Source organism: Equus przewalskii, chromosome 14 (genome assembly GCF_037783145.1).
Source record: "Equus przewalskii isolate Varuska chromosome 14, EquPr2, whole genome shotgun sequence".
Lineage (NCBI taxonomy): Eukaryota > Metazoa > Chordata > Mammalia > Perissodactyla > Equidae > Equus > Equus przewalskii.
The window spans coordinates 77,099,921-77,388,278 of NC_091844.1; the positions used below are offsets into that span (position 1 = coordinate 77,099,921).

Here is a 288,358-nt window from a genome sequence, read left to right on the forward strand (position 1 = left end):
AGACCTGCAATTTTCTGATTTTGTCTCTCCATTTATCTCCTTGCTTAAAATTTTGTAAACCTTTGCCCTTTTGTTTCAGTATGAGGGCTTCCTTCAACATTTCTCGTAAGGGTGGCTTAGTGGTGATGAATTCCCTCATCTTTTGTTTATCTGAGAAAGCTTTTATTTCTTCATTGTATCTGAAGGATAGTTTCACTACATAGAATATTCTTTGCTGAAATTTTTTGTCTTTCAGTATTCTGAATATATCATTCCATTCTCTCCTATCCTGTAAGATTTCTGCCAAGAAATCTGCAGAAAGCCTGATAGGCATTCCTTTGTAGATTATTTTCTTCTGCCTTGCTGCACTTAATACTTTTTCTTGTCATTGAATTTTCCCAGTTTCACTATAATATGCCTTGGAGAAGGTCTTTTTGCATTGATGTAATTAGGAGTTCTACTGGCTTCATGTATTTGTAAGTCCTGTTTCTTCCCTGGGCTTGGGAAGTTTTCTCAGCTAGTATGTCTTTGAAGAAACTCTCTGCTCCTTTCTTCCTCTCTTCTCCCTCTGGAATACCTATAATCTTTATGTTGCTTTTCCTAATTGAGCTGGATATTTCTTGAATAATTCCTTCATTTTTTAAAAATCTTTGTTCTCTTTCCTCCTCCACCTGCAGCATTTCTGTATTTTTATCCTCTAAATCACTAATTCTTTCCTCTATAACATCAGCTCTATTTTTTAAGGATTTTAGACTATTTTTTACCTTATTAATTATGGTTTTCATATCCAGAATTGCGGTTTCTTTTTTTTATAGTTTCAATCTCTTTGATGAAGTATTCCTTCTCAGTAATTTTATTCCTGAGCTCATTAAACTGTTTTTCTGAGTTTTCTTGTAACTGATAGAGCTTCTTTATGACAACTATTTTGAATTCTCTGTCATTTAGATTGTAAATTTCTATGATTCAGTGTTGGTTTCTGGAGACTCATCATTCCCCTTCTGCTCTGAAGTATTACTGTAGTTTTTCATGGTTTTGGTGAACTAATTCTTTCCTGGTGCATTTGTGGTAGTATCAGGCCACAGACTGCACCTGCTACTAGTAGTGGGAAGCAGCAGCTGTGTCTCTGACCCCACCTCGTCTGCTGGAAGTTATGTGGTTTGGTGGGTGCTCGTGCACACTGAAATATTGTTCGTTTGTGTGCTGGGCTACCACTGCCTCCACTTACAGTTATGGAAACCCCTGTGCTTGGCTGGCAGGGCTTCTGCACAGAGTCTGAGCTGGGGCCACTCATTAGGGCTTTGGCAGCATGGTGGGCACTCCTGCAGACCAGAATAGCATTCACATGCACCTCCTCTTACAGTTGCACCAGGGCCCATCCCTACTGGCAGAGCCACTGCAGCATGGTGTTCACTCCTTAGGCCGGGATAGCATTTCTGCCTTCTCTTAGAGTAGCACCAGCTGCTGTTTGAGGACCCACAACCTAACCACTGTTCCTGAAGGGAGGGGTAAGGGAGTGTTTACCTGTCTCTACTGCTTCCTGTGGATCCAATCCACCCACTTTCAGATGTATAGCTGTGTGGGTCTCTCAAGAGTCCTCTTGTACTATGTGGATATTATCCATTGGTCAATGAATGTCCATTCAGTTGTAATTCAGAGGGGGAGAGACAAAAGGAATAGCTTACTGTGCCATGTTGCTGACACCACTCCATCTGTATGTTTTTATTTGTAACATAAACTCATGCAATCTTAAAACTAGAGTAATCTTTAGGAGCTTCTAGTTTGGCCCCATTTTGTAGGTAGGGACATTGGAGCCCAGAGAAAGGAAACATGTTTTGACCAGGTTAGGCCATTAGCAAGTCATCATGGCAGAGTCGGAATTGCAATGTTGCTTCTACAAGTTCCCACATATTTGTCATGTGAATAAAATGTCTGAAAATGATACTGTGATGCCTACACCTCTACAAGTAGTTCCATGACAAGAGTTTCACATCCTATTACATACATTCATGTTTTATGCCTTATTCAAATACATATTAGCAGTCTCTCTCTCTTCTTTCCTTGAAATACGTATTCACTAAAAGCACCATTCTATTTATGTGAGCTGTTTACATCACTTGTCTCCCTTTAGCTTATGGAGATTCATTATCTCTTTCACTTCCTCATACAAGCTGCTTAATCAGTTGTTTTTCTCTGAGCTCAGCAGGTCCTTCACAGTTGCTCAGCAATCTTTCTCTTTTCACTGTCGAGAAATTTTCTTTCTTCCTCAAGGTCCCTCCACAATTCCTTTCTCAGTGGTTACAAACAAATCTCTTTCTTTAGTAAAAAAACTGAAACCTTTAAGGGATAAATTCCATTCACTTCCCTCATACATTAAGGATTAAGCACATCTTCAATTCTCTCTTGACTCAAAATAACCTGAGTGTTTCTTTTCCAAGGCTAAAATGTACCACTGTGGTCTCTTCCCCATGTACTCCTACATAGTCCTTGGTTGTGATGCATTGATAAGCCCCTTTCTAATATCTTTATCCTCTCTCTGTCAGTGGTTCCTATGTCTACATATAAAAATGGCTAAGACTTCCCCATTCTATGAAAACTTGCCTTCAGTTTTTCCTTTAGTTGTACTGTTAAACTGACATTCTTTCTCCATTTATACATCTTTTCTTACTGCTCTTATTTATCTCCTTTGCATTCATTTCTTAAATAGTTCTGCTTGGTGTTTGCTGTATCTAATTTGCCCAATCTTCTTTTAAATATTTCCAGGAATTTTCGGATTGCGGAATCTAGCAGCCTCTTCTTGTTATATTTCCTTCTTAAACTCTCTGAAGCTTTCAAAATTTTTGACCACCCCTTCCCTCCAATAGCTTAGCAATGCCATCCTCCCTGACCTTTCCTGGTAGTCTAATCATACCTTCCAAGTCTGTTTAACTAGCGCTCTGGTTTCTACTTATTGATTAAATTTAGGCATTCCCCAAAGTGACAATCTTGGCCTTATTCTCTTCTCCACATGAGTCAGATTAGTGTAAAGGTTAAGAGTGGGTTTAGAAGTAGACTATGCTGGTCATTTATAAAGCAGTGTGTCCTTTAGTAGTTACTTAACCTCTCTATGACTTAGCTTCCATTATCCATAAAATGAGGTGAAAAATAATTGCTCATATTTATTGAATACTTACCATGTGCAAGGAACTATTATAAAAACTTTGTATGCATTAAATCACTTCTCATCACAGCTATAGGGATTATTGTCTCCATTTTACTGGTAAGAACACTGAGACATTGAGAGGTTAAATAATTTGTCCCAAATGACACAAATAGTAAACAGCTGAGCCAAGATTTAAATATAAGTAGTTCTGTTCCAGATGTTAATCACTAAATTATTCTGCCACTCAATAGTGATATTCTTTACTCATGGGATTCATATGCATTTAAATGAAATAATGTATGTAAAACTTTTAGTATAGTTACTGGCATAAATTAAATGCCTAGTTCATGTTAACTTTTACTATTGCTCTTATTGATAATAATTTATCCTCTGGGGAGGGGTCATAACAAGGGGTTATCTGCTCTTCTGCAGTTGAACACTAAAAAATATATTTCTGACCCATATTTGTCTCCTGAGATACCTAACTGTATGTCTTTATCCATTTGCAAGCCATGGCTCTAAAATCAACATGTATAGAAGTGAACAGGTCCCATTACTTATCTTCTCTTCAACCTATGATCTTTATGTCAGTGAATCATATCATTATCTTTCTAGGCCCTTGAAGTTAAATCTTGGAGTCATCATTGTATGTCCACATTGCACCTCATTGTCTACATTCGGTTCCTGCTTCCTGTAACTTGGAAATATTTTCTGAATTTTCTCATTTTCTGCTATTATTGGTTTCTCTAATTTATGAGTTCTTCACATCTTAGCTAAATTATTACCATATCTTCCTAAAGTATCCTTGACTTTCTAATGTATCTTAGACTCAACAACTAGAGTTATCTTTCCAAATCTTTCAGTAGGAAACATATTTTTAAAATTGCAGAACTCTTTATTCAAACCATACCCTAAGTGGAAGCCTAATATGAAATGAGGTAAAAAGCAGAGCTACTCAAATTGAATTGGGATATGGAATTTGGAAGTAAGGACTTCCTTATTTTTTTCTGTCCTTGTCTTCTCTGAATTGGCTCCTGAGTGGTTTTTGCATAACCTACAGGGAGTGGTTTGAAAATTTTGTTTTAAAACAGGCTTAATCATAATGTTTCTTTGCATAAATCCTTTGCTAATATGGCAGTCAAGATCCTTCACAGTTTTGCCCAAACTATATTTTTAGTCTCATCCGCTGTGAATTGTACCTCATAGCTACATTTGCTATTCAACATTCTTTGATCATCTCATTCACCTTCACATCTTCATTCCTTTGCTTATTGGTTTGGACTTCCTGAAATTCTCTCTTCATTCTCTGATTCATTGAGTCTGATTCATTCTTAAAGACTTGGATTAAATGTCATCTCCTTTATATAACCTTCTGGAATATCCCAGTCAAAATGTAACTCTCTCTTTTGCACTCCATAGATTTTGGGTTTGACTTTATTAAAGATTGAATCACTATCTTATTTTATTAGAGTTACTTGCATGTGTGTATATATATATATATATATATATATATATATATTCTCCTCCTCATCAATATACTCTGAGCTCCTGTGGTTCAGGGAGTGTGTCTTTTTTATTGTTGTACCCTCAATGCCTACCTAACATCCAAGGGCTTGGGCTGAAGTTGTTTACTGAATTAAAATAAGTTGACCCACTTTCCATAAGCATTTGGGCTTTTAGGGATAGATATTGCTCTCCCTTTCCTTGCCTTTTTGACTTTTTTATGTCTGGAACCTGACAGCTCTTGCTTCAAATTCCTCATTATCAAGTATTACTGGTGGTGTTCCTATTCTGATATTCTGATACATGATCACTTCCTATTTAAACAGTTTATATGATCGTTATGCTATTTCCTCTTTTATTCATCCATCCATCCCATGCTCCCACCATTCTTCCATCTTCAGTTTACTAATTCTTAGAAGACCTATGCCATCTATTTTCTTTAAGTAGTCTTGCCTGACCACACAGAGGGATCCATCCTTTCTGCACATACTTATAGCTCCACAGTCTCTGCCTTATCTTTTAAATCCACTTATAAAGACTTGTGTTTTTTTAAGTCACATATATTTGCAGTATTTCCCCCAAATAGAATCTAAGTTTGTCTAGAATGAAGACCATAAATTTGTACTCTCTTTTGCATCTCTCCTAGAACTTGTGACCTTCCTTTCATATTTCATATCCCTTTCCTCAAATGAGGTCCTATCATGGTAATGAGCTTATAATTACAGTCAGTGAATCTCCAACCCCACATGACTTCCTGCTATTAAAAATAGTTTTTCTCGGGGCTGGCCCAGTGGCCGAGTGGTTAAGTTCGCGCGCTCCGCCGCAGGCGGCCCGGTGTTTCGTCGGTTCGAATCCTGGGCGCGGATATGGCGCTGCTCGTCAGACCACGCTGAGGCAGCGTCCCACATGCCACAACTAGAGGAACCCACAACGAAGAATACACAACTATGTACTGGGGGGCTTTGGGGAGAAAAAGGAAAAAAAAATAAAATCTTTAAAAAAAAATAGTTTTTCTCTCCATTGACAAGAGTTTTATTAAAGATCAACAAATTCTTAACTACCATCCCCCCTGCACCTCACCCCCCTCCATTTCATGTTCTATATCAAAGGATTCTGGTGTGTCTGTTTATGGGAGAGTTCCAAATAAAAAATTCAGCACCATCACAAGAGGACAGCTCAAAGCAGCGTTCTGAAGATGCTCTCTAACTGCAGGTACTGTGTTGTAGGCTTCTCTAAAGAACTTGTTTGAAACTCTCAAATGTTACCTTAGACGAGTATTCCCAAATTACATGTCATAGAAATTATGATAAAAGGTTTTCACAGTCAACTACATTTTGAAAGCACTATCTTAAAGAAAGATAAAAATATTACTTTATTGTAGTACATCTTAGAGTCAACATTATGCTAATACACATGAATATACCAATGGGGGTAACTATGCAACATTTTCTAAACTTATTTTACCATCAGAAGCTATTTTTCAGAACGTATCTCATGGACTGGAGTTGAGAAAAATGGTCTTTGGGAAACATTGTATCAATAATTCAATCCTGTATCACACTGCAGATATTAAAAGCTGGATGAGTTCTCATTTTTTTGTGTGTGTGGATGAAGGTATGGAGGTCCAGAGAGAATATAGATCACTTTCTAACGATCACATGGCTAGCTAGCAGCATAACTGTCATTAGAACACCCACTTTATTCTGCTGCTCACATCAGTATACCTTATATCCCTCAATACCTCCCTTCTTCCTGATCCTATATCCAGTTTTTCTGCTTCCCTGAGGCAGACTTAGTCATGAAGTTTTCTCTTTTTTCATGGTAAACTCATGTTAAATTCTTATAGTTCTCTTGCTTGGAACTTATAGATTACTTCTCCTTGACAACAGTTTCTAATACATCAAAATATTCTCCTTTCCATACTGCAAAAATATACCTGTACAAATCAAGTTCCTGGAATAGTACAATTCCCTGAGGCAAACTAAACCTTAGCAATAACCCTAAGTTATATATTTTTTTACAGAATTATTATTTTATATCTATTGGTTAACTATTGGCTTTGGGAAAATTTTCATAAAACAGAAGAATTTACGTTATTTTCCTAAGATTTAACAAAGACTCACAGAACTTAGATTAATAATTATACTCTACAATAAAGTTAATATATACACATTAGCTTTTACTGTGTTTTTGCTATCAATTCAAAGAATTCAGATCTTTTATTTAAACCATATTTAAGGCCCTTTTCAGTGATAAATGTCCTGCTCCTTTCTATCAAGCCCCCTTCCCCCACCAACACACATACACACACTTTCCCCAAGGAGGGAAGTAAAGTTAATTTGATTTGGAATATCCTTATCTACATTGGAGGGTATTTTTAAACAGCTGTCAGAGTAGTTTCATTGGGAAGGCAATGTGGATGTTAGATTCCCCTATAATTCTTGACATTTTTGAATTCCATATGCCCAGGTGCATTGGATAAATGGGTTTTCAGTATCCATGAAATAAACCTATGGAATAGGCTCTCTAATTTGAGGAAGAGGTCCAATATTTTCCATCTTCTCTGATTGTGACTAGTGCATGAGTCATATCATGCTCTCTCCCATGAGGACACCCAATTTGGCCTCAGGTCTCAGTTGTGTGCTTTGAAGCTCTATAATAGAGCAGTCATTGAAATCCACTAATAATAGTGATAGTTGATCTCTATTTTATTCCTGGTGCCCTTCCATGCTGATTAGATGATAGAGGTTCAGAGGATAAATAATTGCCACCTGGACAACCAATGCATTGTGTACATAGACAGTTCAAGATCTGAGTGAATTCAGGGAGGGAATTGATTGATGCAAGTTTTTGGAGGCTTGAAACTTGTCTATTTTGGGGATTTTCCTTAAGAAAAAAATACGAAATGAGATACAAAAGTAATATTAATTTAGAATGAAAAATGTAAATTACAACACATGAAAATTTTTACAAGTTGGAACTATCAAAGTTTTTATTAATTAACTGCCTTTGTTACCTCTATAATACGTTTTCCTATCTTTATTTGGCTCAGTACTGTTTAACTTTCTTTTCCTATGATTTTATTTTATAATATTATCTATAGAGAATAGAATAGTTATTCAGTTTTTTTCCTACTATAACTAATTAAATTTTTAAAATTATTGATCAATAATAGTTTCAGTAATAGTACCTAAATTTGGGAGATTGTTGTCAAATTTAGGAAGACGTCTATCATGTGTCTTTCATGTATAAGTTATAGAATTTGGAAAAAAATTTTGTAGGCTAGCCTTCAGCTCTGTACATTTCAAACTTTGTCTCTCTTCCATTACCTACTTAATTCTAGTACCAGGAGCTATGGGACATGCTCCTGTCAGCATACAGCCTTTGCTCTATACCTTTCTGTCAAGACATAGGGTCAGCTGGCATAGGTGGTGATAGTGGTATCCTTGGAAGGCATTCCTATACAGAATGGCCATCAGTTACTTATCTATACATGGAAGTGATTGTGAACCACATCAATACTTTTCTTTAAAATCAAACTGAACATATCCCAAATTCAACTTCCCTTAACTAGATACCAAAAATTCCTGTAAGTACTCCGTACATGACAGGAGGGAAAGTGTGACAGAGATAAAGTAAAGAGGAAAGTCAATGATCTTAACTGTGTGCTGCTAAAACACATTTATTCTGCAAATTTTATAAAATCACATAACTGATTGAATGCATTGTTTGCCCTTTCCAGAGCCTTGAAGGGGCCTGTGCAAGTGAGAGCCCTGGAAGATTAAACTTCATGGTAAATCTGCTTTTGAGTAGAAAGTCTTATCATTGCAGAAACCCAAAATCTTTGAGGACATTGTAACTTGAGGAATGAGTCCGGTTTCTAACTGAAGAAGAGCTATGTATTTATTTTTAAATCAGAAATGCTCTCTAATGATCTCCTACTGTAGAAAGAAAATTTGAGATGGGAATTCTTTCCTGAAGCTTTAAGTGCTTAGAATAACAACAATCACTGTTTTTTGACTATTTATGTGTGCCAGCACTTACCATATGTGATTTCTAATCTTACAAAAACGCTATAAAACCAAGAGAGCAAAAATTTACAGCAATTGGCCTCCCAGTTGTCATCTTTGCTCTCTAAAGACTCCCATTAGAAAGAAAAGATTCATGGAATAAGGCTCATGCATTTACACAGACTTGCTTCATTTGAATTTCAAAGGTAAGTTGAGTTCTGAAAGCTAGATAGATAAGTCAATTTCTAGAGATTAAACAGTGATTCAGAATACAGCAAGCTCTCAGATGTGTTAACCTTTAACAGGAATAGAGTTGATATGCAGTTCTGTTTTTCTTTGGGGGTAAGCCAGATACAAGCTGTGATGGACTTGTTGTTTGTGATTAATATTGCATATGTTTGTGCTTTTCTGCATCTTTGCAGAAATGTGTAAGTACAATCAAACCCTCCCATGAGCTTAACTGCCAACCTCTGTCTCTAAAAGAACAGCCTTCTTCCAGTGTTTCAGAGTATAGCTTCACCTGATGTGGAAGCCTCCTTAATGCCTTCACTTCATTTCCAATTTGAAGCCTGTTGAAGTAACGTTTCTACTCTTTTATGTCTAAATAAAATGTGTACTTCAAGTGTACAAACTATCTTCTGATTAGCTTAATGACCTTGTTCATCACACAAAAGAATTATAGGATGAGAAAACTAACATCTGCTTCACTAATCGTCAGATAAGTGAAAGTATACTGATATCTCAGTTTTTCACTCAGGGCTTTCAGACATAGATAATTCCATGAAAATTTTTAAATGAGCAGAAACTAACACCTTGAAGAAGCAAGACTTTTTATGTTTAAGTAGTTTTGATGAGAAATTTTGTAGTCGTTATACATTAACTTAACAAACCATAAACTTGGAACCTTAATAGTTTCCTTGACTAGAGGGATCATTATAGATATTAGTTATTATACTTTCTTCTTACATGTGAGCACTCTGGTAGATAGATATGCTTTTATTGGAGGGAACAGAGGACTACTGAGGTGATTACTAGATTCCTGCACTTTTCTGGTTATTTTTCTCTTCTCAGCTAATATTTCTTCTTGTGTGGCTCCCCCAAAGACTATTGAAAACTGTGTTTGTTAAATGAGGAAACTTGATGTCATATGAAGCGTTTACCTTATTTGGTTTTTGCTCTGAATATGGTGTCACTATTCCACAAAGTCAAGGATATGGACTTTGTCATAGTTTGCCCCCATGCTGAGGAGCCCTTTGCAGATCTGTGGCCATGTTCTGGGTAATTAAGATTGCCAGCCATTGGAGGCATTAGCGGGTAGTGCTTGAGGAACGCTAGAACTATCTGTTTGAATGAGAAATGGTCCCTGCAGCCCCCTAAGATTCTTGTTCTTTCATGTCTGTATTTTCCACATAACCTTCCTTCTGCTTGGAATCCTCTTGATCTTCAAATATATTGGAGCCAAGCCTATACATCCATTAGGACTAAATTTCAATGTCACCCTTCTATGTAGCCTCATGACACTGCCCTCTCCTCCCAGGATGGTTTCTCTTATAGTATAAACCTGTCTATTTTAAAACTTACTATAATGTGTACCTTTTTTTTTTTTTACTGAAGAGTGAGATCTTTGAGAGCAAAAAGCATAGTTTATTCATTTTTGCATCTTTACCTGTTGGCTTAATGCCTGTCACTTACAGGCCCTCAATTTATATCCGTTAAATGAACTTTCATTCGTTCATTTATTCATGCAACAAATATGACTTAAGGAATGCTATTGGAAGCAAATAAACTACATTGGCAGGTCCCTCAAACATTTAGACTATCAGGTTTAGGGTCTATTATTGCTCACTAGGCAAGCTGAGATCTGCTTTAATCATGGGTCTCCTTTGGCTGCTTACCTTAAAAGCTACTTCACACCCACACAGCTGCCTGTGTCCGTGGTAACTGAAACGTGTAAATACAGGTTCTTAAACATAATCTTTCTAGAAAGTGAAAGTCTTTATTAAAACTGTAGTTTACATGTGTATCCTTCCTAGACTGGTATTATCACAGGCCCTCATGAGTGACTATTTCAACCAGGCAGTGGGGACTTCATATAACATTGTGTCTTCCCTTAAAGCGTCAGTTTCCCCTTAGAGCATAGTGAACTGTTGGTAGATCTAGTGTGGTGTGGTCACAGGATCATATCAATTCCTAAAAGGGCTGCCTACAATGAAGGTGTATCTTATAGCCTTTCATATGTGTGTCAGGTGGCATTACGATCTCCATACCCCAGCTTAACAGAGGTAGCAACTCCATCTGTGCTTTCTGTCGATGCGTGGAGGCAGGGGCAGCATTGTGAGTCCTATGTGAAGGAATTCTGTGTGGGAATGGCTTCTGTGTAGGGCTGCAGAAACAAGAGTTGGGAAGTACCACCTGAGATGAAAAAGCAGTGAATGGACACAAGTTAGGAAATTTTGTTAGAGACTCAGGGCTATGATGTTGGGCAGGTAAATTTAACCCGCCTTCAACGAGAGGATCTCCTTTTAGATGGGAACCAGGAACCATAGAGAATTGTATATATTCTGAAATAGTTATTACATCCGCATCATAGTTAATATGTAAACATATTTTTCTCCAGAGAGCTTGGTGTAAAATCCTTACAATGTGAAGAGGATGTAGTCCAATGAGGTTCCCCTCATTAGGGTATGGTGAAGAAGTGGTGAGCTGAAGAGAATGGGCATAGCTTCAGCCTTTCAAGAGGAGAGTAAGCCAGCCTGAGTGGGTGGTTGCAGCTTTAAAGATGTAGTTTGCTGAGTCCATAAGGCCTTAAAACTTTAATGTTTGTATCATGGGAAGAAGCCCATGGGTCAAAGACAGGAGTGAGGGTGGACAGGGAGGCCAGGGGGGGCCTATAAAACTGAGAACAATAACACAGTGTCCATGTACCAACTGGGAGAAAATTACTTCAATATTTTGATAACTGGTCAGCTTAGCAGTGCATATTGACCATCAACCTGTGTGGTTTGCCAGGGCAGCCTTAGCAAGATAGCACAGCTAGATGGCTTAGAAAAACAGGAATTTATCATCTCACAGTTCTAGAGGTCAGAATTTCAAAATTAAGATGTTGGCAGGGCATATTCCCTCTGACACACTAGGACAAGATCTGTTCCAGGCCTCTCTCCTAGCTTCCGGTAGTTCCTTGGCTTGTGGCAGCATAACTCCAGTCTTTTGGTGTTCTCCTTGTGTGCATGTGTGTCTCTTCACATGGCATTTTTAAAAATAAGGATACTAGTCATACTGGTTTAGGGGTCCGCCTTGCTCCAGCATGAGTTCATCTTAACTTATCTAATTACATCTGCAACAACCCTATTTCAGAATAAGTTCACATTCTGAAGTCCTGGGGGTTAGAACTTCAACATATGAACTTTGAGGGGACACAATTCAGCTCTAGGTATGAACTTTCTTAAACATATTTCCTGGTGTACATGTTCAATAATTTCTCTACAGTAGATAGCTGAGCATGAATAGCTGGGTCAGTCATGAAGAATATAAAAAGAACATGAGAGTTGGTGTGAAGTCCAGATGCAGTGATGAGATCAAACTGGCAAGAGGTCTATGTGTTCACTTCCTGATGCCAAGTAGCTGCTCTGTAAGTGGGTGTTGGAGCAATGCCTCGTCTTTACTGAAGAAATCCGCTGGACAAAAGGGTGAGAAGCCCACATCTTAAGAGGAATTCCATAAATGTGTTGAAGGCTGGATAACTTACAAGGTAACATTTGATAATTGATCATTCAGCAACAAGTGGTTGTGTCCTCAGCAGGAGTCTGCTGAGGGTGCTTCTGCTTAAGAAAACAGAGCCAAGGAACATGTGCTGTAGCTTTGTGCTTCTCCTTCCCTTTTTACCCTCCTACTTCTAATGGTTTTCTTGATATCTTTCTATTCTTAGGTATCCTCCATTATCTCAATGGATTTCAGAAAATTATTTAAAGAAAATGAAAAAGGCACTTATTTTTAAGGGCAAGACAAAAAAGAACAAATGCTTGCTTCCCTAGGCCATCCTTGCATCATCCCTTAAAAGTAGATAATTTTTACAAACAAGAAAATTAAAGCTCATAGAGATCAGATAATTTTCCCCAATGCAAACAGTAAGTAACTGAGGAGATTTCAGTTGTGGTGTTTTCCACCACAAACCTTAACAATTACACCATATTGACCCTTTGAAATGTTTGTGTTCTGCAGGTTGGTTGTTAAGTGGAAAGTAGTAGTTTCATGATTAGTACAAGCCATGCCAAGCTATCATAGGAAGGAAATATACCAAAGAGAATCAAGACTGAATTGAGGACCTTCTGTATAATGGGTGCTTTTCATCTATAATTGCTTTGGGTGCTCCTAGAAATCCTGTTCTTTGATATTGTTAATCCAATATTAATGAGGAAATTAAAATTTAGACGGATACAATTAGTTGCTTAATATCATGTTACAAAGTGGTAGAGAAATGGCTTGAACCACAACCCTTTCATGCGATGTCCCATGTTCATCTCAATGTTCCATTTTCCTGTTTATAAATTATTAGAACATAAACTTAATGAAACTAGGATCACTTATTATTTTTATATTCTGCATAGAATGAATGTGAAATAAAAATCTGTTGCAAGGTTGGATGAAAACAGTTTACCTATTTTGTTATCAGAGCAGTTTAAGATCACAATGGAGGATTTCAGGATTCCAGAAGACAACATCTTAGCTGTGGTTTGCAGTTTATTGTAACATTAAATTTACACTACCCATAATCAATTGTGGATCCTATTTCAGAAAAAATCCCCAGCTCTCCAAAGTCAGATCTTTTGATTTCAAGGGGAAAAGCATATTATAGCAATTTTCCATGTCTCATCATTGAGGTATGCCTCATCACAGTGTAGACATGAGGGACCACAGAGTACAAGTAGAAGAGAGTGAGTCTGGGGAAATTTGAACCACTGTTGTCTTAACCTGAGGAGTAAGTGAATTCTGTTCTGTGTGAATTTTATATTTTATAAGCTCTGCTCTCTCTCATGTAAGAACTTTACTATAACTTAATATAGGAACTTTACCATGACAAACCTACAGATTTTAACTCCTTTTTATTTACTATACCCCAGCTTAATTTAGCTTTACTCAATGTCTTCTTCAGAAAGAAAGACTGGCCTCTGGTTGGGGTAGGTGAAAGGAAGGAAGATTCTTAGGGGTTTAAAGATTGTGCCTTTATTTCTAACTTTTGGTAAACTGATAGCTCAGGTACCTACTTTTTGCTTTTAATGATTATTTTTACCCTAAATTCTATTTTAAATAGGCAATCTATACAACACAAGAGTATCCAGTGAAAAGTAAGCCTCTCTATGATTCATTTTGCTCAGACATCCAGTCCCTTTCACCACAGAAAACTTATTACTAGTTTTTGGTAACCAGTTACCAGAGACACTCTGTAGAGGATAAGGAAAGCTTTTATGAATGTCTTCACAGGGTTAAGTCCTAAAGATTGAGCAGGTACATTCAAACAAGAGAGGGGGTGGCATTCCAGGCAAGAAATAACATATGCAAAACATTAAAGTATGAAATAATATAGTTATTCAGTAGCATATCTAATGCTTCAATATCCCTTCCCCTGGGCACATTCTTTCCCATTCTCTCTCTTACAGTAGTTTTACCTGTTCTTGAACTTCATATAAATGGAATTGTTCAAAATGTACTCTTTTTTTCATCACTTGTTTCACTCAACATTTTGTCTGTGAGATTTCTTTATGTTGTCAAGTAGAAGTAGTTCATTTATTTCAATGTTATATAATATTCCAGTGTATGAATGTACCACAATGTATTCACCCATTTTCTTAGTATTGGACATTTTTCTTCTGTTTTCATCATGTTGCCTTACATTAATGGCTCCACATTTGTTTCTTTGACAGATGTTACATAATTCCTGAGAGCCCACTTCTTGCCAGAAGTGAAAAGATATGGGTTTGATACTGGGAAACTGGGAGGCAATGGCCCAATTTCTTTGCTCATTCCTTTGGCCTTGATGACTGTGATAGCATGGATGTTGAGGTTTAAGCTCATGTTCATACTGTTAGTGCCTACCCATTAATATCTCCAATAACCAAATAATTTTATGTAGACAATAACCAAGTAATCTTAGTGTCTTTAAAAATTTTACTCCAGTGATTCAGGAAGCTTATACTTCCACAAAATTTGTGGATAAAAGGCCATCTTTTACATGATTCTGCATAAATCTTAAGAGCAGTGGTATCACATAGAACCCCAGCACTTGTACCCATCTTCTTTCTTGGAAATAATTTCTTAAAGTCTATGTGGACTATATAGCTATTGGGAGCTACATCTCTTCTGTCTCAGTGAAGGCCTTGACTGGAGATCAAGAATTGTTACACAAGATCAATGTCCACATTACTCTCCTGCATCTAGACTTGCAACTTCTACCAAATACTTTCTACAAAGTGCTTGCGCTGAAAATTGCTGAGGGAAAATGTGGCTATAGTTTCAGGTTGGGTCTTGTAGCTTAGACCTTCCGAGGGTGGTGACAGAGGCAGCCATCCCAGAGCATGTGAATGAGAAAGATGAGCCTGAAGAGACTTCCGCTCAAAGCATTTCCTGAGTTGTCTCCTTTTGGCAAACCCCAGCAGCCTCTTTAGCAGACCCATCTATTCTCTGAAATGCTTTTCACTCCCCTGGGAAAATCAGATTCTCTCCCCACTTTCTATAGCGACAGATGCATGAATAAAAGCAAGATCAGCTAGCTTTCCACTTGATAAAATATCTGAAGACACAAACACCAAGGAGTTTATGCAAATGAAAAAACAAAAATATTGAAGTACAAAGTGAGCTTATGCGTTACAAGAACTCAAAAGATCATCTAGATGGTTCAAGGATAGATCACTGAATTTAAATTGGGTATCCATAGAATTCAATTAAATCCAAAGAATATTGATTCAGTGTCTAGTCCCACTGGGACACATTAGCAGGGAGATGGGGTGTGGCAGACAGAGCAGAATGACAGGTGAATGAGACAAGAACCTTGCCTTCAGGAAACTCTCAGCCTAGGGTCCAGAGGATGGAGGAGAGATAAGAAAGATGACTACAATAAAGTGTGGGAGTAGAAAACCATCATGATGTGGTACCCGGTGCTGGAATCAGACTGCCTGAGTTTGAAGCCTGGCTTCATCACTTAGAACTGAGTGACCTTGGGCAAAGTGTGTCTTGAAGCCTCAGTCTCATCATCTGTAAACCTGGGTTTCATGACACTATCTACCTCACAATGTTACTTTGAAAATTAAATCTAACAACCTGTCTACAGCACTTAGTCAAGCACTGCCTACACAGTGCTCAATAGATGGTAGCTATGAAATGTCAGGAGGGGAGGCACAAAGACAGTAGGAAAGGTTGTACACCATTGAAGAGTTTAGAAAAGATGTAAAGGAATAAGTAGCATTTGGAAAGGAGGGGCAGTCTATCAACTGATGGAAACTGGGGAGAGGTGCAGCGTTTAACATATGTTTGTAGTAGTTGCCTATTGGGCTATATAGTCTCTGAAGTAAGCATCCATGCCTGTCACATTTGTTAACGTGTCCCCAGTTCCCACACCAGAAAGTGACTCATTTGAATGAAAGAATGAGTGAATTTGTGAGTGGGTGAATAAAAGGGGCATCATAAGCTGGGAAGGCAAAAGCTGTGCTGGGGGTAAAGTGTATAGGCCATTCCATTGGTGAATCTCTTGCAGGTGAGGCTGGAACGTCAGGTTGGAGCCAGATTGTGCAGGGCTTTGAGTTCAAGGCAGAATCACATCTGTGGGCAGTAAAATTATTGTGCTTGTATTTCTTTTCCTTTCAATTTTGAAGGAAATAAAAAAGACAAGCTGTACTGCAGAGTCAGCTGAAATGTTCTGATCTCATCTTCCTTTTTCCTGCCATCAGTTATGCGCAAATTCGACATCCTTTTTTGCCTATAAATTGCTTAATTTAAGTTTGTGCAGCAAAGGATACCAGTGGCTTTTGAATCTGCTGTTGGAGCTAACAATGAGGCTGATAGATTCTGGGAGGATTATTTTCTAGAGCAGGAAAAATCTGCAGCAATCAAACCTGAAATAGTTCTTAGATTAAAATATTGCACGGCTTCACTGGTCCAGGTACTCAGATGTCAGGATTATTTAGAAGCCCTGGTTCTCTCTATTCAAACACCTCATGAGCTTCTTGTGAGTTAGGTCAGTCCAAGGAAATATGATGGTCATTTCCCAGTCTTTGTTTTGTAAGCCTTCAACTTTCCACATTAATTTAAGGCTTTTACAAGCATCTTCCAAACTTGACATCTCATTTAGTTCTCAGAACAACTTTGTTCAGTGGGTTTTATCATCATGACAGAGGAGGATCTGGAGCTCACTCATGTCATCCGACCCCTTAGTCCTAGGCTGTGGCTCCTCAACCACATGGCCCCTTGGAGCGCCAGTGTTTCCTTCTGAACTCTCCAGAATTCTTCCTGCAGTTACTGCTTGTGTGTGCAACACTTCATTGTCAAGCCACAAAATGGTTTCCTGCTTTTATGGCTCCTCCTTGATGGATGCTTTATGTGGCCATTTTCACGTTGATTTCTTTCTTTCTTTTTTTTTTTTGTTGAGGAAGATTAGCCCTGAGCCAACAACTACCACCAATCCTCCTCTTTTTGCTGAGGAAGACTGGCCCTGAGCTAACATCCGTGCCCATCTTCCTCTGCTTTATATGTGGGATGCCTGCCACAGCGTGGCTTGACACGCAGTTGCATAGATCTGCACCTGGGATCCGACCCGGCTAACCCCAGGCCACCAAAGCAGAACCTACAAACTTAACTGCTGTGCCACTGAGCTGGCCCTTATGTTGATTTCTTTTTATTTTAAAATCCAGTTATCATTCTTTATCTCAGCCAGGAAAACCAATGAGACAAAATAATTTAGTAATTAATTTGGTTCTCTTTTAGAAGGCCTCTTGATCTGTTAATAATGACTGTTCCATTCAAAGCTTATGAGTAAGATTCTATTGCAGACATCAAAAGACATTTACCTAGATTTTTATGTGGAAGGATTAGGAGAAGAAGGTAGATGCACGCTTGATACTCCATTAACAAGTGTTTTTCTACTTAAAGCTGAAAGAGGGTCAGTGTGGTACAGTAGAAAGTACATGGGCTCAAGAGTAGCACATACCTGGGGGAACTGATTCAAGCTATCAAAACTTGATCTTGGCCTTGAGCTCGCATGCTGAGCTCAGTTTCCTCATTTGTAAAAAGGGTTAAGTTAACAGTTATATGCTATTCACTCATTTCAATCACAGGCAATATGCAAGTTGCCAGTAATAGAGCCGTGGATAAAAATAAAATGGATATGATTGTTATCCTAACGAACTTTCAGTCTAGTGAGGAAGACATATATTGTATAGATAATTCTGCAATCATATAATTAAAATTGTGATAAGAGCTACTGAGGAGTAATACAAGATGCTTTGGGAGGGTTTTAGCACAGTTTGGGTGATCAAGAAGCCCTAAAATTGAGACAAAAAGGATGAATAAGATGAGTTGCCTTATAAGATTATTGTGAAGGTTATAGATTATGCTTATTGAAGTGCTTAGAACAGTGTCTGTGGCATAATAATCATCAATAATAATAATGAGAACATTAATATTGGACTAGGTGTCTACTCACTACAGATTTTTTTGTGTGTGTGAGAGGAAGATAAGCCCTGAGCTAACATCTGTTGCCAATCTTCCTCTTTTTGCTGGAGGAAGATTGTCCTTGAGATAACATCTATGCCAATCTTCCTCTATTTTTTGTTTGTAGGATGCTGCCACAGCATGGCTTGATGAGCGGTATGTAGGTCTGCACCTGGGATCCGAACTGGCAAACCCCTGGCTATTGAAGTGAAGCACGTGAACTTACCCACTATGCAATCAGGCTGGCCCCCCACTTCAGATATTTTGAGATGCTCCAAGGAGGGCTTCTCTGCTCTCCTTCTTTTTCCCAGCCCTGATCCCTTTTATAGGATACAAAGCTCTGTTTCCAGGATTCAATGACAACTCATCAGAGATTCATTCTGAGTTATTCTGTCATGCTGTGTTGTTAGTAACTAATGTACAATCAGTTCTGAGAGTTACTCATAGGAATGAGTTATTCCAACCCATCCTAAGTTCCATATAATTGGTATAATATCCCAGCCTGAGAGCAGTTTTTATTAAAGGGGAGGAAACATAAGAGTGATCTCTGAAAACAAAAGTGGGTCCACGTAGTATGGGTGTGTTAGGGGAGAGAATGTCAAATAGAGGCCGAGAGCTCTTACACTGAAGTTAACAGAAAGAGGTTGAGATGTTTGAAAACATGCAGGCTTTCTGAGGAATGCTATCCAGGAAATCTGTAGGATGTCTGTTTTCTACTGGCAAAAGTGTTCTCTTCCACAGTCACAATCCATAAAATCTTTTAATTAGTTATAATAATGTCAGTGGTCCCTCATGTTTCCTGGGGGTTTCTGACTGACAATGTTCTTCCACAGCCATGATCTCCTTTGATTGTCTCCCCAGGCCTGCAGCTAGCTGTATGGTGACTGTGCCAGTAGGACAAGATTCTTTCTGTACCGCTGGGGCCTTCTAAAAACTGAAGCAAAACTATACCCACCTTTCCATTTTCCATCTATCTGGACTTTTCTGGGCACCTGTTAATTCCTGGTCCTGAGTTTGAAGCTGTGAATAAAGAACAACTCAAGAATAATTTCTACCCTCAAGGAGTTAAAAATATAATGTTTTGATGAAGCAAAGTAGAAGGAGCTCTAAGAGCACAGACGAAGGAATGGTTAACTTTGCCTAGGTGTGTGAGGAAGGGCTTCACATAGAGAGGCATATCTGAATAAGCCATGAAACTGTTACCGAAACCAAAGTGGGTTCCCTCCTGGCAAGTTCAATCAGACTCTCCACCAGCAGTGGCTGTCTCACAAAGTAAAGTATACTTGCAGGAAATAGGAGATCATGTGAAATCATTTCCAAAGGCATGGCCTCTCTGAACAAAAGGAAGCAGGGACCTTTTATTTCGGATGGGGTATGAATATTCAAAAGGGAGTGGTGGCTATTCACTGGCACAGGCTCAGTTGTAAACATGCGTCTACATACACTACAGGTTGTGGTAATAAGGCCTAAGCTCCTCCTGGAAAGATCTTAGCACTGAAAATAGGGCAAAGGTCATAGGCGTAGTTCTTGTAATGAGGCTTGCTTTGGTTGAGGGTGGTTGGTGATTGCATCTCCATAACATAACAAAAGGAAAAAAACAATTTGGAAAAACAGTTAAATGCTTCCAAACCCACCCCTGAGTTCCTTGGGGCAATTAGTCAGTGAGGATATGAGGTCTTCCTACTAGAGATAGGCATGCCTTGTATTCTAGGCTGTGAATTGTCTATGAAAATGCAGAGCAGAATGAAAAAGCATAACATATTTGCCAGATGACATGGTCCATGGACCAAATATATTCAAGAATCATTGTTTTAAAAACAAATATATTCTCTTTTGAGGATTTTCCAAGAATTCAGAGAGAGAGGGAGAGAGGGGAAGGGAGGCCTGGAAGAAGGGCAGAAGGGAAAGAAGGAAGTTGAGGAAGATGGAAGAAAGTTTCTGAGTCATAATTGCTGTCTCTGATATTGAACAGCTAAGTGTGACACTGTGCATCTTTGACTCAAGTGTTCACAGGTTAACCTAAAGACATGTAAAGTTCTTGTTAGCTACATGTGTGTGACCAAGCTGTCAACCTAATCTTTCCTGTTGGCACAAATGAGATGACCCGGCAACATATTTGGATCACTGAGAATTCTTTCCCTGTTCTCCTAATTCTAAAAACTAATAACTTTAGAACTTGACAATGCGAGGTTTGAACCCCAGTCCTACATTTATTTGCTGTATGACCTTGAACAAGTTTCTTAGCCTCTCTGAGCCTCAGTTTCTTACATAACATAAGGAGTTGGCTCCTCTCTTGTATTGCTGTTAAAAGGATTAGGTATGATAAACGAATGGCAAGCGATAGGATATATTGGAGTATAAGAGGAAGCCATTTAGTATAAAACTAATTTGGCTTGACCTTGTTTTTTCCAAAAGGGCCTGATATGGCCGTTGAACAAGCATTGTATATCTGCTTTAAGCATTTGTTATGTCCCAAAGACAAGAACAAATGGCCTTAAGATAAAGATGCTACTTCCCCTACTTGGGCATTTCCTTAAGGATAAGCATCTCTCCCTAGGCTAGGAATTGATTGCTGTACCCACCCTACTGTGTCCATCCAGACAGCAGACCTACTACCTGCTGTGTGGATAGCTGCACTGTGCCGGCTAGGCAATCTTGTGACTGTTGTAAAAGGGACAGTCCTATCATATGTGATGTATGCTCTTTGTTCCAAGACGGTGTGTAACCACTCTGTACACCCAACTTCTTTGGTGCCCTTCCTTCTTTGGGGAAGGAAGGCCCCGGGCTAGCCCTCAGGTCTGGCTCATAATAAACTCACTCCAACTTTGATTTATAGATTGGTTATGGATTATTTGCATTGACAGGTAATATTTATAATTTTATAAATATCTCATGTGGTCCCTGATTTGTAGGAGGCACTCAGTGAATGGATATTGTTGTTTGCATTAGTAATTCTTTTAGTATTATTTTGCTTTTTTTTGGTAATTTATTTTTTCTATAATAGATAGGAAAATCCATAGGGAAAGATGTTGGGCCTTTTCCTTCCCTAAGTCCTTGGCTGGTACTGGTGCTTAGTAAATACTTGGTAATTGACTGATAAAAAATTCTGCGATGATTGAAAATGTGGAGTTGAGAGAGTACATTCTTGTCCATTTCTCTGGTATTAATTTTATCTAATGTTTTATGTGCTGTATAGAATTTACTGGAACTTCACAAAATGGGAAAACAGATAAAATTCAGTAATTTATGGGATAGGCAATCTCTGAACATTTCAGAAAGAATCTTTAATCCTATATATGTTGCCAGGAAATGGAGAATGGGTTATGTCTATAAAGAGGGATAGGATGTGAGGAAATCTTTCTGAGTTATGCTGGTTAGTTGTCTCTTGCATGTAATTATTTGTTTTGACCAGGGCCTCCTCCTCAGAGGACTAATGCTGTTTGGATGGCAGGCATACTGGAAGACTCTTTGACCAGAGATTCTCGGAAGTTAGTGTGCACAGGAAGCACGTGGAGAATCTTAGCAGATTGCGAGGTTCTAACCCCAGAAATCCTGATTCAGAACTTCAATCCTGTTTTGTGACTACTGATATACTGAGGTCCTTCCCAGGCCACCACCCCAGCTTGGGCCCTGTCCTGCCCCAGGTGAGACATGGAAGTGCTAGTGCCCACACAAGGGCCACTTCAGCCAGTACTGTTACCTAATGACATGGCCTTCTGAGTCCTTTCTTTTTTTTTTGGGAAGATTAGCCCTGAGCTAACATCTGCTGCCAATCCTCCTCTTTTTTGCTGAGGAAGACTGGCCTTGAGCTAACGTCCATGCCCATCTTCCTACACTTTATATGTGGGATGCCTGCCACAGCATGACTTGCTAAGAGGTGCCATGTCTGCACCTGGGATCCAAACCAGCAAACCCTGGGCCACTGAAGCAGAACGTGCGAACTTAACCACTGAATCATCAGGCCGGACCCCTGAGTCCTTTCTATTGGCCCTGCTAGCAGAGCTACAGATCCAGAATTTGCTAATTACTGTTCTCCATTGACTGATTATCCGCATCTCCTGTATGTGTACTTGGACACATCTAGTTTTTAAATCAATTTAAATCCTAGGTCCACAGTGGCTTATCTGAGTGGTTGCACATGAGATATTTCTATGCTGCTGCTGCCACCACCACTCCCTCCACCACTAAAGCTGCCACCACTAATAGTCAGGCTGCAGAAACAGCTATTGTCTATTGATGTCTTCCACATCCCAGGACCCTCACGGAGGCTTTAAAGTATCCCTTGGAGATGGATTAGTTCCTTACTGTGATACCGAATCCTTTGCTCAGAGAGATGAGGTATTATGCTCAAGGTCACAGTGTGGGTAAGCAGCAGAGCTGCGATCTGAAGCCAAATCCACCTGATTCCAAAACCCCTGCTACTTCCCCTAAAATTAAGGGAAGGCAAATTACGTCTTTTCATTATTTGTACTAAATCAATGTTAATTGCAGTATTTCAAATCTATCTGGACGAGGGAAGAGCCAGTTTTAGTTTTTCAAGGTGAAAATTTAGAATGATTTCTCACATTTGTTATTTTAGATTCTTCTTGTCCTTTTAGTGCAGAGATCTGATGTGAGGTAGGATGAATGATGTGTCACGCAAGGGGGCATACACGTCTTCAGGCATAGCCTGAACTAAAGGTTCCAAAACGCAAATGATCAAATACAAATGATAAAATACAACCTTTTAAAGTCCTCTTTCCCCTGTTAATTGTTAAACTAAAGGAATAGTATTTGCTGTGCATATTTCTAGAGGCCTTAGAAATGGAACAGCATCACCAGCAGCCTCTCTGCAGAGGACAGCCTGATAGTCCAGTGAGAATGGGACAGGCCAAAGCCGCTCAATCACAGAAACAACTTCTACTGCATTGCAGAGTCCGAGGAACCAGTACAAGGAAAACAATAGCCAAAAGCGTGAGCCAGGGCTCTGCTGGCAAAGTGGTGAAATGCAGCTGCAGTTCCAGACACACAGAGATGGCGTCTGCACAGAAATAACGCAGGGAGAGCATCTGAACCTCTCTTGTAAGATGAGCAGAAAACAACCCTCCCTAAAGGTTTAAGATGAAAACTTCCTGACAGTTGAGAAAAAAATGACAAAAATATTTCCCGTATTGAGGAAACCAGGACCTGAGTACACACAAAGGAATGACCTTCAAGAGGAACCACTCACATCCAGAAGTTTCTCAACAGTGGGTGCTGGCTAGAGAAAGACACAAGGGTGATAGGCATGTATGCAGTGAGATTTTAGGGGTCCTGAGGGCCAGGTGTGTGGAACTACTCACCATCAGTCACTTCTCAGGTTGCAAATTTTTTGTCTCAGGCTTCTACTGAATTAGGAATATGATACCTGTGAAGTTTCATGGTATGGAGAAAAGAACATCCAACTCAGAAGGATAGGGTCTTATTTCCTGTGCAATCCATGTCCTCTCTTGGCCTCAGTTTACTATCTCTATCAAGAGAAGTCTGGACTACCTTAGTGCTTCTCAGACTCCGATGTGCATAGAAATTACCTGGGATCTCATCAAATGTAGATTCTGATTCAGTCATTCTAGAGTGGGGCCCCAGACTCTGCATTTGTAACTAGGTCCCAGATGATGCCAATGCTGCTGTTCTGGGGTCCGTATTTTAAATAACGTGGGACTGGATTTTTTCAAAACCTTTTAGCCTTGACATTGGGTAAAGAGAGAAAGAAACTAGGTGCTTTGATGGATAGAATTCAATAATCTCAGGATTTTAAATGCTTTTAAAAGTCTCTATTCATGTATTCATTCTTCCAAATGTTTATTGGACCACTATCTTTTTCTAGTACTCTTCCAGAAACTGAGCATACAGTGGAGAAAAAGACTGCCAAGGTCCCTGCTTTGCAAGAATCTAGTGGAAGTAGACAGGTGACAGACAAAGAAATAAGTGAACGTTATAATTCAGACTGTGAGTGAGAATGTTAACTAGAAGGTAACTTCCATGAGGGCCTGGACTTTGCTCTTGTGTCACCTATCACTTGTTAGAAAAGCATCTGAAATATTGTTACATGTTTAATAACTATTTATTTTCTGAACAAAAGAATAAGTCAATTGCATTAAGCGCTATTTTAAAACAACATAAAATAGAGTATGTGATTCAGAAAGACCAGGAGAGTAGTTGCATATTTTAGATTAGCAAGAGGAGAAGGCCACTCTGAAGAGGTGGCATTTGAGCTGAGTAATGCAGGACAAGAAGGAATGGACCACGTACACATTGGTTTTCTAGACAAAGGGAATGGCAAGTAAAAAGGACCTGAAATGGATTTGCTTGGCACATTCAAGACTCAGCAAGGAGACCAGTGGCTGGAGAGGCTGATGAGGACCAGCCTCAGAGATCAGTAAAAAGAGATGGACTTAGAGAGAGGTAGGCAAGGACAAGATCACGTAGGTCTTACTGCTCATGGTGAGGAATGTGGATTTTGTTTAAATGCCATGGGAGATCACAGAGGCTTTTCATGAAGTGAATGGCATAATATAAATCATATGTTAAAAACAGTGATCTGGCTAATGTTGGAGGATATAGGCAGGTAAGTGTGCAAGAAGCATGTCAGGAAGCTATTCCTATTGGGTGGTTATTCCAGTGAGGAGACTATTCCAGTTAAGAGGTTATTCCAATTAGGATGCTATGCTGGAGACTATCCTAGTTGGGGGAGTGGGGTTATCCTAATGATACTGAGCAATGGGCTTGCTCTGCTCACCATGATCTGATCCAATTAATCACAACCAGTTAGAAATCGAGAAGGAAGTTTAATTAGATTAGATGGCTAATCAGAAGACAGGTGGCTCATATTTCAAAAACCTATCTTCAAGGATTACAGAATCTTGAAGCAGTTATGTATGAAAAACGAGCAGTAAAGAGGGGGTCCAGGGATGTTGATCTCCAGGCATGACAGGCTCCAGGCATCACATTGTTCCATTCTTCTGTCAGCTGTGATGGATACCTTTAGATGTGTTTCCCACCTGTGGTCAGCCTGTTCCTGGAGAGAAACTTGGAGAACAAAGTTTTAATTTATCAAGTATTTGGGGAGAACATATGTAAGCAAAGTCTATAAATCAAGAGAGCGTGTGAATGTTCTAGAGTATGTGCAGAGCAGCGAGTAGTCACACAGAGTAGGGACTGGGGCCATTTAGCATAACAAGATGGACTCGCTTTTGCTCACTTACACTAATATTCAAGGCAAGAAATGATAGTGGTTGTATGAAGACAGTCATAGAAGAATAAGATGCATCAGGTACATAGCTTCAAGGTAGGCCTGATAGGATTGACTGATGGATTAGATGTTGGCTGGGGTTGGGGGGTGAGGTGGGTGGAGAGAAGTAAAAAGAATAATGAAGAATTCTTCCCTGCCCAATGTGACGTAGGAATATGAGAAACTTTCTAAGTCAAACTCCCTATGTTTGGATAGTTACCTTGTAGGCAGAATTTCCATGTACTGAGCTTAAACCTGTCTCCCTGAAACTTCTGACCTGAGACAGAAACTCCGATCTGAGACGCAGCTTTTGAAATTAGAGTCTACTGCCTCTACCTCCCAACAAGACCCAAACGTTTGAAGGGAGAAATTGTAACCCCTGCTCCCCTGCACGCACACCATGTGTTTGCTCTCCTCCGAGCTGAATGTGCTCTGTGTGTTCATGTGATCCTCTCATACCTGGAAGAACCTGACTTTGCTTCTAAAACAAACTTGCTTTGTGAATTAGAATCTTTCTGTGGCTCTGCCTTCTCCCCCTCTGGATGAAATTAGTTATGGTATTAGTGAGATCTGGAATCCTCAATCGCTGTTTCATAAATGTGCTGACCATTGGAATCACTGGGTGAGTTTAAAAAAATGCTAATATCTGTATCCCACTCCCAGAGAGTCTGATTTGATTGATATGAGATAAACTCCAGACATCTAGAGTTTCAAAAGCTCCCCAGTTGATTCCAGTGTGCAGCAAAATTTGAGAAATGCTGCTACTTTGATCCTCATTATTCAAAGTGTGGCCCATTGACCAGTAGCATTGGCATCCCACGTAGCTTGTTAGAAATGTAAGATTTGGCACTCCCCCATCTCTAGTCTACTGAGTCAAAATCCTCATTTTAACATAATCCTCAGGTGATGTCATTGCACATTGAAGTTTGAGAAACACTTATCTAAATCAATGGTCTTAAACTTTGGGTGCATATTGGAATCACATTGGAGAATTTAAAGAATACTGATTCCAAGCTCTATGCCAAGAGATTCTGATGAATTAGTCTGGACTATGTGCCTGAGCATTAAGGTTTTTAAAAGCTCCCAAAATGACTCAAATGTGCAGCCCAGTGAGAACCACTGCTCTCAATCTTACATGTGACAGTAATTTAACTAGTAGCCTTGAGTAAAGGTGCCTATTTTCTGTCACAGATTCCTCCTTTTAGAACACAAAACTTGGCTCTGCCACAGTGAACCAAAAAAATATTAAGAATTTACAATATTTTCTAGCAAGGTAGTTTTACATCTATATAATTAGGCCTTTGGCCACCAAGGAGATTACAAGATTGAAAAATAAGGCTGATGAGGAAAGATAAAACCTGGGAAAGAAATTTCCCAGAAAAGTGAAGGTTGGGAATTGGTTACAGTTTCAGTTCCCAGCAAGGTAATTTAACAGAATATAATGACCAGTTCTTTTCCTTTGCCACCAGAGGCACAGCCAAGACTGCAGCATGAGGGATGTTGTCATGGCACCCAGGACTATTTCCTGATGATTACTGAGTCAGTCACTCACGTGCTGTCATCCTTGGAGCTGCTTGCGCCAGGCACTGCAAGGATGAGAAGGACTCTCCTATGAGAAGCAGACTCTCCAAGGAAGATACGCCTGGTGGTCCAGATCCTGGGGTCTGTGGTAGCTAAAAGGAGAGGCAGGGTTAGTTAATATCTGTAAAGAAATGCAACCATGGGGATGTTGAGACCATCCTCAGAGGGTCCCATGGAAAAGGATGAATTATTTTCCACCTAGATGGTCAGGCCACAGAAAGCTGCCTTGTTGGATAAACTTCTCTGGATGTTACAATTTTCTTTAGTAACTTTGAAGATCTGGGCAAAGAGCAGGCTGCCCTGTGGAATTATAAAAGAATAATTAACATCTGTATAGACCTTTACTTACAAGATCTAATACTTCATTTGCTCTGCTTATACATTCTGTGAAGGTGGTGTTCTTCTCTTCTATGTAAAGAAAATTAAGAGAGGAGGTGACATGTTCTATGGATAGAGTGCTAAGTGGCAGCTCCTCAATTTGAACCCAGGTCTTCCAAGTGTAATTCCAATATACTTCTGAATTCTAAGAAATGGGCCATATTTTATCCCTGAAATACTTTACCTGTCAGCATCTTAGAAAATTTAAAAATAATCTAAAGCAGAAAGAAGTGATTCCTAGATTCATCCATGATGACCCTGGCTCTGCCTCTTAATAATGACCCACGTTAACTTGACTTTCACCACCAGGAAGGTGGCCCTGAGAGTGAGTGGGGTGTGACTGTTAATGGGTGTAGAATTTCTTTTTTTTTAAATTATTTATTTATCTTTAATTAATTAATTTTTTTTTGAGGAAGAACAGTCCTGAGCTAACATCTGCCAATCCTCCTCTTTTTGCTGAGGAAGACTGGCCCTGAGCTAACATCCGTGCCTATCTTCCTCTACTTTATATGTGGGACACCTGCCACAGCATGGCTTGATGAGCAGTGCCATGTCCGCACCCGGGATCCAAACCAGCGAACCCAGGGCCACCAAAGGAGAACGTGCGCACTTAACTGCTGTGCCCCGGGGCCGGCCTCATAGAATTTCTTTTTGAGGTGATGAAAATATTTTGGTATTAGATAGTGGTAATGGTTGTACAACCTTGTGATTATACTAAAAGCCACTGAATTGTATGTAAAAAAATCATACATTGGATTTTATGGTATGTGAATGATACAGCAATTAACAACAGTTGGAGACTTCAATACCTCACTTTCACTAATGGGTAGAACAACTAAATAGAAGATCAACAAGGAAATAGAACACTTGAAAAACCATATAAACCAACTAGACCTAACAGATATCTTTAGAATAGTGCACTCTACAACAACAGAATACACATTCTTCTCATGCACACATTGAACATTCTCCAGGATAGACAATATGCTGGACTATAAAATAGGATTTAATATATATCAAATGATTTAATAACACAGTATTTCCTATGACCATAAGGAATGGAATTAGAAATTAATAATAGAAGCAACTTAGAAAAATTCATAAATATGCGTATACAGTCATCGCCGCATAATGATGTTTTGGTCAATGATGAACCACATATATGAAAGTGGTCCCATAAGATTAGTACCATATAGCCTAAGTGTGTAGTAGTCTATACCATCCAATTTTGTGTAAGTCACTCTATGATGTTTACACAAAGAGGAAATCACCTAATGACGCATTTCTCAGAACATATCCCTTTGGTTAAGTGACTCATGACTGTATTAAATCATAAACTCCTAAATGGATCAAAGGATAAATCACAAAGGAAATTAGAAAATGCTTTGAGATGATTGAAAACAAAACCTCAACAAACCAAATCATAATGGGACTCAGCTAAAGGAGTGCTTAGAGGGAAATTTAACTACATATGCCTATATTTTGAAAAAGACCCCAAATTAATAACTTAAGCTTACACCATAAGATACCTGAAAAATAAGAGCAGACCAAACCTAACACAAGCACAATCAAGATAATAATAAAGAATAGAGTTGAAATTAATAAATAGAGAATGTAAAGCAATCTAAATGCAATTAAATGAAATGAGAAATTGGTTCTTTGAAAAGAGTAACAAAATTGACAAATCTTTAGCTAGACTGAAGTGTTTTCTCATTGGGGATCTTTCCCAAGATCTCTGACATAAATCAAGCCATATAGACTGTCAGACTCCACATGGAGTAACTTTGTCTTATGAATGAAAGCTCAGACATTATACCCCAATCACAGCAGGGAGTGGGATATTAAACATCTCTGAGCTCATTCCTTACTGGAGGGGACAGGAGAAATTATCTCTTAGACCTGACTATGGTCTAAATACAGGCCACAGAATCTGAGAGAATGTACTGTGAGATGAAGTCAAACAAAAATGCACAGTGATTCCAGGGTCAAGTCCAGAAGAGAAGGATAATTTAGCAACAGGGTGAGCTCTCAGTGGGTGAACAGCTCACGAGGTACAGGGGAAGCCAGGTTCAGTTGGGGTAGACAGGTAGCAGCCATCTGCATTTTTGATGATAAGTTTCTAGGGCTGTAGGTTAGTGAGAGTAGGTCCCGAGAAGTCAAATGTATGATCAGAAAATAACTTGCAAGTCAAATAGTGGTGGATACAGATCCTAGCCCAGGTACTTAGTGGCTGATGATCTTAGGAAGGTTATTTAATTTTTCCAAGATAACATTTCTAGTTCTAAAAGGCAAATGGCAAATCCTATCTTCCAAGGTTATGTGATGATGAAATAGGATTATAAAAAAAGCACCTTTTATAGCATTTGGCACTAAGAAGACACTTAATAGATGTGTAGATGTTGGTGTTGTTTTGCTATTGTTGTTGTTGCGTTACTACAATAGTTCCAAGGAAATTAAAGCTCAGTGGCTAATTCAGTCAGAATTTCCTTTTCATAAGCAGCACCATAGCAGAGACATGGTTTCCTGACTGGGAAGGGCCCAATGTACAGTCGTCAGGATCGACCATTACAAAATGTCATTCCACAACCCGGATGTTTTCCAATATGAAATTCCCTTGGATCATCAAGTTTTCAAATTGATTCTGTCATGCAAAGTAGTGGTTTTAATACCAAAGTGAGATCAGCCCAAAGCATCATTTTATTCAGCCATGCACTTGGAGAATGAAGGTTGAATTCTAAAATTCTGTGCTTAAACCAGCTTTCCTTTATGCCAAGCAAACTGTGGTTTTCTAGTATGGCAGTGGTCAAGTTTTACCTTTCTGTAAATTGTCTTTCCTCCTAATTCCTCCTAAATTTAGGAAGACACACTCAACAGCTATGTTACATGTGCCTAATCCTTGCCTTTTGTTAGATAAAAACAAAGTAAATATATGTTTATATCAAGGATAGTTACTTGCAAGATCAATCATTACCCTTTATTACAGACGGAGAAATAGAGGCTTAGGTATCGTGCCCAAGATCATGTAGCAGGAGTCAAGCCCAGGTCTGTTTGATTCCAAGGCCTAATATGTTCTTCCTCTACTGCCTTGCATCTACATCTAGGAATAAAGCTTCTAGGTAAAAAAAAAAAAACAGACTTCCAGTCAGGGTAAGTTTAGTGAAATGAGCACTGTCAAAGAATTGCTTATGAACAGCTCAGATGGGGAATGATTATGCCTAGGGAGAATGGATAAGTGTGCACAGAGGAAATATATTTCTATATTACATCTCTAAATCTCTTTCGCTTAAGTTTACCATCAGTTAATTCATTTACTTATTCATGCATTCCTTCATTCAATTATTGAATATCTGCAATGTGCTGGATACTGCATTCTGCAGGAAGCCAGCAATGTTTAAGACAGATAAGTAAATGCAATTGTACTCAGGTTGCGGAGCTCTCCTTGATCTCTATGATGAAAAGAATTTCTCCCTCCTCTGAAGAGCCACACACTTTTAACCAACTTCTCTGGTACCCAGTGTTCTTGGCAATGGCTTATTAGGAAGCACATAGAACCTCCTGCCACACCTCTGGGACTCTCTGCCTCTAGAAAGTCCTCCCTGCCACATTCTTCACTGCAGACCACATTTAGTTCACCATTGCCCCAAATCCTGCAGCTCTGACCCTTCTCCAAATCAAACTACCTGGGCTCAAAGGCTCTGTGCACAGCAGTTAAACATAGTGGGTTTTGCAGTCAGACTGCCTGGGTTCAAGTTCTGTCTTGGCCACTTAATAGCCATGTAATCTTTTGCAAATAACTTAATTCCTTAGACTCTCAATGTCCTCATTTGTACAATACAGTACAATTGTCCTCCAATGACAGTACTTACCTCATAGGGTTGTTATCCTAATTAAATGTGTTAACATATATGAATTTCTTAAAACTGTGTCTGGGCTTCCTTCTCCAGGAATCTTTACTGAATCTTTTTCGCTCATATAATCAAATGTAAACTAAATCTGGTATCCAAGATCCCCCCTCCTCCATCTTTTTCACTTTTCTTAAGTCCTCAGCCCTTAGACCCATCATACTGATTACCATTCCCTAAAATACATCCTGAGCTATCTGTTCCATGAATCTTTGCTCAGCCTTTCCCTTCACATAGGTTGTCCTTCCCTTTGCTCTGCACTGTACATCTTACTAATAACCCAAGATCCAACTCGAGTGCAACTTCATCCATGTAGCTTCCCTTGATGCTTCAAGCAGAATCAACTCTTCCTCTCCTGCTTGCTACCTCTACAATCCCGTCTGCTCTTCATTGACACTGCTTGGGATATTTGTACATCCTAGTCGATGATGAGCTTCTCAACGTCGTGGAACATGTTTAGTAATATTTGTTGAATAAAATGAAATTAAATTCACTTTTTAAAAAGCATAGTCTAACTCAGCAAAAAAGAACACTTGGTTTGGGGTTAATCCTTTAATTCTGTTTATATAATCTTTCTCTATGGCTCCTGGGATAATGGAGCCTAGTATGATATAGGGTTTTCTGGTTGATTTATTCTCTTATGTCACTTATGGTCTACCTAACCACATAACTATTTATGCGTCAGGGTGGTGGATATTTGAGGAGAAGTTTAGTTTATATGCCAGGCTTGAGACTTGCTTCTTGAGTCAGACAGAGACACATTCTCTGTTCAAATACTGTCCTGAATAGTTTAAAGATTCAGGACCTACAGTATAGTACAGGCAAACCTCTGAATTACTCATCACCACACACTAGAAGGAGCTTAAGATCTGAGAGAAGGTCAGGAGGAAAGTGGAAGAATCAGACAGTAGTTCCCGGGGCTCCCACTCTGTTTGTCCATAAAGTGAAGACTGACGATTCATCTTCTGATGAAAAAGAGATTCTGGGCAATCAGGGGCAACTGAGGACAGATTTTAACATCAAAAAGAAGCTATGGACATTAAGCAGTGCTTCAGCAATTCCATCCCAAAGCAAGTGATGGAGGAACCACGGATGATACAAAGAATAAGTATGTGTGTAAGCAAGGTGCAGTAGGATGACCTCTGGGTGAAGAGCTGAATCCAAGTTAGGATTAGTGAACTCTGGGACCAGGAAAATAAAAGAAGTTTATTCCAGCAGGAAACTAGGATTCAGTAAAAGGCTAGTTTGGACTAGGGGAATCACCAGGTCTCCCATTACAAGTGAAACGATCATGTCAACAGAGGCCACCTGTGATTCAATGTGCTCATGCTTCCCTTTTCTAACCAGGGTTCTTCTCATTAGGTACAGGGAGCAATACTGCGAAGTTAAAATCTAATTACAAGATGATATGCGTTAAGATTCCTTCCTGTCTTATTAGACTTACAGTTAGAGTCCTAAATGAGAATAAAAGATGTTAAATACTTCTCATTTTAAATTCACCTAGCCCTCACCAGTTGGGGCCAGCCATCTTCCTGTAGGATTTGCTGAAAGACGTCAGAATTTACCCAACTATCTCAACCCCTGCAACAGGCCCACCTCCCAACCAACATAGGGCTGAACCAAGAAAGAGAAATTCTGCCTTTCGAGGGATGCTGTTTCCCTAGAGAAAAGTGCTTCTCTTTCTACAAGCCAGTGGAGAAGATGAATTTCTACAGAATCACTCAAAATGATATGGAGACCTGGGAGATAGGGACACTCTCATTTTACTTCTTTCCTTGCAAGTCTGCATTCCTGGTGACCTCGCCTCTCACCCCTTGTGCAGCCTAAGCAGCCAAAAAGAATTAGGAAGAGACCATGAAACTGAGAAAGGGACTGAGGCAAAACAAAAAGCATTCTAACTACTTGTCCTGAGAAGAATATGTTGGGTTTGAACTGTCAGCCATAACCCAATCCAAGATAACTGCCTGTTGGGTGAGGGGCTCTGGCAGCAAGAAGCCAAGGGATGAGCTCTCTTTGAAGGGACCAAGGAGAGGATGGGAAAGTGCAGACCAGGATGGGATCTTCTGTATTAGTGTAGTGGAAAAAGCCCTCTGAAAAACTCACTCATGTGACCCAAAAGAACGTCACCCAAAGCACATGGATGGCCATAGAGGTAGCATCAGAAGCAGCAACAACCAAAAAACAAGGGATTGTAATTTATCCAATCAAGTAAGAGAAAGATACCTGTCCTTGTCCTATCCTTCTTAAGCATCTGCAGCATTTGAGAAACCATTATCTAGAACAGGGGAAAGATGACAGGAAGTTGAAAGCTGGAAGTCTAAAGCCTAGGTCAACCCCTCACTACTCCCCACCCCAAGACACCTCACTCTAAGTCATAGTTCTATCCTGTTCTGGGGGAGGAGAAAAGACAAGCTTTGATCAAGATTGAGATTATCATTAAAATGAAGTCTTATGTGCCAGAATAAGACTCCTCTAATAACTTAGGGTGACTGGAAAGTCAAAGAATCAGACCAGCTATCATTAAGGAAGATATTGCCCATCAGGAAAGTGGAGTGACACAACACAATTGGGAAGCTGTTTTTGGAAAAAGTAAAACCATTTCATGTTCATAACCAATGAGCTGAGACACACCAATAAACATCAACATCACTTTCCAAAACTAGTATAAAGTTAAATAGAAATTTTGATAAAAGTGAGACTAAATGATTCACTTAGCTTGGATTCTTAGCAAATTTTACAGGGGAAAAGTTTGGTTAAGAGAGTTTGTGTTGTTCTTGAAGCCTAGAGTATTAAAATAGGAAATAAACAATGGAAGAGGGAATTTGAGCTGAGGAGCTGGGGCTGTAGCTGAATGGTTCATCATGTCTTCCATTAAAAAATCACAATTTGCAGTCAATTTACTACCACAGAGAGAAATATTAGAGAAATGGTTAATGTTTCAGGCTTAGCTGGAGCCAAAATTTAATTATTTCCCATTAATAATAATTCTACTCACTGCCATCAGCTTGGAGCAATTTGTTACCACTCTTTCTCACTTTCTCTTTGCAGAGGCTGCTGAGTCTGAATATCCTTTTTAGACATTGGAATTCTTAATTAGAAGCACTAGGAACCATAATGTCTTCAGGGCAATATTTGCGTCAGATAGAGGCTTGTGAATATGGATGCTTCTAGAGAAGCACGGAATTAGCTTTTAAAACCCACAGGGAAGATTAAGAGGAAGTCTGTATTATGACCAGGAAATCCAGGTGTTCTTGTCTGCTCGCCTCAAACCTCTCTAGGTTTTGAAAACAATTCCCCTCCTCTAAGAACATTTCGCAACTCCTCCAGGTGGTAGGAGGATGGTTTAGAGGGAGGAGAAGAGAGAGGGCAAAGGGAACAACCAAAGTCCCTATTCTGGGAGGTGAGTGTTCTGGATCCCCAAAACAGAGAGGAGGCAGAGGAAATCATAAAACTAAGGTGTAGAGTGAGGGATCTCAAGTTTAAATATGAGGAAAATAGGTATGTGTTTGAGATATCCTTGTTATTAAAGCTAACTGTTATTGTGATCACCTACAGAGCTTGTTTCAAGCACTTGGTGTGTATTTGGGTACCATTGTGCATTTACACGTGTATACCTAGAGATACAGTTATACACACAGACGTGTACCTAGCACACACATACAGGTGTGATGCTGTCATTATAAACAACAGGCACATATCCTCCTTTCTCTTTATTCTGATAAGAGATGGTCTTTGTAATCAGGAAAATGGTCAAAATACTCCATGCAAACAACCGAGACAAGAGAACTGTGACCTTTTATGTTATTTGGGGATTCTTTGTTCTTAACTCCCTTTTCTCTCTCATGTCTGCTGTAACGTTAAACAATGTTTCACTGTTAACAGTCACTATCAACCTCTGTTTGTAGCTGACTTTCCTTCATCTTCCTTGATTTTAGTGACTGGATGAGCAATTGCTATCTCATGCCTGGACTGACTGATGAGTAAGGCAGCCTTACATATCTATGGAAACTGTACAAAGTGACCAGGCCAAGAATCATAGATTTCTTTGTCATCTGACATCTTAGCCCCTGCCTCTGAGTTTTCTTTACTGGCTGCCCTATGGAGAACAGGTCCTATATCTTGATGATTACCAAGCATGGCAAGAAGAGAGTATTAGCCAAGACCTTGACCTTGTTCCAAGATTCCTTCCTGTTTTATATTCACTGATGTATATAGTACTCCTTTTGTAAAAAGTACCCTTTAGGCAAATATCATATTTTCTCTTGTTTAAAAGAAAGACATTTGGATTTCAATTGTACTTTTGGAAAACCCATAAGTAGGAAAGATAGACTTACAAAGGAAGAAATAATATTATTTAAATATGAATAAAAATAACAACTCCATTAAGACTTAGGTAGATAATAGAAAAGTAGGTCCATGCTGTAGAGACATATTAAGGAGTCAGGAACAGTACAAGTATTTGGACACATCAGTCTAGGTTAAATTTTCAGGGACAGAATAGATCACAACTCATTGAGCTGTAAGAATCTAAAGAGATAGAAATACAAAGCAGTAAGCATAGTGCCTGGCATACAGTAAACCTTAAAACCATTAAAATTCCCCACTGCAGTACAACAGGATTCTAGATCCTCGAATGGCCATCCTTCCCAAGTTCTTGGGTCTGGATTTCTGGCAACAGCTTTATCCTTGTGTTGGGGCCCAGGGCAGGCCACCCTGAAATATCCCACAATGTCATATTGGTTATTTTGAATTAAAATTACTTTAGAAGCAGCTGATGAAAAAAGGGTATTTTGACCCTCTCTGAAACTGTTCCCCTGAGAGCAGGAAATAAATACCTCATGTGAAATGTACCCTCCCTGCACCAGGAAATAGGGAGACATCCTTATCATCAGATGAGGAATTCAGGATGGATAAGCCTATTTAAATAAACCTTATTACTTTTTTACTAACTTACTACCCCAAGCCCAAACTCTGATTAAATTCTCTACTAATTAAGCACCCAAACATGTTTCTTTGTCCTGTCAGATCCTCATAAACTTACTGTTTCTTTGTGTAAAAAGAGAAAAGCTACTTCTCTGAGCATCATTTTTATGATGTCCCATATGTACATATTAAATTGGTTTTCCTCCTGTTAATCTGTTTGGTTTTGATTTTGTTATTAGCCCAGCCACAAGGACTCAAGAAGGTGTAAGGGGTAATTTCCCCCTCCCTGATACTTGTCAACCTTGGTTTCTGCTCTTTTACTCCTTTAGTGATACCTTGTCATCTCAGGCTGATCCAGCACCCAGTTCCCCAGTTCTCCATGGCTCTGCTTTCTTCTCTCTATATTTAGGAAAATATACAGTTCCAGGAAAAGAATGCTACCAGTCTGGGAATTTCCAGGCACCCCCAGGACTCATCTTAATGAAGTGTGCCACCGGAGATGATGTCCATCTTTGACTTTCTTCCCTCTGCTATTTATATTTTGCAGGAAGCTATGGCTGCTAGATTGCAGGGTCAGCTGACTTTGCTATGCAGTCTCTTGTGCAAAGAGTTTCCTTTCCAGTAGGTCAGTTTAAGAAAGCATTGCCCTCATAGCCACCCAAGAGTGATGTCAAATGTGTTACATTTCAAGTCCTGGAGCCCTATTGGGATAACTGATTTGAAAATTCTCTGAAAAGTGTAGATATGTATATATACCTGGATCTTTATTTGGCTAGCTTTAAAGTACTTGCTATTCCTCAAAGATTCCTAGACCTTTTCACTTTCTCTCCCCTGAAGATCTCAGTTTTTTCTTCAGATTAATTCCATTTAATGAAAGTCACTGGAGACAGCTTTATGTACATTTTAATGAGGCTAATGTTGATCTAGAGGTTGAAGAACGGTTTGGATTTGTGGTTGTTTGGGTGGGGAATTTTCTAAGTAAAAAGTGAGAAATAAACTCCAGAGGCTAGTCGTAGAAAAATAGTTTCTCTCAGAGATAAATTTTGACTTATATTCCTACAAAATCTCAATTCCTCTGTTAATTTTAGCTAACCAGAATATTCCAGGTGGGTAGTCACATTTTTACTCTAAAGTGGCCCACTCCTCAGAGTGGCAGAATATGCTATCTCAATCTCATTGTTGATCCATAGTCCTTAAATTGAAAACTCCATGACAGTAGTGGCAACTTCCAATCTAGTCATTGTTATATCTCTTGCACCTTATACTGTGTCTTCATATGATAGGTGATTAATAAGTATATGCTAAACAAATAAATGCTGATTGAATAAATTTTTTATGTATTACGTACCCTATTGAAGTATTAATTTTAGTAGGTTTATTTAAGTACAAGTCTTTTCCCCACTTATTCTTAAAATTTAATGTTATCAGGTCCTGTTTTTCTCTCACCAGTAGCTTCGTGTTTTAATAAGGAAGGTTCTGGTTAGTAGAAGGATATGGTGGAAAGAGCATTAACTATGAACCCAGCAAAGTTGAGCTCCTCCTACTCTGCTAACAACTAACCTTATATTTGGTACAATAGTTTTACCTCTAGACCTCATATCGACAACTGACGATGGTAGAAAGTTCAGAAAACTGCTCAAATCATTTGTGGTCTATAGGTAAATGTATTTATCCCAGCTTTTCTCTCTGCTTAAGTTTATGGAATGTCTAAGTAAATGTTAAAAATATGAAGAGAAAATGTCTTTCTAGAATAATCAGATCTGTAATCACAACTTTAGTTATATTTTGAGTGTTCTGGTAGGTATAGAAAAGAACGAAAGGGAAGTATCAATTTTCACTTACCCTCTGCCCATTGTAAGCTATGTGATCTAGAGCAAGTCATTTCACTATTCTGGGCTTCAATTTCTTCATCTGTGAATTGAAAGAGCCAGCTAAGTGAATTCTCACTGTTTTTCTGCAGTTGTGTTATTCTATGATTCTTGATTCTTTCAAAGCTCCTGTGACTTGCCACTGGTATTCTTATTCTCATCCAATTACTCATCAACTCGGCAAATATAATTCAACACCGATTATGTACAAAGGCTGTGCTAGGTTCTAGGAAATAGTTGTGAACAAACAACATGCTTCCTACCCTTAAAGGTTACCAATTCCTTATTTTCCCCTTTCTGAATTTTCTTGGATATTCTCAGATCCAGTAAGAAATGTAGGTGATAGAAGTATATAAATAAGAAGCACAAAGGATGGGTCTTCTTGTTTGTAGAAATGTTGTGAATAAGAGAGCATAATCCAGCAAAAGATGGGCTGGGAAAGCAGAGATTGGTACAGAGTCCAAATTGAAAGTCAGGTTTATAAATTTCTATTTTCTCTTGCTTTTTAAAGATTTGTTTTAGTAGCATTATTTTCTTTTGCTATATTTTCTGATATATCTTTAAGTATTTTTTAATTTTCACTTTTTAATTAATTAAGAATTCATATCAGTGAACAGTGTCATATGAAGCTAAATTAATTTAAATCTCAATTGCTACTCAGGTAGCTACAATAATTTGATAAATCTTTCTGTTTCGCAATTATCTGTGGTACTACCTTAATTCCACAGAAAGTTTTAGTGGAGGAAATGGTCTACTGCTGGAATATTTATTCTTCTCCATCAAGATCTACAGATTAGTCCTACGAAGTAATAATTTCCACTTTATACTATATTTTAATATATTTTAGGATAATTTCTGTCTCACTTCTTTCAAAATATATATTTTAGATGAATTTTACAACTTTTAGATAACTAGTAAGCAAAATACTATTGTTATTTTTGTTGGACTTAATGTATTTTAACGATGGAGAATTGATGTCTTTATATTTAACTTTCTTTTAGGAATATGATATATTTGTTTACTTATAAGTATTTTTTATAAGTTCCAATTATAATTGATTCTTTTCCTTGTTTAGATCATGCTTTATTCTCATTAGGTTTATTCATGAATATTCTCTATTTTTATTGCAAAAAGGTAGTAGAAAGCAAAAATACTCTTTAGTCATCTTGACAGAAAATATGGTTAAATAATTGTTTCAATTCTCTTCTCAAGGAATAAATTGAATATTTTGAAAATATATGGCCAACTTATTTAGTCCTAAACCATCCATTTAATATCTTGGCAGTTCTAGCTATTGAATTTATTATTTTCTGAGTTACATATATTCTGGGCAAGAAAACAAATCACTTGACATTTTCAGATGTACTAGTAAATAACATTGTAGAAGTCAAATCTATTTCATTGGTTTCTGCCTTGTCATACTGGAAGGCTATTGCTTTTCTATGCCCTAGTTTATATTAATTAAACAACTCAACTAATGTGAGAGTAACTAAGTATGAAAGTGTTTTTAAATGGCTAGAAATCAATAATGACAGCTCCTAGTCATGGGACACATTACATACTGGGATGGGCACTCCACATACTTCAAGTATTTTAATTCTCACAATACTCTAATAAAATAGATGCTAAGGTCTCATTTTACAGATGAGCACCCTGTCCACATCATCCAGCTCAAACCTGTTCCTATCCATCTCCAAAGCCTGTGCTTATGTCCACTGTAGGTACAGCCTCCCTTTAAACAGAAAACTAATGAAATAGCTTAGATAGAAAAGTCTGAAGCATCTGCAAGGACGTTAGAAAATATTTCTAGAATTTGGTCTCTGCACAAAGAAGCAGCTCCCAGGTCTTTCTAGACAAGAGGTGCAAAGATAGTCAATTGCTTTTGCATCTCATTTGTATCAATTTTTTAAAAGAATTTTAAAAAGCAAATTAGCAGAAAGTGAAAATCACCTTTCCCACAGTCCTCACCACACACACACTCACCACTCACACACTGCATATCTACTTTATAAGGACTCCGCTTACTCTTGCAAAGTTAGAAGAATAAAATACTTTTACTTGTATTATTTTATTTAAAATTAAAATGGTTTTTAGCTCTCAGCTTTCTGAAACCAACAGACTGTGTTGATTTATTAAGGATATCTCTTCAAACAACATTATTATTATTTTTTTAGTTTTCCAGGAACTAAAAAGAATCCAAAGCCTTTTTAAAAAAAAAGTGTAAGCATAACTCACTAAGTATTCTAGTAAGGTATACAAAAGGGTGTTTGTTTAGGAAAAGTGGTAATTGTCACCCACTTGAGTAAATGCTGGAGTATGACTTGTATCACTTACAAAAAAGTGAAAGTACATTTGTGTATTTATTCACTATTGTAAAATAAAGATGTTGGGTTTGTTTATGGCTGTTTTCTCTCAGCCTTCTCTACTCAACTTATTTTCCAGAAAAACATTTTTGAGATCACATGCTTCTATCCTGGAACTTATCACACGATATTGTAATTGCCTGTCCACTGTTTACATTGAGGACACAGATGTATGAGGTCTTATCAATATCGCTAGGGCCCAACAGAGTTCCTGGTTCATAACAGATGTAAATAAACATTTTATCATATGATAAAATAGTTATTCAATTGAAAAGACCATTTGATTTACTCATATATTTTAATACCTCCAGTAATATTTGACCAGAATATGACAGTGACTCAGAAATTAGTAAATTCAAGGGTTAGGACTCCTGAGATATTTAAAGGATGATAAGAAACTGATAAGGTGGCTAACTATTTTCAACTGAAATAAGTTGATCAACTATTTATCCCTCACAATAAGGAGAAATGTTTTGAGATTTTTCCTCTATGAAGCACTGAGAAGTCTCCTTAATGGAAGGGAGAATTTGCTCCAGGAAGTGGTTTTCTTCTTTGGCACCAGTAAAGCAAACAAAACAACCTAAAATATGTAAAGCCCATTGCAGAAGAAAATATGTGTTTGTGATGTTTAATACACATATGTATAAGCATACATATATTAAATCTGCCTATGTACACATATACATGCTTATGCATACCCACCCAGACACCAGCTTTCTCTTTGAAGAAGGATACTATTTTGAACCAGTAAATTGCTTTGCTAGCTGGAATTGCTAGGCTAAAAATACCACCTGCAAATCAAATTGCATTTATGCTTCATGCTATATTTTCTCTCTTCCTAAGACTCACGATATCAAAACAGAAAAATATAAGACTCTTCCTTTTGACATTTTGCATTTCTCTTACAAGAAAGACACATAGTTTATGAACCAGCACTTAAATATTAACATAGAGTTATTAAACAATAGCTAGAATGAACAAATGAATGCAAATTTATAAATTGAATCAGTTGGTACAAATAAATCAGCAATCCCTTAACTTCCTGTCTGCAGGTCTTTGTTTTCAGAGCTATAAATATTTCTGTGTTACTGGTCGTGGACCTGAACACACTAACTTGTTTCTCTTCCTGCGGCATGAGAATTTATTAATCTAGTGTGATTTATAAAAGTTTCCCTACAACACCAAAGCAACACGGTTTTCTAAAAATAAATGTTGTTGATGATTGTGGCTGAGACTAATACTTGTATCCTCAATAGTCAGTTTTCCCATCTTTCTTGCTAACAGAACCCTGTGGGGAGAGGAGAAACAATGTGTCCAGTAAAAATATATATTTATATAATATATCTCCCAGCCTCCCTTGTAAATGGGATGGTAACACAGTGGTGATGTCTGATTTTTAAGATGTAACACATGTGGCACCCACCACAGTGGAGTAGTGGTCTTTGAGATGTGAACAGTAGTTATTGGATGGGGCTTCCAGGGAAGCTCCTTAAAGAACGGCAGACTCAGCTGGTGCGTGCTCCTTGTCCTCTACTAATCCTCTTCTTCCTGCCTAGGACACACATCAGATTGGCCTTCTTTTTGGGGGAGACATGGTGTGAGGAAGAATGGCCCTGAGCCAACATCTGTTGCCAATCTTCCTCTCTTTGCTTGAGGAAGATGGTCCCCGAGCCAACATCCAAGCCAATCTTCCTTTACCCTGCACATGGGACACCACCACAGCATGGCTTGATGAGCGGTATGTAGGTCCATGCCTGGGATCTAAACCCATGAACCTGGGCCACCAAATTGGAGGGCACAAACCCAACCACTATGCCATTGAGCCAGCTCCCTCATCTCAGCTCTTTTAACACAGCAGCAGCTATAGAATAGGAGCGGCTCTCTTAACACAGACTGGAAGATAAAGCAGACAGTCACAGAGGCTTTGTTGAGCCTCTGAACCAATACTAACCACAACTTGCTACCAGACTTTCTATTTCCTCTAGGAAAAGGGAACAAACTACCTTACTTCTATTTGTCAGGATTTTTGTTGCCTACAGTGAGCACAATGGCTAATTGATAAAATGCGTCTTCAGAGAAAAATATCTTTGGGAATCTGGAAGGAAAAGACTGATGTCTGGAAACCAGCAATGAACAAACCAGTATATTTAGGTCTTATAGTCACATTGTTTAGTAGACATACACTTTTGTTATAAAATTGTCAATTAGACTTTTTGGAATGTAAGTCCTCAATTTTTATTCACTTTTCCTTCTGTTCTGGTTGACTTATAAAAAACTGAGTTAGCTATAAGGCCCTGATTCTGTCTATTTGGGAATATGGCTAAGGTGGTAACAATTCTGTCAAAAGAAAATGTCCCCAGAGGCAGTGAATGCAAGAAAAAGTGTGGTCCATATTATCCACCAAGCATACTATGATGCACCCACTCATCTTTGCATCTCTCTCCTTGCCCACTTCCTTGGAGTTTGCATAATCCTGTCTTTGCCATTGGTATGCTGCCTTGTAATTACTTATCCTCATGCCTTTGCCCTCACTGATCTGTGAGCTCACTGAGGGCAGTAATGCTGATTTATTGATTTATATATTCTGAATGTCCATCACAGAATATAGTTCACAGATGGTGCTCAGTCAATGTGTGTTGGATGAAAGAATGTGTGAATTAAGATCATCACCAGGACATATTGACCCTCCCTCTGAGGGAATGCGCCCCTTTCGCATTGGGGAAGGAGAGAATTCTCTGCTTTGCTCTGGGGTACTTTCTGACAGAGGTGAGCTTCCAGGTATGGATGTAAAGAATGACATGGATCTGTTGTATTCGCCTGGGGTCTTGGGTCTGATCCCTGATCATCATGGAGTCACTGAGCTGGAACAAGTACTGCTGTGAGCAGCCGTGGGGTGTAATTTGTCATGTCCTTTCTAGACCTTCTCTAAGAAAGCGCCAGTGAACAGAGAGACTTCTCAGAAGGCAGTGTGACATAGTGGAAAGATCATAGGGGGAGCAGTCACAGGGACAGCAAATTATATCCGAAACTATATTATTTGACAACCTTTCTGAGTCTCTATTTCCCTCTCTCCAAAATGTCTATTGATTATGTCTACTACACAGGGCTGATGTAGGGACTAAAAGAAGTGATATGTTTAAAGTGCATTCCTGCCCCATAGCAGCCCCTCAATAAAAGAGAATTATGACGTTTTGTTATGTAATATGTCATGCTGGTATTATATGAAACATTGTCAGTGTTTTTCAGGGGTGTTTCTAAGATACACGATGAAGAAAGATTACATTTTAGGCTAAAATATTTCTGGAACATGACTTCATTTATAGTATAAATTATAGCATAAATCAAGGAACTCTCCATTCTTTGGGAATATCTCTACTGCTCAACCAGTAACTGCTGCTCCCAATGGGTGGGAGCCAAGAGCAGTCTGACCTAGCATCTAACATGAGCTGACTCCTTCTCTCTAGGACCTTGCACACCAAGGAAATAGGGAAGAAACTAGGGACTATTGTTTTCGCAAACCTCTTCCTTGCCAATGCCCCTTTCTCTTGCCTCCTGTGCTATTTTAAGAGACAGCGAATCAAATTATTTCAGCAAGAATAGGCTTTCATCCTGATATTTCAAAAAGATTGATGTTCATATTAATTATGGACCAACTCTGTCTCTCTCCGCCAGTAGCTCTTTTCTTTTTTTCCTGCTGCAAACATCTTCATTCATTTTAAAGTCACCTCCTCATCAAGTTTCTAGTTCTAGGTTTCTGAGCCTGAGAGCAAATTTTGGAAACTGCAGTAACTACTCTTTAAAGTTTTCCATGACTTTTTCAATTCAGATATAATGACAGTGCCATTTCACTTCCCTGCTGTCATATAACCTACTGCTTATATCCACAAAGGTTAGACAAATATGTTTGTAAACATCTAGTTATTTGTCTATTTATCTGTTGGGAAATAAATACACCTTCACAAGTTCCTTGTAATAAAATGTGAATACAAGACCTCTGCGACCTCATTCTCTCCACTCCCCTTCTCCTCCTCTACCCTGCACTCAAGACATCAGCACTTGCAATTCTGGAATCTGCTGTGTTCTTGTGGGTGTCCATGGCCTTGCACAGGTGTTCTGTCTGCCTGTAGTAACCTCAATGCATCATTCCTTTTGGTTTCTTCACTTCTATTCATGCTACCATACTTGACTTTTCCTCTCCATTCCACTCGAGCCATTATTATGATTTATTTCTGTGTCTACTCTGACGGCCATTCCAAACTTTGACTTTATTGGTTCCAATTGCACTTTATGTCCACCACTTTCGGTCATGACCTCTTGGAACTTGCCACTCCTAGGAATTATTCAATTTTTAAAATCTTATGTTTAAACCTGCTTCTGACTAACTAGAATCTCCTATCTTTCCCAGTGCCTCATCAATGATTCTCACTGAGTAACTGAATTCTATGACCTTATCAAGATCTGTGGTCCACAAACTGCCATACTTGTTCCTTATCTTTCAACCTCCTCCAGCTTTTGTTTCTTTCTGTATCCAGCTTATTCACCACGGTCTTTCACATCAGTCACCCCTACCAGTAGCCTCAGCTTTCCTCCTTATTCTCTGTAACATTCACTTGAAAAATCACTAATGTGAAGCGATGGTCTAACTTCTTTGTACCTCGGCTTGTGTTCCTGAACATTGCTGAACCAAAGTACATAGCCACATATTTTGATGCCACATGCAAGGTCACCAGTATGAACTAGGATCTCAAGGACTCCCAGCAAATTTATATGCTTCTAGTTAGTCTTTCCACTATTTTATACAGCCTACTTCAAAATTTCCTGCTGCTAATGCGTTATTTCTCTTCCAAGTTTGTCAATAGGTGGCCTCATTTCCTATTACACACAGACACATACATAGACACACACACAAATAGGACTTGGCAGAAACTTCTTCAACATTTGGCTTCCATATCTACTCACATTCTTTCTGACAAAAGTGGAAATGTGTCCCTTCTTCAGGGTTAAGCTAATCCCTCCATTTATGACGTGGATTTCATCTACCTGCCTTTCCCTCTCCTGTCTCCCCTACATACATATACACATAGAGACTCATTAGACAAGCACTATGTAGATTATTCTCTTCCTCTTTGCAACTTTAGTCTCTCCCTTTCTTCTGGCTTTCTTACAGTATATTAAAACATACTCAAATTTCTTTCAATTTCAAAAACCCCTCTCTCCTTGACTTTTTGTTTTCCTCAGCTACAGCCTTTTTCCTTCTCTTCACAGTTAAGTTTATTAAAAAAAATTCAAAATTAGTAGGACTTGTCCTCCTCCTATTCACTCTTTAAAATACTGAAATTCATCTTCTGCACCATGACGATACTGGAAATCTTTTCACTATTCCACCAAAGACCTCGTTCTTGCTCACACTCATGGACACTTTTTACTACTTGTCTTCTTTGACCATTTTGGAGCATAGGATAAGGTGGGGCAGTGTCTCCAACTTGAAACACACAGAATCACGGCGGACATCCCTAACTCTTCACACTTTCCCACCGTCCACATCTAGAAACCAAGTTCTATCAAATCTCTCTCAAACCTCTTCTACTCGTTTCTCTCCAGACCATCTGCTGCTGCTTCATTCAGGTTATGATTATCTATTATCTGTACTTTTCAGTTTTCTTACAGCTTTCTTCAACTCCATCTTTAGTCCACCACAACCCTGCCAATACACACAACCTATACTACAGCGAGAGAATTTTTAGTGCATCCAGTCATTCTCTGATAAAAGCAAACAGACAAACACTTCATTCTCTTCCAACTGCCCTCAGAATAAAATCTAATTTTCTAAATATAATTTACAACCACCAAACCTTTGCTTTCGTATCTAGCTTTATTTTTTGCCTCTTTCTTCACCCACCACCACTCCATTCTTGTGCTCTACACTCAGTCATCCTAAAGGTTATTTGGTCCCTATAGTATGCTTCATCCTTCTCCCTCCCCAGAACCTTTGCCTGTGTTTTTGTTCTTTCTGTCTGGAACATCTGTTCTCCACCTCAACCTCCCTCCACTCCCCATATCCCAAATATCATAACTTATTTCTTCATCTGGTGAATTTCTCCTTAGCTTTTAGGAATCCATTTAGATGTCACACCCTGAGTTAAGACAGACTTATGCAACCTTCAATTAATGACTGTAGTATCTTCTATTTACCCCCAGGACAGCTCTTCTAACATTCAATTGTCAATGCAAATTACTAGACAGAACATTCTTTGAGGGCAGGAACCTGCTTAATTCTTTATTCCTGAGCCCAGCTTAGTGCTTGGACATAGTAGGTACTAATAAATGTTTGTCAGTTAAATAACTATAAATTCAAGGGTATAAATAGTTTGTTCACTGAAAGCAAATAAATTTGCTTAGTGTTTTATCCTTTAAACTATTTCCACATCCATTGTAGCATTTGACTATCACAACAACCTTGTAGTGTATGAAGAAGTTTTAAATTTTGATGATGTCCTATTTACCATTACTTAATTTTCTATTTAGAGTTTTTTGTGTGCTATCTAATAAATCTTTAGCCACACCAAGGCAGGAAGATCTCTCCTACATTTTCTTCTGGAAGTATTACAGTATTAGCTTTTATATTTAGATCTATATTCATCCCAAATTAATCGTTATGCATAACTTTAGGGAGAAGCTGGGATTTTTTTCACATACATTTATCAAGTAGTTCCAGTAGAAGTTTTTGAAAAGACTTTAATTTTCCAGTGAAATTGCCCTAGCACCTTTATCTAAAATCATTTAATCACATATGTACGGGTCTCTTTGTGGACTCTCTTATGTTCCATTGATCTTTTTCTATGCCCTTTTATCCGTATCACTTTGTCTTGAGACTGTAACTTTATAATAAATTGTAAAATCAGAGAATGAGTCCTCTAAATTTGTTCTTTTTAAATATTATTTTGTCTAGTGTAAATTCTTTGTATCTTCATAGAAATTTTACTGTAGTCAGTTTGTAGCAAAAAGCAAGCTGAGATTTTGATTAGGACTTTGTTGAATCTATAGACATCTTAACAAGACTGAATCTTCTAATCTGTGAAAACAGTATTTCCCTCAACTTACTTAGATATTCTTCATTTATTTTAGCAATATTTTATAGGTTTCAATAGAGGTTTTGTGTCTGTTCTTAAATTTATTCCAAAGAATTTAGATCTTTTTGATACTGTTGTAATTTTTTAAAATTCATTCTCCAATTGATGCTTGAATATAGAAATACAGTTATTTTTTTATTTTTTCCTTTTATCTTTTGACTTTGCTAAATTTACTTAGCAGCCTGAAAGATTTTTGTATATTTCTTGGAATATTTTCTTCCTTAAGTATTTGGTATTATTTTCTCTTTAAGTGTTTGATAGATGTCAGGGCCTTGATTTTTCTTTATGAGAAAAGTAATTATAAATTCAAACTTTTCAATAAATGTAGTACTCTTCAGATTTTTCCATTACTTTCTGTAAGTTGTTTACTAATTAGTTTGCCTATTTTATCTAAGGTATTAAATTTATTGGCATAAAATTATTCATAATAATCCCTTATTATCATTTTAGTGCTTGTTATAGCTACAAAGATGTCCCATTTTCTTTCCTCTTATTGATAACTTGTACTTTTTTCACTTTTATTTATCTTGATCTCTGTTGCTGAGATTTGTCAATTTTATTAAACTTTTCACAGAAATACACTTTACCTTTGCATATTTTATGTATTATATTCCTTTGTTTTCTCTTTCATTGATTACTACTCCTTTTAATTCCTTCCTTCTTCTTTTAGGTTTAGTTTGCTTTTTTTCTAGCTTATTAAGATGGAAAGTTAGATAATTGTTTATAAATGTTTCATCTTTTCTAGTATAAGCATTTAACTTATAAATGTCCCACTGAACCCTGCCAACTGCATGCCACAAATTTTAATATTTTTATTTTCGTATCACTTAGTCTAAAATATTTTCTATTTCCATTGTGTCTTCTCTAATTTATACATTATTTAGAAATGTGTTGTCCAATTTCTAAATATTTGGAGTTTCTTTTACATCTTATTTGTACTGATTTATCATTTAACGTTGTTATATTCAACAATATACTTTGTAAGATTTTAATTTTTGAATTTATGGCCTAGTGTATGGACTACCTTGGTATGCAATTAAAAAGAAAATGTATTCTATATTTGTTGTCTACATTGTGCTATAAATGTTATTAGGTCAAGTCAGACTATAGTGTTTTTTAAATCTTCTATATTCTGGGTTTTCTTGGGGGGTCTACTTGTTTTACTAATTACTCAGATCCACTTGATATCCAATGCATTTTTGATGGCCTTCACTGCGGTGTCTCATTCTCTTTGTTATTTGGATGTTAGCCTCTGTGGTTGCTGATGCAATTTCCCAGACCTGTTCTTGTGTATGTTCTACAACACGGTGTTGATGCCTTTTCCCCTTTGTGGTTTCTTGTTATGCGGTCAGTGCTTTCTTTACCCTTCCAGTCCCTTTGATATGCATCCCTCAGTCTATTGGCTTTTTTGACATTTGTGGGTCTTCCACTGCATTGTGTAAGAACTTTTGCATCTTCTTGAGTCCATGTTTAGGCAAGGGGCCCTATTTTGGGGCTGCCATTTCTGTCCTGTTCATTAATAAATTTTTTCTATTCTTAATAAACCAAGGACTTCCAGGATGAAAATTCTCACAACTATTTTTCCTGAAATAAGCTTAAGTAAGAGCTTATCTCTGAAGTAAAAGAAAAAACATCCACTAGCTCTTTTACTCTGAGCTGAACCCTTCCCTACCTCTGGAGACCTCAGGCCAAATAAACGGAGGTCAATGGACAATTTGAATAATCATAATTAAAAATATATGGGATGGTATATTTGAATATTATCCCTGGACCATATACAAGAAAATCATGATCCAATTGTGAAGAAATAGTATTTTATCAATTGATGTAGTAAAGAAAAAAAGAAAATCCATTGACCTAGAAACCTGAAATGCTCTTTAAGTGGCAAGAGTTTAGAGATAGGCTTCCATTTTCCTCTCTAGGAATCAATCACATTACTAAATGTGCAATATGTAATGTTGAAAAGTTATAGTGTTTTAATTTATTTTTCTCAGTTTTCAATTTTATTATTCTCCTATAGATAATGCTTGGCTATTTTAATCATAGTTATGGAAGGAGAATTCCCATTCCATAAATGTAAGAATATAAAAATAATATTAGGGCTGACAATAGCAGGTAAGTAGGACTAGTACTGGAGAAGGAGTAGAGAGTATTCCTTCCTTGTTTCATGCAGTGGTGAGATCTTAGATGCATCTAATATCTGACGATCTAATGGATGAAGAAATACAGGTTTAAGTATTCTATTTTTAAGAGTGAAATAGTAAGTGGAAGACAATAAAATAAATAAGATGATTGATAGAGGAGGAGCAATATCAAATAAACCAATATTTTCTCTTTTAATAGGGAGCCAAATGTAAACAAAGTTTGTAGCTACAGAAATTGAGCTATGAGTATACACTTTGGAACTGTGAGAACTCCCAACTTTATTAACATACACAAACAATTGCAAAGGAAATTAAATGGGGAGTGGGACTGAGAGTGCAAGGAATTGGATGAAATATTTTAAATGTTCTTTTATATTTCTATATAGATTTATCTATTTTTTTATCATGTAGATATATTGATTTTATGATATGAAAATATTTAAAAATTTCCAAAATACTTCTATATCATTCCTGATTTCATTGCCCCCCCCCCCCCCATTTTGGTTAGGACATTTTATAGGCAAATTTTCTTAAAAGTAATTTGGAACATCTGCAAGTTTATCTCTGCATAAGCATAATTCCTACCAGATGTTTCTGTCTGGCTCTGGGCCCAAAGATATTAATGGAATTATAATGGAGAAGGTCTTGAGCAAATGTATTTTTCAGTCTGACTGTGCTCTCCATTTTAAATTGTACTAAACCAGATGATGCGGTGGATTAAGTAAAACTGCTGTGGGCTCTCAGCAATTTCTCTGAACATCTGGTTGATTCTATTTTGTTCTCTGCTTAAAAAGCCAAGTTTGTCCTCAGACCACATTATATAACCCAAGATTAAGATTGGTCTTGCAGAGAATTTTAAACTCTTCATTTCCATGTATATTTGAATGTGAACTATCACTTGGGCTGTTATGATCTCACACACTTTTCTGATTTCTATCTACTTGCACTTCCTTTTTAGTATTTTCCCCCACCTTGGCATGAAAGAAAAGTAGCAATTAATTGCTAATTAATTGTTGAAAATATACTCATGCCATCAAAGAAGACCAATGAGAATCAAACTATCATTTTCAGCATTGTTTTTAAGCCAAATTTAACTATAAATTTTCTTAATCTGCCCTCTCACTTTTTGTGTAGTCAGTTTTTATAGTGACTTGTTAAGACAAGACACCTGTACTCCGGTGGTTCTAGGCTCCCTACAAGCTGCTTAATTCCTCTCAGAGATGGTGAATGAGTTCCCATGAGGTCAGACTCCAAGCCACAGTGTTTAGTAGCAGAAAACCCACTTTATTATTATTGTTTAAAGTTGAACGAGAGGAATAGCAGAAAGAATTTGATGCTGGATTTTTGCACTTTTCTTCTCATCATTGTAAGCTCTCCCACTAGATTATAGACTCTTTAATAGCAGGAATGGATTTTGACTCTTTCTTGTATCTTTAACTGCCTCAGACACGTTACAATTTCTGGAAATATTTAAGATGAATTCATTTGTTACAACTAAAGTTCTCAGTGATTTCTAGATTGGTTTGATTAGTATATATACATGCTATTTTCATTGTCTTAAGAAAATAGTGGACTTCCAACTTCCACTTAAGATATAGAATGTTGGAAAGATTATTTCCCCCATAACAACAAGGAAAACCCAAATCATATAAAGAAATTATAACTTTTATTAAATTCAAAGGGCTGGAGTTGCAGAACAAGCAACTAGCCTGAGATCTATGGAAAGGCAGGCATATCCAAGGAAAGATGGAACACAAGAAATGACTAACCTAGCAATACAGGGGAGGAAGACATTTCCTTCATTTAGGTGGGAAAGAAAAAATCAGCTAACATGTTTCATGAGTTGTTAAAGTCTGAGTGTGGGATAGTGTAAGGCTCCTGGGGCGTCAGATACAAAGGGAGTTTGCAACCACTCATAGGTTCTTCTACATGAATCTCCACCAGGAAATCATGGAAAATGTTGATGGCAAGGCACGAGACAGTGGAAAGCATACATTGCAGTGCAGGCCTGGAAGACACAAACACTCTTTACTAATGGCCAAGCAGAACAAGAGGGGTTAATAAGTTCAGGCATAAGTATTATTTACCTCAATCTCTACTGTTCTATACATTCTGTCTGGCTTTTCAACAAAATATGTCTATTACACGAAAAAATCCAGGAAATAAACAAACCCACTGGCAAGAGGCAAAATAGTCAACAGAACCAGACTCAGATAAGAACCAGGTATTGGAACTGTGAGACAGGGAGTTAAAAGTTGCTATAATGAGTATTTTAAAGAAACTTGTGGAAAACATGCATGAACACATGGGGAATTTCATCAGACAGATGAAAACTATAAAAAAGATCAAATTGGAAGCTAAAATTAAGATATAGTAATGAAGGGGGCTGGCCCAGTGGCATAGTGGTTAATATCACGTGCTCTGCTTTGGCAGCCTGGGGTTCACAGTTTCAGATCCCAGGCACAGACCTAGCGTCTTGTCAAGCCATGCTCTGGTGATATCACACATAAAGTGGAGGAAGGTTGACACAGATGTTAACTCAGTGACAGTGTTCCTCAATCAAAAGAGGCAGATTGGCAGCAGATGTTATCACAGGGCCAATCTTCCTCACACATACACATAAATATATAGACATAGTAATGGAAATGAAGCATACCATTCCCTAATTCATCAGCGGACTCCACCGACTTAAGGAATATGAAAATCAGACAATAGAAATTATCCAAACTTAAACACAATGAGAAATGATAGTGAAAAAATAAAAACAGAACAAAGCATCTAAACACCATGGGATAATATCAAAAGAGCTAACATATGTGTAACTTGATTTCCAGAAGGGAAAAAGAGAGATAATGAAGCATATGAATTATTTAAAGAAGTAATGAGTGATGATAATTTCCCAAAAATATCAACCCACACATCCAGAGAGCTCAGAGAACACCAAGTACAATAAAATCAAAACACACACACACGTATCACATTCAAACTGTTGAAAACAAAAGAAAACAGGCAATCATTAAGACAGCTTAGGAAAAAAGGGCACACTACAAGCAGAAGAACAAAGGTAGAAATATAAAAGACTTCTCATCAGAAATTATGCAAGCCAGAAGACAATGGAGTGATATCTTCAAAGTGCTGAGAAAAGAAAAATACCAACACAGAATTCTACATCCAGTGAAAATAGCTTTCGGCAGTGAAGAAGAAATAAAGACTTTCAGAAAAAGTTATAATTCTTAATCAACAGACCTATGCTAGAAAAAACGTTCAAAGAAATTCTTCATGCAGAAGAACATGATAATACACAGTAACCTGCATCTATAAAAAATAAACAAAGGTCTCCAGAAATGATTAAAATTAAAGGAAGTATAAAATACTTTTGAAAAAATTTGTGCTTACTTTAAAAGTTAATTGTCTTCAAAGTAAAAATAAGTTTGTATTTGGGGTTTACAATATATTCAAAAGTAAAATATTTTATTAAAATACTACAAAAGAAAAGAAGGAATCATTGGGTTGTAAGTTCTCATAATTATGTGAAGTGATACAATATCATTTGAAATTACCGTAATTAATTGATGATATATGTTATAACCTCAAAGGTAACAATTAAAAAGAATTTTAAAAGATGTATGAAAAGTAAAACAATAGTTGAGATTAAATAGAATAATAAAAATTGCAGTTATTCCATAGACATGATTGTCTATATAGAAAAACCCCAAAGCATCCTCAAGATCTACTAGAAATAACAAACGGAAAGTTGCAAGATACAAAGTCAGTATATAAATGTCAATAATGTTTCTATAAACTAGTAATGCACAATTGGAAACTGTATTTTTAAAATACCATTTACAATAGCACCAATAAACATGGAATACTTGGGTATAAATTTAAGAAAATATGTACAGGAGCTGTTTGCTGATAACTACAAAACCCTGAAGAAAGATATTAACGAGTACCTAAATAAATGGCGAGCTATATTGTGTTCATCAATGAGAAGACTCGCTACTGTTCATATGTCACTTCTCCCCAAAGTTATCTATAGATTCAACACAACCTCACTCGAAATCCTGTGGGATGTTTTTGTTGTTGAATTTGATAACCTGATTCTAAACTTCATCTGATAGGGTTATATATTTTGTCTTATAAATATAAATATAATATAGTAAAAAATATAAATAGCAAAATATTTTGAAGGGAAACAAATTTTGAGGCCTCAATTTGTCTGATTTTAAAACCTGATACGAAGCTGCAGTAATTCAAACACTGGCAAACTGATGGACACGTAGTTCTTTATTCAGGCGTTGGCAGAACCCAGTTCCAGGTGTTGTAAGACCGAGGTCTCATTTCCTGCTTGCTGTCAGCTGGGTGTCACATTAAGCTCCTAAACTCTTCTCTTCGTTTTTTGCATGTAAATTCTTACGTCTCAGAACCAGAAAGAGGGCTGCTGAATTATGTGATTATACTTGGCCCAGGATTACCTTTCCATCTTAAGATCTGTAACTTAATTGCATTAGCAAAGTCCTTTTTGCCATGTAAGGTAACATATCCATGGTTTCCAGGGATTAGGATATGGGCAATATTAGGGAGTCATTAGTCTGTTTGCCACAACTGATGAATGAATAAACACAATGTAATAAATTCATACAATAGAATACGACTCAGCAATAAGCAATGAACTAGTGATACATACAACAACATGAATAAATCTTAAAACATTCTGCTACGTAAAGGATGCCAGAATCAAGAGTTTGCATATTGTACTATTCCATTTATTTGACATTCTGGAAAAGGCAAAACTCCAGATACAGAAAACAGACCAGTAGTTGCTTGGAGCTGAGGACTTGGGGAAGGCTTGATTGTAATGGGCAGAGGAATGCCTTAGGGTGATGGAACTGTACTGTATTCTGATTGTGGAGGTGGTTACACAACTGTATGGATTAGTCAACGTTTGCAGAACTGTACACTAAAAAGGGTACATTTTAATGTATTCACATTTTACTTTAATACAAATGAGTCTATTTTTTTATTGAGGATTTACTGTATGTAAAATTTACCTAAAAACAAAATGGAAGCAAAAAACTTAACCTCATCAATATCCATAAATAAAAAGAATGGGCTTTTAAAACCATGAATTGGGGATCTTGAAAAGACGGCAGCATAGGCAGACTCTGAAATTACCTCCTCTCACGAACACAACTAGGTTACAACTATTCTTGTAAAAATTACCCTGGAGAAAAAACTGAAAACTGAATAAAAATAACCCCCACAACAAGGGACAGTCCTGACTGAGGTGGAAGAGGCAGAAATTCCTTCTGGACAGGAAAAAACTACCTTCATGAGCCATGGAGATTCACAGCCTACCAGACAGGAGCCACCCTAAGATATGCAGCCCTCCCTGGAGGAGTGGGGACTTGAGTAGGGGCACGTTACTGCTACCAGCATCCTTCAGTCTCAGCACAACTGAGACGAGTGTCCTACTATCTGGCTTCACTGGCTGTTACCTGCAAGAGGGGAGTACCACCAGAAAAGCTATCTGTGAAAGCCAAAAAACCTGGCTCTTAAAGGGCCCATGCACAAATTCACTTATCATAGAGAACAACCTGAAATCACCAGAAAGAAGGCTGCAAAGTCCTTTGGTGAAAATTGATTCACGTGGTAGTCTCTGGGTGCATATCAGTGAGAGGAGAGACCTCTTCAGACACTGACACATTGGTGGTGGCCATTGTTGTGACCTAGTACAGATATGCTGACACAGACACTGGCAGATGCCATTGAAGCTCTTCCCCTGGTCTGTTAACCCTGGGTTCTGCTACACCCACTAGAGTGCAGATTTAAAACAGTGCAGACAGGGCAGGTAGCCCAAGGATCAGCTCCACCCAACAGCAAGCCCTCAGGCTACTTGTCAGCCTGTATAGACTGGGTGACTGAACCTCTACAGACAGGTGAGTGTGTCTGCCTCTGTGGGGCAAGGCTTCTGTGAGGACCACATGGATTGTGGAGGGCATTGGTGGAGAGGTGGGGACCTCTATAGTGGGGTAACAGGGTATGCTCCAGGGGATTGGGAAATGTGCATGGACCATAACTGTGTTGACAGTGTGTGTGGACCCCTGGAGAGTGGGGCTTATCAGTTGCAGGAGACCTGTGCTTCACAAACAGCCACAAAGAGGATCAGCCCCACCTTCCAAAGCCTGAAACAATTGGGTATTCTCATGCCTAGGGCCAGGCCCATTCAGCTGCAATCCTAAGAGAGCTGACAATAGCCTTGCAGGCCTGAGGCCTATAGCAACTGTAAGCCCCTGAACCTAGCAATCAGCTACACTGGGTACCTACCCAATTAACAGCAAAACTGCAACAGGAGTGTGCTATTAGACCTTGTAGTCAAAGGTGTTGGGGCTTCCCAAACACAATTTATAAACAGCTAGCCAGGGAGGGAAAGACTAGACTCCCTGGGTACCTGCAATAAGAGCAACACTGCCACAGCAGAAGGACACAAGTAGCCCACACAGGGGTCACTCTTGGATCATTTGGACTGATGATGAGAGGGAAGAACACTGCTGGGCCTCAAAAGGGCATCTCTTACATAAGGCCACTTCTCCAAGATCAGGAGACATAACTGACCCACCTAATACATAAATATAAGCACAGAGAAAGAGGCATAATGAGGAGGAAAAGGAATACATTCCAAGCAAGGGAACAGGACAAAACCCCAGAAAAAGAACTAAATGAAACAGTTATAAGCAGTCTACCTGACAAAGAGTTCAAACAAAAACTCATAAGGATGCTCACTGATATTGGGAGAAGAGTGGAGGAACACAGTGAGAATGTCAACAAAGAATTGTAAAATATAAAAAAAGAACCAATTAAAAATGAAGAATACAATACTGGAAATGAAAAATTCACTAGATGGACTCAATAACAGAGTAGATGATACAGAAGAACAGATCAGTGAGCTGGATGAAAGACCACAGGAAATCATCCAAGCTGAACAGACAAAAGAAAAAAGAATTAAAAAAGAATGAGAACAGTGAAAGGGGACTCTGGGACAATATTAAGCACACTAACATTAGTATTATAGGTGTCCCAGAAGGTGAAGAGAGAGACAAAGAGGCAGAGAATGTATTTGATGAAAGAGTGGCTGAAAACTTTCCTAACCTAAGGAAGGAAAGAGACATCCAAATACAGGAAGCACAGAGAGCACCAAACAAGATGAACACCAAGAGGCCCACATCAAGACACATTATAACTAAAATGTCCAAAACTAAAGATAAAGAGAGAATCCTAAATGAAACAAGGGAAAGCCAACAAGTGAAATACAAAGCAAAGCCCCTAAAGCTATCAGCAGACTTCTCATCTGAAACCCTACAGGCTAGAAGAGAGTGGCGTGACATATTTAAAGTGCTGAAAGGAAAAAACCTACAGCCAAGAATACTCTATCCAGAAAGGTTATAATTCAGAATGGAAGGAGAGAGAAAGAGCTTCCCAGACAAGCAAAAATTAAAGGAGTTTATCACCAAGAAACCAATTCTGCAAGAAACGCTGAAGAGGCTTATTTAAGTGGGAAAGAGAAGACCACAAATAGGAATAAGAAAATTATCAAAAAAAACAAAAACAAAAACAAAAACAGACAATAAAGTCACTGGTAAAGGCAAAAATACAGTAAAGGTAGCAGATCAACCAACTATGAAGATTAAAGACAAAAGTACTAAAATTATTTATTTCACTGATAAGAGGGTAATGGATAGACACACACAAAACAAGAGATTAGATATGATTTCAAAAACATAAAATGTGGGAGGTGGGGAGTAAAAGAATAGAGCTTTTAGAAAGAGATCAAGCTAAAGGGACTATCAACTCAGTATAGATTGCTATATATGTAGAATATTATATACGAACCTCATGGTAATCACAAACCAGAAACCTATAATAAATAAACAAATAAGTAAGAGGAAAGAAATCAAGCATATTACTAAAGAAAGCCATCAAATCACAAGGGAAGGGAGGAAGAGAAGAAGAAAGGAACAGAGAGAAACTACTAAAACACCCTGGGAAAAAAGTAACAAAATGGCAATAAATTCATATTTATCAATAGCTACTTTCAATGTCAATGGACTAAATGCTCGAACCAGAAGGTAAAAGGTGGCCAGTTGGATAAAAAAAAACAAGACCCATAGATATGCTGCATACAAGAGACACACTTCAGACCTAAAGACACTCACAAACTGAAAATGAAAGGATGGAAAAAGATGCTCCATGCAAATGGCAAAGAAAATAAAGCTGGGGTAGCAATACTTATATCAGACAAAACAGACTTTAAAACAAAAACTGTAACAGACAAAGAAGGACACTACATGATGACAAAGGGAAAATTCCAACAAGAAGATATAACACTTGTAAATATATATGCACTCAACATAGGAGCACCTAAATATATAAAGCAATTATTAACAGACATAAAAGGAGAAATGGACAGTAACACAATCATACTAGGGGAATTTAACACTCCACTGACACCAATGGATAGATCATCCAAACAGAAGATCAATAAGGAAACATTGAGCTTAAACAACACATTTGACCAGGTGGACTTAGAAGATATATACAGAACATTCCATCCAAAAAACACAGAATACACATAATTTTCAAATGCACATGGAACATTCTCCAGGATTGATCACATATTAGGTCACAAAGAAAGTCTTAATAAATTTAAGATTCAGATAATACCAAGCAACTTTTCTGGCCACAAAGGTATGAAACTAAAAATCAACTATAGGAAGAAAATCAGAAAAGCCACAAAAATGTGCAGATTAAATAAAATGCTGCTGAGCAATGATTGGGTCAATGAAGAAATCATAGGAAAGATCATAAATTACCTGGAGACAAAAGAAATTTAAATAAGACATGCCAAAATCTATGAGGTACAGCAAAAGCAGTTCTAAGAGGGACATTTATAGCAATTCAGGCCTACCTCAACCAACAAGAAAAATCCAAAATAAACAATCTAACAGCACACCTAAAGGAACTGGAAAAAGAAGAAGAAATAAATTCAAAATCAGCAGAAAGAAGGAAATAATAAAAATCAGAGCAGAAATAAATGAAATAGAGACTAAAAAAACAATAGAAAAGATTAATGAAACCAAGAGCTGGTTCTTTGAAAAGACAAACAAAATTGACAAACCCTTAGCTAGACTCACCAAGAAAAAAAGAGAGAAGGCTCAAATAAATAAAATCAGAAATAAAAGAGGAGAGATTACAACTGACACCTCAGAAATGCAAAAGATAATAAGAGAATACTATGAAAATCTACACACCAACATATTGGATAATCTAGAAGAAATGGATAAATTCTTAGAATCATACAACCTTCCAAAAGTGGATCAAAAAGAAGTAGAGAACTTGAATAGACTAATCACCAGTAAGGAGATCAAAACAGTAATCAAAAGCCTCCTAAAAAATAAAAGTCCAGGACCAGACAACTTCCCTAGTGAATTCTACTAGACATTCAAAGAAGATTTAATACCTATCCTTCTCAAACTCTTCCAAAAAATTGAAGAGGAGGGGAGGCTAACTAACTCATTCTACAAAGCCAACATTATCCTGATACCAAAACCAGACAAGGACAACACAAATAAAGAAAATTACAGGCCAATATCACTGATGGACCTCGATGCAAAAATCCTCAACAAAAATACTAGCAAATAGAATACAACCATACATTAAAAAGATCAGGGGCCCACCCCATGGTCTAGTGGTTAAGTTTGTGCACTCCACTTTGGCAGCCCAGGGTTTCACCGGTTCAGATCCTGGGCGCGGACATGGCACCACTCGTTAGGCCATGCTAAGGCAGTGTCCCACACGCCACAACTCGAAAGACCCACAACTGAAATGTACAGATATGTACTGGGGGGATTTGGGGAGAAAAAAACAGAAAAACATAAGATCATACACCATGATCAAGTGGGTTTTATTCTAGGCATGCAGGGATGGTTCAACATCCACAAATCTATCAATATGGTACACCACATTAACAAAATGAAGGAGAAAAGTCACGTGATCATCTCAATAAATGCAGAGAAATCATTTGACAAGATACAGCATCCATTTATCATAAAAACTCTAAGTAAAATGGGTATAGAAGGAAAATACCTCAACATAATAAAGGCCATATATGACAAACCCACAGCTAATATCATTTTCAATGGAGAAAAACTGAAAGCCATCCTTGTAAGAACAGGAACCAGACAAGAATGCCCACTTTCTCCACTCTTATTTAACATGGTATTGGAAGTCCTAGCCAGAGCAATCAGGCAAGAAAAAGAAATAAAAGGGACGCAAATTGGAAAAGAAGAAGTGAAACTATCACTATTTACAGAAGACATGATTTTATATATAGAAAATCCCAAAGAATCCACTAAAACACTTTTGGAAATAATAAATGAATACAGTCAAGCTGTAGGATACAAAATCAACATACAAAAATCAGTTGTGTTTCTATACACTAACAACGAAGTAGCAGAAAGAGAAATTAAGAATACAATCTTGTTTACAACTCCAAAAAAAGAATAAAATACCTAGGAATAAACCTAACTAAAGAGGTGAAAGATATGTACACCAAAAACTATAAAACATTATTGAAAGAAAATGAAGAAGACACAAAGAAATAAAAAGATATTCCATGCTCTTGGACTGGAAGAATTAACGTGGTTAAAATATACATACTTCCTAATGCAATCTATAGATTCAATGCAATCTCTATCAAAGTTCCAACAACATTTTTCACAGAAATAGAAAAAAGAATCCTAAAATTTATATGGAACAACAAAAGACCCCAAATAGCCAAAGCAATCCTGAGGAAAAAGAACAAAGCTGGAGGTATCACACTCACTGTTTTCAAAATATACTACAAAGCTATAGCAACCAAAACAGCATGGTACTGGCACAAAAACAGACACACAGATCAATAGAACAGAATAGAGAGCCCAGAAATAAACCCACACGTATACGGACAACTAATTTTTGACAAGGGAGCCAAGAGCATACAATGGAGAAGGAGATTCTCTTCAATAAATGGTGTTGGGAAAACTGGAGAGCCACATGCAAAAGAATGAAAGTAGACCATTATCTTACACCCTGAACAAAAATCAACTCGAAACGGATTAAAGACTTGAATCTAAGACCTGAAACCCTGACACTTCTAGATGAAAACATAAGCTATACACTGACGTCGGTCTTAGCAGCATTATTTTCAAGTACCATGTCTGACCAGACAAGGGAAATAAAAAATAAATAAATAAACAAATGTGACTACATCAAACTAAAAAGCTTCTGCACAGCAAAGGAAACCTTCAATAAAATGAGAAGACAACCTAACAATTGGGAGAAGATATTTTCAAACTATATATCAGATAAAGCATTAATATCCAAATATCCAAAATATACAAGGAACTCATATGTCTCAACAACAACAAAACCAACAATCCAATTAAAAAACAGGCAAAAGATCTGAACAGAGATCTCTTCAAAGAAGATATAAGGATGGCCAACAGGCACATGAAAAGATGTTCAACGTCATTAACAATCAGGAAAATGCAAATCAAAAGTACAATGAGATATCACCTCACTCAGGTCAGAATGGCTATAATTAACAAAACAGGAAACAACAAGTGTTGGAGAGGATGTGGAGAGAAGGGAACCCTTGTACACTGCTAGTGGGAGTGCAAACTGGTGCAGCCACTATGGAAAGCAGTATGGAGTATCCTCAGAAATTTGAGAATAGATCTACCATATGATCCAGCTGCTCCACTGCTGAGTATCTATCCAAAGAACTTGAAAACACAAATGCATAAAGATACATGCACCCCTATGTTCATTGCGGCATTATTCACAATAGCCAAGACTTGGAAGCAATTTAGGTGTCCATCAGGGGATGAATGGATAAAGAAGATGTGGTATTTATACACGATGGAATACTACTCAGCCATAAGATATGATGAAATCCAGCCATTTTTGACAACATGAATGGACCTTGAGGGTATTATGCTAAGTGAAATACGTCAGAGGGAAAAAGTGAAATACCATATGATCTCACTCATACATACTAGATAAAAACAATGACAAACAAACACATAGCAACAGAGATTGGATTGGTGGTTAACAGAGGGGAAGAGGGGTTGGAGGATGGCGAAAAGGGTGATTAGGCACACATATGGTGATGGACTATAATTAGTCTTTGGGTGGTGAACACGATGTAATCTACACAGAATTCAAAATATACTATGATATACACCTGAGAGTTATATAACGTCATAAGCCAATGTTACTGCAGTAAAAAAGTTGACAAAAAAATAAAACCATGAATTGAGGAAAGTACATCAGACGTTGAAGATTTGGTGGATGATTCCATGAGACATTTGCAGCTGTAACATTTCCACTAAATAAATGAATGGGACATCTATATCTAGGACAGGTGTAGAAAAAGAACCAGAGCAACCCAGATCCTTTTATGAGGCCAGTATAACAGTGATTAAAAAAATAGAAAATAAAAGCCAAAGATAGCGTAAGACAAATATCTACCACTTTAGTTCAATATATATGTATATGTATTTGAAATATACTATACATAAAAAAATCTACCATATAATAAAGAAATCGCTAATGAATTGGGAAAAACCCTATAATTTACTTGGAATAGAATATCTTCTCTATCTAAATGTAATATCCTTCTTAAACTCAAAACAAACAAACAAAACTGGAAGACCACACAGTTCTTTATAAACAAATAAGCAGAAAAATGTACTGAACATGATGCTGGTAGCAATCTTCAAAGGTGAGGACGCACATATGTGTCAGATATAGCCTGTAACTAAGTAAGGTCAGAGTCTCAATTTAGGGGTTAGAGGGATACTAAAAAAAGAAATACATAAATACGTTGTCATAAATGCAAAGACAAAGGGTGAGATTGGGTTTTCTGTGGCCTCAGGGTAGAGATAAGCCAGATCTAGTGAATATTTTAATTTTAGTGGTGGAAAGATAAGGGAATTCACACCACAACAGACTTAGTATTTGAAAGCCTGCTCTGCATGTAGTAGTATACTAAGCTTAGTGAGAAATACAGCAGCTGTGTGAATCTGGCATCTAGAGTTTCAAGGACTGCTCTGGGTACTGGAAATACAGTGACCAAGACTGACAAGCTCCTCATCTTCTTGGAAAAAGAGACAATCAATGACTAAACAAATTAAGGGTTGATACTAATATTCTATCACAGAGACAATGAAGAAAATAAGCATGGTGCTATTACATTGATTGATTAAATAATTAATCCAACTAGTGTTATAGAAAATGACTTTTATGTACTATGCACCACTCTAGTCTTTGTGGATACCACAGTTTCCAAAATAGATAATCTATACCCTCTTTTACATTTTAGTTCTACATAGCATTTACATTCTTATGAGACAATATAAAAACAACTTATTGACTGGTGCCTATTTTAGATTGGATAATCAGAGAAGTTCTCCCCAGAAGATGTATATTTGCTGTGAAATCTTGATTGTTGAGAAGGAGCCATCCACCCAAATATCCAAGGAAGTCCAGATAGAAAGAGGGCTTGTAAAGCCCTGGTGGGAAGAAAGTGTTTGTACCTTAGGGCTCTCAGAGAAAGTCAGTGCTCCTGCAGCACTGTGAACAAGAATACTGACACACAAGAAGTGGGAAAGTCTGGGGGCCTTTTCCAGATCTGTATTTCAGTCTCACTAATGGGAAGCTACTGATGAGTAGCTGGAAAAAGAATGGTATGTAATAGATCTCTAAATGATCACTATGTTCTGTGGATAATGTCATGTAAGAGGGGAAAAGTAGTAGATAGGAGACAACTTAAAAGATTTTTACGATTGTATAGTGACTGATTAGAGTTCAGGAACTGGTTAGGGATGTAGACATAGACGGATACAAGCTATGCTCATTTGTTGATTTGTTTACTTGTTTTGATTATAGTAAACATGATTTCATGATGCATTAAATGTTGATGAAGAGAGAAATGAAAGAGAGGGGCCAAGAGTGACTTCTAGGCTTTTGGTTTTAATAACTGGGAATTTGATGATATCGTTTACTGAGATAGAAAATACCAGAGGAGATTAAAGTTAGAGATTGGAAAAAGGGAGTGGAATTTTCAATTTCAGACAAATGAGACTTGAGACACATATGAGACCATAACATGCAGATTTCGAGTAAGCAATTGAACTTTTGCATTAGAGTATGGAAGAGACATATGAGCAGAAGTTATTAGATTGAGAGTTATCTCAAATATTGGAGGTCTAAGAGTAGAAAAGAAGGCAATGAGGTAGGAAGGAAAGTGCGGCACTGTGAAAACTCACAGAGGAGGGGATTTCAGGTGAGAGCAGTGGCCAGCCATTTCAAATCCTAGGTGGGAGGTTGAATGAGATGAAATTGTTTAAGATGGCAACATTGAGGTCCCTGGTAACCTTAATAAGAACAAGTTCTGCTAACTTCAGGGGAGGGGAGAATTAGATTAAAGAGGATTGGAGACTGAATATGAGGTGAGGAAGAGAAGATAATGTGTATGAGCAAATGACTTGATAAATATACTTAGAGGGGAAGAGAGAGACAAGACATCCTTGGAAAGAGATGTGTGGTCAAGGGAGACTTGTTTTCAATGGAAGATATTGCAATATGTTTTTATGTTGATGGGGAGAGGCTACAGGACAGAAAGGAGATATCAAAGGACAAAATTAAATCCCTAAGTGAATGAGGAGAGATGGAGATGGAGCAGACCACAAGGAGATGGAGTGGACTGAGGCAGGAGGAGACTTCATGTATCATTCTAAGAAAAGGAAAGATGGAGGGGATGGATAGAGATGCAGCCATGACTGTAGAATTTGTGGTGAAAAGATGATGGCATTCATACTACCTAAAACTTTACAATATAACTTTCTTCTCCTCCTCCTCCCCCTCCTCCTCCTCCTTCTTCTTCCTCTCCTTCCACTCCTTCCCCTTCTTCCCTTTCTCCTTCTCCTCCTTCCTCCCCCTGCCCCTCCCCTTTCCCTCTCCTCCCCCACCCACTCCTCCTCTTCCTCCTGAGGAAGACTTGCCCTGAGCTAACAGCTGTGCCAGTCTTCCTCTGTTTTGCATGTGGGTTGCCACCACAGGATAGCTGTTGACAAGTGGTGTAGTTCTGTGCTGGGGAACCAAACCCGGGCCACCTAAGTGGAGCACACTGAACTTAGCCACTAGGCCACAGGACCAGCCCTACATTGCTTCTTTAAATGCAAATATCTCACCTTTAGGCCCACCACAGCTGTGTGAGAAAGAAGAGTAGTTATCATGATGTTTAAATTGTAAATGAAGAAACTGATATCAGATATGCCAAATGACCTTTCCAAATGACATGGCAACCACTAATTCTTAGTCCCAGGATCAAGCAAAAATATTGCTGACTTCATTCTCATTTCTCTACTTTCTACTCTTTTTCTACCTAATACTTACTGGAATGTGGAAATGGTGAAGTAAGTTTGCTTTAGGCGTTCCTGGAGTTAGACACAGAGCTAGGCACACAATGGTAGGGAAGACGGATGTTCTGTGTTTAAAAGGCAGTCAGCCCTGTGGATGGCATAGAGCCTTCGCTTAATGGGCTAGATAGATTCTGGCTTGTGCAGAGGAAATCAGTCATGACCACATGAAGAAAGGAAGAAGACCAGGTTTGATGTGGAGGCTGATGAGTTTAGTCATGGTTATGTTGAGCATAGAACGTGCAGTTGGCTGTTGAATGAATGGAACTTAATCTCAACAGTCACCTGAGTTGAAGATAGAGTTTGAGGAGTCATCCCAATATGGATAGCATTTGTTGTAAATTAGAAGGTGGTAAAAACTTGCCTTTGGAAAAAAGTTTAAAAATTGCAGTGAGACTTATGAATACTCTTCAACTTCACCTGTTGGAATAAAGGTCTTTCTTGTAATCAGGAGATCCTGTTGACATGGTAAGTTTCTAAGGGAATTTTCTCCTTATTGAGTGAGGTTGGTTATAGAAAATTTCAGGGTTTATATTTGTCATATCTAAATGGCATTTCTTTCAAGCACATAAATGGTCTTTACTGACAGGAAGCCATGCAAATGTTCCCCTTTTACAATTTACTGAAATTGCTGGTTATTTTTAGAGGGAGTCAGGCATTAGTGAACCCAGTGCTGAAAACAAGTCTTTGATAAACTGACAGTTTAAAATTCAACATAAATTGCACCATTTCCAATACCAATAATTCCAGCAGACTTTTACATTGTGCATTATAATTTTCAATAACATTTTAAAAATAGATTCTCAAATCTTCTGAATGTTACCAGTGCAGTCATCATCCTTGTTTTATAGATGGGTAAACTGAGGCACCAAAGAGTCAAGTGACTTACTCAAGGTCCCAGAGAAACTAACAAAGAGCCCGCCTCATTTGACCCTCATCAGCTCTTTGCATTACACCATTTTCAGTCCTCTTAATAGTAATGAAAGCATTCTTATTATGTATTCAGTGAATAAACAAGACATGACTGTAGTTTAATTTTAATAATTTGATTCTTCGTAAAGTTGTAAGCCTGTGCTCTAGCAGATGTTAGATAAACTCTGAAAGTTCAGGTGATAGGCAATTTTTTTTAGAGTTGTGGGCTAACAAGCTGATAGGAAATCAGGGTGCAGTAGGAGTGCAATAGAGGTGGAGAATTAGTCATCTCTTATTGATAATGTAGTCTGGAACTCAGGGAATAATAGCAGTGAATTTTGTTTTTCCAGTGGCTTTGAAATGATGCTGTAGATTCTCAATACCTGTTGACTAAAACAAATGAATTCATATATTGCTTGAACTTCTCTTTGAGAAATTGACAATCAAAGGCTGTCAGGCATGACTGTAGCCATCGATTATCATTGTTGTTTTAATAAAACAACCAGAGAGTTATTCTTGAATCTACATTATATTGTTGGTCCTTTAAAGCCATATTCACATGAGCCCCACGGAATTAACAGCTTATCAGAAAAGCACCTGCACTGAAAACAACTACAAACTTCTCTCCTAAAGACATAGAAAATAATAATAAAAACCAAAGCCACCAAAAGGACAATGAACAGAGTCAGGGCAAGTTTTGCTGGTCTTTTGTGTGTGAGGGCTGGATGCCTCCATTCCTTCTCCCGTGCTTTTGAATGCTACAGAGAGATGGGGTAAAGTTATCAAGATACATGTGCTGGTACCTCCACACTGCTATAGCTGGTGAGGGAGAAGAATTAATGTGTCTGACTGGGTATGATGCATCTATCATTGTGCTACATGCTTGGCATTTTCTATCTTGCTTCATCTTCCCAGCAGCCTTGTGATATAGGTACTACAATCCCCACATTACAGATGAGGGACCTGAAACTAAGACAATTTAAATAATATATTCAAGATCATACAGTTACTAAAGGATGAAGTTAGAGTTCGATCTCAGGTATTATGTCTACAAAGTCCATGTTTATTTCCCTGCCTTTCCCTGGAAGTATTATTTTCCAAACTCGGTCCTTGCTCTGTGTGTTTCTCCTTTTCCTCATTGACCTTTGCAGACTTTTTTCAAAAAGGAGAATTCATCACATGGGTAATGAAGGCAGTACTTCTCACTGGCTCTGGTTTTCCTTTCGAAAGTCCCTTCTCAACAGCTTCTCTTACCTCTCAAGGGTGCTTAAACTAGCCCGTAGTGGACCTGGCTTTGTAAACCTTGGAAAACTCCATGCAAACTCTTCCTGACCAATGCATCAGGGAGGCAGCATTTTACTACAACAGGAGGCTTCTTATTTGGACAGCCTCTCACGTATCCTTCCAACATACAGTCTAGGATCTATAACTTGTACTTCTCTTACTCTTTCCTCAGAGTATAGCTCTAAGAACTGTGTTTGCTCCTTTATTGAACATGCAGATATCTCCTGTGGAGATTTTCTTCCTTGGGGATTTTCTCGACCAGGATAAACATCTGCCTCACCTATGCCCTTGCAGGTTTCTTGTTGTCCTGTTCCATGGTTGTACCCTGAAGACTTCTCTCTCCCCAGATTAATATCCTTAATTCACCATTGTCTTCAAGATAATGTCTAAACTCCCAGCATGCCATTCAATGTTATTCACAAGCTGGACTCATCTTTTTCTCAGCTGAATCTTTTCACTCTCTTCCTCTCTTCTACTCTTTGCTTTAGTTCTCTGTATGTTAAATATATCAAACTACTCACTCCACACTTTTTTTCACTTTCTGGCCTCAGAAACACTGTTCTCCATCTTTAGGATGTTCCTGTATCATTCTCCGCTTGCAAAACTCCCACTCATCTTTAAAGCACCAACTCAGATGTCATTTCCTCTGCGAAGCCTTTGCTAACTGCTCAATACAGATTTAGTGACGTTTTCCTTGGAGTTTCATAGCACTTAACGCATGTCTTTGTTGTCGAAATCAGTGTATTCCCTTACACTTAGTTGTATTTTTCTCTAGATGGTGAACTTCTACAGGGCAGGCATTCTAACTTATTTCTCTAATCCTCTCTGCCCGTGACGTAGCCTCATCACTCCTTCCTACCAGGTACCTTTACAGTTTTAGATCTGGCTTGACAGGCCTCAACCTTTTTTTGCTTATACATTTATCCTATCATTTATTATAATACTTTAGAAATTGTTCACATGTATTGAGCACTTACTAAATGATAAGCACTTTTTCAGACTTTTACATACATTTTCTTATCTAATTCTTAAACAACCCTGTGAGCCCTCTAAACGATTATTTTCCTTATTGTACAGATAAGGCATTTGCAACTCATAGAATTTGAGTACCTTGCCCAAAGTCACACAGGGAGTAACTGGAAAGGTGACGTTCTGTTTCTTGGGGCATAGACTAGTGACCTTCGGTAAGGAAAGTATATCTAACACAGCTGCTTAAATCACTCATTTTCTTCCCACTTTTCTAAGTATTAAAGATTTGGAAAGCAAAGGATCAAGCATGGTTTTATGATTTTGATGGAATTATTTCAGCTTTTCCCTTCCAGATTTTAGCTTCTCACTTTTATAGACTTCCCAAACAAACTGTAGATTCACCAGCATCAGTTTCTGGGGCTTCTCTACTTGCATTACTTCTCTTTGAAGTGTAGCCAAAATAAACAGAAAATCTCTCTTTTAGAGGTTGATTTTCCTCTTCTGAGATGGATCCTGTGTGTTTTATTTACCACTGCTACCGAGCCATTTCTAATTTCCCCCTTTTGGTCCTTTCTCCCTGGTTTATAATACCATCCAATTTAGAACAGCAAATTTAATTAATATGATTTATCTTCCTCAAGACTAATGAAAATGAGAAGGCCAAAGGCAGTGTTGAGCTCTCTGGCAGTTCATTCTAGCTTAAAATATTGATGAAATCAATCTTTGTGCTATTTTATTGCTCATAAGAGATTCTGTTGGAGGCAAAACAGCATTCTGATTAACTGTTTGGATCATTCTAGAGATAATATACTTGTTTTTTAAGGTAAGGAGATCAGTCAACCACAGAGTTCAGAGTCAGGTCCAGATAAGATTGAACTCCACTAGCAGCAAAGAACATAATCTAAAATTGAGGTCAAATTACCAGGTCGGAGTATGGAATGATAATTCAGGATAAATGCAGTGAAAAAAGGCATTGGAAAGCATGTATTTGTTATTTTGTGACATATTGAACTTTGACAAATAATAGCAAACCAATGAGTGTGAATCCATAAAAATACACAATTATCCATCCTTCAGGTGTATATTTAGAAATGTGACCAAATCTACTCTAAAAACTTTTTCTAGGTGATCTATTTTGATCCATTGAACTATTTATGAAATCACAATCGTATAAGTATTCTGAAAATTATTCAACAAATTATGTTAAAAGAATTGGATTTAAGGGGAAAATTTTTTCACAGGTTATCAAACTTTATAATGCACCAAAAATAAATTTTAGTTGTGTAAAGTGCTTAAGAAAAGTGAAATTATAAGCTGTAAAATATATATATGTATAGTTAATTGATCTTGTAAAGAACATGAACTTTGTAAGGATATAAACAATAAGAAAAATCATGAAGGCAAAGGCCAATATATTTGACTATGGTAAACTTTAAAATGTAATACATTAATAATATTTACCTCATATAAAAAATATGAGTTGATATCTTTCTTTGTGAGGACTTCTTATAAACCGATAAGAAAGGCACTAAAACTAAAAAGGAATTATGCAAAGAAACATTAGAAGAGTGAGAAATACAAGTTTATAATAAGCATAAATAAAAACCTACAAAATTATTAGTCATTACAGATGCAAATTTAAGCTAAATACTATTTTTACTTATTTAATACAAGAAATAAAACAGAGGTCAATGATTTAAAAAGTATAATAAGAGCCAGCCCTGATGGCCTAGTGATTAAAGTTCAGCATGCTCTGCTTCTGCAGCCTGGATTCAGTTCCCAGGCATGGGAACCACATGCTCATCACATACCACACTGCTCATCTGTGAGTAGCCATGCTGTGGTAGTGACTCACATAGAAGAACTACAAGGACCTACAACTAGAATATACAACTATGTACTGGGACTTTGGGGAGGAAGAAAAAGAGAGAGAGAGGAAGATTGGCAATAGATGTTAGCTCAGGGTGAATCTTTCCCAGCAAAAAAATAAATAAAGATTAAATTTTCACTTAAAAATGTGTAATAAGAGGGATATAATGTACATAATTGTTGATGTTAATGGTCTAACCCTTTAATGAAAGTATATAGTAGTATGGATTGAGCTTTAAAATATCCATAATGCTTTGCCTATAGACTTCATCTCAGGTAATGTATTCCAGAGTAATAATGAGAGATCTGTAAAAAAAAAAAAAAATGAAGCTACATGGACATTGAAAAGAACATGCTAAACAATACAAAAATTATTCAATAGGAATATAATAATATCATGGAATATAATGCAGCCATTTTGGGAATGTTTTCAAATAACATTTACTATTAAAAGAATATTTTAATAATTTTTTAAAACTTAGAGAAGAAGTAGGTAGAAAGAAAAGTAGTAGGAAAGTAAAGTAAATAAAAGTAAGTTAGATTGTAGAATAGGAATAATATTTTTATAGTACAAACCTGGGAGAGATTAGAGAGACTGAATCAAAACAGAGCAGAGCTTTAGGACTGCATTCTTCTCTGTTATGCAGGAAAGGGCGATGAAGTGGATGAGTTTAATGAGCAAGGTTCAGCTGTGCAAGCTATATAGCTTTGGGCATGAGAAGATGTGTATATATACAACTTCTGACATGCCTTGAGGTCTATCTCTTAGCAAAGTTTGGATAAACGTGGTGATAACTTGAAATTAGTTATTTTTTGTAAACACCCAAGTTTTCTATGCTTCATACCCAAGGCTATATAACTAATTGTAAGTGAAGTGAAGACAGGAGTAGCACAGAAAATTTTAGAATTTTAGGCCAAGGATCTAATGTCAAGATATCATGGACAAGATGCCAGAGGAAGAAGCCAAAGAAGACTCAGGGACTCAACCCAGGCCATATGCTGCTCACTGCTCCAGGTCTGAGTAGGAAACATGGGAAAGTTACTCTCATATCAAATCTGCAGAAGTGAAGTATGGACCAGAAGTAGGGTCCAGGGTAACTAGTAGCAGAAGAGGTCCCTGTGGATAACGTTCTATTGTGGTAGGCTTATTTCTTTAAAATGTCAATGTCTGCACTTGGTGCACAGTAGAAATGCAGATAATTGGAAATATCTGTTGAACTGAGCAATCAGAAAATGAACAGATTTGTTTGTGTTGTCATTTAAATTATCAGCTTAATGTTTTGTTAAATGTTTTCATTAGGGCCTCTTAATAAATGGAATTCATTTAAAGAATTCACACTGTGGCCAAGGCGGTGCTCAGAGACAATTTACATGCTTAAATGCATTTATCCAGTTAATAGAAATATTCAAAACATTCAAATACAGGAGGGAAAGGAAAATAGCAACAAAAATTAAAAGTGGAAGGAAGAAATTAGTAAGAGTAAAAGAAAACTATCGTTTATACTAGCATCAAAATATGAACTATTTAGGGACCAGCCCTATGGCCTAGAGGGTAAGTCATGCACTCTGCTTCTACAGGCTGGGTTTGCTGGTTTGGTTTCGGGGCACAGACCTACACCACTCATCAGGCATGCTGTGGCAGTGACCAACATGTAACATAGAGGAAGATTGGCACCCATGTTAGCTCAGGGCCAATTTTCCTCAGCAAAAAAATAAATAAGTAAAAACTATTTAGATCCATATTGGTCTATGGATTCATCTACTTAAGCCATTAGAACTTTTGTAGAATGAAGTGATTGGATGCAAGATCCATCTAAAAATATCGTTAGCTATCTCACATACCACAGCGATAACAATCACAAAAGGTAGTGAGAAAATAAAAGATCTTGATTGTAATAGAAGGAAAAATCTCAAAAACATTTAGGAATACACATAATAAGAAAAGTTTAGGTCCTATAAGGAAAAAAGTATAAAATGGCATAGAAGTAAATAAAATAAGATCTAAATAAATTCATTTTGCTCTCATTTCTATTTTGTTCATTGGAAAATATTGTTAAGATGTCCATTCTTTCCGAAGGAAAATCTAATTCAATTGTCTTCTCAAAGGCATACTTTTTGGAAATTAATAATTTGATTCTAAAGTTTTTCTGAAAAAATGTCTACGAATAGCTAAGAAATTTTTGAACATAAATCTTTTAAAAGGCAATTTTACACCATCTAACAATTTAAGTGCTCATAATATATTTCAACCTAGAATTCCCACTTTCAGAAATTTACCTTAAAAATACTCAAATATGCACCTTGCATCAGTCACTGTCCTAAGAGTTGGATATGAAATAGTGAAAAAAACACATATGATTTCTTATCTCACCAATACATCTTGCTTTCCTTGGGCAGACTGACGTTAAATAAGAAACCCAACAGCCAAAGGGAGTGCATACTTACGAATCATGTCGGGTTTCTTGATGGAAAAATGTAGAATACCATGAAAGAGCATAATAGAGGAATCACACATACACATACATGCACAAACACACCGTGTGCACAGACACAGTGAAACAATCCCAACTGTGACATGGTTGTCAACATTATGCTCATACAGAATGAGATAGACCTAATTTAGTAACATGAGCATTTCTCTAAATTTCAGTTTAAGTGAAAAATTTTCCAAATAGTGTGTCTAGGCTGAACCTAATTGTTTAAATAGCTCTTAGCTCTTTCTGCCACATACATTCATCTCAGGCTTTTCTCTAAGGATTGTTAGAGGTTAACTTATCCTCAAGCAAGTACTTCCAACTGGGACAAAGGACTTCACGTGCCAAGGCTAATTATTGGACAAAATACTCTACTATATTTCATACTGCATTTGGAAACCAAATGAGAAATCAATGATCTAAAGACAGAAATATAGTGGTGGACAATGAGCATCACAGAGCCAGGGGCTAGCATTAAATATACGGGAGGAATGGCCAGACACCAAGGGCGAAAGGAAAAGATCTTGTACTACCAATGTCTCTGAATCAGTATGGAATCTCTCCAAATGCTACAACTCCACTCTGTAACTAGGAATCAGGATTGACATGCACATCTCCTGCAGGGAAAAATTACCAATATACATCCTAGTGTCCTAAATGAGTTGAGGAATATCTTAACGCTATTTGCTTTTTTGATTCTGTGAAAGTGATTGTACATGATGGTTAATATCTGCTTCTATAATATTTGATAGAATTTGTCCATAAAGACATCTAGACCTCAAAATACTGCTTTGGTTTCATCCCACAAGCTTTAACATGATGTATATTCGCAATAATCCAGTTTAAATTTCTTTCTAATATTCTGGGTAATTTAATATTCTTTAACTCATGAATTATTTATAAGAAAAAATTTAAAACAGGACATTTTCTAGTTATCATTTTATTATTTATTTTTGCTTAATGATATATTCATTAGAGAACAGACTGTATGCTTTTAATATTATAATTTTTATATATATTTTCTTTAAGGCCTGTGTATGGTTAATTTCCATGAATATTGGTGGATAGTACTGTGAGATATTCAGCATTTGTCCAGGTGAGGTTTGTTAAACACACCAAAATCTGTGATAGTCTTACATTTTCTGCTCATTTTTTCAGAATAAAAGAGGATTTTATCATATACTCCCCAAATAATTTCCTCTTATAGTCCAATTGGTTTTTGCTTTATATATTTTAAGAGAATAATATTTTATGCATAAAAATCTAAAATTGTTATATCCTTCTGGCAAAGTGAAATTTTATTGTTCTGGAGTAAGCCTCTTTAATTCTATTAATACTGTTTGTACCATATGGCATATTTTGTCAGATATTGATACAGCTACAGCAACATTTACATTTCATCCTTTTAAATCTGGCTACTTTCCACATTTCTATTTCTTTGGGTCTATGGTCTAATAATTTACGTCTTTTAACCAGATTCAGTTCATTTAAATTATTCCTTTATTCTTACGGCTCTATACAACACACATATTTCTAATTTATTTTCTACTTCTATCTAATCGGGTTTTTAAAACTTTTTTCCTGTTTTTGAGATATTTAATGAATACCTCTTAACTGAATAAATTATTTTCTCATTTAATTTTTTTTCTGCTATTCCTGTTCTTTGGATAACCATCTCTTATTTTTTTTTTAAAGATTTTATTTTTTTCCTTTTTCTCCCAAAGCCCCCCGGTACATAGTTGTATATTCTTCGTTGTGGGTCCTTCTGGTTGTGGCGTGTGGGATGCTGCCTCAGCGTGGCTTGATGAGCAGTGCCATGTCGGCGCCCAGGATTCGAACCAACGAAACACTGGGCTGCCTGCAGTGGAGTGCGCGAACTTAACCACTCGGCTACCGGGCCAGCCCCCCATCTCTTATTTTAACCTGCATTATTAACTCAAGCAGGTCTACATTTTGTCAGGAACTTTGTAATCTTTTTGAATACAAATTTAATTATTTATACTTAATTTAAATATAAATTTGAAATGTTACCTCCAATCATCTCCTCCAAATTGATATCCAATGATTTGTCAGTATTTTAGCTTTATTTTGAATTTTTTAATACCTCAAGTGGAATTATTTTAATCTTTTTATATGGTCAATATTTGTTTAGACTACAAACATATTTATCATGTTTCTACTCACCACTTTATTTTGATTGTCAGATCTTTCTTCTGAGATTATTATTTCTCATCCTTTAGAAGTGCCCTTAGTGGACACTATTTGGAGGTAATATCTTACTTTTTGTTAATTGAAATGTTTTTACTTTATTCTAATTTTCAAAAGATACTTTTGCTTAGTACAAAAATTCTAGTTTGATAGCTACTATTTAAGCTTTTAATATATGTATAAGTGCTTTCTCACATCCCTTTTAAATTCTATAAAACAACACCAAATTTGCTTAATAAAATCAAATTATTATTTAAGATGAGATAATTTGAAAATAGAAGAACTACCAAATACAATGGTTTCAATTTTAAAGAGAGAAAATAGCAAATAAAACACTGATTCTTAAAATACCAAACTATCTCAAAATGAAAGATAATTACAAATAATTGCCTATCTTGTGAGGTGGCAAATATAAAAACAAATAAATAAATAATAAGTTAAAAAATAAACAAATTTGGCTTAGCCAACTCATTCCTCAAGTCATACAGATTCAACACTCGTTCAGTATTTGTTGAGAATCTATCAGGACTGGAATTCTATGAGATAGCTAAAGATACAAAAGTATAAAGTCTAAAATATGTCCTTGAGTGGGTAAGAATGGCCAGAATAATTATTTATTATCATGAGAATACTAGATTGGATTTTATTTTATCCTTTGTAATTTCCAGAAGCAGTCAGAAAACTAGTTCCTATAAAAATCAATATTTAATGTTATAACTAACAGTTTAAGATTCCAGAACAACAAAGAGATGCAGAAGCAGTTACTCTGTTTTGCAGAACAATTTCACTCATGTTAACTAACAAGAAGTCTCTAAAAGGGGCGGCTTTGATTGAGGGAAGTATTCCAACATGTTAATGTGTAAGCAATGGAAAGGGCAGGCTTTCCATTGATGATTTCCTTGCCAAAGAAGCTATTTACCCTGTAATTTAGACAAATAAATTCACGTTCTGAGGGTTAGTTTCCTCTTCAGTAATTTTTTTAAAAATTATGATGATTATAAAAGCCTAAAAATGTACTAGTGATTACACTGTCCTTTATAAATGCTAATGTTATACTTTTTGCAGATTTTTACTGTCATCTTCGAATATAAGGAAAAACTGAAAAAATTTACCATGAACAGTCACATACCCACTGCTTATATTCAAGAATTATTTACTTTTTGTCTCATAAGTCCATACATATTTACATTTGTGTATGTATATTTGTATGCATACAAATGTTTACTGTGTGTGTATATATATATGTATAATTGTATGCATATACATGTATTTATATATCTGAAACAAGTTACTTTCCTCTTAAAATATATCCCACTAAGAATGTAGAGATTAGGGTTTTGCTTTCAAAATCACCTGAAATAATTTATTTTTATATACAACAGTTTTATATACTGTTACGTATTTGAGATACATTTGCTTCTATTTGTTTTCATTTTTAGGGTTTGCATTTCCTTCTCTTTGAGTAAATTTTATTTTCTGAATATATGAAACTTTGATATCATTCAAAATGCCGAATGTCCCCTCCTTTCCCTGGTCTGCAGAGGCTCCAGGCCATGGAATTCCATGAACTCCCAGGATGAGTGGAGGTTCCGTGTGTGTCTACCTTCTTGGTCTCAGTAGTCTGACTTCTTGACATGAACACAATTTCTTTTCTTTTTTTCTTATAGCCTCGTTCCATCTTTTGTGAAGGTATTCTTAATAGTACATTCGGAGTTTTCATAATTGTATTACAGGAGGCTTTCAAGATCTCTAAGCCATCAAATAGCCAGAATAGGATCTCTCAGGACTGTCATATTTATCTCTAATATCAGACTCTAAGACAAACTTGGTGCTGCTTAATTTCTTAGCAAATGGTTATTGAAGTGAATTGCTCCTTCTCTAATACTCTATTTTTTAATCAGTAAGGATGAGGGTTTCTCAACAGTGATGCTATTGGCATTTTGGGGGGAATAGTTCTTTGTTACAGGGGCTTTCTTTTGCATTATAGGATGTCTAGCAGCACGTCTGGGTTCTGACTGCTAGATATGAGTAGTTCCAGTTGTGGCATTCAAAAATGTCTTCAGACATTCTCACATGTCCCTGGGGGAGAAATCACTCCTAGATGAGAACCTCTAATATTAGACTATATGAGAAGCCATTTTGTCCTATCGATGATAACAATATTCTTCTACTTTGAACATCAGAGTTTTAGCCAATATGGTTGATGTTTGTGGTGAAAATGAAATTACTTATAATTAATTCTTGACTTGATTGAGTCTCTTCTTGACACTTCACTGAAGAGTAGCTATGCCAGAGAAAGGTATCCCTCTAAATCCCTTAGAAGTGATAAAAACAGGCCAGTGGGCGTTAGGAAATATACATGCTTCTGTGTCACTGTAATCAAAGCCAGTGAATTTAGAGAGCTTTCCTGCCCAGCGTCTGCCTGTCTTTCCATGCTCTGCATTCTCTTCTCAGGCAGTCAACATCACCTACCTCATGTCTCCCAGCACAAGTTGACCAAGGTACCAATTTCCTTAACAAACTTAGTGTCAGTCTTAAATATGCAGCTGGACCAGTTACATGGCCAGGATTTATTGGTTCTGGTGACAAAGGAATTGAAAACTTGCTGTGAAAAGGCTGATAAGCCCCATTAGTGAGTTTTATACAGTCATTAATGCATCTTTTACTTTTTCTGCCAAAATATTCAGTTTTCCTTCACTCCATGTATCACTCTGTTTCTATTGACTGATATTTTTAAACCCATCAATTATTTAAGGGCAAGGGAGGCATTATTAATATGTCAAAAGTAAAGTCTTTTGGAGAAGATATTCTATTCAGAGAAGAGCTGAGGGAAAATGCACAGAGACAGGAACACCTGCCTCTTATTAGGTTGGTTAGCAAAGTGCTGTCCTTGTTTCAACCCACAAATGTCTGTTGAGAGTAAATATTGCACTTGGGGATACCACTGAGACATAGGGCATACCTCACCAGTAGCTTTTCACTAGGATGACCAAATTAGGGCATTTTTGAGAGTGAAAGGGGCACTATTAATTAAATGCACTGCATAACAGTCATAACCCAGACTTGCCAGGCAAACCAAGATGAATTTGTTACAAATTTTATGATAAAGTTGGGGAGATAAGTCATCTAATTAACCAAATTTGTATGGCCTTCATTTAGAGGTGGGAGAGATGAAGCATGCTGATCTACTGAGACAGGCAGAAGAGTGCTACATTCCTGCGTTCTGGAGACACGTAGGAGGAGGAGATATGATTCATGAAACTATCCCAGAGGGACAACTGGCATGGCATTGTTTGAGTAACAACCATGTGTTATCCATGTGAAATAGAGCATGGTCCCATACAATGTCTTCTAGAATTCTCATAACCTTCCAAGGAAAGCAATTTTATACAAATCAAATGCTGTAACTTAGTGATGCATTGCTGGTATTGCATTAAGCCTGGATAAGTTCAGTTCGAAGCTATTTATTGAGCGTGTGGCATGTGTCAAGTGACATCAGTTTAGGACTCAAAGAGGGTGCCTCTCTTCAGGAAGTTTATCATGTGCATGAGGAGGCTGCAGCCTAGTGAGTGTTCTCTTTAGGGGAGATTTTAGAATATGTTTTATTAAAGGAAGTGATTATTATACTTGTTGAATTTTAAAGACCTAAGGAAAGTGAATATTTTACCCACTTTCTGAAACTTGCACTTTTTTTACAAGCTAGGAATACGATAGTATTTACAGCTGCTATTTAATGGCATTATACCTATATTCTCTCATTTAATCTTTACAATATCTTTCAAAGCATGTGGTTTTCAAAATTTTACAGCTGAGAATACTGGGATTTTAAATGTCAGTGACAATTTCAAAAAAAACATGATAAAGTAATGTTGAAACTGTGAACTGGGCCTGTGTAAAACATTTCCCTTGAGTTCACTCTGACACCAGTTCTGACTCTGTCTTGGATGGCGGACAACGAGCTGTGGGTGGCTTCACAGTAGTGGCAAAGGAAGCATCCGGGAAGGTCAATAATGCTTACCAAAGCACAAGACCACTGCTTGTCTCAGATAATGCATGCAGTAGTCCCATTGTTTTATATTCTTTTAAATGTAATAAAGTATATTTCTTTTAAAGACAAAGAGATTGCAGTTTCCTTGTTTTAGACAAACAAAATAGAGAGACTAGACTGAGTCTTTCCGCAGTATGAAGGAGACAAAGAGCCTGCATAATCCTGTTTATTTCAAGTATCTTAAGGATGACATTCTTCCACAGTCTCTCACTTTTAGTAATATTTAAGATATTATAATGCCTTATAATTGAAAGAATAAGGTAGAATACGGTACAGTTTCTATTTCTAATACCAACATTGTAAAACAATCTGGTGATAAAGGCATATGATAATAATAGCACAAGGATTCAATAGAAAAGGGGAGGAATTTGGGAATGATTTAGCGAAGATGCTCTGTGTGGCCTAATGAGGAGATGAAATGACTTTCTGGGCTAGGCAGGAAAAATGAAATGGTAAAGGAAAGAAGCAAGATGGCAGCAGCAAGGAGAATCATTAAGTTCTACTTAGAGATGATTTTGGTGGCTTCAGCAACTTGAGTAAATAAAGAAAAAGAGTAAAATACTTATTCTATCTTTCCTATGTAAATTAAACCACTGGGCAACCACATATTAGACGAATGGAAAGTTCTCTTTATACTTCCTCCAGCTAGCGCATGAAAAACTAATGCCCTAATTAATGGGGCTGAATATTGCACATCAAAGGCTGCTAACATCACTGGAAGAGATACAACAATTATGTTTCTCCTTGTGGAAGAACATACTACTATCTATGGAATAGTTTTAACATAAAATGGATACTGATTCTGGGGTATCCAAATTTTGGATCCAAATATCTATTTACAAGAAAATCAGAGGAGAGAGGAATATGTTCAACTAACCACAGAGATATAATCAGCAAAATTTGGACAGGCGATTCTATAGGATAAATGACTTGATTTATTCCAAAGATAAATTGCAAGGAAAAAGAAAGAGAAAGAAAGAGATGGAAGAGGAACCTATAGGTTAAAAGAGATATAAAATTTGTGTCACCCAATCATAATATGTGGATCTAAATTAAATTACATCCTTTTGCAAACAAACTGTGAAATAAACTTATGACATTTATAAGACGATTGGAAATTTGAACACTGACTATATTTGATAGTGTTAAGGAACTGTTACTGTTTTATAGTATTCTCATGGTATTGGGGTCATGTTTCATAGTAATCCTTTTCTTTTAGAGGTAGAACTTGAAATATTTAGTACTGGAATGATAGGATATCTGGAATTTGCTTTACATTAATATAGACCGAGTAGAGGGAGTGATGAGATGAAAAAATGAAATTTATAATTGTTATGGACTGCTTGTTTGCATCCCTCCAAAATTCATGTGCTAAAATTCTAACCCCTAAGTTGATGGTATGAGGAGGCAGGACCTTTGGGTGTTAATTAAAGTCATGAGGGTGGAGTCCTCGTGAATGAAATCTCATACCCAGAAGAGTTCTCAGAGAACATCTAGGGTAACTCCTTATTTCTCAGACAGAATCAGTGTCTCAGGATGATGGTAAAAGGTGCAGGTGTGGGGAGGAGTTACAGAGAAATGATCGAGGTCACCTGCCTGGTTATTGCATAGCTGTTACTAGGACCTTACTCTCCTGACTTTCAGCACAGTACTCTTTTCTCCTCCATGCTTGTTCACATATTGGGTATTATTCCTTCCCTTTGTTCTGGAATTCCATTGATTATGGTTAATGTCCTATGAAATCTGTGGTCCAGGATGCTACAAATGTGGTCGTTTATAGGCGAAAAGGGGGCTTGTCCCCTTCCCTGAGGATATTCCCTTAGCATCTCCCTTGCTTAAATGGTTGATGTGGGCCCTCTGCATCCTCTGCCCTTGACCATCTATTTTTGTTGACTAGGTTAGGTTTTTATGTTTCTAAGAAAAGTTGAGGTATTGGTATTTATTAATAAATATAGTTGAGTTGTTAATTCTTATGGAGCAATTATGATTCATTTTGTGAAAATCTCAACCCTAAAGAGAAACCAGAGGATGCTGCTGTTCCCATTGCTGAGGAACAGACATCTTCTTGTGAATCTCTGACTAAACAAATGGCATATCATTTTGAACAAAATTTTTTCTTAGAGCAAATTAATGTCATGGCCAAGATTAATTTCTTGGCTGGAGCTTCTGGGCAGATGGATTAGGGAAAGACATGGGGAATACTGAACTACTTGGCATCCTTTTATCAAACTCTTTTGACATATTTTTTGATTCAGGGAATATCCTTCTAGGTTCGCACTTGGGCATGAATGGTTAGACTTGACTAAAATATAAATTAACAAGCTCTCCTGGTATAACAGACACGTCTGTAAAGTAGCTGTTAGTAGGCACTTACTAGAGAGAGTGTGCCATCATGGCAGAGAGTACATGCTGTCGCGCAAACTGCCTGTACTTAAATCGTGATCCACAATTTTCCATCTATGTAAACTTAAAAAAAGTTACTTACCCGCCTATGCCTCAATTTTCTCACCTGTGAAAGGGAGATAATAACAGCACTTATTTCACAGGGCTTTATCAGGCTGTTATGAGAATTAAATGAGCGAATACATATGAAGCTCTGAAAATAGGACCTAGTACATAATGAGCATTCAATCAGTGAAAGTCATACCTAGTCTTGTCAAATGTGCTCCAAACTCTCCTTTGCCACGAGGTCTCTCTTGATTACGTTCTTCCACATCCAGTACTTTTCTCCGGTGCCATGGAAAGATGAGGTGTTTAGAAGCTGACAATCCTGGCTTCAAATCTTTACAGTGTCATCATGCAACTTCTTTAAGCCTTTATTCCATATCTATAACATGTGGATAAAATAACACCTACCTATATCATAGTTGCTGTGGGAATTGGATGGTATGATGGAGGTAATGTTTAGAAGAGGCCTGGAGAGCGGGTTTCAGTAAATAGGACTAGCCCTCCGTTAATGAGGGCCTTGCAATCCTTCTTACTGCTTCTGGAGTACTGATTCTTCGCGCCTCATGCTTCGCGCTGCTGCCCAACATGATGATTCCACATTAAAATGTTTTGTTTTGTCTTCTCCATTCCTTGTGAGCTTCTGAGACATGAACTAAGTCTCATTTCTTTGGGGCCTAGTAAAAGGCAAGAAATAGACTTCATTAATGCATTCACCATTCAACAGATATTAAGTGGCAACTATGTGCCAGGCCTCCTTTGCACTTAGAATAAAATTCAAATTTCTTGCCAGGTCTCAATGACCTGACCCCTGCCTGCCTTGCCAATGCAGGCCGCTTTTGGGTCCTAGAATAGAAGTTCTCACAGCAGATGGCCCCTCTGTCCAGGTCGCTCTTCATCCCATTCTTTATGATCGGCACTTCTCATCTTTCAGGCTTATGTATCTCTTTCTTGGAGAGGTTTTCCCAGATGCTCTGCCTATTTTCTGTTTCTGCATCTGGTTTATTACCATCAGAACCCTCATCACAGTGTGTAATTACAGGATTATTGGTTTACTTGCTTATACTTTATATCCTCTCAGACCGTAAATTCTATGGACGAAAAAATAATATGCAGTATCTAGTATGTTATCTGACACATAGTAGTTTCAATAAATAAATATTAGTTGCATGAATGAATTTATCCTAGGTGTCAATGAAGAAATAAATAACTGAGGAAAATACCACCCCGCTTAACAACAGTCAGACTTAACTCTTGCCGCACCCATTGGGGATTGGGGCAAATTCATAGGCACCTTGCCGAGCTTATTCTCTCCCCAGTAAGATCCTCGCCTTCTCCACACAGTGGGATCGCCTTGCTTTTGGATATTGTGGACTTCTCTCTTAGCCAGGGCAAAAGGGTCAGCCTAAAATCCTCTAATTGCTCGTCTTCTCATTCAGTGTTGGCTTCTGAAGGTCACACCAATTTGTATGGAATGCAACTTTCCCAGAGCATTTTAAAGACTCCCTTCAGGGCTGGGCATTCTCGTTTGGGGTGCTCTATCCCCTCGTCATATCAAACATATTCAAATGAATTCACATCCCACATTTGATACAATGGTCTTGCTGTAAAATATGTTAGAAAAATGTTTTTATAATTTTACTCTTGGAATTTTTGGCTATGACTAATTAATGCTTAATTTTTCATTAGTTATTTTAAAAAAAGAAAGAAAGCCAGATACGAGATCTATCAATCCAGACAGGCAGAGCTTCCACAGTCTTATGAAAGAGCTATATTGAATAAATAAATACACAAATAATCATTAAATTAATGCTGTTGCAGTTACTGGTTTTGGATTTTATTTCAGAAATAATTTTGATGAAACATTTAACTTTAGTTCTTAAAAACCTATGGCTTTATTGTTTAGTGTTTCTAGATTTACTAATTAGGGGATGTTATTGGAGGATAGGGTGCTGTCTCACTTAAGGAAATGAGCTGCTTTATGAGATAACGAGCCTGCCATTACCAGAAGGGCTCACGCTGGCTTTGTGGAATGTTACTGCTTTGGATTTTACGAACCTCACAGCCCACATTTGAAGTGCTCCAAGGATCCTAAACTGGAAAATGTCTCCAGAATATCAATTCTACAAGCTAAGGAAATATATGCATCTGGTTCATATGCTGAGCTGTGAAGATGGGTTGACAGACTTGGTTTTGACAACTGAGTTCATTGATTTTCCTGGCTCACACTGCAGGTGCGCAACCTGCAAGTGTCTTTGTGCACATGCACACACACGCACACACACGCACACACGCGCACACACACACACACATACACACACACACAATTGAAACGCTGCAAAAGACATTCAGGCCCAAATTGAATTCGTCAAAAACTCTGAAGCAATTTCATTGTCAAAATATATCCTGTCAAAACTTTTAAGGCTCCCTTTCCTCCTCAGAATGAAACTGTTTGGGTAATAAAGTTCATTTTGGTTAATATTAAGAGAATGAGTTTAAAGGAACATCTGCTGATTCTAAGGTAAATGTGTGCCAGGCATTGGGCAAGACTATGTGGGTGGCTGAGTAGAGTTAGAGGAAATTTATCTGTATTTTTGGGGGGTGTTGTGGTTGCAGATAAAAGCTTGCTAAATAAAGAGGAGACATGATCGTGCAGAACTAGGAAGTGGAGTAAATGAAAGCTAAGGCGTTCTCTCCCTCTCTCTCATGCCTGCTTCTCTCTGCACTTCTCTTTTCTCTCCCTGCTGACTGGCTTTCTCTATGACTCAGGGAGATGGCAGGAGATGCCTGCCCCACAGCTTTGAGGTTTACAGCTTCTCTACTTCAGACACTGGACAGCACTGAGATTGAAATCTCTAGCCACAATTCCAAATTGCTAGGAAAGAGACTGGGATCTGTCCAGATTGTGTTAGATGTCCACCCTCAGCCTAGTCAACCTTGGCCATGGGGATGGCATCTTCCATGTGACCTGACTATAACCAGCCTACATGTATGAACGGAGTAGACCATTTCCAAGGAAATAGAGTGTCTGCCTCACAGCCTAGGAGAACTTCTTAAAAGATGTCCACTATTCTATCCATTTTAAGTTGTTGTAAGAATAATTTAGAGAGGGTATTTGCATTCTAAGGAAAAAAATCATTATAAAAAAATCTTGTGCAGAAACACAGATAACCAAAGGAAAAGATAAACTATCTCTATTTTGTCTGAATATAAAATATAATTAAACTGCTCTTCAAATTAATATTAAGTTTAGTCTGTCTTTATCAAACACTCACCATTTACATGCTTTCAAGCATTCTCATGATTAAGCACACAATCAGCCTGGATTCTATTTTGCCGCAGATAAGACCATGAAGCAGGAATGATGCCTTGGAGAGACTTTAAGACAGAGGTGACTAAATCACTCCCCTAAATGGTCACCTCTGATACCCAGGACGCACTCAGAGCCACAGAGCTCCCAAAGAACAAAGACACAAGCACATAGGTGCCCACCAAATTAATATTGAGCAAAGTTGCCTCTTAGTCATTGGAAATTAGATGAGGGGAAATGGTCCCATTCAATCTGTCCCAATGTGCTAAGCCCTGTAGTCACTAACTCTTTTTTTCTCTCCTTTTTTGCTCTACCTACCTTCTAATATTTCTGGAATCTCTGGCTGCTTCTTCACTTGAATAGATCTTATCATATCTTGACACAGTTACTAAAAAAATTAGTTTTATAATTTGTTTATTCTTCGGTGAGCAAACATTCATAAAGTACCTTCATTTTCGGTTGGGAACAAGGAAATCGAAGAGACACACTTCTTACCCAGGAGCGGATCTACTGGACCCTTTCCTGATTGAACGTGAACCTATTTTTTATCATTATGGTCATGACTGATTCCCTGCTAAGGAAAGAGTTTTGGAGAGAGTCCTAGGCACAGGTTCAGCCTGATAGAAGCTGCATTGGTTTGATCAGATTCATATTTGACAGAGGTTGGTAGTTCTCATCACTTAATTATGGCTCTTGCAGTTCTATCCGTGTCTTAGAGTGGTGTGTGTGTGCATGTGCACGCTCTTGCTTGCTTTGGGTTGATATTAGTGTATGGAGTTTTGCTTTCATCAAATGTCTGAAATACTTGTTTTCCTTACTCAGACCAACCTGCTCTTCTTGAAGAGGACTTCTCAGGTACAATTGGATGAAAAGTAAATCACAAAGGCTTTTGTGATATTTTGATACTCACTTTATAAGATCAAGATAAAAGTTAATGGAAAGTGGAAGACTTTTATTTGATGATCAACTTGTGACTAATTTAGAAAATAAAGGAAACCAGGCTGGGCATCCTTTAGCCTTTTTCTCTCACCCTGTTAAACTCATCTACAGGTACACACAGCCATCCTTCTCTTCCTTCTCTCCCACGTGAAGAGAAGTCTCCCTGCCTGCACTCTGGGATGTGCTTTGGCAGGACTTGGCTCCATCTGAGCTCCGCCTGATAAAATACACACATATGACAATATACACATCTGATAACATACACAAATCTCTTCCACCTGAGAAAAAGAAAATAAAAAAAGATTCACTAATCTCTTCTGCAGCTCAGCACCCCACACTAGCCACAGCCACATCTTTTCTCTCCCCTCATAGTTGCCTCCTCCCTTCCTGTTCAAGCTTCAGTTAACTTTCATCCAGCCTGGCTGAAACTGCCCACACCAAGGAAGCAAGAACCTCAGCATAGCCAAAGAGACTCTTCTGTCTCTAACCTTCCTGTACTTGCTGCTGTCTTTGATACTTTCAACCACTCCCACAATTCCAAATCTAACTCCTCCTGACTTCTGGGCACCACCACTTTGGGTTCTTCTCTGCTGTTTTTCTCACAGTGATGTCCTGTATGACTCCTCCTCACCTGATGTTCTCACTCTCTGATTTGACGTCTCCCAAATCTCTGTCTTTAGTCCGCATTTCTCTTCTGAGCACCAGCTACATGAGTCCAATCCTGGACATCTGGACTTCCCCACCTGGACATCCCATAGATCTCTCAAATCAACATGGCTGTCCTGTTCTTGACCACCTGCACATTGTCCTGCCCAGACCTGCTCCTCCGGTGTTTGCTAGCTCAGTGAATGACACCATCTTATATCCAGATACCCAGTTCAGAAACCTCAGAGTCACCCATAATTTCCTCATGTTCACCCCAAACATCAAGTCAGGCACTAAATTTTACCTTTCCAGGTCCCTGTGACTTACTTTAGCTATCAGTTATGTCTTTCCTGGATTATAGAAACAACACTGAGCAGTCTCTTGATTTCAGTTTCTGCCCTCATTTCTATCCAACCACACTGAGGCCAAGGTAATCTTTGTGAAACGCAAATGTAGTGATGCCAATTCCTTGCTTAAAATTCTTCAAAAGCTCTCAGTCATGCAGAGTGAAGTCTGTGCTCCTTAATCTGGCTTTTGCTTATGTCTCAAACTTCATTTCCTGCCAAGCCCCTCTCTCTCAGCTGTATGCTCTGTGGCTTTAGAAAAGCCTTTTCTTTTTCTTTTTTTACTTATCCCCATCTTTCCAATCCGTGAATTTCATTTCCTGTTACAGATTTGCCAAAAGCAAAGTAGCAGCTCTGATCCCCTGTAATGTAGTCTATAATTTGCTTCAATATGAAAATGCCTCTACTTTTGACGTCCTTGGTTATTTCCACTTCTCTATTTTTGTCCCTACTGCCCGGAAGGGAAATTCAGAGACTGGATCATTGACGGTGATGAAACAGGTGGGTTCTAGAGCCTAGCAGCTTCCATCCCTTTCTTCTTTGGCCCGGTCTTGTTTTATTATTTCTATGGAACTGGAAGACTGGTTCCTGGGCACTTGGCAATTGGTTGGTCCAAGCACATGATGGTTACTCCTAATTAATTAGCTCAAGATTTCAGGCCAACATCACTTTGCATATGCCAATCCCTACTCATAGAACTTCCTCCCAACCCCATGCCCTGTTTCCCTAATTCAGCACCTGGTGAAATCTCATTCTTGCTTCCAGGTCCAGCTCACAGATCTCCTCCTCTGTGCATCCTTCCCTCATACTCTCCCTTCTTAAAGACAGTTAATTTCTTCCTCAAAGCTCACACAGTACCATGTGCATCCCTCTAGCACTGCAGTTAACACAATTCATGCTGAAGGCCACCCTCATATCTGTTTCTCTCCCACACTTGACTGAAGTCTTTACAGGTGGTCCCTGAGTCTCAGCCATAGCTGTTTTCAGTCCAGCCTGGTGTCTGGCACAGAGTAGTTGTGCAGTAAATGTCTGTAAGATGACCTGTGGATACCTATTTGGAAGGAAATAATGGAACCTATTTATCCTATTGTCTAACTTTATTTACAAAGGTATTTCAAATAGAATCACAAAGCATCAGAGCAGATCAGAACCTTTGAAATCACCAGAGGGTGGTGGTAACTGTTTCCCAGTGAAAACCATTAAGCAGATGTATGTGGATAATTGAGAGGAACCTCTGGAAGATTCCACTGGAAGCCATTTTGATTTCCCAGCATTGGCTGGTCCCTCTAATGCAAATGCAGATTTGATAATGAGCCCTAAGCTGAACAGACTTGCTCTTTCTTGTAGCCTCCCCTACTAAGTTTCCTTGGCCTCTTTAAGAGGAACTTCCAGGCTTGGGTAACAAGTATTTCCCCAGCCACAGCAATGTGGAACCTTATTTGGTGGATCTGCTCCCCTTCCACACTCCCAGTTGGTTGATCTACTGGAACTCTGGCTCTGTTGAAATCCCTCCTCCTGACTCAGATGGAGGGTGGTCTTAGGCACTACATTACCCACACTCTCCATGTCACAGGAGTCCTCTTCACTCTCAGATCCCAATGTGATGGCTGACTACTCCAAGCATAGCTGTACCTAGCACAAAGCTGCTACAAGGACACACTCTTCTCCATTGTCTGACAATCCTCCCAGCATATCTGTCCTTCCAGGATTTTGTCTCTAGCAGTTGAGCTCGGAGTTGGCTCCTTTTCCACTACTTTCAGTAGGGTTGGGCTGGGCCCAGGGTTAGGGCTACTGAGAAGTCCTGTCCTCCCTTCTTTGCCAGCAGGACAGATGTTTCCTACTTTCTGCTGAAGAGTGGATACACTCCTCCAGATTTTATACTCAAGGGGTCAAACAAGGTGGGCTTGTGTTTAAGACTCAGGATGCAGAGCAGTTAGAGATGTACTTCTCCTCTTTCCCCTCATTCATGGCAGTGGAAGGCATTCCCGTGGAGCTCCACTGCCAGCCCCACTCCTTCTCGGAATCCTCTTTCTTACTCTCTTCAGTTTAAATGATCTCAGATTTTGTGTATTACTTTGGGGCTCACAAAACGGTTATATTTATCAAAGGAGCTTTTGACTTTTGCTTTCTGAGACCTCAAAAGTCTCCCAATCCCCACCTGGTCCAGGCCCCTAAGTGTTGTTGTTACCTCATGTACACTGCTGTCTGTAACACAACACAAACTGCCTTCATCCCTCAGAGAGTATGCATATTGAGAAAATTACTCAGCATTCAAATGTCAAGATAGTCGAGACACCCCCCCACGAATAATTATGTAAAGGACAGAAATGAGGCATCACCACTGCCCATGCTGCAAGGGACCTTTGGTGGCATGGAGTCCAGCCCACACCTTTCATAGAAGAGCAGAGAGGAGGCAGTGCTGGGCCACATGGCTCCACACGGTAGCTCCCACTGACTTCTCTTGAGGTCATGTCTAAGGCCAATGAATACTTATACTAGACACCTCACCCTCATAAAACCCTCAATTTCAGCTTGTTTTATTTAAAAAATTATCTTGCATCTCCCTTCTGCTAAGATTAAAGAAAAGGGAAATGGATGTTGAGTCTTGAGGAAATATTGCGATGCTCTTTGGGTCCTGACAAACCAGACATCCTAACTCACTTGTTTATGGTGGGAGCTAGCAAAATACCATGCAACTGTTTAAAGCCCATTTTGTAAGTGGGTCCTGGAGAGCAGCTGCCTTTGGCTACTCTCTCCTCTGCAAAGGCCTTCACTGTGTTTCCAGTGAACTGGGGGAGCTGACTTAATCAGTGACTGTCCTCCTGATTTGTCTTTCAGTGTGGCAGTGTCAGCAGCAGCATCCTGAGGTTTCTAATGGGTGAGGCAGTAGCAAAAAGAGACCATACACACATAGGTCCTTACACACATACTGGAGGAATATTCCAGCAGGATTCATAGTTGGAGAGAGCACAGGATTAAGATAGTTTGATTCCCCAGAGCCATTTCTATTTCAGACAGTTATTCTCTCAATTAATTTTTTTTCAAATAAATGATTGTCCTGATCTTGATCATTAAGACAAAAAAACCCCACACATATGATTTTTATCATCATGGATGTTGATAGAATTTAGGTATGTGCTGGGTGCCGAGCTCCATGCTGGGCTCAGCGGGAGGCCACCACTCCTGCAGGCTCACATTTAGGATATCAGCAAAACAAGTGACATGCGAATCAGCTGTGTCTTGTCAGTGAGGACCCTAACTGCTTCGGGCAGTCAGAGAGAGAGCAATCTGAGCCCGGTGATTAGCGTAATCTAGGAATTGAGCAGACCCTCTATGTTCTGTGACATTACAGCCTTGTACATAATGTTACTGCCTTCTGGAAAGCTTTTTATCCCCTCATGGTCAAAATAAAGGCACATAAAACTCTTGAGCCCATATAAATAGCTCCTCTTGGAGAATGCAGTTTAGAACGATGTGGTTGGTGGTGCCTTTCTCTGAGTTTCCTAAGCATGCTGTACATCTCCACATTAACTCACCAGTGATCATGCTGCTAATTCTATAGCTAATTTCTTGGGACTTTCCCTACTTGACATATCAGCAGCATTTGACCTAGTGGATTACTTGCCTTCCAGGATACCATAGGCTCCTGGCTTGACTCCTCCTGCCTATGTCATTCTGCTTCATAGAGTTCCCATCAACCTGAGCCCTAAATGTTACAGTCTCCCAGTGTTCCATTCTTAGACCTCTTAGGTGTTACACTGATTAACACCACATGTATCACAGAGATACATACTATGTACTTGGTACTCCTGGAGTTGTGCGGTGACCTGTTATTCTTGTAAACCAGTACTATAGCATGACCATGGAACAGACAGTGCTGATCTGCAAACTGTTTGTTACCAGTTCATGAGAAGATAAGGACAGATGTTGAGAGAACTCACCAAGAAACATTAGAACAATGTGAGATTGTTGCTACATCCACATCTGCAATAGATGGACTCTTTTCATTGTCCAGAGTCTGATCAGGTACAGTTTGGGCATCGTTGAACTCATGTGGCGAGTCACACCTGATGCCAGCTGGGCCCCTGGCATGCGCAACGAGACCACGTTGCAGCATGTGGTGTATTAAGTTTAATTAGTCAACTGAAAAGTACATAAAATCTGAATCCTTTTTTTATTGAAAAATAATTTAAATCAACTATATTGTAATAAATTGTTGAAAGTGGCTACTGATGAAGGATTGAAGATGAATGTTGAAAATATGACTTCTTTTGTTTCATTTTGTATAAAAGTCACTCATGAATATTCTGAGCCTGCAGAAATTGCTTTAAAATTGCTTCTTCCATTCCCATCAACCTGCCTGTTCTGCCATGAGTAATACTGAAACAAAACATGGGAATGGTTTAGGTATACATTGCCCTCAATGAGTTCTTTTGTCGTTGATCCAACCTAGAATAGATAAATTAACAAGCAAGAATCAAGCTCATTTATCATTTTAAAAAGTTGGATATTGATATCCGCAGTGTATGAGATTTTAGAAATGAGCAATCATTATTTAATTCATAATTTTTTATTTAGTTCTAACTGCAAAGGTATAAGAAGTTACAAATGCAGTGCTCTTATTAATCACCAATATGCATAATTTCAATGAGCAATGTGTAGTTTTGGTCATTTTTTTTCCACTGTGTTTTTTTTCTGTTTATATTATTGAAATGTACTCTTATGTTTGTTGAATCTAATAATGAAAATGTGTGCTCGTATTTTATATGTCTTTATTTTTATTTCATTTCCCATTTCTAGTAATTTACTTTTATTTTCTTTTACAAAAGAATCAGTTTGCAATGGACTAGAAATATATATACTTATATATGTATATCTAATATATACATTAGAAACATATGTACATATATTTACCTCAGAGGCAATGCGGCCCATGGAGTTGGACAGGTCTTTTGCTTCTCCATGTATCCTCACTCCCATGATGATATCAAGACTTGTGTCCTGAAATTCAACCCAAATGCCAATGACTTCTGAATGTCTCTCTTCAGCCCAGACATCTCCACTGAACTCAACCTCACTTGTTCAATTGCCTACTTGACATTCCCACTAGGATGAGTAACAAATCCAAAATTGAACTCCTAATCTTTCCCAAGCCCCACCCAAGATGCTCTCCTTGAAATTTTGCCATGTCAGTAAAAGGAAATATCATCTGAGCATGTCAAGAGTCTAAGGTGTATGATATCCTCCAATATAAGCTGGGGCCTTGGAGAATCAGAGTAGAGTGCTTCTTGGGATTCAGGTGTGAAGCTCTATTTTTCATCCTGCCTGGTATCTATTATCCAGACAGCTGAGGAAATGCCAAAATATTCATTATATTCATCACTTTCCTATCTGATGCTCTGAACTTTGTGAAGTTGCTAAACACTCTATCTTTTTATTTCCATTCATGATTTATAAAAGGACATTGATTCTATGGAAAACTTGAATCTAATCAGTTCTACTTTGTAAAATAAAGAGTCCACGTCTGGGCATGTCTTTTGTGGAAGCCTCATTTTTCTCACCTGTATAATGACATTTTTGAACTAGAGAACCACACTGTCTGAGCCAAGAAATAGAGCATGAAGTTTGGTGTCTATCTTGGATGGTGAGGCAATCTTAGAAATACGTTGTGGATGTTGAAATGTTAATGTGTGAGGGACAAGTTGGTGGTTTATATGTACAAAGAAATTGTGACATAGTACTTGAAATTATCTCTATTTTTGTGTTATAACTAAGAGGGATAATTATAACAATGTTAATGCCCCCCCTCCCCAAGATTTGAGGATTTCTGACTTTAAACAACACCTGTAAGCCTTCTAGAGATGTGACAGATGTGTCCTAGAGAAAGATGACATATTGTAGGATCTGAATTTGTTCTTTTCAAACACCAGTTCTTCCTTTGTGGCCAGTTAATTTCATTGAACTTTTACTTTACTTCCTTGGCAAAAAAAGTGTTTATCTGCAGTATGCAATGCTTATATTTTGTAATTCTAAGTTATAGCAGGTCATTTCTGGATCCTTTGTCTTATCATAAGAGCTAACACTTATATAGTGTTTATCATGTGACAGAAAATTTCAAATCATTTCACCTATACTCACCACGCTTACTTATTTCAACATCACAAAGACCTTATGGGGTGGGTGCTATTATTATCTGTGCTTTATAGATGAGAAAACTGAGTCATGGAGCAGTTAAGTAACTTGCCCAAGCTCATGCTGATAATTAGAGGCAGAGGCAGGCCATAAATGCAGGCAGTCTGCTTCCCGAATCTGTTGTCTATAAACATCATACTCAGCTGCCTCTTAGTAGTAAGATTAAGCCTTCTTGAAAAGGTGTTTTTATTTTTTTGCTATTAAGAGTATTTTGATTTTAAGTAAGTTAAGTCTATCAGACTCTGCCTATGGAAATTCTGCTTATCCTTTTGTCTCCATCCCATACTTCAATATTTCTTCCCATATATTGATTTCAAACTGAGTCTTTGAGAAAAGCAGTAAAGTTAATAAACCTCTAGAATTTGATAAGAAAAAAAAGAAGACACAGTTTACCAAAATCATGAATCAGAGCGATAAAATCACCATAGACTCTACAGGTATTAACAGGGCATGTTTTTAAAGACAGTATGTCTATACATCTGAAAACTTAGATGAAATGGACAAGTTCTTTGAAAAACATAAACTACAACAGCTCACACAGGTAGAAATAGGTAACCTGAATCTATTAAGGAAATTGAATTTGAAGTTAAAAATCTTCTCATAAAGGAAACTCCAGGTCCAGATGGTTTCACCAGTAAATTCTACGACTGAAAGAAGAAATAATACAAATTGCTTCAGAAAATTGAAAAAGAGGAAATATCTCCTAATTCATTCTATGAGGCCAGCATTATCTGACACATAAACCAGGCAAATATATTTACAGAAATGTCCCAAAAAAAGACCAATATCTGTCATGAATGTAAAGGCAAATTTTCCAAACAAGATTTTAGCAAAACAAATCTAAAAATGTATAAAAAGTATAATGTTTTGTGATAAAGGGTGGTTTATCTCAAGAGTGCAGGGTTAACTTAACCTTCAAAAATCAAACAATCTAACCTACCAGATTAATAAACGTAGAAAAAACATTTGACATAATCCAACATCTATTCTTCATAACAACTCTCAGCAAACCAAGAATATCAGGAAACTTCATCAACATAATAAAGGGCATCTGTGAGAAACCTACAGTTAACATCGCACCTAATGGTGAAGGATCAAATACTTTCCCCCTAAGGTCAGGAGTAAGACAAGGATGTTCACTTTTCATCAATTCTATTCAACATTACACTAGAGGCTCTAAGACAGTGCAATCAGGCAAGAAAAGTGAATAAAATCTTCTATATTGAAAGAAAGAAGTAAAACCATCTTATTCCCAAACTGCATCATTGTCTATATGGAAAATCTGATGAAATCTACAAAAAAGATTAGAAGTAATGTCAGCTTGTCAAACTCGCAAGATTCATAATCAACATCCAAAAATCACTTGTATTTCTGTATACTAGGAGTGAACAATCTGAAATTGAATTTTAACAAATATAATTTACCAAGGTATAAGACTATATGAAACAATCAGAGATAAATCTGACAAAAGATGTGAGAGATCTGTGCACTGAAAATGCAAAAAAATAAGATAAAATTAAGACCTAAATTAAAGAATATCTAAATGCCTTGTTCAAAAGTCAGAAGATTCAACATTGTTAAGATGTCAATTATCTCCGAATTTATCTATAGATTCAAAGTAATTGAAATAAGAATTCTAGTAGTTTGTTTGTTTTTTTTTTTTTTTGTAGAATCTGACAGTGTCCTTGTGAAATTCGTATTGAAATGCACAGAGGTAGAATAGCCCAAATACCTTTGAAAACAAAGAACAAAGCTGGAGAGGGAACACTACCTGACTTGAAGTCTTATTAAATCAACAATCATCAAGACAGTGCGATACTGGCATCAAGACAGATGAGTCGATCAATGGACAGAATGGAAAGTCCAGAAACAGACTCATACATATATGGAAGACTGATTTTTGACAAAGCTCCCAAGACAATTTAGGGGAGAATTGATTATCTTTTCAACAAATGGAAGTGGATATCAAGATGCAAAAACACAAAAGAATTTTGATCAATTTCTCTCAGCATGTACAAAAATTAAATCAAAATGGATCATAGACTTGAATGTAAAACCTAAATATATAAGACTTCTGAAAAAAAAAATTAGTAGAAAATCTTCGTGACCTTGGGTTGGGGAAAGATTTCTTCCAAAAGCATAATCCATGAAAAAAAAATCGGTGAATTGGGCTTCACCAAATTCAAACATCTGCTCCTCAAAAGAAGTTATTAAAAGAATGAAAAGACAATCCACAGTTTGAAAGAAAACTTATTTTAAAAGCATATATCTGAGTAAAAAAAAACATTATCTAGACAAAGATCTTTCAGAATTCGGTAAGATCCAATTACCAGTAAAATCCAATTAAAAATTGTCAAAAGATGTGAAGAGATACTTTTCTAAAGAAGAAATAAGAATAGAAAATAAGCACAGAAAAATTGTCTGCCATCGTTAGTCACTAGCAGGATGTAAATCACAAGCACAAGATACCGTAAACTTCTCATAAAAGAGCTAAAAATACAGACTGACCATATCGAGTGTTGGTAAGGATGTGCGACTCTAAAATGGTACAACTCCTCTGGTAAACATTCTGACAGCTTCTTAAAAAAAGGTAAGTATATGTATAACATATGATCCAGCCACTCCTCTTCTCTGTATTTCCCTGAGAGAAAAGAAAGCGTATATCCTTGTAAGGACTTCTACACAAATGTTCATTGCAACTTTATTTGTAAAAAGGCAAAAACTAGAAATAGGCCAAATGTCCATCAACACATGAAGGGCTAAACAAATTGGGATACATCCATACAATGAAATACTACTCAGAAAAAAAAAAAGAATGAACTACTGGTGCATCAGACAATATGAATTTTGCAACCCACGCAACAACATAATGATGCTAAGTGAAAGAAGCCAAACAAAAGTGCATTTTTAAAATTTTATTACAGAAAACTTTATAAAATGCAAACTCATCTATAGTGACAGACATCAGGTCAATGATGGACAGTGAGGAGAGAGATAGAGAAGGGCAGGAGAGAGTGACTACAAAGGCTCTTGAGAAAACTTTTGGGGTGATGAATGCGTTCATTATCTTCATTGTGGTGATGGCTTCATGGGTATATATTTATGTCAAAACGTATCAAAATGAACACTTTAAATACACACATTTTGCTTTATGTCAATTATTCTTCAGTGAAGGTGTAAATGAGATGAACAGAGCGGAGCTACTTACAATAAATGCTGAGTAGTTCTATAAAATCAATTGCTTCTAACAGTCCCCCTATTTGAAGTTATGTTTGATATGATGAAATTCTGATGCAACCAAAATATTTAGTCAGTCCGTGGGCTTGTTCTGGAGGCAGATTCACATGCATTTGGGGGCCTACTTGGCTTCTTGCTCAGCTGATTTAAATTCTGTGCTGCAGGGGTGAAGTCATTTGTATGCAGCTCATGTTCTTCCCCGGCAGACACAGACTCTGGGAGTCTGAGAGTAAATCTGAGCAAGCATTCTGGTTGTGCTGTGAGCGATTTGAATCTTGAATGCCCTTGAAAATGAGCATATCTAACCTGCAGAGAAAATTGCATCTTTTTTTCAAATTTAAGTTAAAAAGAATTGATTCATTTTCATCATACACAAGGAATCATATGTTGCTATACCTTTCAAAAATCTTTTTAACAATATTATTCAATCAAGCAACTACAAAACTCCCCCATCCCTGGGAAGGATGGGGAAATTCTGAGAGTCGATCCCAATTTTTTGACATATATCTAAATTCAGCCTGGAGGTTAAACAGTGGTGGCAAATTCTTACCTTTTAATGTCTCTGTTTCCTGTTGCTATTAAAGGCCTCAAAATTAGGCCAAACTGGTATATGCATATGCTTATGCATAATTTCCTAATTCTTCTAAATGTCCAAATATAGGAACAAGGTGTGCTGGAGTGGATTAGGCACTGAATTAAGAGTTACAATGCCTGGCATTGATATCCCAGTTTTGCTCATTTTTAGCTTTTGAATTTAATCAAATCATTTTACATAGGTGAGCCAGAGATGATTTATTTGTAATGTGAGAAACAAGCACATGAATTGCCAGATTTGGCTATTATGTGTGCCCAAAGTGCAAATCGTACGGAGTCATGCACATTAAAGTGTTATCAGCTGGACTGCAAAGAAGGCGTGGATTGCAAATTAAGCAGTCTAAATGCAATGCAGGCTTGCGGGTAGGAGTAGGCCTCCTGGAGCAAGACTGAAGGGTTCAAATTTCAGCTCCGCCCCTCGCAGCTGCGTCATCGTTCAGGACAAGTCACCTCCCTGTGTGAGCCGCAAATTCTTTATCTGGAGGATTAAGAACAATCTACTTCAAGGTGTTGCCATGAGAATTATTTAAATAAAGCAATTTATGATAATATTGAAGGTTGCTCAATAAAAGTTAGCAATTATTGTTATGACAACTATCATTCAAATAAAATTTTGTGATCAGAAAAGAATGCATTTCTGAAAGGAATTGTTAAATTCTGGGTGAATGTAAAAACTACAACTGGGACTGCCAAATCCTTGAACATTTAGATGTGGATTTTGAAGCTTAAATGCATTCTTTTTAGAGGAGAATTTCTTCCCCTCATTATGCAATAAGGAATTCTATTTCTGAGAAAAGATTGATATTCCATACACTAGTTTTAATGAGTAATTTTTAATAGACTTGAAACAGTCTGCACTTTAGTCAAATGAACGTTAATCCATCATTTCAGAGTAAACATTATGCATCTAAAAATTGCATGGGTAGTTTTATTGATGCCATGAAAATCAGAGAAATGAGGGACGATAAAATCCTTAAATTAATGTCAGTCAATTTTCCCCAGCAATTTGACCTAGAAGGTGTGGAATGTTTTCTCAAGTGATAGATCAGTATTTAAGATAGAGAACAGCAGATGCTGTAGAACCAGGCCTGGTACAGCCGGTGCTGTTTCTCTCACTTTCCAGAGATGAGTCAATGTTACTTGGTCAAGAGTATTGGTCAGGAATGATGAGAAAGTGACACGGGAAAATAAGTAATTAAAACAGGGAGAGAGGAGTACATAATGGAGGTAGGTGCAGGGGACACAGGTGGCCCAGGACAAGGGGAATCTACTTTGTTTATGGGGCTCAAGGAAAGTTTCAATGAGGAAATAACTTTCAGGCTGAGTCTCAAAGAGTGAATGGATATTTTCCAGGGAACCAATAGGAGAAAGGCATGGAAGGCATAGGGCAAGTCGGTTTGAAGGACAGTAAGTAGTTAAGTACACAGTGAGAAACAGGTGCAGAGCAGTGGGAGGTGGGGTTGAAGAGGTAGTCCGAGGATCGAATGATGATGGTCCTTGTATAACATATAATAAGAATGTTGCAGAGCTTGATGATAGATGGTGAAGCCCACTGGTATCTGGTTCATTAATTATTCTGGCATCTGGGAGTCCTTGCTCTGGGTCAATGGATTGGTTATGTCAGGGGAGTCCTGTGGATGCAGAGAAAATTTGTATGCCAAATGGCTGGTAGAGCTTCTTGTGTGGTCCCAAATGTTCCCAGATGTGTGGAGACTTGTGTATCTGCTTGGGACAGAAGTTGTAATGGGCCCATGAGCATAAGCAGCAGCTGTGTGATCAGGGCAACAATGGGCACCCAAGGGAGGAGGACCCCGAATCCCTGTGGTATTGTGTGCCAGGCCTCTCAGAAACACAACTTTATCAAAATGTTCTAGTCTTGAGCTGTCCAAGGAGCACAAAAACTGCCATGATGAGTCATCATTTCCATGCAGATGGGATAAAGGAGGCATTGTGGCCCCATGAGTCTGACCATCTCATTGCTGCTTCTCAGATGACAGCTGCTGGGAAGCTCCACCCCAGGCAGTTTGTACTGTCTCCTATGAAAGGCAACACAACACAGATCAGAAGGAGCTGGCTCTGAAAAGAGCTCTCTATGTATCAGAAAGTGTACAACCATTCATAATAATTTCATTCCTTCTTTAAGGGTGTCTAGAACATCTCTGATGTACAGGGCCCTATGGACAATGACCGTTCCCCACCTGCCTGGAGCTACCATGTAACTGGCTATTAAGTTTCACACTTAGGCAGTGTAAACAACAGCTTGAGATGACCGCTTTGCTGGATGTCCAAAGGGTAAAGATTGTCGGGCTGGTAGAACTCAGAGGGGAGAGGGAAAGAGCTCTGAGCTGTGATGCGGTCAAGATTGGTTTCTTGGAGGAAGTGGCCTTGGTCGGGCTTTTGAAGGACAGGTGGTGATGGAGTGGACTGACAAGAGAGAATATTCAAGTGGGAGAAAGGACACAAGCAGAGGCCCAGAAGCAGTGGCAGAGCCTCTCCCCACTCAGTGGCATCTCTCTAGATTCAATCAGACCCTCCTCCTATCTGCCCACTTCACTCTGCTCTCCTGGCTCAGATATGCTGGAGTTCTTTGCCTTCTGTTTGGCTGCTGATCTCAGTACTGTTATTTCCGTCATTCTCAACTTGGAGCAATTTTGCCCCTAATCCTCCACTCCTATCAGTGGACATTTTTGATTGTCACAACTCGGGGGAAATGCTACTGGCATCCAAAGGGTTGAGATCATCCTGCAATGCAAAGAATTGCACATTTTTTTTGCAAAAAATGCAAAGAATTTTCTGATCCAAAACAACACTGGGGCTGAGTTGAGAAACCCTGGGTTGTTCTATTTAAACCTTGTCCTCTCAATCTCACTGAAAAAGATGCTTTGGTAGAATTTCCTTCAAACACAGCAGTCACCTTCAGATATAATTGATACATTTATCCTGGGACCTGAACACTAGGGCCCCAGCACTGAGGACCCCACCAGAGAGACTGGCCCCCTGCCCACCTTTCCAACAGGGGAGAGGGCAGACAGTTCGCAGAGTCACAGGCCACAGAGCATCAAGGAGGAGGAGGGAAGAGGCCATGCCAGTTTGTTTGAAGATTAGAGCCTTATTGGGGTTCTTTGAAAAAGCGTTTGTCAAGCAGCAAAGATGGAAACACTTTTCAAGAGGTGAAGGAGAAAAAGGACAATCAGAATATAGTGACAGAAAGAATGTGTGTGTGTTAGTTTGCTAGGGCTACTGTAACCAGGTACCACAAACTGGGTTGCTTCATCAACAGAAATCTATTGTCTCATTGTTTCGAAGAGCAGAGTCTGAGATGCGGGTGTCATCAGGGCTGGTTCCTTCTGAGGGCTGCGAGGGAGAATGTGTTCCATGCCTTTCCCCCAGCTTCTGGTGCTTTGCTGGCAATCTTGGACGTAGAGGCATCAATTTACTCTCTGCCTTCATCTTCACATGGTGTTCCCTGTGTGTGTGTGTGTTCAAATTTCCCCTTTTTATAAGGACCCTAATACTATTGGATTAGAGACCACACTGATGACCTCATCTTAACTAATTACATCTGCAATAATCCTCTTCCCAAGTATGGTTACATTTTGAGGTACTAGGAGTTAGGACATCAACTTGTGAATTTGGGGGGGACACATCTCAATGCATAACAACGTGCTAATCATCTTCTATTTCTGTAAACAACCATAGCATTTAATTTGCACTTTAGAACTATCATTGAGTCCATGTTATCCACCTTTATATAGGAATTTTTTAGTGAGATAATTCTTCCATGGAGCTGTGAGCTTCCTGAGGGAAGATGCTGGGGCAAATCAACATGCAGAGAGATTTTATGAAATTGAGCATGAAACAAATATTTAAGTGCTTGGAAAATTTAAATGCAGCACTAAATACTATTTTGTATTATAAAAATTTTATATACATATATAGAAAAAGAATAAAGTAATAAGTCAAGTCACTTTGTTGACAATTCCTGCCAGGATTCTTGTATTTCTTCTCTCTTTGGGGAGAACAAAGCTGATACTTGAATTTCAGGTAAATGAATTACCCATGTAGCCTGCATCTTACTTTTCCCCCTTTTCTTTTCTTTTACTTTGTTCTATTCTATGTTCTTCTACTGACACAGTGGCAATGAGCAGGAAGAAAATCTTGTTATGTAGATAACAATCTGTGACTGATGGAGCTGCCTGAGTGAGGGAAAGCAGGGATGTTGACGCATCAGTAAACACCGAATGCCTCTGGAAACAATGTATGTAAGCGCTGCAAGATCCTCCCGACAGTTTTTAGAGATGTAACTTTATAAAATTCATTACTCTTGATTTTCCTCTGAGATACTCTGATCTGTGAATTCATTATATTTCAGCTCCTTGCCTCTGGTCTGGCTCACACCAGCTGCTTTGAAGCTACCAGAAGCCACAAACTCCCAGGCCCAGCACTGTGTTTTCAGTTTTTGTACTCAGCCTGTACTTTGTATCTGACACTTAGTAGTTGCTGAGCTGACAAGGAACAATTTAATTCATGATTAAATGGATTTAGTTTATGGATTTCTAGACTAATAGAATGTGTGAGTAATATAGATGATAATGATTGCCTATAACTAATCCCAGAGCCCAACTTCTTAACCTTCATCAACCTTTTCCACTCCGACTATAGTCTAAGGGCCTTTTCCAAGTGTGCCTCTAATCGACTGCTGCCTGACTGCCTGGGGCAGGCTAAGCCCCGTCTCAGCTGAAAGTGGGTTGGGGGTGAGAAGCTTGAGCAAATGGAAGGGAAGGACTTTGTCCTATCTAGCAGGTTGAATATAGGGAAGGGATAAGGGAAAAGGAAAACGATAAGCTTGAAAGAAGATGGAAATGTGAAGTGGCCGTAACATCCAGAAAATGTTTGTTCTGCTCCAATATGAGCAGGAGAAATGGCATCAATTACTCAAATCACTCTAATTCTGAGCTTATTTGTACCTTTGAACTTTGTTAGTCCAGCTCCTTTTGGGAGTCTGGGGTTGATGGCTAAAGAGAGTAGGGTAAAGACAAGTAATTTCAGCTGTAATAAAGGATCTTTTTAGAAACTTGCTTATCCTCTTCTTGCTACTGGTACTCAAATATAACAGAACCCAAATTGAATGAGAAAGGTTATATGTAAAATAGACCACATGGTTTAACGGAGAAGTATATGGGTCATAGGATCCAAAGAGATACATTTATTTTTTTTCCTTTCATCTATTCATGTACAGATGAAATATCTCCTCTATTCTGAATTCTACACTAGGGACTAATGTGCCTAGTATATTTGTACAAAAATATGAAAAATAATATCAAATAATTTTCAGTACACTAGGGGAAATTGAAAAATAAACATATATTTACAATGCAATATGATAATTATTGTAAAAGTTCTATAAGCATATTGGAGAATAAGAACCTAAATCTGTTGAGGAACATCAGGGAAGGTATCACAGAAGAGAAGTATTTGAGCTGAGATTTGAAGGTTACACAGAAATTGTTCAGGTGGACAAGCCTGGAGAAGGCATTTCAAGCTTAGGAATTCAGTGAACTATAAGGAGTTGAGTTCACCTGAAATGCAAACTGTAAGCATAGGAGAAAGGCAGAATGTGAGTCTGAACACCCAGGCAAAAGTTGGATTGTGAAAGATCGTCTTTGCCAAGCCAGTAGTTTTAGATTTTATCTGTGTGAGATGAGGTGTCATTGGTGAATAATGCGATAATGCTTAGGGAAGTAGCATGATCACATTTGCATATTCAAATCATTACCATAACAGTGAGGATGAGTTGGAAGATGTTTTAAAGACTATTAATAATCTATCACATCAATAGGCTAAAAGAAAAGAATCACACAATTGTATTATAGATGCAGAAAAAGCATTTGACAGAATTCAGCATGCATTAATGATAAAAACTCCACTAAACTAGGAATAGAGGGGAACTTCCTCAACCTGATAAAAAACATCTACAAAAAACCTACAGCTAATGTCAAACCTAATGGTGAGAAACTTGAAGCTTTCCTGTTAAGATTAAGTAAAAAGCAAGGCTATCCCCCTTCACCACTCCTTTTCAACCTTGTACTTGAAGTTCCATCTAATGTAATAAGACGAGAAAGAAAATAAAAGCTATACGGATTGGGAAGGAAGAAATAAAATTCCCTTTGTTCACAGATGACATGGTCATCTATGTAGAACATCAGAAAAAATCAACCAAAAAACTATTGGAACTAATAAGCAATTATAGCAAATGTGTACAATATAAGGTTAATATACAAAAGTCAATCACTTTCCTATATATTAGCAAAGAGCAGTGGAATCTGAGGTTTAAGATACAATATCATCTACATTAGTGCTCAAAAATATGAAATACTTGGGTATAAGTCTAATAAAATCTGTCCAAGATCTAGATGAGGAAAACTACAAAATTCTGATGTACAAAATCAAAGAAGAATTAAGTAAACAGATATTCAGTGTTCAGGGATAGGAAGATTCCATATTGTGACAATATCAGTTCTTCCCAACCTGCTATAGATGCAATACAATCCCAATCAAAATCCCAGCAAGTTATTTTGTGTATATTGACAAATTTATTCTAAAGTTACAGAAAGAAGCCAAAGATCCAGAATAACCAACACAATATTGAAGGAGAAGAACAAAGTTAGAAGACTGACACCAGCCAACTTGAAGACTTACTATAAGGCTACAATAATCAAGACAGTGTGGTATCAGCAAAGGAATAAACAAGTAGATCAATGGGACAGAACAGAGAGCCCAGAAATAGACCCACATAAAGAGAGTCAATTTATCTGTAATAAAGGAGCAAAGGCAATACAATGGAACAAAGGTAGGGATTTCAACAATTGGTGCTTCCACAACTGACATTGTAACTGCCCCTGATGCAGGAAGGATTAATAATCACTGGAAAAGGCTTGCCAACAAACTGTGACCTGGAAGTGAGAAGGCTGGTTAGCCAAAGACGGGTAAGATCTCCAGAGGGAGGCAACCTAAGACAGGCACAGCCTCCCAGGGCACAGATGGAGACAGGATATTGGGAGCAGGAGGGGCCGTTGCCTAGGAGGCCTTGCATGCCCCAAGATAAGAATATACGAGCACAGCAAAAACATGATAATATCAAAACAGAGGGGGAGGGAGGGCTCCTTGAGAAATCCCTAAGAATTCTTGGCATCCACTAATTACATTGTCCAGAACACTTTGTGTATGATTAACAGATGTAAGCTGTGTATATATTGAAGCACTGGTTATAATAAACTCAGAGTGGTCATCATCCCTCTCCGCATCTATTCTGGTGTGCACATTGGATTGCAACACCGACAGACATCTATATGCCAAAAAAAAAGAACAGCAATCTAGAGGCAGAGCTTACACACTTCACGAAAATTAACTCAGAATCAATTAGAGACTTGAATGTAAAATGCAAAACTATAAAACTCCTAAAAGATAACAGGAGAAAACCTAGATGACTTTGGGTATGGCAATGACTTTTTAGACACAACACCAAAGCCATGATCCATGAAAGAAATAATGGACAAGCTGGACTTCATTAAAATTAAAAACTTCTACTCTGCAAAAGACAGTGTCAAGAGAATGAGAAGACAAGACTCATTGGGAGCCACAGACTGGGAGAAAATATATGCAAAAGACACATCTTATAAAGGACTGTTATCCAAAATATACAAAGAACTTTTCAAACTCAATAATAAGAAAACAATAAATTTGATTAAAAAATAGGCCAAAGACCTCAGTAGACACCTCATCAACAAAGATATAGATGACAAATAGCATGTGAAAAGATGTTTCACGTCAATTAAAATGTGAAATTCAAATTAAAATGATAATGAGATGTCACTACACAACTATTAGAATGGCCAAAATCTGGAACACTGACAACTTGGCACTTGCCAAATTCTGGCAAGAATGTGGAACAACAGGAACTCTCATTCATTGCTGGTGAGAATACAAAATGGTACAGTGACTTTGGAAGACAGTTTGGCAGTTTCTTACAAAACTAAACTTACTCTTACTAGTAACTGCACTCCTTGGTATTTGACCAAAGGAGTTGAAAGCTTATGTCCACACAAAAACCTTCACATGGATGTTTACAGCAGCTTTATTCATATTTGCCAAAACTGGAAGCAGTCAAGCTATATTTCAGTAGGTGAGTGTATTAATAAACTGTTGTACATCCAGACAATGGGATATTATTCAGCGCTAAAAGAAATGATATTTCAAGCCATGAAAAGACATGGAGGAAACTTAAATGCTCTTTACTAAGTGAAAGAAACCAATCTGACAAGGCTACTTACTGTGTGATTCCAATGATATGATATTCTGGAAAAGGCAAAACTACAGAGACAGTAAAAAGTTTGTTGGTTGGCCAAAGGAGTGATAAATAGGCAAAGCATAGAGGATTTTTAGGGCAGTGAAAGTGCTCAGTATGGTCATACATTTGTCCAAATCCACAGAGTATGCAACACCAAGAGCAAAGTGTAATGTGAACTCTGGACTTTGGGTGACTATGATGTGCCAGTGTATGTTCATCAATTTTAACAAATGTTCCACTCTGGTGGAGGAGTTTGATAATGTGGAATGCTATTTGTGTGTAGGGGCGGGAGGTATGTGGGAAATCTCTGTACCTTCCTGTCAATTTTTCTGTGAACCTAAAACTATATACAATTTTATAAAGTCTTAATAAAAAAAGACCATTAATAATCATTTGATGAATGACTGGAATGCCAAGTAGGTAATGAGCGAAACTGTCCATCTGGCAGCTCTTAGACTTAGCCTTACATGGGAGAAAAATAGTCATGCTTGGAGGAAGTATTCTCTATTGGGTTAGACAACCTTGGCAATGACAGTCATAGTAGCCTCTCAATGGCCAAGTCTACTGTAAACTATTCAATCGATTCTCCCACCTGCTGCTCTCTCAAGTTTCCTGTGTGAAGAGATCGGACATATAACTCTCTGGGCACACACAGCTGGCTCCTAAGGAAAGATTCCTTTCTGTAGGAAACCAGTTTAACCACTAGCTTCTTCTGTCTTATCACCCTATGGCTTTTTAGCTCTCTAATCACAGTCCGTTTTCCGACTAATTAGTATTGGGACAACTCAGCCCGGAACCTCAACTTGAAAATGCTGGTGTCAGAGAGAGAGCACTTAATCAAATGACTTGTGATTATTCAACAGAGAAATTTTCTCTGATTAAGACTGTCACCCTTTCTGAAGCACCTGTTCTTCTTTCTTACAGTCTTTGCTTGAGTAGGCTCTGCTGTGGCACGGCTGCCATGGCCGCTGGTGCTTTACTGAAAGGGAACGGGTGAATATGCCAATGTGATGAAGAGACCTGCATTTTCATTGAAATAAAGGATATTTTTTTAATTTTTTTTTTAAAGATTTTATTTTTTCCTTTTTCTCCCCAAAGCCCCCCGGTACATAGTTGTATATTCTTCGTTGAGGGTCCTTCTAGTTGTGGCATGTGGGACGCTGCCTCAGCGTGGCTTGATGAGCAGTGCCATGTCCGCGCCCAGGATTCGAACTGACGAAACACTGGGCCGCCTGCAGCGCAGCGCGCGAACTTAACCACTCAGGCACGGGGCCAGGCCCAAAATAAAGGATATTTTTTTTTTTTTTAAAGATTTTATTTTTCCTTTTTCTCCCCAAAGCCCCCTGGTACATAGTTGTATATTCTTCGTTGTGGGTCCTTCTAGTTGTGGCATGTGGGATGCTGCCTCAGCGTGGTCTGGCGAGCAGTGCCATGTCCGCGCCCAGGATTCGAACCAACGAAACACTGGGCCGCCTGCAGCGGAGCGCGCGAACTTAACCACTCGGCCACGGGGCCAGCCCCAATAAAGGATATTTTTAAAGAGTTCCCTACTGACTGTTAACTTTAAAAATGTCAGTCTCTTATCATAGGAATAGGTAAATAGCTTATTCAGCTTTATACGACGGGTTGTCTTGTCCTCATGAGCTCTTCAGTCTATAAAGATTACAACAGTTTTAATTGTGTTAAAATACTTATTTTTATGTTTCTTTGACTTTGAATATTTCCTATCAGAAGGGACATGATTTTTGATCCAAGCCTTGACAGTGAGCAAACTTTTAAGCTGGTCTCTCGTAGACTTTACATAGGAGGCAATTTGGGAGCACTGGACGAGGCTCTAGATCCTTGAGTCAGGCTGACCTTGGTTAGTATTGAATTCTGCTCTCACGGTGAGATTTCTAACAAGGTACTGAGCCCATCGTCCTATTAAGGAGGCTAATATATACTTAATAAAGTTCTTATGATGATAAAATGAAACGAGGTACCTAAAATACTTCTTCGGACAACTGTTAATGCAGGAAGCAATTATTTAGTACCAGCGAAATTGTAGTTTAAATAGAAACCAGAGACATTTGTTTCTCACCTCCCATAAACTCCCCTAAATATTTCCTTTCCCACATGATTCTTTCTTACTAGATTTCATGGAACAGAGAAAATGACAAGAAAAAGAATTTCTCCTAAAAGAAAATAACTTTTTAATACAATGAGTATTCCTTCCCAGGTTGTTCTGGAGGCTTCTGACAACCTTCAGAGTGGAAACTTTACTCATTGCTCAGATAATGTTACTTTTCTCCTGCCTATAGACTGCAGGGATCCCGTGCAGATGACAAGGTGCCCTCCAGACCTCAGATTTTGAGGAATGCTTGTCAAAACACATTGTTTTTTTTTTTTCATCAGTCAGACATTGCCAACCCCCTAATTTGTTTCCATTAATATGTGATAATAAAGCCTAGAATTGGCTCCTTTAAAGCAAGTTTAAGCATGTTACTTGCATTTGGCGAAATATTTATGATTTCTTTCCCCAAATGACAGTGTTCCCAGTCCAGCAATGCGGGATGGAGGCAATGGAGAAGAAATATATCTTTCCTCAAATATCCATATGCTGAGGGCTTTCCAGTTGAAGGGCTGTTTCTAAGCCATCTAAGGTTATCAGGGACAGATTGAGAAATAAAAGTAGTAATACATGGTGATAAGATTTGGGGCTTTAGAGCCAAGCAGATGTGATTTTTATCCCTGTACTCATCCTCACTGGCTCTGTGACCTTAGACTATGAATTGACTTACTCCTAGTTCCAGTTTTATCATAAGCAAAAGAGAGACAACAGCCCTGAATTGCAGAATTGATTAGAGGAAAAGAGATGATGTGCATAAAAGTGCAGCGAGGAGCTGGCCCATTGTGGGTGTTTGATGAACAGTAGCTGTTATTGCCGTGATGTTATTGACATGACAAGGATGAGAAGGGGCTCTGTCACCCTGGACATCATGCCCACTCTTAATAGCACATCCTCAGCGCGCCATCTTGTTTGATATTGGATAGTTGACCTTAGTCATAGCACGTGTTGGACTTTCTGAGGAATTGCGAAACAATGGCCCTCTAATTCCCCCTGACTCTGAGAAAGCCTTAATTCATGCAGCAATGGAAAACTGCCCGCTGATGAGGGTATGCAGAATGTGATGCACGACAGAGAATGGCCCTCTGTTTCTAAACTTTCTGTTCCTAGAAGGAAGAAAAGCCTACTGGATATTTAAATGCATCCACTTCAAAGGCCTCTCTTTTAAATCTTCCCAGGACATAGGCTCCTGCAAAGAGGAAGAAGCTGATGTTCTCAGTAAAAGCTGAAATAACACAGGTTCAGGAGGTAGGGTATGGTGAGGCCCTCAGGAGAAAGGGTCTGAGACCCAAGACTAATCATAGTGTATGGTGCTGTCTTCCTTTTACTCTATTCTCCGGCCTGACTAAACTATCATGGCTCTTCAGGTTGCTTGGATATTTTCCTGCTTTCTCGATTTTGATCCTACTGATCTCTTGGCCAAGAATGTTTTCCTCTTATAATCAGCTTAGATAATCTTCCTCATTGTGGGTTCTGAAGCCACATGGACTGAGTTGAAATTCTGGCTCCACCACTTACTTTCTTGTAACTTTGGGCAAATCACATACCTTCTCTTTGCCTGTTTTCTTATCTGTAAAACTGGAAAATATAATGGCACCCCTTGCTACTCCTAATGTGAGTAGCACCAGCGTTACTTGAGTATTTCTTGGAAATGCGGAATCTCAGGCTCCACCTCACCACCTACTGGACTCCAATCTGGGTTTTAGTAGGATCCTCTGAGATTTACTTGCTCATTAAAGTTTGAAACGCACTGATGATACCTACATGATAGGGCTGTTGTGAAGATTAAGTGAAATAATGGATGTAAAGCAGGTAGAACCTGACATAAACACTAAGTGCTGAAGAAATATTGGGCTATTATTTGTTTTATTTTGCGTCAAGATATTCTTCAAGTGGAACTTTCCTGTCAACTTCCTATGATCTTTCCATTATTCTCTTCTTGTTTAATTACTCCATATTTTGTCTGTGCTCCACAAAAATCTCTGTAGGTGCCTTTGATAATTTAATTGCCTGGACCCTTATCTGTCAAACTCAGAGATCTTTAAGGGCATAGAAGCATCTTTTATCTCCCTGCCCTCTGGGATCAGGACAGTGCCAGAAGAGACCTTCAGTAAATATCAGTTGAATAAATGATACACACACACAACAACAACAGCAACAAATAGCAACAGTACCAAGTGGATGATAAAAAAAAATACTGGAAAGACTCAAGGAATGCTAAGGTGCTATGAGAAATTTCCTTACAGAGAGAGAGATTTAAGCTGTTCTTTGCACAGCATGGACGTTCAAAAGTTTAACAGAAAGAAATGGTGTAAATTCTGGATGTAGGTAATGACGTGAGTGAAACTTAAAAATGAGGGTGCAAGTAACAGGTTCAAGGGAGCAAGAATTGATGTGTGTTTCTGGAACAGAGAATTCTTTTTGGAACTACAGTAGAAAAAATAAGATGTGCATTCACATACTGGAGATCCTGTGTACCAAACTAAAGAGTTTGAAAATAAGGGAACTTTGAATGTTTTTGAGTTAGAAAGTAACACTCAACATGTCTTTTAAAAAGGAAAAGAAAAAGAAAAGCTTATTAATTGCATCTACTTCTTAAGTAGCTATATGGAGAGTGAGGTTGATTTATGCCTTCCCAGACTCATGTGAATATTCTGAAGAAGGATGCATGTCGAGAGGGAGGGGCAATGATGACAGAGCTGGTGCATACTAGCAAAGCAAAGATTCATTTCACTGATGGTATGCTATCGTTTGATTTTTTTGCCACATCTTAAAGAGGAACAAACAGCTATCAAGTCCATGTAGACACTTATGGATTGTTTCAAAGTATTATATTTTTTTTGTCACAGGTGCTGTTTTCTTCTAATTTGCAAATACTCTGAAAGCCGATAATTTCCTCTACAAAATTACAGTAACGTATGACTGAGCAATTCAAGTGACCATTTTAGGTCCTGAATTTGAGTTGCTATAAACCAGTTAGTGAGTAGTAAACAGCAGGGTTGGACCTAGGTGGATGGTGTGTGGTCAGCTGGCCTCACTCACTGGGTCCTTCAGTGACTCTCTTGCAGATTTATTTCAACTTTGTGCTTCAGTAAATTTCCCACTGTCTCCAGGCCATTGGTCTTAAGAGCAGTCTACAAAACATGCCAATGAGTTTGAAAATATACTAAGGATATTTTATGTGGATCCTGCGGGATGGAGTGATGGCTTCACAATGTTTCCATTGGAATTGAATTTCCTGAGAAAGAAGTTCAAAGAATAGCTAGTTTGTCCTCAATATTTTGTACTGCCTTTATGTTGCAGATAAAACAGAAAGAGTCAAAGAGGATCAGAAATAAATGAAATCTCTGACAACTAAACTGCTTATGTGTTTATCCTGTTGACTGATTCTTTTCTGGATTGTGCTCCTTGTGGGCAGGTATGTGAACTTTTTTCTCTTATTGTCCAAAAGATGTTCAGGCCAGACCTGAATACAAAGAAGGAGCTCAACAAAAGCTTAGTAAATAGGCGAACTTCAAAATTGTCTTTAGTATGTATTCATTTCCTAGGTATCCTGATAGTGCTCCTGCTAATAAGCAAATGAAGCCGTTGAGTAGCCTATATTACATCTTGGGTTTCAGGCAGAGTCTCTGCTCATAGCTCCTTGAGGCCATAAATCTCCCTACCAGAGACTGTGCTTACTGTGTCCATGGAGAGACAGTCTATAATTACAAGCTTCGTGGGAGGGAACAGAGTGACTAAATCACAGTGATGTGTAAAAACATCTTGCTAGAAGGTGAGGGGAGGACACTGGGTTAAATAATGGTAACACACATTATTTTTATCTACAATGCAATGTAATATCTTGTAAATAAGAACAAATATCTACTGTGTACGTATTACATGCCAACCATTGTGTAATAGTTTACAGGCGTTATGAGTTGTTATTCACATAAACACTAAGTAGGTATTAATATTTTTCTCAATTTAACATAAGAAGACACTAATGTTTTGAGAGATCATGTAATTCATCTGTATTCAGAGAGCTTAATAAAAATGAAGTTGCACATTTATTCCAATAGATCTCTCGGTCATTTTTTGTTCTGATGAATGACTGCTAGGATGCTTCCAGATCTAATATTTTATGATTAATGAAACATTTTCCCTTAGGCTTTTCTGGATATTGAGTTTTAAGAATGATAGCTCATTCAACAGCAAGTCAAAATTTTATTGGCAAAGTTAAAGTTGTTTTATTCACTACAGATAAAGGGCAAAGAGGTAAGACTTTGTTGGAGGCAGATCACATATATACCTGACATTTTCATGAAGAATATATGTGGGATTCCAGGGAGAAAGCTGGTTGGGAAGAGAAGTGGGAATTTGTGTCAATGGAGGAAAGTAGGGGTTTTAAAACCAGAAACCAACACTCACCCCATTGTCTTATCCTTTCAGACCACACCTGTGGATAGTCTATACAGAGGGTGAGAGAGTGCTAAGGAGGGAGTTTTTGGCAGAGATTGTGAACAACGTAATTGAGAAGGAAAAGTACAGGAATGCATGTTAAGAGAAAGTTCTGGATTTATTCTGCCTTTGACAATCTTAAGAGCTTCAGATAAACCACTTAAATTTCCTGCACCACAGCTTTTGTCCTAGCAAATATCCTCTAAAAATATAAGTTATTATTGGCCTTGGTTTAAAGGAATATTATAATCAGACCCTGAGGTGAAATAGAGAAATAGTGAACAGCCTAATGCTGTTATTTTTTTCTCAGTAGATCTTCACTGAGTTCCCACAGGATGCATGAATTTTTAATCTATAATTTACATGGACAGAAAGTGTCAATTTATTAAGCTCATTTAAAAAGCAAATGATAATGTCATCCCCATATGTTTCAAGTGAATCATTTAATGTGAATGAAGATCAGTTTGATGTCACCAAAATAGAGTAGGAAATAGAGAATAGAAAAACTTTCCTTCTTCTGGAAAAGGTTTGATGCTAGGATAACCTACCTTGTCTTTCCAAACATGGCAGATCAAAAAGACTAGAGAATATGTTAGAAACAGATGTTCTTGAAAACAATGACATCTGAAGGTTTATTTCCTGGAGGGAAGCAAAATGCTGAAGGAAATAATTAGTTTGGAAATCATATTTGGAAATTTTAAAATGGTACCATTTACAAAAGCATAAAAAGTCAAATAGAAAAAAAATCTAAACAAAATGTGCAGAACCTCTCTACCATTGCTACTCAAAGTATGGCTCATGGAGCAGAACCAGTCTGTGATTTTGTTTCTTACTTGTTAGCAACGAGATAAGTACAGAAACTAAAAGTAAGTGTTTAGAAACTTTCACAGTGAGTTGACATTATTGCAGCGTCCAGCATGTGATCCAGAGATTTGATTCATTGAAAAGTGTGTAAACCAGTTTGCATATTGTTGAATTGAGCTGGTAAGGGACATGTGGGTCAAGTTATGACCTAGTCATGCATATAGTGACCTGAAATGCTTAGAAAACAGAACTGGTTCTACATCATAGATTCGAAATCTACAGAACTTTATTGAACAAATTAAGAGGATCTAAATAAGAGCAGGGATAAACTATGTTCATGGATTGGAAGATTCAGTATTTTGAAGATGTCAGTTTTCCCCCAAATTAACTTGTAAAGTCAGTGCAATTCCAGATGAGATCTTGGCAGATTTTTTGTGGGAGTGCACAGAGAGAGAAAATGACAAGCTGAATCTTAATTCATATGGGCTAAAAAGTAAGCAAAGGAACAAAAAAAAAAAAGAAAAAGAAAGCTAGAAGACCTAAATTACCAGCTACCAATCTCTAGTATAAAGACATAGTAATTAATACAATGAAACTAAGACAAAAAAATACAATCTAACAGCAGAACAGAATAAATAGTCCAGAAATAGATCCCATACATTTGTGGTCACCTAATTATGACTAAGATGTTACTGCAGTGCAGTGGAGGAAGGGGTAATCCTTTTAATCAACAGTGCTGAGTCATTTGATTTCAAGGGGAAAAGACATTTCCTTGACCCTTCAAACCACACCAAAAAAATCAGTTCTAGATCAATCATAGATCTAAATGCTAAAACAACAAAGCTTTCAGGTGAAAACATAGGCAAACATCTTTATAAACCTGAGGTAAACAAATATTTCTTAAATAGGACACAAAAAGTATAAACTACAAAAGAAAAACTTGATAAAGTTATCTATATTAAAATCAAGGGCTTTTGTTCTCCAAAACACACCATTAAGAGGGTACAAAAGCAACTCACAGAATGGGAAAAAAACAGTTACAGTGCGTATGTTCAACAAAGGACTCATATCCACAATATATGTTTTTAAATCAATAGACATCAATAGGAAAATGACTGACAATCTAATTGAAAAATGGACAAACAATTAAAAGAATGGATGCTCCACAAAGGAAGATATCTAAATGGCCAGTAAACAAAGGAAAAAGTGCTTTACTTTGTTAGTCAGCATGAAAATACAGATTAAAGCTGTAAAATGGTAACTGTTGGCAAACATTTGGAGTAACCGGTACTTTTATATATTTCTAGTGAGAGTGTGTTGCTAACAAAACTGTTTGGCTGTATCTACTATAGTTAAACATATACATATCCCATGAACAAGAAATTTGTACTTATTCTACCAGAAGATAGCTACTAGAAAGCTCATAGCAACACTTAGCCCTACCTTGGAAATTACCCAATGCCCATCAAAAGTGGAATAGAAAAATAAATAACGGTATATTTACATAGGGGAATATTGTACAACAATGAGGATGAATTGTCTCCAACTTCACCTAATTGTATAGAAGAATCTCACAAATAGAGTTCTGCATGCAATGAACCACACAAATGAGCACATATTTTGTTATTCAAACAAAATAGCAATCATATTTTATAGGAATCTATGCTGTTCAAAGTCCAAATTGGGGTTAACTTTGGGAGAAAGTAATGACATAAAGGGAGTATAAGGAAAACTTCTAGAGTGCTGATGACTATGTTTCCCGATCTGGTTACACAAGCTCAGTTTGAGAACATTCACATATCAGTGCTCTCTTGTCTATGCATATTTTATAAGTAGGTCAACCAATCGATCAAACTTTAAATAAATGACACACATACGGAAACACAGAGGTTTCACATGAAGAGTTAGTCACAGCAGCTTGGAGGAAAAAGATTAAAATATAGTAAGTAAAGTCAGATTTCCAATTCTGAAGTTTCCGTGATGTTGTGCTGGCGCTCTGAGTTCATTGAAAGGGCCAGCTCCCTTTAAGAAGAGAGGTTTAAAATGATAGATGCTCCAGTGTGCCAATTGTATTTTCAAATGTAAATCTAGTGCATATACATAGCAATACTGAAGAAAAAGCAGCAGGGACTGTCAAATATATGGAACATAAAATGGTTCAGCAACTTTAGAATTCCCAGCTTGAACCTTTTTCATCCAAGAAAATACACTGTGTCTCAGGCCAAGGGCACAGTAGAGGTACTGCTGTTGATGGTTTATTATAAGCAGGGGGCTACAGAATCTAAAAGGATTATTGATAGCCCAAATTGGGGTGCCACATGTGAAGCCAAATAGGAGTTATTTTTGGTCTTGGTTTAAAAGGAATATTATACTCAGCTTTCCAGCTGAAATAAATAGGTAATGTGCAGTCTACTCTAAAAGTAACAAACATGTTAATTTAGTTGAGAATAGGTCCTAGAATTATATTTCATTATGTCTAAAAATAAAGACTTTTAGAGCCCTCCATTGAGGAATCAATGCATAGGCCAGGTTGACAGACACAGTCCTGTGGCTTAATAAATTACAGATGGTGAGAACTTGCCTCACTCAGGGCTAGGAGGTGGATGGAGGAGGTGTATTGGAAGGTTTCTGCTTCCACCTCGTGCTCTCTAACATTCTCTGGGTCAATTAGACTTAAGACGCTCTTTTGTTAGATACTGAGCTTCCCCTGAGATAATACCACAAATTAGTTGCATGCTAATTTTCCTGGGATGGACATGTATTAATAGCACTGCCTTTTATAATAATTTTCCATTCATTAATTCAGTTGTTTATTGTTGTGGTCATTTTTATTAATTGGTTCAGTGATTGCATGTTGACTAATTACGAAATATTAGGGGCTATGGGAGACTCAGGGATGTCTAGGAAATAGTCCTTGTCTTCAAGGAAAATGCATACTAATAAAGTTTTCATAAATGTCTAAAATCAATATAAAGGGGAATGCAGTGAGAGAAATTAAAAGACTGGTAATGGAGAGAAAGGAAAGTCTCCTTTTAGAGAGGTTAAGCAAAAATTTGCAGAAGTCGTGGTCTTTGAACTGGGCCACAAAAGGGAAAAACTTTTGGACAGAAGAGTTGAAATAAAGTAGGTTCCAATTAGAGGAAAGAAGGCGAACAAATGTATGGGGATGGAAAATGTGGGTATATATTGGGAGCAGCAAGTCATCAACTTTGCCTGCAGCACAGGCTGTAACAAAGGGGTACTGAAGAAGAAAGGAAGGAGAATGTGGCAGTGTAGTGTCCAAATTCAACAAAGAAGACTAGAATTGAGACTGCAGGACCGGGGAGCCATTGAAGACTTTTGACTGAGGAGAGAGGGAGGCTGGTTAGAAGTGTTTCCACCATTAGAATGTAACTTACTTAAAGGCAGGATCTGCTGTATCCCTAGTACCCAGCACAGTAGGGTCATTGTAGGCAGTCAGTAAGTATTTGTATTGTATTGAATGTTCTTCCAGCATACCATAAAGGATATTCATGATACTTCTACTCACTTAAAATGTTTATTTACTTTCTGAAAAGGTAATACATACAGGGACAGAAAATCCAAATTGTTCAGAGGAATACACATTAAAAATAAATTTCCTCTCTCCCATCCCTGCTCCTCTGTCTCTCCACCATTTAGTTCCCATCCAAGAAGCAATCATTTCCCCAGTTTCTTGTGCTGTATTTTATATAGATAATTTCTAAGTTTTATACAGTAAGGACATTCTATACTCAAGGTTGTGCAGGATGATTTTATGCTTATTGATATATCAGCAATTATCATACAATACATATAGAATTGCCTCATTCTTTTTGAATTACTACCTATTATCACTTTGAATGAAGGGAATATAATTTATTTAAACAACGCTCTAAAGATAGACGTTTTCAATATTTTCCTACTTAAAAAATACAGCTAGCATATAGGATGAATCTATTGTAGTCTTTTTCTCAGTAAAATATTATCATTAAACACTTAATCATAAGAAAATGTATAAAGAATAACTTGACAAGGATCTTTGTGCCCACCACCAGCCAAAGAAATATAATGTTAGAAATACAGTTTAACCCCATGTTTGACCTTCTCCAATTACATATGTCTCCCTCCCTTAGAATGGGCATCAGTATAATTATTACTAGACCTAAGTAATTCTATGTGTATTTCAGAGCCATTTGTACTTTTGCTTTTTGATGAACTTTCTGTTCACAAGGTTGCCCATTTTATATTACAGTGTCAGTCCTTTTATTGATTTATGGGAACTCTTTATATATTAGTGAAATGAGCTCTTTGTGTGGAAAGACAAAAGAGAATGTTTGTGGGTAACCCAAGCATTCCTCTCTTGGTTGCCTGGTAATAAGTTAGTGGCTCCTTCTCTCTCTAATACCATGGGCTTCTTCAGTCTCAACTTTCCACAATATTACAAGGTGGAAGTATCTTGAATATCTGGCAGTGATAAGCAACTCTGCTAAACAGCTGGCATCCAACCTCTGTCCGTCCTTGGACCTGCAGGGCTGCTCTCATGTTTTCCTTATAGACTGGGAGAGCAACAAGGAAGCAAAGCCCCTCTCCTGAAGCACAGCCCCAAAGAGAATCCATTTGCACCTGACCCAAGCGTAACCAGTTCTCAGAGGAATGGGGCCCATGCAACTTGCTGACCCTCTGCCAATGGATCACCAAAAGAGGCATACAGTGCTTGTCTGGAGCATTTTGCACAGTAACCTGTGATGTGGGTTGCACTTATTTTCTTTCCCAGTTTACCATTTGTCCTTTGACTTTGTCTTTTGCCTTGAAAAATGTTCTGAAATGTTTGTAGCTCATTTGATTTAAAAAATGATTTAATAAAATGTGTTTATATTGACAAGTACAAAGTAGTTTTTTTCTTGAACTTAAAGTAACTTCATGCATTTTGTGATACACAATGAATGATTATTATCTCATCTTGATGTCTCTAAATACATACTTTAATCCACTGACTTCCTGTTATACAATTTAGTTTCTGGTAATATTCTATAGCGGCATGTAATTCTTTTATTACTCTAATGTAGGCTCAAAAATCATCTTCCTAATGAGAATAAGCATCATGTGCTATATGTATTGGATAACATAGAATAAAGTGTATTTTACGTTAATTATTTATATAATATTACACTCTTTTTTTCTGTTATTTGAAATTATTTAAACTTAAAACATAAAAACAGAAAGAAATATATAATAAACTTTCATGTACTTACCATCTATCTACAACAATCAGCAATTCATGGCCAGTATTGTTCCATCTTTACTCTGGCCCACCCTACCACCCACTCCCTTGTCACTGGGTCAATTTATCAGTCTTTCGCGTTATGGTTTCTCAGACTTGTATTATGCTTAAAAAGGCTTTTCCCATGAGAAAGTTATTAAAAATAATTATCCATGTTTCTTTCTACTACTTTTGTACTTTTATTTTTCAAATTTAAATAATTGCCCAAACTATTTGTGGGATTTATTTTGGTCTAAGGTATCAAGAATGTGTACTGCTTATTTTTCCCCTGATGGCTTTTTTTTTTTCTTTTTGCTAAGGAGAATTCACCTTGAGTTAACATCTGTTGCCAATCTTCCTCTTTTTCTTTTTCACCTGAGGAAGACTAGCCCTGTGCTGACATCCATGCCAATCTTCCTCTACTTTGCATGTGGGTCGCTGCCATAACATGGCTGATGAGTGGTGTAAGTCCATGCCTAGGATCTGAACCCATGAACCTGGGCTGTCGAAGTGGAACACACTGAACTTAACCACTACACCAAGGGGCCAGCCTCCCAGATCACTTTTTAATTGTTGCAATATCATTTATTAAATAACCCATATTTTTATCAGTGATTTGAAATGCCAAATTGATCCAATAGTAAGCGCTCAATGCTAATTGGAATTTTTAAGTGGATATTGTGATACAGTCCTTTGACTTGGATAAATATGCAATTTTGGTTGACAATATTTTGTTTTACTTTTTATATTAACTTAGAAATTTTGGTATCAATCTTATGCTAAATTTATAAAATGAATTTGGAAGGTTTTCTTCTGTCTTTTAATGCTCTGAAAGAGTTTTAATAGTATTGGAGATATTTACTCTTAAATTTGGACAGATCTTTTCCTTGTGAAATCATCTGAATCGAAGACTTTTAGTGGATGTAACTTTGCTAACTTTCTCTATTTCTTATGGTGATGGATTAGTTTGGATTTATTATCTCCTATGAAGCCAGTTTCCATAATTTATATTTCGTTAGAAACGCTTCTGGTTTTCTGGCTTCTCAACTTTCTTTTCTCTGTGGTCCAGTCTAGGTAGTAGGAACGGGTTCTTCTCCTGACCCTGTGGGCATCTGCGTATTGGGCACTGTTTCCTGCAGTCCTTTCAGATGGCAGCCTCAGGAAGTCTCCTCACGGGCCTGCACTGATCCGTCCTCTGCTGGGAATTGGGAGGGTCCTCTGCACATCTACAGGGTTTTCTCTCTGTGCCCCTCTCTCCTCTCTGGTGCACTGCCCTGACAACTCTAGCCACCTTGGTCTCCCCAACGTGTTAGCTCCATCTCTCAATTCAAGAAGCCACAGGACTTTGCCTAGGTTCCCCCTCCCTGATCTGTGTCTGGGAAATTCTCTCAAGGCAATAAGTTAGGCAATCACAGGGCTCACATCATTTATCTCCCATCTCCCTGATCACCGTCCTGCATTGACTGATGTCCAGTGACTTCAACCTATATATTTAAATCTGCTTTTATTTCTGAAAACATATTTTGATTTATATCTTTGGGGTTTTTGTCTCACTATTTGTTGCTCTTCTTTGGGTATGTTAATATTTTTGTAGGCTATTAATAGACATAGTTGGAATGTCCCTTTCCTTTTAATATATCTACACTTTCTCTCTATTTTTAAAAATTCCATGTTGTTTGTGTTCATCATTCCTCTTCTTATGTCCCTTGTAGTCTGTTTGGCCTGTCTTCCCCATTTGGGGGTTGCTTCTAATTGCTTACATGGTTGTTTTTCCTGGGCTCTGTCACTCATGATTTGTCTCTCTCTGCTGTCACATCATACCTTCCCTAAGTTCCTATACCTCTGACTGTGTTTTCATATTATGCAGATAATTACTTTACAATATTTTTTAATCCATGGGAATATATGTGGTTACAATTTTCATCTAGTATGTCATAATATATTTTCTCGTCAGTATTCTTCATCTCCTATTCTCTTTTTTACTCCTATTCTCTTTTTCCTTTTCTCTCCTCTTATAACTGCATAGATTATATTATTATTTTTTATTATTATTACTACTTATTGACCAAAGATATCCTTTCAGGCTTGCTAATTTTAGGAACACATGTGGAGGAGGAAGCAGAGCCCTATTCAGATGAGTGAGACTTCTCTTTATGACCCATGGGTGTCTCTGAGTTACTGCTTTTATGTCTCATTGCTCTTTCACCAACCAAGAATGGCACTGCTGGGCCATTAACAACAATGTCTTTCTCCTCCAGCCTTCCTCAACATCAGACTACATTCTGGACTAAAGCCTTTGATTTCTATGTGTTTCTATGGTGTTAGAAAAAATAAACACCTCATTAAAAATATATATATTATCTCTATATATCTGAATTTGTTTTAAGGAGTAGTTTTCTTGGTGTTCCACTAGAATGGATCTTTTTGGTGATGATTTCTGAAGCTGTCTATCCTCTAAGAAGCATAACATATAAGGATTTTGACCTATTCTGTGGAACTGGTGCCTGTAATCGCTTTTGGTTTTGGTACAGGACATCATCAGTCTGGAAACCAGTTTTAGTCCCATTTCTGCTTCTAATTAGTTGGTAAAACTTCAGCAAATCTCAATCTTTAATAAAAGTTGCTTTTAATTCAATATTGTCTGCCTACGCACAAAGCACTATCCTTGTGGCAGAGGATGGGAACGGCTGCCCTTCCCTCTCTCCCCTGGAGAAGCAGGAAAACTAATATGAATGTGCTTGAAGCGTTGTGTGGAAATCTGTCGCTTCTGCCTTCCACCTTCTCATAGTCAGGTCAGAGCATGCCTCTCAGTGTCCTGATAGTGTCTCATTCTCAGTTCAATTTTCTGATGACCCCCTGGCCGCAGAGGCTGGCTCTCCCAGTTGCAGACATCTTCCACAGACTGAGGTGAAATGTCAGGCTGGCACGATTACAGACAGGAAATCTCACAGTTGCTTCTGTCTGTTTTGCTGCCCCAAGAAATCAAATTCACTATCAAAAATAATTTGTTTCTTCCGAAACATTCTCATCTTGTTTGAGGACTCAGGGATTCTTGACCACACAATACAGCACAGCAACTCAGAAAGTTCCTTCCTTCTTGCCTGCCTGAGTTTATTTCTTCCTCTTCCTCACACACTGTGGTGCTCAAATCTTTGGAAATGGCAGATGATGATACACAAGCACCACAATTTAAAATATACCCAGCTTCAGTGAGAGAGGCATCTTGGATTAGAAAGGACATGTAGTTGACAAATGTTCAAAGTCATCTCAGGGCTGTGGTGCATGAAGCCAGCACCCATAAGGGATACTCAGTTCTGACTAGTGAAAAACTTCTGTGTCTCTATAAGCTTTTCTCTCTTAGACCATGTATTTAAATGATTGTCTCATTCAGTGACCTGTGTAGGGCTGCATGAAGGGCAGGGGTAGAAATATGAATAGCATCTTTGACACTTAACTTTACTCTACATACAGAGACATGGGAAAATAAGGTGGAGGCATAGAAAAAAACAGGATATAAAAGTTCATTATCTTCCTCTACTTTCCCTTCCTCCCTCCTGTTCCTTCCCCAGTGTCTACACCCTGCTGTGATCTCCAGTAATGACTCTGTCCTCACCTACTTTTTTCTTTTTACAGACTTTCATACTTATCTTTAAAGAGGCTTGGAAAATACCTTTCTTTACTGCCAGCACTTAGCAGAGTCCGCTGAGCTAGCCAGCTCCCAAGCGCCTGTCAACACTTCCTGTCGGCAACCAGATTCCTTACATTTTAGCAGTCAGATACATCCTCGTGAAACACAACTTTTTCTCTGCTGAATTAGGACATGGAAATGAAGGACATGGCATCTAGGCTGGAACAGCTGGTAGGATTCTTTGTTAATGAGGCGGGCCTCTGCAATGCGGATGCGTCTGTGTCGGAGTTGGGACTGCATAAATGAATGAGTGGATGAAGTACTGATTAACTCCTTAGGCCTGCTCAGGAGCTGGGTTAATCAGCAAAGAATCAGACTGTGAAAAAAAAAAAAGTATGAGGTATGGTTTTAAAAACGATATTTTCTGGAACACTACTCTCAATTTCTGAAAATACGGCTATAATTGTGGTGCAATCAAATGGGAAACAATTATAGAAATCAGCTTGTCCAGCCCTATTTTAGATGGATATACTGAGGCACAAAGAAAAGAAGGGATCTTGCCAAGGCTATGCGTTTTGTGGATGGGATCCTTAATCTGCAATGGTACAGTACAGGATTTTTCAACCTTGACACTATTACATTCGGCACTGGATAACCCTTTGTCATGGAAAGCTGTCCTGTGTAAAGCAGAATGTTTAGCAGCATCCCTGGCCTCTATGCTCTGATTGCCCGTAGCACCCTCTCCAAATGTATACTCAACCAAAACTGTCTATAGGGGCCAGATTCCTGTAGGGGCACAATCACCCCCAATTGAGAACCACTGGCCTAAAATAGGCTGCTGAGCCTGTTCTTGACTAAAGAGTTGATAGAGGCCCCCTGAATTTGGTGCTGGTCAAGGCAGATATAAACTTCTCAAGCAGACTTTTATCAGCAGATAGACAACTGGCAGGGCTCAAAAGAGAGAGAGAGAGAGAGATGCTGATGGTGGTCAAGAAAAATGTCTGTCAAGTAATTATTCAAGCTCTTGTCCATTCTGTTCCTCTCTAATAGCCAGGCTCCTTCCCCAAGACAAAGCATGAGCATGGTACTTCTTCCATGATCTGTCCTTTCTCTGCCGTTAATTTATCACCACTCTAGGTATCAGTTTTTCTCTTGTTAAATGAGACTATTTGGAGCATATGTTTCCCACATCTCATCTAGCTTTGACAGGGCTACTTATTCATGTTCCAAAAGTGAAAAGCCCATAGTGGCTAACAAATTAAGAGAAAAATATGCTCTCAGGCCCTCCTTAATGTCCCAAGTCTCAGGAGCTTTCCAACCTCTGAATCAAGCACATTTTCCTGATCAAGTTTTAGATTTGATTTTTGTATATGGCTCAGCTGAGCTGGAAAGAGAACTGAGTTTCCAGGTGTCAGAGTAGTTGATTAAAACAACAAACCAAAAATGAAAGTAAAATCAAGCTTTAATCACTTACTGTGATAGTCTAAGCAAGAGACTAAACTGGATAAAGTGCCAACTCCCTGCTGTTCCATTTTAACCCATGGACTGGTGTAACCAAGTGGATCCGCACAGATGGGGGGGTCATCTCATTGCCAAGGCAACCTCAACACAAGGCTCCTGCAATTTTATGGACTTGGTGGCTGGAGGAGGGTTTTAGGAAAGGGCGAGGAGTGGGAAACTACTGAGTACTGATTCTAGAGAAAAGGGTCTTCAATATCCCACTACAGCCATAAGGAGGCCTCTGCTGAGACGCCTGAGATAGGCCTCAGTTGAAGGCCCCAGTTAGAGACCTCTGAATGAGGGCACCTGGACTATGAATGCAATATGAGTAAGAGCATGACTAGACAAGGATCCTGAGTCAATTCCCCTTAGGAACTACACCAAGTCCCCCATGAAATCTGTTAAGTAAAGTCTTTGTAATTACCTATGGTCAGGCCTGAAAAAAATCATGCATACAATTTTTGGCCAACAGCCAGACTCAATTTCCCTTAAATCTGCTTAAATTTCTAGCAGATACATTGACTGATTTCTGTAAGTCAATTCTGATTTTAATATGCAAAATGCCTTTGCTGATTTCTTTAAAGTCTTAGATAATTGCTTCCACTTGTAGCTGCTGGAGTCCTAGTTTGCCGTCAGAAAACAAATGAGAGTGTGTGTCATATAAAAAGAAACAACTGTGAATTTTATCCTTTGTTCTGTTAACATGGTGTATCACATTAATTGACTTTCATATGTTGAACCGTCCTTGTGTCCCAGGGATAAATCCCACTTGGTCGTGCTGTATGATCCTTTTAATGTGCTTTTGGATTTGGTTTGCTAGTATTTTGTTGATGATTTTTGCATCCATGCTTAGCAGAGATAACAGTCTGTAGTTTCTTTTCTTTTGGTGTCATTGTGTGGCTTTGGTCTGATGGTAATGCTGGCCTCAAAAATGTGTTTGGAGTGTTCCCTCCTCTTCAAATTTTTGGAAGAGTTTGAGAAGAATTGGCATTAATTCTTCTTTAAATATTGGATAGAATTTACCAGTGAAGCAGTCTGGTCCTGGCCTTTTCTTTGGTGACAGGTTTTTGAATCATTGATTCAATCTCCATACTAGTTATAAGTCTGTTCAGACTTTATATTTCTTACTGATTTAATCTTGAAGTAGTCGTATGTTTCTAGGAATTTATCCATTTCTTCTAGGTTGTCTAGTTTGTTGGCATGTAATCATTCGTAGTAGTCTCATGATCCTTTTTATTTCTGTGGGATCAGTTTAATGTCTGTTCTCTCATTTCTGATCTTATTTCTTTGAGTCTTCTCTCTTTTTCACCTCAATAGATGGAGAAAAAATATTTGACAAAATTCAGCATCCTTTCATGATAAAAATCCTCAACAAGCTAGGAACAGAAGGAAATTACCTCAACATAAAAGGCCATATGAAAAACCCATTGCTAACATCATACTCAATGGTGAAAACTGAAAGCCTTTCCTCCAAAATCAGGAACAAGGCAAGGATGCCAACTGTCACTACCACTTCTACTCAACACAGTAGTGGAAGTCCTAGCCAGAGGAATTATCCAGGAAAAAGAAAGAAAAGGCATCCAAATCAGAAAAGGAGTAAAATTGTCCCTGCCTGCAGATGATATAGTTATATATATATAAAACCCTAAAAACTCCATTAAAAAACCTGTTAGAGCTAATCAACAAATTCAGGAAATTTGCAGGATACAAAATCAACACAGAAAAATCACTTGTGTGTGTATATATACTAACATCAAAATATCTGAAAAATAAATTAGGAAAATAATCCCATTTACTATAGCACCAAAAAGAATAAACTACCTAGGGATAAACTTAACCAAGAATGTTAAAGACTTGTATACTGAAACCTCCAAAACACTGATGAAAGAATTAAACAAGACACGAATAAATGGAAGATGTCCTGTGTTCGTGGATTGGAAGACTTAATTTTCTAAAAATGTCCAAACTATGCAAAGCAATCTACAGATTCTCGCAATCCTATCCAAATGCCAATGGCATTTTTTACAGAAATAGGAAAAAGAGGCTACAATTTGTATGGAACCATAAAAGACCCTGAACAGCCAAATCAATCTTGATAAAGAAGAATAAGCCTGGAGGCATCATACTTTCTGATATCAAAATATATTACCAAACTACCATAATCAAAACAGTATGGTACTGGCATAAAGTCAGACATATAGACCAATGGTATAGAATAGAGCCCAGAAAAAGACCCATACATGTATGGTCAACTGATCTTCAACAAGGGTGCCAAGACTACACAATGGGGAAAGGATAGCCTCTTCAACAAATGGTGTAGGATAAAAGAATGAAATTGAACCCTTATACTGTACACAAAAATCAGCTCAAAATAGATTAAACACTTTAACCTAAGACCCAAACTGTAAAACTCCCAGAAGAAAACATAGAGAAAAAGTTTCATGACATTTGTCTTAGCAATGATTTCATGGATACAACACTAATAACACAGGTCACAAAAATAAACAGTGGACTACATTAAACTGCAAAGTTTCTACACAACAAAGGAAAGAATCAGCAAAGTGAAAAGGCAACCTAAAAAATGGAGAAAATATTTGCAAAACATATGTCTGATAAGAGGTTAATCTCCAAAATATATAGGGAGTTCCTACAACTCAAGAGTGGAAAAGTAATAACCTGATTTATTAACAAAGCTTGATCACATTTATGTGGTGCACTCAATTTGTACACAGACGTTTACTAAGGGCCTAGTTTTTGTCAGCTCTGTGCTAGGTGGAAGGGAGTCAGTAACAGAGGGTCCCGGTGCAGACTTCGATCTTGTGCCGCAGACTCAGAACTCAACTTCCTCCTGCACATCCATACCTAGATGTCCCACAGGCACTCCAAACTCAACATGTCTAGATCAAATCCTTCATCTTCCCCCAATGTTCTTAGCTTCCCAACCAAGTAGCAGATTTCTTTTCTTCCCGCCTCCTTTTACCTTCACAATACTCACCAATGTGTGCATTAAATGTATATATTAATATCAGAAATATTGGTATTATCATAGTAGCAAATCTTCCCATCCCAGAATAGCATATGCTGCTCCATTTGTTTCAATCTTGCTTTACATCCTCCTGTAAAACTTACAGCTTTCTCATTATAGGTCCTGCACGTTTTTGTTAAAATTTGACCTAGGTACATTTTAGAGATTTGTTGCCAATATAAAGGGACTTTTTTCTTTTTTAATTTCTGATTTGTTACTCTTAAGAATAAAAACTACAGAATTTTGACAGTCATGTCTTAACCTGAATGGCATCTCCTTCCTGAGCCTTCCAAGGTCACTTAAAAGAACCACCCTCTTATCCAGTCTCTGTCTCTCCCTCTCTCTATATAAATGACCATTTTACGACCCCACTTTATTTTCACCATAGCATTCCCTATCCAATATTTTATTGATTTTTAAAAATTGTTTATTACTATATCCCTTCTATTAGAATGTAAGCTCTATGGAAGCTTCTGCTTGCCTCTGTATTTCCACCACCTAAAATATTGCCTGGCATAAAATAACTATTCAAAAATATTTGTTGAATGAAAAATGAATGAATGTATGTGTAATGATCATGTATAACATCATTTTTATATAATTCTACTATCATTCAAGTAGGATTTTTGTTCTTTTACTTTGACTAGAATTTTTTGTTTTGTTCTAGGTTTATAATCATAGCGTCTGAAAATACATTTTATCTCTCACTATATTTTATACTGATTATTTAGTTTAATTTTCCTCTCTGGCTCTATTAGAAAGGCACATCAAAACTATGGACTGTAAATAGTGATGCAGGAAATCCCTGTCCTATTACTGATTTTAATGGCAGTAGCTTTATTTCACTATTATGTCAATGTGCACTGCTAATGTTTGCAGATTGTCAGCCTTTGAGCTAACTTACTTAGCATTTTTATTAGAAAAGGCTGCTAGATTCCATCAAGTGACTTTTCAGTATCTATTAACATAATTTTATGGTTATTCTCTTTTCTCATGTAAGGTATTATGTTTCTAGTTTTTTCGAATGGTAAACCATGATTGTGTTCCTTGAATAAATCCTCTTACCTTGATATGTTAGGCTTGAATATGCTGCTGGATTTAATTTGAAAATATTTTGTTTAGAATTATTGCACCTATATTAGTAAGTTAAACGGAACCATAGTTTTTCTCCTTTGTACTAGCTCTCTGAGGTTTTGATGATAAAGTTATACTATCATAACAAAATGAATTGGAGACTTCATCATTTTTTCATGTAACCTGAAACAGAATAACATTGAAATTATTTGTTCTTTAAAGTTTAAATAGAAATCAATTCTAAAAGTTACAGATTTATGTAATCTCTGTGTTTACTGTTCAAGGATATACCATGGCACTTTTACAAATCTTAGATGCCATTGATTGGAAGAAGCCTGATTATTTTATACACTATTGAGAAAAGAAAAAAAATTGTCAGATTATGTTAAGCTCATATAGATGGCTTCCTTGGAATTTGCATTTAAGCCTAGTTTCTCACTAAGAATTTCTCCCTTAATAAAAGGATTTCAGGCTTTAGCAGGCATGTCACAAAGACTTTATTTGGGTGTTAGAATGGAAAATCAAGTAAGCTCAACCCATACCTGCCACTCCTTCCCATCCATGACGACGGCCAGCATCCTCTTGCTTTCTCAGTCTATCCATCAAACCCAGGCTCTCACTGAGTGAAAAAAGATTGTGATCTTGCCTGAAAAAGTGATTGAGACCTCAGTGAGAGAGTAGCAGCAGAATATTCCATCTCTAGAGATGTGGTGGATCCTGAGATTCATGATGAAATTTTCTAGTCCAGGCTACATCTTCCGTCCTCTCCCTTAAAGAGGAAGCTGGAGACACGCCATTTTGGTGGACTGCATTTGCCTTCCTGGAGAAAGACAAACATCACCATCATTTAGTGTCTTTTGTCAACTATCCAGAGTGCAGAAGATCCTGCCAATGTTGTCTGATCCGAAAAAATTCATTTTCTCTTTATCATCCTTCTTGAATTGTGTGGAGATCTGGAGATTGTAAATTCAACAGTGACATGAAATAAATAAGGGAGAAGGTATTATTAGAGCTCCTTCTATTCAGAAAAGGAGCCTTTGGAGTTATTGCCATCATTATTTCAAGGAATTGCATACCCTAGCATCTCTGTGCTGTGGCAGGGAGGGAGTGGGGATATTTTCAGAGGCCGCCCCACTCCACCATCAGGGCCACATTCCCATTTCCAGCATCCCACAACTGGAGTTACCATGCTCTGTTTAAATATCTCTAGGAGGGAAAACAGCAGGAATAATGCTCACCTTTCCTTACACACAACTTCCACAGGAAAAGGAGAAGAAAGAATGATGGCATGGGGATCACAGACGGTTATGCTGGCTTATTCCTCTCAGACTGTTTTCATGCTCAGAAGTGAGGGAGCATCTTTAAGCATCCAAACAAATCCAAAGTACATCTATCCTTCAGGACGTGTGGTGTCTGCTTGGCAAGCTAAGTGTGAGTTCCCCTCCCTCATCCTCATCCTTAAAGGACTTTACTTCTCTTCCCACATCTTCAGCTTCCTCCCCAAAGCCAGGTCCAGTCTGTCAAATGAAGCAACAGATAGCCCTTAAGAAGACAGACCTCACAGAGAAAGGAGTGAGCTGATTCACCAATGAACATGAAATTCTGAGACCATGTGAATCGTGAGTTCACAATACTTCACATACCAATCCAATACTAGGAGCTTTGTTCTAACTTCCACCCTTTCCATCCTTCTCTCATTATCCCCAGTCTATTTACTTATTTGTTTCCTCTCCCTACATGTAATCAATCTCGTGAACCTATTTGTTTCTCAGTGGTTGTCTGGTTACTTGGTCCAAATGCCACCTCCCCACTGTCTTGCTTGATCATCTTCTCACTTGGCCCTGAATCCCACAGCTTGGTGGCCTCACACGGTTGTCTACTGACCAGTCTCTGAACCCTGCTAGACCATTGCATTACTTCTTGCTCAGTCTTATTACCACTAAAGTCTGTGACACCATGGAACCAACCTAACCACAAGCTCTCCTTAATGTTATTTTAAGATTTAATCTTTAATGAACATGATTTTTATTTTTATTTATTTTTTAATTTTTTAATTGCTGTGACATTGGATTATAACATTATATAGCTTTCGGATGTACATCATAATATATTTCAAATTCTGTGTAGATTACAACATGTTCACCACTCAAAATCTAATTATAGTGCATCCCCTCACATATGAGCCTAATCACCCCTTTTGCCCTCCCCCCTTCCCCTATGGTGACCACCAATCCAATATCCAATGTTACGTGTTTGTTTGTCATTATTTTTGTCTTCTACTTATGAGTGAAATCATATGGTATTTGACTTTCTCCCTCTGACTTATTTCACTCAGCATAATACCCTCAAGGTCCAACCATATTGTCACAAATGTCTGGATTTCATCATTTCTTATGGCTGAGTAGTATTCCATCATGTATAAATACCACACTTCTTTATCCATTCATCCCTTGATGGGCACCTAGTTTGCTTCCAAGTCTTGGCTATTGTGTATAATGCTGCAATGAACATAGGGGTGCAAGTATCTTTATGCCTTTGCCTTTTCAAGTTCTTTGGATAAATACCCAGCAGTGGGACAGCTGGATCATACGGTAGATCTATTCTTAATTTTCTGAGGATACTCCATACTGCTTTTCATAGTGGATGCACCAGTTTGCACCCCCACCAGCAGTGTACAAGGGTTCCCTTCTCTCCACATCCTCTCCAACATTTGTTGTTTCCTGTCTTGTTAATTATAGCCATTCTGACCGGAGCGAGGTGATACCACATTGTACTTTTGATTTGCATTTCCCTGATAGCTAATGATGTTGAGCATCTTTTCATATGTGTTTTGGCCATCCGTATATGTTCTTTGGAGAAATCTCTGTTCAGATCCTTTGCCCATTTTTTAATTGGATTGTTGGGTTTTTTTGTTGTTGATCATGATTTTTAAAAGCTTATTCCCCAAATCTTTACTAATGCTTTTATTAGAGATTTTATCTATTGCTTCAGTGATTAGAAGTTGTGACTTACCCTTTAATTTAATAAATACTCTAATTTATTACTATGATTTCTACAGTGTGATTTTGTATATATACTTATATATTATATATACATAGATATACATATACATATATATATTCAAGCCTTTAATCTAGGTAAAATCTATTTGGTTGAGAAAAGTAAGTTGGGAATCAGAATGTTTTTCTCAGTTTATTCTCTAAATACCACTTATTAACTCACCCTTTCCTATCTTATTTTAGAAATTATGTTTAGCTTTTATAAAGTTATTATATAGAATTGGTTTGATTTATGGATTCTCTCTTCTGTTGCATTATCTATATTTCTATCTTTATTGCATCACCACATCTAGATTTGGTGTCGTTTTATCTGGCCTTTTAATTCTTTAACATTTATTTTTCTAAATGCACCTTTACAATTATTTATTGAATTTTTAAAATCCTACAGTGATATTAGTGTAAAATTGGTATACTCATAAAGTAATTTGCATTAAAATAAATATTTATAGTATTCCATTTTCCCATTCAGCAAAAGGATTTTCTTTCCATTTGTCCAAATGGTCTTGTAAATAGTATAATACGGGGCTCTAGCTTCCCTCTTAAAATTTCCAGATCTCTTTTTAGTTTATTCTTAAGTATTTCATAATTTCCTTTCTTTGTTATTTCTTGTTGAAAATGAAATCTCTGTTCCTCCTTTCTCATTTATCCTCCAGCGTCATCTTTGATTGACAGTGAATCCATTTCCTAAAGAAAAAGCAGCTCTGGGCACCAAGACCCAACACCGCCTGGGATCTAATGAGCAAGGCTAAGGAGCAAACCCAGGAAGTCCACTGCAGCCTTGAGCTGAGTTCTCGCACCTTAGTACTCAGGACTCTAACCACCAGGTTACTACCTTTAGCCGTTTGCACATAGTTTGCTGCTGACGTGGAGCAACACCTCTAATGAAGAGTGTCAAGAACTGGGCACCGCCTGGTCCTTTCAGCATGCCCATAGTTAGTGACAATGGTCACTTATTTTCCTCCTGGGCCTAGGACTCTCTCATGTAGACTGTGTGGCTGAAAAGAAGTTAAATGAAGGACTGTGAAGAGTAGAGCTCTGAAATGAAACCTCAGGGATCTGCTTACACTCTCAGCCCACCTTCCAAGTTCCCCCCTCCCATTTTCACCTGTTCTTTCATCTGTGATGGCTACCTTGAAAGTAAGGGTTAATGTTTCATCTCCCTCTCAATCTCCCAACTCTTAACACTGTGCTATGCACAGAGGAAGTGCTCCATAAAAGCTGGGCAAAATTAAATGCATAGAATCAAGGAGTATCTCAGATTTATAAACTAGCAGGTATGGCCATTCTATCTGGGTTCTCAGAAATCCCAGATCTTATCTTGTCACTCTTCTCACTAAAAATCTCATTTTTCCTTTTTCTTCATTTTAATACTCTAAGCTTCTTGACTTGATAATCAATCCACACACATTCTTGCCCCAATTTGCTTGTCCGGGTGTCTTAGTTATCGTAACTCAGGTTATCGTAACAAAATACCATTGACTAGGTGGCTTAAACAACAAAAGTTTATTTCTTTCAGTTCTAGAGGCTAGAAAGTCCAAGCTCAAGGCAGTACAAGGTAGGTTTCAGTCTGCAGCCTCTTCTCTTGCCTCATGGGTGGCTGCCATCTCACTGTGTACTCACATGATCTCTTCTTTGTTTGCATGCAGAGAAAGAGAGAGAGAGAGAGAGACAGTACTTTAGTGTGTCTTCTCATAAGGGTGCTATTCCCATGTGAGCGCCCCACCCTCATGATCTCATTTAACCTTAATTACCTCCCAAAGCAACATTTCCAAATACTATCACATTAGGGGTGGGGTAGGGCTTCAATATATGAATTTTGACAGGACAAAAACATTCTGTGCAAGACATCAGGCACATAGGCTAACAACATCATTCCTCTCCACCATCCTCTTTACTTTATTATGCCCATGCCTTTGTGAAGCCAGTCCATCTCCGGAGAGCAATTACTTCAGTCTGCCCAGCAACGACAAGGCCATGAAGTGCTTGAGGTTGGAGAACACATCAGATATGCAGAAGCCAAGAAGTCAGGGCCTTGCAGAGGGACTCACAGACAGAGACCAGTTTGAGCCTGTAAGGATGTGTTTTCAGTTCCCTCATGCTGTTTAGGAAAAAGTCGCAGATGTAGAGAAAGAGCTGGTTCTGCCCTCAGGCTGTGATAATTAATGTCCTGTCTACTAATGCAAAATGAGGTCTTGGCCAGCCTTTCCTCTCAGGAAGCTTACTTGGCAGCCTTCCAAGCCTCTTGTAGTGTCTCCAAACTGAGGTCCACACAGTCCTGTAATTGAGGGCAAATGATGCAAGGCAGGCTTGTACCTGATGGCTATTTGCAGGACGCCCACTCTTAGATCATGAAGGGCTTTGTCTTTCTCTTTAATATCAAGTTGCAGTGCAACAAGCACAGACATCGAACTCAGACAGACTGTTCAACCCCCCAGCTCCAGCAATCAAAAGCTGTGCAATATTTGACAAATAAATTTATCCCTATATGTCTCTGTACTATTTTCTGCAAAAACAGGTAAATAATATCTAACAAATGAAATAATGTGTTTTAAACACTTAGTCTGTAGCAGCACATCCATGGCACACACACACAAAAATTGTTGGGAAACTTTTAATACCTTCTTTTCTCCATTCTCACTTTGTCTTGTGAGAAAGTAGGTGTATAATAAATATTTGTTGAATAAGGAGCAATGGAATTGGGGTTGGGGATAGGACTATAACAAGAACTGGTTTGGGGCCGGCTCCCTGGCCGAGTGGTTAAGTTCCCGCGCTCCGCTGTGGCGGCCCAGAGTTCGGATCCTGGGCGCGGACATGGCACCGCTCATCAGGCCACGTTGAGGTGGTGTCCCACATCCCACAACTAGAAGGACCTGCAGCTAAGATATACAACTGTGTATGGGGGAGTTTGGGGAGATAAAGCAGGGAAAAAAAAAAAAAAAAGATTGGCATCAGTTGTTAGCCCAGGAGCCAATCCTTAAAAAAAAAAAAAAAAAGAACTGGTTTGAAACTCCAAGCTCACAGTTACTGAAAAGTCCCTTTATTTTTTCCTACCAAAATATTTTGGCTACAAGTCAATTTCTTTCCTGGCTAGAAAGCAACATCCAAGAGGCTGCATATCCCTCTCCTAGTTTAAAAGGAAGAGATCTTGGGAGTGTGAACTAGATAATTCTGTTCATGCTCTCACCTTCACAATTTCAAAGGCTCAAAAGGAACCTGTCAATGAGACCTCATAGCAGTGACTGGGCTTGTTTCATCTTTCAGAGGTGAATGGATGCTGAAAGAAATTCAAGCAGTATTTGTGGCGCACATATTATTATGTTGCTTGCTATGTTCTAGGCATTGGGAAGAAAAGATAAGAGTCGGCTCCTGCTCTGTAGAATCTCACAGTTTGCAGTGAAATAGTTACAAAAATGAAAGAAATACAAAATAATGTGCAATGTGCTGTGACAGAGCTGCATATAAAGTTCAGGGATAGTAGAGAGAAGACAGCAATAACTGCCTGGGGCTAGAAAGAGGAGTAGAGGACTCTTCATGGAAGAGATGTCCTTTGAGACAAGCCTGGCAGGATGAAGAGGAATTTGTCAGAGAGAGGCAGGGAAACAGCTTGGGCAAGGCACAAATGTTTCCTTCATCTGAAAGGGTTTACGGAATGAGGAGAGGTAAAAGGAGGAGAGAGGGTTTTTTTCTGTTTAAGTTGTGCTAACCCAACCAACTGTTCTTGACCAAACAAGGCTCCATAGTCATTATTAACGTGCTACTCAGAAACAGCAAGTTCCAAATTCCATGCATGTATTTAGCTGTGTGGATCTTGTTTTCTTAGACAGGCTTCAAATCTTTAGGAAGAAATGGAGATTATGCCATCTTATCAGCTCTTTAAAATGGTCTTTCGAAAAGTGATTATATGCAAATCAAAGGCCATAATAAATGTTTATGATTCTACCAAGAAACTCACTGTGAGATCTTGAATGAGTCACCTATCCTCCCAGAATTCCAGTGCCACAAGAGCAACTGAGTAAGTAAGCTGATTGCCAAGTCCTTCCCAAGTCTAAGATTCCGTCTGAATCCATATGGAAAGTGTGTTTTCATGGCAGAGCTTCACAAATTTGGACTAATTGAAGAGCAGCGGTCATTTTGAACGAGTGAAAACTCTGGGGAAAACACTTTCAGTGAGCTTTTATTGCTTTCAAGTACTCCAAGGAACTCTAAATAGGCTAAACATGTGAGCAAGTGCTCTCATCACTAGATAAGACTCATTTTGAAATTCAGTTTCTCGTACATTGAAAAGTTCTCTGAATCTGCTTGGAATGTGCCAGGTTCTTCAAATAAATTCAATTTCAAATAAATTAAATCTATAACCAAAAATAAAATGTTCATTGGCTGAGCTAATCCCATTTATTAAAAATGTCCAAAGGACGATCATTTCCCTAGACATTATGGTTTTCAAATTAGCAGGCGATTACGGATAGCCATAGGCACTTTTAGGAAGTTTCACTCAAGAAGTACAGACCAACTGGTGAACTTAGTGTCTCATAAAGAAGAAAGTGTTCTTGAGGGCTCATGATCCCTACCCTGAAATGGAGATAAGACTCAGACTACCCTAAACACTCTCTGAATTAGCAGCACATGTGACTGACCATCCTTCAGGAACCATTGGTGAGTCCTGTCTATTATGGAAGTTGGGGCAATGATGGATTTTTCTACTGAATACCATACCAGAAAGGATCAAGAGACCATTTGGGGAAAGGTTGCAAGGATGGGGATGGAATTACAACCAGCAGTTGTGGGTTCTAGCCCTGATTTTGCCACAAATTCACTGCATGTCCTTGCCAATATCTCTCCCTCAATGGGCCTCAGTCTTCCCAAATATATAAAGAAAGAAGTGGGGCCCAGCTCTGCAGTGAATCTGAGAACTTGTGGAAAGGAGGATCCAGCAAAATTGCATTGGATTCATTCCTCCTGTCACATTCCCAATGGTAAATGTATTCATTTAAATGTAGGCCATGAGGAAACAACAGAGAATAATTCAGACATATCCCTGAGGTTGGTGTTTCTGTTGATAGAGATTTTCATGACCTTTCCAAGATCACACTGCAGGTTACTGCTAGAGCAGAAGTTTCACTGTTTATTTATGTACCAGGTGACCTGCCCGGAGATGTCAAGGTGATTAACTGGGTCCATAAAAGCCACAATAGATGAGGAGCAACTTGCACAAAGCAGATAGATGAACAAATAAATTTGCCCCAGTTGCTTTGGCCTTTACTTTTTATTCTCTTAGTTCTGTGCTCTACCTTTGGTTGATCTCCATGGTCTCAACTTAAAGCCAGCTGTAATCAAAGGTTAGCCACAGCAGTTCTCTAGAAACAACAGTGGTGACTGGTTGATATAACTGTCCACAGCTCCAGTGACCACTCCAAATATTTGTTTCCTGAATCTTACCCAGCCTGATCCCTGGAAGCTGTTGGTAGAAAAGTGTGCTATCCCTGACGGAAGAACATCAGAGAGGGCTCTCATCTCATCAGTTTGTAAGAGTTATGAGCTCTTGGGGGGTCGGATTCTCTGTAGAATAAGTTTTTCATGTTGTCAATTTGATTCCTCCACCCAAAATAGCAAATCAGCAGGAACAAGGGAAAACCAGGTTATGTCCTCTTATCAAAGAAGAACAAGAATAAATAGAAACCTTAGTTTAAAAAAAGAAAAAAAAACAGCACTAAGTCAGTGTCAAAGTTCTGGAACTGCATTTATATTTGATAAAAATAATGAAATACCCACCCCCCAACTCAAACAGCAAGTCAAAATTATAAAACAGAGTTTGAAATAACAGTGAAAGGAAGGAAATGCATAGGGAGAGACTGAGATGAAAGAATTGATGGAAGTTGGAACTAAATGAGGATGGTAGGTGTGGGTATCAATGAACAGATCATAAAACAAATTTATCCATTTAGGCATTCTTTAGTCTTGTCTTTATTGTGTGCCTACTGTGAGCCAGGCCTTCTTTTTCTAACTCTATGCACACATGGACCAGTTAACAAGACAGATAAAATCTTCACTCATGACCTAGTCATGGATTGAAGACAGCTATTAAATCCATAACCAAATAAATAAACAAGATAATTTCTGATAGTGAAAAATGCAATTATATGGCTAACATCAACAACACTGACAACACCAAATGCTAGCAAGGAAGTGGAGCAGCAGGAACTCTCCTTCATTGCTATTGGGGATGCAAAATGGTACAACCACTTTGGATGACGGTTTGGCAGTTTCTTAGAAAGCTAAACATAGTCTTACCATATGATCCAGCAATCACACTACTAGGTATTTACTCAGATAAGTTGAAAACATATGTCTACACGAAAACCTGCACACAAATGTTTATAGTAACTTTATTCATAATTGCTAAAACTTGGAAGTAATGAAGATGTCATTCAATAAGTTAATGGATAAACAAACTCTGGTGCATCTGTATAAAGGGATATTATGCAGAAATATAAGGAAATAAGCTACCGAGCCATGAAAAGGCATAGAGTAAATTTAATTGCATATTGCTAAGAAAAAGAAGCCAATCTGAATAGGCTACATACTGTATGATTCCAACTCTATGACATTCTAAAAAGGCAAAACTACAGAGACAGTAAAAAGATCAGTGGTTGCCAGGGGTTAGGGTAGAGGGAGAGATGAATAGGTGAAGCATAGAAGCTTTTAAGGGCAGTGAAACCATCATGCATGACACCATAATGGTGGATATATGGCATTATGCATTTGTCAGAACACAAAGAGTAAGTGTAAATGTAAACTATTGACTTTGATAACAATGTATCAATTGTTTCATCAGTTATAACAAGTGTACCACACTAATGTAAGATGTCAATAATTGGGGAGGCTGTGCAGGGGGGACAGAGAATAGTATATGGAAACTCTCTGTATTTCCTTCCCCAGTGTTCTGTAGTCTTAAAACTACTCTAAAAAATAGGGTCTATACTTTTTTTTTAAAAAAATGCAAGGATAAGGAATCACAATGATAAAATAAAGAATGCCCTAGACAAGAGCGACTCTGCTATCAACTGGGTCTTCAGAGAAGGGTCTTTGAAGGCGATCTTTCAGCTGACTGATGAGAGAAGCATTCCAGGTAGAGGGAAGAACAAATGTAAGAGCCCTAATGAAGGATCATACCCACTTCCTTTATACCATTTTATTCATTCACTCTGTGAGGTAGGCAACTCAGGAATTTTCTATTTTCATGTTTATGAAAATACCACTGAGGCTCAGGGATTTAAGAAAGTTATTAGAACTCAAAGAGCTAATTAGTGGCAGAAGACTCAGAGCTGGGTCTTCTCTGGACATGACCTTTGGGTGCCAGAATTCTAGTTAAATCCAACTGGCTCAGCATTCCGCAGCTCAGAACCCCTGAGATAGAGCAGCCTTTTAGCTACCGCCTCCCAAATGAGGAAGAGAATGGATGGTGCCCTGCCATGCCCCCTTCCTGCAGTTCTTCTGTAGCAAAACAGGACCCATAATCTTGTCCTCTGATGCCCAGAAATGTGCTCTTCCCTCCACATCACACTTCCTTCTGTGACTTAATCAAACTCCGTAACTTCTTAAAAAACAAAACACAGACAAAATTGTGCTCACCGCAGCATCTTTCATCTTACTCACCTGTGTCTTCTGAAGCAGTCTTTTTCCAAGTTTGGTCTCTATCAGAATTATCTGAAGAACTTAGTAAAAATACAGAGATACAAGCTCTATCCTACTTCTATTTAGCTGCCCAGGTTAGTTGAAATACTTGTCAAAGTTTGAGAAACAATGTTCTAAAGCAGAACTCCTAAAATCTCATGTGCTTATGAATCACCTCGGGGGCTTGTTATAGGGAGATTCTGGCTCAGTAGATCTATGTGTGGGCTAAGATTCTGTACTTCTAACAAGCTCTTAGGCTGTGTGGGTGTTGATCCGTGGAGCACACTGCATTTGCCAAAGGATCTAATACAGGACTATGACCAGTGGCAATGTGGGATCCTAGAATGAGTAACTCATCCTGGGTAGGTTTGACAGCATTTCCTACTCAAGAAGAAAGTTTTGCTTTTTAGTATTCTACTGCATCATGTGATATTTTAGATATTCAATGCACAATAGGATTTTTCTTCAGTTCCGCTAGAGAGACATGGTAGCACCTGTTGTTGTACATCAAGACAGAGAAATAAAAGCAGTGGCAGGTCCTTGACGTATTCATTCACAGCCACTGCAGGATGCATTCCTGTTTCTTCCACCAAATCACCCTGCAAGTAACTAGAAGCCATTTGAGAAAAAGTGGTGACTTTCTTTCCCAAAGCATAATAATCGTATGCATTCAGTGCATACTTTGTGCCAGACAGTGTCACGGGATTTAGATGCATTTGTTTATAAATATTAACCAATTTATTATATATGGCCCTTTATTTTGATTTTTAAAATAATGAAACGGTGAAAAAGAAAAATTAACTACTTGCCCAAAGGCACATAAATAGTAAGTGGTAGAGCCCAGATTCAACATCTGTATAATACAAAATCTCTGCTGTCAATTTGTCTGCCAATATCCACCAGATTATGAAAGCTTCTTTGCGCAAAGAACGGGCATTTCAGATATGCCATGGGACAAGGTCCAGGTGATGTTGATCATAGGGATTCTGGAATCATTGACCAATTCCTATTAGTGAATAATGTGCAGTTTAAATATTGATGACGATAAGTCTTAAATCCTTAATAAGAGTTTCTGGAAGCCCCTGAAAGTGTTGGAAATATCTGTGATTTTTATAGCGAAAATAAACCAGTGTGCAGCATAGGAAGGAATATTTAGTGGAGTCAGGAGACAAAGATTCTTGTCCTGACTCTGATCCCGGTTTGATGATTTTGAACAAGTCATTTTCCCAACCTCCGGCTCTGTTTTTGAATCAGTAAAATAACTGGTTGAATCAGGTCATCTCAACAATATATTGTGGCTTTATCACTGAATATAAAACATCTACTTCACCACTGCTGAATTAAAATAAAGTCTTGATCAACAGACTCATGATTTATTACAGAGTAGAAATCTGCTCCGTTATGACCTGTTCAAGATTGTGCAGCGACATGGTGGCAGACCAGGGACAAGGACCCAGGTATCTGCAATCCTAGTGCAGTGTTTGTCCCACACCAGGCCCTTGCAAAATGGTCACTTAATATTCATTTAGATAAAAAATGGAATTATCGAAATGCGGTAGGCTTTGATGGATAATCCTCAGATGGGGTGTGTTTGTAAATACAGAAACACTTAGATTTTTACATAAAATAGTAAATAGAAATTTCTAATAAATGAAAAGTAAATTTTAATGAGTAACGTGTATTTGATTCTACCAGTCAGACATCATGAGAGATGAGGGGAAGAATGGAAGAGCATTGACTCTGGTCACAGTGTCTGTCCTTTTGCCCCCTGTGCTTCAGTTTTTCCATCTGGCAAAGGGAAATATTGATAACCCATATGGTGTAAGGTTGTGGGAAGTGATGGGTTAGCGCTTGGAAAGCACTTAGAACAGCGCCTGGGAAAGGAGGCACTCAATAAGTACTAGCTGTTACCCCAGCTTTACAGATGAGGCGACTGAGCCTCACAGGGGTGTTGTGACCCCAGGAACTCCCAGCCAAGTAGGTAGGAGCTCGTTCTGAACAAAACCTTCTGTCCAGTCACTGAAGAACCTGGATTCATGGAGAAACCATACAGTTTAGAGCCAGAAGAGACCGGTACAAATCCCTTTTCTGCTTTTTCCTCAGCTTATGAATTGAACACTTTACTTCAATGCTCTGATACTCGTTTGCTTCATCTATAAATAGAGATAACAGCGATATCTATTCTACCAGTTGCTCATGAGAGCCAAACTGTCATGTTCTATTACAGTGTTGGTTATTGTTATCATCACCATTACCAGTCTAGCTGGGTTACAGAGTCGGGCTTGGTGAAATGTAGGTGTCCCCCAGACCCAGTGGCCATGGAAGGGACTCAGTAGAATGGCCACGCCTGTGCTGCTGGGTACAGAGGGCCCACAGTTCTAGTCTGAGACTGATCTTCAAAGCACAAGGAGAGGACAGCTCTGTTAGGCAGGGAAAGGGCCTCACAGAAAGGTTATAAAAGATCTTTGAGCTTTAAAGTAGCTCAAACCCCCTGACCTTACTGAAAGTCATCCGAGGCCTGCGTGACGGGGTCACTGAATTCCTGGGGTGGATCCTTCAAGATCTATAGACAGTAGTGGGGTCTCCAGTTAGTTCTCTAAGATGTAGAGTGATTTCTTTAAATGTAAATTTGGCCAGGCACCCCTTCCATAGAACACTTCAATTCATGCAGTGGTTCAAAGGATGAAGACAAAGCTCTTTAACGAGGGGTACATACACTATTGGCTTTTCCTGCACGGTCATGGTCCCACCTACCTCTCCTACTTGATCTGGCACCTCGCTTCCCCTGCCCCCTGCCTCTAGCCAGTCTGGCGCCTCACTTCCTCCAACGTAGCACCTTGCACAAATTGCTTCCTCTGAAAGGCGTTTCTCCTCCCCTCCTGTCCTGGTTCATGCTGCGCATCTCAGGTGAATCATTACTTCTTCAGATCTCAGGTGAATCATTACTTTGGCACCTTCTCAGTCATTCCTCCCCTGAACTCTTTATTAGGCCAAATCTCTTATTTTATGCTTTGTGGGTGCCACGTACCTCTCCTTTGTAGCAGTTATGACAGGTGGAGTTTTATATGCGTTTGTGTGATTATTTGATTACCGCCTCTCTCCTCTAAGCATTGTGACAGCAGGGACCAATTCTTCCTTTATTCTTTACAAATCAGAATAGCGTCTGGACATGGTAGTATTTCATCATCAATTGAATGTAGAAGAGCGTAAGAAGGAGAGAGAAGCCGAAGATGAATTAGGTGCCTGAGGTGGAAGGTGTTAATGGTCCCTAACATAGATAATAAAGAGCAAAAGCAATTTTAGAGGGTGCAAGAGAAAAGGAGTTACAGTTTATGTATATGGAGCTTGAATTACCTGGGAAAACATTCAGGTAAATATATCCAAAGGCAATTAGATTTGCAAATGTAAAACCAGAAAATATGTCTGGGCTGGGGATAGGGAATTGATAATCATTTGTGATGTATACATATGTATACACACATATATGTGATATGTGAGCAGATAAGCTCACCTAGAAAAAAATACAGAAACATTAATATAGTATCTCGGACAAAGAAGGTAAACACATCAATGTGCATAGCATGGCCAGAACACAATTAAGATTTATGATCAGTTTTTAGTGGCAGGTTTAAAAGAGACTTGGGTAGAAAAGCGAGGTCTCTGAGTAAGGGTGTCAGAATGAAGCAGAATCACAGACTCTATGTCCCAATGGCCGATGGACGAATAAGAAACTATAAACAGGGGCTGGCCCCATGGCCGAGTGGTTAAGTTCGCACTCTCAGCTGCAGGCGGCTCAGTGTTTCGTTGGTTCGAATCCTGGGTGTGGACATGGCACTGCTCATCAAACCACGCTGAGGCAGCGTCCCACATGCCACAACTAGAAGGACCCACAACGAAGGATATACAACTATGTACCTGGGGGCTTTGGGGAGAAAAAGGAAAAAAATAAAATCTTAAAAAAAAAAAAAAAAGAAACTATAAACATAAAACAATGGAATAAAGCACAGACAAAGCTCCACTGGCAGCTACCAAGTGAGGAAAGAGCCACAGTTTATGCTGACTCTTCTTCCTCAGACTCCAGTAAGGAAAGAAGGAAGCAACAACAAATCCTCAAACTATAGATCAGAGGGTAGGCAAGCAGACCAGGTGAGGCAGGAAAAGTGTCAAGGAAAACACATCTACATCAACTGAGCAAGTAGGGAGGCTGGACATAGGTAACAGAAATCAAAGGAAATGATATGGCAAATCTACAACATAATACGTATTTGAAAAATAACAAATTGTAGCATATAAAAAATAAAAGAAGAACATAGTTAGGAGGAAAACAAAGCTTGAGAAAGAGAAACTGAATCCTGTCAGGTGCTTGCAGTGCATAAAAACTTAGGAAAATGAATTCAAGGAAACATAAGCTCAAAGACAAGATTATTACAACTCTAAGGAACATACTAAAATCTAAAACATCCTTATGACTGATCTAATACATGCATTTAGGAAAAGAACAGACTTAGAGTAGTTAAATTACCCAAACTAATAGCATGAATAGAACATTTTAAAGGTCTAAGGGAATACAAAGGAAAAAGACAAAATATTAAAATAATTATGGGATGGCCCAGTGGTGCAGTGGTTAAGTGCGCACGTTTCACTTCGGTGGCCAGGGGTTCACCACTTTGGATCCCAAGTGCAGACATGGCACCACTTGGCAAGCCATGCTGTGGTAGGCATCCCACATATAAAGCAGAGGAAGATGGGCATGGATGTTAGCTCAGGGCAGTCTTCCTCAGCAAAAAGATGAATAAATAAAAGAGGAAGATAGGCAGCAGATGTTAGCTCAGGGCTAATCTTCCTCAAAAAAACAAATTAATTAAATAAAATAATGATAAGACAAATTCTAAGCATGAAAAATGGAAAAGATTCATCCTAAAGAAAAGAGTTATTTCAAATTAAAGAACTCTGAGATTAAGTAAGGACTTAATTTTCAGATGAAAAAACTACTCCATATAACAGAAAAAAATGATACATTTTAACTAAAAATAAGTGATATTCTGGATAAGTCAATGAGTTTAATGGGCAAAGAAAAAGTCTTCTTGTATTTAAGTGGAACGAAGCAGTTATCTAAGAGGGGAGACCCTGGATGGCCACAGAATTCTCCACAACAAATTTTAATATAATAAGATAATGGCTCAATGTCAATATTTTGAGGAAAAAAAAACATAATCCACAAATATATCCAGTCAGGTTGCCATTTAAGCACAAAGACAGAAATTTGCTAACATGAAAGAATGTAGGAGATATAGCCCTTACCATTCTTCTGAATTAATGACTTGACAATCAAAGCCGCCAAGAGGTAACAAAATAAAGAACTAAGGTATGGGAGAAACCATAGTAAAAGCACCAGAAACCCATTAAATATAAAATGAAGATTAAAAAACAGGAGGGATTATGAATTGTAAATAGAATATACATCTTAAAAAGCCTGAAAAACTGTAAATAAAAAATAGAAATTTTGAAATTGAGAGCAGAACTGAACTGTATAAAAGTGACTATCATTATGTGTGTGTGTGTGTGTGTGTGTGTGTGTGTAAGATTTCCCCTGAGCTAACATCTGTGCCAATCCTCCTCTACCTTAGATGCGGGATGCCTCCACAACATGGCGGATGAGTGGAGCAGGTTTGCACCCGGGATCCAAACCTGTGAACCCCAGGCCACCAAAGCCGAGTGTATGGAACTTTAACCACTCGGCCACGGCACCGGCCCCCATCCTTATCTTTCACATCACGCAATTCAATGGGCTAAAGTTAACTCATAAAATTTTTTAAAAATTACTACTGGAGTCAATTGATGATCTCTATAACATTTTTTCTTAGCCTTAGGGGGATCTTTTAGGAAATCTCTCTTGAAATGAAGAGACATTTATTTGTTTTACCAAATGTTTCCCTGTTTCAGAAATTCAGTTTCACTTTCTTTTATGTTTCTTAAATTCATTCAATTAAGTTCAATACATTTATTTTCAAACAACTGTTAGTGTATGACCTGCTTTTTATAAACGTAAAAATATTTTCATTGGTAAATCTTTCTATAGCTCTATCCATCATGGTTTTATCCGTCATCTATCTATATCTTCATCCTTTCCAGTATAGAGCAAGGTCTGAAAAGTTCACTAAATGTTAATTTTTTCCTGAGTTACAAAATTGTAGATGATTTACAGCTTTCTTCTTTTATTTGATCATATTGATTTTAATAAGAAATGGTACATTCATTTATTTATTCAATTTTATACAACAAATATTTGTTGAAAACTTGCTCTGTGATGGCATTATTCTAAGCAACAAGGATAGCAAGGGACTAAACAAATATTTATTTCCATGACACTTATATCCTAGTGGGGGAAATACAACAAACAGACAAATAACTAAAGTATCTGTTAGTTGGGATCTAGAATTTAAATTAAACTCATTATTCAAATCAGAAGAAGGCCACCAGGGAACTGGAACATATTCAAAAGATGATCATTCAAGGCAATTTACTTGAATTAAGAGCATTAAGGAGAGTTGAAAAATCTGAGAAGGTTTATATTGCAAAAGAAGTAGTAAATGTTAGCAACTATCTGAAGAGCCATCATTTGGAAGAAGTAGAACTTGGCAAACCCGAAGAGCAGATTTCAGATCATGGGTTGCAAGTTAGAAGGAGACAAGGTTTGTCTCACAATTAAGAACAACACAATAATTACATCTTTTGGAATATGTATTAGCCTGCCATGGTAATGGCAGGACTTCTTAGTCAGTCATAAATAGAATCAAAATTGGGGGGAAAAATGGTACAAGGAACTCAAAAGCCTTTTGGGCATTGCTCTAGAGAATACACTATACACGTTTTCAACAGATTCTGTTCTTTCATTAGGTAACTCCACATTCTGTCATTCATGGACACGATGAGGAGAGGAAGATTTCAATAAGTTATGTTGGTAGTTACATACAACTGTATCTATGCAAGTATTACCCTATAAGAGTTGTTCATATGCCTAGGATTTATGGTGACACGTTTATGTATTTCGGAATTAACAGAGAGACAAATATGTATTTTTCTGTTTTAAAGTGAGTTAAAGTAAAAATTCCACCCATAGCTGAACTGCTTACTCATTCCCTGTTAATTAAAGGGGTGTAGAATGACTCTGATTTTCACTAATAATTTAATGATTTAGATTTTGCTAAACATTTTTCCTTTATTTTTAGCTGTAGGTTTCAAGAGAAAGCTTATTTTTAATAATAAAAGTAATTTAATCATTAAAATAGTCTGTTCTTTGCTACAAGTCAAATTTCATCTTTGGAAATAATTGCTTTCATGTTTCTAGTCCCCCCAAAACAAACTCATAAAATACTCTATAAAGTAATAGGGAATTCAGATTGTTGTGTTCAGACTTATTCATGAAACTGCAAAAAACCCAACTTCTAACATTCTTTCTCCATCTTCTCATTTACTCTAAGTGAAAGGAAACAGAAGGGTCAAGAGTTGGAGCCTCATCTCTTGGCTTCCAGGCCAGGGTTTTGCCTGTCATTCCTGACCAAGAATCTTAAGCCACCTGAACGGAATAGAGTCCAGTGGGAGTGAGAGGAAGCTTTGGATTTTCTCATGATCAGTGCTTGGAGCATTAGCCTAAAGCTCATTTCTTCTCCCTTCCAAGGTGCCAGCAGAAGGACTGTACAACCAAAAAACTAGTCAAATGGGGATCAAAAAAACAGCTTCATTAATGTCCAGGAGGCACATGATGGCCCAGACTATACTCTTACTACCATTCATGTGTGGCTCTCTGAAAAAAGCTGGAGTGGAGAATATGATTGTTCCTCAGGGTGATGTGGGTTCTACCCGCCTCATACAACATCTGTACAACAGGCACAGTCAGTCATACAAAGGTAGCGAGAGGTCCCTGGCCCAAAGCTCAAATGCAGGTCCCATCCTGTCTCATGGACAAGGGCTGAAGGCCAGCTTTGCACTAATCATTGTCAGGGCAGAGGGAGGAGAAATGATAACCGCACTCGAAAAAGAGCCACTGCTGAACTGTGGGCAAACGGAAGTCAAGCTCAATGACCCGCCAGCCTGAAATTCAACTCTGAAGAGCGGCACAGTTGAGTGTAGTGAGAGCAAGCCTGGGAGGAAATAGCTGACTTGCTCCCCACATCCCTGTTTCATCATTGAAGTGATGGCTTGTCTGAGGAATTATCTCTCAGGAAATAAAAACGAAAACAAAAATGCTAGCTTTTCAATAACAGACCTTTGGAATCTCTCCAAAGTGAGAAATTTCCAACCAAACAGGTGCAGTTTTTAAGAAAGTTTAGTTCTGCCTGGAAGGAGCTTATTATACATGCAAAGAGGTACACAAAACCTTTTTACTGTCTTTAGAAAGCATGTTGCATTTTGAATGGATCATGAGGGCATTTTATAGAGCGTTATGAAAGAGCTGTGAAGGAGGCTGGAGAGAATGGCGGTATGGGTTTACTAGCGAAGGAAACGTGTTAAAGCTAACCACGTGGTCAGCGCTGTCCAGGTGCAGTGGGGAGCACACGGTGTGCGGTACATGGGCCCTCATCTTCTGTGATTATAATACAGTAAGGAGACAGACATTTGTCTGGGAGCTGCTAATGGAAAGCAAACTAACATAAGTGTTGAATTATGGCACAAGTATCATGGTACAGGGAAAATTGTGTCCAGAGGAGCTAGTAAGGCTTTTTGCTGTTAGTGGTGGGAATCGGAGTTTAAGCTTGAGAAATCAGAATTATAATGGTGAAATGGATCGAACTGGCTTGAAAATGCTAGTGAGTGTCACTGCTCCCTTCCCATTTCCAGTGCAGGAGGAGGATCCAGCTGGTCATTGCTGCATGTGTGCTGCATTATGGGTGAACTCTGCTGTCTATTTTGAACTCACTTCTGTAGTTATTGAAAAGCTGGCAAGGAATTTTAAAAACATTTAGTCCAACTTACCTCCTTTGTCCCCTGGGTATTTTAAAAATGAGGAAACTCGTCTAGAAGGAGAAGTGACCTGCCCGATGTAACCAATCATTTAACATGAGAGCTAGACGTAGACCTGGATTCTTTCTAGATAAAATTCTTAAGATCTGGATGAAGTCTTTTCATGATAGGAGCCCTGAATCCATGTTGGTCTTTATGCTACAAACCTCCACCTGTCATTTGGAACCATGCTATTTTTATTCCACTACAAAATTTCTCATTTTCCAAAGTAAATAATTTCTTAGTGAGCAGAGCCAAAACAAAACCCTCCCTGCTTTGAATCATGCTGGCGTGGCATGCACAGTGTGGGTTTGGGTTTCCATCAAAGGCATTTCCCTTTCCAGCTATAAACTCCCTTTTTCTTCCCAAAACTATTTCATTGCTCAGTCCAGAAGTTCAGATGTCAGAGTTTGCGAGAAATATGGCTCTGGGGTGTAATCAAGCCAAAAATTTTTCTCAAGGAGAAATGAAACCTAAGTTAGTAAGCTGTGAAAAGACTTATTTCTAAAGGATTTACTTTCCCCCAAAGAGATCAGGAGGTTCTGTTAGGGGCCTGAGTTTCTCCTAACATAAAACTTCAAAGGGATCAATTACCGACACTCAGAGCTGCTACCTCGTTTTTGTAGTTTCAGACTCAGTATTTTTAGCTTTCGGATGCCTTTTTTCTTTTTTTTCCCCCTTCGAGCTATCGGAGAGCAGTGTGGGGGCACCACAGTCAGCAATGTGGAGCATCAATCAAGAAAGGCCTGCATATACTCTTTTCTGCCATCAAACCATTTTTTCCCCAGCTTCCTCGTCAGCTGTCAATCTTCATGTTACACAATGAAATTCAACACATGTTGAAAATAAAAGAGACTGTCTACATTTCTCCACTTGTTTTTCGAAGAAAAACACCTGTACATATATTAATCATAATGAGCATGTTCATAATTATGAGGATAATGACAACACAGCTAACATTTATGTAGCTTTCTATGTGTCAGGGGCCAGGAAAAGGTTTTTATTCGTTCGTTCCCCAGATAAGTGATGAGTGCTGGATGTATGCCAGGCAGAGTCTAGGACTGAAGGTATTGCCCTTTTGTGGAGCTTACATTCCAGTGAAATCCTCCACAGGAATTCCCTCATTTATTTGCATGAAAACGATCATTTAGTCCCTACCCTAAACTTTGGATGCAGGTACAATTATTTATTCAATTTTACAAGAGAGGAAACTTAAGTAAGTTAAATATTGTAGCCACGACTCCAAAGTTAGAATGAGATCAAGCTGGGATTGGCTCCCTGGCATAGGATTGCACAACCTATGCCCTGAACCACATTATGTTATTGAATCCTCCGTGTAATCTTTCCTTGTGATTACACCAATCAAGATATTTTGTATAAGGAAAGTAGAGGTTACGTTACTCTCCCCAAACCCCACACCTGGGATTTGCATTCAGGACTTCTCCAGCTCAATCCACTCATTCTTCCATGCACATGTTTCGCACACGTAGTGGTGTGCACATACACACACACACACACACAAATGCAACCTCTTCCTCAAGTATGCTCTTTTCCACCTGAACAGTAAGGGTCTGGCGGAACACAAATTCTTTGTGAAAATGGCGGGGCTATCATTTATAAACGAGGAAAACAACCTCCCTCTTGTAACCTTCACACCAGAGATTCCATTTCTGCATGTTATGCTGTTAAACTGAAGTATAGTAGGGTTCATTTGTTTCTGTTTACATTTTTAGATTTTTCTTTAATCCTATCCTTGTTGATTTCATTGTATGTTTTAATTTATAGAGCATTACCTTGTTTCTAAAAGTCAAAACTATGCAAAACCAATATATTCAGAAAATGTCTTTCCGCCGTCATGGCTTCCACTCAGCTTTCCTTTCATTCCTTGCAGATAATCAGTTTCACTGTTTTTTGGTTCATCCTTCCTGTGTTTCAGTTTGCAATAGTATAAGCAGATATATGTGTCTTACGTTACCTCCTTTCTTACCCCAAAGTTAGCATTTTATATATACTTTGTGTTTTTTCATTTAACAATATATCCTGGATTCACTTCATATCAGTCCATAGATACCTTCCTTATTCATTTTTACAGCTGTATAGCACTCTATTGTGTGGATATAACACAGTTTATTTAACCAATCTCCTATTTTGGGGCATTTATGCTGATTCTAACATCTTGTAATTACAAATGATGTTGCAAATAATAACTGTATGCAAATGTATTTTCCTATTGTTGGACATGTATTATCAGGTAAATTCTAGAAGTGGATTTCTGGGTTAAGGGGTAAGTGAACATGTAGTTTTACTAAATATTGTCAAATGTCTGTCCGTGGTTATACTGTTTTCATTTCCATCAACAATATATGAGTGACTGCCTACAGCCTTGCCAATAGTGTCTTTTATCAAGCTTTTGAATTTCTTATTAATGTAATTAGTGAGACAGGATATTTTAGTAGTTTTTAATTTGCCTTTCTTTTATCATGAATAAGATTGGGTATCTTTTCATATGTTTAAAAGACATTTTATATATTCTCTGTGAATTTTTTAATGTCCTTTGCCCATTTTGGGTCTTCTCCCCACCAATTAAAGTATTCATATTTTAGTAATATTAGTCGTTTATCAGTGATCTATACAACAATTTTTTCTCACAATATATCTATTTCTTGTGGCTTTGTTTATATATTTTATCACGATTTAAAAAATTATTTGTCGCCAAATATCAATTTTTTTAAAATTGATGCTGAATTCTGTGTCATAGAAGCCTTTCCTTATACTCAGGTTATAGAAGAATTTTTCTTCTAATACTTGGATAGTTATATATTTTTACATTTAAGCGTTTGATCTATTGGGATTTTATTCTTACATATGATGGGAGAAAAGGATCTCAATTAAACTATTTTCAAAAGGCTATCCAGTTATCCTAACAGCATCTACTAAAAACTCTTTCTTTGCCCCATTGATATGAGATACTACCTTTTTTATATACGAATATCCATACATAGTTCAATGCGTTTCTGCACTTGCTATTTCATTCCATCGGTCTTCTGTCTATTCATGCATTAGAATGTTTTAGTAGACTTAGCTTATGTTTTAATATCTGCTAAAACTGGTCCTCGTTCCCTCATGTCTTCTTCTACAGTATTACTGTGACAGTTATTGTATGCTTATTTTTTCCCATATGGATTTAGTATCAATTTGTCTAGCTATAGTAAAAAAGCTTGTTTGTGTTTCTATGGGGATAAATTAAAATTTCCCTGAGTCAACTCTTAGTTTCCTGGAGCCCATCCTTTAATATAGTCCTCAGAAAAGAACTCAAGAGTATGGTGTTCTTTGGGTTCTTACACATTCAAAAGTAGCTTTCTATAGCCTTGTTACTTGAATGATGGTTTGGCCTGATTTCCTTGAGTTGCTTATAAAACTGCCACTGTAGCATTGCTTTATATTTGTTCTTGAGAAGCTTGATGGATACATGGCATAGGTTTGTCCAAACGCATACCATACCAAGAGTGAACCGTAATGTAAACTGTGGACTTTGAGGGATTATTATGTGTCAATGTAGGTTCATCGGTTGTAACAAACGTACCACTCTGGTGGGGGATGTTGATAATGGGGAAGGCTGTGCACGATTGGGGCCCGGGGGGGAGGTGGAAATCTCATATCTTCCTCTCAATTTTTCTGTGAACCTAAAACTGCTCTACAAAGTAAAGTCTTAATAAAAAAAAAAGTCACTCTGGTTATTAGAACCAAGTGGAGGCAGATATTCCAGTGAGGATGCTGTTAGTAATCTGAGAGCTGATGGAGGGTTAGGTCAAGTTTGCACTCAAGGATATAGCAAGAATATTCTCAGACAGCTGATTAAAAAATCTAGCACGTTCTATGCATCAATTGTTTGAAACGATCATAAAATAAGTTAAATTTAGTAATGTATCTCAGGGGGTACCTGCACTTTCAACTTATATTTGATTTTCAAGTGACATTTCTCATGAATCACATATCAGAATTGGAGAGAATCTCAGTCGTTCAAACTTTATAACTGTAATCAGTCATCTTTAGTAGAGCTTGGAGAGAAGAGGGACCTGGTAAAGCTCATCACAAATCTGAACAGTTCAGTTATAAGCTAATTATCAGGTTGAACTGGGCTTCGCTGAGGAGCTGCTTGACAGTTTCAGAATAAGTTGTGCCTGTCTTCAAATTCCAATCAGGCTCTTCCTGCCTCCAATTCTGCCTCCTTCATTCTAGATAAATGCTGAAATTCTCACAATGCAATATAGAACAATACTTGATAAGATTTTGTCAATTCCCTACTTGGAGCCAGAGAGCTGGAATAACTAAGTTTGAAACTGTGTACAGATTGTACAAACCTGTCTTGGAGAGAATTGAAAAATCAGATATTCTTTATGAGATTTTTTTCTCTTCTGTATTTTTAACTGGTGATTCAATTCATTCTCTAGAGTAATCATTTGAAGTTTAGCTTTCACCAGCACCTTTTCTATTCTTTCCTCTTAATTTTAGGCACATTCGATTAACAGGCGCAGTAAGGTTTTAGTATTTAAAGATGTGCTATGGTGAATAAGGTAGAAGAAAAGGAACTGAAATTGTAAGGACCAATATAAGGGAAGATGATGCAATAAAGCTGGGACAGCGTGCACCGCCCTGGATGTTGGATATGGGCAATTTATTTCGAAAGTCATAAAAATAAATCCATATCCAGGTTTACGCGGTAAGATTGTTTCTGGGACTTTATCCTAAGGAAATAACTTAAAGGCAGAAAATGGAGAGAGAAAAAAAAACTATAAGCCCGGGTATATTTAACTATAAGCTCTGGTGAAGGAGGTGGTCCTGGGCTCCACAGTGTCCCAGCCAGATTTGGATGTGAAGGATCAGGGAATGAAAGAACCCATTCCTAAAATTTCTTTCTTTGCCCATATGACTGGGGACTCCTACACAGTGTTTTTGAGGGCACTTCAAGTATATCCTCCTTCTCAGCAAAAGGTATTCTCAACTGCTCTCTGATGCTCAAAAATTCTTTTAAAGTATTGAATGCCTTTGTTTTTCCAGGGTAATATAGAAAAATACACATTCTCATCAGCTGGAAGAGAACACAACGATGTACCTGCCTATTGGCCTCCCTTCCTCACTCACTCTCTCCCTTTTTATTTCCCTGCCTTTTTCCCTCCCTCCATCTCTTTCTTACTTCTCCCTAAATACATTGATCATTCCATGTGTTTTAAGCCCTATAATTATTACTATAAATACACAGATGAATAAGACAATTCTCTTTCTCTTAAAGAGTTCAAAATCTAATAAAGAGGTGATGTGAGCAAAAATGTTGGAGTTAAGAACCTCTGAATATTCCACCCTCCTTAAAAGCAAGTTAAAAGACTAGCAAAAAGATTATAATTAACTTTTTTTTTTCAGAAATCTGGAGAGTAACCAAAGGCTTATAGCAACCTGGGGAACATTATTCAAGAAAAGCAGCTGAATTTCAGGAAGACCAGGGGGATTTGTGGTCATCCCCCTGTCCTAGTCCCTGTCACCACTCTCCACTTCCATAGTAGCCTTGAAAAATGAAAGCACAGCACCACAAATTCAGAGGAAATAAGCATGTACCCCAACATGGCCCTACCCGCTGGCATGTGCCATACTGATTGTGAGCACAATTAGAGAGCCAATCTTTTGTATCAAGAGTTGCATCTCTCTTCAAGTCTCTTAAAGATCCCAGGAGGAATAATGTTAAATACAAACTTCAAAGTGATTAAAACCCATTAAATCATTCCAATCGACTATAAGGGTTGGAGTCAACATGAAATCATAATGCCTGGGAATTATGACTATCAGAAAATAGGAGAAAGGTGTTCATTAGGGAAGTTTCGTATGGTGCAATAGGTTATCAAGGTGTCAATAAAGTGCCTCGGATTTGGGGTATCACTTTAATGGTGCCACATTGGCTAGATAACAAATCACCAAGGAGCCAACGTGAAGCCTTGGGTTGGTTCAGAGCTGCCAACATTTATTGTACAGGCTATGGAATAAGAATTGAGTGTACATGTCATACCATGGTAAATAGATGCTATACGACTGACAACTGGAGAAGAGGAGCAGGTGTGCAATAAGGTGAGTCATGACCTCTGGAATAAAAAGAGGCATGAGGTAAGTAGAATGACAATCTCAGTTTGCTCAGGACTGAAGGGGTTACTGGGCAAACCAGGCCAAATTGATTAAGCTAGACGTAGGTGACCATATGCAAAGAACAACAGTATTGACAGGGTTCCCGTAGGGGAAGGTAAAGTAGAAGAGTGTAAAGAAACACCAAAGAGGTTTGTGTGTTGTTGTCCTCCTATGTACGGAACAAGAGCTGGGTGCCTGAAGACTCGTTCTGCCTTGACTGGATTTGAGCTCCATGGTCAGGCTCAGAACAAAAGGAGGAAAATCTTCTCTGAGACAATTACTTCTGTATATGAATTGCCTATATTCCTTAACAGCCCCCACCCCTAACATCAAAACCAGGCCTACCTGGGAAGTTATCTGCCCAGAAAGGAGGAAGAGGTTGAATCCCAGATGTGTGGTGGATTCTGTGACTCTTAAGTGGAGGGGTAAGAAATACATGCTTTGGGCCCAACCTGTACAGAAGCTAAATATCTAAAACTATACTCCAGAGAAGAACTTTGGAAATAAATAATTTCATGTAAATCTGGAAATAGAACTTCGTTCATTAACAAACACTCCTAGACGTCCTTCTGTGTGCCAATCACTGTGCCTACCCACAACCCACATGGAGAACTCTTCTGCCCAAAGACTACACTGAAGTTTCCTCCTGGGTGTCCACATTTCTTACGAGTTGACATGTCCCTCCTTCCCCACTCAAATAACACCCAGGGTAGGTATTTGCAGCAGGGTGGGAATTTGACCGAAGACCAGTGTGTCCGATGGTCTGGAGTTCAATCTCTGTACAATGACCTCATTCACAAACTTGAGCTGGATAAATTCAATTTCCTGTTTCATTAATTTAAATTGGAACTTCCAAGACAATTAGCCAGCTAATCCAGGAGGAATTGAGGCCAGAGGGACCATGATGGTTGAAGTAAAACATAGATACTGGGGGCCAAAGCCATGAGGACATGAGGAACTTATATCTTTCTTTTTCTATACATTTGAAAGGAATTGCCTCTGTTTACTCCATCCTACTCATCACCCTTCATGTAATCCTCAACTCTGCAAAGTAGATATGAGGAGTGCGATGAGGAAACCTGAACTTCAGAGAAGTTATTAACTTTTTCAAAGCTACACAGTCAGTGAAAACTTGACCCCAGTTTGGTTAAAGAAGCTTAGTTCCAGTAGTGCTCACTTCTTGCCTCCCGGCAAAATATAGAATTATAAGAATATTGAGAGTAAAATGACATTTAGAAAACAGTATGTATTTTTTTAAGTCAACAGGAAAAGCTATTTTAATCTTTTGAATAAGCCTTAGATCTCAATAAGTCCTTATGCTTTACTAATTCACACTATTTGGGGGAAAGGCTGATTATAATTAGTGAAAATAGACATTTTGTCCTATTTTTATAGAAATGAAGTTTTGTTACTTTTACCACTTGAAGTAACTGGAACTAGTGTAGTCAATGTCCTTAGGGGATGTAGTTTAATTCTTGAGTGGGAATATTAAGTGAGTGTATTAAAGGTGAACTAGGATGGGGCTGGCTCAGTGGTGTAGTGGTTGGGTTCACACAGTCTGCTTCTGTGGCCTGGGGTCTGTGGGTTTGGGTTCTGGGTGCAGAACTACACACCACTCATCAAACCATGCTATGGTGGCATCCCATATACAAAATAGAGGAAGATTGGCACAGATGTTAGCTCAGGGCCAATCTTCCTCAGCAAAAAAAAAAAAAAAAGAAAAAGAAAAAGATCTAAGACGCCCAAAACTATCACCTTGATGAATTTAACAAGCAATAATCATGAATGATGTACATATACATGCCAACCTGCTACTGCTTGAATTTCAGGGAGCAGAGAGTAGAGGTAATGGGAGTTTTCTGGCTCATAATAGTAAACCTAATATTTGTGAGCATTCACTATGTTTCAGGCACTGTGCTGTGTACTTTACATGCTTTTATTTTGTCCCTTATTTAATCCTCACAACAACTTTATGTCATAGGTATTACTACCTTCCCCATTGTACATATAAGGGAATTTAGGCTCAGAGAAGTTAAGTAACATTTTCGCAATAACAAAGCTGTTAAGTGACTGAGCTTAAATCCCAAACCCAAGTCTTCCTGCCCCCAGTCTTCTATGCTTAACTACTGGTTGATATCCAAAGGTAGTAAGATTTTTTTCCAAATTCTACTGGAATCAGTCATTTCACCTTTGTTCCATAAAAAGTCACTGGTTCTGTCTACCTGACAGTGAATTTACTAAGGGTCTAAGACTCTGGGTCATTGTGTCTTTTTTTCGTTTCCTAGCCCAATTGCTAGTGTTCTAATTTGTTTCTTTCTTGGAGAAAAGCAACAGCCTCCTAACCGTACTCCAGGCCCTCGGCATCAAACTCTGCATCTATTCTCCTTACAGCATCCAGAATCATCTTCAACTGCCTAAAACCCTTCATTACTTTCTTTTTTTTTTTTTTTTTCAGGACAAACTCTAGGCATTTTTGTGAACAAGAACTTTTATTCTCAAGCGCTGCTGACTTAGCCAAGAGCATCCACCCCCTCCTTGCCCTACACTTGACATTTTCGCAAGACAGAGCCTCTTGTGTTTACTTGAATATCTGTCAGCACTTTTTACTCAAGCTATTCCCTCCACCTAGAAATACATCTCTCCACATCCCCAAATTCTTGCAAATTCTGAAGATTCAGCTCAGGTGTCAGCTTTCTCTAACCTGTGGGCTATGTTAAATGTACCTCTGCCCTGCTCGCTCATTAACCTGTGCTACACATTGTCCCAGGCCTTATGACTGGTAGGGCAATGATGCCTTTACTCACTTGTCTCTCCCATGTAAGTTGCTTCATTCATCTTTTTATCCACAGTGTTAACTCCGTACCCAGCACAGAGTAAACTTTCAGGTAAGCTTTGCTCATATGGTGTTGAACTGAACCAGAGAGGGCGCTGGTCTCAAACCTGGCCACAGCACTTCATGGTTTTCAGCACTGTTTGTTGAGAGATGATTCTCCGTGGTGTTTCTACAAGTCTTCTCTCAGCTTCTGTTGCAGACTATGCTTCCAAGGATGTCCATGTAGCAAACAACGTCCAAAGATAGTGGTACTATCTCATTCTAAGACAGAGGGCAGATCTGTTTCCTTACCAGCATCACGTATCTCCCTCTGGGGCAAACGTTGGGGAGATTTGCTAGCAGCCACTTTATAAGACTGGGCATCCTGAGCTCAGGTTACTCAGCAGTGACACAAATCCAATACGTGTAGCATCCACTTGGGTCTCTTCGCATCACTATGTGGGACTTGGGGAGCAAGAGGAACTGATGAAAAACTTAAAGCTCATGTGGCCTGTTGTGCTGTGAGTAATAATGTCCTGTGTCTCTGACCCAGGAATAGCATTTTTACTGCCAATATCTACGAAATGGTGGCAGGTTCACTTATTAGCTTTCAAGGAGGGTAAAATTTCAGACGTTCCACAGTTCTTTACAGGGTTGGCCCACAATGTGCCAAATAGAAAAGTAGTTCCCCTCCAGAGCTACAGACATTTTACAGTTGCCAGGATATGATTCCAACTCCTTCATTTTTATAGAGACCCAGAGAGGTGAAGTAATTTTTCCAAGGTTACATAGCTTATTAATTGCTGTATGGAAGGTGACTGGAGTCATGCAAAGAGGATGAACTCTGAAATCATTTCAAATCACAATATTGTTGCTTAATAGCTTCAGCTATTTGTTTAACCTCTCTGAGCTATGGCTTACTCATCTGTAAAATGTGGTTAATAGATCTATGTCAGAAGGTTGTTGAGAGGATAGACTCAAAGGGGACAATGTATGAAGTTGCGTAGTGAGACAATCTGGGGTCTAGTCCCCTTTACTTCCTGTGCAAGTGCACAAATAAAACTTAGGCCTGCTGGGGTTATCCAAGATTTCTGGGCCCTTCTTGTCTGTTGAAACTCACAGAGTCACAAAGCCTTCTTTCTCATTACTTCTAGGTTTATTCTACAGGCCCCCATTCATTCCTCAGGAGTAACGCAGAAGGGACACTGACCAGCACAGCAGAGAGGGAGGTGTTTAAAATGGATTCTGTGGGTGTAGAGCCACTGTTTTCCCTGCAAATGGTCTAGGTAAGACTGACTGTGGCTGAGCCTGTTTTCCTCAGCTTCTATGACTCTGAGTGATTTAATTTCTCTCTGTTTCTTAGTATAAATGAGATTAAACAGATAAATTTGCCTAATAGAAGTGTTAAATGCATTAATTAAGAGCTTTGATATTCACAGCATTTCATTGGCTAAAGCCCAGTGTGAGGGGAGCCCATACTGAGTTTCAAGTGTGTTGTTTCATCACAAGCTTCTTTCTGCCTGTTCTGAATGGAGAGGTGACTCTCCTCAGTTCTGAGGCACGTCCTGCTGTTTTCTTCTAGCGAGAAACTTGATCTCAATCAACTTTGAAGGCAGATTGGTTCTGTCTGATAGTGGAATTTATTATCCATGTCCAAGATGGGAAAGAGGTAGAACACATACCACCGAGGTTCTTTTAAATCTCGTGGCTGTGAGAAAAGCCATGACTCCCCAGAACTCCCAGACTGAGGCTCTACTACCATTTTCTGTGCAGCTTACCCCCGAGAAGGTACTACTTTTGTTGGAATTTCTGCTGAAACTCTGAAAACAGCCAGCTAGTCTAAAAAATAGATCTTCCCATGTGGGAACGTAAACATTTTTCTTCCTACTTTAGGAGGGATGATGACAAAAAAAATTAAGTTTGGCCAGTTGTCCATTTATGCCCTTTCCTGGGCAAACTCCAGTGGCAAGTGTCCTCGATTGGCATAGAGGTTTTAAGGTGGTCCATCCGCCAACATGGGATAATTAGAAAATCCTGGAGGCCCAACCCATGCAAGGTCCTTGAAGTGAAAAAGAGACGTTCGAAATGAAGTTCTTCCCCTTCGGAAGCTTGCAGTCAAGGTGATAGAAACGTGACATGAACATGATAGATCAATCGACGCCACGTAGAAGGCTTTTGTAATTGCCAATGATTCTCTCGGATTCTCCTCCAAAGGGGCTCTGAAGATGAGGGAGTGACCCCAAGTGACAGGGAAGAAGAGGGGTAGAGAATATATTTTTCTCATTAAGGGCAAAACCTGTATTATTTAATTCAGCTGTTTTTACAGCAACAAACACTGTGTGTAGTCCATAGGAAAACATCAGAGAATGTTTGCTTATTTAAATTGAAAGGAACTGAATTGAAACATTAAACCTTTGTGAGTCATCTAAATGGAGGAGGAGACATACTCACTGTTCTTTTTTTTTAATTTTTTTTTTAAATATTGGCACCTTAGCTAACATCTCTTGCCAATCTTCTCTTTTCTTTTGCTGCTTCTTCTCCCAAAAGCCCCCCAGTATATAGTTGTATATTTTAGTTGTAGGTCCTTCGGTTGTGCCATGTGGGATCCTGCCTCAGCATGGCCTGATGAGCAGTGCCACATCCGCACCAAGGATCTGAACTGACAAAACCTTGAGCCACTAAGCAGAGTGCAAACTTAACCGTTCCGCCACAGGGCAGGCCCCTGTCACTGTTCTTTATAAATGTATGTTAACATTTCTCAAGATAACTTTCCAGCTTGTTCTGATCACAGAATGTGAGAGCTTAAGGCAAGTATGAGGCTGAATTAGATGAGTTTCCAGGTCCCCTCAAACTCTAGGTGCAGAATTTTGATTTCTGTGCTGCTTGCCCTGCCCCCCATCACCCAAGAAGTCTCTGGCTGTTTTTACCTTCCTCTTATTTCTCTGTGACTTTTGCTTTTGTGGACCACAGAAAACCAGTGTCCTGCAGGAAGACAAAATGTCTCTGTCCTTTTGAAAGTTGCCTGTGTAGGCTGTGGCTTCAGACTTTATTCTGGCCCAACTCCACAATGCTTGGTCAGGCCCTACTTAGGGGTAAAACTCTGAAACTGGTGAAGCTTCTCAGAGTTACCTAGAGATTCCAGTGTCCTCCTCCTCATCAGTCATGACACTCAATTAAGTCTCTTTAGGCTTTTTTTCCTCGGCCATGAAATCATCCTACAGTAAAGGCTGAAAAACGAGAGGCCACAAACTAAAACCATTCTGCAAATGGGTTATGTTTGGTCCTCATACAGGGTTTTAAAAAAATAGAGTTAATTATGAATATTCATAAATCTAGAGATATCACTTAAAATCAGAACTTGAGGCTTCCTAAAGAGTAAATAAAATTGAACGTATTGTGACCCTGGACTCATCTTCCGTCTGGGTAAGTGTTGGCCAATGCTGAACAGCAGCCATCTCCTTTGCATGAGATGTATGCTTTCCTAATCTCCACAGATCCTTCCAGTCCCTAATGTCCCCTCAGCAAGGTTGGATGTTGATTTTAATTGGTTGTAATGATGAGTTGCTGTCTTCTTATAGTAAAGTACAGAGGAAAGTAGAATAGTTCTTTTATGCACACTTCTACCAAAAGTGGGAAAACAGAAGATGGGCAGCAAACACATATTTAACTAGTGCTTCCAAAGTGTCAGTGATTAATCTAAGTACACAGGGTACAGCAGGGAATAAGAAAGAAATATGCTTGTGGAATTTACACTCAGGTGGAAATTTACAGACAATAAAACAAGTAAACCAATAATTAAGATTCTTTGAGGGAACAGAAGAATGCTATAAAGAAGATAAAATAGAATAGAGTGAACAGAAGAGGAAACGTGAAGGGCATGACGTCAGAAAGGGAGGCAGGGGACAGAAAGATCAAGAAGCAACTTGACAGGATAGAGTTTGCATTATTTTCTAAGTGCAAAATAATCTAAATCTCCCACTAGCAGCTATTGTGGAGTGTTAAGCAGGAACAACTAGACCTGATTTGTGCTTTGAAAGATCATTGTGTTTGCTATGAGAGAAGGGACTCTCGGGGCAAAAACAGGCAAACAAATAGTTCAGGGAGATAGAGTGGTGGTTGCGCTAGTCTTGTGGAAAGGGAGATGATGAGAAATTGTCATATTTAAGGTATGTTTTGGAGGTAGTGGCAACAAGGCTTACTGCTGGATTGAATTTAGGGTGCACAAGAAAGAGAAAGATGACAGTGAAGTTTTGGGCTTGAGCAACCAGATGGGAGAGACAGGAAATGCTAAAATGGGATTGGAGGCAGGGCTGGATGGGGAAAGAAAAGCCAATTTGAGGAAGAGTGAAAACATTGTCACAGTTTCAGCCATATTGGGACAGAGATGATGATTACACAGCAAGTGTAGATGTTGAGTAGGCAATAGGATATCAGAGCATGGAACTTAAGGAAGAGATTTGGGCTGGAGGAATTTAGTGCCTGGGATTAAATGAGATTACCTAGGAAAGGATGTAAATAAAGAAGAGAGAAAAGACATAGGTGGAGAAAGTATTCTTGGGTCACCTCAATACTTAAAGTGGAAGAGAAGGAATATACATCAAAGGTGGTTGAGAAGAAAGAGACTCTGAGATAGAAGGAAAACCAGTTGAGGACAGTTTTATTGAAAGCTATGTAATCAAATGTCTCAAAAAGTAAAGATCAACTCAGTCTTAAGATGCTACTGAGAGTTCAAACAAGGATGGCCGAAATTGATTATTGTCTTTGGCAAGATGTAATTTTCAGTGAAATTGTTAAGAGCCATCTCAGTGGTATAAAGGATAGAAAAGCCTGGAAGTGGGATGAGGAAGTAATGTGAAGAGACAACATGGGGGATGAGTATTAACCATTATTTTGAAGGGTTTTGACACTCAGAAGAACAGAGAAATGTGATTGCAATTGGAGTGCAATTTTGAGTTTAGAAACACGTTAATATGCTGCTGAGAGTGATCCAGTTAGAGAGGAAATTCATAACATTGAAGTTTGGATCTATAGAAAGTAAGATGGGATGCAGTTGGGGTAAGTGGAGGGTTTGGACTCAAATGAGAGCTTACTTCTTCTATTGTAATAAGAAGTCAAAAAAGTAAGTCCTGATACCATGGTTTATTAAGCTGGTCCTGTGAAAATGAAGTAGATTTCATTTGAATGCTCTCTTTTCTTTATGAAGGTGATCAGCTGAGAGTATGAGTGATTAGTCCTTAGAGCTTTGAAGAGAGAAAATGTGATGTGAAATAGCCATCTTGTAGAATGGAAGAATGAATTCAATAGAGAAATGTAGTGACTAGCAGTATTGAATGACATTTGAAATAAGTGTTCATAAATATGACGTGAGTCCTGTGAATGCAACTATGTAATTTCAATCCAATAACACTCAGTGACTCAAGTACAGAAGTGGAGTGAGTGGATAGTTGAATTTAACTACGACTTGGGCCTTCACAGGCAAGCACAACCTTGGGAGGGAGGGAGGGACTGAGGAAGTCAGGGTGTTTGTGACAGAAGAGTTATAATGCCAAGACGTGGAATCTAAGTTGGAGTACTGAAAGAATAAGGGCACGTGGGGAAGAATTGAAAGTACAAAGCCAGTAGGACCAACAGTTGAGGGATTGCTAGTGTGGAGACTATAGAGTAAAGTGGAAGGATGGAGATAATGGCATTGAAGAGCAGGATTTACATTTTATAGACCACTCTCTCATACGCTATTGTCATTGATAACTTGATGTGCCAACTTGGCAAGACTATGGTGCCTAGTTGTTTGGTCAACCACCAGTCTAGTTGTTGCTGTGAAGATAACTTTTAGATATGATTAATAATTAAATCAGTAGACTTAAAGTAAAGCAGATTACTCTTCATAATGTGAGTGAGAGTCATCCATCAGTAGAAGGCCTTAAGAGCAAAGACCAAGGTTTCCCAGGGAAGGGATTCTTCTTACTGCCTGAGTTTCTGGCTTGTTGCTCTGCAGAATTTGAACTCAAGACTGCAACATTAACTCTTACCTGAATTTCCAACCTGCTGGCCTCACCTACAGATTTCGTATTTTCAGGCTTTGGAATCATATAAGCCAATGCCTTAAAATAAATCTTTATAGATAGATAGATGGATAGATAGATTGACAGACAGATAGATAAAGAGATAGAGATGGACAAAGAGATGGAGATATCTCCTATTGGTTCTGTTTCTCTAGAATATCCTGACTAATTCAACCATCTTTAATTCTGAATGTTAATTATATTAGGTTATTCCCATGCTTAAAACTGTCCAATTTCTCTCCAAGGCATTGAGAATAGAATCCAAAATCCTAAATGTCGGCTACAAGGCCCTAAATGATGGAGCCCTTGTCTCAACATGTAGATTTCATTTCCTGCCACTGCCCTTTTTCTTGCTATATTCTAATCACAGTGCCCTCTTTCCCGTTCCTTGAGCACAACTGGCTTTTTCTGCCTTAGAATCTTTCTTTCTCAGTGTAGTGTGTGGTTAAGCATGTGGGATCTGGAGTTAGACTGCCTGGGCTCAAATCAGGGCTCTGATGCTTATTAGCTCCAAGACCTTTGACAGGTCACCTAACCACTCTGTGGCTCAGTCTTCTAATCTGTAAAATGGGAATAATGATAGAAACTACTTCATAGTAGTGTTGCTGCATTAAATGAGCTAATATAAATAGCACATAGGGCAGTGTCTGGACCATATAAGGTGCTCAATAAATATGAGGCATCATGAGGCTATCAGGCATGTGCTTCTCTTGCTTGTTATCAAGTGGCCTCCTTCAATTCAGTCAAACATCAACTCAAATACCACTGCCTCACAAAGGCCTCTCTGCCAATTTTGTTCAAGTATCGGTTGCCCAAGTATCCCATGAGACCTCTGCAGTTCAGGTGGGAGGATTGTCGGTTAATCCAGGCCAAGTTTGATCATGTCATTCAGCTTGCCAGGGATGATGGATTTAGGCTTGGTCATGTGATGCCATTCAGCCTCCTCAAAGATGGAGTATTCAGGGCAGTTCATTCCTCTTCACAAAGGAAGCAAGAAATCTCACTCCTTCATTTATCACTTACGGAATTGTAGCAGTCACCATACATTTAGGAGAAGAAAGCCGGAAACATTCCAGAGCCTGACATTGTTTTATTGCTGAGTCAACCAACCCCAGAACTGCCTACCTGCAGGTTTCATTATGTGAGATAACATTGCTATAGTTTAAGCTTTAATTGGGGTTTGCCATTTGTATGAGTCCTAGCTGACACACCTTCCATGACCACCCTAGATAAATTGGCCAAATGCCTGCCCTCCCTAGTAATTTTTTTCCCCTCACTTGTGATTATTCAATATTATCACATTTGTTTGTTAAATGGTTTGGCCGTTTAAATCTGTCTGACCAATGTTTCATCTGACAAATGTTTCATGTCATTTGTCTGAAATGAAACTCCCTGAAAGCGGAGATCAGCCTGCCTTCTACATCCCAGAGACCTTGGGCCTAGGATAGTACCTGACACATGTATGAATGTGTGTTGTCAAATTTCAAAAAGGAGGGGAAGAGGAGTTGAGAATAAGAAATCAAAGCCCATTTCTATACATGTCCATGCTGCTCAATAGCTGGATAACATTGGGTAAGTTTCTTAATTTCTCTGTACTCAATTACCTTATGTTTATTAAAATTTATTCACACAAGGCTATAATGAGGTTTGGATGAAAGGTCACATGTGAGAGAGCTTTGCAAATGGAACAGCAAAGTACAAATGTGATGGAGTATTACTTTTCCTCTATGAATAACACATGATTTTCATCCAAATTGCTTAGCGCTATTATTGTTTAAGGTCATAAAAGAATGTCCCTTAAGAAAAACATTCAAATTTAACTTTCCGAATAGGTAACTGACATGAATTAGAAATGCTATAGTAGCATAGCGCTGTGAGATTTACTTTTCTGGGGTATTGAATGCAAATTTTCTCACTTTTCTGGACACTATAAAGAGTTTTTTCTCCCAGAGTATTCTGTAAAAAATTTTTAATTCCTAACAAAAGAGGTCAGACTTACCAAAGGCAGCATTAGATCAAAGAAAAAAAAAAAGGTACTGTCATTCCTACTCCATGGCCAACAGAAATCTATTTTTTTTTTTAAAAAATCCCATCTCAAGCTCTTTACTGTGTTTTCTATTTTTAAAAATTCAAATTCAGGGCTGATCCAATGGCCTAGTATGCTCCAACCTTCAGTGGTCCAGGTTCATGGGTTCGCATCCTGGGTGCAGACCTACACCACTCATCAGCCATGCTGTGGAGGCAATCCACACACAAAAAAATAGAGGAAGATTGGCACCAATGTTAGCTCAGGGCTAAAAAAAAAAAATCCAAATTCAATCTTCATCAGGATAATGAGGCAGGGAGAGCAAAGAACTTCTCCTAACATCTGCATTTATTCAACAAATAGCCAGATCCGACTAACCCACACAATGCCACTGGCATATTTAATTTTACCTGTGGCCCAGGGGATGCTATTCTTCCTGATCAAATAGATTGCCATTAAGCCCTCAACAAGATAGGTTAAAGAGAGAGAAAATAGCATCTCATGTGTAGCCAATAAGTGAACCAATTAAACCTATTTAAGAACAAACCCTAATGTGGTCTGTGGTTCCAGGTATTTTAATTGAAGCCATCTCACAGGTTCCCAACCCCTTTATGAGGTTATTATTTGTAATAGAGCATGTTAAATGACTGTTTAAGAAGAAATCATCTTCTTTTTTCATGTTATTATGTTCATTAAGGTTAAACTAAATATTTCTTAGATACCAAATGGCAAGCATCAATATGGCAACACTCATTTATCCAGGTGTGTGTCTGGAACATAGGTGTGATCTGTGAAGTCTACACAACAGCATATGCACTTTACTTATAGGAGAGATCATCAGAAATGCATTCTGAGTTCATTAATTTGTACTTTAGAAGTAGTTATAACAAAAACAAGGGTTCTTCCTGTGCAGAAAAACAGCAACTTTAGAATCTTTTCATTTAACTCTCCCTATTACACTGTGAGGTAGAGTGAGGTAGGTGTGTTTAGATGTATTTGTGGCATTTAATGGGAATGTGACCAAAATTTAGGGTGACTACAGCCCCACAGAGCACCTCTCCCTCCCTTAGAGATTCTGGACTGAACTCTGTGAAAACACAGTGAATACTGGCGGAAAGAAAATGAAAAACTACTGCCTAATTATTAACTGTGTCAGCGCCATCATGGGCCCACTAAGAAAAAGACACTGGTCTCCACCCTCCCCCAGGCCTTCAATCCAAATTTTGTCATCCTCTCACCCCCCTAATGACGTAATAGGAGAGAGAAGGAGCTGCCATGCTCCAAGTGGAGGCCTCAAGCCTGTAGGTGTGACCACATAATGCCCATTGAATCTGTCTACTAGTAAATGGGCATAATTAATACTCCAGACGTTGAGCCATTTGATGAGAAATCCCTCCTTTCATGAGTGGTGGAGTGATCTAGGATGGATGGGGCAGACAGGCAGGGGGAAAGGAAATAGCTTTCTCTCCTCTACAGATGCCACTGCTTTCATTGTGTAGGTGAGAGAACAGGCTCAGAGCGGTCACCTATTTCTCTGAGTTTCACAGCTGGTAAGGGGCAGAGCCAGATTTGAAGTCAGGTCTGCATGATTCTAATTGACTCCAAATGGCCCCGCTTGTCCTTTTCCCCTGTCCTGTGCCGTTTTCCCAAATTATCTGTTATTTGGCTCCTTAATATGTAGCAATTGAGGCACAAAAAATAGCAGGTGGTGAAGGCATTACTACAGGCACACAACAGACCATTGCCTAAAGGGACAGAAAAGTCACACCAGCGTCATGTGAGTGACTTACAGCTACTAATGGAATTTTGCTTTTTATAAACACAGAAAAGAACTACACCCCCCCACCCCATCCTCACACACATCACTACTAGCCATTTGATGTAGGAAGAAATTACTCACTATTCCTCTCCAGCATCTAAGGCCATCCATCATGTTACAACTCAAAATTATATTGATCATCCAAAGCATAGAAGTCACCAAGAGAAATATGTAGTGTAATTTATTTTAAAAGGCAAGAAAGTTATAATAAAAGGATTCTATATACATATTTTGTGACATAGCAGTCCCTCAAAAATGAACTGCTGAAAAGAAGAGAGTTTTATGGCCAGATAAGATTTTGAATTACAGCATTTTATGTAAGTCTTTAGATGATTCACACTACATATTACCATGTAAATTAATAAATGTAATAATAAATAGTCCTTTTTCATTTGTGCTGTTTAACTCAGCATTGCGTAAACTTATTTGACCTTAAAAACTCTTTTATCTCCCTCATAATACAAGCCATGGGACTGGATTTCAAGAGAATTCACTATGAAAAACACAAGTATAGTAAATTCTGGAAATATTTAACTCAGAAGATGTAAATAAAAGTTTTCCCCTTTTCGACATCTTTCACAAAGAAAAGTCCTGGTCCTTAGCAGGGTAAAGTCCAGATGCCTGGAGTGTTCCCTAGGAGCATGGCGAGCCACTGAGTGAACAGAGCTTTACTTCATCATGCTAAAGTGTTCTCAGAGAAATTCAAACATTTTTAGGATGAAATGTTGTTTTAGGACTATAAATTGAATGGATCCATTTTCCAATAATAGTCTGCCTAAGTAAAAGAGCTCAGAAAATTCTAGTGCCTTTGCTTATTATGATAACCAAATCTGATCAAAGATTAGAATCCCATTGACGTTCCAGTCATTGACCCTGACCCTCACATAAAATCGACCTCAGGTTATCGAAAACTTGCTTCCTCAGAAGAGACACTTTCTTTTCCCCATGAATCTTTTTTTTTTTTAAGCTGAGTCACTGACAGGAAATAAAACAATTCTAAGGGCAGTTTAAAATCAGACCCACAACTAACAATCCTCACATCATCTCACCACCTATGTAAGGGAGGAAGTAGACAAAGGAAAAAAAATATTATAAAGAATAGCGTTCATTACTTCAAGGACCTTATATGTTTTCATTTTTTCTCAGATAAAATAGTTACAGAGACCCTCTTTACTGTAGAATGCTGTCTGTCCTCTCATTTGAAAATATTTACGTTTAGCCCCGGTGCTCAGACCTGTCCCTCAGACATAAGAGGACTGACTGGCCTGATGTAATTATCATGCTGAAAAAAAAAAAAGACTGTTATGTCAAAACTGCAGTAAACATCAAGAAGAAAATAGACGGACACTATTTTCTGCATTTTAAGCAAACTCCCCATCAGGGAAGCTAATAGACCATCACAACCAGCAGTCAAAGGACAGGCACCTTTTTGTCACAGATTCTCAGTTCTTTCTGTTGTAAATAGATGCAATGAAGCATTTGAAACTGCCAAGTGACAACACAGAGAATACCTAAAATCTTTTTTTTCCCTTTCTCTCTACAGCAAATCAACAGACTATGTCCTCCTCTCCTACGTTTTGTCTGACAAGCAGCATTTTTTTAATAAAAGACAGGTGAACGAGTAAATGAATGCAGTGCAGATCCAGTGCAGATAGCTGCCTGCTGGCTGTGTTGGAACCAGGGAGACGTCAAATGGGTAGGGTATGAGTCGCTCTCATCACTCAAACCCAAAGGGTTTCAAATTTAGTGATTGTTTTCTATCTAATGGCAGAAGGTGCTGATTCTTCCTTGTTATCAACAATAACCCCCTGAATACACCTGTGAAAGAACTCTCAAGCCCCTTGTGCCTGGGATTTCTTATCCTACAGGACACTGTAACCTGGTGGGGAGTCCTACTTGGGCCTCAGGGAAGTAGATGTCATTGTGCAGGGCCTGGAGTTAGACTCCAACAGAAACTTGCCAGTGTACTGGATTCTGCCATGCCACATCTCAGCAGCAAATTCTCTTCTTATTTTTCCATGCCCTATTTTAGACAAAGTTTCTAGGATATTCTGGCTCTCTCTCTTTGACACCCCCACCACCCTGCACCTCCAAAATCATCACTAGTCTGTTACCTGGAGATCCTTTGATTCTCCATATCTGGTCCAGAGCTGGAAAAGATCTGACATACTATATGGTTAGATGCGATTTCTTTCCCTAGGGGCTGCAATTCTCTGCCTATGATTTGCTAACATCTTGATGAACCCCTCCTCTTCCCAGCATGCCATTGAATTGATGCTGCACTGTACAACGTTCTAGTCTCCTGTAGAAAGCTGGTGCACAGAGCTGGGGGAAAGTGCTAGAGAGAGCAGGAATGGCATTGGGCATTGAATATAGAGATCAGATCATGGTGCAGGACAGTAACCACCTCAGGTACCATGTTCAGATGGAGGTATGAAACGGAGTGCCAATATGGTGTAGTCTACGAATAAACTAAGGGAGATTTGAGAAAACCATGTGGAACAATCCTGGAGGACCCAGCTTTATTGGTCAGTTTGTCATACTTAGGTAATACACTGGTTTTAAGATACAATGTCCAGAATATACATATTAAACAAATTCTTAAAAGACAAGGATGGAACTCTGAGAAGCAGTCTTTGAACAAAAGGATAATAGAGTGTAGAAAGTTAATACTCTTAGGACTCAGGATAATAAATAAGAAAATGTCTCGTTCTCAAGGACTTTGGAGCCTATGTGGAATGTCGGCATGTATATGTTATAGTACCAAAAAATAAACCCTATCCTAGAAATCAAAATCAAGCGCTATGAAAGGGCACCAACTAACTCTAGGTGGAAGAGCCAGATGGGATCTCACAGAAGAGGTAATAATTGGGTTGGATCATAAAGCAGAGGTTGCAGCACATGAGGAGTGAAAAAGAAAGAGGGCATTCCTGGCAGCTGGATCAGAATGACAAGAGCAGAGAGAGGTGCCAGGTATGTTCAAAGGATAAGACAGAGTTTGGTCTCATAAGAATGATTATCTCAACATTATTTGCGATAACAAAAAGTGAAAACAATTTAAGTATGAGGCAGTCATACCAGTTGGGACTCATAAAAGGCTGACCAAGACACTTAAAAGGAAAAACTGGGGAGTGAGATGTCCAAAGGAGGCTTCGGAAATGGCTGACATATTCCTGAGAATCTGGAAGTCCACATGCATGTGGGCTGTGTACATGCCCAGGAAATACAGGAGAAGGCCCTAATCTCTCACTTCTGGCTGACCTTGAGACTTTGCACAGGCAGGAAGTGAAGACTAAAGCAGAGTTGGAAACTGCTTGCTGGAGCTTTGAAGATGTGTCCCACAACACCCAGAGCCTCTCAGCAAAGACTATTAGACTTATTTGGTCCAAGACATAAAAGGAAATCTCTGTCCCATCATTAGGTGACCTCTAGGCCAACTGAATAAAGACTTCAGTGGCTACACACAACCAAGAACAAACAGTTACAAAAAAACAGCAGAAATAGAAACAACCAAAAGCACCAACATTATGAGAAATGTCAAGAAACAGGAATGTATGGCCCATACATAGGAAGAAAGCATTCACTAGAAACTTTCCCGAAGGAAACCCCGACATTGGACTTCATAGGCAAAGAGTTTAAGTCAATATTGCATATGTGTTCAAATAACTAAAATAAATCTTGTCTAAAAAACTAAATGAAAGTATGAAACTGAAATTGATTTTATTTTAAAGAATGTAAAGCTCACTCACCATCATTCTGTGCTAATTTTCACATGGGTGGCTCTTCTCCTGTAGTCTTCTTTGGGACTGCACTTCCTCATCACTTATGCATCACATTCTACTGGCCCTTTGAGGACCAGCCAGTCCAGCTGGAGCACTGATCTTGGCTGTATTAAAAGTCCCTTCCACTCACCTGCCACTGGGCATGGCCTGCCTTCTAGTGCTGGGTATCTTCTCCCCTGTTTATTTATTGTTCTCTATCTAGACTATGAACTCTTGGAAGATGGATCCACATCTGTTTGCTGTTGTCACGCCCAGAATGTTTGCATAGTCATATGCACATACTCCATTCTAAGATATTATTTGTAAAAGTTCTACATGAATAAACTGGTACAGTATCTTGCCAAAGTTTAGATCCTGAGTCTCAGAGTATAAGAGCATTTTTCTTTCTAAATACACTACAGAAAAGATGAGAAAAGATATAGAAAAGGATCAGGATTGCAGCCACAGAAAAAAGACATTGGCTGATGACAAGGCCTTGATATGACTCCAAACTATTTTAGGAGATATTTTTAGGGAGTCCCATATAACAATGACAATAAAAATGATAATAAATCAAATATATACTGTTTATTTTGCTAGTGCTAAGTCCCTTTTAAACATTTTATATGCATTTTATCTCCATTAAATTCTTACAGCTACCTTTACCTAAGTACAGATGAGGAAATAGAGGTCCAGAGGGGTTAAGTAATTTGCCGCTTGCTAGTCACTGTCAGTTTCAGAGCCTGTGTTCATGATGTCTCTGTGTATGCATGCTACATTGAGACCTTTCTGTGAAATGTGAAATTTCCCTCATCTAGGCCATCTCTATTCCCAGATCCCATGGCCCCTGTTTCCAGAGCAGAGTGTTTAAGATGGCTGTAGCTTCTTAGCTATTTCAGAGCTTCTCTTATTATCTTAATCTGGTTTATTCCTCAGGCAAATTGGAAATAACTTCTCCACTGACCCAATGTGATTATTGTTAAGAACTTTTTTAATAGACGCCCAAGTTCCTTGTATCCGTGAATTCACTTTCCTGGCACCCAGAGGAAAATGTTGAGAATGTGAGGGAAAGCATATGTTCACCCTCTGTAGAAGCCCTTCTTAGGTACTTGGTCAAAAGAAGAGGTGTGGAAACCTCAATTCAGCTCAAATTTCAAGCAGGATATGCAGAGATATCTAAGTCTTTGAGATTTCCATTTCCCGATAAGAAAACAATTCAAGTCGGTTATTAAGACTATCAACATAAAATGGATTTCGGAGACCTGATTTGATTTTAAAATATCAGACTCTGGAAACCAATTTATGAAAAGGAATTGGTGTGAATAACCAGCTGTAATCTCATAAGCATGTGGATGACGTGTTCCTTCATCTGGCCATTCTCACTGTTTTATATTAAAGCTTGTTGAGAAATGCCTGGCTAGGCATTCACGCAAACAGATTTCACCTTGCTCTGGGAAGAATTATCTTGGATCTTATACAAATCTCTTCTTTATGAGAGCTGGGGCCTCTTAAGCCTGAGAAGATAGTCTGGGCTACCCTAATTTGCTGGGGAAAGGGGCAACATGTGAACAGAATGTGGAGTCCCCAGCTTTCTCCTGTGGACACATCTGCAAGGTTTGGGGCCACAGTTTTGCAGACATTAGGCCTCATTGGCCTTTATGAACAGGACAGTGAGGCTGTGTCAGGGCTGTTCACTGTGCAGACCCCTGTGGGTCCAGGAAGGCTAAACATCTGGGGCATTTTGTGCATTGAAGTATTGCAAATTTGATGTCTCTGCTGTTCTGTGCTCACAATGTGATGACAGTAATGGAACAACCTTTCATTATAGCAACAGTGGTTCTGAGGAGAAAACATTTCTCTTCTTTCCTACAGCTCTAACTTCTGACTTTATTCCTAACCCTCTGCTCACATCCTCCCCTATTTCCAGTTACAAAGACTCACTTGCCTCTCAGAGCGGGTGCAATGTCTCTGCCTCCCTGGTTTTTCAACACCTTTCCTGCCATGGCCCGGAAAGTCTTGACTGTTTTCTTTCCAGGAACAGTGTTTGTATTCTGTGTTTCAGCACCACAAATGCTTTCCCACTCCTAGAGCCTCTCTATTTGTTTAGTGTGAATGAACTGTCTTTTTCACTCCTGGAATGTTTCCTTCAATTCTAAGTTTGTGTTTGTGGTGCTAAAAACTTCTTCATTCTAACCTGTTGGGCAAAGCAAATCTCTTCTCTCCTGCAGGCAAAGCCTGAAGCTGTCCTCTAAGAGGAAGAAATGACCTTGGAACTCATCCTTTTGGTATCCCCTCATGTTTCCTCTCTGCCCATCAAGACACCTAGGATGGCTCCTTGACAGGAGAGTGAAGGCTACCTCATTTTCTAACTCAACCACATTGTATTAGCCAAGGTCCTCCAGAGAAACAGAGCCAATAGGATTTATATGAAGAGATTTATTATAGGAATTGGCTCATGTAATTATGGAGGCCAAAAAAATCCCACGATCTGCCCTCTGTAACCTGAGAGAGTTATAAAGTCTGAAATGCTAGGATAATGAGGATAGGGAGAATGATATCATTAAAACTGTGCTTTGAGAAAATGAATATAGGAATAGGGTCAAAGAGAAGAGTGAGACAACAGACAGCAGTATACTGCACAACACAATCATTTCAGTTTGGATTGCTAGACTCCACACAAGGATAGATGGAAAGGAACTTTCTAACTTGTTGGATAAATTGTCAGCATTCAATTTTCCTTGCTTGTGGGAGTTGTGGTGCAACTAATGGGATTGACTAATGCAAAAGGAACTGGTGTGTTAATTTTTCATACATCATCAGCATATTTCTGAAGCAATCCTACCACCTGATTATGTCCTGCTTAGGCTAGCACTAAAATTTACATTACACAATTAAGAAAGATATGGCTGCCAGGAAGTTGGGTGAGATATAAAGACAAACTTCCTGGTGCTGAAAGGTAGGAAAGACAGGAGAGTGAAGGTGATTGAGAGGAATCTTCACTTGTTCTGCTGTAGTGATGTTGATATTAGATTTTCGTTTCACCATTTATTTACAGGCTCCCGTGTGGCAGAGACTGACCCCTGCATGAGGCTGAAATTTACAGAGGGTGATCCGCATTGGTTACACCACACCTTTCTATCCTCACTAGCAAAGACTAACTGAATGAGCATAACCATGAGCCTCTAAGACAGTTTTCTTAAATGTAAAATGTTGGTAATATATACTTAATAAGGCCGTTAGGAGGCTTACAAGAGAATAACATGAAAGTCTTTAGTACAGGGCCTGGCATATGAAACGTCCTCAGAAAATATTGGTTCTTTTGTTGTCCTTCATTTGTACAATGAAGAGGTTGCACTCGAAGTCCTCTCCATCTTAATATCCTAGGGCTGTGAATTCTAAGACTGTTACCACTAGCTACATGAAACTAGTCAATGTCAAATAATTAAAATTAAATAAAATTAAAAATGTACTTTCTCACTTGCACTAACTACATTTCGTTTGTTCAAAAGCCACATGTGGCTAATAGCCACCATATTGGATGGAGAAGATATGGAACATTTTCATCACTGCAGACAGTTTTATTGAACAGCATTGGCTAAAAGTTTGAGACATTATCCTGGAGTTCATTCTTTAGAACTTAACTTCAAGATGTTGCGTCTGATATAAGTTAGAAGAATAACAAACATAACCTCAGTCCCAGTTGAGTTGAAGCTCCCAATGGATCATTTGTTGCTTTCTATATTCATGTTTTATAGTCAAGGCTGATCTCTACCTCATGCGTTATCTGTGAATCTCTGAATTAATTCATGTTTTCTTTAAGTGGTAATTACACAATATAACAAATGAAAAGCTTCGAAGGGATCTTGTGATACAGAGTTCCAGAGAGCAGTCTTAGCTCAATAGCAGTCCCTCACTGTAGGGAGAAATGCGTCATAAGGATTGACCTTTCATCTTGCAGCCTCCACAATCTATCAGACATGATGCTGAAGACATTCAAGCACATTATCTCATCTAAAACTCAAAAGTCCTTCAGAAGAAGTATCGTTATTCCAGTTTTACAGAGAAGGAAACTGAAGATCAGAAAAGTTAAATAATTTATCTAATCACACTACTAGTTGATAGGTAAAATGAGGGTTCGAATCCAGGGCTTTCTGCCAAAGTCTATAGTCTTTCCACTACAAACAGCTACATGAAAAGCCAGAGCATGTTAAGTTCTGTATGACTTGTACAAGCGCTTTGTGAGCACCACGAAAGGAAGCATCACTGGAGGCTTCACATGCAGGAGAGCATTTGACAGCAATGTCAATAGGAAGGAATGGAGAGGAGAGGACATTTTAGAAGAAGGCAAGGGCATACAGACAGCCTGAGGGGTCATGGATGGCCATGCCAAGGACATTGTTCTCCTTCCAAGCCCTCAATGATAAAAAGAACCAGCTGTGCAAAGATGAGGGTATAGAGTGTTGTATATAAAGTGCTTGATGAGTGACTTGTCAATCTAATGTGACCGAAGGAACCTCTTCTCTCTTCCCTGTTGGGAACCTTCTTGGGACTTGGGGCTAGTGTGGCCCGGCAGCATCTGTCTCAGTCCCTTGGCACACCTAACTGGTCAAGTTGAGTTTCTTGATGTATTTTCATTTGTATTGTGGATAATGGCATCTCATGACTGCTGGTCTGTTTCACTGTGGTATCTCTTTCTTCACCTCATCCAGCCTCGGAAATCATCCAGGACCTTGTGGTTAGTGTGTCTTTCAGCTTTGTGGGCAGGCAGAGAAAATTGAGATGTAGTCAGATTCCTTCTTCTCTAAATTCTTAATTAAACCACTTAAGCCCCTATATTTCCTTTGGTAGTTAAGGCCAATGAAGGGGAATCTGTCCTTTATGAAAGCACTGCCCAATAGAACTCTCTGTGATGATGGAAATGCCTTATATCTGCTGTCCAAAATGGTCACCACTAACCACATGTAGCTACTGAGTACTTTAAATGTGATGAGTAATTTTTGATAATTATTTAATTTTAAGTAACTTAAATTAAAATTTAAATAGCCACATGTGGCATTAAATCATGTCCATATGTAAGTAATCTAATACTCATCTCCCCATGTCTGACCTCTTCCAGGAAGCACAATCTCCAACTTGTATATCTAAATCCTCCTTGACATATCCACTTAAATGTCAAATATGCATCTAAAATGAACATATTTGAAGCAGAACTCTTGATTCTCCCCCAAATGCTACTCCTACCCATTCTAAAACAGTACTTCCATTCATTCTGTTCTTTCCTACTTCACTAAATGGTTTTACCATTCTTCCAATTTCTTAAGCCAAAACTTTGGAGTTATCCTTGCTTACTCACTTTACACAGTCTTTCATAAGCAATGCGTTGGCAAGTCCTCTTGACTCTACATTCAAAACATTTTCCTAATTAAACCTCTTCTGTTCTTTTCCACTGCTATGACCCTAATCTAAGCCACCACCATTCTTTCTTCATTGCACCATTTCTTACCTGGACTATTGAAATAATGTCCTAAAGGCTTAATTGCCCCATAGTCTCTATCTCTGTCTCTCAAAAAAAAAATTCCAACTTCTTTCTCTAGAGCATGAAGCCCTTGGTGATCCAGTTCCTAGCTTCCTTTCTCCAACCTCATCTCTTTGTCAGTTCCCCACTCTCTCCCACAACTTTAGCCACACTCACCTGCTTTCTATTCCTTGGTCACATCAAATTCATTCCTGACCATGAACCTTAAAACGGCTGTTCCTCTACCTGCAACACTCTATACCCTCATCTTTGCATGGCTGGTTCTTTTTATCATTGAGGGCTTGGAAGGAGAACAAAGTCCTTGGCATGGCCATCCATGACCCCTCGGTCTACAGAGCACTTTGGTTTCTCTTGATCACCTCATTCTGTTTTAAAAACATCATAGCACATATCACCTGAGATATTTTGATCATGTATTTATTTTATGCCTTCCTACTCCCTTAAGAATGTAAGTTTGATGACAGCAAGAATCTTGTCTTGGTCACTGGCTGTATCCTCAAAGACTAATATAGTGCCTGACACACAGTGGGTACTAAATATTTATTAAATGAATAAATTAATGAATCTTGCATGTGGAAGGCATCTAACAAATTAAAAATTAATATGAAAATTATAACAAACTTTTAAAAGCCTTCTGAATTATTATATGATTTAATTTTTTAAATTATCTTGTAGATAAACAGTACTGCTACACACATTTTGAGGATGAAGCCCAGAAAAGCCTTGTGATGTTCCCAAGGTCAAGAATCTTGATGTGAGGGAGTTAGTCATGGTTTTTCTACATTCAGTATTGATCTGAAGCAGCAATTAACATAAAAGGTGACACCTAAGACATATGTGCCGAATGGAGTGATTATATCATAGTGAAAAAGTCAGGCCATTGTTCTTATTACCCCAATTCATAGCATAGGGTCTATAATTAGTAGATAGTCGTGTTTGATGAAAGAATAAATAAATAGATGAATTAATGAATAAGTTACTTAATTTTCTTCCTTTTTAACATTAAGTGGTTCTAGATCATGCATAGAATGGATACTTATTAGTTACCATTGGCTACTAATTGAATTAATATTGGAGAAACTTTTTAAAAGAATATCATCAGGTCAGCTCCATGGCCTGGTGGTTAAGTTTGGCATGCTCCAGTTTGGCAGCCTTGGTCCAGTTCCTGGAATTGGACCTACACTGCTAGTTTGTGGTCATGCTATGGCAGCAACCCACATACAAAATAGAGGAAGATTGGCACAGATGTTAGCTCAGGGTGAATCTTCTTCAGCAAAATAAACAAAAAAAAGAATATGATGATAACTTTTGAGACATGTGGAATGTCAAGATTACAGATTTGGTATTCGCTGATCCAATATACCCACAACTTTGGCAAAGATGCCTGGGTATAAATTAAAAATTAAACTAATTTGAGAAAGTTATGGAAAGATGGCTGCAGCAAAGATGTAGTTTTCTTTTTTTAAAAAAATAATCTCTCTGAATATCCACATGAAAACCAATAGAAAATTAGATAGCAAAACCAAAATTCATGGGCAACATTCACAACGAAACTAACAGGTATCCCCACGAATCCCAAAATGCAAGCATGTGAGGACAACCCACCAACAGCTACAAACCTGAGTGGTATCAGCATCTGTGTTGACATCAGCAAAGAGAAGCATAGATAACAGCCGGGAGAAGCAACAAGGTGTCTGAAGGACCTGAGACTAGAACCTCAACTCGGCCAATAGATATTTGCTGTAAAATGCTGCAAACCAATTTGAGAACAGCAGCTTAAGCTGAGTGTAGTATGTCCACTACAGTATCAGAATCTATAGTGAGACCTGAAGGGGCTGTTGGAATTTGGCTACCAAGAAAATTTAAAACTAAGCCACCAAGTTACCCTTCCAGGACAGGGCCTCACACTGAAGAGAAATTGCTAAGACAGGAGTCAGTATTGAGCAGGTTAGAAATAAGAGAGGAGAAGGTAAAATAATTCTAAATAAAGTGCTGGGCAACCAAACCAAGAGGTTTCAGAAAGAAGACTGCCATATCTTTGAACACTACATAAAAACAGAGGAAGGAGCTCCGTGAAGCAATATCCTGCTGCACACTTGGATAATAGAACTAAAAAGAAATGATTATAAAAATTGGGTTAGTGGTAACATTTGGGGAGAGGAATTGGGCTATGATTGGATGAAGTGTATGGAGAGACTTGTTCACCTGACAAAGTTCGTTCTTGACCCGGGTTGTGGTTAGAGGGTTTTTATACTTCATAATAACTCATTGAGTGATGCATTTTATGATTTTTGTGTGTGTATGTATTTTGTGTTTTAATGAAAAGTTTTAAAAGTAGATTTAATTAATGTTTTAGATATCTCGGAGAAATGGTGAGCTATTTGGGGGCTGCAGAAAGATTTCCAGGGACGTGATGTGGCGATTGGATTCTTAGGTTTTGTGAACATCAGGAAGAATCTCAGAGGACTGAGTGAAGAAATGGCCACAGGAAGGGCTCAAATCACCGCTGTGTCTTCATTTACTGTCTCTGGGTCAGGAGGAGAGAGGACCAAGATGATAATATATGAAAAACTTTATGAGATGGCTGCATAAAGCTCTGCCTGAAAAGGACACTGAGGGCTAATCACTGTGCTTTTCCAAACCAGTCAGCAGGTATTCAAAAGGCGGAAGTCTAAAGAGGCCAAAGGAGATGTTGAGTCACTGTGAAATGCTCCTAATTAGTATGCCAACCTTTCCACCAGGACCCTGAGGTGAGCAACACTCTGTGCCACACAATCAAACCACGTCCTGTAGAAATGCAAAACCAGAGCCTCTGTGAGTGTAATTGCTTCTGTAAGATTCCAAGAGTCAGCTTCTCTTTCCTAAGGCATAAAGAGGTCACAGAGAAGATGGTTCTTTCAGAGAGCATAATTGCCTTATTAGGCAATTCACTGCTGGGGAGAAGAAAAGGGAGGACAATGGGTAAATTGTCCTTTTCTGAAGAATCTGCCTATAACTAGTTGACAAGGACAACTTTACAAATAATCACTGATTCAGAGTCAGAAGTAGTGTTGATCAGTCCCATGAAATGGCATCACCATTGACCACCTGGCCCTAAATCCATCCACTCCTCTCTATCCCTCCAGGCCACCATCATCTCTCTTATGGGCTCCTGGAAATCACCTCATAACTAGTCTCCCTGATTTTGGTGTTACCACATTAAATCTGTACTACGCAGTGCAGTCTTCTATGTAAAACCTTTAGAAGACAGTTAGTGTCGCTTAGAAAGAATCCAAATGGCATACCATGGACTAAAAAGACCCTGGCTGCCTTCCTGAAGTAATTTACCATCTTTCTTCCATCCCTCTGCTCACTAAAATTCAGGTACCCTGCCTTCTTTTTGTTCTAGAATATGGCACGCTCAATTTTACGTTTTGGCTTTGCACTTCTTGTTTTCTTTGCCTAGAATTGTGTGACCTTAGGTCTTTTCGAACCTGGCTCTTTCAAATCATTCAGGTCAGTTCAAATATTACCTGTTCAGAATGCTTCAGATGACCCAATGCAAAGAAGAGTTCTCAGTCTTCGTCTTACATGTTATTGTTTTATTTTCTTCATTATATTGTTGACTATCTGAGATTACCTTGTTTACTTTTATTTGTTACCTGTTCATTGATTCGTCTGCCTCCACCTTCTAGAAGTTAGCCGCCATGCAGACAGAATAGTGCTTGTCATGTTTTCCACATTTCCGCAGGGTCTGGTGCTGTGCTTTCCACAGTAGATGCTCCATGATTAGTTGCAAATGAAGGAGTGAAACAAATTCCTCACTGATTTACGACATTTCACAACCTGCTTTCTTCCCAGCACCATTCATTCAACAAGTTCATGTTCTAATCTGTATAATACCCCATCCTGCTTTTTACAATTTATTTTGTTGTAAGAGTGAGTTACTTACAATTTCCTGAACACATGATCCTGTCTCATTCTTTCATGCCTTTATACATTGTCTTCAGTCTCCAGGCCATAACATCCATTTATTTCCTTGGTGGCCCGGGAAACTTTTTCATCTTTTCATCTGCTGCCCAGGCCCCAGCTTTGCTATATTGATTGACCCTCTCTTCCCAGTTTATCATCCCACCTTCCACATTAATTTAAAATGTTGTGCATTATCATACTCCATTTTAACACATTTCACAATATTTTGTATTGTTTTGTTTTTTCATCCCTATTCCTCCATAAGATTTTTGAGAGCAGAAATGGCGCATTATTTATACTATATCCCCAGAGTAGGCACATGATAAGGACCCACTGATTCATTCAAAAACCATTTGCTCAGTGTCCACTATGTACCAGGGCTGGTTTAAAGTACTAGAGAAAGAACAACAAAAAGGAGAAAGTTCCCACACTCATGAAATGAGTGAGAAAATAATTGAAAATGTATGAATAGGGGCTGGCCCCGAGGCCGAGTGGTTAAGTTCGCGCTCTCCGCTGCAGGCGGCCCAGTGTTTCATTGGTTGGAATCCTGGGCACGGACATGGCACTGCTCATCAAACCACGCTGAGGCAGCGTCCCACATGCCACAACTAGAAGGACCCACAACGAAGAATATACAACTATGTACCTGGGGGCTTTGGGGAGAAAAGGAAAAAATAAAATCTTTAAAAAAAAAATGTATGAATAAACCCAGGTTCCAATTTTATATTTGCGCTAACTTGGGCACTGGTAGTATGTATGACTTGATACTGGCTTTGAGTTTTTAGACTGTTCATAACTTATCCTTATATAAAATATTAAGAAAAATGAATTTAAAAGTTTTAGAAATAAGTGAAAAAATACCTGTTTTTAAGTTTTAATGTACATATCTATTCCAGCAGAAGAGCCCAGCAGTGAGTACGGGGGAAGTTTTTTTCCATTCTCTATAATTGGACTGAATTTAGAATTAGGAATCTGGGCTTCATGTCTATGATCGCAAAGAGTATTTCAAATCATAGGTAAACTTTTGTTGACGTTACCTTCGCATTCACATTTGTATAAATTTTATTTCATTCACTGAATGTTAATTATATAGATTGAAACCTCAGTTGTTTTTAAGGATCTTGCCATCATGTCTGCATAGTCTTGCTGTGGGTAAAATGTAAAGAGTAGTATGGGGATTTCTGTATAGCAGTGTCATTAAGACCAAAGTTTTTAGAACCAGACTGAGTTTAAATCTCAGCTCTGCCACTAGCTAGCTGTGTGATCTTGAGCAAGTTAACCTGTCAATTGCTCAATTTTCTTCTCTGTAAATGGGGCTTATAACAGTACCCGTCATAATGGTTATGAAGAGTGTCAATGACTAACACATGAAAAATGCTTAGACAGGCCACTGTACATAGTAAGCACTCAACATAGTTATTAACATTTGTTTAGAAGGTGTCAGAAAACCAGTGTTATTATATGACACTGATGTTGGACCCTGAGAGCTTTTATATTCCTTAGAAAGCTTGTAGCAATCTGCACCATGATCAAAACATATTTTCACACTTTGCCCTACTAATTAGCTTTAGGATTATTTTCAAAGAAACATGAATATGAATATATTCATTGAGATATTACTTATAATAGTAAATAATTTGAACCATGATCAATATTTTAAAATACACCAAGCATTAATAGGTGTCTAGTGGAATATCATAAGGTGGCTCTTAAAATAAAAGTTGTGTAGACCAAATCAAAATATGAAAATATCCTTATAATATAAAGTAAAAATTCAAGATTTAATGTGGTAAAAAAATCACATAGATTTATATAGATTATAAACTTGTAAAAAGTAGATTCTCATTTGGTGATGAAGTTTATATACTTATGTAAAATGTTCTTCAAGGGCAAGTATAGAAGATATGAATGCACACAATATCTGATGCTTATTAAATGCTCTATAAATATCAGATTGAAAAAATGATTGAACCAATGATAATTCAGCCTGTGGTTAGATAGCTATGACTATCAATGGGAATCATGGCTCAGCACTGTAATACATTGTAATTGGATTTTAATGAAGCAAGGATTCTCAAGTTGGGGGGATTTTCATCATCCCCTCACCCCTAGGAACCTTTGGCAATGCTTGAAGACATTTTTGATTGTCACAACTGGGAGGGGTGTGCTATTGGCATCTAGTGAAAATAGGCCAGAGATACTGTTAAACATCCTTCAATGCACAGGAAAGCCCCCCACAACAAATAATTACACATTCCAAAATGTTCATAGTCTTGCTGTTGAGAAACCTTGCAATATGGCTACCTGCTCTTTGTCAGAGCCCCTCAGGGGTCGAGTCATCATGGGGAAGGCAAAGGCAATTCTGTTAAGGATAAACCTAGTTCTTTAGTGGATCTTACAGAAACTCAGGTGTTACTAGCCTTTATCTGATGGCTCAGCTGTAAGTTAACTTGGATATATCACAGTGATCTGCACATGGATGTTTAATTCAGACTTTGAATCTCCCATCAAATTAATTTATCTCTTGATGAGAGGGACAGACTAGGCCATCTTTTAGTTGCAACATTGTGAGTCATAAAGGTGTGTGTCCTCAATGAAATAAACGGAAAGAAATTTCATTAGATTTTCAGACATTTTGCTTCTGACCTCTTTTCCATACTCCCCACTGTGCAACACACACACACGCACACGCACAATTGAGGGGTTGTGGGCAAGTCACTTCACCTCTCTTTGCCTCAGTAATCTCGTCAATAAAGTGGAGATTGTAGTAGTTTTCCTACAGGTCAATTCTCACATAATAAATATGTGTGTGTGTGTGTGTGTGTGTGTGTGTTTGTGGATAGATCATTGTTCTATAGGGCACAATGTAACCATAGACACGAAAGTTCTGTATCTCTCTGACTCTCCTTGATTATACTTCATACCTAAATAGCTCACTGTGGAGAAATCTGTGAGTAATAACATAAGATTATTTGCTCTACTTCATGAATCTTCCTTTGACCGTTGTGTATGATCAGAGATCAGTTATGACTGAGCTTCAGGAGCTCAATAAAGACCCTCAGCTGATGTTACTCATTTATAACCTGTGTCCTCAGACTGCCAAGGGGAGTACGGTCAATGCAAATTTCTCTTATCAGCTAACAATATCAGCAAATGCTTTATCTTTGTTTAACATGCATTCCTGAGTGATAGGATACAAATTTTGAATAATCTAGATGTATGTTCTCCTGTTTTAGGTTAGATAATAGAAACAAAATCATATTTTTATATGCAGATTTTATAATTTTATTATCACAAATTCACAGGACGTCAAACAGTCAGTACTTGCTGGTATCATAGTTCTACCAGAAAAGTGGTCTACAAATCTACTGGGCCAAAACAAAGGCCACTATTCATGAGAGCTGCCACCAACATTTAACTATTATGTTGCTAATAACGACCTATAGAAAGTCAACCAACTTTGTTGTGACAAATTAAAATGGCAAGTAATAGGATATATTGGAGAATATGAGGAAGCCATTTTGTGTAAACCTAATTCGGCCTGACCTTGTCTTTCCAAAAGGGCCTGACCAAGGCCGTTGAGCATGCATTGTCTATCTGTTTTAGAGATTCCCTATGGCAAGAGCAAAGGCCCTTGAGATAAAGGTGATACTTCTCTCCCCCTCCCAACGTTGGCATCTCCTTAAAGATTAAGCATCTTTCTTTAGGCTGGGAACCGATTGCAGCGCTCATCTGTGACTGCCCAGCCCGAGGCAACACACCTGCCACCCGCGGCATTCACTGAGACAGCAGACCTATCTGCTGTTTCCGTCAATCGCTGTGCTGACAGAGCAGCCTTGTGACTATTGTAAAAGGGACATTTCAATCATATGTGAAACATACTCTTTGAGGGTGTATAACCACCCTGTATACCCCCACTTCTTTGGAGTTCTCTGTTCCTTTGTGGAGAGACTCTCCTGTGTTATAATCCTCAGATTTAAGCTCAGAATAAACTCACCCAAATTTTCATTTATAGATTGGTTATGGATTATTTTCATTGACAGTTGTTATTAGGAATCTTCTGCGACTGTTAATACTGGTGTGCACAACAGAGTGCTTGAACCGTGGGTGTAGGATTCACATTGCCTAAGCTCACATCTTTGTTCACTACTTAACAACTATGCAGACGTGGGCAATTTACTAACCCTCACTAAACCACAATTTCCTCCTCTTTATAAAACGAGATATTAATAGCAGATAGAGAGTTGTGAGGATTAAATCAGTTTATTATTTAAGGCTATTACTGCAGTCCTGAAAGGTTATCAATTATTCTTACTGTGTAGCTCCAACTGAGATCTAGTTTGGAGAATGAACAGTTTTAAAGTCAGTCAATTGAATAGCGTTTTGGAAAATTGAATAGTTTTGCTATGAATACAGCAAATCAACGTTGACTCCCTCCTTTGTGCTTCCATCGTCTTGAACTTGTATCTAGTCTATGGCCCATATCACCTTCTGTTTGATTTTCAGTTCTCTGTGGACTTTTTCATGTCCTCTGTTAGACATTCTTCGCTGGAAAGAGCTGATTTTTATTCATATTTAGACTCCTATATTTCCTTAGGGAAAGGTTTGAACTTAATAGGATTATAGTAAATATTTATAGACCTGAATTTTCAGTGTTACCATTAATAATATTTTAATTCAGCTACTATGTATTTGAGCTCTCTTAAAATGTTACAACACAGACCATAGTAATGATCAAAGCAAACCACATATGATTCTCCTGCTTCTCCAGTTATTATGATCTATCTTTAGTATAATAGGTTTAGAAAAAAGTTTTATTTCTTATACTATTTTGTCAACTATGGCATATTGATTAGTTTTGCCTGGCAAAGTATGTTCAGAGAAGGTCAGTCAGTAATACGTCAGAACACTTGGTCCCACAAGAGGAAGAATCTATGACCTTCCAACCCTCTGACACTGAGGAGTCAGGGAAGTTAGACCATGCCATTGCTCCACCGATGGTGTGACCTTGAGTATTTGACTTAAGTTTTCAGAACCTTGGTCTTCTCATATATGAAAAGGGTATAGGATGAACAGATGACTCAATTACATTCTTATTCCAGAGTATTTTGATCATTAATTAGATGTGATGAATCATTTAAGAAAATCCTTTTTTTCTGGTGTGTATCAAATTGTGACATTTTAAAGAAAATATAATTAATAGGTATATTACTTAGGCATGCTGGTGGTGTTTTAGCTTTACAACCGAAAGATCTGAGTTTAAACTGTCATTTTCAGAATAATTCGTATGATTAATATGACTTTTAAAAATGGTATGATTTATATGGGAGTTTTGATAGAATCTAAAGAAATAAAAAAAGATGATTTATTGGTCTAATTTTTCTAGGAACTCAAGCCTGGGCATATAGCATATGTGGCTTTCCCACCCAGATCTGAAGATGGAGCTTTTGAAGGGAGAAGTCTTTTGTTTTTAATTAATTTTATTTATTTTCGGATGTACATCATAATATATTTCAAATTCTCTGTAGATTACATCATGTTTACCACCCGAAAACTAATTATAGTCCCTCCCCTCACATGTGAGCCTAATCACCCCTTTTGCCCTCTCCCCATTCCCTTCCCCTATGGTAACCACCAATCCAATCTCCAATGCTATGTGTTTGTTGTTGTTTTTATCTTCTACTTATGAGTGAGATCAGATGGTATTTGCCTTTCTCCCTCTGACTTATTTCACTCAGCAAAATACCCTCAAGGTCCATCCACGTTGTCACAAATGGCCGAATTTCATCATTTCTTATGGCTGAGGAGTAGTCCATCATGCATAAATACCACATCTTCTTTATCCATTCGTCCTTTGATGGGCACCTAGGTTGCTTCCAAGTCTTGGCTATTGTGTATAATGCTGCAGTGAACATAGGGGTGCAAATATCTTTATGCCTTTGTGTTTTCAAGTTCTTTGGATAAATACCCATCAATGGAATAGCTGGATCATGTGGTAGATCTGTCCTTAATTTTCTGAGGATACTCCATACTGCATTCCATAGTGGCTGCACCAGTTTGCACTGCCACCAGCAGTGAAGAAGGGTGAAGGGAGAAGTCTTGGGTCATCTCAATGTGTTCGGAACATGTATCTTTCCAACAGCCAAGTCTTCTGCATTTTCATTCTCTAATCAAGCAAAAGGAGCCATGTCCTAGCTACACCTATGTCTTCACACAAGTACGAAGTTTCATCAGAGATTGTGCTTTAGATGATAATCTTCAAAGGAAACAGAACAGAGCTTACAAATAAATGAAGGGCAATTTGATGCTAAGTCTAAAGGATTTCTCTGAAAATTGTTGCATCAGCAACAAAGGGAAATGTTAGTAACCTCAAAGTAGAGCTCATTCAAATACTTTTCCAAACATGAAGAAATCTTTCAATAAGCAGGTCCTCTTTTGTATAAGATGACAGAAAACTAGGGGAGGAAAGATTGCTAGGGGTAAGTTAAACATTTAGACCTCTATAACTTTTTCCTGAGATCTAAGGATGGATACAACTGACCCTGGACAGCAGAAAGACAAAGATACAAAATAATTAGCTCCCTAATTGCATCGACTGTTATGGGCCTCAATATTCACCTATTGCCAGGAATCTAGTACCCTTGTGAGGGAGGAAAAGACCCCCTCCTTCAATTCCTTCCCTCTTCCTGTTGTCTTTCCTGTGAAAAGTGGGGAAACGCAGACCCTGAGTGCAGAGATTTCCTTCTTAGGAAGTTCTGCAACATCCTCCTTATTTTGCTTATGCAACAATGGCTTAGGAAGCCTAGTGTTGACGTAAAAAGAATATACAGAGAGAACTTTTCTGAAAAAGTCTAGTCAACACTAATGAGATCTTCCTCACACATGTTCTTCCCGAAGATGCCAGGAGCTGGCTGCCAACCACATAAGCCCAAGTGTAGATGGGCTTGATCAAAAAGTTCAATTAGGAACATTTTGTTTCTTGTTGAAGCAAGATTTCTGTGTTTCAGGCCCCGAGCTGTAAGTGGAGGGAGGTACGCAGCATAAAGTTTTCTATATACAAAAAGGCATACATGTTGCCTCTACCTCCACAAATTAATCAAGTGGCAACGGGCCATGAATTGTGTTGTGACAAGCCACCAATTTCACTTCTCTCAGCCCCAATCTGTTCTGTAAAAGAAAATACCACCTACCTCAGAGGGTGGTATGTTAGCCGGCTGGGGCTGCCATAATAATACCACAGACAAGGTGGCTTAAACAATAGAAATTTATTTTTTCACGGTTCTGGAGGCTGGACGTCCAAGATCAAGATGTTGGCAGAGTTGGTTTCTGGTGAGGCCTTTCTTCCTAACCTGTAGATGGTCCCTCTCTTGCTGTGTCCTTATGTGGTCTTTCCTCTGTGTGTACCTGCTCCTGGTGTCCCTTCCTCTTCTTATAAGGACACAAGTCCTATGGGATTAGAGCCCCACCCTGATGACTTCATTTAACATTCATTGCCTCCTTAAAGGCCTTGTCTCCAAATACAGTCAACTGGGGATTAGGGCTTGAACATACGAATCTTGGTGAGACCCATTTCAGTCCATAAATGAGGTTAGGAGGACTATAAGAGAAAACACGTGCAAAGTGCCTACAGTCATGCCTGATGCATCATGGAGTGACCCTCAATCATTATTGACTTTTTTGTTCAAGAACTTAGCAGCCCTAGTAAGCAATTAGAACATGCAAGGCTGAAGGGCAGACCTTGGACAGACAGTAGTGACCCCAGGATGACAAGGCCAAATAATTTGTAGTCATAATTATCCCTCATTTCGTAAGGGTGGAAAGGAATTGGTTAGTAGATCCCAGGGCTCATAAGGTCAGAGTCACCTTCTGAGTCAGTTTGACTCTTTCCAGAGCTCATGGTCTGTTCATTCCATCTCAGGCCTGGAGAAGCCATATTCAATTATGACTCTAACATAGAACCACACAGCCAGGGACCAGCCCCTGCAATTTGTCTGCTCTGAAGCTTGGCCACACTTGAAGGAAGGCCTGCAAACTGCTCATCTACAAGACACATTCAGCTTTAACGAAAAACTTTGGCCACAGACTTGGCAGCCATATCTGTGGGAAATGCTCCAACCATAGAGATGGGTGAGCTGATTAAAAAAATGTATTGCCCTTTGAAAACCTCCATCTTGGAGGTTAGTCCATACAGGAGCTAGGGATATCTAACTTGTCTTTAAATTTTATTTATGAAAACCTCTAGCTCCAAAGCTCCTAGCGTAAAACCGCTTAACCACGAAAACAGCCAAGCTAACATTCACACTCTCAGTTCAGATGCTAGCAGGAAAAGGCTATTTCAGCTTCAGGCTGTGAGGGGCAAGTACATGGCCTGGGAATGCACACATTCTGCTGGCTTCTGAGATGCTCACTGAAGACCCCCTGAGGAAGATTCAGGCTCCAAACACCCAAGCAGAGCCTGCCTCGTCTGGGCGAAGCTGTGTTGTTACCTCCAGCTCCTTGCCCTTTACCCTGTTCTCTTGTCTTTGGTGGTCTCTGGCTCTTATTACCCTCACCCAGTAATTCTACTTTCCACTATGGATATGCCATCAAACAATTATACCTCAGGAATATAAATCGTTGAACCAAAGATCTAAGAGCTGGAAGGAAAACTCATGATACTATGTTCAATACTTTAAAAAGAAATAGAAACCCGATGAGATGCAGTCTATTTTCGCAGCATACTCACCATCTCAACTTGTGGCAGAAATGCAATTAAAAAGCAAATCTCCTGAGTCCCAGACCAGGACTCTGTATTAAGGCTGTGGTTAAAAGCAGTGAGAACTAGGCTTCATTTAGTCATATACTAAGCCTATTACAATTTGCATGGTTAAGCGAAAAACAAAAAAATCATTCATGAGAATGAAACAGAGAACTGTGCTGCATTTTCACACTTGTTTGAAGGTCTTTCCAAATTGCTGTCGACAGAATTCTCAGATGCCCCTAAAACCCCTGCTTGGTATGATCTTTTCCCTTTGAGTGTGGGCAGAACCTGTGACTATGATGGCATATCCTGCCCATGATTAGCTTACTTTATATGCCAAAGTTCAAGGGACTTTGCAGATATAATTAAGGTCCCTTTCAATTGACTTTGAGTCAATCAAAAGGGAGGCTCACTTACCAGGAGAGTTGTTAAAAGAAGTCAGAGAGATCTGAAAGGAGATTCTCCTGCTGGCCTTCAAGGAGGAGGCCAGAAAAATTCTAGACATTCAAGACAAAGAATCTTCCAACAATCATGTGAGATTAGAAGACGACCCGGGTATCAGATGAAACTGTAGTCATGGCTGACGTCTCGTGAGACCCTGAAAAAAGGACCAAGGTAAGTCATGCCCAAACTCCTGATCCACAGAAACTGAGGTAGTAAGTGGATATTTGTTTTAAGTTCCAAGTTCACGATAATTTGTTGCACTGCAATGTATAACTAACACAGAGTTTGGCACCTGGAAGTGGAGTGCTGCTGTAACAAAAATCTAAAAACAAATGAGAACAACTTTATAATAGGGCAGTGGGCAGAAACTAGAGAAATTCTGAGGAGCATAACAGAGAAAGCCTAAATCGCCTTGAACAGACTGTTAGAAATATGAACTTTGAGGGTCCTGCTAGTGAGGCTTAGAAGGAAGTGAAGAATATGTTATGGGAAACTGGAGGATGATGTTATGGAAACTGGATCCTTATTATGTAGTGGCAGAAAGCTTAGTGAAATTATCTCCCGAAGTCATGTGGAAAGAAGAACTTATAAGTGATAAACCTGGTTGTTAGCAAAGGAGGTTTCCAAGCTGCTGCCTGTTTTCTTCTTGTTACCCATAGTATAATATGAGAGGAGAGAGGTAAATTGAGAGAACTGTTAAAAAAAAAAGGATCTTATAATTTTGAAAATTCGGCCTGTAGCAGGTTTTGAACAGCCCTTGAGCTAAGAATGGTTTTTATATTTTTAAAGAACTGATTAAAAAAAAGAATATGCCACAGAGACTGTACATGGCTTGCAAAGCTAAAATAATTACCATCTGGCACTTCTCAGAAAAAGTTTGGCCACCTCTGTCCTACAAGATGAAAGTAGAACCTCTCAGAGTAAGTCAGTGGGTCTCTGGGATGCTTACAGTCAGAGCCAGGTAGAAATGGACGATGGGAGAGATGATGGATCCCCCATTCTGAACAAAGGAGAAGGAACCAGAATCTTAACAGCATCAACTCTAGGGTTGAGAAGGAAGTTTAGGAGACTCCAGTCCATTTTCTAGCCTTTATTTAGAGCTGCGTCTACTCCAGTGCAAGGAAAAGCTCATCAGTCTTAACTTAGACAACGTCACCCTAATGTGTTGAAGAAAGGTGTCAGGTAAAGCAATATCACTGTTCATTAAAATGAACTTTGATGACTATGCGGCTATATTTGGAGGCTTGGATTCTGGCGACCTCAGAAGACTCATTGAGAAACAGACACATACAGAGAGGCTTGCTTTTGTTTCCAACGTGTCTCTTACTTGAGAACATTTGTGGAGTCTCCATGTGCAGTACATACAATAAGCCTGATAAAGAAGACACAACGTGTGTGTGTTGGGTGGAGGGAGGACAGTATGGTTGGTGGAAAGAACCCTGGCCTTGGAATCAAGAAATTTGGGCATATCATTAACCATTTCCTCACCTTAATTTCTCTATATGTAAATTGGAGAGAGAGTTGAAATAGACCAGTGGTTTTCAAACTAAATTCAGAAAAGCATGGGCAGCCAGCAGGTGCTTCAGGGACCATCATGGCTTTCAAAGAGGAGGAATAACATGCAGGCTTTAGGTCCCCATAGCCTGTTCAATCAGAGAAGCTGTGCTATTATATCTCATATGTATCAGATTTTGCATAAAATTTCTTTAATTTAAAAAAAGAGTCTACAGACTAAAAATAAAAACAACGATGCTTAGGTTTCTTTCTGTCACTTGTACTCTAAAATTCTGTGATCTGTTATTCTCTCCTTTATGCCAAGTTGGCAGGGGGTGATCAGAAGGGTGGTGGGGAGCGGGGCCGGCTGAGTCTGCAGATCTGATATTGGAGGTTAAGGTGAAGCTCTGGGTCTGCAGCCATGGAGAAGGCGGATGTCTCTAGGGGACTTTCTCTATCTAAACCTCCAGGATTCTGAGTCTATAAACTGTGCAGATCAGAGTTCAGTGAGTGCTTAAAACCAGCAGGCAGCAACCAGGAGCTCAAAGTCTCTAAGAGCAAGAGGTGTCCCTTCTCCAGGATTCTTTCTCCAGGATTTCTTTAGGATTCTAGACTAGCAATCTGGGCAGCAGTGAGGGGAGAAGTCAGACAGGATGCCTAGGCAACAAAAATCCCTTAGTGTTGGGATAACTATTGTTCCTGTCCACATGCTTTTTAAATTCATTCTGTTGGGCTCAGAAATCTCAGTGCAAGGCACCCTGTGACACAGTATCTCTTCACAACTATCAAGTTCCAGAACATAAATCCTGCAGTGTTTAATCTGGAGACAACGTTGAGGATTCTCTGTCTAAACCAGTTCATTTAACAGATTAGAAATCCAAGGTCAAGGTCAAGGTCAGAGAATAATTTATTATTTGGGGTCTAGGCTAAGCTGCCGTAACAAGAAGACTCAAAAGACAGAATTGACTTAGATAACACAGAATTCTATTTCTCTATTTTGTGGGAGTGCAAAACTGGGTAGCCCAGGGCTTGAGGAGCTGTACTGCTGCTATCCTCAACATGTGACTTCTGTCTTTAGGGCCAAGGCAGCCTCTGAAAGGGGAAAGGGGAAGTGGAAGGCAAGTAGCTTCCTCCTTAAACACACACATATCACATCTCCAGAACTTAATCAGGGAGGCTGGATATATAATCTCTAGCTAGGAAATCATCTTCCTTGCTAAAACTGGGTGAATTTTATTGTTTAAGGAATAAGAAGAAGATGGATACTGGGATGCAATTAGTCTCTGTCACAAACAAGACCCCAGAAATAGAGGAGAAGGTTTAAAACTTTTTGTGCTCATTTCACAGCCCTGGGAACAGAATCCAAGTCTCTTGAACCATAGAATGTAGGAACTTGAAGGTAATTAAAGATCATTTAGATCAAGAGCCTCAACTTATGAATATGTCTAAGAAAGAGAAAATGACTTGACTACTAATCCCACTGTTGGACAAGGCTACAGCTGAGAATGTTTGTTGGTCTGTCCCTCCGCCATGATGCATATAGACCACAGCATTGAGCACAGGACATTACTTTAGATATTCAGTAAAAAGTATAAGGAAAGAAGGGAGAGAGGGAGGAAAGAAAAGAGGGAAGCAGGAAGAAAAATCAATGCAGGAGAAAGAGAAAAGGAAGAAGAGAATAGAAAGGCTAAATGAAAGGATTAACTAAAGACCGTGGCAGAGATGATTTCCCTTTGGAATCTCACCTGTTTTTCCCTTTCTCCACTAGTCCTCTATCCTGAGCTTGGCTGCTTCAGGACATCTCTATTGCAGATTATAGTCTGGCTCGCAGCTGGCCAGAAGAGGCAGTGCACTGACAGACCACGTGGGGCTTACATGAAGGGTGCAGTAGATCTAACCAATGATGGTCACAAATACAGTGATGGACACTGGGATGTGGTGGCCCTCATCAGTGTGAGTGAACTGCACCAGGTGAGCAAGCTTTGGTCGCATAAGTCAGGGTGAATGACCAAAAGTCCAAAGACAGGGACGGAGCAGATGACAGGCCTGGCTAGCTCAGGGATGCAAGCAGCCTTGATTATTAATTCCACTTGAGACTAATCTAGCTGATAAGGAAGATGAACTAGTGATAACTGGATATCATCAGAAAGGATCTTTTGGACATAAAAGGGCCATGTCCTCTGAATGGACCAGATTTCCACTTGTAGCTAAAACTCTCAGAAAGATCAGGACATTTGGAGATCCACTAGAGATAATTCATAACTCAAAAATCCATTCTTTCTAGCTCATTCCTACAAATAGATCTTGCACTGGGTCCTAGACTCTGAGGCCTATAGGATTTAGATCAGTGGAGAGGGAAACAGAGGCCATTTTGGTTGAAAAGGATAGAAGTAGGTACATAATGAAATGTTGGCTTTTTTTAAAATAAGGGAAACTATTTGTGATCCCAGTGTTACTGACATAGAAGTGGGTTCACATATCCGTCCCACAGCAAGTCCATCTCTGACACCAGGTGTAGTGGAAGAAAGTAGGAATTTTATTGCAAAGCTCTGATCAAGGAGAATGGGCTGCTGACAGTGCAATCCTGAACTCCCCAGAAAGCTACAAGCAAGGGTTTTTATTTGGGGTCTTAGTTAGGGGAGGGGGAGCATGTGGCCTTGGGGGCTGAAGTTTTAAGAGTCCTCTCTGCAGGCGCAACTGTCTTTCATATTTCTTCGTGGATAATGTGGAGATTTGGGGGGTTCTACGTGTTGCATGTGGTAGACTTTAATCTGTGGTCTCTACAGTTTACTATGGTCATTTTAGTTTCTCAATGCACCTGTGTGATGCTTGGTCAGGCAGGAGGCGGGACGGAGCTGGGAGGGGCCCAGCCAGCAGCAAGCTACTCTCCTATCAGCAGACTTCCTGTTGTTCTGCAAAACCAGCTCAGAAGCTTTGGTTGCTTTGTTTCCCACATCAACCTTGTGGATATGCACACGGTTTCACCCTAATCCAGGGAAATTTTAACTCCTTAGTCTTTCTCAATTTCGCCAGGAGAGATCTAAACATTGAGGTTGTCCTTCATCCATCTGGAGACCACGTGGAGACCACAGAGTTAGTGGAGAATCGTGGCCGCCTAGATTCCACACCAGCGGTCCTGATCTGCACCAACTGACCACGTTCATGCAATCAAGTTCCTCTGGTCATGCAAATCCTAACAGGAGGATAATGAGACAGCAAGAATATTCGATGAGAAAAAGTAATCAGCCAAACTAAATCTCACTTGCCCCCAATGATAGCTAGTATTCATTCCTTACCACATTCCAGCCACTGTGCTAAACACTTCACATATGCCACTTTGCAATGCTCTTATTATCCCCATGTTTTAAATGAGAAAATTGTTCAAAAGCTCCATAAACTGCCTCCAGCTATTTGGTTATTAAGTGGTGGAGCTGGGCTTTGAGCCCAAGCTACTTGCCTCCACAGCCTGCCTGACCACTAAACTCTTCTGCTTGTTTCTTTTAATCTGTTAATCATTTTCTTCGGGATATCTGTCTCCTCAGTAAAAATATCAACCCTTTAAAGGCAGGGGCCTGTGCTGATTTCCCTCAGAGCTTTACCAAGTGCCAAGCATATGGTCAGTATCTTGGAAATGCTTGATTGATGGATTATTGAAGTTAAACTTTCACAATCCAGTTAAAAATTCTCTGCACATTATTATTAAAGATAAATGCGAGAGCATTCTCACCAATTTCCTTTTCTACTTACAAGTAAATCACACAGTTATATTAAGAGCTAACAGCATCAGTTCTCATCCTGCCTCCGTGGCTAAAGAGGTCAGAGTAGCACCCATCAATAACTGGTCCACTGCAACACCATTCTGACCTGAGCTGACATTGATGAGCAATCCTGAAAGAGCGAGTTTCTTTTTGGCTTCTTTTGTTGGCAGAATTTCACCTTTTAATCAGTTTCATCCTCTAGTCTCTGGGATATTGCATTGCTGAGACCTAAGATTAGTTGCTTATGGAAGAACGAGTGGGAGTTTGCAGCAGGTTCTGTTAAAATCATTACCCATTCTCCTCCCAGCACTGCCTGGACCAAATGCCCAGATTCGTGACTGTGTTCAAAAAGCAGTACTCAAATCCATAATCCCATCCTTTAAAATAGATCTTTCTAGATGAAGAAGAAAAAGTGAAAAACATTTTCCTTGCAGTTATTTTGGGAAAGTGACCTGAGAACATAAAGGGCACTCAATAACTGTTTGTTGAATGAATGTGTGAATTGAAAGATGTTTGCAGAATTTTACATTAAGACCCCATTCCCAAAAGACTGGCCTTCTGCCAAAGACAGTTTCCTCCTACTTAATACGCTGCCACTTTCTTGTAAAAATCACTGATTACAGCATATATTTCTCCACCCAGCCTTTTCATTCATTCATAAATCACTTACTAAAGGTCTTCCTAATCCAGATCCGTGTGAAATTGGAATGCAGAGTTGACATTGATAAGGTTCTTGAGCACAAGATTATTTGTTGGCTTGTATTCCTTGACTTGATATCTCTGTGCAAAATTGTTGATTTGCATCCATATTCCAGGCAAGCCTTCAAGATTTCTGGAGTAATACAGGTCACTTGTCAAAAACCCCTCCCCCTAATGGCAGAATAAATTGGAAAAAGAACAGATGTGACAACTCATCAGGTTGTATCTCTTGGGAACCTGAAGAGCCAGTTAGTCAGTAAAAACAAAAGTAAAAACAAAACAGAAATTATATAAATTGCTCACTCCACCAAAAAACAATTGAGTAGGCTCACATTATTAGTCTGGAAATTTATCCTATCATGCAGTAACAAATAGCTCCAGTATCTCAGTGACTTAGCCTAACAAAGATTTGTTTCTTGCACACACTTGTTATTCAGTGCCTTGGGAGCTCTGCTCCATATAGTTCAGGCTGATGGATGGCTCTACCGGCTTATAGATGCATGATCTAGAACATGCAAACTCTTCAGTCATGGCTAGAGGCAAGGGGGACACTAGAGAACTATGTGTGGTCTTTTCACAGTCTCAACCTAGAAATGACACATCACTTCACAAATTTTATTCTCCAGAACTAATCAAATGAATCCACTTAATTGCATAGGGCTGAGAAATGTAAGGAAACACTATTTGTTAAGCATTACCCTCTCTGCCAATTGCAACTAACTGTATGTATTTATAAGTTAGATGTCTGTGCTACATTGTCAGAAAGCCATTCAAAATTTAAAAGGATAAATGATGAGATTTAAAAATGTAAAGAGATGTTTTAATATATTTTATCCTTTCACTCTGTCTAATCTTGCACTCCCACTGGAGATCATGATTCCAGAGTTACTATTATGCTGTGATGTTCAGGGCCCCTGTGAGGCATGGCTTATCACTGATGAAAGAATTTCTCCTTTTTTCCTCTGCCCTCTTGTCCTTACAACGAAATCCCACTTATGGAGATAATCTGAGTTTACCTTTGTTTCAAGCAACCTGAAAGAGTTTAGCTAACAAAGTTCTTCTCTGCCCATCCTCTTTGGGAGCTATTAGAACATTCCAGTCTAGAAATACCATCAGCTGCTTTCTGACTGGAGAGAAACAGCAATGTTCCAGTCGCTTGTTCTTTCTTGGCTGTTCCCCGAAATCCTTGTGAATCCCTTCTGCTTGTATTTCTCGTTGCCCTTTCCAGCACAGTGTCTGGCACAGGAAATCCTTTGAAGATAATCCAATGATGATTACTCAGCCTCAAGGCAAGGTCAATCCACCACACAGTGGTTCTTCCTACCTGGTGGTCTCTCACACATAGAATCATAAATTTTCCCAAGAAGAAAAGGACCTTGGATATAATTCAGTACAACACTTACCCAGATGAGGAAACTAGAAAGTTGAGGCCCAGGTAGGTTGAATGACTGGCCTAAGATCAAAAGCTACTTAGCAGCAAAACCCATTAGAAAGTCGACTTGTGTTGACTCTTAGAACTTGCCAGGGGCAATCAGGGAGGGGGCACATAAAAAGGAAACAGAAAAACAAATCACAGTTTAGCTTCATCTGTGTTTATACCTTTCCCTTGTCTCTTGTGAAAACTGAAATCAAAGATACAATGCTAATTAGAACTCAGTATAAAAATAAGGATAAGAGAATATTTGATGAATATTGGAAAAGGAAACACAGTTTGAAACAACCCTTCCATCTGTTCCAGAGAAGCCCAACAAGCCCACCAACATCATCATGCAGCATAGCCTAGAATTAATTTAGGCAGTAAGCTTGGCATTTATAGAGCAGTCCACTGGGAAAGAGTGATTTCATCTTCAAGGACTCCACCAAAGTGAAGAGCTGACTTTCCAAACCATTTAATTTTTCTGGATGGTTCTTAAGAAATGTCTTAGTGTTTCATAACCTAATAATATTTGTAATTCTCATTAAATATTAAATTATACCTATATTTAATGGACTTTCCAACTTTCATTGAATGGCAAAAATAAATTGAAATTATGTAGTGAATGACATCATTCATTTATTAATCTTTTTAACAAATATTTGCTGAGCACTTACTCTATGCAGACACTATGAGGTGCTGAGATGAAACAGTGAACAAGGTAGATTTGTTTCTGTCCTTATCAAGCTTACAGAGTTAGTCCCTGGGGAATCCAAGTTTTGGGTTTTCTAGGTCTCTGGAGTCCATGTGAGACCTCTGCCCTGTACCCCAGCTGAATTTTAAGGGCAAATATTGCATTTCATACAAACTAGTACAGTGTCCTGGTACAGAGGTCACAAGTACTGGCTTTGAAGTGAAAACATATCAGTGTGAATCCCAGCTCTGCTACTCACTAGCTCTATTACTTTAAACTAGTTATCTTGATTACTTACAAACTTTTATGTCAGTTAGCTATTGCTGTACAAGAAACTACACATAACTCAATGGCTTAGCACAACAGTCATTCATTATTGATTATTTCTCAGGAGACTATGGCTCAGCAGGAGCTCAGCTGATCTGGGAACACCTGCTGGCCTGGGAATGTCCTGAAGATGGCAGAGATTAAGAGCTCCTAATCTGCAAGACTGGATTAGATGATGTATGTGCTTACTACGTGTTCTTGACAAATGGTAACTATTATTACCACTTCAAGTTTCCCCTTTGACATTTGGATAGCTTTCTTGGACTTAACCTTGGTCTACTGACTCCTTCTGTCTCTTACCTTCACACTGTTGAAGCTTCCACTTCCCCAGATTAGACTAACCTCTGCCTCTTGAGAAGAGTGTGGACTTGGTTTGTGATTCCTGGGCATTTTCCGAACCACCTCACCCAAAAGGAGGAATCTCTTGTCCAGAACTCTACAACTCCCTTCCTTTGGCTCTGCCTCATAGTTGGAACAATGCTATGGTGACCACTTTCCCCTCTGGCAGCCAAATGACTTGTGAAATCCGTGAGCAGTGTATGCTAAAGAAGGGTACTAGCACTCCCATTGAGAATGTATGGCATAGATTTTTACAATTTATCCTCATAACAGTACGTAAGGTCATTTTTACCCCCTCCAATAGATGAAAAAGTTGTTGACATAAACTAACTTTCTAATGTTTGAATATTAAATTAGAATGAAATAATATTTGCTGTGTTTTATGGGAATTAAAAAAAAATAGCATCCTTCTTTTTATCATCCAAGTTCTGTATCAGTTGAGAGGAAGACAAAGAAGTGAGACAAATGGAAATCTAAATGCCAGCTTTAAAATTGATAGAGGTGGGAAAGTGGCTTATATTCCTTATCATTTAGCAATGATTGTTTGCTAATTTGGAATGCTAAAATTAGACAGAATTACATATCTAGTAAAGTCTGCTCTGGAAAATATCAGGTCTCCTTCTCATGGGAAAGCCCTTTAACCTATGATAGAGAGGGGACTAGAGACAGGCATATCTCAAAAAGAATGGAAAGGGTTTATCTTCTTGTGCAGTTTCTGCTTCCAAATTTGCCAGACAGTTGATACCTCCTCCAATGGGGAGCCTGGAAGAAGGTGTGCAGAGATGCAAGGAGGGTTTTACTAATTGAAATCTCTCCAGTATGCCTGAGGCAGGGAAAAGGAGATCCCCACAATCCCTATTCCAACAGTAAATGCAGATCACAGCACTTTAGAACTCTCTATTTTCCATTGACTTCTGGGACTTTGACAATTTCTCTAAGACAGAAATTTAGATGTCCCAGTATTTACATATTGTCACACATTAGTCATTATATTAATAAAGAGGACCTATTCTGTGAGCTTTTGTGACCTGATAGAGAATATTTTCCATTTTATCAATACAATTTAGATAGTTTAAGCTTTCAAAGGCAAGGACAATATTATTCTCTACTTCTAAATTATTGTGATTATCAGAAATATGGATATCATGAAATAATACATGACTATAGAAAAGATAACCATTGATACCTACTTCCCTGCTGTACGCTGAAGAATGGTCATCCTTCTGATGCCTACATAAATGTACTCTCAAAATGTATTCTGTCTTGAACATGAGCAGTGGGATTCTTCTCCCCCATAGAACCTTTTTAATTCACAAAGATAATGAAATGTCCCTTGAACTGTAACCATCATAGACCAATTTGTACTAGCAGTATTGTATCAATAACAAAATATCGAAGTTATCTTGCAGGGGTAGTGAGCAAAAACTGCAAGTCATGTAGCTGGAGCATGTGCAGAAGATGGAAACTTTGTCCTCAGATGACCTCGAGATGCCTAGGAACAAAAAGTTCCCTAACTACGGAACTTAATGTGAAGAGAAAAAGGAACAAGGAATATAATGAGAAGCAAGGAGTCCCTTGATTTGTAGCACACTGGACTTATAAGACCCTTACATTCCTACCATCCAATCAGAAGCCATCAAGCTGTCCTTTTGCATAACCACTCCCACTCCCAACTCCTTAAATGTCTGTCCCCACTAAAGGAGACAGATTTGAGCTTTGCCTTCTGTCTCCTTGCTGGCCAGCCTTGCAATAAAGCTCTTTCTCTTCTCAAAAGCCTGTGCAATAGTCTTGGCTTCTACGTGCATTGGGCAGTAGACCCTTGCTCGGTAACAGAACTGTGTCCTGAATCGCTGTCTTTTCTAAGTAATCATGTGATCCTCAGATAGCCATGACTTCTAGGGAGAAGAGTACTGGGCATATCAGAGACTGGGGCTTACAAAGATAACATGAATTGCTCAAGGTCACAACGTAGGTAAATTCCAGAGCTGAGATTCAAATCTACAGCAATCTGATCCCAAATGCAGTGCTCTTAGCCAAGAGCATATTTCTATATTTATTCTTACATCATCAAAATCCTCCAGTTGTTGACGCTCTAAAGCAATAAATAGATTGCAAATGAAGATGGATCTTTGCAGAATGAAGACCTGAAATGTGTACAAGACATGCATGCAGCTCTTGTTAGATTGGTCTCCCTCCTAAGGGAAGGGGATGGAAAGGGTATTATTTAGCAAAATCAGACAAACATCAGTTGAGCAACAGCTTTCCCTCCCTGCAATCCCCAGTGTGAGTTTTCAGAGCAGGGGGCTGCAGTTTTCTTCACAAGCGGGTGTCTTGTGTCATCAGTTTCTCAGTTCTATCAACTGGAATTGCTAGAGTGAGAAGTAAACATGGAAATTAATCGACCTCCTGGTGAAAGCCTCTCACCATGACCCTAGACCATTCAAAGAGTGACCGGTCTCCAACATACTGGGCAGAAGGGGATTGTGTACACACTTTGCAAATCACCCAACATCAGGCAAATGTGAACACTGTCATCAGATCTTGCAGTGACAGGAGACATAGGGAAAGCACTAAGCAGATTTTTCAGAGTCTTCTTGGCCCTACATGGAAACAGTGCATGTGAGCTTTTCTTATCTGCACAATATGTTTGGGTGTCATTTGTTAGGCTAAGATGTGAAGCAGTCTGCTCAAACATCACGTGAACAGGAATGAGTCCTCAGTAGTATGTTGCTGATATACTACTATATATCTATATCTATCTCTATAGATATCTCTATATCTATACATCTCTAGAGATATCTCTAGATATCTCTAGAGATATCTCTAGATATATAAGCCCTTAGATGAGAATAGTGTTAGTTACACACAAACACACACACACACACACACACACAACACACCCTCTGCATCTCTAGAAACTCTATCTTTGTACTTCTTTATCATGTTTTCTTTGAAACTTACAAAGTCTAAGCACCTATATGACCTTAACTGACCACATAGCAACTCCATGGGGCAAACACTGTAGATAGTTACACCATGTAGGCAAGGGGACAAGGCTCAAAGGGCTGTGTCTTGGCCTAGGTCAACCGAGTGGTAATTGACAGGAGACCCTGGGACCTGTGTCTTCACTCCAAATCCTTTGTGCTTGAGCTTCACTCAGAGTCTCTCAGGTGAAAAACCATTGAGCTTTGGATGGCTTGTTATAATGACTAGCGTTCCCTTCTCTCTAACCCAGGAATTTCCTCAAGTCTCCAGAAGGGACTCAGAAAAGCACGAGTTCTGGCGGGAAGCCACCCAAACAATGCTGAATTGCCACTGAGAAGTGAGACACCAGGGCAGCGGTAAAGTCCTCCTGGAATGCCTCTACTCCAGGAAAACAAGTAAATAAACAAAGAGGCCATCATTGTTTCTTTTCTGAAAAAGAGAACAAAATGAGAAAGATAAGCTCAATTTATAAGCCACTGATTATTGTCCAACTTCCTCAGACTGAGTTGAATGTTGAGAGTGCTTTCTTAATAAAACCTTGTTTTGCTCTTCCAGAATCAAAATAACCTCATCTTCAGTTGCAGAAAAACAGGACACTTTGTTCCAACAAAATCTTTCTTTCTGATGCTTCACAACACACTCTTTCTAAGAGAGGACTAAAATCCTAATTTTCAATCCGTTAGTCTTCCTCCCTTCGTTGCTCTCTCCCTTCAACAACCCTGTGACGAGTCTATATACTGTGCCTGATTCCACACAGGCTACCAGGCAGTGGGAATAAATATACATAGGGCTTCTTTTTAAATCACTGTGTCTTCATTCACGCTCCTTTCTCCATCTGTAACCCTACCCTCAAATCTCCACCGCTGAATTTCTTTTAGCTCTTCAAGGGCCCTTTGGAAAGTCAGCTCCTTGGAAAGGTAGATTCTCAGTGACTTGACAAGACAGTTTGTCCTTATTGAGCTTTTCAGGGAATAAAAGATAAGAGTGACAAGTAGGTGACAGGCAGGGAAAGAACGGATCATGTTTAGAGTGTGGTTGGTGTATTTTCTCAGCCACCTTATTGATTGACTAATAATAGTCATTGGAGGCCTTTAACAGTGTTGTGTGAATTTTTATGAATAAGCATGGCAATTAGCAAGATCTTAGAGAGAGAGAGAGAAAGAGACAGTGTGTGTGTGTGTGTGTGTGTGTGTGTGTGTGTGAGGATAGCCTGGTATGAAGAATTTAGCTGCTTAGGTTGATCAGGTGTTCTAGATGGCGACTATCTGAGAAAAGTATTTATGTGACAACACAATGTATCAAGTGACAAGAATAGAGAAAGCTTCTAAAATAGTGCATGTCATGATGATGATGATGTGTCTGTGCGCACACACCCGCCCAAGCAGGGGTGTGATAGTGATCTTAGATCCCCCATAATCAGAGTTCCATTTCCCATGGCATTAAAGTACCAAAAAGTGCCTTCAACACCAAATTTATCTGAGTTAATTTTATTTTGATTCATAAGGCAGCTGACATTACTCAGAATCTCAGCTATCTCAGCTTTACCTTCTAATCAGAGCTCTTTTATGGCTTCAGAGAGGAAGAAAAGAGACAAGAGATGGTGCTGAGTGTGGACAGATTCCAGGACAGCCCCTAGAAACTGCGATTTATGCTGTGTTCCCAGTACGAGTTTATTCTCTTATGTTTTCCCACTTCTTTTTAAATAACAAGGAAAAGACAAAACTCATGTGTTATTATTATCTGATGGTTTATATCTTGGATAAAAATTAATTTCCTTCATAAGTTGCCCATGGCTTAGACAGATGGAACTTTCCGTATCTTAACTTATTCAGTCTATCCAATAACTCTTAGAAGTAGATGATAGCATTATTCCCATTTTACAGATAAAGAAGCTGAGACAAACAGTTAAATTAATTCACTAAAGTCTCACAGCTGGAAAGCAGCAAAGTTGAGATCCAAGCTTGCCACCTGGTGCTTCAATTTCTATCCTTAGTCATTATACATCACTGTCCCTCATCCTAAGTTAGAGCAACTAGCTCATTGATTGTGTCCTTCCCCACACCTGCACTGCAGGTAACAAACATATCATATATTATTGCTGAACAAGAGCCAAGGGAGTTTGGCCCCCTCACCTGAAAGGCCATGGGATGTTCCTCATTTTGATAACTTACAGTCCCTCTAGGTCACTTAGACACTATATATATCCATATCTCTGTGTGTGTGTGTGTGTGTGTACACACCTATATATAGACAGAGATCCTTTACAGGGCCTCTCAGGTAAGAATCATATGAAAAGGGCCTCTTTACTTGTTCTTTTCTTCTTACATTTGTTAATATATTACCAAAAAAAGCCAATTTACTAGTTGATGGTCTATTTTGAGAACTGGAACACAGCTGCTTTCTACAAATACTTAATCAATAATTATTAAAAGAGAAATAATTTCAGAGTGCTTGACTGATACCACAATTGTGAAAATTTTCTGACCTCATATTAATTTGATATGTGTTTCATCTTTAAATGATTAAAAAATGCACTGTTAACTTTAATAGTGGTGAAATGACTTAAAGTCCAGGCTTTGTGTTATAGAAATTTTAATAATATTTTATCATTACCCCACAAAAAGACCATTTTTGAGGTAGCATTCATTAGATGTCCAAATGATTCAGAGAGGACTCAGCTTCAAAATTAAATGAATAGGAGCCGGCTCCGTGGCCGAGTGTTTAAGTTCGCTGCGCTCCGCTGCAGCGGCCCAGGGTTCGGATCCTGGGCTCGGACATGGCACCGCTCGTCAGGCCACATTGAGGCGGCGTCCCACATCCCACAACTAGAAGGACCTGCAACTAGGATATACAACTGTGTACGGGGGGGGGGGGGGGGTTTGGGGAGATAAAGCAGAAAAAAAAAAAAAAGATTGGCAACAGTTGTTAGCCCAGGTGCCAATTCTTAAAGAAAAAAAAAGAGACTGGCAACAGTTGTTAGCCTAGGTGCCAATCTTTAAAAAAATAAATAAATAAATAAATGAATAAAGGAAGTAAGAAGAGGAAAAAAGATTGAGGAGGGGAATGATACGGTGAACATGTGTGGGTTTGTGTGTGTTGAGTACCTCTACACACATATATGCTTTAATTCACTTACAATATATTTATGCTTCTAAAAATTTGGGGGACGTTTGAGAAGCATATGAATGTATGACTTATTATAAGAAATTATGGAGTATTATAGTTGTAACCACAATACTTGGTCCTTTATGAAACACAGTGAAGAGGGTATTTATGAACACAGCGTGGAATTAGGAATCTGGAGACCTGGGTTCTAGACCTGAAAATTTTCCATTTATAGGCAGCTCTGTGGATCCAAGCAAGTTTCTTTTTTTTTTTTAATTTTTATTTTTTTTTGGAAGTACATCATATTTCGAATTCTGTATACATTACATCATGTTCACCACCCGAACACTAATTATAGTGCATCCCCTCACATGTGACCCTAATCACCCCTTTTGCCCTCCCCTCTCCCCCCTTCCCCAATGGTAACCACCAGTCCAATCTCCAATGCTGTGATTTTTTTTTTTTTGTCGTTTTTATCTTCTACTTATGGGTGAGATCATACAGTATTTGACTTTCTCCCTCTGACTTATTTCACTCAGCATAATACCCTCAAGGTCCATCCATGTTGTCACAAATGGCTGGATTTCATCATTTCTTATGGCTGAGTAGTAGTCCATCGTGTATAAATACCATGTCTTCTTTATCCATTCGTCCCTTGATGGGCACCTAGGTTGCTTCCAAGTCTTGGCTATTGTGTATAATGCCATACACATAGATAGGGGTGCAAGTATCTTTATGCCTTTGAGTTTTCACGTTCTTTGGATAAATACCCAGCAGTGGAATAGCTGGATCATATGGTAGATCTATCCTTAATTTTCTGAGGATACTCCAAACTGCTTTCCATAGTGGCTGCACCAGTTTGCACTGCCACCAGCAGTGAACAAGGGTCCCCTTCTCTCCACACCCTCTCCAACATCAGTTGCTTCCTGTCTTGTTAATTATAGCAATTCTGACCAGAGTGAGGTGATACCTCATTGTAGTTTTGATTTGCATTTCCCTGATAGCTAATGATGTTGAGCATCTTTTCATATGCCTGTTGGCCATCTGTATATCTTCTTTGGAGAAATCTCTGTTCAGATCTTTTGCCCATTTTATAATTGGATTGTTGGTTTTTTTGTTGTTGAGAGCAAGTTTCTTTTTAAAAATTTTTCCATACCTTATATTCCTTTTCTATAGAAGCCGATAACAATGTGTTTGTACCTCTGAAGATCAAAATAAGATATAATGTGAGGATGTATTTTGAAAAGGAGCATGTCTTCCTTATATTCAGGGGACCATTATTATGCATAATAATAACTCATTGAAATAATAGAGCATGAAATAATCACCCGAAAGTGAATCAAATGCACAGTCTCACCTGGTCTTCACAGCGGTGAACCTGCTCCGCTGAAATATCCAAATAGTTGCAAAGGCCGCTGCTGGTGGACCTCATTCTTCTAGGGGGACTCTAAACAGAATCAGCATTGCTTTCCCTCTTATTTTGGCTTTAGAAAGTTGTAAGAAATGAGTTGGCTCTGGGGGTTTGGCCAGCTGGGGTGAGATTAGCGTTTATTTGTGAGGTTTAGCGTTACATTCCAAAGTGTTAGGAGAAGAAAGATAAAAGCATAAGTTTAGAGTACTAGAAGCACATGTATTTCACCCTTCAGAAAGCATGTACTGGAGGAAAGTGGGGATATAATTGTACTTTAAAAAACTTAGTTCCTATTTATACATATCAGTCAGTGAATAGATAATCCTGCAAGTTGATATCGAAATGTATCTAAATATGTATATATGTGTTTGTTACTAGAACAACCTAGTTTTCTGAGACACATATATTGTTGGAATGAGGAGAAAACTTTGAGTCCATATGTTCAAAACTGCTCACTACACAGAAGAATAGCAGACGCATGTTTCCATAATAAGGTAAAATTCAATTTCTATTCATACGATCTCTATTAAAGGCTTAATAAAGTATTTGCATGTTGTTAAAAGAGGAACGAGAAAGAAAGTGAATAAGATGTTAGGAGGTTTACCAAATCAGAGATAGAATTTGAATATATTTGGAAAAGATATTTGTATAATTAGTCTTTTTGATGTGGTATCCATGGGAACAAACATATATTAATACCAAGAATAGATCATTGTGTCTGTGTTAGTTCAGGACAGAGTCCATCTCTTGCTGACAACACCACATCTTCAGAGCCTAAAGCCCAGGTCTCCTCTCCAAAGATCAGCCCTGGACCTAGGGTGGATGGCGCAGTCTTGATATTTGATCAAATCTGAGCACCCCCTGGTGAATTCACCGCCCTGTTAGCAGGTTTTCCAAAGGCTAAAATACAAATTTCAACCATCTTCTTTTTAAAAATCAAGAGGGCAAAAGCTTCCAACAGGAATCCTTATCTGTATGGGTAAATTAAAGACTGAGTTACAGGTTAGGTAAACTTAGGAGGCCTCCCTTATAGTCCCTACTTCTGCATGTACCACAAAGATGTTGGAGGTGGCATTCAGCTTCCAGAGAACAGGTGGAAAAGAGAATTACAAGATTCTGGTCTGCTGGTGAGAGGGACTACATCTCCAGGTCCTGACCCTGATACCTCCAACTTGTTGTTTGGTTGGTTTGTATGAGCGTTATGATTTCTCCAGCACTGGAAGGCTGCCACTCAAAACAGCCCCTGACCACCCAACTGCCGGTGGGTCTGAACCACTCATAAGCAAGTGAGCGAGGGATGGAGAATTGAGCTGGACTCCCAGCAGCAGAGAGATTATGATGTTTGTTGCTGCCAGTACAACTTTGTTTAGATCTGTACTGATGAAAATTAGAAGCATCCTAAGGAATTTAAAATATATGTATTATTTAAAGTAAATGAAAAACAACATAGCTGTTTTATCTGTCTTTTCCTAAAATGTGTCAGTTAGGGACCTTTCCATATTTATAAATGACCAGTCTAGGCTAAAGAGCAAGGTATTATATGCCATCCTGGAGATTCACGATGGTGACGATAAGATTGTGTGAGGCCGGCCCCGTGGCCAAGTGGTTAAGTTTGTATGCTCTACTTCGGTGGCCCAGGGTTTCACTGGTTCGGATCCTGGGTGTGGACATGGCACCGCTTATCAGGCCATGCTGAGGCGGCACCCCACATAGCACAACCAGAGGCACTCACAACTAGAATATACAACTACGTTCTGGGGGGATTTTGGGGAGAAAAAGAAGAAAAAAAAATAGAAAGGAAGATTGGCAACAGATATCAGCTTAGGTGCCAATCTTTAAAAAAAAAAGATTGTGTGTGCATGTGTGCGCGCGTGCGTGCACACATATGCATGTGGTGGGGGTGGAAATAAAGCATCAACTACTTGCCTTTAGCTTTATTATAATTGACTATGATTCATCATTTCACTCTTTCAAAAAATATTTATTGAATATCTACTAAGTACCAGTACTCTTCTAAGCATTGAGGATACAACAATGATAGGAACAAACATATTCTCTGCTCCTAGGAAGCTGGTATTCTAGTGGAAGTACCCAGATAATAAACAAATAAGCGAATACATATATAATATTTTAGATGCTAGACAGAGCTGTAAAGGAAGATACAGCTGGGAAGGGACTAGAAAGTGACTAGGGCATCTATTTAACAAGGGAGGCCAACAAAGACCTCTCTAGTTAGGTGCCATCTGAACAGAGACCTGAATGAACTGAGAGAACCGGTACGTGAACTTCTCAGAGAAGATGTTTCTGGGCAGAGAGAATAGTAAGCGTAAAAGGACATGAGGAAACACCTGTGGGTGGGCTGTTATTAATCTGTCAGATTCAAAGGAAGTCGGTTCAGGAAAGTCTGCTCTCGGATGCGGACTGGCAGTTTCATAAGTGAGTTAGAACTGGAACTGACTCAACATTCTCTAACTAGTGAGGCACAACAGGGCTCGTGTTCTGCCAGCTGGAAATGCATTTCCTACCCTCCACCTTCCACTCCCATTTCCAGGTTTATGGGGTTAAAATAAAGCATAAACAGAAAAATTATAAAGATAACACACGCACACAATAAGAGACTTCTCAAAAAGGGATTGTGAGGTATCAAAATTGGACAATCATAGGAGATAAATAATATAAGTCATTACATGCAGGAAGCGACTTTGTTGAGATGGCCCTGGGTCTGTCAAACCAGGAAATATGTGATAGGATTTCTGAGTGTTTTCCAAATACAGGGCACTGTGCCCAATGCTGTAAAGGAGAGAAAAGAAAAGGAATGCATAATCCATGTCCCTGTGGAGCTAATGCCTGGTTAGAATGGCAGCAGCCCCGACTGTAGCATCACCATGCATCCAGGGAGAATAGGCCAGCTCAATCTTTATTGTCAGACAGAAAACAGTTCAGAGCCCAATGCTACCAGCTATAAGCAGTCAGGCCACATGCAAGCCTTTTAGCATTGTAGACATTCAGATTTCAGCAGGAGCACTATACCTACCTCTTAGTGTTGTTGTGAAAATAAATTAGATAATCTGCATAAAGTAACTAGTACTGTGCAAGCTGTTTCCTTCTGAAGTGGTAAGGTTATTTATTCCTAGGAAGCTAGAGATATCCTTCGAAGTGACCTTTATATAACAGACAATTTATCCAAAGCAGTGCCGTCATTTAGTAGTCATGCAGATCCCTAGATATATTGGTGCAGTACAGAGGGAAAGCATTTGGCATGATTTGTGAACTTTATTTATAGCTATAATCATATCTGTACTTTATGCATTTTTACATTATAAATAAGAGCTGCTGTCATGTCTCTCTTCAAATTATATTCATTAAATGTATCAATTCATTTCAATCTAGAATGCACAATCATTAAATCTTTTGTTTGCCAAAGAAAGTTCAGAACATATGGATGTAATAAATTTATACATCCAATCAGTTAGCCATCTCACATGTGTTAAATAGACCCTACTATATGCTAAATCCTGGACATATGAAATCAAATTGCATCCTACTTTCCTGGAAAAGACGCTCTGGTGATGGGGCAGAAGATGTAAACAATATTGCAACACAATGTGGTCATCGCTCATACAAAGATACCGTTGCTTACAAGGAAGCACTAAGGAGTGATAACTCCATTAGGTGTCGGGGGTCCCTGCGGGAGTCTGAAGCTCTTAGGTGAGGATGGAAATAATACTTGAAAGTATAAGCATCTCTGCTAGATAAATGAGATTAGGCTGGAAGGGTTTGTGGAGTAGATGTGGTGAAAGAGGGGCAAAAAGAGAGGAAAGTTGACGGAGGAAACTAAGGTGCAGTTAAAAATGAGGAAGGAGAATGATGAGAGAAGAGAGATCAGCTAATTAGAAGCTTGAAGGCATCATGTCCGTTTACCCAATATAATTTTATTGAGAACCTTTTCTGCCTCATATACGCCTTGATGCTGGAGATGTAGAATTGAATATTGTATGACCACAGAGGCATAAACCACAGACTCCATACCTTATTTTCCTTGAACACATTGTCACTGATGTTCACAGGTAAATCTCGCCAGACCACTCTAACCTAGAACAAGCATTTGTTTTATCTGTTAATTTTTCCAAAGGAAGAATAGGTATATGGGTCAGAAAACCCATTGCAATCAATGGTTCCAAAACATCGTTATAAACAAGAAAGTGGATATGGCAGCAAGATGCTGCAGGAAGTGAGGGTGAGCTTTAGAGCTAGCGGGATGATACTTTGGGCATCCAAATAAGAACTCATACCAACCATGTCTCTCTTGTCAGAAACATATGCAAGTATTGTATTACTCAGAGTTCTCCAGAGAAACAGAACCAATAGGATGTGTATAATCTCTCTCTCTCTCTCTCTCTCACTCTCTATCTATCGTCTATAGAGAGATTTATTTTAAGAAACTGAATCATGCAAATTGAGAGACACATCTGAAATTTGCAGGACAGGCCAGCAGTCCGGAGAGCTAGGAAAGAGCTGATTTTTCAGTGCAAGTCTGAAGGCAGCCTGGAGGCCTAATTCTTTCATCTTGCAGAACCTCAGTCTTTGCACTTAAGGCCTTCAATTAATTGGATGAGGCCCACCCACATTATGGAGACTAATGTGTTTACTCAAAGTCTTCTGATTTAAATTTAATCACATCTAAAAATACCTTCATGGCAACATCTAGACTGGTGTTTGACCCAACAAGTGGGCACCATAACCTTGCCAAGTTGACACATAAAATTAACCATCGCAGATCTCTGTACAGTTCTAGCACCTGGAACAGCTTACAGAGAGCAAAGGATGAAAACAATTCTCTCAACCTGTGCTGTATTTTACGCCAATAGATTATAAGTTGTTAACAATGATTCAGATAGTGCTAACAGTCAGCACTGACTGAAATCCCATTTATTCACTCATTCTTTTCATATATATTTATTGATAGCAACCTACTTGTCAGATCCTGTCATTTGAGAGAAATCAATAAGTTATTGACTTGCCCCAAGAATCTTACAATTAGAAATAAATATCAAAGCTAGAATAATCCTTAGAAATAATCTAATCCAACCTCCTCATTTTAGAGAAATGAGGAGGCTTTGACCCCTGGTCACACAGTGTATTAACCCTAGCGCTGGAGTCATGTCTCAGAAAGCTGGATTCCCACTCAGAGTTCTTCTTCCTAAACAAGGATTCAGACACTGCCCATATATCTGGGCTTAACTTCATTTGCAGCCATCATGCAAGCTTCCTGAGAACGTCTGGGTCTCGTTGCACAATGAAATGAGTCTTATTATAATTTTGAGAAGTATGACATTGATCCAGAAAAGCAAGTAGACCCTCTTATCTGCTCCTTAGGTGGGCTCCTGAATGACAGATTTTAACACAAACAACAGATGAATTTTTACACTTTACCTTACCACCAAGAGATACGATAGAGGAGAACTGAAAAAGCAGCTAGGTGACTCCAGAATACTGTTCTGGGAGTGTGGCGGAGCCAAAGGAATACGGTCCTCCATGGCAGGGGGTGATTTTCTGAGGAAGTTCTACTGATTTGTGTGAACTCTTGTTTTCCATTCCTAACCAATGAACGTGTCAGTTCAGGCTTTTGAAAGCGTCTACTCTGACTGCATGACTGATCTGCTCAGTAAAAAAAAAAAAAGACATTCACAACAAGTCGTCCAGCTAGAATAGCTTCTTCTTTAGCTTCTTCTGAGAGTCAAGAAACTAACAAAACTAAACAAAAATGCCTAGCATTGTTTTCCCAGTTCCCTGTCCCATTCTGTTAATCTATTTTAGGGAGGTTTCCTTTATCTGAGTAAAGCAGGAATAGTTGTATCTTCTGTAGAGAGCAGCCCAGGTGTGTTCTGCCCCACTGAAGCACTAGCAAGCTGTTCTAATAGAGGACAGTGAATTGTGACAGCGAGGTTGTCCTGTCTAGAGGCAACTTCTTTTGCTAGTCAATCTTTGTGCAGTGGCTTATGAAGAATAGCTTCAAGTATAGTTGAATGATATAAATAGAAAGGCAAGATTTCATTGTTATCTGTACAAAGGTAACTTTTCTTGTAGCCATTTGACATTATGGTTCTCTCTGGATCAATATAGAGATGAGACACAGATAATTCTAGCACACAGAATGATGGCTATGCATATCTCTAGTCTGGCACTAAAGAATTTCTTCTTAAACAAAGCTTATAAAAGCAAGGTGCAAACTTTATCCCACTGCATCCTGTCACAATCCTCTCTCAGTATCAGCCACTCTCTACCATCATGTCAACTAAAGACGTTATCAGTAGGAATATTAGTCTGCCACTGTGACTTAATTCTCTAAGAGTATTTCTTGTGAGTGATATTTTCCAATGTTTTGGAGATCTGTTAGTATCTTGTGACATTCAGCATGATGTCTTGGCACTTAGAGCTCTCCCCACATGCAGTGTCAATAAACTAAGCTGCACAGAGAAGGTGCCAATTGTGTTAGTTCTTGAAAAGCAATTAAAAATTGGGCATGAAGAAATGGTGCAGTTCAAGTAGAAAAAACTATCATTATGCATTTGGGCCAATTAACCTGCCACTTCCTTAACTCTAGTTCGGTAGCTGGAAACCTCAGATAACCATTGTGATGTTCACAATGCAGATCGTGACTTATAAGTTAAGACTAGTGTTAGTTAGATTAGAAGAGTTGGGCTTCTCTTGGTTCTATTAGACTTAACTCTTTGTAAAAAAAAAAAAAAAAAAAAACAAAGAAAAGCGTACACAAAACCAAACCAAAACAAAACTGGAGTCATTAGTTGTTATCATACAATAGCTGACATTGACGATCAATGTGCTCTTCTCCCAGTAAAGAGGAGAAGAAAATTTTGAGATTCACAGAGAGCCCATCTCTAGTAGCTCAATGAGAAGCAGAAATATGCTCTCTGCCTTTAGCTAGTGGAACCATTTCAGTAAAAGTCAAAATGAGGGTTTATCCATTGGAGAGTAAATCTAAATCTCTGTGTCTTTCTGTCAAGAATCTCACGACCTCCTCAGGCCCCCCAAAACTAAGCAGTCAATATACTTCAGTGAAAATTTTACTTAGTCTTTAAAGTTCAGGAGATGGACTAGGAAAGAGATGAGTGTGAGGTGGTGGACGCCAGGTCTACCCTAAAGACATACTTTGAATGTAGGTGGCGAGGTTGTTGTTGTCTGTGTTTGCTTTGTTTTGTTTTGTTTGGCACACCTCAATCTCAGGAGCTCTTTTCCTGGGACAGTGAATAGGTTTGCTTATTTCCCGATATTGTGTGTGTGCGTGAGTGTGTGCACGAGTGTGTGTGCACATGCTTATTTGCCCTTGCATGTATGTGCTTCTTGTTGGAAAGGCAGTCATTTTTCAATAGACACAATATTCAGAACAATCATTAATAGAAAATGGAGAACTTGGTTGTCTGCTCCAAAAACCCCAGACTCTTTTAATCTCCTTTTCTCTGTATAATGACTTTTGAGACTTTGATTTCCATGAATATCTCAAATTTGTACTTTGTGTAAGGATTTTGCCAATGAACTTCAGTAAGGCCTTCTTTGACTCAAGCGTCCTCTGCTAACCTACTAGTTTAACTTCCACCTCATGATCCAGTGTTCCCATTTTGGACATCTACTAAAGCTCCTGAACCAACCAGTTCACTAATTACTCAGACAGGGTCTCCCATTTCCTCAGCCCCACCCCTTCCCCAGATCCACTGAGTGACAAGTCACGTTGTATCGCTGAAATGGAAGCAGATGCAAATAAAAGACAGGCTCTGTTCTCTGAACTTCCATGCCAGATTCCTATCCACGATGATACAGAAAGGGTTCAATCCATAAGGAAGTCTAGTAGAATTTCATTTGTCATTAAGATAAACAGACTAAGACTAGAGCTGAGGCCCAAAATTAAGCTTCATGTGAACTAACCAACCTCAGACCGTAAAGACTGGATCTCATACCTAACAATTTGACCTGAACCTTATACATTTGGGGGCAAAGCGTCCTACCTCTGAGTGTGTCACTTGTTTTGTGAAGGGCTCCTTTATAAAGCAATGGAAGCACTTCAAGTGCAAGGATGGGAGCACGACTACAGGAGTAGTTTTCTAGCTTTTAAAGCTTCTGCATTTCATCAGGCCTGGAAAACCAATCCACATTTCACAGAATTTTTTCCATGTAGCAGCAGAACAGATCATGTGCCTATACTGAGAGGTTTAAAAGATATTATGCTAAGTGAAATAAGTCAGGCACAGAAAGACAAATACAGCACTATCTTACTTATACGTAGAATTTAAAAAGATTGAATACTTAAAAGCAAAGAGTTGAAGAGGGACTGGGGTAGGGGAGATGGGGAGGTGTTGGTCAAAGTGCACAAAGTTGCAGTTATGTAGGGTGAATAAGTCTAGAGATCTAATGTACAACATGATGACTATAGTTAATAATACTGTATTGAATACTGAAAATATGCTAAGAGAGTAGATTTCAAGTGCTCTCATCACACACACAAAATGGTAACTGTGAGGAGATGATATGTTAACTAGCTTACTATAGTAATCTTTTCACTATATATACCAAATCATCATGTTGTACACCTTAAATATGTACAATTACTATTAATAAAATAAAATATTTTTTAAAACGTGGGTCCAGAAAAATGTCAAAAATTTCCCAGAGGCAAGTCTTCTTTTCTTTTTTTCTCCTTTTCCTTCCTTCCCTCCTTCTTTCCTTCCTTCCCTCTTTCCTTTCTTTCACATGACTACAGTATAGAAAAATGCCTGAGAGAATATTTCAGGAGACAGAAGGAAAACAGATGCTCCAAAAGACACAAGTCAAACTGTCCAAAGAGAAGAGAATTGGCAAAGGGAAAGAAAACTATACTCTCCTCTCATTTCACAAACATGAAAAGAGTTCTGTAAGTTTTTTTGTTTATTTTTGCAAATAGATAGAAAAGGTTGAATACAGCAATGGCCAGTGTTGGTTGAAGAAACCCAAAAGAGAGGAGTGGAGACAGCCGTGCTGTTCCATGGGACACGGTGATAGTGGGGAGGAGATGTGTATGAAATAAGCTCTCTTGATGTCAGTTAAGCTAATACTGTGGCGAAGAAGAAAAATAAGTTTTGCCAACCTTGGGAACCAATCATCAAGTTAAAGTTAAATTTTGTCTTCCGGTTAAAATTTTTGATTTAGCTCTGCTTGCATTTCTCATATTCCTGGGAGTTCTGGCAAAGAGGGTATTTGGGGATGCCACCCTGGCCACAGGAAATTAAAATATCATCTTGGTAGACTTATTGAAAATTGTACCAGGAGAGATTCTCTGATTTTATAGAACACAGCCACTTTTTGGCACTCAGATCTCACTGTATGAGCCAGGCAAATTCATTTAGAGGAAGTAGCATTCTCTCAAGGGCAACATCCTGGATTACACTCAGGCCATCGAAATAAACATCTTGGATTCAGACAAAGCACAGTTCAGTCTTGAATTTAAAATTTTAATTTGAATGTTCCTCTTGCAATGAACAAGTGCCCCAAACCTAGAGTGTGAAAGCATATGGTAACGTCTCTCACACAAGATTTCGGTCTCTCACTGGCTGTGAGAATTAATAACAATAAAAATAACAACTTTTTGGTGTTTGAATGGTTTGCACAATTCTTTCACATGTGTTATCCCATTAGACTTTCATAACAACCCTGTGCGGTAGGCAGTGCAGGGAATATGATTATGCTCTTTTCATAGGTGTGGAAATAGATCCAGTTTGGGTAATCAGCCAGCCCAGTATCACATCATGGGTCGGTGACAGAGCCGGATGACAGATCCATATTGCAGCTGTCAGCTCCAGTGCTCCAGTCACTCCACTGTGCTGCCGTGACAGGGCTCTGTTGTTTAGTTCCCCCTAGAGAGTAAATTTAAAATTCTTAAAGCCCCAATACCATATATGCTTATCTTTAGAAATAAACCAAGAGACTGGGGGAAATGTGACCTACTACCCAGCAAGACTTTAGGAACAGAGGCAGTGGAAGCAGCTCTGTAGATCAAGAGAAAGCAAGCTGAAGCCCTCACCTGAGCTGGGGAGAAAGGAGAATGTGGAGTCTGCCTGAGCTGACAAAGTTACTGAATCATCTGTGTACATTTAGTGAAAAGACAGAAAAATGAGTCTCAGTGGTTAAGATTTTCTGGAAGGTTGGTGAATGAATGGGATCATTAAGGAAAAATCTAGATCTATCTGCTTTTCAGCCCCATGACAGTTTCTCTCAGCTGTGTTGCCAATTTCCATTATCTTACACAGATTTGAGGCAGCTTCTGCACTAGAAGTGGCTGCTGCCCTAATAGAACCACCAAATTCCTTCCAAATGTGAACATGGTGTCTGTTTATGGTGCTGTGACTTAGTTATTATAAGTGCTTGTTATTGCAAGTTGTTGTATTGGCAGGCTAAGGTAATTAGGGGTGTGGAGGTCAGTATCCTTGTACAAGAACAGTAATGGACTACTATACTAAAGTGCTCTTACTTAACTGCTCTTAGCTACCACCCATGGTCCTAAAGGTGCTGAACTACTAAAATAGTAATAAATAGCTAAATTTTTTCAACAAATATTTACTGACTGTGTACTGTGTTCCAAGCACTGTTCAAAGGACATCACATGTATTTATTCATTTGATCTTCACATCAACAGTATGAGACAGGTTCAGTTAATATGATTCCCGTTTTATAGATGGAGAAAGTGAAGCACAGAGAAGTTAACTGGCCTGAGGTTATAAGTTAGTGTTAGGGAACAGAGGATTACAAAACAGGGAAGTCTGATTCCTAACCGACTCTGTGGTTGTGGATAACAACGGGGCGTACAAACCCATCCTCAGGTGTTACTAGAGAACATATACAAGAGTCTGCAACCTTCTGGGACAGAAGAATTTACCCAACTAGGGCAGCCAGATTTCTCAAGTGAAAATACAGGATTCCCTGTTAAGTTTGAATTTCAGGTAAGCAACATATAATTTTTTAAGATAAATATGTCCTGTACATACTTGGGACATATTTATCCTAAAAAATATTGCTATTTATCTGAAATTCAAATGTAACCAAGTATTTTATCTGGCAACCCTACCCCCAACCCACGATTGCCATCTTGCTGCATGAGTCAAGTTCTCCTTATTTAGATACTCTTATATTTGGGTAGTTTTGACTATTCTTCCTGCAATTCAGTCATTTCTGTGAGATCTTTATTAATCAAAGTGGGTAAGGTCAACCAAAGTAAATCCTTTGGGGTCTCTTCACAGTGAAAGCTTGGTATCTCCCAACACCTCCCCCGGGTAAGCTCCCTGAGAGATGGCGTCTTATCTTCACTCTCGGGCAAGGAAATACCTTGAAGGGAGTGGCTTGGACAAAATTCTCTCAGATCCTCTTCCCATATGTTATTTTTCCCTAAGATAGGATTTATCACAAGCCAGAATTTCAATGTATTAAGTGTCTCTTCCTATTCAGCAGCTAGCAATGTTTAGAACCCTACCCAAGCCCAGTTTTCTCTCCCTTCTCTTCAGAGGTTGCTGTGAGCTGCTAGAATGTGAAGACCTTGGCATCTGGCCAACCACCTGAGACTTCTTGGTCCTGTCCTTTCTGGAAACAGCCAAAAGAACTGACCACTCCAAAGCCAACTTCCTGCCATGTGTGAGATTTTCCAGAAAGTGAGCCATTTCATGTTTTTAACCCTCCAAGCAAGTTGATGGGTTCTGCACACCACCTCCTGAAAGGTAAGTTACCTGTGGCCCTTCCCATCAAGAGGACCAACATGTCGGGTGTGAAAAATGACTTCTGCCACTGCCACCATTTGAATAAGAATTCAGTTTACCAAAACTGGCTTTTTACCCAGCACTTTTAGTGTAAGGCCACTCAAGTTTTCCACAGCAGGCATATAGTGAGCACCCAGGAACTGCTTAGAAAGAAGAGAAGTAAAGAATCCAAGGTCCTTATGGTGTAGAAGAGCTGGACTGATGGTTAACTTTCTAGCCGGGTGAAGGCAATTAGGAAAAGTTATTCCCAAATATGTTCCTTGTGGATCAATTGCTGGAAAAGTTGACATGTGACCTGGTACCCTTCTAGGGTGATTTAGCTACAGTGAGGAGGCAGAATAGGAACCAGGGACAGTGAAAGCTCTTATAATAGTATAGGGCCCATGATCTAGCTACCTGGGGGTGCCAAAGTCTGAGTGTTTAAAACTTCATTCAGAAACAATTTCTTTCTTTCAGAGAGAAAGTGGCTACAAAATTGTAGAAGTGGAATATTAGTTTTCTGTCACCTCTAAAGCTTTTCCAAGTTGGCTAATTAAATTATACCTTCCAACAGAGAATACAAACACAATTTCAGGTTCTAATCTCTCAGTAATCAAGCGTTCTATTATTAATATCCTCTTCCTTTTTCTGTGCTTAATTGCTCATTGTACTACATGTGGCATTGATTAGCAGTAGGAAGAGTGTGTTCTGTTTTGTTGGCTTGTGAGAAAAGTGGCTATAAAAAGGCATTGAATCAAAAAGCAAGTTCTATCCAGCTGTGATATGGTGAGTGGGGGGTCTGTATCTGAGGAAGCAAAGCCAGTCAGCTTGTTTAGTTTAAAATAACAGCATAAAGTCCATATCTGCCTGTGAAAAACCATTCTTGATCAAACACGACGCCAAATCAACTGGGAGCTTTTAACAATGGTTTATGCAGAGCTTTGTAGTTCACAACACAATTTTTGGCAGGTATACTTTTGGTTAATCTGGACCATAAATCTGTGAGTTAGACATTTTAATCCAGATTTTACATATGAAAAGTCTGATGCTTAGTAAGATTAAGCAATTTTTATCAGGTCACATTTGAACACAGACATTGCAATTTCCAATCTTAGACTCTTTCCATTATTTTACACTGTCTCCCAGCAACAGTGAGTCAATTCAATGTAATTCATCGAACACTGATTGGGCAACTACCGTATTCCATAAACCAATCTATGCACTATGAGGCAATTCAAAAAAATTACTTGTAGAGGCAGAGAGCTCTAACAAGATGCATATTTGATTCTGATGTGTTATGTTACACATACAAGATACTGAAGACTCAAGGAGGAAAAAGGTACTCAGAAAAGAAAATTTTTAGTCTTTCCTTTATTTATTTCAGTTGGCCCTTAAAAGATAAGACACAATTTAACAATCAGCAACGAGAGAAAGGAATAGAGACAAGATTCAACACTCTGTAGAGGAAAAAGGTAAGAGAGATCTTATGTTGCAAAAATATGAGTTAACGTAATTTATAAGACTGTAAAGTACTTAAGAGAATAATTGAAACCCAAATTGGGTCCATGTGAAGGAATTTAAGTTTATTGGGTAAACAACAAAAAACTTTGACTATGTCTCCAGAAATATTACTACACAAACTGTTTCAAATTGACTTTTTTCCCCATATGTAAGAAGAAGAGAGCCATTAAAAACATGTCAGCTACTAGGGGGTGTGACAGCATGCTTGGATTCAGCCCCCTAACAGAACTGTGCATTTTCAACACAGCCTCTCAGCAGTCAGTGCTTGTTAATTTTGCCACTAATACCTGGGACTATCATTTCTCTTTCCGTGTAGAATTTCCTTTCCAGGATCTGGACCAGATCATCTCCGTGGCTCCCTCCAACTCTAAGGTTCCGTTCTTTGCTTCTGTAACCTAGGTCAGCTTTAAGGAAGGCAAAGTTAATTAATCCACTAGGTTTCTGAGTACAGAATATACTGCTTCGAGCTCACTGATTTGCCCTGGAGGAAGAAAGGCTTGAGGCAGACCTGTGTGTCAGCAAGGAAACAATCTCTCCTGATGTTAAACAGAAGCAACAGCAGAATTCTTGTTTTGTTTTCAATCTTTAATAGAAAGCATTTGGCATATTATCATTAAGGATGATTTTAGCTGTAGACTTATGTACATACCCTTTATTGGGTTGAGAAAGATTTCTTCTATTCCTATTTAGCTGAGAGTTTGGATCAAGAGTGGATGTTCAAATGCATCAAATGCTTTTTCTCTATTTATTGAGATGATCATATAATTTTGGATTAGGTGCTGAATGTTGTGAATGTTCTGCTCCTGAGTGTCTGGATTTTGTTGTCTTCCTTTAAAGAGTATTAAAATTCTTTTTGGCAGGCAATTAATTTACTGAATGATCAACATGATCCTTTCAAAACGTGATTTTAGTCTTTGCTAAGGTGATCTATCATAAAGCTAGTTTATTCCTACTTTCAAGGTTTAATAAAGTGTGATGGTCCCCAGGTTCATAACGAATGACCCTGGTATTCAGCATCCCTTTTTATGCTGGTAAGTGGGAAGTTGGACATCTCCTAGCCCTGTGTTAGCTCCAGTTTTGTTCGGTTTACTGGTCTCTAGTGGTTGCTCTTTCCCTGGAAGTTGTCCTTTGCCTTCTCTCATGGAGTTTTACCCTAAACAAATTAACTTAGTATTCAGCCTAAGACTCAAGGGGACCCCTAAGTTAGTTTCTAGAACTCTTTCTCTGCATTGCCCTCTCCCCTCTTGTACTCTGCCCTTAAAATCACATCCATCGCAGTCTTCGTTGAAATACAATTCCTTGGTTACTCAGCTCATCAAAACTGGTCTTATTTAGTTGGGTTTCTTCTGCATGTACCATAGTCCAGAAAGTGCCTACAGACAGAAAGCTAGAGTGATATTAGAGTTCACTTTGTTTTCCTTAGTTAGGGATCACTGACCTACGCTGCCTACTGTCAAATAGCTGAAAACAGCTGCTTCATTTTTTCCCAATTTTCTTCCAGGAGAACCATTCTGGTACACAGTACTTCATCACCACTAAACAGTGTACTTGTTCAATGTAATATCAAACTTTTATTATTTCAGGAAATTTTTCTTGAATTATAGCTTCTTTGATATTCATTCCATTGCTTTGGTTTTCTTTTCCAAGGACTCCTACTATTCATGTTTGACTGTCTGCCGAACTTCAATAACTGTCACTTTCTCAAATAGTTTTCTCTTTTCTTTTTTGATTTGTAAAACTTCCAGAAGATCAAATTTGGACATTTTATTTATGTGAAGTTATTGTTTTCTCCTTTTTGTACTCTTCTTTTAGCTCACTATTTAGAGGCATTTGCTTTCTATTCCTCCATGCTCCTGCAACAGCTCTTTATCTGACAGCAATTAGTTTTCTATAGTGACGTCTAAACGACAACTTATTCTTTATTTAAGCTGTCACTCTGGCTGAATTTCACACTTCTTCACACTTTACTCTTTTTGAAACCTTCTACCCTCTGGAGCCGTGACGCTACTCTTTATCGGTACTCCTACATTCCAAACATTTCTTCTCAGTCTCCTTTCTGGGCATTACCTTCTCCATCTACCACGCAGTTTTGAAAGTTCTACTCCTGCCTCACAGTTCTGATTACACTACCATGCCCTATGTGAGTTCGGATATCCCCATGTATTTGTGAATTCTGTACAGATTTTCTTTTCTTTTTTCTTTTTAAGGATTGACACCTGAGCTAACACCTGTTTCCGATCTTTTTTCTTCTTCTTCTTCTCCCCAAAGCCCCCCCAGTACATAGCTGTATATTCTAGTTGTAGGTCCTTCTGGTTGTGCTCTGTGGGACACCGCCTCAGCATGGATTGATGAGCAGTGCTAGGTCCACGCCCCAGATCTGAACAAGCAAAACTCCAGACCGGTGAAGCAGAGTGTGCAAACTTAACCACTCAGCCACAGCCGGCCCCTCTGTGCAGATTTTCAATGGTAAGTTTCCTGCAAGAGCACTCTTCTAAGCTTTAGAAACTGATCCTTCCATATCATCCTCACTGCCCATTTCCCAGGGCAGAATTTCTCATCAGGTCTTCTAAATGTTTTTTTCACTTCTAATAGGTAGCCTCAAATTGATTTTCCACCTGGGCACCAGAGTACTTGATCTAAAATACAGATCTAATCATTTACTGTTCTCTATAAAAATTCTTCTTTTCTTCCTCATTGCCTTAATAATAAACTATGCTACACAGCCGAACAGCCACCTACCTCTGCAGCTTTATCTCTTACCATTTTTCAGCCTTAATTTTACACCGTGAACTGCTGGGCTACTTCTCATTTCCTGTACACAGCATGCTTTTTCACACTTTGCATATTTCTCAAGCTGTTCCTTCTGCCTGATGTACCCCAGTGCCTCCTCTTTATCTTGCTAATAACTCATATTTCAAAATTCAGCACAGATATTATCTCTTCCAGGAAATATTCTCTGGACAGGTAGCCCGGGCAAGTGATCTTCATCAGTGCTATTACCACACCCTGTGGTTACCTCTATGTCTCCAGTTAGGACATTCTCTATAGTGATTGTGACTTAGCAGTATTTTCCCTGGGATTGTGCAATCTTACAAAGAGCTGCTTTGTAAATCTAAAGCCTACTACAGTGTCTGATCCACACTGTGTTCTTGAGAGCAGTTATGAAACCACACTATCAGAAGCAATATACTCTTGTGTAACCCGAGACACATACATCTCTATGAACATTAGAGATGCAAGAAAACTAAGTACAACTCTCTTGTTTTACAGATGAAGAATCTGAGGTACGTGATGAATTCTCAACTGGAGCAAGAATATCTTGATTCTGACTCTGGTAATATTTTCAGGGATATTATTCTGGGTATGATTAGAAGTTACAAAAATGTTTTCCCCTTCACATTATTTACTTTAAAATTCCAGCCAGGCTCTGCTCCATCCTGACTATTAATGTCACAGTGATCCTTTGATTTGATTTGTACATTCTTTAAATTGTATACACTGTGTTTATGACATTCAATTTTACTCTATATTTTTAAATTTTCCAAGTTATAATTTTCTTCTGAAGCTATTGTCTCAATATTTGACCAAAGCAATAAGGTGTTGACTTTTCTTAAGATAATGTACTGTTTGGCAAAGTGTGATGGTTTCTGTATCCTGAACCTCTCACAAATAATAAAGAGATTGTTTGCCAGACAACATATTTATCCATTTTTTTTCCAGAAGAGATACTAGGACTCAGCAGTAATGTTTCTGTTTTTCTTTCTTTTAAAAAACAAATTTTATTGCGGTAACATTGGTTTATAACATTATATACATTTCAAGTGCACCTAATTATATTTTGATTTCTGTGTAGATTACACCATGTTCACCACACGAAGGCTAATTACAATCCATCACCATGCACATGTGCCTAGTTGCCCTTTTTGCCCTCCTCCCTTCCCACCTTCTCCTCAGGTAAACATCAATCAAATCTCCATGTGATTGTTTCTTGTTGTTTTCATCTTCTATTTATGAGTGAAATCGTACAGTATTTGACTTTCTCCCTCTGACTTATTTCATTTAGCATAGTATAGACCTCAAGGTCCATCCATGTTGTCACAAATGGCCAGATTTCATTGTTTTTCATGGCTGAGTAGTATTCCACTGTGTATAAATACACCACATCTTCTTTATCCATTGGTCCCTTGATGGGCGTCTAGGTTACTTCCAAGTCTTGACTATTATGAATAATGCTGCAATGAACGTAGGGTTGCACGTATCTTTATGCGTTCATGTTTTCATGTTCTTCGGATAAATACCCAGCAGTGGAATAGCTGGATCATATGGTAGTCCTATTCTTAATTTTTTGAGGAATCTCCATATTGTTTTCCATAGTCGCTTCACCAGTTTGCACTCCCACCAGCAGGGTATGAGTGTTCCGTTTTCTTCACATCCTCTCCAACGTGTTATTTCCTGCCTTGTTAATATAGCCATTCTGACAAGAGTGAAGTGATATCTCGTGGTAGTTTTGATTTGCATTTCCCTGATAGCGATGTTGAACATCTTTTCATGTGTCTATTGGCCATCTGTATATCTCCTTTGGAGAACTATCTATTCAGATCTTTCATCCATTTTTTAACTGGGTTATTAGTTTTTTTGTTGTTGCTGAGATGTATGAGTTCTTATATATTTTGGATATTAACTCCTTATCAGATATATGGTTTGCAAATATATTCTCCCAATTGTTAAGTTGTCTTTTCATTTTGTTGATGGCTTCCTTTGCTGTGCAGAAGCTTTTTAGTTTGATATAGTCTCATTTGTTTATTTTTTGTATTGTTTCCCTTGCCTGGTCAGACACGGTACTTGAAAATATGCTGCTAAGATTGATGTCAAAGAGTGTACTGCCTATGTTTTCCTCTGGATGTTTCATTATTTCAAGGTCTTACATTCAAGTTTTTAATCCATTTTGAGTTAATTTTTGTGTATGGTGTAAGATAATGGTCTACTTTCATTCTCTTGTGTGTGGCTGTCCAGTTTTCACAACACAATTTATTGAAGAGACTTTCCTTTCTCCTTTGTATGTTCTTGGCTCCTTTGTCGAAAATCAGCTGTCCATAGATGCATGGGTTACTTCTTTTTTTTTTAAGGTCACTTCTGAGCTCTCGATTCTGTTCCATTGATCTGTGTTTCTATTTTTGTGCCAGTACCATGTTGTTTTGGTTACTATAGCTTTGTACTATATTTTGAAATCAGGGAATGTGATACCTCCAGCTTTGTTCTGTTTTCTTAGTATTCTTTTGGCTATTCAGGGTCTTTTGCTGTTCCACATAGATTTCAGGATTCTTTGTCCTATTTCTGTGAAAAATGTTGTTGGAACTTTGAAAAGGATTGCACTGAATCTATAGATTGCTTTAGGAAGTATGGACGTTTTAACTATGTTAATTCTTCCAATCCAAGAGCCCAGAATATTTTTCCATTTCTTTGTGTCTTCTTCAATCTCTTTCAAGAATATTTTATAGTTTTCAGTGTATAGATCTTTCACCTCTTTGGCTAAGTTTATCCCTAGGTATTTTATTGTTGTTGTTGCAATTGTAAATAGGATTGTATTCTTAATTTGCCTTTCTGAAACTTCATTGTTAGTGTACAGAAATACAAATGATTTTCGTATGTTGGTTTTGTATCTTGCAACTTTATCATACATATATGCTGCATACAAGAGACATTTCAGATATAAAGACACTCACAAACTGAAAGTGAAGGGATGAAAAAAGATACTCCATGAAAATGGCAATGAAAAGAAAGCTGGGGTAGCAATACTTACATCAGACAAAATAGACTTTAATACAAAAACTGTAGCAAGAGACAAAGAAGGGCACTACATAATAATAAATGGAACTACCCAACAGGAGGATATAACACTTGCAAATATCTATACACCCAAAATAGGAACACTTAAATATATAAAGTAATTATTAACAGACATAAAAGGAGAAATAAACAGTAACACAATAATAGTAGGGGACTTTAACACTCCACTTACACCAATAGATAGATCACCCAAACAGAAGATCAACAAGGAAATATTGGCCTTAAATGACATATTAGATGAGATATATGCAAAAAATTCCATCCAAAAACCACAGAATACACATTCTTTTCAAATGCACATAGAACATTCTCCAGGAGAGATCACATATTAGGCCACAAAATAAGTCTCAATAAATTTAAGAAGATCAATAATACAAAGCATCTTTCCAAACACAATGGTATGAAACCAGAAATCAACTACAGGAAGAAAACTAGAAAAGCCACAAATTTGTGGAGATTAAACAAAATGCTACTGAATAACAATTGGGTCAGTGAAGAAATCAAAGGAGAAATCAAAGAATATCTGGAGACAAATTAAAATGAAAATATGACATGCCAAAATTTATGGGATAGAGCAAAAACAGTTCTAAGAGGGAAGTTTATAGTAATACAGGCCTACCTCAACAAATAAGAAAAATCTCAAATAAACAATCTAACAGTGCACCTAAAGGAACTGGAAAAAGAGCAAACATGGTCAAAATCAGTAGAAGGAAGGAAATAATAAAAATCAGAGCAGAAATAAATGAAACAGAAACTAAAAGAACAATAGAAAAAATCAATGAAACTAACAACTGGTTCTTTGAAAAGATAAATAAAATTGACAAACTTTTAGCTACACTCACGAAGAAAAAAAGAGAGAAGGCTCAAATAAATAAAATCAGAAATGAAAGAGGAGAAATTATAATGAACACGTCAGAAATACAAAAGATTATAAGAGAATACTATGAAAAGCTATATGCCAACAAACTGGATAATCTAGAAGAGATGAATTCTTAGAATCATATAACCTTCCAAAACTGAATAAAGAAGAAATAGAGAATAGAGAATTTGAACAGACCAATCACCAGTAAGGAGATTGAAACCTCCCGAAAAATAAAAGTTCCGGAACAGATGGCTTCCCTGGGGAATTCTACCAAACATTCAAAGACTTAGTACCTATCCTTCTCAATCTCTTTCAAAAAATTGAAGACGAGAGGAAGCTTCCTAACTGATTCCACAAAGTCAACATTGCCCTGTTACCAAAACCAGGCAAGGACAACACAAGAAAAAAGGCCAAGATCACTGATGAACATCGATGCAAAAATCCTCAACAAATTACTAGCTAATTGAATACAACAATACATTAAGAAGATCATATACAATGATCAAGTGGGATTTCTTTCAGGGATGCAAGGATGGTTCACCATCCTCAAATCAATCATCATGATCCACCACATTAAGAAAATGAAGAATAAAAATCACCTGATCATCTCAATAGATGAAGAGAAAGCATTTGACAAGATGCAACATCTATTGATGATAAAAACTGAATGAAATAGGCATAGAAGGAAAGTAACTCAACATAATAAAGGTCATATATGACAAACTTACAGCTAATGTCATTCTCAATGGAGAAAAACTGAAAGCTATCCCTCTAAGAACAGGAACCAGACAAGGACGCCCACTTTCACCACTCTTATTTAACATAGTATTGGAAGTCCTAGCCAGAGCAATTATGCAAGAAAAAGAAATAAAAGGGATCCAAGTTGGAAAGGAAGCAGTGAAACTGTCACTATTTGCAGATGAGATGATTTTATATATAGAAAACTCTAAAGAATCCACAAAAAAACTTTTAGAAATAATAAATGTTTTTCTTTTTTGAGAAATCAACACTAACCATGGGTTGATCTGGGTTAGAATTTAGGGTTTAGAGTACCCAGTCAGAGAAAACAGAATCCTAAGAAAACAAACAAACAAATAAAATTTTCTTTATACTGAGTATGGAAAGAATGGAATTTCAGCTTTGAATTAACTGGTATCAAACTATAGATCAAAGCACTGTTGAAAGGTTTTTGAAAATACATCTGAGGAAATGATAATTCCTAATAACTCTGAGTTCTTCTGAGCTCTGGGCTTTAGCAGACCAGCTGTTACCAAAGCAGTATATCTGTACTTTATTAACTTCTTGGAAAAATACCCCTGATGAATGTTGACAACAATATATCCTCAAGTTTTATTGAGACTTTGATATCAGAAATGTGTATGTAAAAAGTCTTCAACCATCTGTTACCAAATGGCAGTGGCATTGCCTATCCTTTACATACAGAACCTCACAGTAAATTATTTGTAGAATTTTAGCTAAAGGGAAAATATATTTACTTCTCCGATAAACTGATAGGTTTCTAAAGTGATGCTTCTAAATTCAATGTAATTCAAACAATATTTATATCCTCTTATTTTGGAGTCACTGGTTTCAAGCAATAGAAACCAGATCTGGGTCACCTAAACAAAAGGCATACACTGGAAGTTATAGTGGGGGTGCCTAGACTCTATCAAAGGCAGAAACCAATGCCTATTTGGAGGGTTAGAAACAAAATAACAGCAGTGGCGTCACAGCATTCCACAGTCTGATCAGGACGCCGCCTATGGGAGAAATACACTGTAATATTTGTTTTGGATCTTTGACCTACACTCAAACTTCAGACTGCCAGGAGAGAGTGTTTCACTGCGTGTAGTTAGGCCCTGGGCACGCCCCCGGGAGAGCAGGGCAGGGAGAAGCATTTGACCCCTCAGGCTTCTACAGCAAAAAGTTGGTACATAGATTTTCTTTCCACTGAGTCATCACATGAGGAGGGAGGGGTGATTCTCCAAAAGTGAACTGAGGGGCTATTTGAGAAGGAGGAGTAGGTATTGAGCTGTCAAAATATGACAAGGGTCCTCTGTACCTGATTCTCTTCCAGCTGCTGGCAATGGAGAAAGGAAAAAGTGCTTGGCTTCGTAAAGTTTACAGTCCTAAAGGAATTTTTTAAAAATTGAGGGGAAAAAAGCCTCAAATGAAGTGAGTGTTATGAAAAGACAAGGGGTTCTAACCCAGTCAACGAGAACCACATTGTTTGTTTGTTCATCCTGGCTTACAAGAGATTGAAAGGGAAACTGTGCCCGTTGTGACGGTTACTGCTACTTCCTGGTACTATCCTCTTCTCTTTCTTCTGGTTTCTCATTTTCTATTTTAACTACCCTTTGTTTGTGTGCAAGTCATGTATATTCATATTTTAGAATAGAAACTAAAATAAGAGCTTCCATTTATTAAACACCCACTGCTCACCAAGCCCTAGAAACACAATATAATTCTAAGGCAAACGTTATTATTCATACCTTACATATGAGAAAAGGCTCAAGACATTCAGTGTGTGGCTCAGAGCTAATGAATGTCAAAGCCTAGATTCTAACATATTTGTATGAATTCAAAAACCAAATCCTTAAGTGGGAGAACCATATACTATAAAATAATAAATACATAGTCAATATTTTCTGACATTTATTACAGAAATGGGAAAACACTAAAAGAATGCCAATAAAGGATTCAGGTAAGTAATAAACATATTCCAGTTTGTAGTTACACGTTTGTGGCTTCTGAGACATTTCTCCAATATCTACGGCTGGGATTTAAAAGCATCGACTAGAATTAAGAAGCCTGAGACTGCACTTCCACCATCACTGTTTTTCGTCGTTCTGGCCATAGGGAATTCACTTAAATCTAGTTAAACATTAGGTTCTCGTCTACATCATAAAATAATATGTCTCTCACAGATGCTGTTGTGAAATTTAAATAAGACGATACATGTGAAATTATTTTGTTAACTTTGGATGTTGTAGAAATGCGCTTGTGTTTACTATCTTAATTATGTTCCCGGGAGTAGTAACATGTGCATTACAAATCTTCCCAGTGTTTCTTCCTGTTTTTCACAGTTTAGAACTGTGATTGTTTATTTCAGTGACTTAGCAAAAAGATAAAATAATTCTCCTTGAAATATAGGAATCATTTCACAACTCCACATCAGTGCCACTGGGGTTTTCTCTCCAGGCTGTGAAGTTTTGCACCATTTCTTCTGTAATTCGCTGCTGACTTGGACAGCGGGCCTATTTTTCAGTGGGAATTAACAAGCGCCTTTTGCAGAGAGGCATTTACTGGAAGGGGAATCACGTCTCTCACGTTCACTCTCCCTGGTAATTTTGTCAGTTAGCCTTGTCTCAACATTTGTGGAGGGGTTCTGGGTGCCCTGGGACTATTTCTCCTCTCCCTTTTGGAAAGATGACTTAAATTCTCTATTTTCAAAACTGTTGTCATGGTGGCATTTCTCTGTGGGGACAGAAACTCAGTGAGAAAGAGCTCAGTGATTCACTGCGCTTGCACGATGGATTCACGACACTGTGAAGCTATAAACCACCTCAGGGATGATCGGGAGAGAAGAGGCTCTGTTCACCAAGAAATTGGTCCTGAATAAGAATCAGGAATCAGTTTTTATCTTTCTGTCTCTCTGTCTCTGTCTCCCTATCTCAATCGCAATCTCTCTCAGAATGTCTCCTGCCCTCCCACCTTGCATCTTTCCTTCCCTTCTTCCCTCTTAATAGTTAGATATAGACACATTAATTTTAAGACATGTCCAAACTCATTCAAGATTTTGGGATTTGGCTCAGTTTCCTTCAGTTACCAGGGCTTCCAATCTCACCATGCCTCCTTTAGGCGTTTGTCCTCAGTCCTACAAAGAGAGGTACCAAACAGAAAGCTAAGCACCTTGACCCTCCATAGAGGCTAAAATTATGTATGTCACTGCTGAGAATCAGCCCAGTAGGGAATTGGGAGGGATGGTGGCTTTTGTAGTAATGAAAGAGAATTTGGTGAATACTGCATGGGCTCAATTCCAGTACCACCACTTACTAGCTATTTGATTTCGAGTGAAATAGTTAATTTCTGCAACTCTCAATTTTCTTATATTTAAGTGGGAGGAAGAAATAATAATTTTGTGAGGGTTTTGTAGGCATAAAAATAAAGATTGTGAGTTGGATGGTTCATAGATTGAGTGGCGATGAGGAGCTGTGGTTGCTTCCTGAACTAATGGGCCCCGCTGCCCCCATCTCTGCCCAGGGACAGAGTTACCTTTTCACAAGATGCTTTGTGTGACTTTTCTCTACTTCACACTTTTTTCAAGTGTTGATAATGAATTCTCCAGTCCTGGTACGAGACAGTCACATTGGACAGCTGGCTATTTCCTCAGCTTCCAGAAGCCTCTCAAGTACATGTAGAAATAAGGGTTCCCTCTTTATTCTTTTGAGCACATGTCAACAGATCAGACCAGCCTGTGTCTTTGTGTTGTATTTCTTCACCACATGGACAGATCAGTCAGCTCACATATTAATGGAGCAAATTGTACCAAGAATCTAATGAATTCTTAATAAAAGGACATCATCTGTCAACAATTCCTTTGACTCTTCCCTACCTCACTCTTTCTCAGATAATTTCTTCCATCTTGAAGGGAGTTCTACAAATATTTGATAATTAAATAGTGAATTTTAGAAATAATAATATTGTGAAAGGGGAAATGCTTTTCCTTCCTTCCTTTCTTCTTTCCTTCCCTCTTTCTTTTTTTCCTCTCCCTCCTTCCCTCTCTTTCTCCTCTTTCCCTCCCCTCAGAATAATTTAACACCAATACTTGAGACAGATATGGGCTGCCAACAGTAAAGAAAATGAAAATGCTGCCTCAGCCACAAAAGGTAAATGGGTGGCAAGCTGTATAGTTCATATAGGTAGGACATAGCTGATGCTTATTTAAAATATGGGTTTTGTTATTTTGACAATTCATATGATTCTAAAAGCTGCTATCACTTGTGCAAGAAAAATAGGCAATAACTAGATGAAAATGTATGTAGTGTCAATTAAAAGCAGATTATGGGGGCCAGCCTGGTGGCACAGAGGTTAAGTTCATGTGCTCTGCTTCAGAGACCTGGGGTTTGCCAGTTTGGATCCCAGGTGCAGACCTACATACCACTTATCAAGGCATGCTGTGGCAGGCATCCCACAGATAAAATGAGGAAGATGGGCATGGATGATAGCTCATGGCCAATCTTCCTCAGCAAAACAAAAAAACAACAAAAAAAGAGGAGGATTGGCAGTGGATGTTAGCTCAGGGCTAATGTTCCTCAAAAAACAAAAAAAAGCAGATTATGTAAGTTTGAAGGAAAATCTAAGTAGGTTGATGCAAGTAAAACTGTCAGCTAAAGTTAAAAATTAACAGTACAACCAAAGTTACCCCCAACAAAGTCTCCACACTACTTCTAAGGTCATTTTCAGAATTTACTTAGTAGTGAACTTGACATCAAAGGAGAAATATCTTGATGCCATGTGCCATAGATATGACCATATCTCCTGTTGGTGAAAAAGAAAAAAACACTAGGCAAGTTGAAAGTATCTATCAGAGATAGCTTGAAAAACAAATTTTAGGGGCTGGCCCAGTGGCGCACTGGTTAAGTTTGCATATTCTGCTCTGGTGGCCCGGGGTTCACTGGTTCGGATCCTGGGTGTGGACCTAGCACTGCTTGTAAATCCATGCTGTGGCTGCATCCCACATAAAATAGAGGAAGATGGGCATGGATGTTAGCTCGGGGCCAGTCTTCCTCAGCAAAAAGAGGAGGATTGGTGGCAGATGTTAACTCAGGGCTAATCTTCCTCAAAAAAAAAAAAAAGAAAAACAAATTTTAGGTTACTGAACAGAAACACTTGCATAATTGGTTGAGGATCTAAAACTTAACTGTTGGGCAAATGTATGGATATCAGAGTTTTGATAATTTGTTTTTAAGTCTGCGTTTTGGCAAGGCAGACTGGCCCTGAGCTAACATCTGTTGCCAATCTTCCTCTTTTTCTTCTTTTCTCCCTAAAGCCCCAGTATGTAGTTGGATATGCTAGTTGTAAGTCATTCTAGTTCTTCTATGTAGGATGCCACTACAGTGTGTCTTGATGAGTGGTGTGTAGGTACACACCCAGGATCTGAACCCGCATGCCTTGGGCCTCCGAAGTGGAGCACACGAACTTAACCACTGGGCCATGGGACCAGCCCCGTAAAGATTTGATAATTTTCTTGAGCTTGCTTATTTCATTTTTAATGATGTAACTTGCAACACATACCAATCTATAAAATATTTGAGGGCAAAATAATCAGTGAAGAAATTTAACTTTTAACAATATTTGTGAGTTTTTTTCCACTTTGGGCAAATCCAGAATAGAAAAATATTTTCTGCATGACCAGAAAATACAGCATCATTCACTAAGAGCCCCATACCTCTGGGAGTTAGAGACTGGCTCTTGGAGTTTCAAGATTTAATAGTTGTTGTAAGCAATACATTTTGCTTAGACAATACCATCTCCGTTAACTAATTTATAATGAAATTAGGAACTGATTTTGAAAGCCAGCGCTACTGGTTCAGCTGAGGAAAGCTACCTGTAAGTTTTTCTGAACTCAGTATTGAATTTTTTTCTAATGATAAAATTATAATAAAATGATAAAATGAATTAATTCATTTTTTAACTTCAGTAATAAGAGGAGGGTTCATAAAAGTGACATATTTGGTTTTTCTAAGTTGAACACTTGTAATCAATAATTCCAAAGCAGAATTGTTGATGATTTTGCTGCTCATAAAAAGAAAGCTGCTGTAAGAATGACACCTGTGACTTGGATAGGGAGACTTGATTGTGGCGGCTGCGAGTGTTTTGAAAATTTTTGATCATTTACATGTGATTGAAATTAGAGGGCTAATGATAAAGATGGAAGGGCTTCAGTGAAACCTCCTCACTCCAAATGTCTTTTGCTAAATGTTCTCTTGTCATAGTAAAGGAAATGGCTCATGGATTAAAATCAAAATTAGCACAGCTATAGCACAACAGATTTGACTTTCAATAAAAAGGTACACTAATTGAAGTTTCCATCCAAGGGGTATGAAGACATTGCATCATTACCCTTCTGTGGCAATGCTCAGAACTTCACGTCTCATGAATTACTGGGGCGATGCAAATAAAATGTTGCCATTATATCCACACATATACACGAGCCTGAGTTTATGAATTGCTAGAAGAGGAGAAAAAATAAAGAGAAATGGCCTAATTATAAATCTACTATGTATTTTCTGCTTTCTTTGTAATTCAACATCATTCTACCTGTTAATTCATAAAATACGTGTTAAACTTTCCTTCATTCCAAATAATTAGCTCAAAACATTATTTTTTCACCTTGGAAAAAAATGCTCAGTATCCCAGTAAAGAGCCTGTAAAGCGATACACCCCAGGGTTAGTTTTGGACGGCAGGATGATGAAAACCTGCATTTTCTACTTTATGCACATCTATATTTGAAACTTTTTGACCAGAATATATAAAATTTATGGGGAAAATTTTAAGTTTAGACTATTCTTTGAAAAAGGTTCTGAAACCTATCTAAGTTTTAAAGTAAGACAGGAATAGTAAAGCATAAGGGCAAAGGTGCTGCAAGTTTAAACAAGGTTGTTAAAGGTTGTTCCCTCAGGCTCTGGCGTCATTTGCTCTGTTTAATATATTCTATCTTTGAGGGAACTTTATTGTATATGTTTTTAAAGATTTTATTTTTTTCCTTTTTCTCCCCAAAGCCCCCCCGTACATAGTTGTATATTCTTCGTTGTGGGTCCTTCTAGTTGTGGCATGTGGGACACTGCCTCAGTGTGGTCTGATAAGCAGTGCCATGTCCGCTCCCAGGATTCGAACCAATGAAACACTGGGCCGCCTGCAGCGGAGCGCGCGAACTTAACCACTCGGCCACGGGGGCAGACCCTATTGTATATTTTGACAATATTGCACGCTGACTTTAATTGAAAATGCGTTAAAGGTCTATGTGCCGTATTGAGGGGTGGGAGGTCAAATTTGCATGAAAAACAATTCAGTTAACTTTCTTAAATCCCTCTATATTGTCTTTTTACGTTTCCTGATGCCCACTGGGTTCATACTCAAGCAACATCGCTCCCTTATTCCTGCTCAGGGCTACTTGCTCTCATCTGAGTGACAACTGTGGTCATTCTCCAGATGTCTAGGCTTTAATCTTCACCTTTTCAGTCTATCCTACTTTTTCTAGTTATATCTATCCCTCATTGAAAAACCTTCCATTGTGCAGAGACTATCAACACGAGCATGACCTTGCCTCAGCTGTCCTTTAGAGGTAATTCAAATGAAAGTTCTAAAAAACTTTTGTACACAAGCAGTCAATCACCAAGTATATGGATTTCCCTACATTTAATTTAATATCTAATTAATATTTGTCTGCCACGGTGCTATGTTCTATGAGGATAAAAGAAATGGGATACATATTAATTCGCTGAAATCAAAGACAGCTATTTGTTTCCCAATAACCATTTCCTTCTTCTTTCTTAGTAATAGAATCTGCATATTTTATCAGGGCATATGGCCATCTAGAATAAAGACTACATTTTCCAGCCTCCTTTAGGTTTAGATATGTCTGGATGACAAAGTTATGGACAATATGATGTAAGGAGAAGTGATATTTCCAACTCTTCTCTTTCTGCTGGCTCTAATGCAGATGGAGTATCCATCTTGGAAGAAGAGGTGACCTTAGGAATGAAGTAGCCATCTTGGATGGAGAGGTGAACTTGGCAACGGTAGTCAGATGGCAGAACTATAAAACTGAAGGATTGGGGTCCTTAACAGGAGCACCAATTTATAATTGGAATGCCTTCTTAGAGAAATAAAATTCATTTACTTAAACCACAGTTACTTTTTGGTTTATTATCACCCATAGTCAAGTTTAATCCTTATTTAAATAGCCATCAAAATAATTTATATAAGACTTATTAGAAAACAAATCTTATCCAAAACATTTTGGGCACAATACTTTTCAGAGCTTTTTTTCTTTCACCAACATCTTAAATGAAAACAGTTGCTAAAGCAATGTTTTTAACTCTTTGTCACTTTGCCAATGTTTTCCTTTGGAAAACAACTATAGCTCCAACTCCAGCTTTAGCGCTGTTTAATCCCGAGTCTGTTTGTATTTTATAATCTGTCCTGTAGTTTCTCTTAAAACATTTCTCTCTGCTTCAGTGAGCTTCATCCTTTAGCACCACACAATTTAATAGAGAATGTTGAGCTGAAACTAGGTCAAGCGGAATTAGCTTCCAGTCCCTAACCTTATGATGATATTAAGCAATTTACTTTCTATCTCTTGTACTAGGAACAACTACTCTGCCTTCATGATAGAATTTTTATAGACATTAAACGAGAGGATGTAAGTGGTAGAGTTTTGCAAAATGCATAGCTTTTTCTATTTTACCATAGCAGGCTATGCAGTACTGTGCAGTTATGAGGGTTGTATATATCCTAATCTTTTCGATCCTTCTGCTCCAATATTTATTAAAAATATTTTAAAACATTTGATACATGTGAATAAATATATATAGTATGTATATCTATGAAGGAAAGTTAATCTTAAAAACACCTATGAACATTATTGTTATCTAACAACCGTGAACATTACAAATATTCTAGAAACTTTCTTTGTGTTTCTTCTCTATCCTCTCCCCTGCACCTCTCCAGAAGAAATAGCTACTGTGAATTTTGTGTTTATCATCTTTAGGTTGCCTTTATTTTTCAAATAGTTTTATTATTCATGTATATGTATCTAAGAAAGATTGTTTTGGTTATTTTGAACTTTTTATAAATGGAATCATTGTATGTGTTTTCCTGTTTGCTTTTATGAGCCTGTTTTTCTAAAATTCATCCATACTATTGTGTGTGACTGCAGTTCATTCATTTTTCTTGCTGTGTAATGCGTGTGAAATGACATTCATTCTTCTATTGATGGATGTTTGGGCAGTCTCTAGGGTTTTGTTGTTGTTGATTGTCCTTTTGTTTTGGTTTGTTTTGCTATTACAAACAAGCTGCTACGAACATTCTTATACATATCTCCTAGTGTACATGTATGGGGACTTCTCTAGAATTTCTAGAATCTAGAGTAGATAATGCTAGAAATAGAATTTCTGTGCTGTGAGTAATTGCATTCCAAAGTGATTTATATCTTTTGGTTCCTTTGAACTGTGTATGTGAGTATCTATTAGCCAGCAGCCTCTCTAACACTTATCAGACTTCTCAATTTCAGGCAGTATAATGGGAGAAAAATAGTATTTCATTGTGATTTTAATTTACATTTTTCTGATTAATAATGACAAACATCTTTCTAGATTTTATTAACTTGTGTTTCCCATGAAAGACTATTCGTATCTTTTGCTTATGTTTTCTATTGCATTATCTTTCCCTTGTTGATAAGTAGGATACTTTTATAAATGTATTTTTAGTACTATCCTTTCTGACTGTATGTGTGCAAAATATCTTCTTCAAATTGTAACTTGTTTTTTCATTCTCTTTTGGGAACTTTAGTGGAACAAAAGTTGTTAAGTTTAAGATAGCTGAACTTAACAATTTTTCTTTTATTTATCACTTTTTGACTATTATTTTAGCAGCCCCACATTTTTTTAAACAGTCCTCAGAGGATAAAAATATTCTCCTATATTCCTTTCTAAAATTTTAAGCTGTCCCTTTCACATTTGAATCTTTATCCCACATGGAATTGATTTGTACATTTGGTGAGATAAGAATATAGTTTCAATTTTGTTTATTTCAATAATTAATTGTCCAAGCACCATTCATTAAATAGTCCATCCTTTTCAAAGTGATCAGCAGTGCTAACTCTGGGATATGTCATGCTTCCATAAATATTTGGGTCTGATTTTAAGCTCATTATTCTGTTTTTTAGGCAAGTTTATTACCATGTAAATACTACTATATTAAGTTCTAGAGAAATGCACTTTACTATCTGGTAGGGCGATTTTTATTATGTCACAAGAACTCTCTTAGATGTCCTTGGGTTTTGTTCTACCATTAGATTTTAAAATCTACCCTGCCATATTAATTTTAGCATCAGCTTGGCAAAAATAGCAACCAACAATAACAACAACAAAAGAGTTGTGATTTTTGCTGGAATTTTACTAAATATAAATATGAAATTTGGTAAGAATTTGATAAATTACTAAATTCCCTCATGAATTGCAATTTTTGTAGCTAATTGAATATTTTCTACGTAGACAATCGTATAATTTAAAAATAATATGCTTCATTTTTTTTTCTTATTCTGATGGTTGATTTTATGTGTCAACTTGGAGGATGTTTTTGGATGAGATTAATATTTAAATTGGTGAACTTTGAGTAAGGAAATTGCCTTCGATAATTGAGTGGGCCTCATCTAATCAGGTGAAAGCCTGAATAGAACAAAAAGACGGGCCTCCCTGGGCAACAGGGGTCTCTCCAACAGACTGCCTTCAATTTCTACACCCTAAGGTCTCTGGGGTCTCCACCTTGCTGGCCTACATTGCAGATTTTGGACTTATCAGCACCCATAATTACAAGCCAATTTATTATAATAAATCTCTTTCTACATATATACACATTCTATAGATTCTGTTTCTCTGGAAAGCCCTGAATATACCTCTCCAGTTTGTTTGTTTCTTTTCCCTTCACTCCTGCACTCTCTAAGGTCTCCTGTACCTTCAACAATACTAAGCAGCTACAACAGCAGGCTTCTTTCTCTTGTTCCTGATTGTAACAGGAAGGCTTCTAAGGTTCTTCCAGTTAGGATAAGATTTCCTCTGGCTGTTGAGTACTGATTTGGATCAGACCATCTTCTCACGGAGAATAAGTAAGAAATTTGGGCAAAAACATTTCAAAAACATGATTGACATCTTTGAAGCACTACCACAGCAGAAAAGATTTACAGGTTAAGAACCCTGAGAAAGTGGAAAACCAGAGGAATGAGCCCAACCTTTCGTACCGTTCTTCCCCTTGAGGCATTTGCCGATTCTACAGAGGTGACTGAAAATCTAAGCAGAGCTTTTGGCCATTTCGTGGGTCTAAAGGAACGAAAAATGAAGTTTGGGCTGCCAAGAGGAAGATGTTGCTTAACCACCCTGCCTTTCATGGGGGACTTTTGACAGAATCAGGGTTTAGGAGTCAGGAACTTAGGAGTCAGGATGAACTGTAAATAAACCAGCCTCCACAATAATTAAAGTCCAACTTGAAAGCTCATTCTCTGATTCGATTAAGGTGAACTATTCCTACCCTAACAGCCTGCGAGAAGCAAGTATAAATCCTTTCTAGAGAACATAATATCGAGAGCTTCAAATTATTTCTATATTTTTCATACACAATGTTCAGCATAGGATTTTAAAAACTAAGTAACAGGGCAGGCAAAGGGATAAAAATTTATCAAAAATCAAGAGGAAAACAGATGATGGACAGCAGACAATAGACAACAGATATTTCAGATATTTGAGCCCGCAGGGGAGAAACTTAAAGGAAGTGTTATTGATATATTCAGAAAAGAGAACTTCAACAGATAACTGGAAAATATAAAAAATTCAACATAAAATAGAATAATTGAAGAGTTCAACAGAAAACAATGAACAGCATAGCAGATAAAGTGAAGAGGCACAGGAAGTCAGAATACAGTTCATGAAAAATACTGGTTGAAACACTGAGAAACAAAAGAATAAAAAATTTAGAACAGAACATAAAAGACATAGCGGACACAGTGAAATAATCTAACGTATGTCTAATTGGAGTCTCAGAATGAAAGGAGAGAGAATCGTGCAGAGCAACACTTAAAGAGATCCTAGCTGAGAATTTTCCAAAACTGACAAAAGACATCAAGGTACAAATTAAAGTAGTGCTATGAAGTGCAGAGAAAATACGAAGAAATAAACATCAAGTTAAATACAGTAAAAACTCTTGAATAATAAATACTGGTAGAAAAGCTTAAATGCAACCAGAAATGAGGGGGAAATATGTTAATTTCAAAGGAGCATTGAATTAAAGCTCGCAGCTAACTTCTAGGTAGAAATAATGAAATCCAGAAGGCATTCTAAGAATGTATTCAAAGTGCTGAAAGAAAATAAGTGCCAACCTGGTAGTGTATGGCCTTCAAAAAAGAAGTTAAATAAAGACTTTTTAGACAGGGGCACATAAAGAAGACAACACCAGCAGGTACACACTAGAGGAAATATTAACGGGCATTCTTCTGACACAAGAAAAATGATCCTAAGTGGAAGTATGAATATGGAAGAAGAAATAAAGAACAATGAAAAAGGTAACTATGCAGTAAATCTAAATGAATATTGACTATAAAGTCTTATGGAATTTAAAATAGTGTTAAAATAACTGGGTGAAAAAAATGTTGAAAGAATTTCGAAGTACTAAGCTTTGTATTTTCCAGAAAATAGTAAAAGTTCTAATTTAAATTAGGTCTTAATAACTAAAGATGTATATTATATTCTTTAATTATAATATTTAATTATATAATCTATAATCTTATAACTGTAATCTTGAGAGTTGCCACTAAGAACCAAGAGCAAGGAATATGCAACTATCAAATCAATAGCGATAAAAATGGAATAATAAAAATGGTTGATCATTTCAAGAGAAGATACAAAAAAGAGAAAAGTTCTAACATTCTCAGATTGCTCAGGATGAGAGGGAGACATAAGATATTCATTAACTTTAGGCTTTTAAAAATACGCATGGTAAAATCACCAGCATAACGACTACATATAAATTCTACTTTGGAGGGAGTTGGATGAAAGAAATAACAAACAAATAAAAACCATCAAAAATGTATAAAAGAAGACAAATTGTATGTAGAATTAGCAAGACAACAGAAATGGGAATGTAAGATTTTGAAATGTCCAAGTATATCAATCACAATAAATTCAAATGGGCTAAATTGGCAAGTCAGAAAAAATCATGGGATTAGATTTAAAATAGAAACAAATCTAGCTATCCACTATTTTAGGAGACACACATGGGATTCTTCAGTGTCTAACCTGGGCTCCCTTTAGTTCACTCGGAGGAAACCAGCTCAGTGCAGAGGATTCTCCCGGCACCTCTAGACTGGGCTGTGAGAGTTCCCATGGGCACCTGCCTTCCTGGCAGCATCACCTTTCACTTTATTAGCATATAACTCACACTCAGCTTCCTGCTCTGATTCCAGCTTGGCTTAGTAAGTGTCTTTTTCTTTGTTTGTTTAGTTGTTCACTTCTCTTTTAATCTTTGGAGATTTCTCCTTCTTTCTAGAGATCCAAGTGGTCCACTAAAAAGTACGTCCTTTGAAATACATCCCAGATCTGGTTTTATTTGACTGGGAGAGCTCTTCAGATTTTCAAACTCAATATACTAAAAATCTTCATTTAGTATCATTGCACAAGATTTAACGTGTTCTGAACATTTTGTTGGACAAAAAAGTTTTAAAAGACAGAGGGAATAGTCCTACCTTCAAGGAGTTCCCAATAAGCGGAATACAAGCTTCATGAGGGCAGGATCTTTGTCTATTTTGTTCAATGCCTGGAGCATGGCAGGTGCTCAATGACTACTGTGGATACTGGCTTGAATCCTCTGGAGGAGCCCGAGTTAAACAGTAATTTCAACTGCTTAGTTTCCGAATGGTAATATTGAGAAAGGAAATGAAATTCCTGATTAGTGAGTGCATAACACTTAGATAGGAAAATATGAAGAAAACGAAGAAGGAGAAAAATCCTCAAGGAGCTCCCTTTTGCGGGGATGTGCATCCAGCTGTCCTCATGATCTCATTTAACATTTTTTCAGCACAGCGCTCTCATGCAGCTCATTCATTCCACCCCATCCCTAATGTCCAGATTTCATAAAATGCTCCAGCGGAGACTTTAAGCTTTTCAAATATCTGAACTCAGACCCCACTGGTATGCAGTCCAGAAGGGAGTCAGTGACAGGAGGATGAGGTTTCCCCGGCTTTCAAAACCTGCTTCTAGTTTATCAATTATCCAAAGCCCACAGGTGAATTCAAAAGTGTGTTCTTTGCAAGTAATTACCCCGTATGTGGGCCATACATGGGGCAGGGAAATAGGGATGTGACTCAGCCCATGCCATAAAGACCTAAAAGGCATGAGGAATAAAAGAATTCTATTTTATTTTTAAAGTGATGAAACCAGGAGGCAATTCGGCCTCACTACTAGGTGATAAAATAGAAAGGTCCTCATCCATGAAATAGAAATAGCTGAAGTCTGCCGCTTCTGACATTTCATTTCTGTTCCTGCAGGTAAATGTTTGTTACCACGAAATCACTAGGAGGAAGTAGGCCTGGCATTCTAAGATTTGGAGAGAAACGTAAGCCAATCACAGATCTTCAAGCGAGATGCACCTCTCTGTGCACACTTTTTCCTCAGCCCCGAGTCTATGCCCGCCCTTCAGTGGGTGAAATAAACAGAACTGAAATAACCAGTAATCCAGTATCCTTATCTCTCCAGAAATGTATTTTCTTCCTCACCACAGAATCTACCTGCCAGCTTGCACATGTAGAAGTCAAAAAGGAAATAATGTTAGAATTCCTCAAAACAGTGAGAAAACAGGCAGGCTGATGGATTTAGGATCAGGCTATGCATGAGATCACATCCTCATAACCATCTCTAACTCAGACTATGCAGCAGGCTTCCAGCTGGGGCAGGTTCTGCTTGGCTCCTGGCCACGAGGCTCTCCTTCCTCCAACTTTCCCTAATCCCCACACCTTTTCAACCAAAATAAGTGATCAGTTCCAGCATCACAATCTAATACATAACACCAAGTGCACATCACATACTCTGTCCTTGACCTTGATCACAAACCTGGTAACTGGGTTGCTCCCTGATTCAGGACTCACCTTGTGCCAGGTCTGGTGAGTGGCCCCTGCTTTATTCTCCTGGCCACAAGTATTTTTTCCTGATTAATCTGCCCCATAATTTAGCTTGTACTCCAGTCTATCTTTGCCAGCTCTTCCCCAAACCAGGGATTTGATCCCTGGAGTTGAAATGCTAATTCAGAGTCTGGGATCCCGCTGTCTCCAGACAGACCACTCTGGATCCTGCCCAGTGTCCTAAAATCACTACCATTTGGTTTCTCTCATTTCTCCACTGAGTTTGTTTCTCTGAGTCTTCACTGGCAGCATCCAGAGACATTTTGAGACCAGATGAAGTTAAGCAGTTACTACTCTACACTGGACTGAGTACCCTCTCGACCACCAAAATCTGGGGGCAATTCTAGACACAAATCCCAGATCCTCTCTCGTTTCTCTCCCCCAGTGCAGTTAACTGGTCCATGATCCCTAGATGTAAAACTCAGAGTTGATATCCTATCCCAATTTCATAGAGTTTAGATGAGTTATAGTTCTGTTATGTCTATTTCAATAGTATTTCTATTGCCGTCAGGCCAGTAATAGATTAAATTTTCAACCGAAGTTGTATCTACTGTGTGAGAGACTGTGTCTTTGAACTGAATGTTGCTCTTAGTTGTGTTAGACGCTATTGAAATATCTTTAATCTAAAGAATTTTACCTCACAGAAAATTCCCAAAAATGTATGTCACAAGGGCAGAATGATTTTATGCAGTTTGGTTTCTCAAATAAAATGAGATATTGATATGAAATTTCTGCTCCAGCGATTTTAAGACACTGAACAGAGAACGTGAGTTCTGACGTAAACAGAAAGGAAATTGATTTTTGCCCAAGAACTCTGCAGTGTGGTTATTAGGAATAAACTAAACACCTAAGGAAATGTGTGCCCAGCCTCCATCTGCTCATCGTCGTTAGGAGAAGTGACAGAATTATGTAGAGGATTGTCACAGGGGAAGCTGCACAGGCCTTGACTCAACTCACATTTCCTTCACGTCTGCTCCATGCCTGGCATTGCCACGTGCTGAAGGATTGCAAGAACAGCAAGGCAAGAAGCTGGAGGAATAGACGCTTCATCTTCAGTGCAGAGAAGGCCCTGACTCCCACTGCTTCTGTCTTCCAGCATAGCCACCATGCCCACTCTCCTGTGAGGTTTCTCTCCCCCGAACCTGGGAGCTGTTATTATCTCCAAGGGTGAGTGCACAGTTAAGGCTCTTTCAGGGACTCTCCTGGTAATGATTGAAGGGAGAATAAACAAAACACCAGAAAAAGACTAATAAAAGAAAAGGAGGAAGGAAAGAAAGAAGGAAGAAAAGAAGGAAAGAAGGAAGGGAGAAAAAAATAAAATAGACACTGATATCTTTAAACTATTGAGTATCATTTTACACTGGTTGTTGCTGATGCAAAAAATATGCTAATTTGTTTTTATTATTAATCTCTTATCCAGGAAACTAGCTGAAGATTCTTATTAAGTATAGTATTTTGTCTGTAGAATCTTGAATTTTCTGTGTAGAAAGTAGTATCTGGCAAATAGCAGGAATTTTATCTCCTTCTTTCCAATTCCTATTCTCATTTCTTTCACACAATGAATGGATCAATGGTCATGACCTCTCAAACCTTGTTGAGTAGTAGCAGTGAATGTGGGCATATATTTTCCATAACTTTCATGGAAATGCTTCTACAGTTTTTTCACTAAGTATAATTATTTTGTGCATTTTTTCTGCAGACCCTTTATCTGGTAACAGAAATATTCTTCTATTTTTGTACAAATGAGAGCTGTTTTAAAACATAAATTATGTATAATTTTTTTTCCATATATACTGAGATAAGCATGTGTTCTCTCTTTAAAAAAATATATTCTGGCACTGGATAATCTTTGCATTTTTGTGATATGTTTGATCTTTCCGTCAACATATATACATTTTATACTTAAGTACTTATGAATGATTAGTCGATAATTTTCCTTCTTCCTATTGCCTTGTCAGGTGTTGATAGGAAGGTCATAAAAAAACACTTACCTAGTCTTAGGAGAGGAAAAGCTGTGTAAATGAGAGATGATTCCTTGAAGATTCAATAACATTGCCTTGTAAATAATATGGACCTCATTGTTTTTGAATGAGAGACGTTTTACTATTGTTTCAACGTGTTAAGTGTTTACTGGTCCATCTGCATTGTCTCCCTCTTTCTAAGTCACCACTGAGAACTGAAAATGCTCCAGAAAATTTTCATTTTATTCCTTTACAGTTTTAATATCAAAATTGTAACTTTATACACTTCTTTTTAATTTTTAATATGTTTATTATCACCTTCTCTTTTTTCTAAATCAATTATAACACACCTTTGTCTCCTTTTTTTTTATATTTTTATTTTTATTTTTTTGAGCAAGATTAGCCCTGAGCTAACTACTGACAGTCCTCCTCTTTTTTGCTGAGGAAGCCTGGCCCTGAGCTAACATCCGTGCCCATCTTCCTCTACTTTTTTTATATGTGGGACGCCTACCACAGCATGGCGTTCCAAGCGGTGCCACGTTCACACCTGGGATCCGAACCCGTGAACCGCGGGCTGCTGAGAAGTGGAACATGTGAACTTAACCGCTGCACCACCGGGCCAGCTCCCTTTTGTCTCCTTTTTAGTCTTTTAAAAGACCCAACAATTTTTGTTTTGTACATCACTTTTATATATTCTCTGTTAAATTTCTGCTTTGATCTTTATTAATTCCTGTCTCTTTCTGCCTATTTACCTTGGTTCTTTTGTTTTTATTTATCCCCATTTCTGTATTCTTTTGGAATGATCATTTTGTATATATCCTTTTGCAACTATTCATTTGGAAATAATGCATTCATTGGTATATTTCCATTACTTAGTATATATGCTTTAAAATTTCCGCATTTGAGCTTTAAAAATTCAAAAATTAATTAATAGGTTTATTTCTTCCCCAATAGCATAAGGAACTTAGCTTATCTACATCTGTTGTACAAGTAATAAATTGTGCTCAGACAACTAGCCATCTACATACAAAAGAATGAATTTTTCTTTCTTTTTTTTGTTTTTTTGAGGAAGATGAGCCCTGAGCTAACATCTGCCACCAATACTCCTCTTTTTGCTGAGGAAGACTGGCCTTGAGCTAACATCCATACCCATCTTCCTCTACTTTATATGTGGGACACCTGCCATAGCACGGCTTGACAAGCGGTGCATAGGTCCACACTCGGGATCTAAACCAGTGAACCCAGGGCCACTGAAGCAGAGAGTGCAAACTTAACTACTGTGCCACCAGGCTGGCCCCAAGAATGAATTGTTTCCCCTACCCCACACCACACACAAAAATTGACTCAAAATGGATCATAGATCCAAATCAAAGAGCTAAAACAATAGATTTCCTTGAAGAAAACACAGGAGTAAATCTTTGTAACCTCTGGTTGGGCAATAGTTTCTTAAATAGGACACTAAAAGCACAAGACATAAAAAAGAATAAATGAATTAGACTTTATGAAAATTAAAAACTTTTGCCCTTCAAAGATACAAGAAAATGTAAAAATAACCTGAATAATGGGAGAAAATATTTTCAAGTCACATGTTTGACAAGGGATTTGTATCCAAAATATGTAAAGAACTTTTATAAATTAACAATAACAGACAAATAACCCAATTCAAAATTGGGCAAAGAATTTTAGTAGCCATTTTCCAAAGAAGATATACAAATGACCAATGCATATATGAAAGCATGTTCAACATTATTATTCTTTATTAATCATTAAATGTAAATTGAACCTACAATGAAATATCACTTCACATCCACTAACTTGTCTATAATCAAAAAGACATAATAACAAGAGTTGGTTACAATGTGGAGAAATTGGAACACATGTCCCTTGCTAGTAGGGATGTTCAATAATTCTTTGGAAAAGAGTTAGGTGGTTCCTCAAAATGTGAAACATAAAGTGACCATATGACCCTGCAAATGCACTCCTAGATATGTACCCAACAGGATGGAAAACATATGGCCACACAAAAACTTTTTCTTGAATTTTCATAGCAGTATTATTTATAACAGCCAAAAAGCAGAAACAACCCAAACGACCATCCATTTATGAACTGGTAAATAAAATGTGGCATATCAATACAATGGAATAATATTCAACAATAAAAAATGAAGTAATAACATATGTTACAACATAGATGAATCTTAAAAACATTATACTAAGTGAAAGAAGCCAGTCACAAAAGACCACATATGTATAATTCTATTTACATAAAATGTTGAGAAGAGGCAAATCATAGAGACAGAAAGTAGACTAATGGTGTTTCCTGGGGCTATTGGGAGTATCGGGCCTGAGAAATGGTTACCAGTGAGTGTAAGTTTCCTTTTGGGGTGATTAAAATACTCTAAAATTAGATAGTGTTATGGATGTGCAACTCTGTGAATACACTAGAAAACACTGAGTGGCTTTTGTGGCATGTGAATTATATCTCAATAATTAGCTATTCAAAAAGAGAAAGAGTTTCTCTAGGATATTGGTGACCTTTATGTGTCACAGGCTGTTACTGTCTTGAATCTCATCAGTGAGGCACGGTCCTTCTCCCTGAGAAATTACCTAAAGCCCTTCTTGTTTTCCTAGTGGCCTCTAGGATTGACTGCCTTTGTTTTTCTGGAAGGTCTATTTGAGAACAGTAGTTTCAAATTTTTGACAGATACTACTGTGCATTTCAGCTATCAGGTCTGACAATCAGATTTCCTTGTGGGATAGATAAATGACAGGTTTACTAAGGGAACTTTGTGAGTTGTCACTATGAATTAATGTGTAGACAGACCCCAGTCTGCTCAACCAAGACCAGTAATGGGCACTCATCATATAGTTGTGGGTTGTGGACCAAACTCTGTGAATATCTTATATGAGAATATAGTTATATGAGAATATAGTTGTACAGGTATTTGCACACATAGGCAATGTGAGTGAGGTGAGCATATGGATATATTTATGCAGGAATGGAATGACTTGTGTGGGAGCTGGTCTTGCTGTAATTGTGTAAATATTGAGAATATGAATAAATTTTAAGGCCTATTTGGGGACAAATGAAATCATTTACAAATCAGTCAACAACTTTCTTTTTCGTCAGACATAACTTGCTCAAGTGCAGGGATAGTCTTGATTATTAGATCTAAAATATTTAATTTATGGATAGACTTTAGTCCAATATAGGCATGGCTATTTATACTTTTAAAAAGTCAGTAGAACTACTGATAAAAAGCATGATATTATTGAGTTCCTGAAGGAATCGGATAGTTTTTATATTTGTGATTTAAATTTATGAGCTTCACCACCACACTTGTTGACTATGGAAGAAAGGACTGGAGACTGAGTAATTCCACACCTTCTCAATCCACCTGTCAGGGCCATTGCTAGGGAGAGTCTGCTCCATTGTGCCTCATGAGACACCTAATGGATGTGTCTAATCCGAGGATAGCCTAGCAGTGCATCCTGGGCATGAGACACATTCCCCTGCTGATACTGTCGAGCACCCATCAGCCTTGCCAGAGAGCTCAGCGACTGTGTGAAAGCTTTACAGCTGTTCTGCTTCCTTTTGTTGATTACCTATCTCTCTGTTTCCATCAACAGATGAAAACACCATAAATTAATTACTTCTGGTTGTGAACAGGTCTACATCCCTTTTCAGATGGCAGAGACGCCATATTTTCTTCAGTGCTATTGAACCCACTTATTTCTAGTCAACTCCACTGTGCTAGGAATTGTATTCATGTAGTAAGTGAGTGATATTGGTTCACGGACTCAGTGTAGCGTGAGAACCTAGAGTGAAATGGATAAAGGGAGATGAGAGAGTAGAAGGAAGGAATATAGCAATAAAGTGCCAAACTGTTCTCATCCTTTACCTGCAGTACAGCAATGCCAGGCATCAGTGGAAACTTCACATGAGCTCAGTCCTAATCCACTTATAGAGGGGTGTCCCAAAACAATTCGACATGGTAATTAATCTTAAGGATGTCAAGTGACTGGGGAAATGTCCTAAGCTTTGATGTGAGAGTGTCCTACGTTTGAATCTAGTTTGTGTATCTTAAAAGTTCAATGTCTTTGGGCAAGTCCTTTATTAACCTCTCAGCCTTGGATTCTTTATCTGTAAGATGGACACAATAATAGTTACCTCACAGGATTAGAATCAAAGTGATAACATAAATAAAGCAGTTAGAAAAGGACCGGGCACATGGGTGAGAAGGCTAGACGTGCATGTACTGTGGAGAAAGGCTGTCTCTCCTAACTTCCAATTAAAATATGAATGAGGACAAAGAAAAGAAACTAAAAATAACACAGAGACTATTAGGATGGACTGACAACCTAGTATCAGAAATGAGAGAAATTTCTACAACTCTATTAACTTTAGAACCACATAGAGAAAAACCTACCTGGGCTTAATTTTACGAAACAGAGATAACCTAAAGAAAGACACTTCTACTTCTCCCATTATCTGTCCCCAAATTCAAAGACTATCCAGGGTTTGAGCCAATCCAAATGCTGAGCAGCTGCCCATCTGGCCCTTGGGTGCCGATTCCTGAGGCAGCACCCTCCGCTGTCATTTCTACATCTATGTACAGCAACTCTCAAATACAACGAGAAGGGGGCTCGCTGTAGCACATTCCATCCGAGGCTCCACAAGGAAAATACTTTATGTAGGCTGGAAAGAGCCACCCTGGGAACAGTGCATCCTGAGAATTACACTCCCCATCCCGCCCCACATTATCCAACAACTCAAAGGGCAGTGCAACAGTTACTAGGGGTAGGGAAGGCTATCAGCTCCACAGAATGTAGGACAGTAAGTAAATGCTGACAGGAAGCTGAGAATTGGAGGATGAGGGGTTGCATCCACCAAGAGTAGATATGAGGGAAAGACTCAAACAGCACGCAAGTGGGCAGAGCAGAGCCAAAGGCATCCATGCTTCCTATTTGCTGACAAATACTGAGGATGATAGCTGAATCACTGGCTGAAAACAAATAAAAAGGGGAAAATGGGAGGTATAAAAGAAAAATGCTACAATAGGGGAAAAAAGTCACCTAGAAAATTCTGAGAAAGGCATTTGTCTAAATGTGATTTAGTTCACAATCCATGAGAAAATTCGGAGAACTGTCATCTTCAATAAAGAATAAAAAACAAGCCTTATGAAATACTCACATGAAGGAAAAAGGGTATGAGACAGTAGATTGGCAGGCAGAGATCTTGTTGTGTTTTGTTTTTATTGCCAATGCTTAGCACCATGCCAGGCACATAGCAGTCACATCGTAAAGATAAATGACATTCAGCAAATGTTAACTGCATTTATCTCTGGGTGGTAAAATTGCCAGTAATATTCATTTTCTTCCTATTGTTTCACAGTATTTTCTAAAATCTCTACAAAAAACATGGCATGCTTTTGGAATAAGGAGAAAAGCTCACGTGAATTATGACTTCCCCACTTCTGTTGTCCCCTGTTAACCTGGATGCTGGTTAGCCTCCCAGGAAAATAACTTTAACCCAGTGGAGTGAAATTTCAAGAAACAATGTGGATCCTTATGGAGAGAATCAACCATGAGGGAAGAAGAAATCTGCAGTAGTGAGCCAGGCTCAGTAACAGGGCCTGAGGATTAGAGGGAAAAATAGTATAGCATGACGGGTGCTACCTGAACATTCTACCTGCCTGAACCAATGTATACTGCTATGGAACATCTCTAGAAGGTCATAAGAACCTAAGGGAGGACCATTGCCCTTATAGTGACAATAGCTGCATCAATGGCAGCTTTCCCTTGGGTGCTGATTCATGAGGGAGCAAATGAGTAAAGATGCTTCCTAGAGCAGTCAGCCAGAGATTAGACTAGTCCGAGAAAATGGAAACCCAGTGGCTGCAGTGGGAAGGCACTGGGGAATGAAGGTGGTCAGAGGAAATCAGTGACGCCTAGAGGCAGGTGGCAGTGAGAGGCAAGTAATGTCAAGTGCAAGAAGCAGCAGCTCAGAGGCAAGTATTCCTAGGTCTACGCCCCAACCAGGCGCAGCACGGCCTCAAAGGCAGTGGCCTCAGTGGAGCAGAAAGCAGCGGCTCAGGGATAAGCAATTGCAGCAGCATGGGCACCAGTGCAGCTGCTAAGGAAGCAGACTGACCTAATTTGTGAGACAGTGTAACTCCCCCGAGGGTGCCTTAGAGAGATTTGGGTCCTGCCATCAAACAGGAGGGCCCACTGAGCTCCTGTGGCCTGGGCACTCGCACGAAAATGACTCCAGGTCCACCAGGGGAGACCTAACCGTATTCGAGTTACATAAGCAATAAAAGATATTTGCAGGGGAAATTAAAGGAAAGAAAAGCTTCAGTGGCTCCCCACTCTCTAAGCCTCATTACCCAGTATCCTTAACCTGTCATTCAGGACATCCAGGAGTTGAACCCAGTTGACTTCTCCAACCTCTCCCCACTAGTGTGCTAGGAGCAAACTACTATTCAGCTAGAGAGTCCCACATGTTTCAGAACTTGATACTTTCTGGGAGAAAGTTCCTCCCAGTTCCTTCATTACCTCAGCTTCCAAGTCTGAGTCCTTGCCCTCTGCGAGTTTACAAATATAATACAGAGATGTCCTAAGCCTTCTGCACCGGAGGCTGTCCATGAGGGCGCTGGTAAACTGAAGAGTGAGGTGCAGAGGAAAATCTCAGCCCTCAGTACCAGGCAGACCCGACTGCAGCCCTGGCTCTGCCCTCCACTGGTTATGAGGTCTGATGCTGACTAGTTTACTCAGAGCCTCCTCTCAGCCCACCATATCTGAAATAGCAAAAGTAATATTTACCTCATAGTTTACCATGAGGAATAAGTGCTGTAGTGCCGTGCAACCACATGTTTTCATGTCATGCACACAGAAAATATGAGCTCTTTGTGACCCGATGTGTCTGGCCTGGGCCCTCTGGCTGCCCTGGTCCCTGTTCAAACACCTCAAAGGGGGAGAGTGTCAATATCCCAGCACACCTGCAACTCTTTCATGGTACTCCAGGTTCCATGACACCCAAGTAGGGAAGATCTGATAAAACGTACATGAAGCATCCACCATAAGGCATTTCCCACTCTGTGCATTTCCTCAATAAATGTTAATTCCCCACACTACACCTTAGCAAAAGAGACTTTGTGCATTTCTCCCATCAGATGCAAGCAATATCAGATTAGCACAAGTACCCCGTGGGCTCTGGTAGAGAAAAGAGATTACAGAAGGGCAGTTAATAACTCTCTGAGCTTAATAACTTGTTCTAGATGTGAAGCTAAGCCTTAGTTCTATTTTAGCACCTAAAATCTATAATCTTCTGGCTCCCATGGTCTATCTAAAATCTTTATTTGTTGGTACTATGTCTATTTCCACCAATTTTATCTCTGGAGCAAGCTGAAACCTCCCCACTCCAAGAACGAGAGTGAACTCCAGGCAGGAGGACAGATTAATAGAGAGAGTACCAATATTGACAGGTGTCTCTGGACTCACGAAGGCCGGAAGCCTCAAGGTGATCAAGTTAGTGCCCAGGCACCATGTTGAAAGTCAATGAGGGAACACGCCTGCCCAGGCACCCCTCCTGGTGAGTAGGTAATCTTGTGCTTCCTTCCAGACCCCTCCCCAAACCCCGTTCTTTCATAGCCCCATGAGAGCAGTGACTTTTCTCCTGTGTTCACACAGCATGTTCTCTCAACCATATTTTGGGCCTTTTCATGAGCTCCTTGTAGATTTTCAGTGTACTATGATGAAATTTTAAAGGCATACAGAACATCTAGTGTAGTACAATGAACATCTCTACTCCCTCTTAGACACTTCAATTCCAGGCTTGTTAACTCACCAAGAGCTCTGATCTCCAGTCTTTGCATCTGTCCTCACTCAAGCGGGACCTTCTCTTTCTGGCTGTGAAACTCGTTGGTGCCATCTGTGTTCTGTCACATCCAGGACTCTACCACAGATATCTTTCTTCCATGAACTCTCATGTGACTCCCAGCTCTGGCATGAGCTCCAGAAGCAATCCACTAGTTACTAACTTACATAAAATTGAATTTTTAGTATTTTCTATCTCACAAGCATGCTGCAGCCATGGTCTAATTGGAGTTTTACTTACTCTTCTTTCTATCTCTATGGTTCTTGGAGAATGTGTGCAAGGATTCTAACTTAGTGGCTTCCGTTATTCTACTTGCATTCTCTTCTAGAAGTTTCTTCTCATGCCTTATTTCCATGACATGGGAAGGAGCAACAAATTTGATCTGGACAACTCCAAAGGACACACTTGTACCCTGAGGGTGGAAATTTCAGAGAGGTAGATTCTGGCTTTATACAATTTTAACTGTGAGATCTGTCCAGAGATTTAGGGATGGATATTAGAAACTTACTATGTTCCAAACTTGTGATCAATGTTAAGGAAAAATCAAATAAGTCTCCTGCTCTCAAGAGTCTCACAACTTAGCCAGAGAGACAGATATATCAAAAAATAAGCACAATCAAGGATTGCAGCCATTAGGGCAGGAGTATGTACTGGACTCACTGGGACCACAAAGGAGGGAGAAGTCAAATCTGTTAGCAGGATACAAGCATCAGATGGGAACATCGTTGAAATGTCCCAAATAATATTTCCTTCTACCCAGTGAACTACTTTTTGGATTTTATTTTTTATTGAAATACTGCTTATTCTTAAGACTCCTTCCCCAATGGGCCATTTGGTTCTATTGGTTTTGAAATTTTCTCAAGACACTACCAATAAATACATGCGAAGAATATGAGATGTGAGTACATTAGAAGGCACCTACAGCACACTATTTGTTTAAAATAAACAACTGACATTTCAAAAACTAGAAGCAAGACAAGAAGTCCTTGTCTTGAGCTTTAACCTCACATGTATGTTCTTCCCTGGAGAGAATGGCAGGAGAAATTCTCACTACATTTCGGCATCCTGGAAGAAAGAAATGACCAGTCACTCACCTGTCAGATTCCTGGGTTAGCCAACATGAACAAGAATTGTGAACTGAAGCATTAGGGATCCTTTTTCCTGCCATTGGAAATGTGAGGTTAAGGGAAAAGGTGACTAGATCCTTGGACCCACGTTCAAATTAAGTACAAGTTAATGAGGAATATTAAAAGATAATGTTTTTAATAAAGGTAAAATCATGACTCTTATATAAATATAAACTTACATGTGTCAAAGATTTCACTTAACTCATTAGTTAATGAGGGGACCAATAAAATGTTACAACCAGTTCAAAGGAGAATTTAAAACATATATATCCCCAAGGAGGTAGGGGGCTGATCAACTGATCAATTTTCCTCTCCACTAGATAAAATTTGTTTGCATGTCTGTGAACAAGAATCATTTATGCTGTTATCAGTTAGTTATCTGCAATTTATTAATAGCTCAAAGACGAAGAAATCTACAAGGACTCAATAATATCAGGTAAGCCAGAGGATGTGGTAGACAATCTCTACTTTTCCACTGAGGTCATTCAGTAATCTTTTTGGTCCATTCCAAGGTCTTTCACAGATTCTCTCTCCCAGGGATTGCTCCCAGACGTCTTGAGCCCCTGCAGGTTATTATCAAATGGATTACCCAAATGGATTGAGTAATCTCCATCTCATCACTAGGGTCAGAAACTCCAGCAACACTTCTTTGCTCCTCCTACTCCCTCAACTTCAAACAGCAGCTCTTCTCTCAATCTGACCTCAGGAATGAGTCATTTGTATTTGTGTCCCCCGTGTCCCATCTCCTCACAGCTGCTCTTCTCCAGACTCTCATCATCTCCAACTTATACCGCTAACTATGTACAAAGTTCCAATTTATTAGAAGCACATCTGGAACAAGGTTGGCACAGACATAAATAAATACAGAGATTAATAAGACAACCATGTCTGTTACATAAAACCTCCCTTCTTATATCACTAGTCATCCTTTTTCAGAAGTTTTCTTTAACTAGAAACCATATGCAGAGTATTTAGTGTCTCCTTGTCTGTGCCCCAAAAGTACTTGATTTGCCCCACATTTAGAGCCCTGTCTCAGATTTGTGTTAGATTTAGTTCTGTAGACATGTCTTCCTGAACTGTAAAAGGTGCTCCTTAAAATCAGGGTCATGTTTGTATCATCCTCATGCCTCTCCCATCCTGACTTAGTTATCAGTGAAAGGTCAGACAATTCAATTGAATTATAAAATAATTATTGTGTGCCATCAAATAAGACCTGTAGAGTTTAACTGAAATAACTGCTTTACAGTGACAGCCACAGTAGAAGCTGAGCTGTGCTAAAGGCAGGAACAAACAAAAGATCACGGTTCAAGGATCACTGAAATGACAGAGAACCCCAGGGCCCAAATAATTTTTAAAGCTCTTCAGTGGTTCCCCCATTTTTAACAGGACAAGATCATCTCATGAAAACAAGGCCTCCCATGACTAGGCCCACCTGTGCACCTATAAAATCTCAGATTCTTTTTCACTAACCACCCCAGGTTATACAGGATGCTGATAATTTTCCAGACACATCATGCCATTTCAACGTGTACCTCTGTACATTCTGTCTGAAAAGTTCACTTTACTATTTTAGTGCCAAAGGTCAAATGTCATCCCCCTTATGAAAATTTCTCTGACCTCCCTAAACACAGTTGTAACCACTCTCCCCACTCTGTACCCACCCCACTTTCCTAGCTATAAATCAAATTCAATGAGACCCAGAAGAGTTCCGGATTTACTCTTCCAGTTATTAAGATGGCTTCCCCTAGCCATACAGAGAGCACTGAAATTTCAGAAATTTGTTGGGTGGGTCTGCATCTTTCCAGACATATTTTCTTCTCTTTGGAAGGAGCTCCATAGTCTAATTCCTCAATCTCTCTACTTTCCTTTAATCACCCCACAGAGGAAGAATGACTTTACTCAACTGTCATTTTGATAGAAGAAATCAGGAATGAGAAGTTGAGTCTCTTCTATTCCCTTTTCTCCTAGGAAACTGACTGCCTTCAGTAAGTGCACATTCTGTTCTCCTCCATGCTATAAATTTTATAGTCCAGGACTTAATGCGAGGAGGTCTAGAGTTTTCCTATGGTGTTCAATAGTTCATTATCAGAGCATGCCTAGGATACATTCTCCACCATCAGCTTAATTTCAGTAATGAAAATAATATCTTGATCTCTTCCTTGCAGTGAAAGAAGTGTGCTTTTTTGGGGGGATCCCTTAAGCCCTCAGAAGTGTTGGCCTCCCTGGCAGAAACCCACACACCCAGCTCGCATATAATTCTTTCAGTTGGTTTTGCACTAAGTTCCCTGATGCTGGAGCAAGAACCATCAGCGATGAGGGCTGAGAGAACCTGGGTGGGTATAGTGTTGGGCAGAGGTGGATAATATTCTCCAGCTCGTCCAGGGAAGATTTCCCCCTCAGGCTGTTTCTTCCTCCATGGAAACTCACCTGGAGCACAAAAACACCATCATTATGCAGTCTATTTTTAAAACTGTTAAGTGGAGGGAAACATTGTACTTTGCTGAGGTTTTTTCCTTGCCTACACTGTCCTCCATCCCAGCTCACAAAAGGCCGCCATACAATTATTGCAATCTGGCAGGCACTTCACAATTTTCCTGAGCACGTAAGTGGGTTTACTTCCTTTACCTCTTTCAGTTTCGAAAGAGTGATTGGAATGAGTCAGTCCCTTCTATTGCCTCCAATTTGCCGAGCATCCTCCTTGAGGAAGACTAAGACAGGTACTGTTTAGGATGTACAATATATTTGTAATCAGGGAAGAAAGACATGCTTAGATTTGACATTTCCAGTTTCAATTCTGAATCATTTGCTCTTGTTAACTTGGAAGTGACTTGTTTCATCAGATCACTCTGATGATCTAAGCCTTTAACTGTCCTTCCCACTCCATGCAGGACTGATTCCCAACTAGTCTCTACTTCAGCCCATTTTCCTCCCCAAAGTCACCCCCACAAGAATATGAACTTTTAACTTCATCATCGTGTGCTCTCATTTTTGCCAACATTACATTCAAATTCTCCCCCTATACTTTTTCTTACATGATTTCTCTTTGGGAATATTACTGCTTTTCTTCTGCTGATCCAGGTCCACCCTCCAAAGGCCAGTTCAAGTCCTGCCTCCTCCAAGAAGATGTACATCCTATCCTATAAACCCCTATAATACTTAGATGAGTCATTCATTTTTTATTTGCAAATACTGCCTCATGGCCTATTTGATTTTATTGGTTACTAATATTATCCCTTATATAAAACCTAAGATTCATACACCTCAGGGAATCCAGAGAATTATCAGTGATACAGAAAAGCAACAGATAATTACTTATTATTTATTGTTGATAGAGGCAAGTAGGGGTCTCGGGGGTATAGGAGAAGGGTATCTACCCCAGGTTAAGGGTAAGGAAAGGCTCCCTGCACTGAGCCTTGAGGAGCTAGGTGGTGTTAATTAGATAGCCAAAAGCAGTAGCACATTCCACCCAGACAGAATAGCATGTGCAACGACCTAGAAGAATGAGCAGCCCGCCAAATGTGGAGATCTGCAAGCAGGAGCAGATGGTCTGGGGTGGAGTGCCAGGGCCAGGCATTCAGTGGCGCTGAGGAGAGCAAGGTTGGTGAATTAGGATCCCAAGTGTGAATGGCCTTGCAGCCTGTGGTACAGAGCTTGGTATAGGCACGAGTACTAGAGGCACAATGGAAGAATTTTCACTAGGTTACAATTCTCATGATCAGAGACTCTAGAAAAAGTGCTGTCAAAGTGGTGTGCTAGGTGAATCACAGATGGACAGAACTGGCTTTCCTTTAATAAGCAGGGGATTGTTTCGAGAACCCAGATACACAATGAAGAAAGCACAGATTACTTTACGTCCTTGGTTATTTCTTGAGGTGACTGTTGTCTCCTGAATGTCTTTAATAAGTTCCACAAGAGCAAGAACTTGGCCTGATTTGTTTCTGTCTTCTCTTAGCCCACTTGATTGTGCCCAGCAGAGCAGAAGTACATAGTGGACACACCATTAACATTGGCGTCTGTCTGGGGTGCTTAACTCAAATAGTCAGCCTTTATTTTCTTCCTTCTTACTTTTCTAGCAGAGACAGGATCTAGATGTCAGATCTGCCATTGGTACATTGGATGCCACTGAATGAACTTCCCTGTCTCATCGCCCCCCTGCTCTGGCTACACAGAAAGCAACTTCTGAATTCTGTGTTTATCATTGTTCTGCTTTTCTTTATAGTTTGAACACATCAGGGTGTATTCTTGAACAAGATATTCTTGAGTTTTGTGTTTTTGAACTTTAGAAAACCAGATTCTTGTTGTATGCATTCTTCCTAAACTGGGCTTTTCAATCAGTATTGTGTTTTTGAGATTTAGCCATACTGATATTACACTCATTTTCACTGCCCTATACCATTAATTAAATGAGAATATCACAAAGTCTTTATCCATCACTCAAAAAGTGGACAGCTGGGCTGTTTTTGGCCATGGCAGTGCTGCTGTTATGAATTTACTTTTGTGTATCTCCCAATGGATTTACCACTAGCTGATTCTGTGACTAGAATAAAAAATTATAAACTTTCAGTTTTGACTGATCTTGATATTACAAATGTGACACTTGTAGAAATGGATTTTTTTTTACATGAATAGAAAATAGAAAGACAGCTGACATTTCCTTTCCCCATATGATCAAAAAATAGCTGGAACTAACAGAAGGTTTTGCATTTCTGTGGCCATAAGAATACAATAAACAAATAATGCTGTCAGAAATTAGCCTGATAGAACAAAGGTATTATGAAGATTAAATACTGCCTCTGATTATTTTGCTGATGTATCTTTATCATAGGTTTACTGATCATTAATGAGAAGAAACAAGACCCTTAGAGAGTTATATCTGCCTGACTATAAAGCTTGTAAATATAACTATTAACCACAAAGCTTAAGATAACAAAGATTGGAAAACATATATGTTTAAAAAAATTGCAACTATTCTCTTAAATGATTAGAAACAATTGTTCTAAGAAACTAATTTTCTTACTTAAGCTATAATTCACCATCTTTGTGTTAATTAATTCATTGCTCTATAGGCTGTGTGTGTTTTTTGTTAACCAAAGAGCATTTCGACTGGGTGTCACCTACATGTGGTCATTAAAACTACCCCTGCTGGCTCTGATCCAAACTCAAGGGGAGGCTCCTGTCTTTCACAGGGAACAGGGACAAGGCAATCTATCTGAGCCTCAGATTACTTTGATGGGTATTATAATCTCAACTTTGCCTTCCTCAAGTAGCCAAGAGAGTCAAGTGACGTCAAGCATGCAGAAGTGCTTTGTAATCAGAAAAATTCTGAACAAATGTAATGGATAATGGTGATGATGATGATGATGATGATGACAGTAAAGGTTATGTTACTCTTGTGCCCAACCAGATAGGTCACTAGAAGACCTAAAGCTTCCTATTGGGAATAGGGATGGATACTAGGGTTCAATCTGAATCTCTGAATTTTATGCAGCACTAGATATGTCACTTTGTGACTCATATTACCATGGATTGAACTGTGACCCTCCAAAATTCTTATGCTGACATCCTAACCACCAGTACCTCAGAATGTGACCTTACTTGGAAATAAGGTCATTGCAGATGCTTAGTTAAGTTAGGATGAGGTCATGATGGAGTAGGGTGGGCCCCTAATCTAATATGACTGGGGTCCTTATAAAAAGGGAAAACTTAAACACAGATACATACACACACACACACACACACACAGGGATAACGCCATGTGAAGATGAAGGCAGAGATTAGGGTGATGCTTCTACAAGCCAAAGACTGCCAGGAAACCACCAGAAACTAGGAGAGAGGCAAGGATCAGATTCTCCTTCACAGTCCTCAGAAGAAACCAGCCTTGCCTTGATCCCAGACTTCCGGCCTCCAGAACCATGAGACAGGAAATTTCTGTTGTTCAAGCCGCTCAGCTTGAGGAATTTTGTATAGCAACATTAGCAAACTAATGCACACACACACTCCTACTTACCATGTTATATTATTAAGGGAAATTGCTGTAGTATTCAGATTTATAAACACCTTTCAGAGTGACAGAATGGATGTTCAACACTAACGTCAGGAAGCCCATTGTTACAATGTTTACACATACAGAATATTCATTGCTGACTAATAAACATAAAACTTAGTCAGCCTCATCAGTGTGCAAATAATTTGAAAAAGATTTGTTCTCCTAACAGCAAAGCAAAGAGTATTTGATAGAATATACTTGGTGCTGCTGTGGACTTAATGAGATATCTGCTTGCATCCTATTTGATGAATAGAACTTGGTAGAATTGTTCTCGAAATCAAGTTGGTAAAACATATTAAGTACTGAAAGAAATGATCTTCAAATTCTGGTAATCTGCCTTAAGGGAGTATAATATGAAATTCAGTGTGGAATTATGAATAAAAGATATTTAGTCCAGTGTTATTTTTGTTCGTATAAGGCAGGAATCGACCTAAATGCTCAAATAACATGGAGATGGTTAAATCAATTATAATACTTTTGTTTTGGTGAAGAAAATTGGCCCTGAGCTAACATATGTTGCCAACGTGACTCTTTTTGCTTGAGGAAGACTGTCGCTGAGCTAACATTTATGCTGATCTTCCTCTACTTTGTATGTGGGATGCCACCACAGCATGACTTGATGAGCAGTGTGTAGGTCTGCTCTCGGGATCCATACCTGCAAACCCCAGGCCAACAAAGCAGAGGGCATGAATTTAACCATTATGCCACTGGGTTGACCCCAATACATTCTAATTTTAATTATGTTTAATAATTTACAATACACTGTTGAGTGACAACCACAGAATATATACATAGCAGGGATTCTCAAAGTCTAGTCAAGAACTGCTGGAGGGGGGGGGGGCGGTTCCCCAAGCCTCTTGGGAGTCTGTGAAGCTAGAACTATTTTCATAATATTGCTAAAGTATTACTTGCCATTTCACTCTCCTTCTCTCATGAGTGTGCAGTGGAGTTTTCCAGAGGCTCTAGGACGCATTACAATTATCTGAAAAAGCTGGTAAAATACTCCTTACTTTTCCAATTTCATATCTGTATGAGGCTGCGCTTTCTTCATATATTTCAGCCAAAACAATATCTCACAACAGGTTGAAGAAGCAGATGTGAGAATCCAGCTGTTTTCAATTAAATCAGACACTAAACATATTTGTAAAACAATGCCATTCTTTACATGTAATTCTTCCTTGAAAAATATAGTTATTTTTACTACAATATGTTGTTTGTGTTAATTAACACATAATGTGTTTCTTACTGCAATTTTAAACATATAAATACTTATTTTTTTCCGAAGTTTAACATTCAATAGTAAATATCAATAACAAAACACATAAACAAAATTCTTTGGAATCTTCAATAATTTTTAAGATGTAAATTGTTCTGAGGTCAAAGAGTTTGAGAACACTTGTTCTAGAAAATATTATTTCAACTACATAAAAAAGAGCTGGAAGGAATTTGCTGAATTGTTGGGACTGTGCTAAATTGCCAAGAGTGATTTTCTATGGATGTTGGGTTTAAGGGTCATTGTTATCTTAACATCTTTACTTCTCTGTGTTTCCAAAGTTTTCCGCTTTAACACGCTTTTCTTTTATATCAGATGAAGGGTAATTTTTTTAAATTTATACTTTCTTTTCTTCACCTTTAAAAAAAAATATCTCTGCCCTTAAGCCATCATTTAGAACCTAAAATTGTAAAGTGTCTTCTAATTACACTTGCATAAAGAGTCCCAGTTCATAAAATTCTGCCAGATTTAAGGTCTGTGGAAAAATTAACCACAAGCTCTATGGAGGGAGAATTTCTAAAGGAAATTTGCACTACAGCAGTAGTTTCCAGAGAAATGGCCTTTGAAATACCAGTGAGCAAAGGAGATATCTTCCAGGGGATATTCATGCCAAGACTGAGATAAAAATTCACTTTGCATTTACTTATTCATTGATTCTACTACCATAGAACCATAAAATTGTCAATGATTTTAACTCTTATCCATTTCAAAATCTCACCAGTGCAGAAAACCTCCCAACTTGAGCTCATCACCTATTTGGGTAATCCCAGTGACCAAAGATTTTGGCTAATACATTCCACTGTTAAATAGTTCTGCTTATTTTTTAAAAAGTCTAGCTGAGTTATGATTTTCTTAACGTCTACAAGTCAGAACTAGATGTATGATCTTAGGCTAGTTCCACAGGTAAAACATCATCATCTTAATGTGTCATAAGACTAATAATATATGTTCTCATAGAGTTTTTGTGAAGATTGCATAACATATGAAAATATACATAGGAGTGCCCGACATACAATTGATGCATAATTTATGTACAATATCCATTATTATTTTGTATTTCCAAATACTTCCAAACTGGTGTTTGGGCCAGCCAACATAGCCACTCCACTGTCTTAGGAACATTTTAGGACCTGTTTACCTCTCTCTGATCAATCCACTGCTCTATTCCCAGTATTTACATCCTCCAGCAAGCATTCCCAGCCTGCCCAGAATTTCTCCTCTGGTTCCCAGAACTTCTAGAGCATATATTGCCTGGGATACCTTCCGCTGCCGCTCTGCACCTAGCCCACAGGCTTCTGAACAGACTGGACAGAGTCTTCTGTTTCCTTTGTCTTCTCCCAGTTGATGCCTAGGACTGCCTCTCTGTGGACAGATTGGTTCCTAACACATCGTCTCTCTCATGGTTTTGCTCAACATTTCCCCTCTCCAGTATTTTGGGGTTGTTTTAGTCTCCTTGCTTGTTTCCTGTGGAGTAATTATTAGACTAAATTAGACACCTGCTCTCCCATTCCATCATCATGGCTCCCTGAGTCCTGGGAGTAACATAACTTAAAACAGAAATCTTTATCTTGCCCAATCTTAAGAAATTTGATTAGCAATTTGGCGTATTTCTCTATCCTTTGGGATTAGGTGACGTCTCAGACCAATTCCCATCCAGACACATACTCATAAATATTTTATAAACTCCTAAATGCCAATAACTTCCCAAAACTCTTGCCATTAATTTTATCCTTCTCCAAGCAGAAGACTGTAACTACCCACAACCATATGGAGGGTAGAGAGGAGTGAACACCCTATCAGGATGGACATGTTACTATGAGGGTCTCTGCCCTTACTCTCAGAACCTGGAGATTCCCAATAGGCCAAGTCTAGGTTCCATAATACCTCAAGCTGAAACTCAAAATTCCCAAAGATAAATAGACAGATACACATTCCCTACATTTCTTACCTCTAGCTTACTCTAAAGGGTGCTCTAAGTGAAGGCATGTTTGTTTTAAAAAAAAGAAAAATAAAACATTATTCAGATGGCTATCAAAAATCAACACTTCTCATCCATTTTGTTTTGAAATTCCAGATAGAACTTGGGAGGAGAGTAGCAAATTTGAAATTCTCTTTCTGAGTTTATACTGAACTCTATTTTAAATGATAACTTACGGGTATGGAAATTAAATCTGAACAATATCATGAGATAATATGCGAAAGTTCCTCAAACCGTTCTGGATGCACAGTAGGGTCAAGACAAATGCTGCCATTCATCTACAGTCTCTCTCTTGTGTGTGAAATGCAAAACCTGAACTGTTTTTGTAACCGTGGCTTATAGTAGAAAATATGACAATTTCTTTTCAATATGGTGGAATATGTTGATTATACTCTCCAGAGCCCATCACTCTGTCACATTTACTCATCAGAATGTGAGTGGTAGTATGACAATCAAATGCATTGTTGTTTGCATATCCTTCTTTTACTGCCAGCAACTTTAATACTTCAGGAAGTACTGGGCACACTCTTAGTGAATGTTTGATTTTCCTAAGTTCTCATCTTATAATGCCAGGTCTCATAGATGGTGGCCACCAGCTTGCACCTTCCTCCCTTCCATTATTTTCACCAGTTCCTCAAATTCTGTTAGCACAATGGATTCTCCCACTAGAATGGTGTCAAAATTGTGTAACTTCTTTGGCCAATATGATATCAAGAAATTTCCTTGAATTCTTCATGTGAGTTCAACACATTTTATATCAATCTGTTATCTCAACAGGTTATATTAATCTGTTTATTAATGCTTTCGCAATTAATCACAAAATAATTACCAATTTCCTTTTTAAATGTTACATCTTCATTTCTTATCTTCTTTTAGAACTTCAAAGGGGTGTATTATGTATTTATGTTGAACTTATAGTCTGTACTTATCTTTGTATGTGTCCATTTGCATACATGTGCTTCGTGCATATCTATGTTTGCTCATATATGTGTGTGCATATGTATACATATATATGAGCTTTGCTTGTAATATGTTTCACAATACTATGTGAGTGTGTGCAGGTTGTATGTCCACGATGCATATATATATACGTATATATAATATATTTATATTTGCACATATCCATGTGTATTCATGTATTCCCGTGGGCTTGCCACACAAACATGAGATGCTTGAATTTCTTTCTCCTTGGAAACCAGCGAGTTTGTCATAGTTCACCTGTTGTTACATAAGCTGGATAAGTTGAAATTCACTGGGTTTGTCAGGAAGAAAGGGATTTTGCAATCTCTCGCTTTATCTGTTATTTCTTCCTTCCTGATCAACAAACTCTACTGATGCAAGAAGTCACTGGTGAATCATCATTCTGAGAAAAGCAGTGACATGAGGCTGTTTAATTGAAGTAAGTTTTGAAGAGGTTATCTTTTTTTAATACAAGTAGGATTATTGTTAAAAAGATTCTTATTTTGTTCTCTCAGAGTCTTGGGTATATTTGGTCATGCTAACCAGATTTATTCATAGAAACGTTTGAATTTCATGCATAGCTGAGCTCGCACACAACAAAAGTGGGCTTGATTGTGCTGAAACGGAGGGTAGCAAGGATCCTGGAAGGTTGTAAGGTCCCCCAGGGCTCAGCGGCTGTCTATCTTGTTTTTAGGTAGCAAAATTCAATTTCCACTCTACCCACATGGGCTGGGAGACAGCAGGGGTGCACACTAGCTCAGAGAATCTTGGCTTCCTCATTTGTGAAACGTGACCAAACATATTAATCTCAGTGACAGGAGGAGATTAAAAGAATACCAGATAAGATGAACAAATTGCAATCATCAAACACAAACTACCACAACACTGCCAGATGAGGATCAGAGAAGAACACTGGGTTAGGGAGTAAACATGTAAATAAAATGGGGCTTAGAAGAAGCTCTCAATTTTTGAAATGATATCTAGTCTACCTCCAATGCATATCTGAAAGGCTTCTGAAGTATTTTTTTGCTAGAGTACAATTCATATCAGTCAGCTACCCTAGACAAATCATTTCAGGGGCTCTCTTCTCTGTGGTCCACAGAATGAAATTTAAAGTTTTAGTTCCATATTTGAGGCCATCAATCATTAAACTTCAGCTTCTCTTTATAACATGATTACCCGTAGTTGCTTTCTCAAGCCCTTTGCGGAATGACTCACCACTTTCTGTGCTAACCCAAATCATACGACTCTCCCTGGATCTGCCTATGGAAAATACTTTATCAAATTTGTTCTTTGATTTCCTGGCTTGGATTTGTCATCTCTATCTCACTCTCTCTCTCATAGAGTTCTGTTTGTGTTTTTCCCATGGTACTTACTTCCTACTTCTATTTTGGATTACAATTATGTGTCTACATGCTTGATCTTCCTTACCAGACTCTTTCACACAGGGACAGAATCAGCTTCATTTGTGTATTCTTACAGTATGCAACAGAGACCCTTGCAGCCATGTAATAGGTAAAAAATAATTTTTTGATAAATAAATAAGTAAAAAAATATAGGACATTCAACAATTTTGTTTCTAAATGCTATTCTAATACTAACTTAATATCATAGCACCTCAATTTACTTACCTCTATGATAAAAATTAGCACTATTTGACTACTTCAGAAATCTGACATAACAAAACACAGATGATTTTGCAGGAAAATTCCACCAAATGTTAAAGGCCTGATCATTCCAATCTTACTCAAAATGTCTAGAGCAGAATTTCTCAACCTTGGCACCATTCTTTGTTGTGAGGGCTGTCTGTGCATCGTAGAATGTTTAGCAGCATCGCTGGCCTCTACTCACTGGATGCCAGTAGCATCTGTCCCTCAAGTCATGACAATAAAAGAAACACTCTGCAGATACTATCAAATGTCCCTTGGGGAAAAAATGGATCACAGCTGAGAATCACTAATCTAGAGACTAAAAAAGAGGTAATAATTTTAATATTTCCTAATCTGACAATGACAGCATATAAAAGCAAAATTATAGAGAGATTTTTTTATGTATGTAGAAGTAAAAGTTTAAGCAAAACATTAACAAACCAAATACAAAAATATGTATAGAAAATTACCAAATCAGGTTTTTCTCAGGAATGATTTAATAGATAAAATACATAAATAGCTCTTGTTACATTAAACAGATTAAAGGAGAAGACTCATATGACCATTTCATTATCTTTGGCCTAAGGATTTAATAAATTTAACAATAACTCAAGATTAAAACAAACCAACAGACAGCTATTAATAAACTAGGCACAGAAATATGTTCCATTACCTGTTAATGTTATATATTTTTAAAAACAATATATAATATTTAAAAAGGGAAATTTTAGAAGGATTCCCTTTAGCATCAGAAGCAAGGCAGGAATTGCCACCATTTCCACTTTAATTTAGAATTATATTGGAAGTGTTAGGCAGGACAGTATGATAAGAAAGATGAAGTAAAAGTAAAATTATTAGAAAGAAGAAGATAAAACTGTCATTATCAACCTAAAAAGCCCCAAAGAATCCAAGGTAAATTATTATAATTAATTTTTATACACTGTAACAAATAAACAGAAAAATTTTTAAAGTTATCTTTTAATACACTAACAAAAAAATGTAAAGTGTCTAGGGATAAACCTAACAAAGTAAGTATAAGATCAGAATGCAAAAGAAATTATAAACTTTATCGAATACATTAAAGAGAACCAAAAGAGATTAAGAGAGATTTAGTGTTCACAGATAGAAAGAATTAAACTAGTACAGATTATTGATTCTTTCTAATTAAGGATTGAAACTCCAACTAAATGCCAACAGTTTTTTTGCTCAAGGCAGAAATTTTCAAGCTGGGCATTCTAAAATGCATATTAAAGAGTAAAGAACTAAGAATAGCCAAGACATTTAGGAAGAAAAAGAAAGAGAAGGAGGAGGAGGGAAAGAAAAAGGAGAAGAATGGAAGATATGCCTCATCTAGTATCAGAGCTCCTTATGAAGCTAAAATAATCAAGATAGTGTGGTGTTGGTGTAGGAGTAGACAACGGGATCAATGGGCACGATATTGAGCCTGATAGATGACAGAGATTGTATGATAGATGTGTGGGAAAGAGAGTCTAGTCAATAAGTGGAGATAGGCTGATAAAAAATGTTTATATGGGTGCAGAAAAATGGACTATATCATGTCATGTACAGAAATCAACTCCTGATAAATTAAGGACTTAAATATCAAAATGAAAGATCTAAGTAGAAAAAGTAAGTGCTATTGGATTTGAAAAAAAATTATGTCATATAATCCAAGTGTTAGAGAAGATGTGGATTGACTTGATCTCTTGTACATTGCTCTGAAATCTGCAATTTGGTAGAACCACTTTGAAAAAATGTTTTGTCCCTTTCTTGAATGTTGACCATTCTCATACTCTATGTTTCAGACATTTTACTCTTAGGTATTTACTCAAGAGAAGAGAAAAAACAAGTTGAATAAGAAATTTCCAGATCAGAGAAGGTGGTACATTTAATTCCATACCTCAAGAAAAAAAAAGATAATAATAAAAACCAATACAGAAATAAAAACCAGCATAAAAGGAGAAAGAATAGAACAGCTTAAAACAGAGTTAAAATGGAAGAGCATAAGTTTGAGAAAAAATCATGCAAAAGCAATTGGAAAACTGCAAATATATCAAAATTGTTAGAGAGAAAATGATACCTATGTTAAAAATGACAAAGGAAACCAAACTTTCACATAATGGATTTTCTTAAGAATAAAGAGTAGAATAAATGAAACGGAAAATGCATTCAAATATATAATGCAAAAACACTTCTCTGCAATGTAGAAAACCTGCCTGTGAAGTTTGAAAGAGCAACGTGTTTTCAGAAAATTGATACAGAATTGTAATGCCAAGAAATATCCTCGTGAACCCATTGAACTTCAAGGATCAATCAAACAAAAGAGCTCGGAAATTTGACTTCATTTATATGAATGAACTGATAATTCACATGGAGTCTATTTAAACAGAAAGCAAGGCTAAAAACAATATGGGAGTTATGATTATAGAAAAAGGCATGCGCATCATAAACATTAACACTATAAAACAATGTAATTAAAGCAAATTAGGAGATTAATGTTCTTAACTAGGAAATTGAGGGGAAATGTAACTTGAGTGATTTCCTCATTTTTCAGAACAAAAATTCAATGTACCGATAAAAGTGGATGCCTCAAGAAATACAGGTTTATGTATATTATTTATGATTATTGTGGTAACCACAACAAGAGCTAAGAACATGTTATAAACTCTCCAAATTTTCTGGAGGAAATGCGCACATACACATACACATACACACACACACACCCACACACAGCATCAGCAGGAGCAACAACAAAGAAAATGGAAATCATATAGCAAATCTCTCCTCTCTCTCTCTAGCTCCATATACAAATATACAAATATACTTATTCATATATTTCTTATCTGCAACGCCTAGAACAACATACTTTACAAAGTAGATACTCACAAAATCAATATTACTTCAGAAGATATCAGGACCACTTCAGGGCCATTGAACCTGTTGCCCACACCACTTGCTCCTAGGGCCTCCCAACTGCACCTCCATCCACCCTCCCCACACACACACACACCACACTGGCCTTTCCATTCTGAAGTCTACAGTCTGTGATATCAGTCTTTGAATACAATCCTGGAATCAAAGAGAAAATGTAGTTGGAAGGAATATTCAGGCATGGGAAAGTCACTTCACCTGTCTGACAATTTCTTTCATTATAAAATGCCTTACTTTGCTCCTTCACTGTTTTTAGGGTATGTGCCTTATTTTCCTACTAAACTCCATGTTCATGGGAAGCTTGGACTCTGGTCTTGAAAACCTTCTCTATCCCATAAAGTGTCAATCACTATCTCTTGCTCATAGGAAGGGTTCTGCATTGAGCTATGATCAAATGAATAAAGGATTGAATGTTAGAAAGTTAGTAACAGATTGTATATATTGGGGTTTTAATCTTTGCCAAACATCCTGCTAATCTCTTCACATGCATTGCATAATTTAGTCTCATTACCAATCCTATTGCTATTTTATGCTTGAACCAAGGAGATTAATGAATATGACCATACCAGGATTTGAACCAAGGCAGTCTGGTTCCTTACTTAACTACTATGCTGCACAGCACAAACAAAAGAACAGTGTGTATTTTTCTGAATCTTCAATTGACTCATAGCCTGTATTCAAAGATTTAGAATACATGGGTCACTTCCTCCAGCATGCCCAGCTGCACCCGCACCGGGGAACTTCTCACTCTTTCAGCAGGTGGAAAGGAACCCCCTGGGGTGGAGAGATGCTCAGTGAAGCAAATGACCTACAATTTAAGGATGGTTTGCAATCCCAGGCACCCCTCTTGCATAACAGCTCCTCTGAGAGCCAGACCCACATGGGGCACAACAAAACAGGCACAGACCTGACCTTTCTGCCAACCTGCTCTTCCCCTGAAGACAGCCTGAGAACTGAGTGCTTCCTACTTACTAGGCCCAGGAAGGAGTCAGGGAGAGGTCTGGGAGAAGGAGAGCCTTGGGCAAGTCCCAGCTTTGAGGAACTAACCCAGGCATTAGGTTTACTCTTAGCTGTGTGTGTCCAACTAGAGGATTGTGCCATTTGAGATCTCCTAAAGCTCTAGAAACTCTAAGGGAGAGTCATCATTATGACTGTAGAAATGTCCAGAAGTTTTAGGTTTCCAGCCTAACATCACTCATGCATCGTTGGATCCCCTTAGTGTCCTGACATGCTATCACTGACTCCCTTCTGCTCCTGTAACAGCCTGAGATGCCCAGATCTACTGCAGCACTTACTATATCATGTCACAATCTCTGCTCTCCAACTGTCCCCTAGACTAGACTGCGTGCTCCTAGAGGAGGGAATAATGTGTTACTCGTCTCTGCATCCCCAGTGTCTAGAAGAACAGTGTTTGACACCAGCTGACATCAATGGACTTGTAAAACAAGTAAAGGATAAATCAGCTGTCCAGTAAAAATAAAAATCTATCCAATGGGATTGAATTAAAGGAAACTGCTGAGCTTTCTGACTGGAAAGCTGATTTCCTAGCCCATGGCCCAGGACTCATTTCCAAACTTGAAGCCCCTGACTGAAACTAAAACAGATTCCAGTGGCATTGAAAGTGCAGGGAAGATGTGAATTATTCTTTGTGGCATTCAGGTCAACATTTTCATTAGTATTCAACACACATTTTATGCATTTACTATATATATAAATTTTTTTAAAAAAACTGAACATACAGGAATAATCACTTTGACATTTTAGAGTATTTCCTTACTACTTTTCATTTATATTCTCACAAACATGTGTGTAGATAGCTAGAAAGATAAGATAATCCCCAAAAGATGCCCATGTTTAAATCCCCAGGAACTGTGAATATATTGCCTTACGTGGCAAAAGGGACTTTGCAGATGTGGTTAAGAACCTGACATGAAAAGGTTATCATGAATTACATTGGGTAGGAGGGCTTGAGTCAGAGAAGGAGATGTGATGACAGAAGCAGAGGCTGGAGTGATGCAAAAAGGGCTATGAGTTAAGGAATGAGGGCGGCCTCTAGAAGCTGGAAAAGACAAGGAACAGATTCTCCTTTAAAGCCTCCAGCAAAAACACAGCCCTACTAACCTCTTCAGTCTTCTGATCTCCAGAATGGTAATATAATAAATTTGAGTTGTTTTAAGCCCCTTGTTTGTGGTAATTTGTTACAGCAGTCATATAAAACTAAGTTAGATAGAAAGTATATTAGTTTCCTAGGGCAGTCACAACAAATTGCCATAAACTAGGTGGCTTAAAACAATGAAATTTGTTCTCTCACAGTTGTGGATGCTAGAAGTCCAAAATGAAATATTGACAAGACCATGCTCCCCCCAGAGGCCCTAGGGAAGAGCCATTCCTCACCTCTCCCCCAGCTTCTGATGGTGGCCAGCAATCCTTGGCATTCCTTGGCTTGTCGATGCATCACTCCAATCTCTGCCTTTGTCATCACATGGCAATCTCCCTGTGTGTATGTGTCTTCATGTGACCTTCTTATAAGTACACCAGTCATTACAGTTGGGGTCCACTGTAATCCAGGATGATCTGAATTTAACTAATTATATTTACAAAGACCTTCTTTCCAAATAAAGATCACATTCTGAGGTTCCAGGTAAACATAAATTTCTAGAGGGTACTATTCAACCCAATAGAGATTGGTAGATAGGTAGGTAGATAGATAGATAGACAGAAACACAGATATAGATAGATAGATAGATAGATAGATAGATAGATAGATAAGCAGACAGAAAGCTATATACATAGATAAAAACATTCTTTGACAATATCACTTTCATTGTTGCATAATATTTTGTTATATGCTTATAGCAAAATGTGTACTGTATTTATCCATTTCCTCAGCAGCACATTGTTATACTCACCAAAACATCAATTATTTCACTAGAAGAATTGTCCTCATTTCTGAGTGCCATATTCCACATGGGATTTTCACAAACCAGAACTTATTCTGGAGAGGGCAAACCAGGACAAAGAATGAACTCGAATCATTTCTAATGAAGGACTGTGGAAAGAACTGAAATGACTAATCAAGAGAAGAGAAATCTGAGGACATACATGGAGGATATCTTCAAAGACTGGATGTACTACCACTTGAAGAGAAATTAATCTTTTTCTATGTTTCCCCGAGGTGTTTAACTAAGGCAAATGGATCAAAAAACATTCTAAAGGGTAAAGTGCTACAATACTGGTCTCACCTCTCTGGATATCCTTCTTCTCTCAAATCATGGATCTGAAAATTTTCGGTCTTAGTAGTGCTCCTTAGCCTTCAAAAAAAATGTTTTTTAAAAACCTTTTTGTCAAAAACTGTGAATGACATTAGATTTTGAAAACTGTCAAGAACTCCTAAGGGTCTGAAATTTTGCCCTACTTGCAAGTTAGCAAGTTATCCTGTTATAGTTTCATGGAAGGTGTGAAAGTCCTGGGTCAAATGCCAAGGGCAGTTTACTACTCACAGCAATAGCAGTAGCCAGAACATCATCATTTTCTTGACCAGTTCTCAAGTCCTGTTCCCACAGGATGATATGAAAAGGCCAAGAGATGCCTGCACACACAATGGTTGCATCACAGGAAAGAAACTCTGAGCTTAGGAAATCCTAGTCTTTTATAATAGTCTCTAAGCAAACCTGTCTGACCTTTGCCCTGGAAAGGTCTACTATTGCTACAGAAAGAAGCTTGAAAGGTAGTCCAAACAAAAGCTGTGAGTATCAATGCTCCCAAGACATCCAGAAAGGCAAGAGACTCATAGAAAATTCTCTCTCAATAAGATCCACCCCTCCTTCATTTTTATACCATCTTGGCTTCTGGTTAATTTTCCCTGAAGTTCATCTCTACTTCAGCAACTCTGATTAATCTGACTGACAGGGACTGGAACCAACTCCATTCAATATGTCTCACACAGGATTTAGTTAATATGATGATGAATAGGACTCTGAACAGCAAGATGAGGTCAGCCCGAAGTATTAACCTCAACTATGTCCCCTCCCTCCCAACCCCCATGATCCAGGACTCAACCAGCTGAATAAATCCTTTAAACCGTTAGAATCTACCTTTAAAAGTCAGATTGTTTTTTTCTAAGTTTCTTTATTGGCATTTCCACTTGGCCTAAGGTATTAATTCAGGATGTATTGGTGATCACACAGAAAGCTTTAGTCTGAAAGGTGGCAATCAAGGGCAATGCTATCATCCATAAAAGCTCTGCCCAGTGACTTGAGATTCACCTGAATGCCTTCCAGGTTCAAATTTGACATCACTAATCACTTAAAGTCAAGGATAAATTTCAATCAACTTGTCTGAATAGATGATTCCCATTGTAGGAAAACCTGCCTGCAGGATGCACAAAAATAATGAGTCAGTTATTCCTCCAGGAAGCTCCTTCAAGTAATCAAATGTAAACTCATTTTTCAAAGATTTCTGAAGTTGTCTAAGGTTTAAATAATCTGCTGATGTTTTCTTAAACAATTTCAGGTCACTCATGACTACCCCTAAGGGGAAAACCTCTGTGTCTTCATGATAGAAACAAGGTATTTCTTGGCTTTCATACAAGTACAATCCTAAGGACACATATGATTCCCCTGCAAGAAAGTATTGTTTACAATTGTTGGGACCTGCCAAGTGGGACCTATATTGGTCAGAAGCACAGGTTGATTTGATGGTGCCTCCAGTGTAGCCTCCCAGCTGTAGGCCTTAGGATTCTAAGTTCAGTTAGAAAGAATCCTTCTTTCTGTGGCACTGCCTGAGGGCAATCAGTCCAATCTGTCCTGTTTGTCCATGCCACCTGTCAAGTGGTGCTATTGCCCTCTCCACAGAATAATTGAGAATAGGATGGGGAAGTCATCTAGAGGTGTCAACAGGTGTTTTTCAATGAGAGGTACAGGAACGGGAGGCATTCCTTGGTGTTTCTGTCAGACTTCCCAGTAAGGTTAATGGGAAAGGTGATGAAACTGTGGTCATAGTTGAGCGTATCTTGTGAAGGACTGCAGACCCAGCAGTCAGTGAAATTTAAGGCACCTACAACAATTTGGGATCGCAGCACGAAAGGAAAACTCTAGCAGTGGTTCTGAAAGACAGAAGATTAATAATGTTCCTCCCTTCCTCATATCTCCGTGGGTCTAAGGTATCCCCTCCTCAGGAATCAGAGTCATTGTTTTTCCCTACTTGAACAAAATCGGTGTGCCCCATTCCAGTAGCTATATCTTTACCCCTTTTTCCATCCTTCCCCTCCTTGCACTCAGACTGTTTGCCTGGAAGGGTCACAAGTAAGAACAATAAGTGTAGTTTTATAAAATTTAACCATAATTAAGTTTTAATATCCTATATTCCCTTTTGCCTGAGTTGTAACCCAGAGAGTGTACCCGTCAAGCTGGCCTGGGGCTCTGCCAGGGGAGAGAAGCTACCACCTGCCTAAAAATGGTCAAGATGGAATCCCAAAATTTCAGAATAGACCTCCCACATGTTTCATCTTGATCATTACCCAGGAGACAGCCTAGATGAGATGATCCCTTTCCTTTCTGGGTACAGCCACATTCCATAACCAACCTGCCTTCCTCAGGTGTGTGGATCAGGTGGAGCTGAGGAAGATAGATTCAGAAATCATTTTGTCAATCTTTGAGGAAGCTGTTCCAACACTCAATAATACCACACTGTGGATGGTAAGGACCATGGAAGTTCCATGAAATCACTTGACTATCAGTTCATTGTCAAATAGGTTTTGAGATAAAAGATGCACCACTATCAGAGTGCAAATGGCTCAGAAAGCCAATTACATGGCACTCATTAGTTTAAGGCCACAATGGTGAGGTTAGGACTGGAACAACGGCACTGCAACCTGAACAAGTGTCAACAGTGGTGTGGCCCCACTAAAGCCCTGGAGGGGTAAAGGTCTGATGAAGTCAACAAGCCAGGAGCAGGTGGGGCCTCCCTTACCTACCAAGCAACAATGGGGTCAACTATAAGGATCTTTGGAGAAACCTCCTGTCTTCCTCTTCCATTAAGAATAAACTACCTTTTCTTGATCAAAATCTCCTGTTCTTGCTTCTGAAGTGTTTGGCGACAATTTTAGACTTTTCAGTACTTTAACTCAGCCTTTATGCTCCCTACTATAGGAAGCTGACCCAATCTAACTCTCAGATACTCTGTCAAAGTCACAAATAAATTCATCTTCCATCCCTCTGACCAGAGAAAAGAAATAAAAAAATGATGAAAACTGTGAAATTCTCTTATCTCCATATCACAAAATGAATTATGTTATGATTGAGGATTTATTGACAGGCCTTTTTCTCGAATCTTTCTCTCCCATTTTTGTTATAGATTAAACCAGATCCATTTATTCATTTATTTTACTTATATTATTTAATTCAACTAATGTTATATAGCACCTGTTTTATGTCAGGCTTTTTGCTCAGAATTAGGAATATAAAGGCGAAAAAAAAAAAATCATGGCCAGGCTTTAAAAGGTCTTTGACAATTAAAGGGAGATAATACAATGGGACTTGTGGGATTATGGGAATCATTGTGTGTTACAAGAGCAGAGAAGTGGGCGTCCAGCCTACCCTGAAAAGTGCAGAGGGTCATGGGAAGCTTCTTGGAAATAGAAGCCCCTGACCTGAATCTTAAGGAACAAGAAAGAGTTTGTCAAGAGAAATACTGTTTATTTGCTTGTTTTTTTTTTTTTTCTGTAGGAGGGACACAAAAGGAGGAGTTGAAATGGAATAATATAAGAAAGAGGGGGGGAGTAAAAATAGCATTGGTCTGCAGAGAGCACTAGGCAGGTCAGATTGAGCATAAAATGAAAAGCAGAGTGTGGATGAGGATGGAGTCGGAGAGGTAGGTTGAAGGCAGATAAAGGATTCTATACACTGTTACATTTAGACTTTATTCTACTGCTGATGAAGAACTACTAAAGCGTTTAAGAGGAGAGTCATACAGCTGATTTGCAAATAAAGTAATTCTCCAGGATAGCCACATGGATAACACTCGGAGAAGGTGCTAATAATAGTCAGCAAGAGACTGAGTTCAAATGACACTTCAATAATGCGTTTAGTAGACATTGAGGCTTGAAGGGGGTAGATTTTAAACATATTTAGGAGGCAGAATAGACAGAATCTCTAAGTGAAGAAAATAAGGGGGAAGGAAGAGTCAAGCAGTCAATCATGACTCCCAGGTTTCTAGCTTTGGTAACACTGTGGATGGCAGGGGCACTCTCTGAGACCGGGAAAATATAGGACAGTGGTTTCTAAGGGGATTGATGTCTACATGTTAAGTTTAGACATCCACTGGTATGACTAGCAGCCATTAAAGTTAAGAATCTGAGGTGGTTGGGGGCTACTCCAGTGCTCAAAAAGTCAATTTGGAAATTATCAGCACATAGGTTAACTAAAATCTGGGGACTGGATGAGAATTTCTATAGAGAAAGTAATTAGAAAGATCTTAGGGAAGAACTCTGGCGAACATCAACATAAAGGGCCTGGGGTTGGGGAAAGGAGTCAATAAAGACTGGAGGAGACGGGAGAAAACCTAGGAGAAAGTTCTGCTGTAGAGCCCTGTTGGAGAGTGCCAGGGGAGAACTGAAAAATATGAATTGGATTTAGCAAGAAAAAGATCGTGGCCAGCTGAAGGAGAGCAGTCCTGTGAAAAGGTGAGAGCAGAAGCTAATTGTTGTGAGCTGGAAATGTCATTATTCGGCATGTGATGAATATGTTCTCTAGCCAGTAGGAAAATTCTATTGTATAATGTTCATTCTTTTTAACAATTAAGGAGAAAGTTTGGGGGCTGAGGCTCTGGGAAGCCTCAGCTTTAATTTTTAAAGAGACTTTAACAATTTTAATAATAATAATAATAAACTTTAATTATTAAAAAGAAAGCATGAGATGTTTCATTCATTCATGTTATATATTTGCTTGGCAAGCACATGGCACATTCGGTGGGAGGCCATACTTTGAGAATATAGCAGAAATAGCAATAATATGTCCTCTGGTAATGGAGGTGAAAGGATGGTCAGCTCGTGATGCAGAGTTTGTCAAATTTTATTAAAGGAGAAAAAGGAGATGGCTTAGAAGTCTACAATTGAGTCAGACAATGGCACGTTTGTGTCAATACAGACAAGCTGTAATAATGAACAGTTCCGCCAATCTCGCATCATCCATTTTCTTTTATGTGTAAGCCCCAGAAAAAGGTTTCATAAAAGTGTGTCTGGAGGAAAATGGGAAATGTCACTGCTGCTGAGTTCCATTCAAAAGGAGCAGGAGGAAAATACAGACTCAGGTAATTAGATTTTTAGATCCAGCTTAGACTGTAACATTGGTCACCTCGCTGTCTTCCAGGTCTAATGTGTTGATCAGGTGTGCTGTGGTGGGGAGTAGAGAGTGCAGAGCTTTCCTTCATGAGGCAGCTAAGAGTAGGATAAGAGCATGGGCTTTGAGCTGACTCTGACGTTTGTTAGTTCTATACTATTTGCAAGTTAGTTAAGCTCTCTGAGCCTCATGGCTTTTGTTTGTATTTTGGTTTTGTTTGTTAAAGGAAGTTAGCAACACTTAATCAAAAGATTGTTGAGAGGATTAAATGACCCTTTAAAGTATTCAAACAAGTCTATGAAATGCTTGGAATATTAGACAATGAGAAATTTATTGATTCCTTCTTCTTTCTCTTCTTCCTCTATTCCTTCTCTCTCCCTCTCTCCCTCTCTCTCTTTCTTCCTTCCTTCCTTCCTTCCCTCTCTTTCTCCCCAGTGAATATCTGCTCCTTCAGGCAAAGAGCGTGATTACTCAAGAGTTCAAGTGCCGCTTCCCAGACATTTCTATTATTTGCATGATCATATCATCCAAATAATGGACACCAATTTCAAAATGTCTCTAGAGGTAGGAAGGCCTTCCAAGGCCTTGGAATTCCCCTAAACAGATTGACCCTCACCAGGGACTTGATTACAACAACAAAATTCTTCCAAGCCGTAAAATGACTCAGCTCCTGTGAGAGCCATATGCACAGTTTTCCAACTCATTAACAAAAAGTTTATTCCTCATAAACCTTGAAGAAAGAACAGCTCTTTCCCAAAACTCCAAAAAACAACCTCTCCTCACTCCAGTCTCTGAAATTGGATGGAACATGACCATATGAACTGCAAACATCATTTTCCACTATAAGTGACCCTCATCTCCACACGTGGCAGGGTGGGGACTGTCTCCATTGTTTGATATTCCAGTTCTCTGGTATTTTCTTGGCATGAAGTTGTAAACCGAAATTTGGAGAGCCACAGCTATTCAATATTCAGAGGAGAGAATTTGGAATTTTTTATCCAAAATTTTCAGGGAAGGAAAACTAAACTACTCTCTGGCAATTGAAAAATATATGTCAAAGTCTCTTCACTACACTTGGAAGGACCTTTCAGTCCCTTGCTGAGGGGTCTCTTTCCTTAGTCTACACTCAGGTCTAAAATCACGTTTACTGATATCCAAATTCATGGCAGATTAGAAGTAAAAATTTGCAGTAGAAAGAGAAATTATGGGCAGACGGGTGTATCAAAAAGAAACATCAGCTAATATTTAAAAAGGAAAGTGAAAGCTAAACTTGACCAATACGGAGAATCAAATGATAGCCACAGCATTTGATGGACATCCTGTGCTGAGTGATAAACCATGCACCTGTCAGTCCCCCGAGGTCACCACCGTGATGCTGCTCAGCACAGTGAGGGTTGTTCAATGCAAACATCCATCGAGAAAAGACAAATGTTTAAATGATGCAACCAGTAGCTTATTAAGACATAGAATGTTTCCCTCTTTCCTCCCTTCCTCAAGTCCTGACTGCCCTGATTTCCATCTCTATAGATTGCTTTTGCTCATTCCAGAGTCTCAAGTAAATGGTATCGTATGGTATGTATTCCTTTGAATCTGGCTTCTTTATCACATCATGTTTCTGAGCTTCTATCATGTATCCATTCTTTTTATTGCTGAATAAGTATTCTACCATATGAATATACCACAGTTCATTTGTCCATTTACCTATTGATGACCATTTCTATCCAAGTCATTTCATGGGCAGGTGGAGTGAGACTACTGGGTTGGTTATATGGTTAGTATGTATTTAACTTTTAAGAAACTCCCAGTTTCTCCCTTAAGTAACTCCCAAAGTTATTATACTATTTTACATTCCCACTAGCAATATGTGATATTTCTAATTTCCTTACCTCTTCACCTACACTTAGTATTGTCAATCTTTTAAAATTTTATCCATAATAGTGTATGTGAAGTTATATTCGCACTGTGGCTTTAATTCGCATTTTCTTTATGACTAATGAATGACTTATAGAGCAGGGATCTGCAAACTACATCCATAGGCGGACCAGCTACATAATCTGCAGATATTAGCATAGAATAAAAATGCAAGGCCACTTGTTCAAAAGTTAATGAGAATTCCAAGATGATGACAGCAAAACGTTAAACATAGCAAGAGGCCCTGCTAAGTGGACCCCATGAAATTACACAGGTCACATGTCTGTGAGCCAAGTCTAATCCAACACCTACCTATATTTTCTCTTTTCAAAATAATATGTGTTTCCTAGCTTTGTCCACTGTAGGGCCAAAAGCAATAACTAACTTTGAAACAATGAGCACCACAACTCAAATATTGGTGTCTAAAAACCATTTCACACCACAGAAACCAGAATAAATCTGGAAGAAAAAATATGCAAGAAGAGCCTGGAATGCTTGTCATGCCAGAAAGTAAGTAAGCTGTTGAAGATGACTGGAGCTGTGTCAAAATGACAGAACAGCCAATTTAAAGAGGTTCTGACTGCCCCAAATGAATTAACTTGTGCACCAAATTAACAGTAGATGTAACAGATTTAACACATCAAAATACATGAAAAAATCCTTATGCTCATAATTGTGCAAAAATAAACACACACTCAGTAATTGCACTTCTATAAAAAGCTATCTATCCTACGGTAACAAAAAGCAGATCAGCGGTTCCTTGGGGGCTGGGGCAAAGACAGAGTTCGACTGCAGAAGGGCACACTGAATCTTCTAGAGGTGATGGAGATAGATAGTCTACTGGAGGCATTCTCCAGTGATTGTGGCAACAGTTTCACATATACGCAACTGTCAAAACTCCTCAAATTGTGCGCTCTAAATGAATGCAGTTTATTTACGTAAGTTATTCCTCAATAAAACTGACCATGAAAAAATTCAATTAGGTAAATTGAGTTGAGAGTATTTTTCAGAGTTTCTACATACCTACTGATTGTCTATTTGTTCTATCAATTACCAAGAGAGGAAAGTTGAAATGTAAAACTATAATGATGAATTTGTCTATTTCTCATTTTAATTCTATAATTTTTGCATTCAGGAGTTTTGAAGCTGTTTTTAGATTCATACATATTTATGATTGCTGTGTCTTCCAAACGAATTGGTGTTTGTATCATTGAAATGTCCCTTCTTTTTCTTTTTAAATACTCTGTCTTGAAGTCTACTTTGTTTCATAGAAATATAGCCATTTGTCTTATGCATACTGTTTGCATGGGATTATTTTTTGTATCCTTTTACTTTTGATCTATTTGTGTTTCAGATTTAAAATATATTTCTTACACACAGCATATAGTTGAGTATTGATTTTTAAAATCCATTTGACATTCTGTCTCTCTTTTTTACAAAAATCTTTAGAGTTTTACACATACGCAATTATTGATATGGTTGGTTTGCATCTAAATTTTGCTTTGTTTTCCATTTGTTTCTCTATTGGTCTTTTCCTTCTCATTGCAAAAATCATTTTTTTAAGTGATATTCCATTTTATTTTCTCTATTGGCTTCTTGCTTAGCCTAGCCTTGCCCTATGGCTAACAATACACATCATTAACTTATCAGTCTGTTTAGAGCCCATTTGTACCACTTCGTGCTTCACACTTTCCGCTTGGCATTTCAGACATTCCCCTTACCGATTCCCACTTCTATCTTCACACCTGATGCTTCCTATTCTCAATTCCTACTCCCTACCTCACATATATAATAGTATTAAAATATATAATATCATTTATCATCCCCCCATCTTTTTTCTTACAGTGAGGAAACTGTCAGTTGTCTTTAGGGAAATTATGAGAAAAATAAAACATAGCATTTTATATCTATCCATTTAATTACCATGTGCTGTGCTCCTCATTCCTTCTTCTAGATGCCAGTTTGTGTCCAGGGTCATTTCACTGCAGCCTGCAGAATTTACTTTAACATTGATTGTAGTGTAATTCTGCTGGCAAAAAACATTCAGCTTCCAATATTATGAAAATGTCCTTCCACTCTCATTTTTGAAGGTTATTTTTTGCTAGTTATGAGATTCTGGATTCAGGTTTTGTTTTGGCTTTCAGCAATTTAAAGCTCATTCCATTTGGATTCCATTCTTCCTTTTTTTCTGATGAGAAGTCTGGTATCATTTACATTATCGTTCCTCTGTACGTAATGTGTCTTGTTTTCTCTAAATGCTTTCAAGAGTTTTTCTTTATCTATGGCTTTTATCAGTTTACTATGATGTGCCTACATGTAATTTCACTTGTTTATTTCCTGCTTTGAATTCACTGTGATTCATGGATTTATACATCAAAATTTTTCATCAAATGGGGGAAATGTTCAGCCATTGTTTCCTTCGATACTTTTTTCTGCCCTATTCTCACTCTCCTCCTTTTGGGGCTCCTATTACATTTAAAATAGACAGTTTGTGTTGTTGTAGAGTTTCCCAAAGTTCTAGTCATTTTTTAATACAATTTTCTTCTTTTCTTACAGATTAAGTAATTTCTGTTGATCTATCTTCAAATTCCTTGACTCTCCAATCTGTTAAGCCCATCCTAGGATTTATTCCTTTAAGTTTTATTTTTACTCTCAAATTCAGGAATATTCATTTGATTCCTTTTAAAGTTTTTATTTTTCTATTGAGTTTTTCTCTCTTTTTTATATTTTATTCATTATTTTAATTCATTAAAACCATATTTCCCTTTTATTACTTTAATAGTTTCCCCCATTAGATCTTTGAAATTTTTATAATAACTCTTTTAAATACAACATACTAAATTCAACATTTAGGGCATTTCAGGGATGATTTTTAGTGACTGTTTTTTTCCTTGAATATGTGTCAAAATTTCCTATTTTTGTGTGTCCCTAGTAATTCTTGTTCGTGTGCTGGATTTTGTTGATAATATGTAGTACAGATTCTGAATTCTGTTGTTTTGTCCATTGAATGTTAAATTCTGTTCTGGCGGCAGTTCAAATACACTGAACTTGAGTAGACTTGGTTTTATGCTTTGTTAGGCGAGACATGTGGAACACTCAAACTGCTTCCCCACTTCCTTTAGCTAGGCAGGACTTAACATCCAAACTCTGCCTCTCCTATAAATCTCATCAGGGTCTGATTTTGGCTTTGTTTAAGGTGGTCTAAAATAGACTTTTCCCTTGGTCTAAAGTAGACTTTTCCCTTGAACATGGTCCTCACTCCTAAAACATGGCCTTTATGGTGTCCCAGCTAGATGCCTGAGGTGTTCACGGGATATAAATGATTTTGTCCATTCTGGATAGACCAAAACTTCTGCCCTGCCAGGCCACTAGGCTACTTGTTTTACTCTAAAATCCATAGCTGCCACTTTCTAGTAAATATCATGAAATGTCCTCACTTACATGTGCAGCCCAACCCTTAGCTAAGGACTTGCGAGGAGCCCCCACAGGCTTCTGGCTCAGCCCTCCACTCCGTACAGCTCCATCCTCTGCCACACCCTGCCCCAGAATTACAACCGTTTTAGTTGTCCTACACTGTTGTTCAGCTATCTGTTGAACTCTTCCTCTTCAGATCATCCTCTGCTTGTGGACCTCGCACTGTGCAGAGAGCCAGGGAAATTATGGGGCTCACTTCATGAGTCTCCCTTTTCTCACAGATTGGAATGATGTACTGCCGGGTGGCCAATGCTGAAAAGAATTGCTTTGTCTGTTATGTTCAGTTTTATGGTTGTTTACTTTGGAAGATCTAGACCAGTACTAGTTCCACAGTCTCAGTCTGAAGCCAAAGTCTTATGCAATTGCCTTTGTTACTGTATCACATGGACGTGTAACCTAACTCTAGGTTTCTGCTTTCCAAAAATGTACACTGGTAAAACATACAGGTACTATTAGCCGAAAGTCCTAAAGGAATTCTGTACCAATTAATAATAGCTCATCTTAATAGATTAGAGTTTTAATAATAAACCTTTCACAATAATGATGATACTTAACCTTCATTATTTATTGGAGGTATTTTTTCAGCAAGATCATAAATTAATAAAGGAAAAAAATTAATAGTCACATAGCTCTGAGGCCATTACCAAGGGTCTCTGGAGCCTAGCTTGCTGTCAGATCCTTATCTCCACCTCCACTTCCCACCAACAACCAGGACTGGCCCAATAGTGATGGAGGCAGGAGCTGACTAATGTTAGTGCAATTTTCCCCATGAAAATCAAGTAGTACATATTATTCTTGGAGCTCAGGGATCAGAGAATTTAAGCTAAGAGAAGGTTTCAATCATCTGTTACACTCTCATCTAGTTGGAATAACTACCTGTGGAGCACCTACTTAATGTGCCAAATACTAGGTAGGAGAAAATATTCAGAAAAAATGGAAGGGAAGAAGGAAGGAAGGAAGCAAGCAAGGAAGAAAGAAAGGAATGGAATGGAAAAGAAAAGGAAGGAAAAATGGGTCTCTGTTCGTAAAGATACTACTGTTGAATAATTTCAGGAGACTTAAATTGTAATGCCACTCGATAAGACTGATTATGGAGATATACAAGTACTAAGGAAACTTGGAGAAAAGCCACCTGCCTTATAAAGGAGAAGTAAAACAGATAAAGTAATATTTAGGTAGGTATAAATGCGATAGGTAAAAATTTCATAGTCAGAATTTCTCATTAATAAAGATATCACTTTCTTTATTTCACTCTAACTAAATTTAATTTACCTCAGGAGCCACCATTCCACTTTGATAGAGGACAACTTCATCGTACCAATTCAAGAAACTTTCAATCACTTATGGCTTAATATTGAGTCTCTTGAGAAGCCACGAAGACAATTCAATATTCCTCCTCTCCTCCTTTCCTGGGGGTTTGCCTCAGGGTGACTTAACTCCTAGGAATTTATTTTTATTTGTTTAGGTTTGAGAAGGAGGTTTACTTATTATCCAAGAATTGAGGGGAAGATATTTGGTCCGTAGTTATCAGCATGTTTCTATGTTAGCATCTTCTAAGATGAACCATCATTCTTCAACTATCATTGCATTGTTGACAGAAAATTCTACATTTCTTGTTTGTTAATTGGTCACTATGTTCATGCAGGTCATTCTCCATCGTCCTTAACCCTGTTCCAATGCTTGTCCACATCTGCTGGCTTAGCCTCAAAAATATCTGTACCCTTTCCAGAGCACATGCATAAAAAAAATTTGGACATCCGCCTGCCCCAGGCTGACTGTATGGTCCAAAGCTGCCTTCGGGCTCATTCTGAAGCAGTGGAGTAGAGTGATTAAGAGTAGGAACATTGGAGCCCTTCTTCCTGAGTTTGATTCCCAGCTGCCCCAAAGATCAGGGGTGTAACCTTGGTCACCTAATCTCTCCATGCTTCATTTCCCTCATCTATGAAATGATATTTATTACTTCATAGAGTTGTTTTGAGAATGAAAGAAGGTGGTATAACCAATTTGCTTAGAACAGAGTCTGCACAGAATGAGTGCTATATATATGTTACTTGTCTATTGCTATTATTATTATCAGCAACAGCAGCAGCAGCCTGAACATTTTACTCAGCAATTTCTACTCAAGCACCAAGCTGAACCTGGATCTTAAATTATAAGGCTTGTAGTCTCCCCAAAATGCGTCATAGGAAATTAAAAATGACCAAAAATTGTTGGGTAGCCAAAAATAGAAACTAGGCAATGTCTCTCTGTGCTTGGGTTTATGTCAGGGACTTTTTTCAGGTTCACAGCAGCCTTTACATTCTAGTTGTGTTCTTCAAATTTGCCTTTTCCCACCAACTATATTCCTTTTGAGTTAGAGAACTTCTCTTGAAATGTTTGATATTTTTTCTTCTACGTAAACTTACGGGATAAAAACATGTTGTTGGTTCTAGACTTAACCTTTGCCGTTAAAGACAACACCAAAAGCAAAATCTATTTCTCCTTCAAAAAAGCCTGGCTCTTATAAGCTTTGATTTTAAAGACTTGGATTTGCTGTGGAATTCAAGGCCCCTTTTGTCAATTAAATGGTTAAAGGTTGAATATCAACTATTTACTTCTCTTTGCATACCTGCTGTACAAATCTATGCTGAGGCAACTGACGCTAGTGACCAAATAGCCAGAATACCAGGTATAAAGAAATGAAGAAAAGATTTTTAAAAAGCGATTGCCATATTTTCTGCTTGACCCTCCAAGTCCACCTTCCAAATTTCTCTGCCCTGCTCTGTGTCTCAGGATGCTGCTGTGTGGGCTGTGTCAATGGCCCCTCACCCTCTAGCTTCCAGTTAGGTTTGGCCGGTGGGCAAGAATGACAGTTACAGTACCTGGTTTCCTTTCAGTTTCTTCTCTGCAGGTGAGCTAGGACCCTCTGCTAAAGTCAAACCTTCTCCCACAACTATAGCTACTCCCTCCCCATTCTGCTATCCACTCCCTCCCCTTTCCCTTGCTGGGTAGGGGTTGCAATAACTGTCCACTCCTGCTAGCCACTAAATACTTCACCACTCCTACTGGTTTCCTTTTAACCTCCACACAATGTCGTAAATAGTCCCTTTATTAAATACTTCTCAATTACCCCATTCGAGTGGGCCCTCTGTTTCCTGCCAGGATATTAAGTGATCCAAAAGGAAATTGGAAAATCCAGGAAACAAACAAACAAATTGACCAAAAAGGGAAACATAATCATAGCATTCCACTTATCATTCCAAAAACAATATTAAGATATTCTTATTTCCAAGTTTTAAAATCAATCTTTAGATAATTCACTAAAGACTTCATTATGGTAGCAGAATGGAAGGTAATACAATCAACTGCGAAAATTTTAAAGTCAAGGTAATTCACCAGATATTGAGAGGAAGAAGGAGAGATAAGGTGAAGAGTAGAACTGCTGATATCCAATCTTAATAGATAAATAGTGTCTATGATTGAATGTAAATGGACTAGAGGTGTGTGCACACATTGTTTAATGTTACAGGGGAACTAAAAGTGATGGAAGAAAGCTTTTGTGAGACGGGAGGAGGGAGGTAGAGAGAGATATAAGTGAGTGGAATCCTTATCTCTCATAGCAGGAAATCAATAGCTCACATCTAAATTTGACAAATCAAGAAAGAGAGGTTTGACTGTATTATTTAGACATATGGAAATAATGACCAGAATAACCATGAAAGGAAACAGTATGGAGTAGCTGCTTCTAGAGAACAAGGCTGTGGCAGCGAAGGAAGTAGGGGAGGGTATTATGGCTTTTCATCTAAGCTCCTCTCCACTATTGAGATATGGTTTTGAAAACTGTATGTATGCCTTAATTTTGTTTAAAATGTTAACAACCCTGAGGGCATTGTGAGGACCAGGCTTAGGAAGCACCCACTGCTCTTTGGTCAGTGTTTGGCCTCAAATATGTGAGTCAGGTTGAGGAGAGAGAAGAGCAGAGAGACTTCAAGCAGCTCCACGCTCCAGTTCCTGGAGAAAGAGGGTGATTGATCTCCCATCCTGAGAAAGCTTATCCTGTGGCTCCAGGTTTGCTTCCTTCCTTTGTGCCCGAGTCTCAAAGCCTGTTTAGAGGGGACTTTACCCTATAAGTCCATCCCTTCTCAGAGAAGCTGGATGGGGGGAGACTCCGTTCCACTTTATGCCGGATGCCTGATGCCAAGACCTGGGGAACATGCATCTCTTTTTGCTCTGATGTAATGACATCATTTGTTTTGTCATTTTTATACACAACTGAAAAGTTTGCTTCTTTGCTAGCCCTCTCCCCCAATCTCTTTATGACAGCTGTTGTTTCAAGAGGCAGTCGGTATTATTTAAAGTATGTGGGTGTTTTGTAGGCAAACTTTGTAGGCAGTGCCTTCAAGGCTGGCGTCTAGAGAACAAATAAACAGAGACCCTTGGATCTCCAGTACAGGCTTGGGATGAGAATACAGGTCTCAAATGAAGATCGCACAGACACACAGGCTGCTCTAACTTCAGACTCTCACAGGAGTCTGGAGGCAGCTACTTTTAGCTTGAGCCCTCCGTCTATGAAAGGGTGAGGGCTTCCATGTCGGCACACAAGTACATTAGTGACAGCCCAAAGCCAGACCTTTCTCAAGTCTCCTCATTTCCCAGTAGGAAACAGCCCATACTCCATAGCTTGTCGTTCAGGGTCATCTCCAATATGGCCCCAGCTCTAATTCCACCCTCTCCTCCATGTATTTAACTCTCACTCACAGAATACACAATCCTTATTCCCAACAAATGTCCCATGCTTTCCCAAGTCCACTACTGTGTTTACGTCTTTTGTTTTATCTGCAATGTCTTCAGCTGAAAACCATCGTCCTCTTTCTCCAAGGCTTAGCTAACAAGCCACCTCTCCAGTGAAGCTTCTGTGATGCTCACAGAAATGTGTCCCGCCTTGTCTGGCTCCCATAGATCTTTGATTGTCTCTCATGGATTACTGGTTTTTCCTTATATTATAATGGCTCTTTGCATGGCATATCAGGACAACACTTTATACACCTTGAATACATTCCTTTTAACAGAGTCTGCTCCAGCCAGAGCTCAGAGAACAAAACTTGGCAGTATGGCCACAACAAGACATTGATTTGGAAGGAAATCAGCTCCAGGTTCTTGCTAACGCCTTTTACCATGGAAGATGATTTCTTTTTTATCCTTGGATTTAGGGAGACATAATAGTAATAGTCTAGAAGTGACTACTCAGTGAAGGTTATTACACTCTATTATGCTCTATTATTACGCTAAATCTACAGTGGAGATACTGGGGTTCAGAGAATGGAAGACACTTACCCAAGGTTATTCAAAGTCCCTAGCAGAATCACAGAAAACAGGACTATAATCTCCCAATAAAACTCCTTTCATCAAACTACATCGATGAAAATATTTGTGTCCATAATTTTGCCATAGTTAATTATAACTTCCTCATATATCCAGTCCCAATTCAAATCTAGAATCTTCAATCCAAGGATCCTTTTGAGTGAACAGTTGAGCAACTCAGGTTGGGCAGAAACTGTACCCATTCATTCATTTAATGAATGTTTGTTATTAATGGGTGCTGGCACATCCTGCACAATCTGTGGGTTCAAGGAGCTCTCAAATTGTGCTAGGATCTAAGCAGGCAGTGCCATTATTGAATGCTTTGTCTTCCTTTATAGCAGCTTCCACAATCTCCCTTTCTCTCTTCTTTTTACGTTTTTTGGTTTTTTTCCAGTTCTGACAGCAGCTTTTAGACTTAATCGTCTCTATTGCTCTGTTGGAGTTACTGTTACTGCTGTTTCATAGCTCATTCATTTCTGCTTTTATCTTTATTATCTCCTTTCTTTTACTTTCTTTAAATTTATTCCATTGTTATCCTATCTTCTTGAAGCAAACACTGAACTCATTTAAACTTAATTAATTTCATTCTTTATTGTCTTTCATCAAATAATTTTGACTATAAATTTACTCCTAAATTACATTACAATCAGTTACATTCTACTCTATTTCTTCATTATCTTTTTTATTTTGGAAAATTTGAAACATATGCAAAGTAGATGAACCTTCATGTACCCACCTTTCATTTTCAACAATTTTCAGCTCCTGCTCAATCTTTTGGGGTTTTTTCCTGTGTACTTTTCATTTTACAAATTTTGACAATATTTTCTTCTTCAATTAAGTCTTACTATTTTGTAATTTCTGTTTTATTTATTATCTAAATCATATTTATTTAGGAACAGATCTTTTGGGAAGTATTTTTAACTAGATTTTTAAAATTTTTGCTTTCTAATATAGTAACAATGTGCAAAGGAGAAAGAGAAAAGAAGAAAGAGAGAGAGAAAGAAGGAAGGAAGGAAGAGTGAAAGAAGAAAGAGAGAGAAAGAAAGAGAAAGAAAGAAAGAAAGAGAAAGAAAGAAAGAAAGGCAGAAAGAAAGAAAGGCAGAAAGGAAGGAAGGAAGGAAGAAAGAAAGAAAGAGGAAGAAAGAAAGAAAGAAAGGAAGAAAAAGGGAGGAGGGGAAAAGTCAGACAGCTGGATGGGATTTTCTAAAAGTTGCTCTATACAAAGCCTGTCCTTTAACCATAAAATTAACACTCCCTCAAATGCCTCTCATGCTCACCTCCTCTCACACCTCAGCTCAGATGATTAGCTCCAGTGGTCAGCATTTTTCTCCCCAGTTCCCTCTGTACCTTCTCCTCCCTGATCTTCACAGCTTGGTTCTGCTTCTTCCCATAGAGGCATGAGCACCTGAAGAGTTACATTTTAAGAATGTGGAAGGATTGGAGTATTAAAAGAACGTGCTCCATTGAGCCTAGAGTTTTCTTTTGTTTTGTTGTTTTTCCCTTTGCAGAATGCAGGTACTGGTCGTCCTAAACATTACTGTGATTTTGCTAGACAAGTAATACCTGCTTTTGTCGGAGAGATCCCTAAAGGTCTGCAAAATGTCTCTTTTGTCAGTGTTCTTCTTAACACCCCACGGTCTGTGCCAACCAGCTTCAACTTTTCTCACTTGTTGATAGTCTGTTCCTTCCTTATCGCGGGCCCTGCCTTCGTCCTAACTCTTTGTTGTAGCTCTCACTTATAAGTGCATTGTGCCTCTTTAGACCTGGCATGTGCATCTGATCTTTCTTGCATTTACTCCTAGTCCTCACTCAAGGACGCTGGCTTGGCTTCAACTCACGGGTTCTATCAAGTTGGACACTTCTGGTGATGTCTTTACTGTAGCCAACTTTATTGGCTAGTTTTTCCCACAGTTTACCCATTCCCAAAGCGCTGATTCTTTTTCACCTATGCCTTATGAGCTGGAAATGCTAACTACTCACTTTCCAGTTGAATTTGGTTGGATACATGGACACACAGTAACCAATTTTTGACCATAAGGAGACAAACTAACATGCAGAGGATGTCAGAGCAAGAGTGTCTAGGTCCTTGATGAAATCACTCAGAGTCTACACCAGCCTCACAATTCCTATCTCCAGAATTCTTATTATATGGGCATGGAGGGAGAGGATTATTTGTTAAAGCTACTGCTAGTCAAGTATTGTGTTACTTGCAGCTGAAATTGCAACTGACGGGGACCCCACCTTAGCCCTAGAGTGCTCTAAGACACACTGAGAGATGAGATTCAGGGATTTCCCCAGAAAAAGACAATGACAGTGATCCTCCTCCCTCTCTCTCACCCCCAACCTAATCCTGCTTGGTTCATAGTGAGAGTCAGGATACTCAACTATATTCTGCCGCAGGAGATCTTTCTCAAGTCTGCTTTGATTTCTGTGAAATTCTCAGAGATAGACTGTAGTTAATCGTGTCTGACCTACTAGTGAAGGAAAGGAGGCTTAAGAGAATGAGATGACTTGTTCAGACAGCAAAAGGAGAATGCAGATGAGCTTCCGAGTGATGTTTTCACCTCCTTCTGCCTCGGATACCCAGGGCTATTCTTCATATGCTAAGTCTCCCAGGTTCTGGGGTACTTCGCTCAATGTCTCAAGGCAGCCCTACACCATCGCTGAGATATTTTGTGCTTTTTCACTCTCTTGAGAGCTCCTACCTTACCTCTTTTCTCTAATATTCATGTACTTCTTGCCTGTGGCTCAGAACAGAATTATTTTTTCTTCATTCATTCTCTCAATAGCAAGGAATTTGTGAATCCTTTCAGAGAACCCAGGAGCCAAGAAAATGAAGTGAGGCAGTCATTCACAAAGAAGTGTCAGAGCCTAAACAGAGGTAATCCCAGCTTCACTTCCCACCAAGATACGTGAATGCTCACAAGGGACACAATTAAGAACAGCAGATGAAGTCATAACAGTGGCATCTCAGGCATCAGTACTCCAGTGGGGAAAAGATTTCTGCAGGCTGCTAACCCACAGAACTGTGGACTCAAAGACTATCGTGAAGGGTTTGCGGATTCCATCACTTTATTGTTCAGATGGGAGCACTGGTCCAGAGAAGGGTGATTAAACCCAAGGGCCAGCAACGAGTTAGCGGGGAAGCCAGAACTAGAACATAGGTCACTGAACAAAGAGATCCAGAACTCTCTGTGTGGTTTCATTTTTACCCACATTATAGCTTGTA

General features: G+C 38.5%; 3 long non-coding RNA genes across 3 annotated transcripts; 2 read left to right on the top strand and 1 right to left on the bottom strand.

The window, feature by feature from the left end:
- Positions 1–25,237: 25,237 nt before the first annotated feature.
- Positions 25,238–65,621, bottom strand: LOC139075817 (uncharacterized). Its single transcript, XR_011526686.1, has 3 exons — positions 65,364–65,621; positions 27,129–27,249; positions 25,238–25,374 (listed from the first exon to the last, which is right to left on the bottom strand). It is a non-coding gene; the product is annotated as an uncharacterized lncRNA (long non-coding RNA).
- Positions 65,622–65,656: 35 nt separating this feature from the next.
- LOC139075818 (uncharacterized) lies at positions 65,657–169,353 on the top strand. The gene is made up of 4 exons (XR_011526687.1): positions 65,657–65,854; positions 110,614–110,728; positions 156,906–157,037; positions 167,202–169,353. It is a non-coding gene; the product is annotated as an uncharacterized lncRNA (long non-coding RNA).
- Positions 169,354–215,859: 46,506 nt separating this feature from the next.
- LOC139075819 (uncharacterized) lies at positions 215,860–221,302 on the top strand. Its single transcript, XR_011526688.1, has 3 exons — positions 215,860–216,069; positions 217,472–217,559; positions 220,879–221,302. It is a non-coding gene; the product is annotated as an uncharacterized lncRNA (long non-coding RNA).
- The last annotated feature ends 67,056 nt before the right edge of the window (positions 221,303–288,358 follow it).